General features: G+C 41.3%; 15 protein-coding genes across 22 annotated transcripts in view; 8 read left to right on the top strand and 7 right to left on the bottom strand.

Moving 5' to 3' along the window:
* LOC308105516 (liprin-alpha-3-like) overlaps positions 1-3,937 on the top strand; it is a gene marked incomplete at both ends in the record, with an annotated part of 25,338 nt that extends 21,401 nt beyond the window's left edge. Inside the window, 6 exons of the mRNA XM_080456301.1 lie at positions 423-598; positions 1,358-1,455; positions 1,745-1,920; positions 2,364-2,432; positions 3,345-3,507; positions 3,885-3,937. Coding sequence (XP_080312427.1) covers positions 423-598; positions 1,358-1,455; positions 1,745-1,920; positions 2,364-2,432; positions 3,345-3,507; positions 3,885-3,937 — 735 coding nt within the window. The remainder of the gene's footprint in view (positions 1-422; positions 599-1,357; positions 1,456-1,744; positions 1,921-2,363; positions 2,433-3,344; positions 3,508-3,884) is intronic.
* Positions 3,938-10,410: 6,473 nt separating this feature from the next.
* On the top strand, positions 10,411-12,709 carry fgf21 (fibroblast growth factor 21; the record flags this gene model as incomplete). Its single annotated transcript, XM_080455697.1, has 4 exons — positions 10,411-10,552; positions 10,668-10,745; positions 11,545-11,648; positions 12,410-12,709. The coding sequence occupies 4 exons, from the start codon at positions 10,411-10,413 to the stop codon at positions 12,707-12,709; spliced, it is 624 nt and encodes a 207-aa protein (XP_080311823.1).
* A 15,640-nt stretch (positions 12,710-28,349) lies between these two features.
* LOC308105528 (potassium voltage-gated channel subfamily A member 7-like) lies at positions 28,350-34,019 on the bottom strand. The gene is made up of 2 exons (XM_080456325.1): positions 33,359-34,019; positions 28,350-29,719 (listed from the first exon to the last, which is right to left on the bottom strand). The coding sequence occupies exons 1-2, from the start codon at positions 33,998-34,000 to the stop codon at positions 28,805-28,807; spliced, it is 1,557 nt and encodes a 518-aa protein (XP_080312451.1). The 5' UTR covers positions 34,001-34,019; the 3' UTR covers positions 28,350-28,804.
* A 10,118-nt stretch (positions 34,020-44,137) lies between these two features.
* On the bottom strand, positions 44,138-92,130 carry LOC308105525 (voltage-gated potassium channel KCNC1-like; the record flags this gene model as incomplete). 5 transcript variants are annotated; one of them, XM_080456322.1, is made up of 5 exons in its annotated part: positions 44,138-45,245; positions 61,572-61,697; positions 63,026-63,238; positions 64,737-65,718; positions 91,495-92,121. In XM_080456322.1, the coding sequence occupies 4 exons, from the start codon at positions 92,113-92,115 to the stop codon at positions 61,582-61,584; spliced, it is 1,932 nt and encodes a 643-aa protein (XP_080312448.1). The 5 variants fall into 5 exon arrangements, with proteins under 5 accessions (XP_080312448.1, XP_080312447.1, XP_080312444.1 ...); XM_080456321.1 differs by lacking the exons at positions 44,138-45,245; positions 61,572-61,697 and adding exons at positions 50,480-50,634; positions 60,525-60,545; XM_080456318.1 differs by lacking the exons at positions 44,138-45,245; positions 61,572-61,697 and adding exons at positions 50,480-50,634; positions 60,525-60,545 and having other exon boundaries at positions 64,716-65,718; positions 91,495-92,115.
* A 14,943-nt stretch (positions 92,131-107,073) lies between these two features.
* LOC308105546 (calcium channel flower homolog) lies at positions 107,074-109,742 on the top strand (the record flags this gene model as incomplete). The annotated part of the gene is made up of 5 exons (XM_080456351.1): positions 107,074-107,188; positions 108,219-108,291; positions 108,501-108,626; positions 108,886-108,993; positions 109,249-109,742. The coding sequence occupies 5 exons, from the start codon at positions 107,074-107,076 to the stop codon at positions 109,331-109,333; spliced, it is 507 nt and encodes a 168-aa protein (XP_080312477.1). The 3' UTR covers positions 109,334-109,742.
* A 575-nt stretch (positions 109,743-110,317) lies between these two features.
* Positions 110,318-116,233, bottom strand: rexo4 (REX4 homolog, 3'-5' exonuclease). Its single transcript, XM_080456334.1, has 9 exons — positions 115,742-116,233; positions 114,918-115,243; positions 114,227-114,379; positions 113,578-113,771; positions 113,315-113,403; positions 113,153-113,227; positions 112,979-113,053; positions 112,135-112,364; positions 110,318-111,463 (listed from the first exon to the last, which is right to left on the bottom strand). The coding sequence occupies exons 1-8, from the start codon at positions 115,952-115,954 to the stop codon at positions 112,224-112,226; spliced, it is 1,266 nt and encodes a 421-aa protein (XP_080312460.1). The 5' UTR covers positions 115,955-116,233; the 3' UTR covers positions 110,318-111,463; positions 112,135-112,223.
* A 600-nt stretch (positions 116,234-116,833) lies between these two features.
* Positions 116,834-121,798, top strand: pigp (phosphatidylinositol glycan anchor biosynthesis, class P). The gene is made up of 5 exons (XM_080456352.1): positions 116,834-117,011; positions 119,505-119,589; positions 119,744-119,816; positions 120,044-120,162; positions 121,448-121,798. The coding sequence occupies exons 2-5, from the start codon at positions 119,505-119,507 to the stop codon at positions 121,561-121,563; spliced, it is 393 nt and encodes a 130-aa protein (XP_080312478.1). The 5' UTR covers positions 116,834-117,011; the 3' UTR covers positions 121,564-121,798.
* Positions 121,799-122,932: 1,134 nt separating this feature from the next.
* Positions 122,933-125,999, top strand: LOC308105538 (putative nuclease HARBI1). Its single transcript, XM_080456338.1, has 4 exons — positions 122,933-123,339; positions 123,697-123,857; positions 124,272-124,455; positions 125,449-125,999. The coding sequence occupies exons 1-4, from the start codon at positions 122,967-122,969 to the stop codon at positions 125,727-125,729; spliced, it is 999 nt and encodes a 332-aa protein (XP_080312464.1). The 5' UTR covers positions 122,933-122,966; the 3' UTR covers positions 125,730-125,999.
* A 138-nt stretch (positions 126,000-126,137) lies between these two features.
* LOC308105515 (receptor-type tyrosine-protein phosphatase H-like) lies at positions 126,138-141,747 on the bottom strand. Its single transcript, XM_080456300.1, has 20 exons — positions 141,064-141,747; positions 139,683-139,788; positions 138,916-139,194; positions 138,341-138,619; positions 137,658-137,927; positions 136,673-136,933; positions 135,845-136,099; positions 135,217-135,471; positions 134,801-135,040; positions 134,397-134,675; positions 134,119-134,206; positions 133,956-134,003; positions 133,757-133,838; positions 133,514-133,604; positions 133,226-133,302; positions 132,546-132,680; positions 128,459-128,581; positions 128,102-128,262; positions 127,391-127,526; positions 126,138-126,585 (listed from the first exon to the last, which is right to left on the bottom strand). The coding sequence occupies exons 1-20, from the start codon at positions 141,133-141,135 to the stop codon at positions 126,430-126,432; spliced, it is 3,393 nt and encodes a 1,130-aa protein (XP_080312426.1). The 5' UTR covers positions 141,136-141,747; the 3' UTR covers positions 126,138-126,429.
* Positions 141,748-144,890: 3,143 nt separating this feature from the next.
* On the top strand, positions 144,891-148,630 carry LOC308105544 (ferritin, lower subunit). Of its 3 annotated transcripts, none has more exons than XM_080456348.1 (5): positions 144,891-145,050; positions 146,103-146,209; positions 146,715-146,861; positions 147,352-147,477; positions 148,091-148,630. In XM_080456348.1, exons 2-5 carry the CDS (start codon positions 146,108-146,110, stop codon positions 148,238-148,240), a joined length of 525 nt encoding a protein of 174 aa, XP_080312474.1. In that variant the 5' UTR covers positions 144,891-145,050; positions 146,103-146,107; the 3' UTR covers positions 148,241-148,630. The 3 variants fall into 3 exon arrangements, with proteins under 3 accessions (XP_080312474.1, XP_080312475.1, XP_080312473.1); XM_080456349.1 differs by lacking the exon at positions 144,891-145,050 and adding an exon at positions 145,703-145,721; XM_080456347.1 differs by lacking the exon at positions 144,891-145,050 and adding an exon at positions 145,737-145,815.
* A 1,807-nt stretch (positions 148,631-150,437) lies between these two features.
* On the top strand, positions 150,438-155,740 carry LOC308105536 (synaptotagmin-1-like). Its single transcript, XM_080456336.1, has 9 exons — positions 150,438-150,575; positions 151,369-151,557; positions 153,118-153,293; positions 153,435-153,536; positions 153,818-153,985; positions 154,417-154,584; positions 154,764-154,878; positions 155,019-155,152; positions 155,308-155,740. Exons 2-9 carry the CDS (start codon positions 151,374-151,376, stop codon positions 155,515-155,517), a joined length of 1,257 nt encoding a protein of 418 aa, XP_080312462.1. The 5' UTR covers positions 150,438-150,575; positions 151,369-151,373; the 3' UTR covers positions 155,518-155,740.
* Positions 155,741-156,484: 744 nt separating this feature from the next.
* Positions 156,485-162,453, top strand: LOC308105063 (dynein axonemal assembly factor 3-like; the record flags this gene model as incomplete). The annotated part of the gene is given in 12 exon segments (XM_080455696.1): positions 156,485-156,566; positions 157,529-157,635; positions 157,726-157,819; positions 158,927-159,081; positions 159,531-159,731; positions 160,080-160,202; positions 160,410-160,492; positions 160,494-160,530; positions 160,656-160,815; positions 160,918-161,032; positions 161,377-161,451; positions 162,303-162,453. Coding segments are annotated over 12 exon segments (1,383 nt in total).
* Positions 162,454-163,557: 1,104 nt separating this feature from the next.
* Positions 163,558-168,768, bottom strand: LOC308105549 (troponin T, slow skeletal muscle-like). Its single transcript, XM_080456354.1, has 7 exons — positions 168,652-168,768; positions 168,206-168,283; positions 167,083-167,196; positions 166,545-166,654; positions 164,054-164,144; positions 163,820-163,860; positions 163,558-163,655 (listed from the first exon to the last, which is right to left on the bottom strand). Exons 1-7 carry the CDS (start codon positions 168,748-168,750, stop codon positions 163,580-163,582), a joined length of 609 nt encoding a protein of 202 aa, XP_080312480.1. The 5' UTR covers positions 168,751-168,768; the 3' UTR covers positions 163,558-163,579.
* A 4,776-nt stretch (positions 168,769-173,544) lies between these two features.
* Positions 173,545-199,012, bottom strand: LOC308105518 (carnitine O-palmitoyltransferase 1, liver isoform-like). Its single transcript, XM_080456304.1, has 19 exons — positions 198,902-199,012; positions 192,218-192,363; positions 189,019-189,158; positions 186,981-187,152; positions 186,289-186,390; positions 185,443-185,580; positions 185,088-185,165; positions 184,636-184,743; positions 183,909-183,996; positions 181,813-182,008; positions 180,780-180,968; positions 179,654-179,759; positions 178,666-178,782; positions 178,235-178,399; positions 177,806-177,934; positions 177,439-177,594; positions 177,211-177,324; positions 176,823-176,915; positions 173,545-176,096 (listed from the first exon to the last, which is right to left on the bottom strand). Exons 2-19 carry the CDS (start codon positions 192,356-192,358, stop codon positions 175,971-175,973), a joined length of 2,358 nt encoding a protein of 785 aa, XP_080312430.1. The 5' UTR covers positions 192,359-192,363; positions 198,902-199,012; the 3' UTR covers positions 173,545-175,970.
* A 5,102-nt stretch (positions 199,013-204,114) lies between these two features.
* Positions 204,115-216,260, bottom strand: part of brsk1a (BR serine/threonine kinase 1a) — a gene marked incomplete at its 5' end in the record, with an annotated part of 15,924 nt that continues 3,778 nt past the window's right edge. The window contains 14 exons of one of the 2 annotated variants that reach the window (XM_080456316.1): positions 204,115-204,728; positions 204,938-205,027; positions 205,251-205,461; positions 206,239-206,362; positions 206,663-206,711; positions 207,284-207,560; positions 208,701-208,761; positions 209,777-209,927; positions 210,175-210,272; positions 210,759-210,923; positions 211,605-211,636; positions 212,984-213,130; positions 213,658-213,726; positions 215,807-215,840. In XM_080456316.1, the coding sequence (XP_080312442.1) occupies positions 204,493-204,728; positions 204,938-205,027; positions 205,251-205,461; positions 206,239-206,362; positions 206,663-206,711; positions 207,284-207,560; positions 208,701-208,761; positions 209,777-209,927; positions 210,175-210,272; positions 210,759-210,923; positions 211,605-211,636; positions 212,984-213,130; positions 213,658-213,726; positions 215,807-215,840 (1,744 nt within the window). In that variant the 3' untranslated portion in view covers positions 204,115-204,492. The remainder of the gene's footprint in view (positions 204,729-204,937; positions 205,028-205,250; positions 205,462-206,238; positions 206,363-206,662; positions 206,712-207,283; positions 207,561-208,700; positions 208,762-209,776; positions 209,928-210,174; positions 210,273-210,758; positions 210,924-211,604; positions 211,637-212,983; positions 213,131-213,657; positions 213,727-215,806; positions 215,841-216,260) is intronic. The other variant, XM_080456317.1, reaches the window with a different exon arrangement.

The following is a 216,260-nucleotide window of genomic DNA, read 5'->3' as shown; positions in this document are numbered from 1 at the left end:
AATCGTTTCACAGCTCAACTAATAACTCACAGGATGAACCATACTAACATTTGGCTACAAAGAACACATTTACTCACAATACCTTTTGACTCATACATCCTTTGAGTCAAAGGAGTTTACAACTTGTCATCTTTCCTTATTCTGTCCATTTTATACACTGTTGCACATTCAGCTCCTGTTGCTTAATATGGATATGGACAACTTTGTTCTTTAATAATGTACTTACACAAATTACAAAATTACAAATTACACAAGGGTTAATCAGTGTCAGAGAAGAATAATGTTCTATCAGTCATGCTTCAGATACCAATTATTTTAGGATGTTGTACTTTGTAAAGTCTATCATCTCCTCATTTATCATTAAACGATGTCTATATCCCTTCCCTCTGTTTTGTTGCCTCCTGCTACACTCCACCCTCCAGATTCTAGCTTATGGGGACATGAACCATGAGTGGGTGGGCAACGAATGGCTGCCCAGCCTGGGTCTGCCCCAGTACCGCTCCTACTTCATGGAATCCCTGGTTGACGCCCGCATGCTGGACCACCTCACCAAGAAGGAACTGAGGGGTCAACTCAAGATGGTGGACAGCTTCCATAGGTCTGACATTAGTTTTCCACTGCGTGTTGGCATTTTTATTGTTTCTAGGCAGAGAGCAATTAAAAAAGACATTGTAATAGTGAATAACTGTTCTGTTTCTTTGTTGTCCCAGACTAAATATTCTCAGTTTGAGCATTTGAACTGGGATAGCATATTTTCCGCACATAGGCGGGCACATTCATGTAAGTGCGCATGTACACTGTATACTGTGTATACGCAGTATAGTATCCTTCCACCCCCGAAAGCCACGTGCACCATGCAATTCGAAAACATTTTTTCGTCCACGTGTGTTAATGCATTGTTGGTTGTTGCAGTTATTCACGCTGTGAGATTGGTCGTGCCCTCCTTTTTTATTCTCTGTGCTAGTTTTCGTAACTTCATTAGTCAGTGACTCAGTCAGTCAGCAACATTTGCATTTATTGGGCTGGCCCCACTGTTGGCCGCTGCTCTTTCAAAATGATTCAGCGCAAACCTTTACACCCTCATGGGTCTTCAATTACATACTCTGTGTTTATAGTGGTTCCACTCAACACACTCCAAACTTATCACACGCTAAGACTGGGATATTTTGTTGCACTTGTTTAATATAATATGCTGAATAACTTCATCACTCGCCTCAGCCAAGTTGCCACTTCCTGTATCTGTCATGTCAAATTACAAGCTATGTAGCTTTTCATACAAGGTCCAGTCATATACTGTCCTTGGTTTCCTAGTCCTCAAATAACATAGAAATTGTCTGACGTCTTTCTTTTCTGATAGGGTCAGTATGCACTATGGTATCATGTGCTTGAAGCGCTTGAACTACGACAGAAAGGAGCTGGAGAGGAAGAGGGAGGAGAGTCAACATCAGAGCCAAGGTAAATCTACTCTACCAGCAGTGTTGCCAGTGTGGGGAGGGAGTTGGCTGAGAACACAGCAGGTTCCGCTGGCCCTTGGTAGACAGCCATTGCGTGAACCTCTGTGTTTTGGTTTCCTTTACACCTGGGTGAACACCAATGTCTCCTCAGCCGAGAATTCTACCAAACCATCCGCACTTAGCCGTGTTTGGCGCCTGGGTTTAGGGTGATATGGTGAAGTCCTGCGTCAGCTATCTCATTCACTTTCCAACTGTGGTCGATAACAGCGCTCCTGTCCCCCTCTCCGCAGATGTGATGGTATGGTCCAACGAGCGAGTGATGTGTTGGGTGCAGACGATTGGTCTGAAGGAGTTTGCAGACAACCTAACAGAGAGCGGGGTGCACGGCGCCCTCCTGGCACTAGACGACACCTTTGACTACACAGACCTGGCCCTCCTGCTCCAGATACCCAATCAGAACATACAGGTAACCCATCCACATACCCAATCACAACACTCAGGTACCCAATACATACCCAATCAGAACACACAGGTAACCCATCCACATACCCAATCACAACACTCAGGTTACCCAATACATACCCAATCAGAACACACAGGTAACCCATCCACATACCCAATCACAACACTCAGGTTACCCAATACATACCCAATCAGAAGACACAGGTAGTCCATCTACATACCCAATCATAACACACCGGTATCCCTCAGTCTTCCACAGGCACAACACGCACGACCTACTCAACACGTCATGCCGACATATTATGTAAGGGGCTTATCTCACGAATGCTGTCAGAAATCCACATTACCACACCTGCTGTTTCCCCGAATGTCGAGATTATCGCAATCTTCAACACCCTTAATTATCTTAATTATGATCTTAAAACACTCCTTGTGTATCTGTCTCAGGCGAGACAGCTCCTGGAGAAGGAGTACAATACCCTCATCGTCATGGGAACAGAGAGGAGGCCGGATGAGGTAAGACAACGCAGACTGTCAGTCGGAATAAATCAATCAAGATGATCACTCCTACTAAGGGCGGGAGCAGTTTTAGCCCGACAGTGCCAAGACTAAGACTTTCTCTGGATTTTATTTTAGCTTTTCAAATTCTCCTTTTGTGGCAAAAATGTGTAGTGAGAAAACACTATATTCTAGGCATATGCAGCAATGCAAGCCTATATTTTAACACAACATGCTAATTTGCTTAACCACATGGCCAATGCTGTAAAAAATAATGCAGCTGTTAAATTTGCTCAACTACTGCAGTATGAAAGAGCACTTTGTGCTCCTTGTTTGTTATTTGACATATACAGTGTGTTTATACAGTATAGGCTACAGCAGTGGTTCTCAACCTTTTCAGGCCACGACCCCCAAAAAAATCATCGAACTGGGGATCCCCCAAAATAATCATATCACCCCCCCACCCTGACAAGCACTTACAGTAGAATTGTAGGAATTGAGGCATTTACATTTAGTTTGACTTGGTTCCACAGATAAATATTGTGAAAATAGTCGATCTACAAGATCACAACGCCTCATGTTGCGAGGCGTTGTGAGCTTGTAGATCAGCTATTTTCAAAATGTTGGTCTCTTATATTATTTGACAATTTGGCCAATGTTTGACCAGTTTTTATAGTATAGTTTGTTTATTACTTTTGATGCAGTAATGGTCTTTCTTTTTTAAAAGCCCTTAAATTGTCACTTCACGTCATCTGGGCATCCCCCCAAAATCACGTGGGGACCCCCCTGGGGGTCCTGACCCACAGATTGAGAACCACTGCAGTATAGGCTACAGCATGAAATATATGTATGAACACTGGACTAAATTACAATAGGTGGCCTCCCATGCTTGCGTTTGTTATTTTATACATGACTGTGTGTTAACAGATGGACGGCACCAAAACGTTCACACGCTCCCCCTCATGGAGGAAGATGTTCAGAGAGAAGGACCTCCGGGGCGTGACCTCTGATTCCTCAGAGACGTTACCCGCCAACTTCCGTGCCTCTGCTATCTCCACCCCGTCTGTCACCCTGAGGAAAGTCCAAAGTGAAGGTATGGAGTTGGGCTGAACACTTGCAGTAGTAGACACGCACACATGCACGCGCACACACACTCACAGCTTTAATACGCAAATGTATTTCTAGTTAAGCAACCTTAATCATACAATGTAAAATAAAAAACATGTTTAAAAAAATGCCATGCTACACTACTGTAATATGCTTTGAATAATCCAAACAATTAGGACTGACACAGATTTGATCAGTTATTTGCCAAACAAATCTTTATGCCTGTGGACATCTAGCCTTTGAATGTTCTGATACCTTCCTATACTCCCTCATCTTTACTTTTAGTTTTGGCAGTTGTGTAACATATTTATTTCGGTTCTTGATATAATGTTTTATTTAATATCGCTCTGTCCTTTCTTTCAGTCAACTCTGGTCCTAGGGGTGAGTCGGGGTCTGTGAGAACATATTCCTGCTAAAAGATAAGCACACAGGTGAGAAAAGCACCTATATTTACACATTCTAAATGCTAAATGCCTAATTTTGTCAGGTGAAAAGAAGCACCTGGTAAATTCATGACGGCACTGCAATCAGAAACCAACTACAAAAACCAATACATTAATAATAATAACTGTAAATAATAATAATGATAACTGTTCCAATGGATCTAATGGAGTTAGATCATTGCTTAACCATTTGGCATCACCTTGGCATCGCTATTTTCAGCTTGTCATTATAATAAATATTTGTAAAACAAATGGGGAAATGGCAATTACTAAATCTGGGGAAAACATTATTCCTCAATTCATCCACGTCATTGCTGTTGCAATTTTATCGCATGCACTTAGCTTCTCATCATGTCATCATATGAATAAGAGCACTTGTTTATTTTCTGCGTTTTGTCGTCATTTTATAGACAACCCCCCCCTCCCCATCCGAAAAAGAAAAAAGAAGCTACTTTTTTTGAAAGAAAAAAAGCGGATCTACGTCAAGATGGACACTAGAAGATGACCAACACACGATCCAGGCCAGACCTCTCAAAGAATCAAAGAGAAATGAGTGAATGATATCTGACAAGATGATAATATAGAATAGAATGAGTGAATGTCTGTCTGTCTGTTCCCCCCACCCCCCCACACCCCCACCCCTCTATCTCCATGGTCCACAGTTGTGGCATGAAGCTGTATGACGCTGTAGAAAGTGACTCCATCAACCCCATTGTGAGTTCATCTTCCGTTCCGAGTGTGAGATGGCAATATTGACACAAGGTGTCCTGATTTTTTTATTTTATTTTTCCATTGAAAAATACATTCCCCAATCTAGAGAATGATGCCCCCCCCCCCCGCCTCACCCTCCCCCAGTTGTTACTATACTCTACCAAGTAACATCTCAGTATAGTGCGGATAGCAGTGGTGGAAAGTAACTAAGTACATGTACTCAAGTACTGTACTTAAGTAAAACTTTGAAGTATTTGTACTTTACTTGAATATTTCCAATTTCCAATACTTTTACTTTTACTCCACTACAATTATTAGAAAACTTAAGTTACTAATTACTTTGCAGATATAAATTGTTACATTATAAAACATACATTAACCACTTAAGTCCTATTTTATACCTAGGCTATTTGAAAATAGCCGATCTACAACTCACTACTTTTACTTTTGGTACTTTAAGTACATTTTGATACCAATACCTTTGTACTTTTACTCAAGTAAATTTTTAACACCAGACTTTTACTTGTAACGGAGTACTTCTACATTGCAGTATCGATACTTTTACTTAAGTAAAACGTTTGAGTACTTTTTCCACCACTGGCGGATAGTAGGACAGAGCTATAGAGGGAGGTCTCAAAGGGAGCTATTAGATGAGAGTGTACACGGGTAGTGTGTACATGGGGGGAAGTGAATTATATGTTCTTAAGCCATAACAGACAATATGAGATGCACAAATGTGAATAGGAAAGACGATGGGACAATTAGTGAAGTGCATTATGACAAAATCCTGTTCAAACAACAAAACAAAAAAAAGTTAGGCGTTTGTGTTAATATGCATGCTAAAACAAAACCATTTTAGAGTGAAAGTCATGATGTTAATCATCTAACGATGTGGAAGCTTGGGTAAGGAATTTGTAAAATGTGTGTGTTTTATTTTTATCATTTTTTATGATAACTACTATTGTATGTATGTACAGTATGTATGTATGTGTGTGTGTATGTATTTGAACTGTATGTTCATTTCATACTTAGTTAAGACTGAGTGTAATTTCATTTTAGGTTGGACAAAGTAAATATGTTTTAAATTATGAACATTTAAGATATGCTACTTGTATGTGTACATTTTGACAAAACAAATGGTGTTATGATTTAAATTAATATTATTAATGGAGAGTAGTGATGATAATTGAATATAATATGATAACAATAATGATGATTGTAAAAGCTGTAATTAAAAAAAAAGATACCTGTACAATGCTCTCCCAGGATTTATTTCACAATTTCCCTTGATAACTAAATTTTTTACAACAGTCAATCCGTAATCTGAAGACCCACCTCTTCAGACTCCACCTTAGCCCGTAGCACTTGCCGTAGCACCTGCGCTAGTCTCGCGTAGCCAGAATCTCCAAATGCTCTATAGAGTCTGGAACTACACCTCCCGAAATCCGTGTAACGGAAGCTGGCATTTCCGGTCACGAAAATGTATTTTAAAATATCTTTACATTTTATTTTTTAATTTACATTTCTGCTAAGCAGCAAGCTATATTTGCTTAGATGATTTTGATTCATATTAGGATAAATTTGCACGACTGTAAAGACAAAACGGAAGTGGGGAGGAGGCTTCACTTCCGCTTTATATTTGAATCATGATCAGAGCTTCCGAGTCCCAGACAGTATGACCGGAAACATTTGAAAATTGTGGGAGGCAACAGTCTGGCCACGCGAGACTACACCTGCCCTAGCCTTGACGACCTTGCAGGTTTTATGCAATGGCTAAAATGTAATTTAGATGGTACTAATAATCAGGACATTGACATAGTTTCTGGACCCAACCCAACCAAATTATCAATCAACAAAAACAAACTTGTGAAACCCATTTGATCAAAACAACAAAATCCCATAGTTAACTTCAATGCTCTCTGACTCTAAATAGACGGTACAGCAGAAGAATATTTGGGGGCCCACTTGCAATATCCTCACAGCCCACCACAGGTTGAGAACCACTGCCCTATAGCAATGGTTCTCAACCTTTTCAGGCTGCGACCCCCCCAAAATAATCATGTTTGAACTGGGGACCCCCCACCCTGACAAGCACATGAAGTTGTAGGAGTTGAGGCATTACATTTTGTTAGACTCGGTTCCACAGATACATATTGTGAAAATAACAGATCTACAAGCTCACAACGCCTGGCGTTGCGAGGCGTTGTGAGCTTGTAGATCGGTTATTTTCACAATGTTTGCCTCTGTCTTATTTTGATTTGACAATTTTGGTCAATGTTTGACCAGTTTTTTATAGTATAGTTTGTTGATTACTTTTGATGCAGCAATGGTCTTTTTTTTCATTTAATCTTTTCTTCAGGTATTAAAAAGGTCTGAAAAGTCCTTAAATTGTCACTTTAGTGTCATCTGGGAACCCCCAAAAAATCATGTGGGGACCCCCCTGCGGTCCCGACCCACAGGTTGAGAACCACTGCCCTATCGCACCGTCTACAGTGTGATCCCATATTTTTCGTCATCCCCAGTTGTCAAGTGACCACCTACGTACTTGCAGGCACACTCAAGTCTTGTTCGTGAGACTACACAGCTGTGGTCAAATAAACAACTCTGGTGCTTACTGTATCCATAAATCAAGGTAAGTTTCTCTTTCTCTGTCATTCTATAAACATAACTGACTAACAATTTACAACGTTTTCATCAGCAAGGATGATGTGACCGAGATGAAAAGCTTTTCACCGGATGTTGTTGCAGTTTTGAAATTAGGCTTAAAATGTGGACATTTTGGAGAGGAAATGCATCCTCAGTCTATTACTGTTGTATTGTGCATTGTGTGTAATTATGTACCCTAAACACTTTAAAACACTTAAGTATTTGTCAAGGCAGGCAGTTTAGAAGAGTTTAGAATACATATAGGCTACTGAAATCAAATAATGAAGTTCAAATAAACAAATTTCCTTTTTATTTTTTAAACAATAGCTAAAAGAAAATGGACTAATACTATATACACATTTCGTGGTTTATTCCTATTGCTTGGATGGAGACACTTTGATTCATAACACTCCCAATTACTCTGTAAATGCTCTGCATTTATGCAGTATAGCAGTGGTTCCCAACCAGTGGTCCGGGGACCACTAGTGGTCCTTGAGGGGGTTCCAGCTGGTCCCCAGTTAAAAGATGTAGAGTTCGGGGCACGGTGGCGCAGTCGGTAGCACTGTCGCCTCACAGCTAGAAGGTCCCGCCGGGGACGCTGTGGGCGCTGGGGCCGTGTCTTCTCCGCCGCGTCATCAGCGCCCATACCCTAGGTGGGGTTGGCGAAAGTGCCTACTCTGTGTGGAGTTTGCATGTTCTCCCCGTGTCTCCTAGGGTAGTTAATACCCTCACAAAAACATGTAGTAATCCTGGTCACTATAGACCATATTCACACGGCGGCCATATTGGAATTTAACATTGAAAGTGCCGCCACCCCAGTGGCACGGTGGCGCAGTCGGTAGCGCTGTCGCCTCACAGCTAGAAGGTCCTGGGTTCGATTCCCGCCGGGGGACGCTGTGGGCGCTGGGGGCGTGTCTTCTCCTCCGCGTCATCAGCGCCCATACCCTAGGTGGGGTTGGTGAAAGGGCCTACTCTGTGTGGAGTTTGCATGTTCTCCCCGTGTCTCCTAGGGTAGTTAATACCCTCACAAAAACATGTAGTAATCCTGGTCGCTATACCGCCTCCCCCATGACAGCCGGGGCGCCTGATGGAGGGGAAGGGAACTGGTTGGAATAACGTGTTCCTTCCACGCGCTACGTCCAACCAGGGAAACTCCCTCCTGTCAGGTGACAAGAAGGTCAGTTGGCTCTCATGCCTGAAGGAAGCATGAGCTCGGCCCTGGCCTCCCTACTGTGGGGGACTGGTGTAGTGCTGGTGTAGGGCGGGTGTAGCGCCCAGGATCACTTAGGAAATTGGCACCGGGTGAAAAAAATGGGTTACAAAAATCGCGGGATAAAAAATTTTAGAAAAAAAAAAAAGAAAGTGCCGCCACCCGGGGTGGCTACTTTCATTGACTTCATAGAAACATGGCCGCCGTGTGAATATGGTCTATACCTCCTCCCCCATGACAGCCGGGGCGCCTGATGGAGGGGATGGGAACTGGTTGGAATAACGTGTTCCTTCCACGCGCTACGTCCTACCAGGGAAACTCCCCCCTGTCAGGTGACAAGAAGGTCAGTTGGCTCTCATGCATTGAAGGAGGCATGAGTTTGGCCCTGGGCTCCCTTGGCTGGTGGGGGGAGTGTAGCGCCCAGGATCACTTAGAAAATTGGCACCGGGTGAAAAAGGGTTACAAAATCTTGGGATAAAGAATTTAGGGGAAAAAATTTGAGTTTTGGTAACCAAATGGACCCTTATAGATCTTTAACTCTTGAGAGTGTAAAATGAAATTATTGTTAAACATCTGCATTACTTAATAATTAAAAGAAGTCTACACAATTAGAGAATGTCGAGGAATTATAATTTTTTATCAATGCTTGCCTGTTATTATCTCTCCTATGGTACCAACATCAATACAGCATGGAATTGTGGACAAAATCTTATCCAATGATTAGAAAATATTTTAAGTTTTGGGTCTGAGAGGCTAAATCTCATCAAACGGTGGTCCGCGGCTCAAATGCCGAATAAATAATGGACCTTGATATGAAAACGGTTGAAAACCACTGCATTATAGCATCCTTTGTATCCATTACATTCACACACACCAACCTGTTCTTCTGCAGTTAGCAGGTTTCAGTATCTTGCTCGAGGACACTTCACGTCAGGAAGAGGGGGGAAGAGGGGGAACAGAAGTTGGAACTTTCCAATTCCCAGACGCCCACGTTACCCCCTGAGCCACCGCCACCTCTTCTGTCATGTGAAGTATGTGCATGTTTTGAATGCAAGGCAATACAGTAGATCAGGGGTCTTCAACAGGGCGTCCGGGACCCCTAGGGGGTCCTCAGAGTTACTCCAGGGGGTCCGCCAAATCTTTGTGATAGGATTTGTTTTCTTTTACATTAACCACTTGAACCCTAGCATCTCTATTCTGAGGAACACTAGCCCGAAAATAGCAGATCTGCAGTTTGGTGTAGGGGGGTAAAGGAGCAAATCAAGTATCAAGTATTGAGGGTTTAATGTTTGAAATGAAAAAAAAAACATTTATGATAGTCAATGAAGCTATCTATGAAATCTATGAAAAGGTTTAATCTGCAACACAATTGTATGCAATGCAGTGGGGGTCCCTGCTTCATCTCTCTCTCAGCTATAGGGGGTCCTTGGGCTGAAAGAAACATTGAAGACCCCTGCAGTACATACTGTAGTGTATGTTATTCAAAGTTATGACGTTTGTGAAATAGTAACATTGGGAAATGACAAACCTTTGTCCATTTGTTTTATATTTGTTTTTATAATTATATTGAATCTTAGTGAGGACAGCCAGGCACCCTCAAAGAATTTCCGTAACTGGACCAGGAAAAAGCCCATACATGGCGTACGTCCAGTGAAATCACAAACTTTTTCTAGGAAAAACATCTGACTCATCTCTCTGCTACTCCCATTTGAGTGGGACTCCTCCGGCTCTTTCCGGCCTTTACACACTCCTTTAAAAGGGGGCCAAACCCTGGCCTGAGATCACAATCACAAAAGCTCGCTCACAGCTGTGTATATTGACCATTCATCTATTAATTTATACGTTATTTATTTAATATCTATTTATTTATTTATCTAAAATGTGCTCATTTTCACACGTATCCTCCTTCTCTGCTTTTCTCTTTGTCTTGCACCTTCCATCGTCTCTCTCTTTTTACATCCCTGACTCCAGCCCTCTTCTGTCGCTCGGCGATCAAGTAAGAGAGAGGCATCTTTATACAGGTACTCGCAACACTACAATGTGTATACAATGTAAATGATAATATTGATAAAATACTGTCAATCGTATTTACTTCTTTAAGATGCTTAACGTTGTCTCTTTTTTTTGTTGTTGCAGAGAATCACAGAAGAGGCTTATATCTGGAGTTATCCCCAGATGGGAGAGTCTCAGGGAGCCGTGCTCAGACCCAACACAGTGAGTGTGCTATAAAGAAAACAAAGTATAAATACAGTACAAGAAAGACAGAAACTGTACATTGCAGAGCTGTAGACTTGAGACTCGAGATCTGAACTCGAAGTTACAAAATGTGGCCTCAAATAACTTTTTAATACTTTAGTGTGTGTGTGTGTGTGTGTGTGTGTGTGTGTGTGTGTGTGTGTGTGTGTGTGTGTGTGTGTGTGTGTGTGTGTGTGTGTGTGTGTGTGTGTGTGTGTGTGTGTGTGTGTGTGTGTGTGTGTGTGTGTGTGTGTGTGTGCGCGCGCGTGCGAGCTGTGAGTGTATGTGTCACGTTTAACTTGAGCCATGACTCTGACTTGTCTCAAATAACTTGAAATTTGACTTGGACCTTTGATTTGGACTTGCACCAAAACACTTAAAAACCAGCTCTGCAAACATGTGAGTCCATATGAGAGCAATGTGCAGGAGTCAGAGGGGTAGCCTGCACAGCAGTGTTTCCCAAACACTGGGTCGGGACCCATATTTGGGTCGCGGACCCATTTTTTATGGGTCGCGATTAAATATCCCCTTTTTCAAAAGAATTTCAGACATTTAAAAATAAATTACAAAATTCCATAAATGTGAGAAACTTTTAGGAAATAGTGAAAATAGCATATCTACAAGCTCACAGGCTATTTTCACAATTAAATAGGTCGTTAAATGTATTTGTGTGAGTTTGGGTCCCAGCGGAGACACTACACTTATTTTTGGGGGTTTCACTGGAACCTATGGCCTACCCTACAGTACATTGACCTGAGATCTGTTTCTGTGTGTCCAGGTGTTTTGGAGCTCAGATCGGTGTCAGCCGGCCAGACAGTCATCAAGGGAGTGTCCACATCTCTCTACCTCTGTATAGACAGTGGAGGCCGTCTGAGGGGACAGGTAAGCAAAGAGAACCACACTATCCTAAAGCCTCTGTGCTTTCTGTTGTCTGCTGATTGTGCTTTCTGTTGTCTGCTGATTGTTCGTTTGATTGTGATTGTTTGGTACCCATGTTTGATGTACAGTGTGCTGTCAGTTAGTAAAATAACAAATAATAATAATAATGTAAAAATAAATTATGTATGCTTAAAACATGTTGCTGCATCGTTCCCAGTGAATCTGCCGTTCCTGTCCAACAGTAGGCTGTTTATTATAGCTACATCTTTAAATCAGCATCATAAAACTCTTAATATTACATTTAAAATGTTTAATATTTGACACAATTGGCCTCTAACAGAAAGACTTTTGATAGGAGTCAATGTTGGGACAAGATGTAGACAATGGAAGGTGGAGGATTAGTTATTGGTGTAGAAGGAAAGCCAGGAACAATTTCTTTATCCCATTAATTCCCAACATGTGGGCCTTCATGAGATTGCAAGTGGCCCCCAAATAAATTTCAAAACACTATGTATTCATAATATAACTTAATATAACATAAAAAAATGTTTTGTGATTCTGCCTAATACTGTAGTGTTAGTTCCATTGATCCAAGCTGGAACACAATCGATTGATGGATCATTCAAATGCACGGCCCACTGATCTGACCACTTAAGTGGTCAGATCAGTGGGCCACGCAAACACTTTCGAGATTTTCAAGTGGGCCCTGGTCCAAAAAATATCTGTGAACCGCTGCTTTATCCGGTGCTTTACTGTTTCCTCAGAGCCACTACACAGAGGCCGACTGCACATTCAGAGAACTGCTGCTAGCTGACGGATACACCCGCTTTGTGTCTTCTTCGCATCATGGACTTCCTGTGTCCCTCGCATCAAATCAGTCCCCGGAGCGACACCACCTCCCCTTCACACGTTTCTTACCGCTGAGGAACAGCCTGACCACGGACAGTACTGTGCCTGAACACCAACCACAAAGTCATCAGGAACATTTAAACATGGACACGGGTGATCCTCTAGGAATGAGTTTGAACTCTATGGGCAGTCCTCTGTTCTCAGTGGATGAATAACAATGTGTGATGCCGGAACACTTTAAGTGAACTTTCTTTCCCATGTAAGTAAGTACTGCTCAGGTTCCACATTCCACAACATGCCAATGCATGACATCAGCCTACTGTCTTGTTTGAAAATATGGACCTATTGTAGGATTTGAGTTGTCCAGTTGTGTTATATAAGTCACCTACTATGACATATATTTCAACATTAGGTCATGTTAAATCATCAGTGTAGCACAAAGATGTCCATCATACCATGTTGGATATTTGTTTTGTCTGAATGATAATTCACTGGGACATTTTGATGAGTACAGCTGAAGGTACAGTCAGATTGTTGGTGTTTTATGTTTCATTTAGGTGTTACTATGTGCCAGCATGGACAGGTGTACAGTTAACTTCATGCTGACACACAATAACACCTAAATCAATCAATCACACTAACAGTCAACTGTATTACCTGTGTGACTTCAGTGACTTGGGACTTTGATCTATTTATTTATCTATTTATATTTAATAACTTATTAATTACTTACTTACTAATTTAATGTGTGTTTATGTTGAACGTAAATTATATCAATTATTGTTTATTTTTGTATTGCATTTTTCATAAACTTTTTTTTTAAATGTTGAAACAGTCTAGTCTCTATAAGAGGACATAATGCCATTTGAGGGCATATTGCTCTGTCTAACTATGGACAAAACCAGAAGGAATCCCTTGTGTGTTGAAGAAGGCCTACTGTACACCTCTGTCACTGTTTTGATTTATTATGTATGGAGGGGGTGAAGATGCAAGTTTATATTCTGAAAACTGGAGTGCCCTCTAGTGGACAAAGTAGTGAGCATATCAGAATCCCCCATGTTTCCCAGTCTTCTATGGCAGTGGTTCTCAAACTTTTCAGGCCGTGACCCGACCGCCCAAAATAATTATATTTGAACTGGGGACCCCCCACCCTGACAAGAACCTGGAATTGTAGAAATTGAGGCATTATATTTAGTTTGACTCGATTCCACAGATAAAAATTGTGAAAATAGCCAATCTACATGATCACAACGCCTCCCAATGCAAGGCGTTGTGAGCATATAGATTGGCTATTTTCAAAAGTTTTGCAATATTTGACAATTTGGCCAATGTCATAGGTATTAAAAGTCCTTAAATCTAGAAATGTTCAGATACCCAGTATACACTTATACTGTATGTTGGTTTGTTTACTGTTGAGAAAACAAATCAGCAAATCATCTGGGGACTCCCCAAAATAATTTGGGGACCCCCCTAGCTGGGACCCACAATTTGAGACACCATAGATGACAGGGAAGCGAAGACAGGGAAGATCAATAGCATCATACCCTAGAAGACAGGGAAGTACCATAGGAAGAACCATAGAAGACAGGGAAGCATACCATCTAGATAGACAGTAATAATGTGAAACAGTAACGCACATAACTAAAACCAACAAGCAGAACTGGCTGGTAGTTTCCCCCCACAAACTAACTAATCTACAAGTTATGAACCTGTGTTTAGATACCAGTGCACCGGCAATGCCGTTTTTTTTCTTTTTAAGAAGTCACATTTTGGCGCCGATAAATCGATCGACCATTGATAGTGATACTGATACCAGGATACTGACCAGGATATTCACCAGGATACTGACACCAGGACCATGATACTGACTCCAGGATACTGACACCACTGATACCATGGGATACTGACATCAGGGTTTTGACACCAGGATCATGACCATGCAGGATACTGACACATCATCACAAATAATCAAATATTTGAGAATAAAACAAATATTTTAAATAAAACATGTATTTAAAATACAGATGATACAAGATCTGAAAGTATCTTCGTACAATTACATTACACAATTTTATATATATACTGTATTTAAAATACTGTCTATCTCTGCATAGGAAGCATAATAAAAAACAGGTATGCACCATAGGAATCACGATAGAAGACAGGGAAGCACCATAGGAAGCACCATAGATGACAGCCACCCGCAACTACCAATATTTAAAACCGATTGTACAGAAAAAACCCAAAGCCCAAAGTCGCTTAAAATAAAAGGACATGGCAACACTGGTGTAGCCTATATATTTGTGGTGGTCAGGATGTGTATGTAGATAGATTTTTGCCTATCCTCAACATGTTTCTCTTTGCTGTTTGATTTATTTTCTACCTTTCTCTCGTTTTTTTTCTCTTCTGAAAACAACAAAAACAATGGAGCTTGCACATACACGAATTTCACCCACTACCCCCTGTCACACCTTCTATTCAGTAGGCTATCAACTACGATGTCAAGGCACTCTAACCACGGAACTCTGGTTCTGGTCTTGCTGGTTTGTCAGTATAGTTGGTCAGCTGGTCACCCAGTCAGGCTAAGCTGAATTATGCTGGTCAAGCTGGTCGGCCAGCTGGCTGGCTGGAATGACCAGCAAAGCCAAGCTGGCTGGGCTTTTCTGGGCAGTCCAAAAGAACACTTCAAAGCTCTAGAAGACAACTTCTATACCTTAAACATGTGTGATGGTGTAGCAGACTAATGTTCACACTCTCAGCACTGGGTTTCCATGTTCAAGTCCCAGACCTACTGTAGTTGAAATGCAGGGTCGAGCAGGAAAGTTAGATAATGAAGCTTTAAATGCTGGAGTATTTCAACTGACATGATGTGAGTGGCTGAGAGATGGTGTAGTGGTCTAAAGATCAGACTCTCCTCATTGAGATTCCATGTTCAAATCCCAGTCCTTCTTTGGTTCATTTATTTTTCAACTTTACTAACTGAAGGCTGACATATAAACACTTCAAGAGTAGTAAAATACATCTGCCATTGCTGCCGAGAGTCGGTGAGAGGTGGTGTAATGGGATAGTGATCAGACTCTCAGTACAGAGGTTCCATGTTCAAATCCCAGTTGTCCCATTCTTCAATATTGTAGTACTTTGAAATTTTCAAGGATAAAATACTAGAAGACACCTGCTGAGGGCCCAAAGGTGCGTTGGCGCAGTGGTGTGGTGTGCGTGATCGGTTGCCTCTGCTACAGACAGTTCACAGGTTCAAGTCCCATGCCATCAATGTACAATGAGGACCATCGGGGGGACTGTGTCCCTCCCCTGTTTCCTGATAGGTAATGTTGGGGGGTTATGTCTGAAAGAACTCTGTCCAGTGGCATCTGAGCAATCTGGCTCCCATGGGTTTACTAACTTTTTTCACCTTGTAAATGTCCATTGCCATTGACAATGCATTTAAAGTTAAATATTTCAAAAACTAAAAATTATTTCAAAGTAAAAATCTCAAGCATGCATGTCCACGGTAAGGTGGAATTGTTTAATTGTGAATCGAGTTTAAAGGCGGTTACACACCGGCGAATATGCGGTGTGTAAGGACCTTATAGGTTAAAGTATGAAGGAACAGCGAGGTGCCAAAGTTTTCAGATGTACATTTTAAAAGTTAAATATCTCAAAAACTAGCTGAGTGTTTGGAGCTGGGTTTTCACTCAGTATTTGTACCATAACCAGCTGACCTGAATAACTTATAATAATACTATTATTTTTTCCCTTTAAATGTCCATTGCCATTGACAATGCATTGGTCGCTTAAAGTTAAATATTTCAAAAACTACAAATTATTTCAAAGTAAAAATCTCAAGCATACATGTCCACAGTAAGGTGGAATTTTTCAATTGTGAATCAAGTTTTTAGGCTAAAGTAAGAAGGAACAGCGAGGTTCACCTTTAAATGTCCATTGCCATTGACAATGCATTGGGCGCTTAAAGTTAAATATCTCAAAAACTATTTTTACTTTGAAATAATTTGTAGTTTTTGAAATATTTAACTTTAAGCACCCGATGCATTGTCAATGGCAATGGCCATTTAAAGGTGAAAAAAGTTAGTAGTCCCGTGAGCTATTCAGACATAAGAAACATTGTACATTGACATTCCATGTGATGGTCATTCCCCCCAAATAATTAAAGGCACTTGGAAGTGGTTTGAAATGACTTGAAATTCTAATCAGATTTCTGAACACTTGTACGCTGAAGCTTGATTCATACTTTGTCATACAACGGTGTCACTTGTCGAAAATATCAGCTCTACACGCATCAGTATTAACGTGTATATAGTATACTTTTCTTTGGTTAAATATTTATAATCTAAAAAAAAATTGACGATTATGTAATAATTGTGACAGGCCTAGTACTCACCACAACCCACCACAGTAGGCTGTATATGTTACTCAGGTCAGCTGGTTATGGTACAAATACTGATTGAAAACCCAGCTCCAAACACATTAACTTTCTTGTTTTTAACAGGGTTACATGCTGATATACAGTATCCTCACCCTGGCTCTAATTTGGGGACAACATAAACCAGATTCTTCTTCTTCTTCTTCTACTTTGGTGTTTTATGGCAGTTAGCATCCGTAATTGTTGCATTACCACCACCTACTGGAATATATCTGTTTGTACTTTTTTCCCTTTAAATGTCCATTGCCATCGACAATGCATTGGGCGCTTAAAGTTAAATATTTCAAAAACTACAAATTATTGAAACCCCATTCAAACTTTAAAATGTTCATCTTACTGTGGACATGTTTGCCTGAACAGGAATATTTGAAATGTTTTACAGTTTTAGAAATATACTCCTTTAAAAGTTCAGAAATTTATAATGGAGGTGGATGACAGGTTTTGGCACCTCAAAAAAACACTTTCACCTAGAAACTCCATTCACACTTTTTATAATTCATCTTACTGTGGACACAAATGCTTGAACTTTTTACTTATATATATTTAACTTTAAGCGCCCAATGCATTGTCAATGGCAATGGACATTTAAAGGTGAACCTCGCTGTTCCTTCATACTTTAGCCTATAAACGTGATTCACAATTGAAAAATTCCACCTTACTGTGGACATGTATGCTTGAGATTTTTACTTTGAAATAATTTGTAGTTTTTTAAATATTTAACTTTAAGCGCCCAATGCATTGTCAATGGCAATGGACATTTAAAGGTGAACCTCGCTGTTCCTTCATACTTTAGCCTATAAACTTGATTCACAATTGAAAAATTCCACCTTACTGTGGACATGTATGCTTGAGATTTTTACTTTGAAATAATTTGTAGTTTTTGAAATATTTAACTTTAAGCGCCCAATGCATTGTCAATGGCCATTTAAAAGTGAAAAAAAGTTAGTAATCCCGTGGGAGCGAGATTGCTCAGATGCCGACTAATCTGTGCTGGGATTCAATCCCATGACCTTGTGGTCTTGAAATTCTAATCAGATTTCTGAACACTTGTACGCCGAAGCTTGATTCATACTTTGTCATATAACGGTGTCGCTTGTCGAAAATATCAGATCTACACGCATCAGTATTGACGTATATAGTATACTTTTCTTTGGTTAAATATTTATAATCTAATTTTTTTTTTTACGATTATGTAATAATTGTGACAGGCCTAGTACTCACCACAACCCACCACAGTAGGCTGTATAAGTTATTCAGGTCAGCTGTTATGGTACAAATACTGAGTGAAAACCCAGCTCCAAACACATTAACTTTCTTGTTTTTAACAGGGTTACATGCTGACAATGCATTGGGCGCTTAAAGTTAAATATTTCAAAAACTACAAATTATTGAAACCCCATTCAAACTTTAAAATGTTCATCTTACTGTGGACATGTTTGCCTGAACAGGAATATTTGAAATGTTTTACAGTTTTAGAAATATACTCCTTTAAAAGTTCAGAAATGTATAATGGAGGTGGATGACAGGTTTTGGCACCTCAAAAAAACACTTTCACCTAGAAACTCCATTCACACTTTTTATAATTCATCTTACTGTGGACACAAATGCTTGAACTTTTTACTTTAAAATGTTTTGTAGTTTTTGATATATTTAACTTTAAGCGCCCAATGTCAATGGCAATGGACATTTAAAGGTGAACCTCGCTGTTCCTTCATACTTTAGCCTATAAACTTGATTCACAATTGAAAAATTCCACCTTACTGTGGACATGTATGCTTGAGATTTTTACTTTGAAATAATTTGTAGTTTTTGAAATATTTAACTTTAAGCGCCCAATGCATTGTCAATGGCCATTTAAAAGTGAAAAAAGTTAGTAATCCCGTGGGAGCGAGATTGCTCAGATGCCGACTAATCTGTGCTGAGATTCAATCCCATGACCTTGTGGTCTGAAGTCAAGAGCTCTGCCAAGTGAGCTATACCCAAGCACACTAAGCTCTGTACATTGACATTACATGAACGTGATGGGTCATTCCCCCAAAAGTATACTTTTCTTTGGTTAAATATTTATAATCTAAAAAAAAATAGACGATTATGTAATAATGGTGACAGGCCTAGTACTCACCACAACCCACCACAGTAGGCTGTATAAGTTATTCAGGTCAGCTGGTTATGGTACAAATACTGAGTGAAAACCCAGCTCCAAACACATTCACTTTCTTGTTTTTAACAGGGTTACATGCTGATATACAATATCCTCACCCTGGCTCTAATTTGGGGACAACATAGAGTACAGAAGTCCTGACGTCACTCGTTCATCCCCTGGTTCGTAAAGTAATTTCTCTATGGAGAATAACATTGGGTCCTCTTAGAATCGTCTCATAGAAGAATTGTGGTCCAAAAATAAACAAACTGTCTTGGCGATATTGTCAGGGAGGAGGTTCTGTATCTTTTATGATAGTCAGTCACTTATATTTGATACAGTCTGTTTCTGGCGAAAATTTAACTAATTCGGTGGAAGTAACATTATCGTTTTCTCACCGTCAGTTGATGCTTCATATCCATAAGAGTCAAACCGCCGGGATGATTTGTTTATTTTTGGAACACAGTTCTTATTTGACGCGATATTAAAGACGTCTATGGGAATTCAGAACGGGGGTGGAAAACCGCGAACCAGGTAGGATGTGTAAATTACGTCAGACTTCGGTGCTCTATAAACCAGATTCTTCTTCTTCTTCTTCTACTTTGGTGTTTTATGGCAGCTACTGTAGCATCCGTAATTGTTGCATTACCACCACCTACTGGAATATATCTGCAACCCTGTCACAGTGCAAACTAAAAGTGCTCCCATTCCCAAATCCCAACCTGTCCATTCTATGTTGCAGACCCATTTGTCTGCTGTGAATCCCTCTCTCAGTAAATTGTCCAAATCTTCTCCGCTGCGCTGACATCCAACACGTCCAGGGATCTCCTTGCTGCATCTAGAATCATCTTAATTCTTTCTGAATTGCCTTGTATCTCCACCACACAATTAATGACCATGGTAATAAATGCCAAGAATCTTTTCCTGTCCATGCAGATACCCTTCTCAGCTCCTTCCCTCTTTCTATCTTTATTGTCTCCGCCAGGCCAAAAGGCATGGCGAGAGAGTATGTTTTACCCCCTGTCTGTCTGTCCGTCCGTCCGTCCGTCCGTGTGTCCGTCCGTCCGTGTGTCCGTCCGTCCGTGTGTCCATCTGTCTGTGAACAGCTAATCTCCGGCACCGTTGGCCCGGTCGCTTCGAAACTGTGCACACACACTCCCTGGATGCCAATTCAGAACCTCTGCCCCCATTTTTTTACATGGCCCTGTTCTAGCGCCACCAGGAGGCCAATTGGTGCAAAACCCATTTTTGGATATTACTCCTACAGATTTTATCCAAACATCACGCAAATCAGTACACAGTATCTCTATAGTCATGTGATCAACACGGATCTGTCTGATTTTCCATATTCCATCCTGATTGGCTAAGGTTGGCTTCCAAAGTTTGCAGGATTGGTCCGTTTTGAACTAAATGCCTCAAGTCATGAATGCAGCATGCAATTTCCGTGAAATTTCACACGTACATTCCCACAAGGCCGAGGAAGAAATGCCACTTGAAAATGTTCAAATCAGCCTCATGGTGGCCAATTTGCGTTTTTAACTATAACTGCACCGATCTGCGTGAAACTTTGCACGCATACTCCCTAGAGGCCAAGGAAAAACATCTGCCCTGCATTTTTCACATTAGCCTTTTATAGCGCCACCAGGAGGTCGACTTCTGTAAAACACATTTTTTGAGATTAAGCCTTCAGATTTGATCAAAATTTCATGCAAATCGGTACACATGATCTAATAGTCATGTGATCAAGATGGATCTGTTCGATTTTTCATATTCCATCCTGATTGGCTAACATTGACAGCTAAAGTTTGCAGGAGTGGCCCGTTTTCAACAAAATGCCGCAAATCATGAACGCAGCGTCCGATTGCGGTGGAACTTTGCACGCACATTCGCACTACGTTGAAGAACAAACGCCACCCTTTTAACATTGCCCTATTATAGCGCCACCAGGAAGCCGATTTCTTTTTTATATTACTCATACAAATTTTGTCCAAACATCATGCAAATCAGTACACATTATCTCTATAGTCAAGTGATCAAGATGGTTCCGTCCGATTTTTTATATTCCATCCTGATTGGCGAATTCCAAACATTGCTGACCCACAATAACCTACCTGACCTGGCGGAGACCTGTGCTCCGAGGAGCACTTTTTCTAGTTTTCTTTTTCTTTTCATATCGACTTGTATCATCATTCTCAATATCACTGACAACTGAATAGCTGAATTTACACTGTTTTCACCTGTTTCTCCCACTCTCAGACTTCCTGCTCTTTTAGTCCCACTCCTTCTCAGAATCTGGTAGAATCTACTGTTGATTGACACCTGGCTCCCCAATGTCCATGAGCTTGGTATAAGTGTAACATGTACAATGCATCAGTATGGATACTATCGGGCCCTGCTGTTTAGCCAAGTGGTTAGTGCTGATGCCAGTGATGTGAGAGCCCAGTGTTCAGATCTCCATCTGCACGCTTGTCTTTTTGTCTCCGCCAGGCCTAAAGGCATGGCGAGAGAGTATGTTTTGCACCCTGTCCGTCGGTCCGTCGTGTGTGTGTGTGTCCGTCCGAGTGTGTGTCCGTCTGTGAACAGGTAATCTCCGGCACCGTTGGCTTGATCGCAGCGAAACTGTGCATACACACTCCCTGGATGCCAATTCAGAACCTTTGCCCCAGATTTTTCACATGGGCCTGTTATAGCGCCACCAGGAGGCCGCTTTTTGCAAAACAAATTTTTTGACAGTACTCCTACAGATTTTGCCCAAACGTCACGCGAATCGGTACACAGTATCTCTATAGTCATTACACAAAAAATTCTTTCAGATTCTGCATATTCCATCCTGATTGGCTAAAAATGGCTTCCAAAGTTTGCAGGAATGCTCCGTTTTGAACAAAATGCCTCAAATCATGAACACAGCTTGCAATTTCCGTGAGATTTTGCACGCACATTCCCACTATGCCGAGGAAGAAATGCCACTTGAACATTTTCAAATCAGCCCCATGGTGGCGCTATAACATGCCGATTACTGTTTTTACCTATAACTGCACCGATCTGTGTAAAACTTTGTATGTGCACTCCCTAGAGGTCAGGGAAAAACCTTTGCCCTGCATTTTTCACATCTGCCTTTTATAGCGCCACAAGGAGGCCGACTTATATAAAACACATTTTTTGATATTACTCCTTGACATTTATCCAAATTTCACGCAAATCGGTAGACATGATCTCTATAGTCATGTGATCAAGACGGATCTGTTAGATTTTTCATATTCCATCCTGATTGGCTAAGATTGACATCTAAAGTTTGCAGGAGTGGCCCGTTTTGAACAAAATGTTGCAAATCATGAACGCAGCGTCGTAAACGCCACATTATGAGCTTGTACATTGCATGTTTTTGAAGAATGTTTGCCTATTTTTGCAGAATGTTCTTCTATTATTACATGCCAAAAATAGGGATGCTAGGGTTCATGTGGTTAGTTAAAGGTAGGGTTAGTGATATTTTTTGGTTAAAACATAAAAATAAATAAAAAAGGTTAAAGCATTATATTCTGATAGTAGTCATTATAGAGTGTTTGTTCAGTAACAGGAGTCTCCCTGTCTCTCCAGCTCTTTGATAAGCAGAAAGTACTTTTATTTTATATTTTCAGGTATAGCTGACAAAATGTCAGCCAATCAGGAGAGAGTACCTCTTTTTCAGCTTCATTTTTATAGTGTTCCAGTTCCAATTTTGTCTGATCATTTCTTTGTGTCATCACTTCCAATTTCACTTGTTTAATCTGGATCCTGTCTGAGTTCTCTATTCTGATTGGATCAAATTGGTATCCTGACCTGAAAATGCATTGACTGTTTAATAAAGAGCTGGAGAGACATGGAGACTCCTGTTACTGAACAAACACTCTATAGCAATGAGTACTAACAGAATATAGAGCTATTTAACACTTATTTTAACCCCCAAAAATCACCTACCCTAACTTTAAAGGATCTACACCATGAATTTAAAAAATAATAATAATATTTAATATCATATTGCTTATGTCCCTCAAACGTTTTTCAAAAGGTTTGAGCTTAAATCAAGCCTCAGATATACTCATTCCAACTAACTTCTCTCTGGCTTATAAACTTTCACCTGCAATACCACATTGTCCTGTTTGGCACGGGGCACTATTGAGCCAGTTTGTATGCATGTTATCTCCTGGTTGTGTGTGGAAAAAGTTTTTTAAAAAAACGGGAGGGATTTTACCCTGACGTGACGTCACGTCAGGGTGCAAATCAGTTTGGCCTGTTTTGAGACCAATTTACAGAAAACCCCAGATTTGCTGTGAAAGCCTGAGTGTTCAAACTGGGGTATTTTTGGGGATAGAAGAGAGGTAGGGGAGACCAAAAACACACAAAAAATAAGAAAAAGTTCAAATTCATGGTGCAGTCCCTTTAAGAGGAAAATAATTCAATTCATGGCAGTCATACAAAAGGTTGTAAATAACTAAATACGTAATACTGAATGTAATGGGGTTATTCCATGCCTTCTAATAGGTACAGTAGGTTCCACATAGCTCTTAAGCAGCCAAGGGACACAATTCTATTTTTAATTCTATCTTGCCAGCTGATATGATTGTTGCTACATGTGTTGTGTTGTGTTGTGTTGCGCTATGACAACACTATTGTTGCACTCAGTCAGTAGTACTAGTCTGGGACTCTGATTCGTTTGTATTTTGATGCAGTATAGTCTGTGATACGTATTTTTGGCCTCTTTGGATGAATTAGTATGCTACTTTATAGTGTCATTTTATGCTTGATAACCATATGAGTAAAATAAAATGCTTTGAGTAAACACATCTTTAATTATGACCCAGGGTGACATCATGAATTCAGTAATCAATGCTATAGCATTAGGTTATTATGTTACAAAAGTCATACTATATACTATGTTCTTGAAAAATGAAAAATAAAGTCTGTTAAACAGAGGCTGCTATGTTGTAAAAAGTAAAATAAAATACATTATACAATGTACTATGACATCTGCAAAAAATAATATGTTCTAGGAAGAAAATAATATTATATCATCATATCAAAAATGAAAAGATAAACAGCACTAATAACGGCATTTCTTCCCTGTAGATCTTTGTTGATGATGCCAGTCTTGCCCAAATATGGAGGGAAGGTGGGACGATGGATCTGAGATTATGAATTCACAAAATGTGAAAACTATTCACCCAAAAAAACACAAAATGTGAAAAATGTAGTCAAGGTGGTCGAGGACTTCAAAAAGGTGGCCGGACTGCTTAGACGAAACAGGATCTCAAGGTCTCCGAGGGCACTTGCCTGGAATGCCTTGCATGGGATGAGGAGAGTGTGGATATCTGACATGGAAGATGACTAAGGTATGGGGACGAGACATTGACGCTCACAGTACAGCAGGAAAAGGCCCTGGATGGCGTCCACACACAAGAATGCTACATATGACACTTAATTATATCACATGAGTGGACCACATCAGACACGTGGACCTCTGAGGGCTGGGGCACTGATGGCTAACTGGTTTAGGCGTGTATCACTATAGGCTTTGATGCCCGACAGTGTGTCCTGGGTTTGATTCCCGGACAGTGGATTTGCTGCATGTCACCCCCCAACACCAGTGGGTTTTTTACCAATATATTTTATGTCATAGAACAAAACGTGAAAATGTTAGAACAAAACGTGAAAATGTGTTAACCACAGACCTTTTTTTCAGACATTTTATCAAAAGAAACAGACTTTGAGAGTGCGAACTGCAAACTTGTTTCCAGGTTTTGGGACTACAAACTTTGCCACTTTATTACATTCCCATAAAACAGGCAGCGGTGTAAAGTAATTAAGTTCATTTACTCAGGTACTGTACTTAAGTACAATTGTGAGGTATTTTTTACTTAAATGGAGTATTTCCAATTTCAATGCTTTTACTTCAACTCTACTGTACATCGTAAAATATTGTACTTTTCTGCGTTACTATTATTTGAAAACTTGAGTTACTAGTTACTTTGCAGATTTAGATTATTATTACTAAACATACATCAACCACTTCAGCCCTATATACATTTTGGTCATTTGAAAATAACCGAGCTACAATCTCACAATGCGTCGCGAATGCGACACATTGTGAGCTTGTAGATCGGCTATTTTCAAAAGATTTGAAAAGTTGTGAAATGGGACATTCTGCTTAATGAGTACTTTCAACTTTTGGTACTCTAAGTACATTTTGATACCAATACTGTTGTACTTGAATTGAATTGAATTCCGGACTTTTACTTGTAACAGAGTATTTTTACATTGCAATATTGATACTTTTACTTAGGTAAAACATTTTAGTACTTTTTCCGCCACTGAAAACAGGTGGACACTTCTCTCTCTTAAGTTTCAGCCATTCATTATGATTCAATTACATGCCAACTTGATGTATGATTCATGGCTACGTGGGTCAGTTTACCAGTATTTATACTGTATGAGCGAACTAAGATGAACCCTGTGAACCATCTCATGAGGCATATTTCAAGTTTTTGCCAACATTATATGAATTTTGTGGCTTTGATTCAGTGGGTGTGGTGACTGCCTGTCCGTCTCTCAGTCCACCTGTCTGTCCATTTGTCCTTGTCAGCAAGTGGTATGTCCAAGTACTGATCAATGGCTGTTTTGGTCAGCTCATGTTTTATCTCAAGTCATAAAGGACGATCAAGGACAATATGAAAAAGGAATTATCGGATATTCATAGCTTGATGTTGAAATGAGCAGTGTAAATCATAGCTACTACATGGTAGTGTCCTCAAAACTAACCTTTTACCTTGCAGTAGCAGGTCAGTGGCCGTGTTTATTAATAAAGGATCAGGTAATGTGTACGAGGGCTATCCTAACTAAGACTATAAATATAGCCCCTTGAGATTTCTGGAGAGAAACATGAGACTGCCTTACACCTCACCCCATATATCTCTATCTTCATCTCCCTGTTGCGTAGTGGACATTGACAGCGCCCATCCCTGGGCCTGACACTGCCTTGGATGGGACCAGGTTACGGTAGAGGTTGCAGACTCCTCATGAGAAGGCAGTGAGACCGAGCATAGAGGAATGTGTTAACATGGGGCACAAGGTTCTTTAAAAAAAATATATATATATTTTTGGGCATTGATGCCTTTATTTGACAGGACAGTTAGGCTGACAGGAAATGGGGAGAGAGATCGGGGGGGGGGGGGTAACATGCAGCAAAGGTCGTCGAGATTGGGAGTCGAACCCGCGACACGCTGTCATGCTGGATTACGAGCCTAGGTGCCCAGACGGTTACGCCAACTGTCCGGGCCGGGCACAGGGTTCTTTACGTATAATGCATGACCTTTCAGTCTTCAGGTCTGAGCTCACCTTTTGCCTGTGTTTTTGGTCAATTGTGTGACCTTTGCTTAAACTTTGCTCACACAATTTTGACACCTTTTGCAACCTCTGCGCTTCCACAATCCTAATCCAATAGTATCAAATTTAACAGTCGCCTAAAATAATCATCCCGTCTGTCGTCCTTCTTTGTCACTCTCTCTGGTCTGCTTCTAGATATTTTGACTGTTAGGTGTCTCTAAATCAACGTAGTTTGATGTGTGTTTAAAATACAGTTGCCCTGAGGCAGTCTATATTACCATTTATTGATTGTAGTCAAACATCCTATTAAAAACGTGAACATTCTCAACGATTTTGGTGTGCTTTCCACTGTTCATTCCAAGAATGTGATATTCAATGGATTATTTGTGGATTATTTGTGGAATCCATAAATATCACAAATCTCTGTCTGTCTGTCTGTCTGTCTGTCTGTCTGTGTCTGTCTGTGTCTGTCTGTGTCTGTCTGTCCTTCACATAGCTCCAGAACTGTTCATCCGACCAACTGCACACTTGGCGGGTATATTGCTGAATGGAGAGGACCCAACTAAGTACAGTGTCGAGGGTGACGTCGATCGGATGAGCGGTCCTCCAGGACAGCCCCGGACTGCTCTGAATCAAAGGGCCACCTAAAATTATCACACAATTTTTCAGGCTCTCTCAGGTCTTTTTAAAAGGAGAAAAGAAACAAAGTGGCCAATGTGACGTTGGTGTTTCGCTACTGATGGTGATTCTGGCTAGTACTGGGTCTCTGATTCTTTAATAAGGATCTGTGGTGATAAGTAAAAATGCTCAAAAAGTCAGCTCTTTGTGTGTGTCTCTGTGTGTGTCTCTGTGTGTGTGTGTGTGTGTGTGTGTGTGTGTGTGTGTGTGTGTGTTGCGACTGTGTGTGTGTGTGTGTGTGTGTGTGTGTGTGTGTGTGTGTGTGTGTGTGTGTGTGTGTGTGTGTGTGTGTGTGTGTGTGTGTGTGTGTGTGTGTGTGTGTGTGTGTGTGTGTGTGTGTGTTGTGTTGCGACTGACAGCAAGTGCGTGTGTGTGCGTGACAGACTTGGCTTCCCCAGTCAGTAAGAAAAGCCTTTTCTTTTGGAAATCTAAATTACAATAATCTAATCTAATTTGACAGAATAAAGTTTAATTGCATAGTACAATATGAGTCACATCAAAATTGTAATTATGATCCTGAATAGTCACGCATAAAAAATATAGGATAGACAAATATAAAAAAATAAATTAAATGAAACAATATTAAATGTTAAACAATGATTCAGGTAGGTAACCAGAAAACCCATATCTCATTACTTTAAGTTTTACCAATATAAAAGTAGAAAATCACAGTTAGCTAGGTGGAAAACTCGGCATTCTAACATTAGCCCATTTTCTCAAAGGATTCTCCAAGGATCTTAGATCTTAGAATTACAAAAGAGCTGGATTATAAAGAACAAGATATCAAAAATTATATCATGCTCAAATCACAAACCACCACCTAGCCTACCCTGTGTCAGATGGAAAAAGTCGCTGTGCGCGTTCACACACACAAACCCCAAAACACACACAGGCAGGATATTCATTTTGTGGCTTATTTATTTCCTAGGAACGAGGGGTAAGCACGCACATCCTGAAGCATTTAATCTGGTGCTGGACAACAATACGTACATGAGAAAAAGAGGGGAAGTCCGCACACCGTTTGAGCTCTCAGTTGCCTGACAAATAAAACTAAGACTCTTCCACTGGGAGCTCAAACGGTGTGCGGACTTCCCCTCTTTTTCTTATTTATTTCCTACACATAAACAAAAACTGGCTGCATATTACCTGTTGTAGATATGGCCCTGCCCTTTCTCTTTCTCAATGACTTTGAGTTCATTCTTTTTACCTTCACGTTGCCTTTCTTTCCGGAGAATGTAATCAGCCTCAAGTTCTTTCTCCGCCTCCCCCGTCGCTGCTACTATAAGACTTTACTGTTATAAGGCATAAACATTCAGACATCTTGTTTCAAGTTCAACTCAAGTTAATAGGATTAACAATTTACAGCCCATGAGTTCATTCATATCATGGCCTCAGAAAGTAATACTCAGTCTGTAATTTCAAATTCTACTAAAGCTGCCCCTTTAGGGACACCACCTGGCTAATTCAAATACTGTCCCTTGTAAATAAATTGAAAAAGTGACCAATACATAAACAACAACAGACAACCGATGGCTCTTGTCTGCTTAGTTTGCAGACATACAGTCTTACAATCTTACTACCGATTCTCCACGGTCTTTCTCTATAATCTTGTATCAGTTTCTGTTTCTCCTTAACCCCGACCTCTCTTCCATCATGTCCCGTCTCTGTGCCACCATCACATGACACAGATCAAAATGGCTACACCTGGGTCACCAGAGGTTCCTGTAGGTACACGTTCCCTCCTGCCGGCTCTTTCTCTTTGCTCTGGCCTGCACATAATCCACCCAGCAGAGTCCCATTCAGAGGGCTGCACGTGCCTTCCACGGCATAGTAATACATCTCTCCGTCCCTGTCTCCATCTTCATCACCCTCCTCGGTCTCCTCTCCTTCCGTGTCGTCATTCTCCTCCCACAGCGTGCTCTCCACGTGGGTGAACTCGGTGCAGGGGTCCCAGCACACCGTCTCGCGGTGGTAGAAGTAGCTGAAGTTGGACACGATGACGGGCACGGGCAGCGAGATGGTGAGGACTCCGGCGATGGCGCACATGGAGCCCACCAGCTTGCCCCACACGCTCACCGGGGTCATGTCGCCGTAGCCCACCGTGGTCATGGTGACCACCGCCCACCAGAAGGCGTGCGGGATGCTGACGAAGACCGTCTTGTCGTGGTCGGCCTCGGCAAAGTAGATGGAGCTGGAGAAGATGATGACGCCGATGAAGAGGAAGAAGATGAGCAGGGCCAGCTCGCGCATGCTCGCCTTCAGCGTCTGGCCCAGGATCTGGAGGCCCTTGGAGTGACGGGACAGCTTAAAGATCCTGAACACCCTCACCAGCCGGATGATCCTGATGATAGCCAGCGACGTGCCCGGGGATTCGTCGTCGCCCTTCGACAGGTCCGTGCCGAGCGTGATGAAGTACGGCAGAATGGCGCAGAAGTCAATGACGTTCATGACGTCCTTGAAGAAGCTCGTCTTGCTGGGGCAGCTGGCGAAGCGCAAGACGATCTCGGAGGAGAACCAGCAGATGCACACGGTCTCCACCAGGAAGAATGGGTCCTGGAACATGCTGGGACGCGGGGCCATGTTTCCAGACGCATTCCTGCCATAGGAGGACGCCTGGAAGGGAGGAAAAACGACAAACATGTATATGTTTATACTGTATGTTGTATTATGTAAACTATAACCAAAAAGGTATGACAGCATCAAGGGAGAGTTGCTGCTGTTATTGCAAGTCACCATATAATAACAAAATATAATATACTTATTTGTTAACCCATTCAATCCAGGAACGCATCTGTGTCATTTTAGATTTTAGCTATAACCATTACTTTTTACTTTGGCCATTCAAATTAGCAGATATACAAGCTCATAGCGTGGCACCGAGTGCCGGGCTATGAGCTTGTAGATCTGCTATCTTTGAAACAATCATGATTTTTTTTGCAAATCTTTCTTAAAGCGAACATTTGTAACTCAAATATTTTCTTCTGGGGGTCCCTGGAACTAAATATTTTGAGATGGGGGGCCCGGGCCAAATACATATCATTTTAGGGGGTGCTTGACATGAAAAAGTTTGAGCACCACTGATATAGCAACAGCCTCAGATATACTCATTCCAACTAACTTCTCTCTGGCTTATAAAGCACTTTCACCTGCAATACCACATTGTCCTGTTGGCACAGGCGCTATTGAGACAGTTTGTATGCTTATCTCCTGGTTCTGTGTGGAAAAAGTTTTTAAAAAAATATAAGAAAAAAAAATACTGAAAAACGGGAGTGATTGCACCCTGACGTGACGCCACGTCAGGGTGCAAATCAGTTTGGCCTGTTTTGAGACCAATTTACAGAAAACCCCAGATTTGCTGTGAAAGCCTGAGTGTTCAAACTGGGGTATTTTTGGGGGTAGAAGTGAGGTAGGGGAGACCAAAAACACACAAAAAAGAAGAAAAAGTTAAAATTCATGGTGTAGTCCCTTTAATACCTCATGAGGCACATTTCTGCTCTTTGTCAACATCATATAAATTAATTATCCGTCCTTCAGTCCACCTGTCTTTCTATTTATACCTGTCGGAAATAGTGATTTGTTTATGACGGTCATAAAGCACGATTCAACGACAAGATGCAAGAGGATGGATAGGATATCAATGGCTTGACGTTGATATGTGCAGCGTAAATCATAGCTAATACATGGTAGTGTCCTCAAAACTAACCTTCAGCAGGTCAGTGACCATGTTTATTAATAAAGATGTTATTATGCGTTTCGACGGCTCTCCTAAGACTGTATATTTAGCCCCTTGAGAACGCTGTAGAGAAACATGAGACTGCCTCCTTACACCACTCCCCATACATTTCTCCATCTCCCGCTGTGCGGTTGCATCGTGGACATTGATAGCACATGGACTCTGCATGGGACTGATGCAGCTGGGAGAGGCGCACGATGTAGTAGTTTCCTGGCAGACCCCTCAAAGTTGCCTGCACAGGCAGCAACACCTACAGTAGTGTGTCTGATCATTTGTGTGAACTTGGCTCAAACCTTTAAGACCGGAACACATCTGTGTTGGCTATTCAAAAATAGCAGATATACAAGCTCATATGAGCTTGTAGATCTGCAATTTTTTTTAACAACCATGGAAGATTTGTGCAAATCTTTGAATATATATTTTAAAGCGAATTTTTTTTACTCCGATCTGTGCTTCTGGGGGTACCTGGAACAACATATTTTGAGATGGGGGTCCGTGGCCAAATACATATCATTTTGGGGTCCTTGACATCAAAAAGTTGGACCACCACTGATATAGCAACATACTTTTAGGATTTAGATTTTTTTTTTAGATACTGTGTGTATTTGGCCGCGGACCCCCATCTCAAAATGTTTTGTTCCAGGGACCCCCCCAGAAGCAAAGATTTGAGTTACAAATGTTCGCTTTAAAAATATATATATTCAAAGATTTGCACACATTTTCAAGATTTTAAAATGACACAGATGCGTTCCCGGATTGAGTGGGTTAACACATTCAACTAACTACTGAAACCTTTCTCCCCTTTATATTTATATTGTATTCACCCACTTTTTGCACCTTTTGCAACCTCTGCCCTTCCACTCTCCTCCAATTCAACAGTATCAAATTTAACAGTCGACTAAAATAATCATGCCATCTGCCTTCCTTTCTCTCTCCAAGGACAAGGTGACTATCTGGTAAGCAATGAACGGGAGGGGAGGTGTATGCAATGTATCATGATAAACAATTCCCGAAGCAGGAATGTGCACACCTTTAAGTCTTTTTGTTCTCCAGATTTGTAATACATCAAGCTAATATGCTGACCATTCTGGCTCCACGTGGAGTTCATTGCTGTATTTATTTTGTACTGCTGTGTACCTTCACCCATAAGCAAACATGGACAGAACTGCAGACAGTGTTTCCCAAACATACTGTAGGTTTCCCATGTTTGGGTCATGGTCACACTGCACCCATGGCAATTTGCATACCCTCAAATTAGATCCACCGATGATGCAATTGCGATGGCTCTTCACTAAGCTCTTTCTCACCTGGAGGTGAGGAGCAGCTGTGTGCGAATGTTATTTGTAGACCAGAGCATGGCATTCAACACAAAAGTTCCTGCCAAGCTCGACACCTAAACTTAGACATCTGGGCCTGCACCCGACCATGTACAGCTGGATACTGGACTTCCTGTTTGGCTCTCGCCAGGTGGTGAGAATGGGCACATTAGAATCACTGAATCTCAACACAGGATTCCCACAGGGCTGCGTGCTGAGGCCTCTCCTCTACTCCCTGTACACACACACGCCTGGCTTGCGTGGCCACACAGAGCTCCAACCCCATCTTCAAGTATACTGATGACACGACATTCATGGGCTTGATCATCAACCATGACAAGATGGCCTACAGGGACATGGTTAGATCACCGACACAATGGTGTCATGACAACAAACTCGCATTTTACGTCAAGAAGACCAAAGACTTGATCGTAGACGATAGGGGGCCAATAACGGAGCATGCCCCCATCTACATCAACAGCGTCGCAGTGGGGAAGGTCATTGACTTCAAGTCACTCAGCATACACATCAACGAGGACAAATGGGCCACATACACCATGCACATGGTGAAAAATGCCTACAGTATACTGCCTCAGACTACTCTGCCCTACAAAGCCAAAGTTCTTCGTGTATCCCAAAGGTCAAATTAGCCTTCGTGATTTTGGGGGATAATTACCTCAAGAACAGATGTACAATTAGTGTAATATCACTTATATGCCGATATCTCATTTGGCTGACCAGTTGAATCACTTTTAAACCACTTTTTCAGTGATTTTTTTAACGCCTTGAATGAACTGATTGGAAATAGATGGTCAAAGATCAAGGTCACTGTGACCTCAAAAACACATTCTTAAATTCCTTCAAAGCCTTCGCTACGGACTGGATAGACACAGATGTAAACTGCAACTGGTTGGCATATACAACTGCGGGTGATGTATTTCTAGTTTAAATGTTTTTTTCCCCAAATGACTGAGCTGTTTGAATAGAATACACTGAACCTCTGCTTATTGAAATTTCAAAATTCTTAAAACATTAAAACCTGTCAGCACTACATGTTTGATTGAAATGGAGGCAGTCTTTGCGATAAGGGAAAGTGAGGTCTAGCCTACTTCCTACCTCAAGGACCAACCTCCCATTATTCAATGCATAATCTTAGTTAATCTTAATATCTTTCTACTATGTTTGTTATGCATGATACCTTACTTCTCGCATTTCCTTCTCTAGCCTGAAGGCGGGCAGCGTCTCCAGGCAGAAGATGAGGATGGACAATATGGTGACCATGACACTGATGATGGCGACGATGCGTGCTGCCGGCGAAGACTCGGGATGCTCAAAGAGCATCCATATACTCCTCTGAACGCTGTTGGTCGGCAGTGGCAGCTCCTCCTGTTTAGGGAAGCCCTCGTCCTCTTTGAAGCGGCCTATGATGTCCGCACTGAGCTCGTAGAACGCCAGCTCGTCCGTGAAGATGTCCAGCGGCACGCTGGCGGGCCTCCGCAGCCTCCCGCCCGACTGGTAGAAGTACAGGATGGCGTCGAAGCAGGCCCGGTTGCGGTCCAGGAACAGCTCGTTGCGCAGGGGGTCAAAGTAGCGTATCCGCCGCTGGGGGTCCCCGAGCATGGAGTCGGGGAACTGGGCCAAGGTCCGCAGCTGGGTCTCATAGTGCATGCCTGACACGTTGATGGCGAGCCGCTCGCTCAGGGCACATCCCCTGCACAGTGTCCCAGAGCGCCTACGGCCCTCTCTCTTCTCTTTGGTGTTGAACTGGTCCTTCAGGTGTTTGTCTTTCTCTCCATCATCGTCGTTAGTTATTTCTCTGCCTCCGCCCTTGTCGCTGCTCTCCATCCCTGCTGGTGTGTCAGGTCTCTCTTTCTCTCTCCCTCGCTCGCTCCTCGTTTATTTGGACTTTGGTTTTAAAGAGGTCCGTCGGCCTGAAAGCAGAGTGATACTTCTATGAGTGGATTCATTTCAAGAGTATCAGTTTGTTAATGGCCTTCATGTGGTGGAAACGTTATAGATGACGTTAATAGAAGCAGGGGGTGGAATGGGAGATACCACGGCAGTCTGCCAGTTAAGTAGGCCTATACTGTATATGTTACAGTGAATTTGGAAAACCAGGAAGTTTGGAAAATCATCATTCCACAAAAATAAAAACAATGTTTCATACAGGCTACACAAAAGCTAGTTCAGAGTGTCTCTCTGTGTGTATATGCGCGCGCGCGAGAGAGAGAGAGAGAGAGAGAGAGAGAGAGAGAGAGAGAGAGAGAGAGAGAGAGATACCTAAAAGGAGTGACCCCAAATCCTATCATTACACATATCCCTCAAATGCCAAAAGATCCACATAGATTGTGGATGTGTGTTCTCTTTCTCTCTCCCCGACATGGAATGGTCTAGGCAGATGGCTGCCCAGTGCCCACCCAGAGCCTGATTCTGCTCAAGGCTCCATGCCCCTGTCACCCCCCCTCCATGCCCCTGTCCCCAAGGGGGGAAACGTCTGTACTGTGCTCTAAAGTGTCTTGAGAAAGCTTGTGATATGACACTATTATAAAAGTTGAATTGAAAAGTGTGAGAATACATTATATATAGTTCTGATAAACATTGTAGAATATATAAGCATTCGAAACTGGTGCCAAGCTATTCCATCCACCACAGCTTGCCAACTCAGACGGCGTGCTTGTCAAAGCGAGACAGCACGGCTGCCCTGCACTGGCACTCACTATAGTGGCTCTGTGTTGGCATGCCTGCCTTGTTTACAAATGATCTACAAAGTCACTATTCTTTATTCAGTTGAGAGTGACAAAAAAACAAGCACTCCCCCTCCTTCGCCTCAGAGCATACTGAGGGACCACTCTCTGGTGAATGTCAGTGGGCTTGTTTGCTTCCTCTTTTCTTTGGGCCAAAAGATTCCCTGGTCTACTAGGAAGTTTTCAAAACTCACTTGTGAGTTTGAAAACCCCCTGGTTTTCTAAATTCACTGCGACTGCGACTTTAATCGACTTTAATCCCCCCCCCCAATCTCTCATTACAAACAAAAGCACCAAAAGTCATAGCAACACACCCAACTGTATCCAAACACATAATATGCACTGTTAGCACGCAATTAGCAAGATGAAAACAAGCACTTACCAAGTAATATACAGCTGCTCACAGACACTATCGAAAGGATGAAAAGTCACATACTGTAGTTTGTCTCCGGTGGAACATCGGGTCTTCTGTCTTTTCCTCTGTCATCATGCTCGTCTGTCCCAAACACACACCTTTGTCTGGCTGTCCTCAGGTCCTCCTGATGGATACTCTGCAGGTGTCCCCCTGCCAGGGCTGTGCAGGTGGAGCCCAAAATGTGCTCACACTGTGTGTGGGACATCCACACACAGACACAGTCTTGTCTGGTCCTTTGGGTCTCATGTCCTAAACCTCACATTGTGAATGTTGTGAACGTTGTGCATGCTGTCCTCTTGAAATCCAATCCCTGCCGGTCCCTCTCCAAACCCCTCCCAGCCCTGTCCCTCTCTGGTATTTGTTTTTTTCAACTGCCAACTTAAGTCAACTTAATTTAACCTTCACCCTCCTAACATAATGTCACCCTTGCTACCCACTTACCCAGCACTTTGTCAAGGTAACTGTAGTTCCCTTCTAATAAGCATGGGATACTCCCACCCATCAAACAGGGCTTTATAATTTATATTATATTACAAATGATTTTCTTAATCTCACTCTATATACTGTATCACTCAATTATATGAGTATGTAGGGTGAACATATGAGTGATACAGTAGGGTAAACATACAGTATGAGTGATACAGTATGCGAGTATACTGTTACTTTTATTACAAATTTGAAGTAAGACTACTTGAATGTAGCTCTCTTGAAGTAACAATTACTAAGTTACATATTTATGTACGGTGAAAGGGCCAATGGTGCACCCTGACCATAACCATTTAAATAGCGACCAACCATACTGTACCATACATTTGATTTAATATTCAAATTCATTGTTTTTTAAATATATATTTGTGTTTGAAAATAACAATCAATTCTTCTCCAAATACATGTGTGTCAACCAATGCACAGTGCTGTCAGGTCAGGACCATGTTCTAACACCAGAGGGCAGCAAAGTATTGGTTCAGTGCTCACTGGACTGCAGCGTTGCCCATTTCATTCAGTCCTTCTTCACTGGTTCTCAACATCGGGTCTGGGAACCACCAGCGGTCCAAACGGGCCCTTTGCGGATCTGTAAGGCAGAGTCAGAGGTCATCTCTGGGACCCTAATCTACACTGCAAAAACTGCAGTGTTCATTTAACTCTGAGAGTGTACAAATGGAACCAGGTGGACCCATAAGGGTCCATCTGGTTCCATTTGTACACTCTCACAGTTACAAACTCGTAAGGGTCCATTTGGAACCCCTGGTGGTCCCCGGACCCTACGTTGAGAAACAGTGCAGTACTTGACATAATTTAGCCTGGTCATTATCAGTCACTAACCACCTTTTTTTGGTGTCATTGATTTGTATTTCTCTTTGTTGTTTTGGCCCAAGTTGTTGGGTGTCCAACCAGTGACACCCAACATCAAGGAGCAGGTCAGAAACCCTGGGGTCATATTTGATTCTGAGCTAAACATGGAGGCCCATATCAGAAACGTCACAAAACTATCATTCTATCACCTGAGAAACATCGCCAGAGTTCAACCATTTCTTTCTCAGGCTGATACAGAACAATTAATGCACTGTTTTTTTACTAGCAGGCTTGACTATTGCAATGCTCTCCTGTCTGGTCTCCCCAAAAAAGCAGTCAGTCGGTTGCAGCTCGTTCAGAACGCAGCTGCACGTGTGCTGACAAAGACCAGACGGAGAGCACACATTACACCTATTTTAAAATCCCTCCACTGGCTGCCTGTTAGTTTTAGAATTGATTTTAAGATCCTTTTATTGGTTTTTAAATCATTGCATGGAGGTGCTCCGGCCTACCTGTCTGCAATGATTTCCTGGTATGTTCCCAGCAGAACCCTTAGGTCCTCTGGCACCGGTCTCCTAGATGTTCCGGAGGCTAGTTCAAAAAGGCATGGGGAAGCAGCTTTTTGCTACTATGGTCCTAGCCTCTGGAACAGCCTGCCGGAGGCTCTGCGGGTCACCGAATCGGTCGACATTTTTAAAAGACATCTTAAGACACACCTTTTTAGTATTGCTTTTACCTAGGTGTCTGCATTAATCCAGCTTTCTATACATATATATATACACACACATACATATATATATATATATATATATATATATATTTTTTTAGCTTTGCTTTATTATTACTATTGTTTATTTTCTTGTTTTTCCTAGTCTTATTCTAAATGTTTTCTTTTACTCTTTTGCTGTTATCCTCCGGGTTTTTTTAATCTTTATTTTTAAACCTATTCTGTGAAGCACATTGAACTGCACTTGATGTATGAAACGTGCACTATAAATAAACTTTGATTGATTGATTGATTGATTGATTGAAGTTTGCCTTGGCTTCAGCAGATGTTTCTAATACTCTACGGTCGAAAAGAAAATACAATAATGATTTGTCTGTGTCCTCAGGAAGGTTATACAATACTACCCACGCAGCCTTATGCACCGAGTGTAGCATATAGGCAGTATCTGGTATCAAAGACATGAGACCTTTACACGATAGGTCAGCCATAGCTAGGCTACTTGATCTTGTACTGAGCTGCGGTGAGAGCTGTTACCTCATCACCCTTGAGATGTCACGTGACAGGAACACAGTTGAGCTCCAAAATACACACTGCCTTGATAGTACAGATCTATATTTGATGGGCCTCAAATGGCCTCCCAAATGTAGGTCTGTTAACATCAAGGCATCTTGCTTGGCTAAGGCGGGTGAGGACTTTATGCATTTAAACTTTAATGCGTTTCTCACGTGAAAGTGGCCCTCAAAGTGGGGTCCTTGAGGGGGTTTCAGGGGGATCCCACCAAAATGAGGAACAGTTTAATTTCACAGTTTTTTTCATCCGTTTGGAAGTTAGCCCAATAAGAGCAGTATAGAAGATGGCGCCCCATGCATTTACAGTAGTTAGACAATGGACAGATGGCGTCATCTTGTGAGGTTATTACAACAACACGTTCACGTCACGTTCTGTTTGTTGATAAAGGCCAGTCCTCACCAATGCAACTCCTGGTGTGGACAGGCCTTTTAAGGATGACTATTCAGATCATAGGTTTCACTCTCTCCACTGTTATCTCCCCACCTACAGTATAGACAGTTGTATAATGATGTACTAAATCTAACATAGGTCTCTGGCACAAAATCTTTTCAAATGGGAGTCTGTATCAATTTGGGAGTCCTTGACATGAAAACGTTTGAGAACCACTGCAGTATACAACAGATGAATGAGTGGCTTCATCTGTCTCCCTGACCTGGTTGGTAAATGTCATCTTTCAACTCCTTGATGAAAAGACTAACAAAACAAAACATGCTTGTTTGTAAAACTGCATAGATTGTTTTTTTCTTTTTACATGAAATCAAACAAATTCACCTACAGTACATTGTATTTGTAGATTGATATATTGAGGCCTTTCCTAGGGCCTCAATGTGGCAGTAGCTACCATTAGCGCTTCGTTTCTAGTGTTGATCAGTAGGGAACAACATCAGCAGACAATATTTACAGTAGAAGAAGACACATTTATATCAGTCAGAAAACTGACACAAACTGCACTTCATTGATATAGCTTTTTTCTCATTTATTTTAAGTTCACTTCAATGATTTTAAGCAATTTTCATGTCTTTGAAAAAGCATCTCATGACTGTTAATCAGTTAATTCATTCAAGCTGCTATGGAGATTGATTCACATTAGATCGCATTGACATTCATACATTTTAAGTCTCATTAGTCGAAATATGTTCAATTATGACACTTTATTGATATGTTTATATTCTTTTCTTGAAAATATAAAAAGATAGATCATGAACATTCCATTGAAATATACTTTATACAGTTCTTGATGAGTTAGTTGTTCTTTGTGTTCCAATGTTTAAAAAATAAAATCCGGCATTATCCGGCAGATACTTCAGTGACCACCATCTTCTCCCTTCATTTATTCTCCTCCTATGACCACAGTACAATGAAATAGTACCTAAGTCTGTTTTATGAAGCATGATGGCATGTAAGATGGACCTAAAACATCCTTTTTTCTTTCATCTTTGGAATGCATGATACATGTGTAAATCATGATATTGGGAAAAGCGTACAGTATGTGTATAATGTGCTAACATATGATGTTAAGTAAGTATCTTTAAAAAAAATATCTATCCACTATGTTAATGGTATCTGTTTTTTAAACAATTTCCATCATTTTGTTAGTATTCACAAAGTTAGTATTCATTTTTATCTCGTATTAAAATTTGGTCAGTTATCACGGTTACTAAGTCAGTTAGCAAGTCATAAAGCCACTAGAGATGTGCTTTCAATCGTCTGAGCTGATGACAGAACATCAGAAACTCAGAGAGTGTACGTACAGTAAAGTCTGAATTATGCTGGGTTGCATGTGGGGGTTGCGCACCAAAGATAGCCGAACTACAAGCTCACAACACGCCTCGGCTTGCAGATCTGCTATTTGAGATGCGCGACATAGCACACAACCTAACATAAATCAAAGGTAAGAATCAGTCATCAGTGGCATTAACGGTGCAGATTGCATATGCTCAGTTCAAACAAAGAAAACCAAAAAGAACTTTGTCAAACGGAAATCATGAATGTTTTAGCTTTAAAATGTCAGGCACACAAAGTAAAGGAGTAGGGCTTGTGGAGGTATACCATGACACATAAAGACCACATAACACTTTGTCAATAACTACAGCATCAGGCCATAGTACTGTGAAAACTATACACACCAATATTGAGTGTAACAGTGGTAATTTCTGACCACATGAAGTTATATTTTTTGTTTCATTTGGTTATGTGAGAGTTATGTAGCCGATGGTGACTCCTTTGCCATTAACACATCATTAATACTCCATCGTACAACCGGGTTGAATAACGTGGTCGTATATGTCAAAGCATAAATGAGGCTGAATGGTTCAGAAGCAGTCTTAAAAAGGATAAAACAGACTTAGCACTCCGATATTGTATCTCATTCCATTCAATGTGACTAAATCAAATGGCAGTATTACGCAATAGGAAAGGAAAAACATCTTTTTCAGCCTGGCGTAAGGATGAGAAACCACAATGTACAGAATGAAGCAATGGCAAACTCAACAATCAGTGATGCGGAAACAAAATCAAACAGCAATACTTTTGCTAAAATCTCAAACTGCTAGGTGAAGCACAGAGTTTTGCAAGTGTGCACACCATTCCGGGTTATAACGCCCCGTTATAGTACTTGGTTGTGCTTGGGTGTCATGCAGCGAAAATAGCAGATCTACAAGCTCACATGCTTTGAAATTGTAGATCTGCTATTTTCGGTGCACAGCACGTTGCGCAACCAAGTAAAAATCAGGTATTAGCCTCTGAAATATTCATAGACCCCTCACTTTGTGACCCCCAAAACCAAAGTGGCTTAATGCCTTCTAAAATAGGAACAGACATTTCTGAAGGTAAAGGGGAACAAAAAAAAGAATCCTGCCGCTGACCATTTTTGCAAGTAGACAAAAAGTTCTAGACCCTGTAAAACCAATGCAGACCCAACAAAACCCTTGAATTGTCTCTTGTCTATATCACCCTCCTGAGTCTTGTCTACTGGTGATCCTCAAGTTCAAATGCAACCTGGTACTGTACATGGACTGAGGCCCACTTAACAGCTGCCTTAGTGCTAACATATACGTTGCCGTGCGACTGTGTCACTTGACGAAAATATCAGGTTTCCAACTGAAAAAACGTTAAGGTTGTGCGAGTCTGTGCGACAAAGTATAGATTAGGCTTCAGGTTAGCCCTGGACCAGCCAGGGCGTTCAAACACTCTCACGGATGACCAACCACAGACGAGATACTCGGAGAGCCTCCATGTACGACCCGACCTGCTCAACAGTGGGACGTCTTGATACATATATTTCTACGCTACCCTTTAATTTCCACTCGGGTGGCCACTGGCATCTGTCAACCAATTCCTTCCCTCTCTTTCTATTTATAAAGTACTTCAATGACATCAGTTTGGAAGCTCTGCGTCGTTATATATGGGGGATGCCCCGCATGACTTCGTCGAGTGCTGCGGCGAGCTGCCAACGAGCCAATGGGACGACGGCAACACCATGAGATTAATGGCGGATGCAAGACCTGACCACCTAAAAACAACACATACGAGCTACCTCTACACACCCATGCTGACACTGTTAGAGTGTGCGTAGTGTTCAGTTGTCTCTCGAAGGAAGACGTTGCTGCTCTACAACACGGCACAGTGTTAATAGTTATCGGGACTGGAGTCATGAGTAACAACATCAGGGAGTTTAAGGGGTACGTAATGTCAGGATTGCCCCCCTCCCCACTCCTCAAGAGAGTGACAATCAAATCATAATGCATGCGTTTTTTTAATACATATCACTGTGAGGTGTTCACATTATCTTTATCTATATAGTAGACTTTCTATTATGGAAGAAAAATAAATGAGCAAACCACCTACATCCACACACACCGTCAACACACCTGAGTCCTTTATAAGACACACAAACTTTGGGAATGGCAGTTGGTTCCATCATGCAAACCTGAAATCTCTCTTGACTATTGACCATTACAGTATCTCTCTTGAACAATCAATGGATTCTGATTGGATATACCGGTACTTCAACTTTGACTCCCACCACATCCCTCCTGAGGAGCAGTGGAAGAGGACTGACTATCCCAGCAAAAAAAAAACTGCCACGGGACATCCAAAGACTTTACGAATCTCTAGACAATTAGGCATAGGAGATGGCCGCGCGGAGCTCCGTTTGCCCTGCTACAATCATATGAAGGTTCATGTATATTATTGCCAAAGGAAAAAAGCAAGCTTTTTATAATTATCGACCAGCACTGGTGGAGAGTAACTCAGTAAATGAGTACTGTATTTAAGTATTTTTTTTACCATCTGTACTTTACTTGAGTGTTTGTATTTTTGGATACTTTCCACTACATTTCAAAGACAAATATTTTACTTTTAACTAATTTCTAGGAAGGGAAATAGTACATTATGAATTAATCATTTCTAGTGACAATAGCAGATCTACAAGCTCACAACACGAGCTTGTAGATCTAAAAAAGACATGTCTAAAATATCAGAAACAAAATGTACTTTGTATTTTGTCCTTTGAATACTTAAGTATTTTTAAAAGCATGTGCTTTTGAATACTGAAGCATATTTAAAAGAAAGTACTGGACTACTTTAACTCAAGTACAAAGTTTGACAGAGAAACTTTAACGTGTAGTTGAGTCATATTTGTCCAGGAGTATCTATACTTTGACTCAAGTACTGGGGTTGCGTACTTTGTCCACCACTGATAACTGTCGACCAGTAAAGCTGCTGTATAGAGAGCTGATGTTGTACAAGTGCTGCTGCTACGACAGTTGTGCAAAAATGAATCAAGGGAGGAGAACATGTAGTTTGCAGGTGATAACAGAGGGGAACATCTCCAGTCCTATAGGTAGGTCTTCTGATTTAATACATGGTAGTGGTGAAAATACGCCGCTCAATGCATAAGTATCACAACGCAATAAACAAAAACCAATGGCAATGGCAGGGGTCCAAAATGTCGGAATGAGGACAGGATTGTGGGGCAGTAGTAGCAGAGAGATTTCATCAAACTAGACATAGCTCAGGGTGTACTTTGCAAACATACAGTTTCAATATTCACATTTTTTTTTTTTACAACTTTTCAAAACAAAATATAGCTCTTCTCTTTCATTATAATCTTTTTTTTTAAACATTAATTGCATATAACATTTTTTAAATTCATTTTATATATATTTTTTGTATCTCTAGCACCCTTGTCTTCAACTAAGGGCTTGCAGAAAAGACAGTCATGCAGAGTAGTCATGCTGGTAAACAAAGTTACAAAAAATGCATTCTTTTTTTTTTCTTCTTCTTCTTCATTTGTTTATCTCAGCGTCCATCTTTAGTTGACCCGCGTGACTTTCTTTGCACGCATGAGTCTGTCATTGCTTGTTGGGCTTTCTAAATTACAAACATGGTTTCCAGTGCTCGTGGGGATGATGACTCTCACACCCCTCGCAAAAACCTCTTTTCCCCTGTGACTTTGACTCCCTTCCGGGATCCCAAATTCACAATTCACACTCTGCATCGGAATTTTCTTTTTTTTTCTCCTTCCCTCACAATCCGGCCTCTTTCTTCCAATGAACTTCCTCTGAAGCCATTCATAGTTGATTTGTTTATCAAAATATAGATTTGTTCTCTTTGTACACTTCCTACTCCCACACACTTTTCCTGTAGGTCCATTTCTTCTGGGTTGCCTGTGTAGCTCAAGGTCTCCTCTGTGGGCCATCCTCATCTTGACGTAGGCTAGACTTGCCCTTGAAGCAGTCGTTGGCAGCACGAGGGGACAAGAGAGGAATGGGGCAGTATATATATAGGAGGGTTTCTCGTGCCTGATTGGCAGTGTAGGCCTTTTGTGTCTTGGGGATCGCTTGCCCGATTGGTCCCTTTTTCTAAATCACAACAGAGGGTAGCCAGCTAATTGGACACTTCAAGAATGTCCTTGTGGTAGAGGCATCCTGTGCACTGTAATTTAAGCAGGCCCATGTCCCTCTTTATAAGCAAAAGAGGGATAGTGGTCTCTGGGCTTTGAGCTTTGTCTCGTTCTGGCATGATTGATGTGAGCAGAATGTCAGTCACACACGGCAGCTTTTCTTTCTTTTTTTATGTGCTTAAGGAAAGGGTTTAACTAGAGGCAGTTTAAGGGCTTACTATTCACTTCTGTAAGAGGAATTACATTTTCTACTTAGTACCAAACAGAAGCAATGGCAGTATCAAGAAGTGTGTTCAAACTTCACCTTAAAAATTGAATATTTGTCCTACTCTATATTACATCACACAAAGCTCATTCAGCAAGTGCATGCCACTGGACATTTTTGGTGTCTCACATCGATTTTATGGGAAAGTACACATTGGTACATGAGAGACATGATGAATAAGGCTTTGCCCACCATTTAGCTTTTGTGAATGCTCCTGTGAATCTGAACATGACTGACTTGGTCTGAGCTGATGCTACTGTACATGTGCTTTTTGTTGACGGTCACAAGTGCTTTTGATGGTCTTGATTAAGTGTGGCAGTAAGGATGGCAGTATTCTTAATCTCATGGAAGTAAATGGAAGACTTAGGTTTAATGATAACTGTTACAAACTTGGAAGGATGGCTATTATAATGATCTGCATGTGCGTGTGCATGTGCATGTTAAGTCACTGACTTATATTGTTTTTTCACAGAATCTGACACAATTTTTGGAATGTTAAGGGTTTTGATGAGAAAGGCTGATCCATTGTCTCTCATGTAGCCTACAGTATATGTTAAGGAATCCAAGAGGAAAGATGACATCTAAAAAAAATCCTTTCAATGCATAAATTCCTTTCTTCAAACTGACTGGAAAGTCAAGTTATTTCCCAGCCAACAAATGCTACAGTATGTTAGCAGAGATGCTACATTGTTCATTCAGTCCTTTGTGGAGCCATGTGGTTGTTCGGAATCTTTGCTCAGCTGATCAGCACAACAGACGGTGGTTGATCATCGTACAAGGTGGCAAACATAACGATGTCATAGTGATGTCATCTGGAATGTGTTATTTGGGAGTCAATTTCTCTCCAAAGTGTGTCAGTGCAATGCTCAGTCAGTTTGTCGAGAAAAACAAAAGACAAATTGGTCAGACAGTTGTCAAAAGGTGTGGCCAGAGTTTTGAGAGGCTGCTTTGGTAACAACGTGAAGAGCAGACCACGTTTTCTTTTTTCTTTTGTTTTGTTGGGGTTTTTTTCCTTCGTGATTACCTTCTGGTCTCTCTCTTGTCACGCCATAGATCTCCTTTAAACTGTCGATCCGTGTCACATGTCACTTATGTGGCTCCACGCCGCTAATTTGTGATTACCGGTAACTGACTCTTCTTTAGAGAAAAGGCGAATGCTAGAAACTTAACACTGTGAAGAAAAGAACAGAAATCTATTAATATTCAATTCATAGGGACAGGGAACAATTATGCTATGTCAACCTAAATATATTGACACTCACTAATTAGCGGTTAGCATTCATGTTTAGATTGATTTATAGCAGTGTTCAACTAATATAAACCAATCGTTCACGTCAATTGACAGTTATGTCTTAATAGAATCTAGCCAGTTACATGAATGTCCATCAAATTATTTCAATATGGGTTTTTTTCTTCTTCAATGTTACTAATACAAAATGGACAATAGTGAAATAATTGGGGATTAGCATTACCTGTGCACTGCTGCTTAACTGTGCATGTGAGAATGAAATGCACAATTTTGAATTGCATTGACATTTCTAGTACAACTACAGTAAGAGGCTACCCGCAACATAATAATACATGGTAGGCACATCAAGTATCTCACGTAAAATCAATCACAGCAGTGTTAAGCCTGATTCATACATTGTCTCGCGCTGAGAATTCCCTACGAGCTCACAATGCGTTGTGGATGTGGCGAGTTGTGAGCTTATAGGTCGGCTGTTCTTGGCCGTTCTCATAGCGCGACAAAGCATATATTAGGTTTTTATCTGTGACAACAAGCTGAAAGAAACAAGACACCAACCAGCCAACCAACACCATGTTCTCCACTCTCCAACCATTCTAAATTAATACATAGTGTAAGTAATGTTTAGTTGAACTATGGAAAAGCTTGTACTAAACAGGTACTTAAAATAGGTACTTTAAAAAAAAAAGATAGAAAACCAAGAATAGTTAGTCATTACAGTGTGTGTGCATGTGTGCGTGCTTGTAAATAGTTTGAGACATGTACAGTATGGGACAACAGCTTAATGATAGACATACAATACACTGTACACACAAGTCTAATGAACGTTTCACACACCCCAAAGAAGAATTACTGTCCTGCACATAGCATATACTGTAGTAGAACACTGCCATACAATGACACCGCCTTAAGAGAGCGTACAGTAGCATTACGCAGTATTACACTGCATGTGCAGTAAGTGCAAGCAGAGCGTCCATTCAGGTAAATACTTGTCACCAACAGCAGGCCAAAGTTTCAATTGCCTACAGTTACGGCAAAGAATTCTTGCAGCATGTGCTCGGTACGCAATGGCTATGGGTTAGGTTAAACACTTTGAATGCAGTCCAATGAGTGTGAATATGGACAACCCTGGAAAGAAAAAGAGAAAAACAGTATGCTTCTCATTTCTATTATTTCATCTCTTCTCAACTGTTCTTCCATTCATGTCCCTCTTCATTTGTCATTGTCCATTGTAAAAGACATGTAAGGAGAAAGGCTTCTGTAATGCAGAGAAACATGCTCAACAAAATGCAAGAAAAAAAAGTTATTATATCTCTGTGAAACTTATGTTTCACAGAGATTATAAAAGACTGTGACTTCAGTACACATTTGCACTCAATGTACATTTGGTTAAGTTTATTTATCACTGCACTTTGTATAATTCTAATGTGATGACTGCTTAATGTTCAAACCAGAGTGAATCAAACCAAAACAAAACACAGAATAGCAGCATGTATTTATGTATTCATATATGCTGTAGGCCTATTTTACTCCATAGAGTAAATTGTTACCCAAATAAACAAGTCAGAACCATAGCATAACCTGAAAGAAAACAATGATTTATTATTTATAAATGTACAAGATCAATAAAGTTAGCATCAGTCAATTTGATAAAAAAAAATATGAAAAGCTACATTATTTGAAAACAATAGATCCCAAAATACTTTTTGGAACAGGTACAATGCCTATTTACATGGAAATGTTCTATTTGTCAGCTCATGTTGCAGTTGTTTATGAAATATTCAACCACATCCAGCCATCTGCCTTTTAAGGAGACAAAACCTATAACAATGGATCATTTCATGGTAGAACCGACATGAACCCAAGCCCCCATTGACAAAAGTATACATCAAAAATGTATTTTATATGAGTTTAATATATTCACGTGTGTAGATACAGATATGTACATGTTCAGTTTTAACTATTGACTTATCAAGCATCACTTTGAATGTGGAGCTAGGTAAATCTAGCTACTTGCATGAGTTCCTTACCACTGATTTGTACTTGTTTGCGCGCCGGTGTCGACATGCACCGCAGACCTGAAAGCTTGCAGTGTGGCAGATTATGAGCTTGTAGATTGACTATTTTCAGTGTAGGACCCTGGCGCGCAAACAAGTATAAATCACCCTTCAATTGACATTGCAGCCTACAGGGGCCTCATAGAGGCACTTTCAACATCGGATTATTTTTGTTTCTTTAAACAATGTTTATTTCAAAGTGTCCTAGGTGAATTTAATTGGGCACAACAATGTGAAATGTCTACAGAAACAAAATTATCTTCACCGCATTTGATACATTAAATTGCTACCATGAAGACATCAGTATTTTCATCATGTTTCATGTTGTGAATGCGATGCAACTGATCATTATCAATCATATAATTTGACATTTTCCTTGACTTCAACAACAACAAGAAAAGAACATAGTATAGTCCAAGTATACTGGCATACCAGTAGCATTCAAACAGTATCATCCACATTGCACTTAAGATCAAACAGCATCCATGTGCATTCAAAAAGTCGAAGGAGGTTTTGAACACTGAGAGAACTGATGCTAGCAAGAATGTTAACTTTATGCTGAGACAACAATTTCCATCAGCTTTATGAATCAAGTCCAATATTGTGTACAATCCTGATATGTTGTGCAATATCTTCAAAAAGCAATATATTTAATAATAATCAATCAATATTTCACTATGAGCAAGCACTATGTCATCTAGTGTTAGCATAGGATAGGATCTACTCTTACTGAGATAACCATAACTTGAACTTTTATAAACATGTAAATTCATTGTTGTACATGTTATTTGTCACATTAACATTCAAGTCAGGTCCTGGCTTATATCCTAAATCTTGATACTGCATATCTAAATTCAGGTCGTCTGGAAGCACAAAGGTTTTGTGATAAAATGGCAAACACTTTTCTGATTGTATAAACACTGCTAGATTAAGGATACTGGAATGGATTGTTTCTCTTTTACAAAGTATGAAAGTACCAAGTATATATACTTTTGAAGAATAGTTTGTTAGTTCTAAAGCACATACAACTTTTTTTCCCCATGGTTGGGGACATAAGTCAAGCTACATTTTTGTTAGAGAACTTAGTAACAGAGAAATAGAACAGACCTTTGTTGACAATTTTTTGTTTAAATCGACATCGGTACAGAAACATTCATTCCTTACAATGAAATACACATTACCAATACACATGAAAATATAAAACTATTACAAAACTAAAATATTACTGTTATAAAATTAAAAAATGGCAGCTACAACATCAAAAAAATATTTAAGACCAGTAAGACAAGACCGACTTGAATCAGAACAAGACAAATGGCTCATGTCATTGTAATACTGTCAAGACATTTAGACTGTGAACATCTAAATGAAAGATAATAGGTAGATTGCCTATTAAATCTGTGCACATTCAAGATAAAAAATAGATTTGCATATTTACATATGTATGTGCACAGCATGTTTCCAGCATGTAATATTGCATGTATATTGCATATGAGTATGTGTATAATTATATATACATTTAACTTTTTTTGCGTTCATGACATAATCATCTATTTTTATGACGATTGCAATCTGAGAGAAGACCGGGGGAGGGGGGTGGGGGTAATGAAATTAATTAAATTACTTTAAAAGCGAGTCTTTTAAAAGCTTTGAATAAATGGTGGCTTGTTTATTCATCTCTCGCTTTTTTAGCCTGTATCAAAATGATAGAGCAGGGAAAAAAAACAATGAAAACGTTTTTTTTCTTTTCTTAAATCATACAAAAAGTGACAAAAGAAGCAGAACAGATATTTAGAAAAACTAAACATCTACTGTTAGAAAAGGTTTTTGATGAATGGTCAGCCCACGCTGGCTTAAAATGACCTGCAGTTTGTTTGATAAAGGTAATGCTTATGTTTGGTACTATGGATCATGTCTTATGTAGAATCCACACATGCAAGCTCATTGTTTTAAAGGTTAGCAAAGAAACAACTGTTAGTAAAGTGCTTGTATTGGTGATAACTAATACAATATATAATTTGAATTGCTCTCATACAACTTTATAAGTAATTGTTTTTGTACTTGTAGAAATCTCTAAATTTTTAAGTGGATATATATATATATATATATATATATATATATATATATATATATATATATATATATATATATATATATATATATATATATATATATAGTATATATATATATGTATGTATATGCAACATTTTCATTCTCTCAATTCTCTTAGTCCTGCTAGTTTTTATTTGCACAACTGTCCTTATTAGAAATTTATAATTAACTCTTTCTTGTGAGGTAACTACCATTTGAACGGGCCCGTTTGGGATCATATAGCAATATGTTTCTTTTTCTTTTCTTTTTTTGCGCTGACATTGCTACTATCGATCAACAAAATCATTTTGCATGGCATTACAATGAAAAAAATTGAAGAGTTGAAGGTACAGTAGTTCTTAATGTCAAGCTCAATTCTAGGGACACAGGGCCTGGTTATGTTTCCTATGAGCTGAAGAGGAATACCAAAATGGAGTCTATACTGTACATACATTAATATTCACAGGTGACAATGCAAACAAAAAAAAAACTATTTACTATCACCAGAGTCTGCAATGTATTTTGTTCTTTGGCAAAATTAATTGTGTCATTATCATATCTCTGGACAGCATTGTGAATTAAGTGTGGTTTGGTCCAGAAAGCACAAAAACAGATGTCAATCTACACACTTAATGCTAAGTTTTAAAACCTAACTGTGCACGTGTTTTCATAATGATCTTATTACTTAGCTTTAACGATGTCCTATTTCTTTTTCCTACCCATTTCAAATATGTATTCTATTTATATATATTTCTCTTAGGAATTCAACGTAAAAGTATATTTCGTTTTTATGTGACCCCATCATCAGCTAACCTGGTGCATGCATCATAAACCACTGTATTCACAACAAGACAAGAGGTCATTCTCTCTACATTCAAGATCATGTTGAGTTATTGCTATTGCTTTCGCGCATCGCGTTTTTGTGTACAACTCTAATGGAGGTATGAGTGCTTTCTGTCCATAGCTAATCCACTGGATCTTTCAACATCCTATTAGTGAACCTCTCTTCAGCTACAAAATGGAGGGGATGGGGGATCGGCATCTGCGCAGTTGTCCTGGAGTCTCATAGGTTTCAAAGGGCGCGCTAGTGATGGGAGTGAGGCGCAGGGCTGACCCAGCCATTCCCGATATGTTATTCAAACTGCGAGATTTCTCATAGCCAGTCGCTTCAGGGAGTGAGAGTTAAACATTGGATTGAGGCCGTGGGATTAAGGTTTATTTTTGTTTCATTTTTTTGTGTACAGTTGGAATTATTATTGTAGATCATGTCCAAAATGAAGTAAAAGAAGTATAGTTGATAAGTTTGTACGTTTAATGACAATATAGCCGGGGGGGTGGACATATTGAGGTTGATTAGTGTTAAATGGTGGTTACATAGTATTGTAACATGAACATGAGCGTGTTATCAGATGGTGTACAAATTAAAAGGAGTATGTCAGAGAATAGAACAATTTGAGAGTAAAAAAATGTAAAATGTTGTAAAATCATAACATGTTCAAGACATTTAAAGGACAGACAAGGACAGACATAGAGACAAGACAGGACAAAACAAGAAAATGCGAGTTATGATTCATGTCATTCATTTCTTTTCTTCTTCTCAAAACAGAAAAGCAAACGGTTTTCAAGATATTTAGGATTTTAACACACAGATGGCCAGTTGAATAAAGCACCCAACATTTTACAATATGAACTGAAACAAATGCTACAGTATGTGCAGGTGTTTTAGACAACCATGTGGCCAGAAGCATACAGTATTAGACAACACAGTAGCAAATACACCATGTTTAGATCCGACTCACAAGTGTTGACCAAATGAAGTTTGACGGTTGATGAGCCTAATTAAATACCATTTACAAAACTGGACCATTAGCCATTTTCTTTTCTCCTTTCATTTTAAAATTGTCTTCAATTTGATTTAGTATTTTTAAAAATTTGACAGAATAAACAAATATGATGATAAAAAAAAGTTGTTGTTTTGTTAAGCTATTGCTGTTGTTGACAACTTCATATGGCCAACACAAAAACAACCTCCCTGCCACATTCAACATCACTTCCTGTTGCCGGTAATCATTATCCTGTAATGGAGATCAGTTCACTGTTTTATATACAGTGGGAAACGACACACAGTCAAACAGGGTGCTTCACTGACAACATCCTGCACTGAAAGTGATTCTGAAGCTAAATAAATGATGCATAAGAGGACATACAGCAATACACTTACCGCTTATACCTATGTGTCATTTCCCTCTGTATATTTAAGTGTGTAAACACGGGACAAAGCATGCACATGTTGAACTCCCCCTGTAACAGTGGCCAGAGGTTGTAGTGCCGTGTTGAAGTGCTGTTGAGTCAAGTGTAGTAGGACACACCATTGGTAGGTAGTATTTGCTGCCCTAACAATGGCGAACCAAGCAAGAATGGGTGGAGCAGCACGGTATGTGTTAACCACTTCAAACCTCGAGTCTTAGTGAAACGGACCCGAGTTGCAACTGTACTTGGACCACTTTTTTCCCGTCATTTACACCAAATCACTACAAGCTCACAAGCTTGTGAGCTTGTGGATCTGCAATTTTGGGCGAAAGTTCCCCACAGATTAGGGATGCCGTGGTTCAAGTGGTTAACAATGTGTAAGCAGATCTAATTGAATTTAATCAATCGCAACAATTGCTTGTGGCACACCGAATCACCGATTCATAGAGTGTATTTATGGCCAATCTCCAACCATCTTAAGGAACACAGACGACACAGACAGACGACAACAAAACAACACCAATTAGTACAATACGATGACCTTTGCGCCTTCTTGCTGAAATGGAAAACTAGAAACTTCCCTATGGCAACGTCGTGGTGCACAGTGGCAGTGCAACTTCACCACTGTACATTAAACGTCACCATAAATAAAGGTCCTCTCTTTTTATTCCGACTGGCTCAGGCACATTAGTCCTGTAGGCAACTCTGTAAAATATTGATGAATACAATTTTCTCTGGTCTTGCGTAGAAGCAGCATGCCACACGAACATTTCTACAACACTGTCTGCTTGGACAAGCTGAGCTGCTATTCCAGTGCTAAAGTTCAGCTACAGTAGTTTCCCATTCAGAGAAAACCCGAATATTCTTATACACGTTTATCTATTTTATTATTTCGCTGTCTCTGTCGAATGCTATATTCTGATTGGTCAGTCAAGGCACCGTGCGGTTATTTCCTGATAGCAGACCAGCCGTTCTCAATAACAGACCGGTGGCACTGCCTCTGTTTGCGCTGCTATCGGAGCAAAGCTTGTAAGCTAATATAATCATTTTAAATCAATATCCCATGTCAAATTATTGATTTTGTTCATAAGTAGCCATGTAATAAGTGGCATAATGTACAGTGAGGAAGTAGTTATTGGAAAATGAATCCCTTCAGGGCGAAGCAGGACCTCTGCTTTGCATCCGTCCTTTTTCAATAATGACCACCTCACTGTACATTATCCCGTATACAGTAAATCGTCACTGTTGGCTGGAAACCTTGTAAGTCCAAAACCATTCCTTTATCATTATTATTTGTTTAAGCCATCAAGACCTGAGGCCGATTCTACAAAAATGTCTTCTAAATCAGTAGTTCTCACACTTTCAACATTTTTCAAAAAATGTTCAAAAATAGCAGATGTACAAGCTTGTGAGCTTGTAGATCTGCTATTTTTGAACAACCAATGCTAAAATCCAAAATGACAGATGCTTTCCCAGGTTTTAATGGGTTAGATTTAAATCTCACAAGTTGTGATCGCCTGGACATTCATCTACGAAAATCAAGTTTAAATATGGAGATACAAGGTTTCTGCCCGGCAGCAACAATATACAGTAAATTCCCCCACAAGACTGAGAGATGCTCAGGTCGCACTTAACCCCAACCCCATATTATTCATTATTCAATAGTCGATCATGTAGATCGTCTATTTTTGGCGAAGGTATTTAGTTTAGAGTGAAGACAGGAAGGGGCCTATCCGGTCGACTAAGTAGCCAATAGGGTTTAAGTGGTTCACTTATCTGTGTTTTAAGACATTTACCATTAGTGATAAACATTGTAGCAACATACCGTTGGATCGCCATGATTCACATATACTTTTTGATCATTTTTTACAATATTTTCCTATGTGTATTGTGTACTTAATACAGTCAAAATACGTTTTCATTTATATTTACAACGGTGTGAATCAAAGGGGCTGTTTAATATACTAGAGTATAGCTGACGAAGGCCACAGAGGCCAAAACATTGTATTTTTTTACCACTGCATAAATAGATATATTTTTCTGGGAAAATTAAGACAGTGTGCGGACCTTCTCTCTCTCTCTAGCCGTTTAATATACTGACATTTAAATTTTAGAAAGCAAGTTAAATGAATGAATATTCTACTTTACTGTTAAAACAAGACCTAAGTGACAACTACTGCAGTAAATTCAGTTTGGTTTGAACTGGTAGGGCCTTATAGACATTCACATTAGAACACTGGCAGTGTGTTGATAATGTAAATTACTTTTAAACAGTTTGGAGGTCTTAATCACTGTAAATGAACAATCTTCTTAAGCACCAACACTTCAGCACTTAGACTTGGAAGGATGGCCCACATGGTTCCAATAATTCAATACAGTGTTGTTTTCCAAACTGTTCTGCTAATGTTCAAACAGCTCATTTGAGAGTAATTGAAAAGTTACAAGTTACTCTCAGCTGATGGAATCAATACAGTCTTGGACAGGATTAATTCTCATCAATGTTGTTTGCCAGCTTTTGGTTCCCTTTCAGCACTAAGAGTATTAAGGATTTGTTGTGCACTACCTTTGACTAATGATGACGAATGCCCTCTGGGTTTGAAGTATGTATCAAACATTGCAGTGCTCAAAAAGCAGGGCTGGGGAACCCTTCTATCAAGCTTACGCCAATAGCTTTTTATACTACCCAGCAATTCCTTTGGATCTTCTCTCGGTGCTAAGCAGATATCAGCATGCAGCATGCAAAAAAATGAGAGAGGAAGGGAGAAAGAGGAAGAGAAAAGGAACACACGGCTCACTTCCAATGAAATCTCAAATATATATAGCTCAAATCTATAAACCATATTCACATGACGGCCATTTTGCTCTTCAGGGGGTGGGAAATTAAGCCCTCCGAGTATGACATAAGAATAAAATGGCCACCGTGTGAATATTATCAATGATGTTTCTAAAGACTAAAATCCAAAATAAAATTCTTAAGAGAGCATAAATCTGGCTTTTGATTTGATCACTTTGTTGAAATTCCTCCTCTGTATTTGACCCATACTAGGGAGCACTGACCAGCCACAGTGCAGCGCTCGGGGAGGCCCTGTTACTTAACATACTGTACTGTAAGTCCTTTTATATCCAAAACGAAGGCCTTCTTGCTTATAGTGTGTAAGTATGGATTCCCATTGACACTGTTGAACATACAAATAATTTGCAACATGTCAAGTGGAACACGAGAAAAATATCACATGTAAGTTAAGCTGATGAAGCTGATGAAAATCAATGTAATGAGAGGAAGATAATTGTCATCTGACATTTAAATGACATGTTTGGTCAGCTACAGCGTAGCCAAACATCATTGATTAAGAAATCATTTGTTTGTGCAGCTCTATGTGGCAACCTGGATTCAAACCTGGGGCTCCCACGTGGGACACCAACCATCTACCGCTCAACCAGAGCTGAATCCCGCTTGCCCAAGGGAGATGTTAGGCTTCTGGTTTTCAGACAGCGCTACTCTGCTCTAGGCACAGTGAATTCTCAAGTGTTGATTTAAAGCAGAATGTATAAAAATGGCACCCAGGTGATTTTTTTTTTAAATTAACACTCAAGACATTGCTGCGTAAATAGTCACAGTTTTTACAATCCGCGACTTACTTTAAAGAATAAAGTTATTTTAACCAATTGTTAACAACTACTGTACAGTACTGGCTGACAATGTCAACAAAGTTATTGAATGCAGACGGCACACCGGATTGGACACTGGAGGTGTCTTTATTGTAGTTCGGACATTGTCGTGATTAGGCTACGTCTCTCTGTTGGGACAGATGTAAAACTTACAGACTGTAGCTTTAAGCGACAGAGCCTGCTGCAGAGATAACATAGATACTGTACCAACAAGACTTATTAGATGATGCAGCCTACGAGAGGGTCTCCTCACTACTTCACAGCAAAATCACCAGAAGGCTTGGCGTTGAGCAAGTGCGCTCTGGGATTCCCCATCAGGGAAAATAAGTAAGTCTCCCTGTCAACCGTGGTTGATGTTGACATAATATTACCTACCTAAATTCGCACTTAATTTACACTCTGGAGGGTGTAAGTACCTACCTACTGTCAGACTTTTGTTACATTTGCACTGCGCTGGCGGCCTGGGAATGGGATGGAGAATGAGTGTTAATCACAGAGGGGACAAATGGTCTGAGGGGAAAACTCTCACACACACACACACACACACACACACACAGGGACTGAGAAAAAAAAGGAGAAGTGCAAATATTCGGGCCAGATTTCTCACCAAGAAAATACACAGACAATGTACAGGTCTGATGATGGAAACAAAGGACAGAATTTGAAATGTGCATGTGTGTGTGTGTGTGTGTGTGTGTGTGTGTGTGTGTGTGTGTGTGTGTGTGTGTGTGTGTGTGTGTGTGTGTGTGTGTGTGTGTGTGCAAGACAAATTAGCAACTGAGCCATTTACGTTATGTTGACATTCCTGTCCATAAATGCTTAACATATCATATAAAAATTCTGTAAATTTACTTTTTTATAAATTCTAGTTTTACTGTAGGCAGTGTTGTGTGAAAGACTTAAGTGCAGGAATTGCTGACTCCATTCCAATGCTATTCTTGAAACCAGAAGGTTATGGTGTCATACTGTATCATATTCTTATATGAGATCGGCAGCTTGTTAAAGATGCCGTGTGCTCCAATTACATTAGATCTATTGATCGCTTCTGGACCACAACAGAAGCCACAACGTTCTACTACATGCCCGGGATGTCTTTAGAGGGAAACACCACAATTGTTCTTGTTAATTATATCTAAGTTATTAAGTTGTTAAATATTTCATACATTTACATAAACTATACATTGTTTCTAATCCGATTATGGTACAAATCTGGCCACGGTTGACATATTTGCAGAGTGTTGTGATGAAGAGACACTGTGAAAAGTACAGTGGTATTAAATGTAGACAGGTTAGTACATGCACGCACACACATACACCCTACAGGAAACAACATGGGCTACAAAGACAGTACAATGAAACACAGGATGAGGTTGACAATTGTTGCTATGATATGAAACATACTTACAAAACAAAGGCCCTAAAAGATCTCAAAAGTGGGTTAATGGAACTTAATTTATTTCAGTTATCCAGCCTTTTAAATATAATCTGCTGCTTCTTTTTGCAAAATCACTCTAGAAGACTGACTGTTGTGTCTAGGAAGTGAAATCTCTCCAACTAAATGTCTCTGCACCATACACCGGATAAAAAAAACGGAAGAAAGACTACCTTTCATTGATAATGAAGATGGACGTATACTGTATACTGCATGATACTACCGTGATATGATTCATATTAACTCATTGACTGTCTGCCAGTGACGTCTTTTGACGCATGTTCAGTTTTTACACTAGATGGCGCTCTTCGCTAGCCTATGAGTCACCATTTGACTCCCGGTGAAGCAGGAAATCACGTGATCGCAAAATAAACAGCCACATTCACTCCCATTCTAATGGATTTGGAAGAATGCCCTTTTCTCTGCTTTCTGTTGCTTTTTGGCGAAAACAACCTACATTCAACTGCCAATAACTTATCGCGATTCGACGATTTTTCCCTCGGATACGTCTTTTAAAGCAATCGGTGGATGGATCGTTGTGAATTTTTCTAAGGTTAGTGAAAACGCTCGGAATCGCTGGCAAGGTCGGCTATAGACAATGTTTTACTCTGGCGGTTAATGAGTTAGGTCTGGGGGTGGTAAAAATAAAATGGCCTCAGTGAAATTTTTATTCTTGTGGGCATGCATAATGATATGCATAATAATTAGAGCATCAACGCCTACACTACATAATATGTGTTGGACTGAGTTAGGTTCTGAATCCTTTAGTGAACATCCTGAACCAGTGAGATTTCTGGCATTTTCACCACAGCAAGTGCATTTTTAAAGGACCATACTGATGGTCTGGCATCTTTAGCCCATTGACTAGGACTCACCGTAAATTCAACGTTACTGCTGACCATTAAAAATAAAAAGAATAATAAACAGATTTTTCTCATTTTAAAATTCTGTCTTTCAGCTGATAAACCAACCGTCAAATTCTCTGCTTCTGCTGCTGATTCTGTTTGTATTAAGAACAGACGTTTGAATTAAGAACAGACGTTTGAATTTAGTTCATGAATCAATCATCAATCAAGTCTTTCTGCACTTTAACGTGCATTAATAAACCAACAAAATAAATGCTGATAGAATTTTGTTGAATAACTAATCTCAAGTATAAGTTTTACCATACCGAAATGAACACAGAGTGTCCTCCACAGAAATCAAACAAACCAAGCTATGCTTTGGGAAATGGACATCAGTAAGACTGGGAATAATAGTGAATGAGCTAAACATGCCAGAACAACTGGTATCTGTTCCAATCTTTTTGCTGGTAATTTCCTTCCCTCCTTTATCAGTCCATTTCTTCAAAGAAGGACAAGGGATGATGAACTGAAAGTAGAGAAAACTAATTGTACAGAAAAACTCAAAAGGACAGAGACAACCAAATACACCTACACAAAACACAAAAAGACATTACAAAAATATATATATGATGCACAAAATAACTAAATTGCACAAAAATGAAAAGAATGAAAAAAGGACCACATTTGCCCGACCAGACACATGACAACACAAACATAAACAACACTGATGCAGAAAAAACACTTCACAAACAATATAGAGACACAATGTCAGAATACAAAGGACGGACATTAATACGTACAGAAAAAAAGAATGGGGAAAAGTACGCACTTGTAAACATCAAAACAGACACAAAGAACAAAACAGAGACAGACAGACAGAGAGGGGAGAGAGAGAGAGCGAGAGGGTACAGAAATAGAGGGAGTTCCCTATAAGAGAAAGAGCTTATTGAACAAGGTCTAAAGAGTGATAGAGAGCCGACAATCAGAGGCCTACTGTAATTGACTGCTTGACCTTACTGAACCATGCATATTTCATTTGGTGCGTAAGGGGTCAAAATGGACAAAAATCGAAGAGAGGAGACAGATCAAAAGTTGGCAAAGACTTCTAAAGCACTTATCTACAAAACTAAAATAAAAAAGAAGCATACAAGAACCATTGTTCAGACAATAAGAGAATACCTTTTTAAAAGACAAGAACGTGCTGTGCAGCTGGAACACTGGCTAACAGAAAGCCTATTGTTGCTCATATATCATACTCTCTATCTCTTTTAAGAACTACATGCCATTAGTGACACTGACTGGCCATCGTTGTCCATTATGTATTAATAGAGCTACATGTCATTCACATGACATTGACTGGCCATTGTGGTTTATTATGTATTAATAGAGCTACATGTCATTCATATGACATTGAATGGTCATTGTGGTCTACAGAATATACAGTAGGGAATGCATTGATAGGCATAGACAATAACCTCACTGTAAAGTATTGAAGAATCAGTTTCCAGGAAAGGATGAAGAAAGATCCTATAGAATCTATAGGATCTTTCTTCATCCTTTTCTGGAAACTGATTCTTCAATACTTTACAGTGAGGTTATTGTCTATGCCTATAGTATAGATCCTTGTTTACTGTCCTCTGTCCAACACCCAAGACTGTGGAACGACTAATAGGATTAAGGAGTGCTACAGCACCCCAAAAACACGCACACTGCCTTTAAAAAACGTGATTAGAACTTGGAAAATGACCTTAGTACCACCAAATGTAGCTTTTTGAAAGCTGGACTCGTATTTTATGTTAAAGAGGGATTTTTTCCTGGCACTTATGTTGTATTTCTTTTTATAAGAAAGAACCATTGAAACAGAAAACTGAAGGAATATCAAGGATCTCTGTGTGTAGGGCTTGGACTGCTCAATGCTTGCTTACCTTAAGGCAGCATCGAGGCAGTTTTCAATCAATATGTATAGGTGCTTCAGTCACCAAGTGCAGTTTTGTGAACAAAATGTTATTTGGACTTTCATCGAGGTCTGCACAGTACAAATACAGTACATAAAGTCTTGACCTTTGAACCACACTGGGCACTGAGAACACAGTTACATGATCAGGGGAATAGCACTTCTGTTCAGACCCATAACACGCCCACAATGCCACATACTGGAAGCCAGCCTTGTAATGCATTTTATCATCAAATTGGGACCGTCTGGCTCAATGAAAGCCAGCAACGGCTGCAAAACGTGCTCTTTGTTTCGGCGCGGTATGTGTCATAGTGTACTATCCAGTGACCTTTAACAGCTCCCAGCTGACCCCAGTGACCTTACACCCCATTGTTCTACACTGCATTCAGTGTCACAACCGTGACAATCAAGGCAGGCCAATTGATCTATAGAAAACACTTGATATGTACATATTAGGTATGCATATTCTTGTGCACGTTCGGCACTGTATTCCGGATAGGGCTTTAGCTACAACTTTCTTTTTGCTGAAAATATACTTTTTTTATTTTCAGCTGAAAATAATAGTCAATGATGACTTAAGTTGGTCTGCGCATGACAACACGTACATATCATATCAAGCACTGCAATATAAAACTATAAAACTATTTTTTATTGATTGATTTGTTTTCCTAATTCTTTCAAGAGCCCTAAAAAAGAATGCATTGAATGTCGCCAGGGTTTAGGTCAGTGAGGCCAAGAGAGTGACACAAAAAAAGTAACAACACCACAATAAAAATAAAATACACCAAAAGGAAATAAAAAAATAAGCCACACGACAAAATACGAACACAACACTTAGACGGCATTGAGAAGGGACAGGGACACGGTGTATAAGGAACATGTAAGAATGAATATAAGCCCACATACAAACGCGTGATATGACACAACCTGAAGGGAGAAAACAACAACACACAGGCACATCAGACAACAACAGGACCCACTGTTCTCTTCTTCTTCTTCACCGCTTTGTTTTTGTTGTCGTTTTGTTAAATTATTAGTTATTAACACAGGACGCTCACTGCAAACCGCATGAGCTCTTATACACACACGCTCACTAGCTCACACACACTGCTGCATCGGTTGACCGTTATGCATTAAGCGGTCTGAATCGGCCCACAAGGGCGTACTCAAGAAAATGCTGCTTGAAGTGCCCGCACAGTAAAATCGTCAGTCTTAATGTAACTCTGAGCGTGCAAATGTAACCAAATGGACCTGTAAGGGTCCATTTGGTTACATTAACACTCAGTATTTTACTATGTATTCATTTACACATGAACGCCCTAACCATTACGGACACAGTTCCCACTGTAGTCCCCGATTAGTTTCCCCATAACTCTATTTTCCATCTTGTACATTTTGTATGAGTAAGTGTTAAGCAAGCATAATGGATGTTCAGTTAATTGCAAGATTATCGTTGAGTTCATAAAACTGTTATGAAGCACGGCTACAGTATATATAGCCCATAGAAGTTGGATGGTTTGGCTGGATAAAATATCTTGGGACTGTAAATATATACAAAACGAAGTGCTATACCCAACCTTAGCACAGCTGTTGTTATCGGCCACCTAATGTAAAGTAACACTTAAAATTCACACCACACTTTCAGTCACATAGAAGACACTTCAGAGATGATACTTAAAACTCCACTGAACATAGAGACACGACACAGTGGACACAGAGGCGTATGTTTGTGATTTGGAACCATGCACGCACGGTGTGTGCGCGAATGTGGGTGTCAGTGTTTAAAGTGTGGGTGTCAAAATGTCACCCGCGAAAACCCTATTTTTCAAGTGAGCAGCTGCAAAACATGCTACGGTATGTTGTGTTAGTAGGGTGTCATATTTTCCTGTAGGTTTTGATCAAGGTTCGACTAGGCTAAGGGCTCTGTCTTTTATTAAAAGGTTTTGGTGTTACCTCTGTTGGCCTATGGTTTGATCCAGGAGGAGGTGGAGTTTGCATTGAGGTCCTGCTGTAACAGAGACCCTTCCATCTTATACCAATCCTCAGTCAGAGGGGAGTCTGGGCTGGCTGCCGACGCCTCTAGTTAGTTGTTAACAAGGGGGGGTTTTGGAAGTTTGGAAGGTGTGAGGGAGTGTTTTAGTGCAGGTAGTTGGTGGTGGTGGTTGGATTGCAACAGTACAAAACAAACAAACAAAACGGTTAAAACAAATGAATTGAGGTGCCAGGTTTAAAAAAAATAAGCACAAGAGCAGACCCAGGGGAGAAAAGAAAGGGAAAGGACGGACGGGACGAGGTGCACCACAAAGGAAAAGAGGAGGGGAATGAAGATATTGATTCAAAGACGGGGCAGAGAAGAAAAGGAGCAGGGAGGTGGGGTTTTAGGGGAGGAGAGGAGAGGAGAGGGGAGGGGAGGGGGGGAGCATCACAAGGGGGAGGCGGGGCGGGAGGGGGAGGTTGCAAGACAAAACAAAACAAAAGTTAAGGTAGGAGGAAGGGGAGAGAGAGAGAGAGAGAAAGAGAGAGGGAGAGAGAGAGGGAGAGAGAGAGAGAGAGAGGAGGAACAGGGAGAGAAAAAAAAGTGATGAGAAGTCAAATTAATGCATGGTTAACTGTCTTGAGTCCAGAAGACAGAGAGAGAGAGAGATCATTTATGAGCATGAATGAATGTGAGCAGATGAGACACATAAAAAACCCCAAACAAATCCAGACTGCATGGAGAGATGGACGAATAAACACTCTGAGACAGAGCTGAGAGATATGTAGACAGACGGGTAGAGGGACAGAAAACCTGTGACAATTGTCCCCTATCAACATGGCAGCCATTTTGCTCTTACGTCATAGCCGAGTATGACATAAGAGCAACATGTCCGCCATGTGAATACGGAACAACAGAAATAAAAGAGATGATACCGAGCTGTGATGGAAACGGAGATAGCATGGATGTGAAGAGGTGGAAACAAACAGAGCAGAGCAGAAGAGCTAAAATGTACCGTCTGCGTGTGTGCGTGTGTGGGTGTGTGTGTGTGTGTGCGTGCGTGCGTGCGTGTGTGTGTGTGTGAGTATACGCATGAATGTTTCATCGTTACCTCTGAATGGGGCCTCCTGTCACGTAAGCATAGCTGCGGCTCCCACAGTTCTTATGCTAGATCTATAGGCTCTCATGTCTAACTGATTAGTTGACAAATGTTCCTCTCTCACCACGGATGAGGAAATAATGGGAGTGTATCTCATAATATACAGTGCACTTATCTACCCCGGGTTGCAGAAGCCTGTTTAGCGCATACATTATCTGAACAGAGGGGGCCAGTATGGGACCCATTATGTCTCTGACGTCTTTGCCGTGTGGCTCGTGTCGTATACGTAAGCAGTGCGTGTTTAATACATCTATCCCCTGGTGGGAAACGTACCTTTCCGCACATTCCCATCTGTGGCGCGGAATTCCCTGGGGTTGAGCAGGAAGCAGGCGCGGTCCTGCTGGTAGCGTTCCCGGGTAAGACCGGCGGCGCCACCTCCTCGCCCGGCGGGGCTCCTCTCGTCTGGGCTCAGCAGCACCTGGTCGATGGCGGGGCAGTCCTCGTTAGCCAGGGCCGCCGAGGCCGCGTCGCCGTTCTGCTTGGAGTCTGGAGGCGGAGGGTGGCGGGAAAGCGTAAGAGGGGCACATAGCAGAATCACAGCCAGGGTGAAGGGACATGGAGAAACACCAGTGGTGGAATGTAACTAAGTACATTTACTTAAGTACTGTACTTAAGTACAATTTTGAGGTATTTGTACTTTACTGGAGTATTTCCAATTTAGTAGTTATATAAAGTACATTGTTGATGTACTGTATATTCACTTCATTCTTATATTCATTGTTGAAACCATACATATATTCACTCAAATATTCAGTGCTGATACACTGGACAGCATATTCAAATGTATATTCATTCATATGCTTACTGTACATTTATGTTTATTAGACTGTTCATATGTTCACTCATTTACTCATTCAGAGATCCTGTGCAGATATCTAAGACCAAAAGCTCAGCTTATCTATCCTGGGTTGGTTCTTGACTCTTACTTGTACCTCTCCTGTGTTTCATTCTCCCTTTTTTTTTATCTTATAGAAACCCAAGCTATAGATTTCCTGGTAAAAAAATGGGTTCCTGTTGTGCTATATTTCGAAGAATTGGAACGTAGAACAAGAAGACATGGAACATAATTTATATCAAGCTACTGTAATGCCAATTTTGGTGGGACACTGCAATTACTGAATTAGCCTCAATTGAGATTTTATTCAGCCTGGAAAATGTGTTATGACATTTGATTCTCCAACATTTTGGCTCTGTGATATTTAATGTTTGTAAACTGTTTCAGAGATCATGAACGAGAGTTGGTGAAGGACGTCAAGGCTGCAGGGTGACTAGACTTAGACCCAGCTGTCATATCTAATCTGACATGAGCTCCTGCTCCAGAAATCTACAGACAAAACCTACTGCAGGAAACTTTTATGGAGGAAGTGTGGAGTAACGCCAGACAGGGAGGGATGTTCAAAGTGCTTATGTAATAAAACCCCATTATTACTGGCCCTCTGATGACTTAAGATAGTAAAAAAAAAAACATTAAATGTACATTATTGCTGTTAGTGAAGCCTGGTGTTCGGGCATGGAAAATGCAAGCAGAGAGCCAAATCATCCTCCTAATTTGAGTCACAAAGAATATGTGAAGTCAACCAGAGATGAGATGCATTAGTCTGTTTTAACAGATAATTGAGTTCATTTTCACTGGCGTAGTGTTTGTTCGTCACTGACAGATGGGTGCCTCAAGGCGACCGTGGGCCAACAGTTGATCATAAATTACACATGACTTCTGATGGGCCAGCAAGAGTGGCTACAGAAGAAACAGTGCATCACTTCTCGACTGCGCTACAGTACCTCCACTGCCTGTCTCTTGAGACCCTGACTCAACCCTGGCTCTGCATTTCCAGCCATATCCTATCCAGTCACCACTTACCTCGCAGAAAAAGCCTGGCACACTTCAGAAAGGCCTAACATTGGGTTGATAACAAACTTAGACAATGTCACGGATGCCCACTGAGAGATGGGGCCCTCTATTCACTAAAATAAAAAAATAGCTCACCTCTGTTGATCTCTATGATCTCCTCTTGGGCGAGAGGGCAGTCACCCCCTAAACCTTCGGACCCGATCACACAGCCTAGGACATTTCCCAGAAGCCTTTGCGGCGATGCAGTAGCCATTGCCAGGGCATCCGGTTTACAGTAGTTGGGGGAGCCAGGTTGAGGCGCTCTCGGGATGTGTTTGTTCTTCTTCTTGGGAAGCTTCTGCTTGGCCATGGCCAGGGAGTAGTACATGCCGAAGTTGTTGACAATGACTGGCACGGGCATAGCGATAGTCAGCACACCGGCCAAGGCACACAGAGCGCCCACCAGCATACCTGACCACGTCTCCGGGTACATGTCTCCGTAGCCCAGCGTAGTCATGGTGACCACGGCCCACCAGAAACCAATGGGGATATTCTTGAAGTTAGTGTGGGCACTGGCAGTGGGGTCATCAGGGTCGGCACCGATGCGCTCAGCATAGTAGATCATCGTGGCGAAGATGAGGACACCGAGGGCTAAGAAGATGATGAGCAGGAGGAACTCATTGGTGCTGGCTCGGAGGGTGTGGCCCAGGACACGGAGACCGACGAAGTGGCGGGTCAGTTTGAAGATTCGGAGGATACGGACAAATCGGACCACGCGGAGGAACCCCAGGACGTCCTTGGCAGCTTTGGAGGACAGACCGCTGAGACCCACCTCCAGGTAGAAGGGCATGATGGCGACAAAGTCGATGATGTTCAGGTAGCTCCTGAAGAACTCGGACTTGCTCGGGCAGAAGACGACGCGGAGTATGACCTCGATGGTGAACCAGATGACGCACATGCCCTCCACGTACATCAGCCAGGTGTCGGTCACCACTTCGTACACGATCTCCTCGCGGGTCACGTTGCCAATCGTGACATTCTCCGTCTTGTTGTAGATTGTGTTGAAGGCCTCGTGCGTCTCCATGCAGAATGTGGAGATGGAGATGAGGATGAAGAGTAGGGAGCCAAATGCCACATACTGTTGGGAAGAAAACAGAAGAAGAGACAGGGTGTAGGAGGGTTGGGAGGGTTGGGAGACAGAAAGAAAGGTAGCAGGAAAAGGATGATGAATCAGTAAAACAAGGGAGGCTCTTCAATGAGTGGGAGCCCTCACACCTTACACTAACCAGAAAGAAACAACTGGTGGATGTTCAACAATGCGTTTCAGCCACTGGAGGGGATTTCTCTGTGGGATAGAGATAAATCCTGACTTGCATGACGCCGGATTACATGCTTAAGTGCCTTAACTGTTGACCTTCAGACTAACCTAGTGGCCTGTAAGGCTGTAAAGCTTGTAATGGTCATCTATACCCAGTGGTTCTCAAAGTGGTCTCCGGGGGTCCTTGGAGGGGGTGGGGGGGGGGGGGGGGGTTCCAGGGCAAAATGAGGAACAGTTTAAGGTCACTATTATTTCACAGGCTAGAAGTTAGCCCAATGACAGAACGTATAAGAATGACTATTCAGATCATAGCTTTCACTTTCTTCACCTTTCTCCACAACTCCCCACCGTGCAGAATATCAACTAACTCTAATTTAACAACAACAATCTTCTGTTATGGTTTTCACCTGACCAATGGTGGTCTGCTGCCTAATATAGCTTATATCAATGTGTGGGTCCTTTACATACAGTACTGTACAGCCCAGGGATTAAACGGGTGGGTTCTTCTACTTCTTTTCGTGTCTGCTGTGTTATACGACAGTTTCCCATTTCTTTACACAGTGGGTAACACAATAAGACAACATGCATCATCAACCTGCAGAGGCCAAACGCAAAAGGGAGACGTCGGCCTGAGCAGGGCGAGACCTACTGACCATATTGATACTGCAGTGCCAGAGAGAATGAAAGGCATGGAAAGGAAAGGGAGTGTAAGGATAAGCCAGATGAATTATAGATACATAGAGTGTGTAAGCCATAGTGCAGCAGAGCCTCCAACAATCTGATGCAGTATATTATTGCAGTATACTGTATATCTGTGTTAGCCATGTTCAAATGTGACTCATTTCTGTTGTTCTTCTAACTATAGAATCATTTGCATGGTCCAAGTGCATGATGTTTAAGTCTGCAACTATTTGACAGCCATAGATTCCATCACTGTCTGAATTACCCACACCGACCAGCATATTTTGAATCGCTATTAATAGTCTGTACTAGCCTGGCTCCAGCCCCTGAATCGCTAGCCTCGCCTAGCCTTCAGGGTCTGGTGACGCTGTAGAGAGGCGGGGTTTTCTCGGTTGAAAATCGAACCGGCCCAATCGGGATCGGGATAATCCAGTATGAACCAATTGCCGAAGAGTCCCACATTCAGGCTACGTGTCAGGCTAAGTCTGTACTAATTCCACAAAAACATCATAGGTTGCCCTGCATGTACTGAAGGAATTGATCCTTGTGGATGCCGTTAGCCTTCATCTCAAAAGTCGAGTATGGTTACTGTAGGTATACATTTTCCTAGTGTTATCACTTTTAGTCATTAACAATCCCTTCCTCCCCTACAGAGTATTGTATTGTGGTCGGCTGCCCTTGCAGCATAATATCCATACTAGGATCTGTCAGTGTCAAGCTGCCAAAACGTCCTCCTCGCGGCAAAATCCAAGATGGATGGAAAACAAAACAAACAAAGTTGTACCAATGTACCAACAGCGATCTGCAATCTGCCTAGACAGCTCTGTCACTGAGATGAAGAGTGACAGCCCCTCTCCTTGTTCCTCTTTAATGTCAATCATGACTGCCAATCACGTAGATCTACGCGAACCTCCGTAAAGCTGCCACGTGCCAATCGCGTAGATCTACGTGAAGTGAAAAAAAAAAAAAAAAAAATTCAATCCAATTTCACCCAAAGGCCAAGGAGATATGATTAGTTGAAGATCTAGACTCCTATCCACTTCCTTGTTAACTTAAAACTTAAAAATGCTGTATTTCGCCTCCTGAGTGACTTTTTTTTTCCAATGAAAAACTCTGGCACTGGCTAAAAAATTATGAAATAATTCTGGCAGTCAATGTGTTAAAGGGATAGTTCACCCCCAAAAAGACTTTTTTTTCTATCGATTAGTGATTAGTCAACCCATGGAGACTTGAATTGAATGGATATTTTTTGGTTTTTGTCGCATTCCTAAGCCAATAATTTGATGACCGGCAGCGGTTGCGGTAGGAGACACAAAGAGTCTCCTTTGTGTCTCCTACGAGAACCGCTGCCTACCGCTGGTCATCAAATTATTGGCCACTTTTTTGTGGGTCACTCACAATCGGCTATGTTTGCACTTGTTGTCTCAATATATGTGGGTACACAGTAATCTTCTTCTTTCTGTGAATTCCCATCAGGGGCCGCCAGAGCGGATTATATGTTTCCATCCGTTTACTTCATCTTCCTATGGTCACTCCAGCTACCTGCATACTGTGTGTGTGTGCTCTCTCACTGCATCCATAAACCTCCCTGTTGGCCTCCTTCTTCTCTTGCCTGGCAGCTCCATCGTCAGCATCCTTCTTCCAGGACCCAAAATACCCCTCATCCCTCCCTCTCTCTCAACCTTTCTTGCTTTATCCCCAACCTGGGCTGACCCTCTAATATTTTGAATATACGGTACCCGTAGGTGTTTTACGTGTAACAGTATTTCTACATTGAGATTACTACTGTAAAAAATCGGAGTACTTCTTCCACCATTGGCATGATGATAAAACCAGTTCACTTGGCTACATGCACACAGTTGCTAGTCGACTCTGCCCTGCAGTGTATATTTATAGATGCAGTATACTTTGTGCATTACCAAATAAATAATAAAGCACAGACATGGCCAAGAGGAGGAAAAGGGAGAGGTAATTCATACTTGAGTGGAGGCCATATACAGTATGTACGATGTCTGAGTGCCCTCAGTGTATTGTGCGTGTCTATATGCGTATTTCCAGTGTTATGCACAAACATAATATCAAGAGCTACATAACAGAGATGCAAAAATAAAACAAAGGAGTGCTGGTGTGATTTTATTTTAAGGGCCTCTGCCCTCTCAGGTTATTTTAATGAATAAATGTTATTCTAGTGGTTGGAGGTGGTCTCCTATACTCTTCCATTGAGATAACTAGACTGGTGCCCGTTTTGTGCACTGGCCTACTCGGGAAAAGGGAATGCACGCCCCACCTTGTTATGCAATACCCATTATACCCGTAGTCAGAGTAACAGTTGTCTATGTCCCTTTTGTGCCCATATACGGTTCTCGAGATACGTGGGTTACAGACGTACAGAGATACGTACAGACTCTGTACGTATCTCTGTACTACAGAGATACGTACAGAGATTCCTTGCATTTATTGTAAGATTGTGACACTGGTGTTGGATAGGACACCTACTGGATGACAATCTTACAATAAATGCAGGGAATCTCTGTATGTACGTACCGGTACACAGTACGTACGTATGTAATCCACGTATCTCGAGAACCGCTTGACCGACCGACTTCGAATTCGCCACACGTGTCGCAGACGACCTGAGGGAGTGCTGTGCCCGGCGTCGAGTCGGTCAGATAGGCGGTTGTCCAGAACCGCAAGAAAAGGCTCTGGCCGTGGCCCAAATGATCCAATTGATTGCCATGGCAACCCCGGCCTAAGCTTGATTTGGCAAATTCCCCACACCTGCCTATTTGCGTCGTTCCCAAGGGGCACTGTTCTGCTTATTTGAAGCAGAGCGTGCATCGTATGGGTCACTAGATGCACCATCATCTTTACTGTAGTTTGGACATTATCTTTCTCCGTCGGGAGAGGGAGACAACGAACATAAAACGTATGGATTGTAGCTTTAAGACATGGAGCCACTTCTTTTTTTAATTCATCAATCAGGGGTGGGCAGTCATCTCAATGGTCAATCCCAAGGGGCTTTTTGGTCGATCGTGGAGCAATTTGAAAACCCAGACAAAAACATACATTCATATCATCCGCCATCCAATCACACTCGCGTTTTCTGGTTCGAATGAACCCCAAGGAATCATATCAGAGGAGAGGTGCAGCGTGAATAAACACAAGAATCTCCCCGGCAGCATGTCAATAGACCAGGTGTGTTATAACTGGTGACGACTTCAGGAAGAAACGACATGAGTCGAAAGACATACATTGTCCTTGAAGGAAGATCATTTATCATGTCAAATGGAAAATATATTTGTCTCATCAGCAACAACTGGGAAGCGATGGTGAAGAAAAGGAACTTGGAATGCCTCGTCTGGACAAACCATAAATCATTTGACTAGACTTTCCCAGTCGACAGTGAAATGAGAAAAAGAAAGACGGCTCAAGGATCAAGTGCTCTCCTCATCAGTATTCTAACCAATTGAAGCTAGCATTCGGCAAAAATAGAAAGAGATTTTTTGAGTGTAGATTAATTAACAAAATAACATAGTTTTCTTCCACGGATTTGAACTAAGCATTTAGGGCTTAAGTGTTTGATGTGCATCACACTTTTTTTTTAATTAATCTTGCCTTTATTGTTCACTGTAAACTATTGACTTATTCTTATTCTATATTCTATGTTTTTTATTATTATGAATTATTGACATCCTATAATAAAACATAAAAGCAGTGGTGGACTACTGCCTGGCAAAGGTACAATACAGCTCACCAGCGATATAAAACGGCTAAGCAAATATTGTGCCCAAAATGGTTGCATACCCCTGGATTAGGCGAAAAAGTAACCTTCCAGGGAAGGCCATATTAAGACAGTTGATATGGGGTTTTACCATACAACAACATATGGTGTTAAACTGGCGTGGCATTTTTTATGCCTTCGTTAGGCTGTGATATTCCGTTTTAGTTTTTTCTATGGGTAAAGTTGCACACACACACAACATGATCCTCCAGTTCAAGAACAGTACTCTGCAATAATCATATTTTTGAAGTGAAATACCCTTTGGTTCTCAAAACATTTGGTGCTTGGCAGTAAGTAGCCTATCTAAATCTACTTCGGGATCAATAAAGTAGCTATGCACCGTATCTACCTAGAGTATTTACACAGTTAATAACTCATTGTTAGTTTCACTCCAAGAGTGCAAATTATTATTACACTCAAATGAACACATGTGCATCATGTCTGTTGCAGGTTTTGTTTTCCTCTTCCAGCTGGTCTCAACTCCCCCGATACTCTCATTATCTTGCTCTCTTTCACACACAAACACACACACGCACAGTCGCACACACAGAGCCTTGTAGGCGGAAAAAGGTAGGCGACCAAGTATAGCCCCTGGATGAACCTGGTCAAAAAAGCATAGACGGTTTCGTGGTAAACTTTTAATTTGTGTTTTTATTGAGTTTTCTTTTCTTAGTTTTATTATTGCTATTACATACAGCACCTGCTGTTCCCTTTTCATGTAAAACTAGAATAACAATGACATATCCTTATCCATATCCTTCTCCTCCTCTCATCTCTCCTTCTCTCTTTCCATACCTATTTTCTCCTCATCGCTAGTCGGGTGTCTGACCTACTTTCCCCCGATTATGGCAGTGCTCTCCTCCTCTGTATCGTGAGAACATGCGCTCATGTACGCGCACAGGCACGCACGTGCACTGTCTGCACACACACACACGCGCGCGTGCGCACAAGGCTGTCGTTCAACCACCCACCCACCCCCACAAGAGCCCCCCTTGGTCCCACGGAAGCAGGATAGCACCGGAGGGACCTGCTCTAGAAGACGCTCCCTCATTGGCTGAGCACCGGAGAGCCAGCAGGAGTTTTGCCCGGTGGTGTTATGTTGTTGTTCCTCATGTTTAATGGTGCGGTTGGTTTCTTTGTGTTGTTTAGCCCATTCAATCCAAGAACCCATCTGTGTCATTTTAGATTTGAGCTATAACCATTGTTTTATACTTTGGCTATTCAAAAATAGCAGATATACAAGCTCGTACCCTGTAGATTCGCTATTTTTGAAAAATCTTGAAAATTCTTGCACATCTTTAAAGGAGAAGTTCACCCAAAAAATTACTTATTTCCTATCAATTGCACACCCCATGAAGCCTTGAATTCATGGATTTATTTTTGTTTTTGTGGCATTCCTAAGCCAATAATTTTCTGACCGGGTGTGTATCCGGTAGGAGACACAAATGATCTACTTTGCGTCTCCTACCGGATACATTAGCCGGTAGGAGACGGGAATCAAATTATTGGCTTAGGAATGCCACAAAAACAAAAATAAATCCATGGATTCAAGGCTTCATGGGGTGTGCAATTGATAGAAAATAAGTAATTTTTTGGGTGAACTACTCCTTTAACTAAATTCTTTGCTTCTGGGGGGTCCCTGACTCCCTGGAACTAAATATTTTCAGATGGGTGTCCGCGGTCAAATACATATCATTTTGGGTGGTCCTTGACATGAAAAAGTTTGAGCGCCACTGATATAGCAACATACGTTTTTCAGAAAACTGTTAGGATTTAGAAGACATTTGTAGAATCCCCAGAAGCAGATATTTGAGTTACAAATGCACCGAATCTCTGTACGTCTGTAATCCACGCATCTCGAGACCCGCTCGACCGACCGACTTCAAATTCGACACATGCGTCGCAGACGAACCGAGGGAGTGCAGTGCCCGGTGTTGAGTCGGTCGGATAGGCGGTTGTCCAGAACCGCCAGAAAAGGCTGTGTGGCCCAAATGAGCCAATTGATTGCCATGGCAACCCCAGCCTTAGCTTGCTTTGGCAAATTCCCCGCACCTGCCGAATTCCCCACACCTACCATTTGATTAGTTAGTCCAAAAAAAAATCACACCCAGTGTGAAGTGGGCGGTGTGGTCACAGTGGTCATCACAGTGATGGAAGTTCACTTAAAGAAAAGTAATATTGTGGACCAACCATTATACACCCCTAACTTTAAAAAAAAACATAAATGTGTTTTTTTTAAGTGCATAGTCCTATTTATAGGGCTATGCACATGTGTCATGTTTCACTAGCCAATCACAGTCCTGAATAGACTGTGATTGGCCAATCACAGCGCAGGGTTGGGGGGGTGCAAAATCCAAACCTCACATATAGGGGCGGTTTCACCGCCCAAAAAATAGCAGATCTACAAGCTCATAGTGCAGCACTCGGTGCCGCGCTGTGAGCTTGTATATCTGCTATTTTTCAATAGCCAAAGAAATCTAAAATGAGACAGATGCGTTCCCGGTCTAAAAGGGTTAAAGAGCTGGAGAGACGGGAGACGGGACCCCTGTTATTGAATAAACACTCTAGCAATGATTACTATAAGAATATGGAGCATTAACCTTTTCACAAAATACTTTCAGTTGCGACCAAAAACAAATATCACTTACACAACCTTAAGAGTAACACGTATTGGAGTTTGCAGTGGACAAGAGAAAACACTCAAGAGGTATGAATGGACTGGGGACAGAGCGCAATAAAGACCATAACAAAAGAATACGGATCCCACAAGACAATCCAAACACGTTTCATTTTTTAGAGAATGACAGAGTGGAGCGCGTCGTCGTCCCGAGCGAGGTTAGGCCAGGCCAGCTCATCAGTCTGATCATACAGAAGTGACCTGACCACGTCGAGTCAGGAGAGCTTCCAAAAAAGACGACGAGGAGGATAGAGTTGAGACATCGCCGGTGGAATTATAGCGGGAAGAAGGAAATTAAAGGGGAAAGAGAGAGAAGACACAGAGAGAGACACAGAGAGAGAGAGAGAGAGAGAGAGAGAGAGAGAGAGGAAAGTTCTCAACAGGGTTAGGGGTAATGTTAACCCATTATAAGAACGGAAACACATCTGTGTCATATTTAGATTTGAGCTAAAAAAATGCATTATTTAACACTTTGGCTATTCAAAAATAGCAGATGTACAAGCTCATAGCGCGACACAGAGTGCCGCGCTACAAGCTTGTAGATCTGCTATTTTTGGAAAAAAATGGAAATGTGTGCACTTCTGTGAATATATGTATTCTTTTAAAACGTTTTTAACTCAAATCTTTGCTTCTGGGGGGGTCCCTGGAACAAAATATTTTCAGATGGGAGGTCCGTGGCCAAATACATCTAATGTTTAGGGTCCTTGACAATTATGAAAAAGTTTGAGAACCACTGATATAGCAACATACGTTTTTTTTTTTTACTGTTGGGATTTAACAGACATTTGTAGAATCGGCTTAAGGTCTTAATGGGTTAACACTAACAGCAAATGTTAATGGTAACTCTAACCCCAACGGGGAAGGCGAAAGCAAGTTCTTAGCACGTCTCACGGGTCTGAGATGAAAATTAATGTCACATTTGACCTATAGCGGTGTAATTACTTTAGTCACATTTAGTCACTTCAGTGGCTCAGGACTGGGAATCGGAAGGTTCCCAGCGTCGTGTCATGGTGTCCTTAAGCACGACACTGATCTCCTTACTGCTCCTGACAAGTAGGTTGGTGCCTTGCATGGCTGCCTCTGCCGTCAAGTGTGTGAAATGTGTATGAACGGGTGAATGTGAGGCATACATTGCAAGGCACTGCGACTTAGTGTACGGGAGACTAGAGACGCACCGTGTAAAGTGCAGTTTGATGGCTTCAGCATTTTCCAAATGTCAAAGCAAATGTGACTGAGCCTTTGCTGTCATCGCTGATACACTCTGGAAATGCCCTGCCAGCAGATATTAGTGTCTACTTTTGAATCTCCGCTTAAAACGCAATTGTGTTGTATAACTAGATAGATCATCTTCATGTTTCTCTTGACTGTAGAGTATATATACCTATATTTATGTTTGTATACTAATACCTTTGTTTAATTTAGAGACAGTTGTCGTGAAAAGTGCTACAGTATATCAAGATTATTATTATTATTATCATTATCATCTGACAGCATAATTAAGTTGTGTTTAGCCAAAACGCATGTCACGCGTGTTGGAAATCTAAGGCGTCAGATAGCTATTAACCATAATCCCGTCTGTAAGTGAATGCAGCAGTAATTCAAGTGATGTGGCAGAATGCAATAAATGCAACTGTAAGATCTGGACACCGCGTCGATAACGGATCAATCCATCACAACAGCCAATGCATTCTGAATCCATACCGTGGCGCTGAGCGGAGATCTATTGTCAGAGGTCCTAGACAGTCGCCACTGCAACGGCATTAATGAAACGCACTTGAAGCTATTCATCAAGTCTGCGCGTACCGTGTACGGCAGTGTAAGTGTGATAAGTGTGTGTTGTTACATGCACTGCACACATATAACTGTGTACGGTGAGATTACATGTGTACACGTGCACCTACTGTGTGTGTGTATGGAATGAACATGTGTTAGCGTATACTAAGTACCTGCCTGGTGCACGTGCGTGCGGACATGACTCGCAAGCAGAGTGAGATAAACAGCCTATTGTTGTTACCTACAGTACATTGAGGCAACATTGAAGAATGGACAGGGAGTCCAGACAGAAAGAAAGAGAGCGAAAGTGAGAGAGAGAGAGGGGCGGGGGGTGGACGAGGACGATAAAGTGGAGTAGCATTCTGTCACTTTGCACTTATTTATCTCCTAACTAAGGCACTTTCTCTCTGTTGTCTTCCCTTCCTTCATAATGACAACAGTATACAGTGCAATGCACTGATAGCGTTGCAACACAATGCAATACACAATACCCCCCGAGGATAGTAAAACCAGAAAAAATCGACCCTGTGAGGACATTCTTCAGAGGAAGTGATTTTTGAGTTAGGGTTCTTACTATGAAAATGTTCAGGTTAGGGTTAAGGGCTAGGCGTTTTGGGGGTTGGTATGGGCTATAGGGTGAGGGGTTGAGTTAATTTTAGGGTTAGGTTGGGTCAGTAAAAAACAAATGCTTGCGTGCATTTTTCTAAGCACTGTTTGTTTGTATTCTATGTATGTGCTTTTGTTCTGAAAATCCATATATATGAACACACCATTTTAGTATGTATTCAAGCCCGTATGCGAGAGGCAGCACATGACATGCACTACATGTATGCAGCCCCAATGACCTTCAAGCACCAACAGAGTCTCAATAGACCTCTGGGCTCTGAAATCCAATTTGGAAATATCATCAACATGAATATAAAAGAGAGGGGGACAGGGGAGTATAAGGTTTGTGTGTGTGTGTGTGGGGGGGGGGGGGCAATGAGACAATGTTGGAGGGAGTTGATGAAAAGTAGCGATGATTCTGCTTGGATGGATGGATGGATGTACGAATTAAAGGGAGCAATGGAGGGCAGAGCAAGGAGATGAAGGGATGAACGGGAGAGGGAACATTGTTAATTTAAGTCTTACCAATCACAGGAAACTTGAGAGAAAGGGGGGGGGGGGTGATAAAGCGAGAGAAAAGAGTATCATACAGGGGGTTTGGGCATAAAAGATAGGGTGGGAACAAGTGGGTTTGTAGAGAGAGAGAAACAGATGAAGAAAAGGAAGGGTCAGTGATCAATAGGAATGTAAATTATATATAACCACCGAGCGATTGGTCGGGAACCATGTTAGCACTACGGGCGCTTGCTTTTGCATGCGCGGCCGCACGCTGCGCTCTTCTTTAACGGGACCCAAGTGGCGCTGTGTTTACTGCGGCACAATCCAGAGGAGCTTTATCATTACAGTATTACCAGCAGCCCTCCCTGGTTCTCTCTCTCTCTGTCGCCATGACAACCACTGCGTTAGCCTCTGCTTTCAGGCACCAAGGACAGGGCTCTGCCAAATACTGCTCTCCTACGAACTGCCATACATACCCCACCCACCCACCCACCCACCCACCCTAAATTGTGATCATCATCATCATCGGCCCGGGTTGCTTGTTGTCTGATGAAAAGACAACTGGTGCTGAACCTGTTGTTTCCAGGCAGAAGGATGCTGATGACCTTCATCCTGACGTGTGACAGATAAAACAATTGAGTGTGTTGTTGACCACTTGAACCCCAGCATCCCAGTTCTCGGGGGGAACATTCGCCGCAAATAGCAGATCTACAAGCTCACAATGTGTCGGAATTGTGAGCTTGCAGATCTGCTATTTGTGGCGAAGGCAGTTGGCGTAAACGGCGAAAAAAACAGTCAGAGTATACAGTTAACCCTGGGTTCCCTATTTTGGGCATGTCGTCATAGGCCAAATTGTTCAAATTCTTTCAATCATTTTCAAAAGTTTCCAAAGATTTTCAGAAATGTTCACGCATTTTCACAAATTGTCAAGCATAGCGAAAATAGCAGAACTACAACAAACAAAAAAACGTAAAGTGTACAATAGGGCTTAACACTCGCTCTGGTTTCATACACTGTGCACATTGGTGATATCGATCAGGGTCTCAGTATGACAATACTGCAACTGATTAGATACAGTGCGTGGAAGCCTTCCCAGAGGGCAAAGCAAATGGGCGACCACTATCGCCGAGTCAGCAGTGATAAGGAGGCACACTGAAGGGTGATCTGAAAATCTGCACGTGGACGAGGGTCGCAGAATGGAAGTTAGTTTAGCGATGTGAAGTGCAGAGCAATGACCGCCCGCCGCCCATGAAGGGCAAACGTGACATATATACATAATACAAGTCATTTGTCAAAAGTGAGACACAAGTGATCCCTATAGGGAAGCGTGCGGAATGGACAGAGACAGATTGGAATCTGATTGTGTTTTTCAAATCTGAACAGCAAGGAGCCACATGGAAACTGCTTTTTGATAATAAGATTTGAACCAAGTTTCTAGGTGGTTTGAAATGTGATTCCAATCCGTTTTCTAAAGATGTGTCTCCGTCTGGCCACGATTTATACGTAGTTGTACGACGATGTCGCCCGACGTAAATAGCCCATCTATTGTAGATCTGCCAGATGTAGATCTGCTATTTTCAGCGATGTCTGAAGATCCAATCTGATCCAATCTGTTCACTTGCAAATAACAGTGTGGACAGTCAGTCCTAAAGATCAAATTTGAGAAACAAATCGGATTTGCCTGCAGTCTGAACAAAACTGATGCACAGAGTTTTCACAAGACAGAGGAGGAAAGAGAGAGAGAGATAGAGAGAGAGAGAGAGAGAGAGAGAGAGAGAGAGAGATGGGGGTGTATGTCATTTCTTCAGTGACGTCTATTCTCTCAATGCTGAATTATGAATTATCACTGGAGCTTTTAGCAGCTTATGACCTCCCAACCTCAAAGCTGCACGAGTAAGCCTAAGTTATGCTGGCATAGCCTGCACAATGTATCAACGAATATCACAGAACACAGTATCGTGTATCTTGCACTAGGCTTATACTCTTGTCCATTAAAACCTTGATTGCAGCGGCTGCCTCAGCATCTTTCTGGCCATATCACAGCAGTGATCACCCAAAGGAGAGGCGGGCTTGATGGGTTTGCGTGTGGTGGCCCTACCATTAAGGAATAATGTGGTACATTGATCCGGTGGGGTCGTAGACATGCTTCAAAACGGCAGACCCCTGACCCCTGTAAATCACAAGACATACAATAGCCCGGAACACAATGAGGGAGGACAGGACAGATAGATAGAGAACCATCACAGGTTTATCTTCCATCTCAGGCCCCTCCTTCCTCTTGGCAGCACTGGTGGGGCGGGGGGGGGGTATCTGATGTCTACCTGAAGGAAGAGGCCGATACAAAAAAGTGCCAGGCGAAGCACCACAAGTATCCAGTATGTCTGTAAGAGAGAGGTGTTCAGAGGAGCGCCAGTCATGTCAGCACCCCAGGGCAATAAAGGCGACATGGTGGGAGGTGGGAGGGGGGGGGTGGATTCGGTGGCCCCGAGCCAAGAAGAGGAGACGGTGTGAGACAGAGAGCCTCAGCTAGGGGTCACCCTACACGTGAAGTGAAGGACAAAGGTGGGAGAGGGGGGGGGGCAGCCTCGGGAGGGGGGGGGGGGGGGTGGTGTGTGTGGTGCATGATGTGGCACAACAACAAGTGCAACTGTGAATTTAGAAAGTGTGTATTTGCATCCACGAGTAACATGTGCAACCAGTATGTACTGTATATGAACTCAAATCAAACACTTGATGGTGGGAGGAGCTACGGACTGACATTAACCTGACAATCAGCTAATCTGTCAGCCATCATACTGTATTTTTCTGAATGCTAGAGACGCTGAATCTTCTAGCTCAGCACACTTGGGGGAAAAAAGAAAATAATGGGGGAAAAAAGGATTATGGGAAAATTCAATCACAACACAGACTTCTGTTTCAGTGATTCCCCGAATGACTCAACTCCCCGACACACTACTGTTGAATCGGTGAGCTCTCCTACACACACACACGCGCGCACGAGTGTGTGTGCACAGACACACACGCAGGCAGGCGGGCGGGCAGGTGCACACACATGTGCACGCTCACAAACACACACACAGGCAGCTCTCTGGCTGACGCGTCACAGTGTCGTATCTGCTCTGCAGCCCTATGTTCCCTCCATTTCATTTCATTCCCACTGCAGTCCTGTCAAACATTTCTCGAAGACAAAGCAAACACAGAGCGGAGGTGAACGACTCTGCTGCGTTCTCCTTGTCCTCTCGTCTGCTTTGTATTCGATTCAGATCACTGCAGCGTATGTGTGTTTGTCCTTGCGACACACACACACACACACACACACACACACACACACACGCACGCACACGCACACACACTCTCTCGGTTGCTACCCCCAACCTGCTATCCCTCCCTCCCTCCCTCGCCCGTCGCTCCATCCGTCCCACCTCCTCTCCTGTCCCCCTCCTGTCCGGCACATATCGTCTGAAAGGCTGAAAGCTAGTTTGGCAATGATGCTCCCATTCTATTAGCCGTGATGACAGAATGCCTAACTGAGCACCTTCATCTCCTCCTCCTTCTACTCCTCCTCCTTTTGTCTCTCTTTTCCTCTCCCTCCCTCCCTCTCCCCGTCTCTATCCATGTCCCACTGTCCTTAATCTAACTGGGAGGTTTATTACCAGAAAAAAACAAAGAAACTGCTTCGTAAGAGGAAAAGGAGAGTCACGGGGTAAAGCTCATGCTATCCAGACGTCCGCCTTAGCAGTGTTAAAATGAATGACAGCCCTTCCTCTGCTGTGAGGCTGCCCTAATCTGACAAACACATCTGCACTGGGTTCTAAGAGGCTTGGGGTTCCAAACCCCCCCCCCCCCCAAAAGAGACAGTTGAACAAGTGTTCCATTCGCAGCATTGCATTGCCCCTTACATTGGTCATTCATTCGGTGTGCCCTCTCTGCCTCCACTCCGTTGCCACTTGGAAAGGAGAAACAAACACGACGAAGCAGATGGTCACACAGGACCACATACGATCCAATGTCATTTTCCAAGGGAATGAGCAGGGATCCTGCTTGACTGTTTAAGTGCCACAGGGCGAGGGCAGAAGCAAAGCAATGGCACGTGTCCAACCATGCAAGTATTTTGAAGCAAAACAAATATATTGTGAAAAACCCCAATCCTATCATACAGATGACATGATGATTGGTTACAGATACAAATAGATATACATTTTATTTACTAAAGCTTCTTTAGATTTAGTTACGAGCGTGTCCGATCCATGCGGATAGCTGATTCCGAAGGGACAGATTATCTGTCGGTTAATTCTTTGCCATTCACATTACAGGAGGCACACTGCATGTGGCCGCGTTGTACGCGTGTTGTCATGATGTTGAGGTTGGGATCGTGACACACGTATATGAGGGAACTCAGTGGGTGCTTAGGGTTACTGTATGTGTGGAGGTGTGTCATGTGTAGTGATTTATGGGTATTCAGTTAAGTGCCCAGCAGAATGCTTTATGGGCGGTTACACATACAGAGTAAAGGCCAATGTGTCCGTGTGAATGCAGTGTGAGAGGATTTATATTCACTCACACGTGTCTTAAAGAGTGTAAGGCATACCGTGTCTAAGTGCGATATTTCTATACCATGTTGAGTCTTTGTTTATTCACAGTGTGTGCTGAAAGTGCTCGTGATTTATTTAGGACTCTGCAGTTTTTGGTGCAAAGCAAAGACTTGTATAACCCTTAAGGTAGGAGATTGTGTCGAGGCGTGCATGCAACAGAAAGGGATTGTGCAGGGAAACATGCACGCGCTATAGTACCTACGCTATGCACTTGAATGTGTGTGAGCGTACATCTGTGGCTGTGTGCGTGAATACGGCACGCACTTCTCGTCACCAACCCCTGCTCCGTTTCCATCTTGTGTGTTTTGACTGGAACTGGATGATGCCCCAGTTAGAGGATTCAGACACCCGCCACCGTAACTGACCCTGGCACCACACAAAGGCAAGCCTTCCAGCTACGCCAGTGTTCCAAAAACATTTTAAATTTTAAAGTGCAAGAGCGGAAGGAAGGTACACGGGTGACCACAGGTTCTAACTAATTGACCGGACGCACAGCGGCACCGGGGCGCTGACTCAGCACATTAATGATGAGGGTCAAATGGAGAGACAGGGAGAAGAGGAAGATAGAGGAAAGGGAGTGAAGGAGAGGGAGAGAGAGAGAGAGAGAGAGAGAGAGAGAGAGAGAGAGAAGGCATTGGGATGGGATACAGGAAGCCTGTATAGCAGCAGAGGCATTGTGATCAATGCACAACTTGCTAATTGCTCCCGTTTGTAATGCAACGCTTCCTATAAGCAGGTGAAGAAGGGCGGATAGTGATTCTGACAACCGTGACTCTTTAAAGGCATCACTGTAGGTCACACATGGGCAACATACAGCCCGGGGGCCGGACCTGGCCCTTTGACCATCTCAATCCGGCCTGCCGAGTCCTCAAAGAATGAATAATGTAGCAGCGAAACTGCCTTGAGTCCATATTTATAACATAATGCAATGTGTTTTATCAGTGACCTTTGGAGTGGTGCATATCAGTTAAGATAAGATACTGATATGGCATTGTGGATTGTTTTATGTAAGTAATCTTTTCATTGTAAACTCGTACAGAGTACAGAGTACAGTACAGTGCAGCTGTAGAAAATAAATACAAATGTTGTTGTGAAAGCAAGAACCTTATTGTAAAGATAATAATTCAGCACTATGTGTTTCAAGTTTCAATTGTACAATGTGTGTGGTCCCTCACACACTTTATCGAAGTCAGTATGGCCCTCTGGCTGTGTGTTCTGCACTGTATGCATGTATATTCAGTAAAATACTATATCACCAACAGACGGCGGTCACATTACAGAAAACATTTCCAGGGATATGAACACAACACGAGGAAGGCCAGGGGCAACTGAAACAGAACACGATGGATTTCCCAAACACGGTTCGGGGGCAAAGGAAAGGCAGGTTGGCTAATCAATTTTGAAATGCCCTTCCCACGAGCCCTCTCCTGACAAAAGAAGCTGGACCGTCGTAAACTTGTTGAGCACTTAAGAGTGTTTCCTCCTCATCTCTGTAAAAGGGCCGGTGGGTGGTGGCGCGGGGGTGGGGATGGGGTTCTAACTGGACAGGCCCTGACAAAAGCACCGCAGAGGTGGCAGATGGCTAATTTCAGACCTGTGTTCTCCAAGTGTTGTTTACGTGCTGTACACAATAAAATCCTCAGTGTTAATTTCAGGGCGTAAAAGATGCCATTTTTACAGCCTCAGAGTTGAATGAACACTGAGGATTTGACTGTGTATGGTCATACAAGCACACATTCTCATCCTCTCCCTAGTGATGAGGGGATTCATTTACCACCAAACAGATGAGATTAAGGCCCCTTCTCCTTCCCTCTTTTTGGCTATTTTCAGAGTCGACCCACTGGGAAGAGGAACGCTGTGAAATAGGCCTTTGTTAGAGACTTGGATTGAGGATTGAATGAAAACAATTCAGAACAGGAGTACCAAAATCTTCTGTTCTACTGTACACTAGACCCTTACGCCATTTAAACCCTATATTCAATTCAAACTTTATTCCAGACACACAGGGGGTCCATATTTCATACAGATAAAACAAACAAATATTTAAGAAAGTAAAAAATAGATAAAAACACATCATATAGACAAGGACATACTATTACATACAAATCACACATAAAGACTATTTCTCCAGTGATTCCATAGCCTGGATGAGTACCGGAGACAGCTTTTCCCAGGATTGACTATATCCTCAATAATACTATTCCTGGACTCATCCAGGCGAGACATAAACCCATACATGGAGTGCCTTAAGAGAGCCTCACAGGTGTGTATACCACATGTCACAAATAAGTGACTGGCACTATGCCATCTGGCGTCAAATCGCAAAAATAGCCGATCTACCAGCTGAGCTTGTACCTATTTTTGCCAAATGTTCACCTATTTTCATGGACTGTGTGCTGACATGCCAAGAATGTGGTTAAGCATCACTTTCTATCAGTAGACAAATCAGAAATGACTGGATATGGATGCCATCATGGCTGACTGCACCTTCACAGGGTGATCTCATGAAGCAGGGGTGGGCAGCATTTATTTCCAGAAGGCCATACTGACTTCGATAAAGTGAGTGAGGGACCACACATTGTACAATTGAATTGAAACTTGAAACACATAGTCCTGAATGATGTTAAAACTGCATGAATTTGGTACACATGCCAGACTATCTTTACAATAAGGTCCTTGCTTTCACAACATTTTTTTCTTTTTTACAGCTGCACTGTACTGTACTCTGTACGAGGTTTTAATGAAAAGATTTCTTACATAAAACAATCCACGTCAATGCCGTATCAACTTTTAAATGAGCCTATCAATTTAGACGGTATCTTATCTTAACCCATTTAGACCTGAGGCCAATTCTAAAAACGCCTTCTAAATCCTGACCTAAGTTTTCTGAAAAACTTCAAATATTTATTCAAAAATTACAAAAACGAATATGTTGCTACATACTGTACATAGCAACAACAACCCCAATAGGGGTACCTGGATTGAAAGGTATAGTTACGTATAGGGGTCCCGGTCTAAATGGGTTAACTGATATGCACCACTCAAAGGTCACTGATAAAACACATTGCAGTATGTTATAAATATGGACTCAAGGCATTTTCGCTGTTACATTATCAACATAAAACATTTGAGTACATATGGATGGATGCAGGTATGTACTCAAATGGTAAATATGAATTACTATTAATTGGAGTAGAGTTAAATTAATTTGTCCCAAAGCCATTAACATATGGCAGCCTTTTGGAATGTAGATTTTTTGGGGGGGTAATTTTGTTTTTCTTTGAGGACTTGGCGGGCCGGATTGAGATGGTCAAAGGGCCGGGTCCGGCCCCCGGGCCGTATGTTGCCCATGTGTGTCATAAAGGATGATAAGAGCCTTTTTGTTTTGACTTTAGGCTGCGAGAGGCATCCCTTTAACCACGTAAACCCTCTCGACTTAGTAAACTGGACCTTGGAGTTGGCGTCGGAACGTGTTGGGAGCTTGTAGATCTGCTATTTTTGACTAATATTCTGGGGGGACACCCAGAATATGGATGCCGCGGTTCGAGTGGTTAATGTGAGAAAAATCCCATCTGTAGCTCTTTGATGATGTGCTGTCAGTCACTGAGACCACAGCATGCAGTGAACCTCGGGGGCATGCACCAATCACAGAGCTGAAAGGAGGGGGAGAGGGGCATGATTGGTTGGGACCTCGTTCCACACACGATCGACAGTCACCTTCGACACAAATCTCAAGGAACTCACACCAGACGTGTGGGGTCAGGTGGCGTTACTCAACTAAAACAAATGGGTGGTGCGGAGAAAAGATCTTGCAAGGCTATCCCCCATTAGAAGTGACCTATGTACTAATGGAAAAATGAGAGCCCGATAGTTAGGTTGCGTTTAAGCGGACAATCCGTTTTGATCTTACATGAAATGTGAGAGCCGTCTAAAACAGGTATCCTCTGCATATTCTCTCAATGATCTCTTTTTCCATGAACTAGCTGTTGCCCGTTCCCAAAATACCCTTCTATCTCCCATGCACAGACCTCTGCTTCTGAGCCAAAAGGCTCCCCTGACTGTACCCAATGGAAATGGCAATGTCATACAAATCCATCCATAAATACCCTATATAGCAGTGGTTCTCATGTCAAGGACCCCCAAATGCATATGTATTTGGCCGCGGACCCCCATTTGAAAATACACAGTGCCAAGGACCCCCATGAGAGAAGATGTATCAACCTTTGTCAAGATTTTTCATTATTATGTCACACTATTCGGAAAATAACCGATCTACAAGCTTGCAGACCGGCTATTTTCGAATAGCTGAAATATGACATACGATTTAGGTGTTAAAACCAGTTGTTCTCAAAGTGGGGTCCAGGGACTCCCAGGGGTCCTTAAGGGGGTTCCAGGGGGTCCCCAGCAAATTAAGTTAATATAGTATCAAAATCAGTTTAACCACATCAAACCTTTATGCACCGGCATGTGAAAATAGCAGATCTACAAAATCACAATGCGTCACACCAAGGCACGTTGTGAGCTTGTAGATCTGCTATTTTCTAAAAATCATGAAAAATTTGCAATATTTTTGAAACAAGACAAATCTTGTATGGGGATCCCTGGCACAAAATATTTTCAGATAGGGGTCTGCGGCCAAACGCATTAATTTGGGGGTCCTTCACATACAAAGTTTGAGAACCACCGGTTTACACTGTTCCTCATTTTGCTGGGGACCCCCTAGAACCCTCTCAAGGACCCCCGGGGGTCCCCAGACCCCACTTTGAGAACCAGTGATATAGGAAACCCTATACATGTGTCTGTTTCCTATTTTCTGTCCAGCGCTGAGCTTTTCTACCCAGAGACAACCTGTCCTGGGGCCGGCAGGTACAACAGCCGGTCATATTTGTGCTTTCCAGAACTGAACACAGTGGAGAAGAACAAACAAACAATGACCCACAACGTATGACCTTCAGAGGGGGGGGGGGGGGGGTCCGGACAGCCAGGCCTGTGGTACAGAGCTTGTCCCCAAAAAGAGCAAAGACCAAAGCAGAATCACATAATAGTCCCGATTTGGGAGGACCGGGGCGGGGGTGGACATGTTGTACACGCTGTGAGCTACAAATGGTGCTTTGTCAGGAGATATGCTGACAGGGGCAGTTATATCCTCTTTGGATGCTAGAGTGGCCAAAAACGACTACACCTGTGACCCTGTGGGACTTACATTAAGCAACAGCGAATAAAAGAAAACACAGCTTGTAGCTCCAAAACAAACAGAGCTACAAGTTGTGTGCGGATGTTTTCTTTTCTTTGCCGTTATTTACTTTGTCCTGCATCAGCGACAACATTAAGCAACACCATGGAGATGAATACAAGGATAATTCATATTGATTCAGACCTTAGCAAAGAAGCACGCTAATTACAGGGTATGACAATCAAATTTTCTACTACGATATTGTCGGTGACAAGAATGTTAAATGCATTACTTTAAAGGAGGAGTTCGCCCACAAAATGACTTATTTTCTATCAATTGCACACCCTATGAAGCCTTGAATCCATGGATTATTTTTTGTTTTTGTCGCATTCCTAAGCTAATAATTTGATTCCCGTCTCCTACCGGATAATGTATCCGGTAGGAGACACAAAGTAGATTATTTGTGTCTCCTACCGGAAATACACACGGTCATCAAATTATTGTCTTAGGAATGCCACAAAAACAAAAATAAATCCATGAAATCAAGGCTTCATGGGGTGTGTAATTGATAGAAAATAAGTAATTTTTTGGGTGAACTCCTCCTTTAAGTCAGATTCCTTAAAAAGGAGATCGTACAAAATTTCTATATCCAGACAATGGTACAAATGAACAATTATTGTAATTTTCATCGTCTGTGGTTGTGATTCAAGGCACTAGATCAGACTACGCAATGTTCCAATTCTCAATTTGGTGGCCCAATTTTGGCCATGTCATTATATAGTTAAAAGAGTTCAAACAAATGTAAAAAGGTTCAGAAGATTTCAAAATATATTTTTCAAAAACGTTCACTATTTTTGAAATATTTTGAAATAGGGCTTGTGGTTAACCTGGTGTTTCAACATTACTTCAATAATAAGAAAATCCTTAGCCTTCTGAATGACCATGTCTCATAATGATCATATTCACATAATTTTATTGACGTTTTCACGTCAATAAAACCCTAACCTAGGTTAGAACAGCAATGTATAGCCAGTGTGACGACTGACAAGTGATAAGATCAAATTAGATTACCTCTGGTACAACAACTGTTCATGGTCATCAGTAAATCCTTTGTTATTTAATTAGGCTCATTCCCGTTTGGAAGTTACATGAATTGAAAACCTCTATTCAAAACTATACGGATGTCCAAGGTAGCGTTACTGTGGGGCTCTGTGGTCAGATGTGATCAGAATATGTCACACGTGTGACGACCCATGTGACAGGTTTATATACTCCAGGCGATCGTCCGGGTCTCCATTGCCGCTTAGGGAAATTGCTGTGCAAAATTCAGTCATCCTCGGGGCAATCAATTAAGGAATTAGAAGTGCAAAAAAACAACAAAAAACATGCATTGTAGCACAGCCTTTTAAAACAGAGATGCATAAATCATGCCTGAGTCTGGGTTAACGGCAATGTTATCATACAATCGAGCTTAAGTCTATCACCCCCTTTAAGGGGTGAAGAAGAGGGCTGGAGAGAAAGGAATGGCTCAACATTTTTAAATCAAATAAAATATTTCAAAAAAAGGTTTAATATTTAAAAAAAAACATGTACGTGAAAAATGTACTTGTGTGGCCTACTGGCAGCTTGCAAAAGCAATGTGTCGCTGATCGGTCCAGCAGTTTGCGAGATTAGCTCCGGACAATTAGACATGACAAACACACACACAGACCCTGTCACAGACGGCTAGCCTCTTGCAGAACCGTGTCGTAAAAAAAGACAAAAAGAAAAGATAATCAATAAAATATCAATCAATAGGCAGGCAGGAGGGACACGGAAGTAAGATTGGATGGCTGGAGCCTTCATAGCTGATCGAAGATGCCAAGACAAGGGTCCCAACCCCCATCATCCAATGTCTCTCTCTCTCTCTCTCTCTCTCTTTCTCTCTCTCCCCACTGCTGCCTGTTTTTTGACTCATTCCCCTTTATCTCACTACAGCACCCCCCAACACACACACACACACACACACTCAGACACAATCCCCCCTCTCTCTCTCTCTCTCTGTCTCTCTCTCTGTGTCTCTCTCTCTCTCTCTCCCTCTCTCACTCATTCCTTTCCTCTGTTGCTTTCACTCTCCTTTTCCCTCTATTTCTCTCCTCTTTCACTATCTCCCTTGCTCTGCCACTGCTCTCTCTCTCTCTCGCACACACTAACACACACACCCCGTTCCTTTCTCTCTCTCTAGCACTCCCCCTCCTCTCACTCCCCATGTCTACTGCAGCAGAAAAGCCTGCACAGACACCAGCATAGTGTGTGTGTGTGTGTGTGTGTGTGTGTGTGTGTGTGTGTGTGTGTGTGTGTGTGTCTGTCTGTGTGTCTGTGTGTCTGTGTGTGTGTGTGTGTGTGTGTGTGCGCGATTGCGTGTGCATATATACACTACACTATATCCACAAGCGAGCCCCACGCTATCACGCACAAGGTGGGGGTGGGGGGGGATAAGAAAAACAGAAGCCCTTCATGTGGAGCGATAATATGAATAACATCACTGATCGGTGCATCGATTGCTGATGCATTACATCACAGACGACATACAAAACAAAACCACCTTAAATCATTGGAGGAAGCTCTATCTCTCTCCTTTTATTTACCCTACCATCCCTCTCTTCTACTCCATCCCTGCCTCTCTTATCTGTCTCGTCGTATTTGTATAGCAATGCCTCATCTCTCCCTTCCCAGCTTTTTCTCATCCATCTGTCTCACTCTCTCTTCCCATGCAGCCCCCCTCCTCTCTCTCTCTCTCTCTCTCTCTCTCTCTCTTCCCCCATATAAAGTACATCACGCAGGCATACCACGGGAGGTTCTGCCTTGATGGACTGGGACACTTTTAGAAAAAGGCAGACGGAGAGAGGGGGCGGGGGTAAAAAAAAAAAATAACACACAAAAAAAAAAAAAAAGAGAGCGATCTGGGTCACAGCGCCGACTGTACTGTATGGCGGTTGGCATTTTATACACCTACAGGGAGAAGCGGGGCTGCCTTCACCCCCACAAATAGAGCTGGGTGCCGAGCGCGTCGCCATGGCGATGAGTCCCACACCTACAGTATTATACCTGCTCCGCGCTCTACTGTACATACACCCCCCCCCACCCCAGTCACAACACATGAGACAGTGGTCACCGCCACAAGTGTGGTTGTACCGTACACATTATATCATTCGTCGTCGCCTTGGGTGGCGCGATGAATGCAGCAGGTAGACTGACCTGTTTGCTGAACTAGTGCATGGGAACGGCACCTGTTCCCATCACCGAAGCCAAATTCGCTGTCCAACGCCCCCAACCCACGCTTTGCCCACACACACAGGGGTTTCTCTCCACACATGCCATGTTTGAGGCACCAGAGCAGCAGACACTCTAATCTTTAGCCCGTTTGGGGCTATCGAATCAGCCTCGTCTTCCATTTTGAGAAAGCTGCGATGTGGTTCAAACCAAAGCGGGAGATACTAGCTCCAACACTGTCAAGTTAAAAAAAAATCGCCTAGAGCAATGGTTCTCAACCAGTGGTCCGGGGACCACCAGTGGTCCTTGTGGGGGTCCCCAGCGAAATTAGTTAACACAGCGTCACAATCATTTTTACCACTTAGCTTTGGGTACTCAAAAATAGCAGATATACAAGCTCATAGCGCGGCACCGAGTGCCGCGCCATGAGCTTGTAGATCTGCTATTTCAGAAAAATCTTGGAAATGTGTACAAATATTTGAATATATATTTTTTTAAAGCGAACAATTTTAACACAAATCCTTGCTTCTGGGGGTCCCTGGAACAAAACGTTTTCAGATGGCGGTCCGCGGCCAAATGTATATCAATTTAGGGGTCCCTTGGCATGAAAAAAAAGGTTGAAAACCACTGCCCTAGAGCTCTTTCTGCACACAGCGTGGCGACCCATTGTGATATAGGTGGAATCAGGGGGTTGATTAATCGACCTCATCGGGGAGTTACGTCCGACGGGGCGAGGAGGAGGACGACACTCGGACGGGCACATCCTGCCACCTGATCCTAACTTCCTACGTCAAGGGAGATCATGAGAACGGATCAAGTTGCCCGATCCAGACTATCTGTCTGTCCATCACTATGCTTGACACTTTTCTTTTCCTCTGGGGACACCACAGTCCTGGTATGTGGGCTCATGCATGCCTATCACCATGAGTGAATATGTGTCTGAGTGCTAAAAGAGAGCAACAGAGCGTGTGTGTGTGCGTGTGTGTGTGTGTGTGTGCGTGTGTGTGTGTGCAGAACATGTTGCCATCTATGATGTAACTGAATGCATGCTGTGTGTACACAGTGCATGTTGCTGAGCATGCAACAATTGGCAACACGTCGAACATACAATATCTGTCTGTTTTGATTTACATGATGGCATGTAAATCTGGCCACTGCAGGTTGTCTGGCTTTGGATAAAGTAGTGTGTATTCTTTCACAGTACACATCCCTTATGCAGGGGGAAAATAACTGTTAACACCACCAGAATATATGTAGAAAGAAACATACAATGGTAATTACCATTAAGTCTTCACCAAAAAGCCGACATTAAAATGGTCCATCTAACATGCATAAAACAGAGATCAGATATAGACTATATCTACTTATTACTCATCATCAAGAGGGAAAACATCAAACGTTTTCTATGACAAAAAGTGATTCAACTATTTGCATGAGAAATATTTCAATAAAGCCTTGTTGGTGAAAAGACATTTGGGGTTGTGACTGGGACAGGAGACTGACAATAAAAACAAGCCCATCACAGAGCGGTATCACTATCAAGGGCAAATGGGGAAGGAGACATGTACTTCAACACAGGGGCCTCTGGGTCTCATGAGCCCCCTCTGTGAAGCGTTTCAATAAATAAAGACTAACATGAAATACGGCATGCTTATGCGCATCATAAACAGACAAATACGACCTAATGAAGGCATTTGGATGCAGGAGATGCAGCCGATGCTGCTTTTGGATGCATATATGTATTAAATCTGTTCTGGCAACATAAAAGTATAGCCTAGGAATTATGGTAGCCATAAAAAAAATAGCATTCACCGTGCAACTATAAGCTCATCTAAAATGAAATATGTACATGTATAGAGTATGAAATGAAAGTGATGCATTTGACAAAAAAACTCATTTGGAATCAACTGGTACCCATCTGCCATTAGGTTTACTGGCCATACCATTTTCCTTTTTTCCCCTTATGCTATCAGCATCAATTATTCAATATCCTTGAGTCTATATATCCTGCCATTTAATATAGAATAAAGTGATGGATGACATAGGTAGCTTTTGTAAGTGATCTGCGTTGATTATGAAGGGAAATTGGGCCTATATACTCCACATCTATGGGGGGGGACAAAGTTTTTAAAACTCACCACTTGAATGGTGACCACATTATGTGAAGTGAGGGGATATGAAATGGTATATAAAAAAAACAAGCTCCCTTTAGAACAGTGGTTCTCAACCCTTTTCATGTCAAGGACCCACAAATTGATAAATATTTGGCCTTGGACCCCCGTCTGAAAATATGTTGTGCCAGGGACCCCCAGAAGCAAAAATGCGTGTTAAAAATGTTCAAGATTCTTGAAAAATAGCAGATCTACAAGCTCATAGCGTGGCACTTCGTGCCCCACTATGAGCTTGTAGATCTGCTATTTTCGAACAGCCAAAGTATTAAAATGATTGTGATGCTTAATGAACTACTTTTGTTGGGGACCCCCAAAGGACCTCCCCGGACCCCCACTTTGAGAACCACTGCTTTAAGAAAGAAAAGACCATGGATAATACAAAAACAACTCACCCTGGCATATTTGGAGGAATAGGGGTCCTCAAAAAGCGCCCATATCTTGGGCCGCCAGGTCTTCCACCAGCCCGCCCTCCTCGCGTCCTCCGCCATGCACAGCCGCTTCAGGTCGCCGTCGGCGCCGCACAGCGCCGGGTCGTCGTCCGGCGCGTCCGGCTCGGGGTTCTCGAAGCTGTCCAGCGCCTCCTCGGCGTCGCGGTGCTGCCGGTAGTTCATCCAGCAGCACGCCTCCACGTCCGTCTCGTCGATGCCCCAGAAGGCGAGCTCCTCCTCGAAGAGCGGTCCGCACACGTCGCTGGGACAGTGGAGCTTGCCCGTGCGGTAGTAGTTGAGGATGAACGAGAAGACGGACGGGTGCCGGTCGAAGAAGAACTCGTCCAGCTTGGGGTCGTAGTCGAAGTTGCTGAAGGCGTCCGAGTCGGTGAGCCAGGAGAGCCGGGTGCCCGGCAGGGTCTTGAGGGTGCTCCGGTACGTCTCATGCCGCACCCCGCCGCAGTTTATCACGATCTTCTCGCTTTCCGACGGACAAGTCATGTCTGCGCTGTAACATGCTTTGCTGGACGACTTGTTCCCACCCTTGCGCCCTTTAAAAGAAGATACACACACCGAACTGAGCATAGAGGACCGGGGGGGGGGGGGAGGCGGGGGGGGAGAGGATGAGACAAGCCGAAGGGAGGAGGAGGAGGAGGTGGAGGAGGGAGGAGGAGTCTGCGGGAGGAGAGAGAGAGAAGAAGGGCAGAATTTTAGCAGAAGCCCGAAGATGGATGTGGATATAAAACATCAACATTTCGTTATAGGCTAATCATTTGCAGAAAGAGTGGCACAAAATGACCATGTCTGCATTGACAGATTATATGAGAAAGATTGGTTTTGAAGTTCTTATCAGAAAAACCCCACCTGTTTAAACAGCCATTGGAACAGGTGGCTTATAAAGTCAATTCATATATAACTCAACAGGGAACGCCACAAGATTGTCATATGATCTCAATTCCTAAAGCTATAGTCAAATCACAGCGTCCATGAACAGGATAACAATAAGTTATTGTTACATTGATACAACCTCCAAAGCACAATGTTCGGTCCCTTAAACCTGAATCATCATTTAACCATTAATGTTTCCTGCGTGTCATTCAACCATGCAGGTCCCATTGTTATTCTTGTGAGCATTGATCCAGATTCAATTTAGTTCATTCAAATCCTCTCCCTAATTAGGCCACTGTGAGCCATGGAAGAGGGGGTGAGTATGTGTACTATATATGTGTGTGCATGTGTTGCACGTGAGTGAGTGTCAGGAGGAATTGGGAGGGGTGGGGAGGGCGAGAGAGACAGAGAGAGGCAGGAATAAAAATGAGGGGAATGAAAGTGAGAGAAAGGGGAGAACGAGAGTGGGTATTAAATTGGTGATATGTCTCCCTCCATCTCCCCTGCCTCCTGTCCAAAGAGTGCTTTTCTGACGTAAGGTGCAAGGAACAGCATTTGGTGTGTGTGTGTGTGTGTGTGTGTTAATTGCCTCCCAAGAGTGCGGTGTCCCTGCTGCTAATGCTGGATCTCCTCAATCAGTCTAGGAGCATGCTAAACACTATACTGCAGCGCTCTCCGCTGCCTCCCGTGCCTTAACATTCACACCATGCCACTGCCACACTGCACTGTAATGTCTAATTTATGCTCCATCGTACGATGGTGTCGTGCATCAGAAATAGCCAGTACAAGCTTGCAAGGCTGTTTTCCTGCAAGCGACACACCGGCATATGACGAAGTGTAAACCGGGCTTAACACATCTTGTGTGTGTTGACAGAGAGAAAGAGGGGAAGGTAGAAGGGAGGTGAAAGTCAGGGGTGTAGGCAAGGGGGAGAGAGGGGGGTGACTGAGACAGAGAGAGAGAGAAGGGGAGAAGGGGAGGGGGGGTAAGCCATAAATCTGACTTTTTAATGGAGGGATGACAGAGGACGGACCAAATTGCAAACTGGAAAGCAAGCCAGGCAGAGGCAAATTCCTGGGGATGGGGAGTAACAGAGAGAGAGAGAGAGAGAGAGAGAGAAAGAGAAAGCTGTGATGGTGATAAATAGGCGGTCGGACCCTCAGAAAACGAAAGGGTAAAAAAAAAGGGTGAATGCACTTAGTCCCTTGCCACGGGCGGTTACGATGAACAGCTAGTGACTATTCCCCAGTAATGGAGATGAGGAGGAGGGAGGCCCCCCCTTGGGAGAAGGGAAAGCAGTGAGGTAGATGAGGGGGGTTGGCATTGGGAAGGAGAGCGCACAGTAAAAGTGAATGCATTCTGCTGCAGCAAAAACACAGAGTTATTTCGTTGCTGTCGTGGTGGAAACCTTGAACGTCCAAAACCGTTCCCTTTTTATTATTATTTTCAAAACATTTCAAAATTGTGAAAATAGCCGACAAACAAGCTCACTGTGAGCTTGTAGATCTACTATTTTCACTCATTTTGCGCGACAATCTTGCAGGGCATTATTTGACGAAAAAACATGAAAAGTTGAAATATAAGATACAAGGTTTCTACCCCCAACAACAGCCCCACCAACAGCCCCACCCCCGAACCCCTGCTCCGCACCCGGTGTGCCGTGTTTCCACGGCTCGTCCACGATGCTTTAGAGAAGCCACGCTTACAGGTGACGACCCTCTGCACATCCACTGTACCTGTGTTGTTAACCTTTTTTCCCTCGGTTCACAAAATACGCCACTCTCTCGTGCTCTACACCCCCCCCCCCTCCCCCTGCTCTCCTGAGCTCTCGCTTTCTCCAGCCCTCCCCCATCTCTCCCTCTCTCTCTCTCTGGCGCTCTTCATCTACCCTCCTCCCCTCTCTCACTCTCTCTCTCTCTCTCTGTTTTACACTCTCTCCCATCCTTTCTCGCTCTCTCTCTCATATTCCGCATAAAGGAATCACATTTCATTGAGGAGAGAATCGAGGCTTCACTTTTCCTCCACCTCCTCTTGCTCGCACAACTCTCTCCTCTCCGTCCTCTCCAGGTCCCCTCTCTCATGCTTTCTCCTCCGCACTCCAACTACTTCTGTCCTCTTCCTCTCGTAGAGCTCTACCCTCTGCTGTCCCATTATTTCAGCCTCACATCCCATTCTTGTCCCTTCCCAAAGTAATCCTCTCTTACTTTGGTTCAACTTCTGTTCTCTCACTCTCTTGCACTCTCTCTTATCATCATTTATCATAATGCAATTCTTTTTTTTACCTGTGTCTTTCTTGTGGCAGTTTCTTTGTTTTGTCCATTTAAGTGCACTTTTTATGTTTCTGAAAACTTTGCTTTGTCATGTGAAACTTGGTCTATTTTCAAATCTTATTTTGAAGTTCCTTTTCTTGTTCTTCAAATTGATTATGTAACTTTTTTTTTGGTGTTGGTGTTTTTTTTTTGTTGAACATTTATTTTTCTCGAGGACCCCAGAGACACACAGCACTCAGGTAAGATTCACTTAGAATTGCATGGGTATGAAATCACAGTTTGGAAACAGATCTGAGACCAGTAGTGCTAGACATCTAGGTCACAAATCCAGTGTCCTCAGTGTCCTAAGAGTGTGCATCAGCTGAAATCTCTGTAGATAATATGCAAAAACAAGTTAGTCATTTGTTTAATGCGTTCATTCTACTTTTACGTCGACACTTCAGTCTTTGCTGCAGTACCCCCAAATCTTCTTGTTTGACCAAAAATGAAATCCTTCATTTAACTCCGAAGAGTTAAATGAAATCCTTCATTTAACTCTGAAGAGTGTACAAATGGAAACAAATAGGGTCCATTTGGTTGAGTTAAATGAACACCAGGATTTTACTGTGTATTTAATCTAGTAATTGATATCAAGACACTTAATAAGTGGCCATTTTTAGGCATAACTCATAACCCCAAAAAGATGTATGAAAGTTCAGTCAGGGACAGTGTAAAGGGATCTGTACCGGCTGTTCCCTTCGTCCTGCGGGGCATTCCATGCGAGAAAGTGCTTGTGTTGTGGGATGGATTGGGTTTCAGGACCCTGGACAGCTCCACTGTGAAGCACAGGACGGGACAGGGTTGTCCGAGTGCCTGCACAACTGCTACTCCTAACTTCTTAGGAGTAGCTTTTATGATACCAATGTATAGTATTTACCACTTAGATGACCATTTGACTGGAAGTCCCAGCAACCACTTCATATAAGTAGCTTGTAGGTCATTACTGAGCTACTTAATATTTCATATGTGGACAGCCGCAAGTCTCTAATTGTATGTAGATGCTTTTTGTTCACATTGCAGTCAGAATGTGGTGGGTGGGCACATATTGATTGTATAAATGTACTTAAGTGTTTATTTATGTAGCTAAAGGATTTTGAGGTTAGCTGGGGTAGAATGCCAGCACAGATCTTTACACACAGAAATCTGTTTCACATCCCTCTGAGATTTCAAATGAATTATCCACTTGTGACAAATTAAAAGTTATTGTCAACACAATGGCAAATTAAAGAGCTCATTGAGTTCAAGGCTTGTGAGATTCGCAATGCTGCCTGCAGTCCGAGGTTTTTTCGGCTCAGAAGGCACGCACATCTCTTTAAGAGCTGGCCTCAGCACTTTGATCACGGGCAGCAATGCGACTGCTCAAAAAAAATGAGGAGGGGGCAAAGGCAGAGGAAGGTGAGAGTGGGGTTTAAAATGGAGGAAGGATCTCAACATCCAATGAGGATGGAGAAAGCAAGAGAAGGGGCAAAGAGAGAGGGAGGTTGTTGGATGCATCAGCAAGCGGAAAAACAAGAGAAAAGCAAAAGAGAGGAGTGAGAGGTAGAAGAGCAGAACAATTCCTCTCTCGTTCCCCTTCTCCCTCTCGCTCTCTCTTTCTCTCTCTTGCAGCATTTCCTGACTTGGCCACCGTGTCCTGCGCCACCCTGCTACTACTGCTGTTATACACACGCATGTACACGTACGCGCATAAACACACACACCGAAAGAGAGACAGAGAAAGCTAGTGACAGAGAGCGCGCACGCACACACACACACACACACACACACACACACACACACACACACACACACACACACACACACACACACACACACACACACACACACACACACACACACACACACACACACACACACACACACACACACACCTGGCGCATGCTGCATACATAAAAGAGGCTAAGGAAGGGCAAATGCAGCTTAATCATAATGAACCTGGGGGGACGTGCATTTCTGCAATAGATAGAGGAGATATTGGGAGAGAGAAAGAGGTAGAGAGCGCACGGTGCCGATGACGGCTGCACTGATGCTAATATATATTAGCAGAAACACTGCAGCAAGAGGGGGAGGGGGTGTGGGATTATGGGACGCATTGACTGTGAGGTACCAGCAGTAACGGGGGAGGGGAGGAGAGGGAAGAGAGAGAGAGCGGCAGAGAGAGAGTAACAAGGAGAGAGAGAGGCGCAGAGAGAGAGAGAGAGAGACGGGGAGAGGCAGAGAGACAGACAAGGAGAGAGAGAGATGCAGAGAGAGACAAAGAGAGAAGGAGGGACGGAGGAAGAGAGAGACTGACAGAGAGGGAGACAGAGAGAGAGTGCAGAGCCAGAGAGGAATTTGGAGGAGTGCTGCTGACTATGCGGAACAGACCCACCAGTTGGCAGAAAAAGCAAAAAACCTTTACCAATAACAGAGAGAGAGAGACAGAAAGGTTGAGAGTGAAAGAGGAGGGGAAAGAGAGAGAGAGAGAAGTTGGAAGAGGAGGGTTGTTGTTAGGGGAAAGGGGGGGGATAAGGCAGGGGAGGAAGAGGTGACTTGAAATGTGCGTGTGCGTGTGTGTGTGTGCATGTGTGCATCTGCGTGTGTGTTTAGGAGAGAATTATATGAACAATGATGGGAAAAATGAAAGCAGGCAATAACGAAATCAGGTTTGGGGGTTTCAATGGCTATGACGGGGATAGAAAATGCGGAGGGGACACACACAAAGGGGTGATGTGAAAAGAGGTGAGGATTGGTGAGCGAGAAAGAGCTGGTGAGGGAGGGAGGGAGTTAGAGAGAGATCTTGCAGTGGTTCAGGATAGCACTGTTTGATGCACCTGAATGTAAATGGAGGGGTGAAGGCAGAAGATGGAGGCTGGGAAGTAGACAGTCAATAAGGGGGGGACAAAACAAGAGAGAGAGTAAAAATAGACACGAGTGAATGCACCACTATATGGGAAGAATTGTGTGCTTTCTAATGATGCGTATTTACTGTAAGCATGTGTGTCCACATACATGCAAGTAACTACATGTGTGTGTGTTTGTGCCGCGAGTCCCCCCCCCCCCCCCCCCCCGCCCCACCACCACTCGCTTCCTCATCATCAAAGGATGTAACCACAAGGCTTCACGCTGTTCCCTGCACATCACTAGTCTCCCTCCCTTCCTGCACCCCAGCACAGCTTCAGTTCTACCTTATCTCCCTCTGCTCTTGCATTCACTCCCCAGTGTTGAGGAGACCCCATCAGGAGAAACTGTGGCACTGCAGCGACGGCAAATCACAGAAATCACCTCCCCCTTTTTTTGAGCGGTGTGGTGTCACTGCATGGTGTTCTCTCTCTCTCTCTCTCTCTCTGGCTCTCTGATTCCACCATGGGAAAAGCAGTGTGCATATGTGTGTGTGCACGTCTATGTGGGGTAAAGGTGTGGAGATGGGCGGGTTGGTGCAGTGTGTGCAATGAGAATACCGGAAAGAGCTTGAATGGAAGGAGAAAATCACAACAGCTATGCCTAGACTGTGTGTGAGTGCAAGCAGTTGTATATGGATACAGGGGGAGACCACTCAGTTACACCACACAGACAAGAGGTGGGGGGTGGTGGGACAGAACCTCTCTTGGCATAATAAAGCTCACCACCGGCCAATTCCCTGAATGCGAATTGAATAGCCAATCAATTAAGCAAGCAGAAGGGAAATAGCAATCTACCGGAGGCAGGAAAAGCTTATCTATGCCGTGACACCAGTGGGGTGGCTGTGCCTCCTACTATGTGACCAATCCACATGTACTGCAACATCATCAGCCCCCCCAAGGGGTCTTGTCATTGTGCATATTGTTCAATCACTGCCTATAAGCTACTGCTGCTTCAGAGTCAACTCTCGTGAGAGGCTCGTGCTCTCAGACGTCTCCTCTTAGCTGCCACTAGGGATGATTAATACGCAAGGCCAAAGTCTCATTTATGCTCCGTTGCACGGCGGTGTCACACACTGAAAATAGCAGACGGACAAGCTCACAACGTGTCATATCCACGCCGAAGCTCGGTGAGCTTGTAGGTCGGCTACAGTGCGTGACCGTTGTACGACAAAGTATGAATCGAGCTTGAGCCTGCTAGAATTTCTTTTTTTTAGATAACTGGAAAAGTATGAATCAGGCTTAAGCCTGCTAGAAATGTCTTTATTTTTTTAACTGGAAAATCTGATATCACCATGTCTAGTGTGTAAGACTTTACTAGCCAAATGTGAAAGGTAAGACATGGTGCATGTAGAGGAGTTGTGAGAATGTAATAGTATGTTGCAGGGCAGGATATAGAGAAGAGGAGATACTATAGCACCCCTTTGTGGGTGAAATAATAAAGAAACCATCACAAGCAGTCCAGCAGAGGTAGAAAGATCCTCACACACAGGATGTGTGGCAGGCAGAAAGAGCCATGGGATAAGGTATCTTGACAGGAAGTGATTCTATTTTGGGGCACAAGCAAATCTGAGCTAATATAGATAAATGGCTATCCGATCCCCCAAATAAATAAATAAATGTTAGGTTCTCTGAGAATTTGCATCAGGGCCAAAGATCTTTAACCCCCCATGTCCCATCATTCTCTCTCAAGTCATTTAAATCCGTCCAGTACTAATTAACGATTCTGTCCTTCCTGGATGATTAAGACCATTAGGAGGAAGGAGTGGATGTACCAAAGGGGATGAGGGAGAAAGTATTACTGCACAGATCAAGGACCTGTGAACTGGACACCAATTAAACCAAGGGGAGGGGCTCTTAGGGGAGTGACAGATTAGACGAGGAACTCCACGAGCACTCCGGGAGAATACAAAGGACTTTAAATTAAAACGCGTTAAAGGAAATGAAAGCAAAGGCAGAGGGGAAGATAAATTAGTTGAAGAGGAGAGTAGTGAGGAAAGGAAAGGGTGACAGAGGGAGAAAGGAAAAGGACAAGATGTAAATTAGGTTATCCAACATGACATACGTATACATACAGTATGTGAGATTTGTTTGAGGTAAGCCTGAAGGTCAAACGCCTGAGACTTGGAGGGTATAAATTTAAAGGACAGGATTAGCTTGATCAGATAATGAATTAGTTCCCAGAATAAGAAAGGTGTCTGCACATTATAGGTGAGAAAGGGGAAATCTCTGAATAACAGGACTGTTGTAGGACACAGGATGGCAGGGACAGAAGCCATCACTACGTCAGGGAGAGGGAAGGGTCAGAGGCAAGAGCACGACACAGATAATTCAATCACATTCTTAAAATAGATTTATACCCCCCCCCCATATCACACAGGACTCCATACCTTCTGCCCCCATCTCTGCTCCACCAATCAACAGCCACTGACAACTGCTTCTGTCTGGGGGGGGGGGGCGGGGGTAGGGCTTTTTCTCTCTCAAATAGAAAGGGGTATTTTCTGGGTTACCCTGAAGTCTAAAAATAGCATCAACTGCAGATTTATAATGCAGGGCTGAGAAAAGCATAGAAAGCAAACGGTGTAAGGGGCGCCGTGAAATCCCATTGAGGAAGGAGTGTGCTGGAGTCAGGTGTAAAAAAGGAAGCATGCACACACGCACAAATCAGTGGAGTAAGGAAGGGAGGGGGGCATCATGGAGGGAAATGAGGGTTGAGTGCTGCCTCGTCAAGTTGATTTAAAGAAAATGCTGGGGTATTGATGATGTAACAGGGGTAGTTAGTTATAGAGGAGCACGTCTAGACTTAACTGCCTCCGTTGATGTCCTGTATATGAGATGTCGATGACACCATGTCCTTCCTGATGTGCTTCCACTGAGATACTACACCCCCCCCCCCACCTCTATCGCGCGCAGCGCGCGCGCACACACACACACACACACACACACACACACACACACACACACACACACACACACACACACACACACACACACACACACACACACACACACACACACACACACACACACACACACACACACACACACACACACACACACCCCTCACACCTAGTTCTGTATATGTCTGTTAGCTGCCCCCCCCCCCCTCTCCCTCCTCCAATGGCTACTACAACACACACACACAAGAACACAAACAAACACAGACAGGTCAACACACAAATGCCTAGTACATAGACAACAATTCACACATGGATACCAATCAAACACACACATGTACACAAACTAACACACAAAATGATGCTGATGAAAGCTATAGAGACATGAAACTGCTGTGATGTATTCTGGATGATGGGGAAACACCCACCCTTTGTGCAATAGGATTCATAGTATGAAATATCGGTCGCCATAGGCTAATCAGTGTGCAATTAAATGGGAATATCGGAGTGTGTGGAGTTATTGTTGTCATTGTAGGAAATAACAGCTAGGCTACACTGTCTGATCTTTGACACAAATTAATCGAACAATTCTGGTCCAGTATTAATAGCCTGGCTGCTCAAGATATTGATTAAAACACATTTCACCCCCCTACAGGAAAATGTTGCACTTATTAGCGCTGATATAAAGATACTTGTTGAATGTAGGGTAGGCCTAAATACACGGTGTCATTTTTCTTTCTTCTTTTAAGCGGGGCCAAAAAAAAAAGAGCTTTGTTATTGGAGGTTGTATAAACGCAGAATAATGATGCCACCAAAATACAGACATATACACCAGACACGGTTTAATACTCACTTGCTTTTGGTTCGGGTTCGTTTCGTGTGCGTGCAAAAAAAAACACGCACATTAACCCCAAAGATCAATCAAAATGTAGTTTTCTTTCTTTAGATTGTTCTTTTCTTATGATTTCAGAGAGAGTATGATCCAGTTTCTCGCAGGCATTCAGGAGATCTGTTTCCCCCCCGATTATAATAATACATCAAAATAGGATTGAACGCGCAGCCTGTTGAAAATCAGGTTGATTTTTTTTTACACCGTTATTGCCGCTTATTAGTTATAGCTTATGATCATGCTGATGATTGGCAAGGAATGAGTCTCTTGTATGAAATGAAGCAGATGTTCCTCTGAATAGATATATTTTTTCCTCGATACCATGCAGTCAGTGCCTCTCTCTTTCTCTCTCCCACCTCACGTTATTGCCAGAAAAATAAATGGATCAAATGCCAGCCTTTTCTTTTAATGTCTCTACGCTTCCAGGCAGCAGGGTAGCTATCATTCAATTCTTCCTCTATATCTCCCCCTCCCAAATGTTTCAATGGAGATACAGCTCTCTGATGGATGGAGACACCGTGCAGTTGCACCCTATTTCTTCACGCACACGTTTCCCCCTCTCTCTCTCTCTCTCTCTCTCTATGTCTCTCCCTGTTGCCTTGGAGGAGCGTCACCTTCTGCACTATTATTCCCCCCCACAGACTATACATGTGGGCGGATGATAGAGAAAAGATAAGAGGGTGGGAGGAGACCCCCACTGAATATTATATAGGCTACAGGCTAATTTCTGATATATGGTGTTGAACTTGATAACTATATAAATAATCAATACCCCACCCTGGCATAGTGATTGTGTGTTAAATGTGTTTTAATCTGGTTATTTCATTTATTTAAATGTAGGCTGTCTCTTGCATGCAGGGCAATGTGCTGTTTCACACAAATACTCTGCCTGCATGAATGAACGCAAACACCATTTTGACTATAGAGGTTACCATCCTTAATTGACTGCAGGCTGCTGTCATCGACAGACTGCTGGTATACCAAGCAGATTTAGACAGGCAGTGTACACACACAAAATAAGATACATAATTATTGTGTGTGTGTGTGTGTGTGTGTGTGTGTGTGTGTGTGTGTGTGTGTGTGTGTGTGTGTCTTTGTAATAGCACATAATTTTGTCAAAAATCTATAAAGACTGTTGAAAGAGACAGGCAGTGTAGACAAATGTAGAGTGTGTGAATCTTTAGACAAAAGAATATGACCCTCAATCAATGAAGATTGTGATGATTAGCCTAGTATTCCCATTATGATGATGATGATGATGATGATGATATTGTATAGTAGTAGCCTAGTGGTAGTAGAATTAGTAGCCAAGGAGAATCATAATTATTGTCTCCTTATCCTTACTCCTTACCCTCCTTCAAAACCGCCATAAAAGAGCACCAATTTGTAACTGGTCCTAAAAAAGTCCTTTAAGATTAACACCAGTAATGACCCCCCCACCCCCACCCCCCAGGTTTACTGTACATATACGTTCATCACTAGTGTTGATTATGTCTTGTTTATTATTGTATTATTGTATGTCTTTAGATGTCTTGATTGTAAAATTGTACCTCACTATTTGCAAGCTGTTAATAAAGTATTCAATCAATCAATCAATCAATGGATGTGGGTTTATTTCTGTGTAGGTAAGAGGCCCAGTTTGTTTTCCAGGGAGCAGCCAAATATTCTATATCTTCATTTCAATTATTTGCCCTTTTCTGCAAAAACACACACACAAGCAGGAAATCCCCACACCAGTGATTCTCATGTTCCATTCATTTAGGAACAGCAAGAGCCCAGTGATTTTGACTAAAATACGAAAGTATACCGTTTCTTTCACCACTTCAAAAATAGTGAAAAAAGTGATCTACAAGCTCGTGTAGATAAGAGCTTGTAACCTGCTATTTTTGATAGGCCTACTTAAAAGAAAAAAGTGAATGTGCTTTGACATGCCCAAAATAGGCATGCTGGTTGAAAGTGGTTAAGAGGTGCCTGTTAAAGGGTGCCAAAGAAACTGTAAAATCATGTGATGTCCCAGATTTTATAATGCAGCTTAGCCAGACACGGCTGCATCTCTTTCTATAACTTGTTGCTCAGTGTACATTATTTGGAGCAAGGTATAGAGATCCAAAAGATATTGCAAGTAGCATCTGAGAATCATGGGAAGAATATCAGTGCTTATGTCACAAATGGTATTTGAAATACCATTGTTGCTCCTGGCATTCTAATCATGTACCATGTGGACACTTCAGACAGCACAGCTGTATCAGAAAACTAAGGGGGGGGGGGGGATCCTCCTAGATTTCTCTGTTTGCATAGTTTAGTTCATGTAAATAATGCGTAATTGGTTGACTGGTGGTAGACGTTAACCAAAACAAGAATTGGATATTTTTCCACCTTTCAAAATTCTCTATAGCCTAAACCTATTAAACTGTTGATTTATCATCCTGCTTGACCAAACATAAACTGATGAGATAAGAACCTCTTCTGTTCACTGCTTCATCAAGGATAGCAGTCTACATTCTGTTTTTGACAACCTGCATGGCAGAAATAATGAATGTGGCGTACAGTATACATTATTCATTTAACTCTTCACACTAAAAAGTGAACAGTCATCAGAGACATCCAATTTTAGCCTCTTGGTGGCAGCGTTGAAAAGCACAGGCAGAGGTGCTCAGGCTTCAGACCTGTGGAGACATCGTGTGGCCAAGAAAAGAGTTGCAGCCATTTATGGGGTGGGGCAGACTGACAATGACTTGTTATTGTGAAGGTATTACCCTGCCTTGAAGATGTACATTAACAAAGCATGGTGTGAAGGTGTCAAGCAATACAAATTGCTTCATATTAGCAGAAAATGTAGTTTAAAAAGATGTAACATGATTAAAGGGTAAATAATTATCATCTTTCCAATATATGAGTAATAGCATTTGGATTAAGCCAATATACAGCTAAGAATAATGTCTGTTGGACGCAAGGAAAATCAATGGGATCAATATAATTCAATAGAATGTGACCCAGTAGTTCATTATTAAGAGCAAGCACTATTGAATTATGTCATAATATGACAAATTATGTTACAGCATGGTATATACGTTGTATGTAATACATCATGTTATATGTACAGTTATTACTTGTTGTATGCTTTGAGGAGTTCCTGTAGGTACTGTAGGCCTATAAGGCTATGAAAGAAGCTTCAGAAAAGTAATCACACAGAATGCACACGTGTCACAGCGAGGAGAAAGGATTGCTGGCCATGAGGTTGCAACGGCTGATTGCAAAAGAAGAAATGGTGGTTTGATATACTTGCCCGGACGTCCATCTTCGTCATGCTACTGAGCAAGGCTGCAGGCACCTATATCCATGGACTGTTCAAAAACACAGAACTGAGGTATATTGTACTCCAAGCATCTGTTCTGGGACAAAATAAATAAATATTATATATATATATATATATATATATATATATATATATATATATATATATATATATATATATTAGACCTGGTACTAAACGCACGCAAAATAGTGCCCATAATGTTTGGGGACCGAAGTTATAAATAACAAAATAAACTTTTGGTAAAATGGGAACATTAATGAACTTCCGTTGACCATGATGGTTCAAATAATGCAGTAAAGTCATCAGCTTTAAACAAACAATATTGTGGTGTCAAACTCAAACCTCATTTATGCTCTGTCGAAAATAGCAGACCTATAAGCTCATGCTAGTAGGTCAGCTATCTTTGGTGCGCAATGCCGTTGTACGACAAAGTATGAAATCAAGCTTTAACAGAAATGATTTGCAAAATTCTCAAATTAGGCCACTGTCCTGCTTGCACACCTGTCAGAAATCGCCTACCTATGCTTCATCCCATTAGTTTACACGTGGTTAAATTGGAAGATTTGCATCTACTGTACACGGCAGTAAATGCCCCAAAATAGAGATGCCAGGGTTAAATAAGTGGTTAAATTAACACTTTTTACTGTGTACAGTAGATGCAAATCTTCCAATTGACAGACGAGTAGAATTTTCCCACCATCACCCTCTTGACCTTCAGACCTACTAAATAAATTGGGTCATATAAAGTTTTGATTTGCCCTGCCAGGAACTGTATTCGAGTTTTGCACTTCCTTTAGAGAATAAGATATGACACTGTATTATGTGCACTAAACTAGATGAGGAGATTACAGATATTAAAAACTGCCTCTTTTATAAGTAATCAGTAGGATGGTGTCACTAAGCAACAGTCAGAGTTTGATATACATAAGGTATTTTTATAGGCCAAGCAGAAAGATTATATTGGTAAAAAGAAAACTGGTCTTTGAAACATCAACTTAAGAAACATTGTACCTGCCATTACTTTTTTTCACCTGCATATTATGCCAATGTTTCAAAATAACATGTACACACCTGCATATATGCTAACGTTAAATATCACGTATATATCTGCTTTCACATATGCTATCTGTATATATGTATATATCTTTATCTGTTATTTTTAACCTCTTTTTTTATCTATTTCCCCTTGCTCTCAATCTACCTATATCCTCTCTCTTCTAATGGAATAAAACTGTGATGTGACAAGAAAAAAGGATTCTGATTCTAAAATTATGTAATCATCATAAGTAATAAAATATCTATTGCATTGCTTTTCATCTCCAGTATTTGCGATTTAGTTCAGACAATCTACACTTTGCTTTTCAAACAAATAAAGTCTGTCCAACACCTCTCTGATACCAGTTGATATCATAGTAAAACTGTTTCAGCTGAACAAAAATCTGTCAATAAACTAAGACTATTTGCTTAGCAACTGAATCTTGGAACGTCATCTCTCACGTAATAGTATAGTGAATTGAAAAGACAAACATGAAACCTTCATCAGAAAGAGAATGGGAATACTGCTAGGTTCCTCAGTTATGTATTTGTGGCTTTCCAAAGAGTGCTTTTAATGATACTGTGTACTCCAATGTAACCAACACTGAAGCTCTGTCCTGTCCAGTCAATCAACGTTCAATCCAGCTACAGTATGTTTGGCCTCTTACATGAAATGCTACCTCCATTTATCTGTGGTCTCACCCTATACATCTTTCTCAGAAGCGGGTGCTCCCTCACTGGGAACCTATCAGTACTGCACTATAATGGTCAAGGCCAGATCTGGGTCTGTCAAAAACAAAACAACCATAAAACAACTCATACTTGGGTATTAGCTTACTTACATTAGGGCTGGGTGATATAGACTAAATCAAATATTACAATATTTATGACAAAGTACATCGATATTGATATTCTGACAATGACTATTGGTTTCACGAAATATTTATACAATGAGATTTTTGATAAGTAATCATCAGTAATTCTCATATAATAACTAAGTGAACAGCTAGAAGAGCTGTGTAAATTCAGGAAATTACATACTGTAAAGCAGCCTCTAATATCCAAAAAAGACAACATTTATGCCATATCATAATATTAATCCCAGACAATATCTCGTCTCATATCACAATATTGATATCATGTTGAAATATTGCCCAGACTTAGCTTACTATCAAATGTACCATACTGATGTTTTTGCACATAGTGATATAACTGCTAAATAACCTATGATGGGGTTCACTGGTTTATTGCAAACAAGTATTTGTGGTTAGGTGGGCACTGGGCTGTGTCACATCTAAATGATGCATGAAGGCAACCAGGTAGCCAGACACAATGAGCACCGAGGAGGCTACTGCAGCGCCGACCAAAACTTCCCCGGAGGAAGGAGAAGACATATCATGGTGGTACCGATGTCTCTGCAAAATCGCTGGGGTCATTGGAGGAATATGTAAGTCGCTGATAAAGTTATTTGTTGTATGGCGTAATGTCAGATCTGCTTACCACACCTTTCTGGCCACGCCTGCGTGATTATGGGAAGCGTAATGGTCAGCTCTGTGGACCTAAACCCGAGTGGAAATGCCACTTAAATGTTACATTTAGCATGCTATTTGGCTGTTGTTTTAAGTTAATGTAGCAGATATGACTGACACTACCTTCCTTGCAGGTTGCATTCAAAGTTGGCCATGATTCTGTGGCACGCTGTTCTTTCCATAAGCCACCTAGTGGGCCTTTGCACTGCAATGAAAGGAGAAGTGAAAGCAGTGGAAAGTGATGTATCTAAAACAAATATATATTGAAGTGTGCTTATATACAACACCATAAGTTCTGACATACAGCATGTCATTTAACTCCACTGCTGGGCCAAACCAGCAGTGGAGTTTTCCATATCACTTTCCATCTAGACAGTAGATCTGTGTAAGCTAAGCTCACACAGTTTAGTGTCTAGTTTAGTCTTAATTTTATGTAAACACGTCTGTTCCAGGGAACAGATTTACTGACTCGGACTTTACTGATATTCAGGGGTGATATTTTTGCAGTTCACTCCTCCCTTCCCCCACCCGTCCTTCTCTCTCTGTCACATTAGGTAGCCTACTATGTCACCAGAGTAAGTGGGTCTGTATCACATTCAGCCATTGGAACGTTGCATATTCAATGGGCTCTGTATTATTCAAGATGCTCGTGTGTTGGGACAGCAGTCCAAATAGGCAACTGGCACAATACCGTACTCTCTTCTGTTTGGGGTTCCAGCTGATGACCCATTTGACCACGCTGGGCTGTCCCAATTCATTTCAGGGCGAAAATTCCCAAAAAGCGAAAACAATGTGGAATCGTCTTGTCTGTCACGACATCCTTTTCATTCAATCATAAATTACACTTCACATGTGCAACCTTCCCCACAGGCAAGTCATTGTGTAATTTCCCTACACTGTAGTAATTATTCTTCTCATTATTAACACTGTTTCTTTCCTGTCTCATAGCCTGTGGCACCCTAGGGATATGGAACTGTGTTACTGTGCATCCATTAAGCATTATTGCTGGAATCTGGATGATGTAAGTCTCCTTAACATAGACCCACTAGTACATAAACCTGGATTCATACATGTTTATTCTGACGCTAGTAAGCAACAACTGTATATGGACCAATACTTGTTTTGATTATCACTTTCAAAGCCTGTGTTCATTTGTTATTAATGTACGGTATGCAAATTGTATGCACAAGGTAATTCACTGCTGTTTTTCCTCACCTCCTGTATCTCAAGGTTGAATGCCTTTGTGCTGTTCCTTTGTGAAGTACCATTTTGCTGTCAGTTTGTAGAGTTTTCTAACGTAGTAGCAACACAGGCCAATAAACTCAAGTCCTGGCAGAAAGGAGTCTTCTACTGCGGGTAAGAAAAATAATGAGGCCTATTGTATTTGCCTTTAGTAGATCACAGTGGCATTATAAAACAGAATTATGGAGTGTGAAGTCAAAGTTATACTTTAAAGAAAAGCAAATCAGCTGATCAAGTGGACTTCTCAAAACTGAGTTGCAACACCTCATTTTAGGTGTAGTTAATTGATCTGCAATGTACTTAAAATGTCTCACATAAACTGACGTAATGTTTCCATCAGCTGTTGATGTTTCCATTTGTTTCTAATTTACAGAATGGCTCTGATTCCCGTATTCATAAGTTTCTCCATTACCACCTTGTTTGGAAATGCTGTTGCATTTGCTACAGGTGTTCTGTATGGCCTCGGCTCTCTGGGCAAAAGGTAAGACCTGTTTAATGCTCAAGGAAAAAGCCATTGGCAAAATGGCTTGAGGAATCAATAGAGAAATGATTACAGTGGCGTTTTGACAGAATTTTGGGAATAATGTGCATCTCTAGCCCACCTAACAAACCGTGTTATTCGTCCATTTCATGGTTTGTGTAAACCCCTCTGGTCATATAGTATGTTCCATCTTTGCACTACCTTCTTGTCTTCATATTTTTCTTTTTCTTTTGTCCCTCCGTCCCTCCCTCACAGGGGAGATCAACAGGCCTACGCCACACTCCAGAAACAGGAAGAAGAACAGAAGATGGCAGCAGGGACAACAGAGGGGGCTCCTTAGTTAATTGTCTGGTATTCCTATCCTACGTCTTAATCATACAGAATTTGATGTTTTTAGAGTTTGACTTACTTATTGAAACCATTGCTTTCTTGTAGACCTAGCAAAGCATTATCTAGATATTAGATGTAAAGAGCCACCGTATCATATCATATGGTGATGTGTAATGTGTTAACTGGAAACAAAATAATGATCAAAATCAATAATCAATCAAAATAAAGTCAATCAAATAAATAAAATAATTGTGTGTCTATAAACGCTCTATATAAAAATTCACCAAAGTTTTGTTTAGGATTATAAAATTGACTGCTGGTGCTGGGTAGACAAGACACATTAGGCAATTTCGAGATGTTTGGTTTCATATAACTTTTGATGAGCATTTATCCATGTATGCATACGTTAATAAAATAATTGAAAAACAAACTGATGGGACATGTGAATGTTTGAATTTAATAATTTATCATGGATGGCAGTCAAGTTCCTCTTTCTTATGTCTGCTGATATAAATTGCTGTGATGAGATTTTCAGAACATGTGGCAGTTTCATCCCACCTATGAGCTAATCTGAACAGAAATAAATAATATATGAAACACGATCTACCCTCAAGAAATGCGCCTATTTCATGTCGCTAAAGTTCACAATATAAATAATTGTATATCGCTTGTTAGCTTTCAGGAGGTTTTACCATTGGGGAATATATCCAATAGTCACATAAACTAAAACTATAATGACCATTTGTTAAAGCTTAACAGAAACATCACAGGTCATCTGAAGCAGTGGAATTGAATCTTCGTTCAATCTATCCTTTGCTGTAATAAATAATGCATATAATCAGAGTAGTGATGTGAATCCTGTGTGGATTTGGTTTGCTTTTTGTCTTTGATAAGTAATCTGGCCGATCAAGAACCCATGTTTCTAGCATTGCTTTCATGATGACTCCTTATGCAAAATTGTTTCCATTTCCATACCTTGAAAAATAATAAAACATTCTACCTTTTTCAACAATGTCCTGTATTTGTTTTCTCTTCAATTTTTATTCATGGTAGTTTCCAGAAGTCAGCACCTTCTCCAAACCAAGATAATTGAATTAACAGATACAATACCATGGTGTGGGAGACAATTCTTCAATAATACAACATATAAAATATACCTGAAACAGCGCAAAAATAAATTGTCATGGGCCAATGAATCTTAGGATTGCTGGTCCATGTGTACAATAATAATATTTGGCCTATAGCATACAAATTTAAAACAGATCTTAGCCTGTGTATCCTGCACATTTTTAGTAAATAACTTTCCTAGAAGACCATTAGCAAAAATAATTTACAGTTAGTTATTTTCTTTTAATTCTATTAAGCCCGAGAATGACCCAGGCAGGCATTTCCAAACTACAGACCAAAAAAAAACACATTTTAAACCCATCGGTACCTGGCCTGAAGGGCTTAAGCTAGCAAAACCAGATATCGTTTACAGATAGATTTTGAACACTTTGCATAACAGTATATCAGATTATTTGTTGTCTTAGTGAGTGTAACGCACTTTATGGCCTTTTAAAACAAAGTTTATTATTATTACATCCTCACCAAGGACAACTGTATATTCTGAGAGTGTGCATATGATGGCTTTGCCTTACTGCAAACAAACTCATCACCTTGGTCCTTGTCCAGTAGTGACATCTCTCACCTTGCAGACTGGTTCCCTTTTAAAAAGGACCATACCAGTGTTACTACATATGGCACTGTCAATTGTCAACATCGGCCACATAGTTTACATCAATCCTGACCATTTTCCCCTAAATTGCTATATTTTTTAGATATCGTGTTTATATATATGCGTTTGTCCATATTCAATAAATGTTACAAGAATGTATCTGAACATTTTTGTCAGTGTTAGCTAAATCTCACTATTGTTTCAAGCTAAAATGTCAGTTTGAAACGCAGCGAATGTATAAGCTATTTTTACAGCCATGTTGACATCAATGCACACATTTGAATGACTAATTGCCATTTTTAGATCAAATATACGGTTTAGTGATTTTCAAAAGGGTGGATTACCAATACCTAGCAACTTTAAAGACGACTCACAGACTGTTTTTCAACACCGTTTCAACATCAAGGGCAGTGAATGACATTTAGTCAGGGGATATTAGCAGAACATTTTCCAATCTTGGAATAAATTCCTTACCAAAAAATATCTTCACCAATGTGTTTGTAAAAGTGTCTAGTAACACATCTCACAAAGACTGAAATGCAGTTTCCCTAGGGGAATTTTTGACAGCTGCTGAAAGTTGGGGTACCCACCATAACCTTATGCGGGGGGGAAAAATCTAAATTTAATTCTGTTTTAAGTAGCATGTGAGGGGTCAAACTAGGGTGTTTTTATGATTCTGAATCCATTGCAAGCCTTTGTTTTGCACCAAAACCACTCCTTGGGCTAAAAACGGCCCAATCTCAATGGGCTTTTTACACAAAAAGTATACCTGGAAAAGGATGGCTATGGCCGTTTTTAGCCCAAGGAGTGGTTTTGGTGCAAAACAAATGCTTGCAATGGATTCAGAATCATAAAAACAACCTAGTTTGACCCCTTACATGCTACTTAAAACAGAATTTAATTTAGATTTTTTTCACCGCATAAGGTTATGGTGGGTACCCCAACTTTCAGCAGCTGTCGCAAATTCTCCTAGGGAAACTGCATTTCAGTCTTTGTGAGATGTGTTACTAGACACCTTTACAAACACATTGGTGAAGATTTTTTTTTGCTAAGGAATTTATTACAAGATTTGTTTAATATCCCCTGACTAATTGTAAAATGTAGGCTGAGATCTACTTGTATACACTGCTGGGTAGAAGTCCAAATTAGACTGGTATGGTCCTTCCAGGACCAGGTGAGATGGTTAAACTTGTTCACCAGGGACTGGGGCTTCCTTTTGTCGTTCTTTGTACGATTCTCTTTTCCTATATTTATCCCTTATGTCTGCTTCCCACGTTTTCTTCACCATTGTGTACAGCCTCATGGTGGCCTGGGCATCTTGGACCTAGAAAACAATGGAATAGAGTATGTAAGAAGTAAGTTCACATACAAGAAATTTGACTTGGTGGATTGCTCCCAGAACCAATAGAAGAAAAATAACAGGAAAAATAAGTATAAATATGGTCTAAAATGTAAGAAAAATAATAATAATAATCAAATTCATTGACATCACAGTACTGGTGTGTGTCTGTCTAAGAAATACACACATATGGACATATCAGATGTCACTATAGACATGCCTGACATCAAACGTGACGCGTTGTCCGTGCAACAAACCTGGCAATGCTGGGCAAGCTGATAAATATCAATTTAAAAATAGGAATAAAGGAGTATATGGTACTAGTTATGAATATGCTGTAAGTAAGTGTATTACGTTCTAATTCATGCAGTGATGTTCATTGTAACTGGAGCACAGAAAGGCAATGGTTAGTGTTACAATAACAAGCCTCAAAGATCATTTCACATTTTTCTGTTCTAATGAGAAATTAATGCTAAAACAAATAATGAATAATAATGTAATATGCTGATTTCATCATAGGCTGTATGGATGGCCAATATCACAATGAATTTGGTAAAGTATAGGAATCTCATAGAGGTCTGTTCTTGAGGTTAACTTACGGATGAATGTTCCCCCTTTTGGACTTCCACATTGAGTATTTTTCTGCTGAGGAGTTTCAGCGAAGGTCGACTACTCTAAAAGAGAGAAAAACAAAACATCCTATTACTCAGAACAAATCATCTCAGGAGCAGAACACAAAATCCTCTGCAGCAAGTAATGTAATATTTCAGTACCTTCACTTGCTTCTTAAAAGGTTTATATTTCTGGGTGTCTCTGGTTTTCTTTTTGGGGTGATCCAAGAGTAAAATCTGAAAGAGAATTTCAGAGTTGGTTCATGACTGCTGAAAATAACCAATGAAACTGGTCCAGTCACAGCCATTAGACAGCAGGCTAACCTTTATGTCATTGTGTACGGCATGGCCCACCAGAACTCTACCCTTCAGGATATCAGCAACCTCCTTCTGGACAGTAAGCACATCCTCCCCTGCAGCACAGAATGACATGGAAGACACATGTATGATAACTCAGAATATAGCGTTAAGAAAGATATGAAGCACTATTGACCTAAAAAATTAAACATGACGACATGGTGACAAAAAGGTCTTAGCATGTGTGTTTGTGAATTTCAGAAGCGCAAATATGAACGTCGTCAAATTACCATTTACGATGTCATCTGGTCGGATGCCACTGAACTCTGTCCTGTAGTCTGTGACTTCCTCTGTGGGCTTGACGTATTTGTCGTAGATGCACTTCCCGAACTGGTTGACGAGGGACACGCGTGCCACTATGCTGTGCTCTCCATCAGGGCCCACTCCCACCATCTCACAGTCCATGGCCACTGCTCTGGTGATGCTGAGGGTTGCCATAGTAGATAGGAGAAATTGAAAAGTGCCTTCATCACTACTGTTTCGTTATCCCATACCGTGCATGTGTGAGGAGCTTAGATAGTCAAAATCTGAATCAACACAATAAATAACCTCTAGCTCTGGTCCATAGCGTTAGAAGTTCTTAACGCTATGGGACTTTCAAATCCTTTCCCCTTTTTTCTATTGACCAGCTTTTTCCTTCAGGTGAAATATTGTCTTTAGTCCAAAAGGTGTATTTTAGACGTGAGGTGGGGGGCTCAGAGTCTTCCCACTAAGTAGAGTAGGCTTTCAACTTTCAACTTTCAATAAAAATCTTTGTTTTGGTGAGTAGCGAAAGGGTATTTTTTATTTTCACTACAGACGAGAGGCCTTGAAAGTCCCATAGCGTTAAGGAGAACTCCTTCTAACACTATGGACCAGAGCTAATGTGCTGTAACTCACCCCTCGAACGCTCTCTCTTTGACGAGGGCACTTTCAGTGTCCTCGGAGGGCTTCCTCTGAATGCCTTTCTTCTTCCTCATAATGTCTCCCGCCTCTGCTCCCAACGCCTCCTCAACGTCATCAGGGTCAACATCGTCAAACCAAAGGTCCACTCTACAACGGCACAGCGGGAAAAAAGTGTCAGCGACAGAAGCTGCCGGAAATGTTTCGTAGCTTCACTTTGCTCAACAGTTAAAGCCTCACTTATGTTTTGTCGCAATATAATGTTGCTCGTCAAAAAGAAATGCTTTCCAAGCCAGCATGAAGTGGAATGATTTGTAGCAATTAACCCTTACACTTTTAACTCAACCCTATGCTCAGCTTGTAGATATACTATTTTCACTGAATGTTAATTTATTTTTGCTGAATGTTTGCATATTTTGACATGCCCATTCAGGGGATGTTAGGGTTCATGTGGTTAATGTAGCCCTCGAATATCTGTGGTATTACATACATTTCATGTATTCCTAATACACAGCCATAGATCTAGAGCCCTAGGCTGCCGAGATCAGTCTGCTAACCATAGGACCGATCTATGGCTGTGTATTTGGAATGCATGAAATGTATGTAATATCACAGACATTCTAGGGCTAGTGGTTAATGCAGCTTTATAGCAAAAGAGACAAATGTATATTTAAAGCTGTGTACTTACTCTGTGGGCTTCTTCTCTTCCAGTGCAACTTTCTTTTTCTTGGTCGTGTGATCCGAAAATGTTTTCCCACCCTCCTGTTTCCTTTTGATGGCTTTAGATTGTGGTGGATTTGAGGCAGCTGAACCATTGACATTCACTTGGGAAGCCTCTGGGACAAGTTTGTTAGGAACAGATGTATTTTTCCCAGTTTTTATTGGCTTTGATTGTGTGTGAGTGGTGTGGTTCTTAGAGGCATCTTTTGTGGGTTTTGTCAGTGGCCCCGCTGTTTTTAAAGCAGGACTCTGCTTCACAGGCTCCTTCTTCTCTGGTGGATTGTCCTTAAGGTGCTGTAGAAAATAGTAAATAACGTGATTCAGAACTGCAGTAAATGATTAATCTAATACTGTTATGAATGTGGTGGTGAAATAACCAAAGATTAAAACACACTAAGACCTTACACAAAGTTAACCCATTCAATACGGGAAAGCATTCAAGCAGTCATTTTAGATTTCTTTGGCTATTCAAAAACAGCAGATATACAAGCTCATAGCGCGGCATATAGCTTGTAGATGTGTTATTTTTAAAAGATCTTGAACATTTGTGCAAATCTTTTTTTAACTCAAATCTTTGCTTCTGGAGGGGTCCCTGGAACATCATATTTTGATGGGGGTCCGCAGCCAAATACATATCATTTTGGGGGTCCTTGACGTGAAAAACTTTGAGAACCACTGATATTATAGCAACTTAAGTTTTTCAGAAAACTGTTAAGATTCAGAAGACATTTTGTAGAATCTGCCACAGGTCTTAATGGGTTAATAATAGACACTAGCTGTCCAAACTCTTACCTCTAATAGTTGTTTCCAGTTGGCAGAGAACTCCTGAGCATCTTTGGGAGGCATGTTGGGCTTCCCTGGGTCCTTGGGGGGCTTTTTCTGTTTATCTTGCTTCTTCCAGTATCGCTTTCTCTCCTTAACTTTGCATTTATTTCCCGTTGTTGTCGATTGCCCTGCTTTAGCTGTGGCAGCAGAGGCCGCTTTGTGTGGCTTTACATTTGACATGGTTGTGTCTCTTGTTGGTTCTAAAGGTTTGTTTCTTGATCTATTAAGGTAGAGCAACGTTGCACAGCACACCACTTGCTAACTACTAGCTTACCTACACGTTTCAAGCCACAAAAATGCTGTAGTCAATTCTGTCACACTTTATTCTCTCCCGACTCTAGAATATACTTAATACCGATAATAATAGCTGAGTTATTTGTTCCAACATGTTGTTGTAGTTACTGTAGTAGTCTACTTACTTACTTACTTGCTCCTGAAACAAGCATGCCATGCTGTACTGTGTACTTCCGTGGTGTGCAACATCAACACGTGTCCGGCGGAAATTATCCAGCGTTGCCAGATTTCGCGAGAGAAACAAGCAACCAGGTCTATGAAAACACGCCCAAAAGAAGCAAACCCTTCTTCTTCTTCTTTTTTTTAAATAATCTTTTTATTGTTTTTCAGAGTCATCGGTGTCAATCAGCATTTTACACAGATGTGGTCGCGGCTTTCCATGTTAGATATAATAATAATAGTAATAACTCATAATCATATTCATAATCAGAAATGTCAGGGGGGGGGGGAAAAGAAAAAAAAGCGAGCCCTTCTACATTGGCTATTTTAAAATACTACTTATGTGTTACAACTATATATATATATATATATATATATATATATATATATATATATATATATATATGTATATATGTGTGTGTGTGTGTGTGTGTGTGTGTGTGTGTGTGTGTGTGTGTGTGTGTGTGTGTGTGTGTGTGTGTGTGTGTGTACTTTCTATTGTGTGGAATATCATATGTGGTATTAAAGAATCAATAAATGACACAGTAGGCTTCAAGCCTATCATTTGCCACTGAAGGAATATCTTTCACTTTCAGCACGAAGAAGGAAGTGATTATTTTTTCCTACACTCTTGCACAGAACAGGTTTGACAGAGTCTAGACTTTAAACGCACTTTGTCCATAGACTTTTCTCTAACCAGCGAGCGTAGATATAATAGATAGTGTTAAAGTCTTCGTCTTAACGTCCTTTGGTGAAGTAGGATAATTGAAGACAGGTTGTCAAGGTAAGTGATCATATTCAGATTTGGCACAAACAAGGAGTTGAATTCGTTCTCCTGCTATGCCACAAAAATGTGGAATACCCTACAAAAGTAAAAGTCGTGAAGGAGTGTAAACCCTACTCTCCTTCAAAACCGCCCTAAACAGGTGGCTGCAATTCGAAACTGGCCCCTGTAAAAGTCAAAGCCCCCATCCCCCAAACTGTTTACTGTACATATTTTTATTTTTTTTATTTTTCAACTGTTTTGATTATGTTTTGCAGAGTAGTGTATATCTGTCTGTCATTAAATGTCTCTATGAATTGAGTACAAAGGACCCCAATGGAAACAAGCCATAGGCTTTCTTGGGTTTAAAATCCTCTTAGCTGACCTTGTATTGAACTGTACTTTCATGTGCTTTTTTTCTGCAATCTTTATTTTTAACAACAAAAATCTTGTATGGCATAACATATTTTCATATGGGGATCCTCTGACAAATACATATTAAAGTCGCTTATAATAAGCGGACATGGCAACACTGGCGGAATCTCTCGCAGTAACAACATGTTATAACAAATAGTATTATTTATTCTCACATAGACAGCAAGTCAAATACAACAATTATCCATGTTTAAAATAATTGAATTGCTTCGTTTATATACATCCTATACATACATAGTAGACATAATCGGCAACTATATGTATTAGCATAATAATGGAACTGCCATTGTGACTAACGTACGTTGCATTACGAGCATAATATTGCATTGGACCAGTGGGCAGCGTTGCCAGGTTTTGTGAGAGAAATAAGCAACCAGGGCTAGGAAAACCTAAAAGAAGCCTAAAAGAAGCACTTTAAACCTTTTAAAAAACACTTTAAACTATTTGAAAATAGCCGATCTACAAGCTCACAGTGCGTCGTGATGTGACGAGTTGTGAGCTTGTAGATCTGCTATTCTCAAAAACTCTTGCAATAAAATGTGGAATATTTGGAATATGTTTTTAAACATTCTAACAACACAAATGCTCCCTCTGGCGCAAAACATTTTCATGAAACATATTTGAGAACCACTGGTTTAAATAATAATTAAAACATTTGGAAGCAAGCCTAAATAGCAAGTACACTTTAGAAACAATATAAGCCCCCCGCAAAAAAAACACAGAAAAATAAGCCCAAAGTCGCTTATCATAAGGCGACATGGCAACATGCATATGGGAGGTTCCTTTGTTGAGCGTTTCTCAGTCATGTAAACAGTTTAGTAAAGCTAGCTATCTGCTAAAAAGCGTTGTGTTGTGGGTGAGTAGCTGTTTTGATTGGCAAGGGCCAAAGAGATCTGTTTATTTGGTTTGTTGGTTTGTTTGTCCCTGGCGTCTGGCATTTTGTTTTGAAATGCACATTGTGGCCATGGGAAGCTATTTGTTTCAAAAAGCTTTTAGAAACAAATTATCAAATTGGAAATTCTCCAGTAAAGTAAAAAAAAAAAAAAAAAAAATGTACTTAGGTAGGCTACAGTACTTGAGTACATGTACTTACATACTTTACACCACTGATACACTCAATGTGACATAGCTCTGTTTACACATAGCCCTAGAATGTCTGTGAGCTTACATACATTTCATGTATTCCAAATACACAGTCATAGATCACCCTCCCCGACGCGCTGTGTAGTCACGATCTGCGCGGCCGTAAAAGTGCTCTAAACTCTGTCTGTACTCACCCAATAATTAATTCCTAAGACTTGGAGTCAGATATTGTCCTCTAGTTTCATATCCATTTGAAAGTTCTGCCAGAAAACGTGTGTTTAGTCAAATATCTCCACTTTTCCACGAGCTGCACACGGACGTCTTTCTGTACGGGCGAGGGGCCCGGAATGAGTGCAGGACTGAATATATCTAAACTTCCTTTGGGGAAGCACAAATGTTTGGGACACACAATTGGCAGGTGATGTGACTCATTACCCCGCACCAATCACAAGCACCTGTCAATTGTGTGCCCCATTCGTTTGTGCTTCCCTGTGTCAATTTGTTATGACGTTTGTGATGACAAGAGGATGTTTGGCTAAATTCGGTCCTTCACTCAAGTCGTGCCCCCTAGCCCGTACAGAAAGTCGTCCGTGTGCAGCTCCTGGAAAAGTGGAGATATTTGACTAAACACACGTTTTCTGGCAGAACTTTCAAATGGATATGAAACTAGAGGACAATATCTGACTCCAAGTCTTAGGAATTAATTATTGGGTGAGTACAGACGGAGTTTAGAGCACTTTTACGGCCGCGCAGATCGTGACTACACAGCGCGTCGGCGAGGGTGATCTATGACTGTGCATTTGGAATACATGAAATGTATGTAAGATCACAGACATTCTAGGGCTATGTTTACACAATGCTGTACCCCCTCCAACTTTCCCCTTGTTCAAATGTTTTTATTAGATTTTGACCTTTGAATTTAATTGAATTGGGTGGTATGGCCGACTTTGTAGTATTACAAATATGTCACATATTCACTCTTTATTGTTGTTTCAGATGATGGTGGAGAATTCTCCCTCACCCCTACCCGAGAGGGCCATCTATGGCTTTGTTCTGTATCTTGGTTCCCAGTTTGGTTTCTGTAAGTCAGTCATCATGTGTTACATTGCTATAAAAGGGAAATATATTGTAGCTCTCAGTGTTCTTGTGGACTGTCATTATTTACAATAGATCGGCCACATCTATGTTCAGTTCCTGTCAATACATATAATAAACTTGTCACTCTTTCTCTGCAGTTGTGTTTTGTCTATGGGCATACATTCCAGACGAGTGGCTTCATTCAGTAGGGCTTACATACTGGCCTCAAAAGTAAGTATGGAAAATATGTTAATTAGCTTTAAAACTTTTTTTTTATTATTATATGGAAAGGTGCTGCAATGTGGTCATTAGGATTTATTTCTATGTTTATGATTTAGCTTTATTTTGTATTATTTAATATGAACCACATGGACATCTTAATCCATCTGTTCTATTTTCAGTAACTTAAGGTCTCTGCTCTTTTGATTGTGATACATCTTGATTTGCATGTTGTGTAGATACTGGGCCCTTGCTGTTCCAATCTACTTGCTGGTTGCATTAACCGTTGCTGTGGTGCTGTTGTTTGGGATCAACATGTGCAATACTGCTCCACTCGACTCAGTGGACAACCTCACAGGTTAGGATCTACTATCTATACTACTATCAGAATGAGGATTATTGTCACATCACAGGTTTGCAGGTGTAAAGAAGTGGGTGATTGTTTTTTGTACAGGCTCCATCATTTGTATTTTTCAGGAACTGGGAGGAAGAATAGAGATAGAAGGAAGAGCAAACAAGACAAGATAGAAACATTCAAATGTTCTTAGTAGAGTGAAGAGATACAGTATATATGTTACAGGGTGAATGGAGAACCAGGTAGATTGAAGAAGGCGCGTTCGTTTTTACCACCCACCCAGCAATTCTGTAGAAGCAACACTAGAGGGAGCCACAAGCCAGGCTTGTGCACAAACATATGGCTGCGACCACACACACACAGTCACACACACACACACACACACACACACACACACACACACAAGCGCACACACACGCGCTCATGCTTTTTTTGGTTTATTGAAAGCAGGACTGTTAAGATACTTTTATTGTGTTCTGGCTTTTGTTTTACTTTCTCCCTGACACACACACACACACACACACACACACACACACACACACACACACACACACACACACACACACACACACACACACACACACACACACACACACACACACACAGTGATCCATGAAAAGAACTATTCTGTCCCTATCGGTTTACAACTCAAACGGCGCTGAGTCGACAAGTGGAGCATCGGCCGGTCAGCGCGGGCACTCGCGCCTGGAGGCGCGAGGGCGCGCTTCCTCGGCCTCAAGCTCCACTTGTCGGCGCGCCTCCGTCGTGGACAAGCGTGTGCGTGTGCACGCGTGTTCAGCGTTCCCCTAGCGTAGCTTCCTGGTTGCTATGTGGGGGGGAACAACAAAAGACAGGTCCCCGTCGGCACATCAAAGCCCCGCCTCTCCGCGTTCTCCTTCTCCTCCTCGGAGGAGGAGGACGGTTTATTTCGCGAGGAGGAGCTCCTCCTCGCGAAATAAACCGTCCTCCTTCTCAGAAGGAGGACGGTTTATTTCGCGAGGAGGAGCTCCTCCTCGCCTCACGTAATAAACCCCCGCCTCGCAGTGCCGCGTCCTCCTTCTCCTCCTCCTCCTCGCGAGCCTCGCTAATAAACCCTATCTCGAAAAGCCCCGCCTCGCCCCGAAGCCCCGTGCCTAAAAACGAGCGCTCTGTCTTCAATCTACCTGGTTCTCCATTCACCCTGTGACATATACATAATGGCATATGTGGGCAGGATTTTCTTGCACTTTTCTCATCTTTCCCATCCTAAACTCTTGCATTTATTTTGTATCTCTCTTGATCATCACAGATACCTATGCCAAAGCACAGAGGATGGATGACTGCCAGAAAGGGGGGATAGCCAGGCTAAAGGATGTTGACATCAGTGAAGTCAACAAAATGTTTTACTTGTCTCCAAAGTCATAACCACAATGTATTGGTCAGCCAAATATTGAGCTATCACAGATAGGTGTCGGGCGATAGGAATGCTGTTTTTCTTTTTACATAACATAATGCAGAAAAAGGTTTGTTGTGGTTTAGAAATGGTTCTATTTGTGTGTCTATTTTTTATTGTTATTTATAATCATTAAAGTCTCCATGAAGTTTACTGTTTCAGTGCACTGATGTCCTTTTGAGCAATAAAGTTTATTGTTCTTGTAAATTATTTTGCCTCCATTACATGGTATCTTGATGGTGCTTGATAACCACATTTGATGGATCACTGCAAAAAAAGAAACGTTTAATTTGTTTAATTGCTCATGGGATACATTGTTTCCAGCTGAAAGAGTTGAATGACAACATTTGTCTTATTAAAGAAATATTTATATTTCAGTAACAATTCAGACTTAACTGAACAAATTGTGTGTGTGTGTGTGTGTGTGTGTGTGTGTGTGTGTGTGTGTGTGTGTATATATATATATATATACATATACACATACACACACGACATCAATACACATTGGACTTGATTATATTTCACATGATATTTATTAGTCCCTTTTTTTAACATGTATCAGATACAAATGTATCAGACCAAAAATTGTCTAATTAATAAATTATAGGATTGACTTTTAACTCGGATTTTCTTCCATTCTAAAACATTGAAAAAGAAACATACTATCTAGTTATGTTGCACATTTAATCCTTGCATGTACCTATTGTAAAACTATTTCAAAGTTGTTAATTTAACAGAGGCATAAAATAAGTATCTGCCCGTCTTACGACGGTGTCACTTGCCCTGCCAACAAATAACGGATCTACAAGCTAACCACGCGTTGCGACGGATCAGTTCTTTGGTGGCAATCACTTCCGTCGAACACAAGTACTTCCCAGTGTTGCCATGTCCGCTTATTATAAGCGACTCTGGGCTTCTTTTTCTGTAAAGTAGTTTTCTTTGGGACTTGTTTCTAAACTGAAGTTGCTTATTTGGGCTCGTCGTTTAAACCAGTGGGTCTCAAACATTTTATGTCAAGGACCCCCAAATTAACATGCATTTGTCTGCGGACCCCCATCTGAAAATATGGGAAATATGCCAGGGACCAATACATGTGTTAAAATGTTTCAAAAATATTCCACACCTTTTCACATTTTCTTCAAGATTATGTTGAAGCTAGCACTACTAGCTCAGACAATTTATTTTCAAATAGCCGATGCATGTTACAATACAATGTGCTCATGTGGCCTAAGTTGCTTCTTTTGGGCTTGTTTTCCAATACCTGTTTGCTTGTTTATCTCCCAGAACCTGGCAACGCTCTGGCACTACTTCCTTGAGTTCCTTCGTCTTCCCTCCGGAGCCTGGACGATCAGCTGCAGCACAACAAAACAAAACAATGGCTTTTATAAACCCCACCGTTTGGCTGATGGTTCAGAATGAACTAATGGAGAGCAGCAGTGATGATGGTGGTGGCGGTGACTCCTCGTCGTCGCCGGAGGTCAGCTTCGATGACTTCGACGACGAGGCTCTGTTCCAGACGTTCCACCTCAACAGAGCCTGCATCACGTTCATCTCGGACAACATCGGTCGCCGCATGCAGCGGGCGATCCAAGCGACCAAGCCCGCCGGCGTGTCCGTGGACGGCATGATCATGATCACGCTCAACTACTACGCCCACGGCGTTTTGTCGCTCGCCATTCAAGAAAAGACCGGCATGAAACAGGTCGATTGCGCCGATGTCATCCGCATCGTGTCTAAAGTCATCTCTGGTAGGGTAGGGCTGTCACGAAGTTGACGATTAATTGTCACACAAATAATAGCGATTATTGCGATTGAATTGTGTTTTTTTTGGCATTGAACATTGGAACGTATGAATACAAACTTTAATTTCTGTTTGACCTTTTAGGCTTCATAATCAAATATGTCACAGGGCAGAGATGACAAATAACTTACATATACAAAGAAATTACTGATACATTTAATGTTATACTTTCAAAAAAATGTTAAATATAATTAACATTGACATTTTTCAACATGGACACGATTATGACGATCATGCAAAGATAATTGCGATTATCGCAAATACTTGCTATCATGTAGTAATTGTGACGGGCCTAATTTTTCAGGCATGGCCGATCACTTCATCTCGTTCCCGTTCAGCAGCGACGACCGAGCCGACGTCGCGTCCGAGATGGAGAGGTTCTGCGGGATACCCAGGGTGCTGGGCGTCCTGGAGTGCGCGCAGTTCAAGGTCAAGACCCGCGTATCGGACACGGCGGCGTTGCAGGTATGCCACCAAAATGTGGAATGCATTCAATGCCCTAGTACCAACAGTCATTAAAAAGTGTGAATCCTTACTCTCCTTCAAAACCGTTCTAAAAGAGCACTTACAGGTGGCTGCAATTCGAAAGTTGGCCCCTGTAAAAGGTCCGAGCCTATCACCTGAAATCCCCCCGAACTGTTTACTGTACATATTTTTCTTTTTGATCATTACTCGTTTACATGATGTTTTTTGCATAGTAGGCCTATTGTATATTTGTCTGTCACTAAATGTTTTGATGAATTGAATACACAGGACCCCAATGGAAAGAAGCCATTGTGCTTTTTTGGGTTTAATCCTTTTAGCATCCTTTTGTATTGAACTGCACTTTCTGTGCTTTTTTTGCAAACTGCTAATAAAGTATTCAATCAATCCATGCAGGTTTTTCTGAACAACTGGGGTCACTCGACGGTGGCGATCCAGATGATATGCGACTGCGACGGGAACCTGTTGAGTGTGGAGGAGAACTGCCGTGCGGGGAGCACCCCGCCACAGGACATCTGGGACTCATCTCTCAGGAAGATGGAACTGGAGGGAGACGTGCATGGAGATTACCGGGTTATTGGTAAATGAACACGCATTTTCTTCAATATTATTATTTTAAATAGCAGATCTACAGGCTCACAACGCGTCGCATCGGCTATTTTCGATGCATATAGTTTTAAAGTGCTCACGTGCTCAAATGCTTTCCCCATATTCATCACCAAACCCATCCAACTGCATTGTAGTGCACAGTGTTGCCATATTTTGTGAGAGAAATAAGCAACAGGGTCTTTGAAAACAAGCCCAAATGAAGCAACGACTAGGCACTTTAAACCTGTATACTGTATACATAGGCTATTTGAAAACACGTCGCATCGACGTGTTGTGAGCTTGTAGATCGGCTATTTTCAAAAAGTCTTGGAGGAAAACAAAGTGGAATATTTGGAAGATTCTTTGAAACATTCTAACAATATAAATCTGGTACGGGGCTCCCCTGGGGACAAAATTGATTTAAAATGTGGGAACAAGCCCAAATAAGCAACTTCACTTTAGAAACAAGCCCAACAAACTGCATTGTAGTACACTGCAGGGACGAGGAGTGACAACTGTTTGTTCAGCTAATGCATTGACCCACGTACCCAACCCAAAGTTTAACAGTTTTGATGTCTTATTCTACAAAATTGTCTAATTTAAACACAAAAGAATGAGTAGGTGTGTCGCCAAACGTTGGAATGTTTCTGCTATCACTTTGTCACTCCTCACTGTCTAATAGCCTGGTCAAAGCCACCCAAACATTTTACTTTGCTCATTGGACAGAACTGAGCTAGCATGATTTAGGATGGAGGATGTCTGGTCGCATAACGCAGAAATTCAAAAGAAAAAAATAGTTAAATTTGTCATACAATGTATTGCACACCAAATAACAACTAGATGCATTCGTTTGTATTGTTTTATTATGTCAAGTCACAAGTGCAAACAATATTTCACATTATCCATGGCACTGAAACGGTTTTGATTCAATAACCCTGCCTTCCTCCACTGAGTATTAACTCCTCTTCCTCTTTATCTTTTAAAGCTGGGAAGGACTATACCTTGAGCAAACAAGTCCTGCCTCCTGTTATACAACCCTCAAATGAAAAGGACAAGTCCTTCAACGTTGCTCACGCCAAGCTTCACAGTGTCATGCAGAAGACTCTGTATTCCATGAAGAGGCGTTTCGGGTGCCTTTTGAAACTGGGCTTTGCCAAAGAAAGTGCTTTGGACAAAAAGGTTTTAATCATCAAGGCATGTTGTGTCTTGCACAACATTGCTAAAAAGTTCTCTGTTCCCGCCCCGCCTTCGGACCGACGAAACTGAGGTTGTGTCTCAAAAAGATCACTATTGTATCAGTACATTGAATTGGATTTCGGGCAATGACTTTACTGAATGAACATTGAGAGTGGACTCTGATGATTCAGTGATGTGCAACATGATTCCAAGGCAGCACATGATGACAATGTGCACGAGAATGCTACGCACACCAAAGTCCTTGTAGTGGTGCCGGCCCACGGCAGAATAATCAAAATAGTAGTTTTCAATAGACAAGAAGGTGGCCGCACAAACTGGTAGCCAAAGTGCCAATACTTTATAATAATCTTGCAAAATGCTGGACAGATCAGCGCCAAACTTTGTATGAACACTGCCAGTAGGCCACAGAAGTATGGTTAACTGAAATGTATCAATAGACAGAATGTTTCATCTAAAAAGTTTGACCAATTTTTTAAATGTTTTCATTGTTTTTTCATACAATTATTTATTTGCACACTTTACATTTCATTGTAAATAAAGGAAAAGGCAATAGTCTAAATGGAGCCTAAAGTGCCGTGATTTCCCTGAGTATATACACATACATTCTGTATATCTAAACTCTTTCATACAATATTATAGAATATTTAGAATATACAAATTATATTAGAATACTTACAAAAGCAATAGTTACAATAGTTTATACAGATGTGAATTACATTATAGTTAAATTGGTACCATATCTGAATGCAGAGTTGATATTACTTAACGATCAAACATTTCTGTTGGTCGATTGAAATGAATGAAACTCTCTGAGTGCTGTTGCATTTTCATATATCATCTCTGCGTTCTCATATAGGTTGTCTTCAGGTCTTGAGTTAGACTCCAGGAAATTCAAGATGCATTGGTGCAGGAATGCATACTGAGACTGAAAGTAAGAATAGACCCGAGTTACTGGAATTCTTGTATAAGCTTCACCTGGGCATCAAGTGTATTTATAGATGCTCGAGGTACATGTTGATGAATCAACACATACAGCACAGCAGTAGCTGGGCTGAAGTGGCTTTGCCTGAAGCACACATCGCCATTTGGAACTGAGACATTCATGTTAACCTAGGGCTGGGCAATTAACCGAAAATATATAAAAAAAAGATTTTCAGAACCAATAACTTAATCTTGGTCGTAGATTAATAGATGAATGGAGAAGCAGGATTAGAAAAAAAATTAAAAAATAGTTTTTTTTATAATCGACTAAATCTATTAGGCTGATTACCATTGAACCTACTGTAGTATACGTCACTACAATGGGGCCTACAAAAAAGTGAAAATAGCTGATCTACAAGCTCAACGTGCTGTGAGCTTGTAGATCTGCTATTTTCAATTAAAATCACTGCATCGTAAAATCGTTCATTAATCGTAATCAAGGGAACAGTTTGAAGTAATTGTGATACTGATATTAAGTCATATCGCACAGCCTTTTGTTAACCACTTGAACCCCTATTCTTTTTCTTTTTTTTTCCAGGGACAATGCACATAAATCATCATTTCAGTTTTCACATCAATATAAATGAGCCAGTGTTGGCAAAGAGCTCATTTTCATCTGTAGTCCCTGATCAGGTTGTTAAAATTGGTGATCTATAACTGTCAAGACACAACATAGACCAGTACAGTATGAGTATCAATGCAATTTCCGGGGGGAATAGGGTAAAGGGTCTTAGTGGTTAAAGCCTTACCTCTGTCTGCACCATGAGTGGCCGACTCAGTCTCATCTTGTGAACAAAGGAAGCTACGCCCACCTTTCCCTCCTGCTCTAGCTGCTGGAGTAGCACATCCAGGGCAATAATGGTACCGGTCCTCCCCACTCCAGCACTGACAGAGAGACAGAAATATTTGTATTTGTTAATCCAGAGCTTGGATCAGTTTACCAGGGTGGACTTCTTCCACTCCGTAAAGAGATTTACTAGATATTTTGCGAATGTTGGGTTGGGACTGATTTCCAAAATGTATCTAACATATTTAGTGTTACTGAGAATGCCAAATTATACATCTGTACCGTTTTTCACATTTGCATTTCCAGCATTTAAAATGATCTCACTAAAAGTTAGATTTAGGGCATTTTGTATGCAAGTATTAGTTGTCTTTATTGTCTTATTATATGTCTAGAAGTATTAGAAATGTGTATACGGGCTAACATTGCATTGCAATCTTATAGGCTCCTTGTCCTGAGTTGCTGGTCTTCTGGGGAAATAATAATAGTAAACTTTATTTATATAGCACCTTTCATGACATGAATGCATCTCAAAGTGCTTTACAGATAATAATAAAAAATAAATCAGAAGTGCTTTACAGAAAAGCAGTAATACCTTAACAATAACGGAAAAAGAAAAAGAGATGGCTATGCATGCCCTCGACAGGAATATCAGTCTTGTAGTCATGTAGTGTACCTGCAGTGAACCACAGTTGGTGCCCTGGCCCCCTCATTCTCTATGTGCTGCCTGACCAGCCCCCTGAACTGGATTAGAGCTTCTGTTCCCTCTGGGACTCCATGGTCCGGCCAGGCTGTGAAGTGGAATTGGTTCACAGTGCGTTCCTCTGAGGTTTCCGTCTGAGGAAGAATCCCACACGCAGTATCAGAGACCAGCGGAATAAAGTGTCAAAACAAATCCATACATTTTGACTCTGACAGTAGATGTTTTGCAATTTTCATTCATTCTGTTTGGACATGGAGATGTGTAATAATAGCATAATTATTTGCGTCATAATGTCACAATCTGCTCAATAGTGTTTGAGATGTCTCTTACATGTTTCACTCCAAATTCTCTGAGTGTCCAGTTGGTTTCCCTGTGCTCAGAATTGATGGTGATCAAGAAGTCTCCGTATCGGCAAGGAGTGGAATCCAGTGGCCAGTACTGGTCACACTTGACCTGGGAGAAGGAATGGAAATGTTGAAAACAGAATAAAGTAGAAACTTTATTGTCCACTGTGGCTTCACTGTATAGTAGAGGACCTGGCTAAGATATGTATGCACTTCATTTAGGAGAGAATATCTCAATTGTTCTTGGCTAATATGACCCCAGGGAACAACTTAGGAACTTTGACTAATTCTCTATCCGGGACGAAATACCTGAAAATGACCATGCCCTTTTTAAAATGACCATAACCGATGCACTACTTCCAACATGGCTCTATCTGCTAAACCGTTGGAGCTACAGATTTACTGAGGTGCTCAAAATGTCCAGAATACTTATGTTTAGGGAAACATAGAAAAGTGCAATATTTCTAATTTGAAATGTTATGACAGAACAGCTAAAAAACGGTTTTGTCTATAACTTTTGAACCAGATGAGCTATAAATGCAAACTTGGTGTTTTTTTTACAATTAGAAACATGTTGGAATGCTTATCTTTATGACTGGGTGTGGCTGGACCTCTATTTTACATATTTCAAATAAATATTAGTTTTGAAAACTAGTTTTACTTACCTTAATCTTTGTCATTTTGGCATTAGAAACACATTGGAATGCTCATATTTATGATTGAATCCATCTAGATCACTCTGACTTGCTTATAACAAATATGGCCATTATACCAAACCTAAATGTTATATAACAAAGTTTCATCCAGATTGAGTGTATACAGTAGTTGTAGGAATGAGATCAAATTAAGATCAAACTGGAGAAAACAATGTAATATTATTGAAACAATATAATATGACTATAGAACCAAAAGTATACAGCAACAGCCAGTACACTATGCACATCAATGCTCAGCATACATTGAACACTATCATAATAGTCAAAGGTGTATGGAATTTGAACAATATGTTTAAATTAGAATCAGAAAAGTTAATTGCTAAACAACAAATGGTTGCTAGGAATTTGTCTTGGTGTTGCTACAACAACAGAACAGCTCTGCAATAACTGATACATACAGTACTGCACCCCCCCCCCCCCCCCCCCCACACACACACACACACTAGGGCATTCACGAATAGTGATTTTTAGCATTCGAATTATTCGACCTATGAGTATTCGAATATTCGATTAATCGATTTGATTATAAAAAAATAAATAATACTTTATTGATGACTTGATTGACTCAAGGAATGCGAGTTGACGTCAAACCAGAGATCACAGCTGCGTGTCTGCTGTAGAAAAGCCACTTTTTTTATAGAATAATCGAATAGTGGTTTGATAGTCGAATAGTCGGTTTGATATTCGAATATTCGGTGAATGCCCTAACACACACACACACACACACACACACACACAGGCACTCCGATTTATGTGCGTGGTCAACTCTAGCCGCAATAGCCCCGCCCCCCCGCCGCGAGCCGTTTCTCTGTCTGGGCTATTGTTCTAGGTGTCAACGGCACGTCAACACCTATCTGCGCCCCGCTATAGTAATGGTAATAGTAATGGTACTGTAAGTTTGAGCCTGACATCTGAGATTCATGAGTGGGCTGACCAATTGAGCGTGGGGGCGCTGGACCCAAAGCCCCCCCCCCTATCGGCGCCCCTGCACGCACACACACACACACACACACACACACACACACACACACACACACACACACACACACACACACACACACACACACACACACACACACACAATGATGACTGTTTTTTTAATGTCCTAATCATACATCTATGTATTGAAATGTAACAGACTCCAGCTTTGCAGCATTTGCTGTGTCCACCAAATGACTCTTGCAGCCACAGTGGAGGAGGATAGCGCACGCTTTACTGGCATCTGCAAGATGGGTCCAGTAAGGTTCCCAGGTTCTGACACTTGGGTGGGAGGAAGGTTCTCAAGGGACCTGGTACCATTTGACCAACATCAGCCTTCCCTGACTATGGGAAAAGGAGTGCAGGTATTTCACAGAAACCCTGGTCATCCCTCACCTTGGAGCCTGAAAAGATCAACTCCATTTTCCATGTCCAAAGATTGGAGTGTATGGTCATCATCATATACGCAAGAGCTGTGGCCACAGCAGAGTAGATGAATCCTAACAGTGGCTTTTCTCAGTCCCTCAAGAACATTCCTCCCACCCAAGCTGCACTGATTCAGCAGGTAAAAACTGCTTCAGACCAGCTTCTATTGGATCAGACAACCTCCATCCAACAAAATATCCCAGATTTCAATAGGTTGTGCTGGTACTGGGACTCCATTACTAAGACTTGTGAACCTTACTGGATCTTGCAGGTGCCAGTAAAGCTGTTGCTGTTGTAACACCAAGACCATAATGTGATATAAACATATTGTAAACAATTCTATACATCTTTGACTAGTATGATATCATACTAGTCCAGGGGTGGGCAAGATTTATTTCCAGGGGTTCATACTGACTTCGATAAAGTGAGTGAAGGGCCACACATTGTACAATTGAATTGAAACGTGAAACACATGGTGCTGAATTATGTTAAAACTGCATGAATTTGGTAGACAGTAGCCTACCTTACTACAATAAGGTACAATAAGGTCTTCACAACAATAATGTTCAGTTTTTTTTTTACAGCTGTACTGTATCACTCCGTACTCTGGCCTTACAATAAAAAGATTACTTGCATAAAACACTCCACGTCAATGCCGTATCAACTTTTAAATGAGCCTATACATTTAGACAGTATCTTATCTTGTCTGATATGCACCACTCCATAGGTCACTGATCAAACACATTGCATTATGTTATAAATATGGACTCAAGGTTGACTGTTTCACTGTTACATTATAAACATATAACATTTGAGTACATACGGATGGAGGTGCAAGTAGGTATAGTACTCAAATAGTAAGGAGTTGAGTTAAATATTTTTTTCTCATTTTTTTTTTCTTTGAGGACTTGGCGGGCCGGATTAAGATGGTCAAAGGGCCGGGTCCGGCCCCCGGGCCGTATGTTGCCCATGTGTGTACTGGTCAATGGTGTATAGAATAGTAATACTATATAGTATTACATTTTATGCTGAGCATTGTTGCACATACTGTACTAGCTGTAGCTGTATCATTAGGAATGAGTTCAACTCTTAAATTATTCTATTGTTTCAATAAAATTACATTGTAAGATACATTGGTTGTTTCATAACATACAGTAGTGGCCATATTTGTGATAATCAAACTATGCCACTATGATGGCCCTGAAGGTCGCTGGCTCCGGCACCCTTGCTAAATTATTTGAGCATGCCCTGGGTTTCATCTGGGACAAATGTGATTTTAGGGTTATGGTTAGCACAAAAAAATACCTATGCCCCTGGACTGTAATCCAGACTGTAAGCCCTGGCTGTTCTGTAATAAAATATCAAATTAGAAATCTTACACTTTACTATGTTTCCCTAAACATAAGTATTCTGAACATTTTGAGCACCTCAGTAAATCTGTAGCTCCAACGGTTTACCATGTTGGAAATAGTGCACCGGTTATGGTCATTCTTAAAAGGGCGTGGTCATTTTCGGGTATTTCGTCCCGGATAGAGAATTAGTCAAAGTTCCTAAGTTGTTCCCTGGGGTCATATTAGCCAATAACAGTTGAGATATTCTCTCCTAAATTAAGTGCATACATATCTTAGCCAGGTCCTAGACAAGTAGCCTTATAAACCATCCCGGTCGCATGAATTCACATTTTCATGTGTCTTCTGCAGACCGGTCTGGTCCCAAGCGCTGGGTGGGTGTTTTGCAGGGGAAAAAAGTGGAAGAGCGCCGACTGGCTCTTCCACTTTTTGGTTTCGAGATAATGATATGTATTGATGGCGGTATACAGTATTACCCATTACCCATTAGCAATAACAACGTAATGCAAGGCCAGTTGCACTGATTATTTAAAAAATGTAAAACAGTCCATATCAGAGCACAAATTTAAAAAAAAACTTTCTTGATATAAATGTGACAACTCACCCGTCCCCCCTCTGTGCAGTTGGTTACCATGACCACGCCCTTTACCCTTTGCTCCCAGATCATCCTCCAGAAGTCATTGACTGTGGTGGGTAGAGGACCCTGGGCAGCAATGTACTGTCTGTGATTGCCATGACCCTAAGAACAAAAAACACAATAAGCAATATGCGCATATTATTGCTGTTGGGCAGAAATCTTGTATGTCCAAAGCCATCACTTTTCAGAAAAAAGGGGGGAAAAACTGTTCCAATGGATGTAGTTATTAGTCACAAGCTAATACTTTTTATTATGAAACAGTGAAAACTGCAGATTTATAAGCTCCCAACGCAGCGCGATGCAATGCATTGCAAGCTTGTAGATTGTTTTCCCTTCTTTTGTGTCATACAATGAAGTATAAAATAGGGCATTCATTTATGAAAATAATGAATACAAGGTTTCTGCCTGACAGCGATGGTAATGTGTAGAATGGTGGTCATTATGCTCTTTCGTCATACTCTGGATGGAAAACCCCATCTTACTGGCAAATTGGCCGATGTGAATAATAGTCAATAGGCACATTAATTAACTCATGGAACATTTGCTCTCTTCCTGAGAAACTGGGAGTAAGAGTTTGCCCCAAGCCCAGTGACACTTCACTTTTAGAGAACTTACGGTTAGGCTAACAGATATCAAGTTGCACCTACTGGTATATAACAAGCATTAATGTAGTCAGAGGTCTCATCATGTTGTATTGTTGATAGCGTCACCCGAGACCAGTCATCTAGAATGAGAAACCAATAGTTTGGTTTAACAGCAGTCCAGCATTGTATTGTGGGACAAATGAAGAACCAGGCTGTGTGCAGTCAAATAGCATAATCCACTACTTGGTTACATATAGTAGCTAGTCACTTTTAAAACCAGACAAAAACATTACAAGTCTTCATATAGCTGCCGATAGAAGGAAGTAGCAAGCCTTCGTGTGACCGACTTACATGGCAGCACATTGGTGAAGCGATTCTTTGGCTTGTTCTCTGGGAACTCTGCTGTTTTGTGTGTCTGCTCCGTTCCCACTGGCTGGAAGCCCTGCATGAAAATAAGAATTAGAATATATGTGAATCTACAATCAACATACAAAAGACAGATCAACTGTACCATATATCCCAACAGCAATATGTACACATGGAAGAAATACAGTTCAGCAAACATCGCCTGTATTATATTACAGTGTCCAGTACCTCGTACTCCTCGATGAATGCTCTGTCTTCATCCCTACTCATTTCATAGAAGTAATCTGGAAACTTCTCCACAGGAATATCGCTGGAAAACAATGGATGGATAACAAATAGATTTTTTGGGGTGAATTTGTATCCCTGACTTTTCTCTGCTTTTGTGTTTTCCACCACACTGCAAGTGTTGTTCCTCATGCATACATACTTGTATTTGGCACTAGAGGGTTTGAAACTGTCCATGTAGGATTCCTTCCTGCCAGGGGGAAGGAAACAATGTAAATGAACCATTTATTTAGGGGTCACCTATTCTCTCAGAGTATATTTAAGGTGCTTTTTTTTATTATTATCAATGAAGAACTGTTATTAACCTGAAAGGTTTCCGGAGCCAAATGAAGACAGCCAAACAAATCAGGAGACAGAATAGCAGCACGGCCAGCACAGATCCTGCTATGACCCCTACAAGAAATGAAACTTGGTTTAAAGGTGCTCTGTGTTGAGATTGACATAAAACAATAAGTTGATCTACTTCATTCATCTTAATTTCAGAAATGATAAATGATAAAGTGAGGGTGTGATTTTGGATTTAAGTTTAGACTCTAAACTGATGACAGAAAGTACATGTAATTCAATAAGTCCATCAACGCACCTCCTGGATAAGTGGAGCAAGTAGTCTCAGCGACTTTACTCCTCAAGAACCCTGACTCTGTGGACTTCACTTCGAACACTGCAGACACTTTGTAGGTCTTGGCAGGTTGTAACCCACCAATTGTTGCTGTCAACTCGCCGTTCTCTCCCACAGTGTCATTTTCTTTTCCTGTCACATTCACCGCCACTTGGGTCCACACCCCAGCTGGCACATCCCAGCTCAGATGAATAGCGTAAGCAGCAGCCCCTTGGACACAGTGTACTTGTATATCTGGGGGAACTGGACAAAACAAGTCGACTGTCCTTAATAGGCTCAGTAGTAACTTCTAAAACAGTGATTCCCTATATAAACTATATAAACTGTTTAGACAAAATCATGATTAATTTGATAATTTAGACACTCACTTATGGTTAGGTTGTGTTCACACTGTAGAAGTGGTTCTGAAAGCCCCTCCTTTGTGTACCACAGATACACCTTATAGGTAGAGCCAGGGTACAGGTCAGTAAAGGACACAGTGTCACCTCCTCGACTGTAATGCGTAATTCTTGATCCATTAGTGGCGTTTCCAAATGAGAATACACCCTCGACCTTCGCATCGATTGCTGAGTTGGTAAAACTCCAAGGTGATGCGGTACAGTCTATGACTATGAAGAGTGGATTAAAACAAAACAAAAATTGTACATGTAATAAGACTTGAACTGATGACCATCTACTGTGAACATGAGACATTCAGAGTAATCCTTTCACGCTAGTCGCAACATAATCAATATCATATATATAATATCATATATTATGTTAAAAGAAATTAAGGGCACTATACCTGTGACTGTGACATCTTCGAAGCCACTGCTATTGACCTTGTGGAACGCAGTGTAGAGAGTGTAAGGATATTCTGTTCCAGGCTTGAGAGGCTCGACTGTGTATGTCACATTTGAGGACTGATCGTCCATGGGTATTCCGACACTGCTCCCGTTAATGTCTAGTATGTAAGTGGTTTTTTCATGGGTCTTATTCCACTGCAGGGTCACACCGGTCAAAAAGCGTTTTGTGGAGACAACACGCACATTTGAGGGAGCTGGTAGGAGAAGAAAGAAAGTCGGCACTCATTACCTGAACTCAAGTAATCACAAGCTTTCAATTAACTTTCATATGTATATAGCCTCAGAACCCCATTTGAAAAGACCATGTGCCAGGGACCCCCCAGAAGAGAAGCTATGTCAACATTGTTCGAAAATAGCAGAACTACAAGCCCCTAGAACCCCCCTCCCATTTTTCGGATTGGGATGCGTTTTAAGCTCGTAGATCTGCTATTTTTTTAAAGAATATTGAAATGGGGATCCCTGGCACAAAATGTCTTCAAATAGGGGTCCATGGCCAAATACATATCACTTTGGGTTTAGAACCACTGGCATAAAATACACAATATGAAAACATTCCAAACGTCTTACCTGTGACTGCTGAGAGGTTTTTCCCAGTGCTGCTGACATTGTTCAGCACAGTGAAGAGAGTGAATTCATATTGATTCGTAGCATCTAGAGATGACACATTGTATGTAACCAGTTCGCTTTCATCTTCTGCAGTGATGTTTGTCTCACTTCCATTGAAGTAAAGTACATAGTCGCTGATGTTCACTTTGCTCCACTGTAGGGTGATACTGGTCTCATTTTGCCCAACTGCTTTGAAATCATCTACCATGCTTGGAGCTAGAGGTAAAAAGGGAAAATAGGAAAAAGGTAGAATATGTATTATATTGTTGTGCATGGCCATTAGTCTGAGGTCTGTATTAACACATTCATTATATTAAATTTTTTTTATAAAATATTAAAACATTTGAATTAGATAGTAGCCTTCATCATGGAATACAATGTGATATAATATTTCTACCAAAATAAACATTCACGTTATTATCTGAAGTAGCCTACATTTCACATGTCTAATTCCCTAATAAAGCAATGGATGGACAGGTTCAGCATACTTTAAGTGAAATTTGAAGTGGTGTACAGTATTTCATCGCATGAAAAACTGTCCATTAAAGTGAGTCAGAGGCACACACTAAAAGTTTCATTCAAAGCCAATTCATATAACAAAATAATAAAATGTCTACCGGTATGTAAATTATATATAATTACTGTCAGAATATAGAGCTTTAACTTTAACTACTTTCAGTTTTAACCATATACTATCACTTACAGCACCTTAAAACAAAACATGAAGTCCTCCTAATACTCACTGTGATACTAGCAATCATAGAATAACTACATAATAACATGTCTTACCAGTGGCTGCAATGATGTTTGCTCCACTGCTGGTGACGTTTTCAAACACAGTCAAGAGAGTGAAGTCATACTGAGTCCCATTCATGAGTGATGAGACAAGGTGTTTCACACTTTCACTTCCGCCCGGTGCGGTAACAATTGTCTCGCTTCCATTGAACTTAAGTACTACATATTTACTGATGTTGTTCACTTTGCTCCACTGCAGCGTTATGCTGGTCTCGTTTTGCTTAACTGCTTCGAAATCCTCTGCATTGCTAGGAGCTGGGATGGAAAGAGTTAGTCAGTCTAATAAGATAAGATCAGATAAGATGCTTATCTTATTTGTATTATAAGCAGCATAATACAAATACTTATTTGTATTATAAGCAGACAAATACGACGCATAATACAAATACTTATTTATATTATAGGCAGCATAATACAAATACAGCATGATAATACAATAAACTGTTAGGTTCATGTCACAAGTCATAAAAAGTCTGTTGTCAGGGATAAGATCACCCATAAGTACACCCTAAAATCTAAGAAAGTAAGGAGGGAAAACCAACCAGTGGATATTGCACTAATTGATTAGATTACAAATTCATAGTTCAAAACTTTAACCACATTAGTGTCCATATTTTGTTTCATTATAAAGTCTTAGGGTTAAAATAGAATAGTTATAATAGAAATATTAAAATAGATCTACAAGCTCACAACACATAGTTTGTCACACGACAAAGTATATAGGGCTTAACCACTTACACTAGAGTCCCCCAGGCATCTACATTAGTATTAGACCCCCTCGTTTCCTCCCTTTATACTAAATATCTTTGCCGAAAATAGCAAATCTAGATCAGGTATTTTATGTTTGTGCCAGAATAGGGACAGACACTAGGGTTCATGTGGTTATGTGCTTTTTCTTTAGATCTCAACTCTTGTCGATGAAACACACGTGTCATTATTTGTAGCCTATATCAGAAGTCAAGTATCCAGAGTCACTTACCAGTTACTGCTGTAAAGGGGTGTCCAGTGCTGGTGGTATAACTGAACAGGGTGAGGAGGATGAAGTTATAAACTGTCCCACTAGTGAGGGGTGAGACCACCTGCTCAAATGATGTTTGTCCCCCTATCCCAGTGATGTTCTCCGTGTTATTCACATCGCCGTCATTGTATTGTATCTGGTATGTTAGAATGTCCTTCACCCTGCTCCATTTCAGAGTTATACTGGTCTCATTTTGCCGTAACACCGTCACATTATGTACATTTTCAGGCTCTGGTGTAGAGAGAGTGTCACCATTAGAAAACATGCTGCTGTTATTGTATAAATTATGCTTAATTTTAGATTATAGTACAAAGAGTATCAAGTGTACAGTCAGCCCAATAGTTACAGTTAAATTGACACTAATAGTTACAAATGTAGTTAATATGAAATAAATCTGTTTTCTACCAAAGTGGGGTCCAGGGACCCTCAGGGTTCCTTGAGGGGGTTCCAAAAGGACCCTTACAGGTCTGTAACTCTGAGAGTGTACAAATGGAACCAAATGGACCTGTGTACACGCTCAGAGTTGTGGGGGTCTTTGAAATTAAAAAGTTTAAGAAACACTGTTCTACTACAATGTAGTAGAACAGTGTTTCTTAAACTTTTAAACTACATGCATAGTAAAATATGATTCCATGGTCCCTTACCTGTAGCAGCTGTAAAGTTATATCCAGTGCTGTTGAGATTACCAGACACAGTGAAGAGGGTGAAGCTATATGTAGTCCCACTAGTGAGAGGTGAGACCACATGGTGAATTGGTGTCATTTCTGCTGTTCCATCGACCTCTTCATCCTTGATGGTGTTGGTGTTACCACTTTCAAAATATTGTATCCTGTATGTTGTAATGTTATTCACCGTACTCCATTCCAGAGATATACTGGTCTCATTTTGCTCCAACACCGTCACATCAAGTACATCATCAGGAACTGAAAAAGAGAAAAGTGTTTTTTTAAGTCGTCACAGCAGGACATGCAGTTGCTAATACAGACAATGTGGCAGACAGTGTTTATTTCAATCCAGAGTTTTTGTTTTTGCAGAATTCATTGCAAACATCTTAACTTTTAAGTGTCATTGATATAAAATGTGCTAAGTGTCAGAGTCTGAGATTATCATATTAAGAAAGATGGGAATTTATAAAAAAAAAACAGTTGGTTAAATAAAGCTATTTCTGTCATATGCACAGTGAATGTAAGCCTAATAATTCTGTCCCATGGTCACTTACCTGTAGCAGCTGTAAAGTTATATCCAGTGCTGTTGACATTACCAGACACAGTGAAGAGGATGAAGTTATATGTAGTCCCACTAGTGAGAGGGTAGACCACATGTTGAATTGGTGTCATTCCTCCTGTTCCAGTGACCTCTTCATCCTTGATGGTGTTGGTGTTACCACTTTCAAAATATTGTATCCTGTATGTTGTAATGTTACCCACCGGACTCCATTCTAGAGCTATACTGTTCTCAGTTTGCCCTGACACCGTCACATCATGTACATTATCAGGACCTGATAAAGATATATGGGATTTTTTTTTAAGTCATCATTATACAGTAGGCTAGGGCATTTTAATGATGATTCGAAGCAAAACAAAAAACAAAAAAAGAAAGACATGCACTTGTAATTACAGGCAGGAATTAGAAATATGATATTTTTCAATCCTGTGTTTTTGTTTTGTTTATTAATGACAAATGTGTTAGTCTCAGAATCTGAAATTCTCATATTAAGATGGGACTCAATCAAAAGCAGTTAGTTCAATAAATACAGTTATCTCATACGGCGATCCCACAATAAGAAATAATTCTGATTGACTGGAGTAGCCTCACCATTTCTAAACTTAAATCAAAATGTAAATTGGGGATAAGTGCCAGGCTATAAAATAGAACATGTTCCTTAATGATTTAATAGTCTGTATTAGAATTTACAAATCAAGGAAACAGACAATACAGTATATCACTCACTACCCACACTGACACAGATACATCATGGCTGCTTACCAGGTTCTGCTTTTGTTGCGGTTATCTCTGATTGTGGCAGAGATGTTGTGTGTGATAGTGCTGTTGTCGTTGTGCTCTCCGTACTTTCATTGGCTTCAGTTTCACACTAAAGATCGAATCATACAGTTTGTTAGGACACATGGAAAATATAAGCTCTCGATAACGTAAAGGCTACATAGATATTTAGCTCGAAATGTTTTGACACATTTTTACACTCAAAGTTAAATGAACACCGAGGATATTGATGTGAAAATGTGGTCTGATAAGAAAATGGCCCAGTGGTTTTCACACTCACACAGGCAATCTTTTCTTACAGATGCCGCAGTGTCATTTCTCCTTTTTTCTGTTGTCAGTTAATAATAGCTATACTAAACCATGCCACGTGACTTACCCTAACTGATACCAACCATGCTTTATCATTATTAATAATATTATTTAAAAAAACATTTTTGTAGACTGGTGCACACTGAATGAGTTACAGTACAGTATGTATTGATGAGCCATTAACCACAATTCTGAATAAAAAATATCTCTTATCTGAAATTCTTTTTTTGGCATTAAATGTTTTGTCTGCTTTGATCTTTATCTTTATCCCAATAACAAATGATACTTTGAATCCACATAAGGTGGCTCGGTAATAAAACACAAATAGACACATTTATTAACATTGAGGATGCCAGGAAACATCATCATTAGGCTATAACATTATGGTAAATTATGACATCACGTAAAGGATAGTGCAGTCCAGGTTTTGTGCCAGTGCCTAATGGTACGATTTACTTTACTTTATTTTGTACTGTTGCACTGTAATTACATTTGAGTGAGAAAATAAAATATATTGATAAAAGGCACTCATCTACACAACAAGGGTTTTTTGACCCAAAAATATTTTAAGTTCAAATAACTTTTATGGGCTATATGACGTCTGCTATTATTACATATACATTACACATTCTTTTAACAGATAAAGTCATGGAACAGTACACAGCAACAGCAAATACACACTATCTACATTAGGCTATGCACAGAATGCATTATTTGAGACACATTTTCCTTTATCGTAAGAGTGGGTTGTTTCCTATGTTAATGCTGTAGTTTCCATGAGGAAGTTAGTGACAGCACATTACTGGATACCACGTTAAAAAAGGCATTTTCATGTTTCAATGTCTTAACATGTACCTCACCTTTAAAACCTTACAATTACCACCTGATTGTAACAATCAGACAACAATTATATTCTACTGTTTGCACTATTCAAAATATGTGTACACATTATCTTAATTGTCATTTGACAGCTATGGTTTTTTTAACTGATAACTGAAAGCAAAACTATGCAATCCAACAACAAAACAACAATCAACGTAAGAGAAACAAAACTTACCAAAACATGAGTTAGACAGAGGCCCAGCAGCAAGGTAGCCAATTTCATTTTGTAAGATAAAGACTTAGTCATCTTACATACTGTAGTTACTAAGCTATACTACAAGCTTGCTGACCTCCCTTTATTCGCTTCAACAAGAAACAATTCCAGGTTTCTATGGACTATTAACAGTGTTATGATGAAAACAACCAACACTAACTGTAGTAGTCCACTATTTACTTCATTCCACCTGTGCTGATATTGTATCCTCCACTTGTCCTCGTTGTCACCTCTGATTCTCATTCATGGCTGTCAGAGATCTAATTTATTGTTACTTCTCTTTTCCGACCCAGTACAAACCACAGAGACCTTTGCCCCGCCTGGTACTTCCTTAGTAACGTTCATGGCCTGCCACTTGTGAAATGTATCCCAGCCCAGTAAAATTATCATAATAGTTGTGTCAACAAATGTATTTCTCTGTCAAAGTGCAAGCTTGTAATTAGCTTTGTGACATAAAGAAAGATAAGCATTTTCTAACACCAACTGTTTATCAAAGTATCTAGCTTATCTTTTCAGATTGGTTTCTGAGCCCTATTCAAAGAAGCGTTTTTGTTTACAGTACTGACTCTACAGGAAGTAAGTACAGTTCTCAACACATGTCAGCAGAGCCTAACATCATTGAACTCGTTTATTACACACACTATTTTATATGATGTCAGGGAAGGCAATAACATTTTTAAAGATAACTTGGTCCAATGAGGAAACGATGAAATGAAGGAAGTAAAGCTAAATAAATGTGGACGAAACTGAAATACTGGAATTGAGGTCCAAAATATGATACTCATATGTTAGGCACTCATTCACTTAAATTTGTATTTACCTTAGAGTTTTTAAGATAATTTCTTTAGATTTGATTCCATTAGCACACCGTCTGTCATCTAATTCAGTTTATATGATAATAAAATGGCTGAAACTAAGACATAATAATCTCTAGTGGTAGGCCTTTGTACCTTGGTATCTTCATAAAAATGAAACGATTCCAAGAAAGCATCAAAATGAAATTCAGATTATTTCATGCTATTACATCCTGTAGAGAGAATGTTTAACCAAGCCAGTTGTCTTAGAACAGTGTTCTAAGAACACATAGGCTACTTGATATATACATATTTAATCAAGACACGCCCTGAATTGGGGCCGACCCCACTGTAGTTATGAGGGGCTATGAGTAAGGCAAATCTTCTTATAACCCCACCTCAAGACAGGGGAGGGTCCCAATTCTGTGCTAAATAAAGACTGGGCACTTCAACAACAGTTACTGGGAGATGAGGAATATCTCATTCACTTACCCCACAGCCCACATAGATGTTCCAGAGTGACTGGTCTGGGAAGAAAACAAAAAATAAAAATAAAGTTATTTCTATGTTGGTTTCTCTAACCATTCGACTGCAGTGCCACTACAGTATATGTAGTAGTAGTAGTAGTAGCACCACAGCAAAGTAAAGGTTATATAGGAACAATAGTAAGTTTTAAAAAAAAGTAAGTCAGTAAGTAAATAAGAAAGTAAAGCTTTATTTATGCTAAGCCAAGTGCTTCACAATAGGATAACAAATATTAAAATGATAAAAACACAAAACAATAGCAGTGTTGTTACAAGAAGAAATATTAGCCTCCTATGACGGCTAGAGGCCGGAGTAACTGTTGTTTGGGGTTAAACAACAGTCTTCCCTGCAGTCATCAAAGTGCAGTCATCAAAGTGCACTGTTATCAGTATCCACAAAAAGCAAGCAGATTTTCAGGACATGAGCTGTGTTTTCTGTCACTGTAACACAGTGCCAGAATATTTAATATTATTCTATATATATTATAGCAGTGGTTCTCAACCTTTTCAGACTGTGACCCCCCAAAATAATCATATTTGTATTGGGGACCCCCCCCACCCTGATAAGCACTTGGAATGTAGGAGTTGAGGGATTCAATTTTGTAGACTATCCACAGATAAATATTGTGAAAATAGCAGATCTACAAGCTCACAACGCCTCGCAACGTGGCTATTTTCACAATTTTAACCTCTTTCTTATATTATTTGACAACTTGGTATTGCCTGATGAGCGACCATTTTCATTTGTTTATTTTCTAACGGTATAGTACTTTATACTAAAGTTTTCCAGTGGCAGACTTTAGGAGCCATACCAAACATGTTGTTCACATACAAATCACAGCAATGTATATCTTACTTGCAACAAACATATCAGGCCATTGTTTAGTACCCTGGGCCATGCAGTACCCAAGTACATTTACTCAACTACTGTACAAGAAATAAATTGAGGTACGTACAAAATGTACTTTACATGAGTATTTCCTTTTTTATATATACTTTAAATTTCTTAGAGGGACAGCTCAGTTATTGAATACTACAAATTATTGTAGTATGCCTTAAAGGCAAGTCCACACCAATGTTTCGCGACACAACTCCTTGCAACATGCAGCTCCTTTTATCTACTTGCAACCACCTTTTATTTGTAACAGAGTATTTCTACATTGTGGTAGGCTATGGCTACTTTTACTTAAGTAAAATAACTTCTTCCACCACTGACTCTGGGTTAATATAAGCGTGGGATGTCATGAACATGGCTTTTACTAACAATCTTGCTTGCAGCTTTTAACCAGCACCCTCCATCTCCATCAGGAGTCTCAACATAAATTGTCTGAAACAGGGGTCCGGGGCCCCTAGGGAGTCCTCAGAGTTACCACAGGGGGGCCGCCAAATCTTTGTGTGATAGGATAGATATTTTTACATTAACTACTTGAACCAACAATAGTATCACTATTCTGAGGAGAACTTTAGCCAAAAATAGCAGATCTAAAAGATCTTGTAGATCTGCTATTTTCGGCAAAGAGGTGAAGGGTCAAGTATTGACAGTTTAAGTGGTTAACCCTTCCATTGTGACATCTGTGGTGACATCTGTGGTGATAAGGGTCAAATATGACCCGGCAGAGATGTGTGGCTCAATTCCCCCCAAATTGTCAATATTCAATGTTTACATGTTTGAGAGTGAGAGAAACTTGTCCTCAATTTGCATTTGCTATTAGGAGTAAAATAAAGTTTGGGTTTATGAAAAATAAATGACTTTTTACCTTCTATGGTATATGGGTCAGTTTTGACCCTTAACACCACAGATGTCACTATTTTTTATAATATTAACAATTTTTAATTAAAAAAACAAAAACAAGTGTCTTATTTTTGGAAGTGTGTTCTAATATTAGTCTATTATAGCTAGATAACATCATTATCCATTGTCTTCATTATAGGAAATGTAATGAGTGAATGTTAACATTTTTATAATTGAAAACGAGCTATATTGATAGATGAAACCCTAACCCTAACCCTAAATAATATTTTAAAAAGTGTTTAAATGAATACGTTTCTATACAATATGTAGTGGTGTTGGTCCCTGCTTCATCTCTCTCTCTCAGCTAAGGGGTCCTTGGGCTGAAAAACGTTGAAGACCCCTGCTCTGAAAGATGTTATACATATTCAATACCGCAGATGGCGTTAGATCTCTCTTTATCATAAGATCACGCTGGTTTATGTAACAAGGTCTCGGCACTGATGTCACTGCCATGCGGAAGTGCTTTAGACTTGAGTCATGGGACGAGACATATTAACATTAAAGTCTAAACGTAATATAGAGTTATAAATCATATATATATAACTTTATGGGGCAGGGCCAGGCCAGCATGGACCCGCAAATGCACCATCGGGCCCCCATATACTACACATATCCGATTGTTTGTGACGTCACGTACCTATCCTATGCATCTTCATTCCATTCGCTCGTTCCAGCTAGCGTAGTAGCAGCAAGCTAGTCGGACGATTGATGCTCCTCGCCGCTCCTTATTGATTATAAAAACAAACAAAGATCGTGGTTAGACGAAAAATAAGACATTTAAGTATCCATCCTGTAACAACACTGTCACGGTGGATTGCTTTCTTGGGGCCAAAAGCGAGTAAGTGACACTAAAGCTAAACTCGACTAATATATAGCCAGCAGCGTTGCCATGTCGGCTTATTATAAGCGACTTTTAGCTTATTTTTCCGTAAAGTTGCTTGTAAAAATGAGTAGTTTCGGGTTGCGTTTTGTTTTTGTTGGGATTGTTTCTAAACTGTACTTGCTTATTTAGCCATTGCTTCCTATTTTTTATTTATTATTTAAACCAGTGGTTCTCAAATATTTGCATAATTGTTTTGTGCCCAGGGGAGCATTTGTGTTAGATTTATTTTTTTTAATCGAATTATTCCACATTTTATTGCAAGAGTTTTTGAAAATAGCAGCTCTAACTTGTATAGCTCGGCTATTTTCAAATAGCAGATAAAGTGCTCATGTGGCCTATAGTTGCTTCTTTTGGGCTTGTTTTCCTAGACCCGGGGTTGCTTAATTCTCTCCCAAAACATGGCAAAACTGGCAGCCAGAGGCAAGTACCATGCTTTGTTTTTATTTTAACACAACAATCATCACTGTTAATCATGTGATCATCGTAAATGGTAGGAAATTGGGTCTTTGTACTGACACGACCCACCTTGAACCATAGAGTTATGATGCCTCGAACCCATTTAACTCGTGACGCTGCTGTTCTGTTCTTGAAGCTGTTATAACAGTGTGTGTCTTCCTGCATAAAAGGTGTCGTAGTGTTATACACACTCCTGATTGCACACACAGAGAATTCGTCAACAAGACACACACACACACATACAGACAGTGTCAGTGTTTAACGGTATTACTTTTTCACTGTTGCTTATTATCAACACGAGGCGTAACCACTTCAACCCTGGCCGTCACAAAACGTGTCAACCTTTTTCCTAAAATGTTCACATGTTTTCATTTTTCTCAATTCTTCGAAAAATAGCAGATATACAAGCCCACTCGTTGTGAGCTTGTAGATCTGCTGTTATAACCTGGGCTTGGTGCAATGTTTCACTGGGATCGAACTTTTTTTTGTTTGGTATCGCTGCTGCTCTCTTTGCTTTGTGTTCAACATCTGAACTGTTTTCTCTTCTTCAGAAATCATGCAGTCCACGGTGAAGCAAAACTTCCACTCCGAGAGTGAAGAGGACATCAACAAACTCATCAACCTCAAGTTGACTACGTCCTACACCTACCTTTCTCTGGTAGGATCTCTCAATTCCTTGCCTGAATTAAGTGTATTCTTAAGTGAGAAATTGAATGATTTATCATGCATTTGAGTGTGTGTTCCAATCCCTGAAGTTCTAGATAAAAGGTTAAATTGATATTGTGACAAAGTCCTGATTTCTTTGTGACATGTGTGTAGTATGTACTTGTAAGTAATCTAAATGATGTGCCATTATCATGTGCTTTTTATATGTGCTTTGTAATTAGATTGTGTACCTCTTCTTTTTAAACGTTTAACATCAACCTGCCAAGGGACACAGCAAATGAAAATTGGCATTTTCCCTAAATTTGCCACATTTACATAACAGAATAGTGATAATAATGAGCTGATAACCCTGGTAAATAAAAAATAAATGGTGTGTGTGTGTGTGTGTGTGTGTGTGTGTGTGTGTGGGGTGGGGGTACTTTCTGCTGGACAGACACAAGATGTTAATTCTTACAGAAATGCCTTTGTTTGCATTTTCTCTCAACTCTCTCCTGTAGGGGATGTATTTCGACAGGGATGATGTTGCCCTCGCAAATTTCTCCAGTTTTTTCCTGGAGCGGTCGGTGAAGGAGAGGGAACAAGCAGAGAAGCTACTGGAGTATCAGAACAAGAGAGGTGGCCGGATCCTACTGAACACAGTCCTGGTTAGTCGCCCATCACGTCTCCCTTTTTCACAGCATCCTGGTTAGTCCCCCATGTCTCCCTGTTTCGGTCCATCCTGGTTTGGGTTCCTACCCAAGTATGGAAAGTATGGAATTTAATTTAAATTTCCAGGTCTGGATAAGTATGGAATATTTGTTTCCAGACTATAATAATATCCAAATTATGATATAATATTCAGAATTGACCATACATGCAGATATTGTGAGATCTACAAGTTCACAACGAGTCACAATGTGGTGCATTGTGAGCTTGTATGTTGGTTATTTTCGAAGAGTTTTGGGGTAGAGGGGGTAAAAAAAAGAGGGGACCAAGGATAGACCCCCTAGGGGACCCCGGTTAACCAAGTTTATGGGGTTTTAAGTTTTTAAGGCCATTTCCTCTGACCTTTTTTCTTCACAAGGTAATTTAATCACCTTTTCATCTCATGTATTTCTGGTGTCGATTGAAGTTTTTGAACTTTTTTTATTGTAGAAACCAAGCCGACAGGATTGGCGAGGTGGTCTAGATGCAATGTCCTTTTCTCTGGACTACCAGAAGTCTCTGAACACCTTTATCATTGAAGTGCACCGCAGAGCTGGTAACAATGGCGACGCTCATGTAAGTCCAAGCTATTGTATTTTACACATATTTCAGAAAATAACATAATGTGATATAATGTACCTCTTGCAATGCTTATTGCCGATTATGAGAAAATGGTTACATTTGATGTACAGTGTGGTATTATTCAAACTATATTTGGCAATCAGTTAAGATATTATGGACCTGCTTATCGCTGCATTCAGATGCTCTACAGCAGTGGTTCTCAAAGTGGGGTCTGAGGACCCCCAGGGGTCCTTGAGGGGGTTCCAGGGTCTCCCCAGAAAAAAATATTTATAGAGCATCAAAATCATTTTAACTTTATCCCTGTATACATCTACAAGCTCACAACACGTTGCAATGCGAGGCATTAATATGAGCTTGTAGATCTGCCATTTTCAAATGTTAAAAATAATTGAAATATTTTTGATCGGAGTGGGAGGTCCTTGTCACAATTTGTTTTCAGATGGGGGTCCGTGACTTGATATATTTCTTTAGTTGTATATATTAATTTGGGGGTCCTTGACATGAAAAGGTTTGAGAACCACTGCTCTGCAGTACATGCTTACTTACTGCAGTTTGTAGTGTGTTGGAGCACATTAACTGTATGCTGCACATCTTCTTTTCTCTGCAGTTGTGCGACTTCCTCGAGGACAAATTCCTCACCGACAGCCATGACACCATCAAGAAACTGGGAGACTACATCGGCAGTCTGACACGTCTCACCTCCTCTGAGACCCACGGTTCTATGGGAGAATACCTGTTTGACAAACACACTCTGTAAGACCCATAGAAGTGTTGAGGAAGACGAGAATCATCCACTTTCTTTTCAAGGCATCACGTCCGTCCCCTGATTGAGCACGGTACCATAAGCTAAATGTTAAATACCTCAACTGTTGCTCAAATTACCTCACTAGTCCGGTGCTAAACCTTGTCATGTTGTTAAGCTGTTAAAAAGAAGTGACTCTTTCCAGATCCACTTGTATTGTACATTCCAGCATGATTTCAAATCATCTCATAGTTTGTTTAAAGGTCCATTTATCTTTATCTACAGTACTTCGGTTACTACAGTACTACTGAAGTTTGGGTCAATTGAAATGCTTTGAAGAGTTTGACATTTTCACAGATCAAACGGAAGAAAGTACTAATTAATTAAAGTAAGATTATATGAAGACTTGTTTTGACTTTTGTGTGCATCTACAGTTGTGCTATAAACACCATGAGCCAGTCAGAAACGGTCATCTCAACTGTCTAATACACACACCCTATAATCTCACGTATGCACAATGCACATACAGGACATCATATAGATAACGCTGGGACTTTGGGACCAGAAAATGCTTAGTCATAGTCGGGTGGGTGCTTAATATTTAACATGAGTCGTCTGGATAGCCTATAGTTAAAGTCTGTGCCGCTTTTCAGTCAATTGCAGGTTACAAGGGCAAGCTTCACCTGCATAGTGGTTGTCAATGTGCATCACAGTTAGACCAATGTTCTAATTTTCAGTTTCAGTTTTTCTAGTGATGCACTACTACAAAGATGACTTTTCATACTGTATGAACAACATCATATGGAATCCATGAATAATAATATAAATACTTAGCTCATATCTTTAATGTTATCTGATAAAGACCTTGTCACATGTTTATGGAACATGACTATGGCCTCCCGGTGTTACTTGCTCACCTTATTATTACAGAGGAGAATCCCTTAGGACTACTAACCACATACTTGGTTACTAGGCGAAGAATGTGAGATTAAGGGTGTTCGAAAGACTCAAAATGTGATGATGGATCACCTTGAAAGTATTTAAAAATCCACTTGAATATTTTATGTTGTAAAGGAGGTTTTTCATTTCCATCACTTCTTAACAATTAGAATAGGCTGTGGCATGATGGATAGAGCCATCAACATGTCATCATAAATTTCTCTGTTTATCTATTTGTAACTGAGTGTTCAAATGGACCCTTACGGTAATCTTTTACTGTGTAGCGGTGCAGAGTCGTGGCAGTGTGCTTGAAGCTGTAAGGATCTATGTTAATAGTACAGTGACATGCTATCAGTGGTGTAAAGTAACTAAGTACATTACTCAAGTACTGTACTAAAGTAAAATGTTGAGGTATTCTTACTTTACTGGAGTATTTCCAATTTTCAGTACTTTTACTTCTACTCCACTACATCTCAAAGGCAAATATTGTACTTTTTACTCCACTACAATTATCTGAAAATAAGATAATTTTTTTAACTTTAGTTACTAGTTACTTTGAAGATTTTGAATGTTATTGCAAAACATACATTAACCACTTCAGCCCTTTATACAAGATCTACGAGCTCACAATGCATTGCGATGTGACGCATTGTGAGCTTGTAGATCTGCTATTTAAAATATATATATATACTTTAAGTATATTTTAATGCTAATACTTTTGTACTCTTCAGTACTCAAGTACATTTTGAACACCAGACTTTTACTTGTAACAGAGGATTTCTACATGGTGGTATTGATACTTTTACTTAAGTAAAAAAAAAGTCAGTACTTCTTCCACCACTGCATGCTATAAGCCACAGAATAGAATGTTCACTCAGTGAAAGCAGTGAGTAAATAGATGACCACCAGCCACGACAGCTACGCCAAGAGGATTAGCAAGAGATGGACGGACAGACGCACTTCAATCTCACTGCAACCACAACAGCAGTGCCTCATCAGTTAAATGACTGAGCAGTCACTCCTGTATCTCAACAAGGAGATCCTTAAACTGGTCAGTTAGGTTGAGGTCCTTTTTTTTTTAAGTGAGGAAAAGCTGTAGAAATAAAGGCAGAAGCTGTTGCCCTCCCATGTGCCTTGTAGCCGTAATATAAAGCAACAGATGTGATTTCAACATGCACGAGTCCATATTGGGGGGTGGTGGGTAGGGCTGGGGATTAAATCCCAACGCTGCTTTAGTGATTTGCCAGTGCTTTAACTTGGTCAGGGAGGGAGTCACGGTCGGTGGCAGGTTGATGAACAAGGAGACAATGGGTGTGTAAGGACTCCAGACGGGGGAAACAAAAAAAATACTTTGACATTAAAGTCATTCCAACATATTTCTCAATAATATAGAGGAATTTAAGGTTACCAGGTAAGGTAAATTTTGTATTTTGAAAGAAATATGTTTTCCCTTAAACAGCAGACAGTTGCATCATAATGTGAGCTAAAACATATTGACATTGTTTTGTGTTTTTTGTTTCATTAAAATGGTCCAGAAATGAGAACACCATATTAAATAGAATCCTATTTGATTTGTGATTTAAATCCGTGCCAGTGGAAAAAAATCTGATATATTCATCTAATTCTTTGAAAAAGGTTCCATTGCAAAAATGTTGGGACTATTGTAATGTAGTACTGTAGTTCTGCTACGGCTGGAATACCTCCACAGTGGGAGCTATATCCCTCTCGTTCTTTGATACAGAACTCTTTAGAGATGATGAGGTATATGATGCTGGTTTCAGTGGGCTAAATGGATGGAGGAGGCCATATTCATTCTTTATTTAAGGGGTCAATGAATGTGGATTAAAGTCATAACAACAACATTCACTCCAATTACATGCTGATAAGGTGAAAATGGAGAAATAAGGGAGGCAAATGGGTATGGGAGAAATAGAAGAGGTTAGAAATGGTGGGTTATGGGTGGGGTGCGAAAAAACAGAGGGATTAAGGTCAGCCATGTTGAGCATCTGGCTTAGAGATGTCCTGTGCTGTATGAAGCCCTGGTACTAGACATGACGCATAAGCATATACGGATTATGCATCAGTTACCTTTCCTCTCACACTACCGAAGAATAGATCCAATATAACTAATGTACAGAATCTGAGTAACTGCACTCAGCCTGTTAATTAACACCAAATAACTCAGAGATTCTGCTGTTTTACAGCTGACATGAGGGTGGCTAGTGTCGGGGTGCGTGCCCGGCGGGCCGTAGAAGAACACTCCGAATCAGAGCCGAAGGAGGCAACGCCAGAACCTGTTCACCATGAGCACACCCAAACAGAGCACCACCCACACCACCATGAGTACGACCACATGAAGAACAAGTTCATGAATGAGTTGGAACATATGCCACGTGAGTCTTTGTTTCTTCTTTTTGTCCTTCAGATTTTTTTCAATTCAATCGTTATGTCAATTCCCCCCATGTGCATATAGTCCATGTCACTTCCAGTGCCAAGCCCTGCTGTTGGTCTTGAGGAGGGTTGGGGGTCTCAAAGTGGGGTCTGGGGAACCTCAGGGGTCATTGAGGGGGTTCCAGGGAGGCCTCAGCTAAATAAACAGTTTAGACACTTGAGCCCAATTTGGAAAATGTCAAAACACAACAAACAAATCTTATGCGGCTTCCTGGAACAAAATCTTTTCAAATGGGGTCCGTGGCATAATACGTATGAATTTGGGGGTCCTTGACAAGAAAATGTTTGAGAACACTGGTGTCGGCAACCACCTCTCCCCTGATACACATGGAGTCTATAGATGCTTCTCTTCACCTGACAGTGAGGAGTTTCACAGACTGGACCTAAATTGTGGGGAGGAACAGGCAACTAGTGCAGCAATAGAGATCACCCTCAATAGGCTCTGTGCATAACTGCAGTCCTGGGTTCCTGAAAGTGGCATACCCGTTTCCTGTTCCAGTTTATTTTCCCATAGCTTTGTTTGATAGGCTCGGCAGCAGATTTGAGCCAGAAACACATAAAGGTGTCCTGTGCGAATAGGAAGATTTTTGCTTGAAGTCATGCATACAGTAGTAATAGGATGGCTTTATGGGACATTCCTAGTTTTTGCTTCAAAATGACCAGAATACTTTCTGTTTTTATGGCTGAGTAAAATCTAAGGAAACAGAATGAGTAAATTCCTCCCCTCCATCAACAACTAGCATCAACTTAATCCCCACTACTTGAGCAGTTACTTAGTTGTAGACAGCAGAAGTCTGTGTTTATATTGGACAGCTCCCGGGTGTGATTATGTAATTATATGAATGTGAATGCAGAATGTCGCTGGAGATGTTCATATATGCAGACCTTCCGTGGATATATAAAAAGTGAAAAGAAGAATTCAAGGAAACAAAGTTCAACCAGGTGTAAAAGCACAAATAAACCTTTTATAAGTCCACATCAATCACAGATGATTCACCGGCATTTGAGCCGATCTGAGTTTGTGTCCTTCGATAATATCACAGCTTACTTATAAGACCTTTGAGCTTTGGAAATGCTATTTATTTGAGTATAGCATACTGTAGAAATAATAATAAAAACATTTAGTAATCTCAAGCCTTTGTGGGAGATTTGCATCCCCTTGACAATCTGAATGTTTTAATTTGAAATTTGAAATATTTTATGTAGAGAAGCAACAATAGCATAATTTAGCTCTGTCTACATGGTGGTTTAGGAGGTTGGGATAAAAAGGTATTATTGGTTAAGTTTTTTTTAAGTACAGTAGCTGTGCTGGGCATGTTGTTTCATGATATAGTTTCATTCATTTTCCCACTGTACAAGTATATAATCATAGTTCTGATCTTATGTTCCCTCTGTTCATATCATATGTACTCAATTGTGAATAATGCAAAGATTGACGACTGTAACAAACATGCTCCCATCTTTAGCTCAGTCAAGGTGACGTGACTGTTTCTCTTCCACAGTCCCCATGTGGGCGGTGGGTGCCATTGTCGTCTTGGTGCTGGCCTTGGTGGGGTGCTGCATTTTCTGTGTTTTCAAGAAATGCTGTGGGAAAAAGAAGAAGCCAAAGAAAGTGAGAGAGACGAAGGGTGGTCGCCGGAGAAAGGCGAAGGAAGGGGATGGAGAGGGTGGAGAAAAGGTATGAGGAAAAAATTATGTTTCACAACAAGCCAGGTAGGCTACTTCAGATATAATCATAGCATCTTTCTTTCTGCAATGATAATTATTACAATGTACTGTATTTGGTACCATGTTGCTCAGATGTTGCTCTATCATGTAGGGAGAGGGAGAGGAGAAGAAAGAAGGGGAGGAAGATCAGAAAGAACAGGAGAAACTGGGTAAACTGGAGTTCTCATTGGACTACAATTTCACAGACACCCAGGTAGGCCTGAAGCCATTACTCTGGATGTCCCTTCCCCCTATAGGACTCCATGACTTATACATTATAATAATATAAATACATATTGGCAATATAATCTATTGATCTTTTATTTATTTACAAATTAGAAAAATTACATTTTAAATGTATACCTGAACTGAACTTAATTCGGCACCGCTGACCTCTGGCTGTTCATACAATGCATTGTGGGTAAGATAACCTCTGTCTTTCACTGGTCACCCTCAAAATCCTCTCTTTGTTCTCTTGTTTTGTCTCACTCAAAGCTCATCGTAGGAATCCTCCAAGCTCAGGACCTTGCTGCCATGGATATGGGGGGTACGTCCGATCCTTACGTCAAAGTCTTCCTGTTACCAGATAAGAAGAAGAAGTTTGAAACCAAGGTGCAGCGCAAGAACTTGTGCCCAGTTTTTAATGAAACCTTCATCTTCAAGGTACGACACTGTCTGTCAGTGTGTGACATTGTTTATATGATATCGTCTGGCTTTGGTTGGTTGTCTCCCTTTGTCGTTGTGTCTCTGTCACTACTTGTGTCACTGTCGATATTCCAGGTTGTTTGGCAGAGGTTTGGCCCATGTCTCTACTTCCCTTCGTCTTTTGTCTCTCATTCCTTGAATGGCGTCTGTCAAGGTACCTCTCTTCCTCCCACCCTCATCCCACCCAAGGAACAAAATGCAGAGTAATCCAAATTATGCATTTTTATCTCTCTGTTTGTGTCACTAAATGTCCTTTGTTATTTGTTAAACTTTGTGAAAACTGTTAAATATTGCCAAAATTGTTTTCTTTGACATCGTGTATGGATTTTAATAATGGAATTCTGTATACTGTATCTCTCTCCCTTTTTGTTTACTACTTACCTTTCCAGATTCCATATGCAGAGTTGGGAGGGAAGACCTTGGTATTGCAAGTCTTTGACTTTGACCGTTTCTCCAAACATGACATGATTGGGGAGATTAAGATCCCCATGAACAGTGTGGACTTGGGCCAGCCAATACAGCAATGGAGAGACGTGGAGAGTGGTGAGAAGGAAGAGGTATGACACTTTTAACACGCACACACACGCACGCACGCGCGCACACACACACACACACACACACACACACACACACACACACACACACACACACACACACACACACACACACATGCGCACACCACACAGTCTAAAAATGCAGCTGTGATATTACTGTCCAAATGTGTTCCTTTCAGCAAGAAAAACTGGGTGACATTTGCATCTCGCTGCGCTATGTACCCACTGCTGGCAAACTGACTGTCAACATCATGGAGGCAAAGAACCTTAAGAAGATGGATGTTGGTGGTTTATCAGGTAATCAATATCTTACCATGAATGCTTTGTGTCGTCCTTCATTCCTCATTCCTCATGAGGTGATGATGCTCATCACCTCATGGGTCATTTCAGCAAAACGCAGTGACCAAGCAGTGAAACATCTCCTCCTCTTCCATCAGATCCATTTGTGAAGATTGTTCTGCAGCAAAATGGGAAGAGAATCAAGAAAAAGAAGACCACAGTCAAGAAGAACACGCTCAATCCTTACTTTAATGAGAGTTTCAGCTTCGAGGTCCCCTTCGAGCAGATACAGGTCAGCTATTTCATCACCCTGATCATCAATTTGAGATTGTCAAACAATCAAAAAACTGTGTTGATGTGTATGCAGTGGTCTTCTTATCAAATGAAAAATGTTTTTCCATCAGTTATTTCCTGCAAATTATAAATCAGGTTTCATTTCTTCTTCAGAAAGTGCAGGTGGTCATAACAGTGTTCGACTATGACAAGCTGGGGAGCAACGACCCCATCGGCAAGTCCTTCATGGGCTATGGAGCCACGGGAGTGGGCCTTCGCCACTGGTCAGACATGCTGGCCAATCCCAGACGTCCTGTAGCCCAGTGGCACACTCTGCTTACAGTGGAGGAGGTGGACGAAGCTCTCAAGGCTAAACCGCGCTAGGACGCTGTCATTTGACATTTAAATGTCCACAAAATACATTGTTTTAATGTATCCATCCTAATGTTTGTTCATCCTAATGTTTACTCAGTTCACATGTTACGTTGCCATGGCTTTTGCTCTGTTCTTTGGTGTGTGTGTGTGTGTGTGTGTGTGTGTGTGTGTGTGTGTGTGTGTGTGTGTGTGTGTGTGTGTGTGTGTGTGTGTGTGTGTGTGTGTGTGTGTGTGTGTGTGTGTGTGCGTGCGTGCGTGCGTGTGTGTGTGTGTACCCCTGAGAAAACTGCTGTAATGTGTTTTGTATTGTGAAGACTGATGCCACTGGTCCATGATTTTTGTGAATGTACTGCACCTTCAGTAGGCCTAATCGTCCTTATCCTTCAGTGTGAACATACATTAAATTGTTAATATGTTTTTGACATTTGGGTGTTTAAAAGACTGTTTAAACGTATAACTGAAATATTTATCTCTGCATATGCTCTTAACTAGTTCCTAAATATAATTATAAAGGATTAATGAAAGAAGGACTTGATAGTTCCTCATGGTCAACTATTTAATTTGGCCTGCATGTGTTGTGATGCTGTAATCAATTGTGGTAAACACAGAATGACTGTTTTAAGATTTCACAAATGGTCCGAAATAAATAACTTCATAATAAACCAAAACTTCAATACACTGCTTTTTACTTGATATAATACATCTGTATGGGACAGACATGAGACACCCCCACAGACAGGGGGCGCAGGTTGTCCTTATTGGCAGCAAACTATTGCCATAGCAACACATTCCAAACATTCAGCGTCTTCTCCAAGGCTATGGATTTGTGAGCAACTAACGAAAACACCCACTCAACACAAACGAAGCTTTTCTTTTAATGTTTCCTAGATTCATCCAAAACAATAGCTTGCTCTAATTAATTGGGAGTATAATTTGTTTTACGCGATCAGTAGCTACAGTACCTACTGTCTGCAGGATGAGTGCAGGACAAACTCTAGATGGCCCCGGCTGTGTGACCTGGTGGGGCTTTAGCCCTGCAAGAGACCTGCTGAATACAGGTGAGCTCAGTGGTGTAAAGTAACTAAGTACATTTACTTAAGTACTGTACTTAAGTACAATTTTGAGGTAGTTTTACTTTACTGGATTATTTCCAATTTTCAGTAGCCTGCTCTTACTTACTTTTATACTCCACTACATCTCAGAGGCAAATATTGTACTTTTTGCTCCACTACAATTATTTGAGAACGTTATAGTCACTAGTTACTTTGAAGATTTTGATTATTATTACAAAACATAATTATGGGCTGTCGATTTGATCAGGTATCAGGGATTAAATCGACAGGAAGTGCAGATGCCCACAACTCCCTAGGAAACTTGTGGATACATTTGGGCCATTTGAAAATATCCGATCTACAAGCTCACAATGCGTTGTGATGCAACACATTGTGAGCTTGTAGATCTGCTATTTTCAAAAGATTTTTACACATTTTATACATTTGAAAACTTCTGCACAGTGAGTACTTTCTACTTTTGGTACTTTAAGTACATTTTGATACGAATACAATTGTACTTTTACTCAAGTAAATTTGGAATTGTTGAGTCAGTGTCAAATATTTGAGTGAATAAAAAAGGACCACAATGGAAATAATTAAGCCTTTGGGTGCTTATATCCTTTTGAATTCATTTTCAATAAAGTGTTGAATCAATCAATCAATCAATCAAGCAATCAATCAATCGTAGCCTACAAATCCTTAAATATAGTAAAGTGCTATCACTATGTTTGATATAGCAGCCACCCCCCTCTCAATTTAATTGCAATTATTTTTATTGGCATGACAAACATTCATTGCCAAAGCAAGTGTGAAATAAAAACAATGACAGAATAACTGTATTTACAATTAATAAATAGGCCTACTAGAATAAAGAAATGTGTCTAAAGGTGTCTAAAGACCTTGCAATCAAATATAAAAGTAGCCTTCTCTCTCTCTCTTTCTCTCTCAATCTCTTTATCTCTCCCCAGGTCCTGAGAGACAGGAGGGGGAGGTCAACATGTTGCTGGTTGGCAGCGCAGATTCGCGTCACATTCTGAAGACCATTGCCGGTTTGAGGGACACTGATACCCTTCATGTGAGCCTAACTTCAACTCATCATGGATAGACAGGTGTACCCTAATGCACTGGTTCTCAAAACCACTGACCTTTCTCTGTTTCCCTTTAGATATGGGTCATAGAAAACAGTATGGAGGTGGTGGCCCGTCAATTGCTGCTGGTCTATCTGGCTCTTACGCCTCCAGAAAGCATGGGACTTCATGGTGAGTCAACATTGCAAATGAGTGTCAATTAAGGGTCTGGCAGTCTGTGTTTATGGTGACTACACGCCGTTATAATTCATCCTTTACACAACTAAATACAGTACTAACCTTGTACTTTATACAAGATAAGTACAGTTATAAGTCTAATGCCCAATTGTTTGGTTTCCTAATATCTATTGCTAGATTTGGTCAAAGGCCCTTACTATAATTTAGAAGTTGATTCTCTTAAAATGTTTTTATTTCACAGATCGATTTAATCATTTTTTCTCGGTTTTATGAATAACACTTTGAAATTTTGTTTCAATAAGTACCCTATAAAATTGTATTTGTCACAAAGTAGGTTTGTGAATACCTCGGCACCAAGTCAGTAAAAACTGTGAAAAGTCCAGATGGAACTTGCAAAAAAATCATAAAGGTTTTAATTTGATTCAGGCCAGGACAACACAAATGTGCAACTGAAGAAAACACAATACAAACACACAACATAAATTAATGGAGGGTCAACGTGTCAACCTCTCCCCATGGCAGCCTACACTACAACTGAGCTGTTTCCTCTATATGCTCTGCAGACTTCCATTTCTAATCAACCAACCACAGTATAATAGCAATCCACCCAATATGCTCCCCATGTTCTAATCAACAGGATTAACAGGCACCAATCACCCAACTACACAGCAAGGCTTCAACAGGCCGCTCCCCTATAACAGCATCTTCCTGTGCAGATAAACAAAAAGCTGTTAAAGAGATTGCCTCCTGACAGAATGTGCACCTTCTGTGCGACTGGGAATCTAAGCATTCAAAGAAAAAATAACGCACATCCTCCGTCTCTTGGTGCTGAGCCAAACTGTAAGAACAGAATCATGAAAACAAAGCGGGGGCTCGCAACTCACTTCTTGAATGTGCCAAGTTTTTATTTGCAACAAACAGCAGATACGACGTTTCGACCCTTTCGGTCTTTTTCAAATATATATGGGAATCTAAGCATAACATACTTTTCAATATGAATGTGTACTGTAAATAATTATGGGGAAATGTGTCTACAAGAGACCGCTCTTTGACAGTATTATCATACTAATATTATCCCACCACTGCATAATTTAATTACAGAAAAGACTGAGATTTTCCTGGAGGTGTTTGGGAACAGTGAGATCCGCAGCCAGACAGAGGAGACACTGAAGCACGTTGCATCCCAGCTCTCTCTGTCTGTCAGCGATATGCAGGAAACAGCCCCACATCCCTGTCTTGACACAACTCTGCTGAAGGTAAATAGAACATCCTGGAATAGATACTGGTAGTGATCCACCGTTTTTCATTTGTGTAAGCTTTCAAACTTTGTTTTCAAACGTACTTACACCACACATTAGAGCCTGATCCATGCCAGAATGTTTGGGTCAGATGGCAATCCCGATTTTGGAGAGTCCTGGCCCATCGATTACTGATGTATTGACAGATACTTAGTAAAGTGCAAAATCATTTTGAAAAACTTTGATTTGATAAAAACCTTCAAAAATATAAGCTCCTGCGTCACAATGCAGCACGTTGTAAGCTAAGTAAAATAATGGCAGACATATGGGCCAAACCGATATTGGTCTGGCTCTATTACACATTATTGAGTTAATTGCTTTATACCAAGTAGAATTGTACTGCTGTATAATTGCTGCACAAAGATATCAGTAAAAGCCAGGCCACCATCCCATGCACCTCTATACAGTATAAGGAACGTGATGAGCTGGTCAGGATATTCAAGCTGTGGCTCCAGCCTCCACCATCATCAGCATCTTCTGGCCGTGATGCCCCTGTCTCCATAACCAAGGCCTGGGATGGCCGGGTCAGGAAGCACCTGGGAAATCGCTACGACTCTAGGCAGGGTTGCTTTGACTGGGACCTCACCATGAAGCTGCATCAAAAAGGGGTATTACTGAATACAATTTCTATGTTGGTAGATTGGTGGTCGAATCTTTAGAATTTGAATGTTCCACAACACATAGACACAGTGGTGGGCAATCGCTAAAGGGTGATTCATACCTTTTTTTCCCTCCACATTCTTCTAATGCTTAATTTATGCTCAGTCGTCCAACGATGTCACTCGCCGAAAATAGCAGACCTACAAGCTCATCCACGACACGTAGGTCTGCTATTTTTGACACGCAGGCTTAACACGGTTTTGTCTCATTGTTTGAACTACAGTATGTCTTATGATGTGAGGTGATTGCCTTGATCTATGAAGTTAATGTGGCAACTCCTTGTTATCTATGTTCAGTGTAGTGTCATCAACAAACAGCAGTACATTCAGTGGAGGGAAAAGGGCGTGGCATTTGAGATGAGGGAGGGAATCTACCAAACAGCCAATCCAACCTTGCTCTCCACACGCATATTCAGTCTCGTAAGTAAATGTATTTATTTACATATGTACATGTGTGTATTATGACACGGTGCCTGATGCTGTGATGTCATGAGGGACTACATCCTTCAATGACTCTGTGTGTGTGTGTGTGTGTGTGTGTGTGTGTGTGTGTGTGTGTGTGTGTGTGTGTGTGTGTGTGTGTGTGTGTGTGTGTGTGTGTGTGTGTGTGTGTGTGTGTGTGTGTAGAGGGGTGACAGAGTGGCAGCTAGGGGCTACTGGGGAGACATTGTGTCAAGCCCTTACCTCTCCTTTGGCATCGAGACCGATGAAGACTCTGTTACAGACGCAGAACAGGCAACATGTCAAGGTAAAATGCGATAACTGCACAGCTGTCACTTATTTCAGTATTTCGTTGAAATAATCTGTTACATGTCAATACAATTGAAACGTGTCGAGTGTGAATTTCTTGTGTTTTTGCCTCCATATGCACAGACAGCCCAGGATATCTCCTATGCAAATGTGCAGGTGTTGTTCCGTTCCCTGTCCTGTAGAGGGAGTCGCTCCACAACTTCCCAGCCACACACAGGGAGTGAGATAGGCAAGGAGTCATTAATGCAGCCAGAGGCTCACCACAAAGCCATCAACATTCATGGTAAAACCTTACTACCAAAAGCACATTGCGTAAAATTCATAAAACAACCAATGGCTTTGTAAAATTCGTCTTTATTGAACCTGACCCCTTTGTTCGCATCAGATCTGATGCATCTGGATGGGGTCTCAGTGACATTCTTGCCTTTGGATTCGCTCTCCAAACTGCCAGGGAAGCAGAAATACTCCCAGTTCTTCAACACAATCTACGTTGCCGCCAGGTGTGCTATATTTTGCAAGGCTATACGTCTGAGTGCATAATTTGTACATACGGTAGAACAGTGGTTCTCAAAGTGACGTTCGTTTCAGGAGGTCCGCAGCCAATTTCTTAATAGTTTTGAAAAATGTTAACACAAATCTTCTCTAATTGAGTCCCTGGCACAAAATGTTTTAAGATGGGGGTCCGTGACCAAACACATATACATTTCGGGGTGCTTTGCATGAAAACGTTGAGAACCACTGCTGTAACTAAATGTAAATGTGTCAGGACAGTATTTCCATTCACTCTGCAGACTACATTGATTCCCATTCCCCTCGTGTTCATTGCCTGTGTTTTTCATTGTAGCTTGGTGCACCAGTTGGACCCTACGTTGAGACAGATTGCAGCACCGGGAGCCGTGCTTGTCGTGGAACTGGCCAAGTGAGGGTTTTTATAGTAACACCGCCTTGTTACCATGGTGACAATTCAGTCACCTGCCACACAGCCATCCAAACAGCCTACTGTTATACATGACAAATACGTATAGACACATTAGTAACGTTTTATGGCATATGCTGTCATTGGTCAACCATTCAATAATGTTGCCATGTTGAGTTAAATAGAGATCTTCTATCTTCCTAGTTTCTTTTAGGCACTACATTGTTCTCTCTGCACTCTACTCAATTTACCCTGTTGTTTGTTGACTAGGGTGTAAAGTAACTAAGTATATTTACTCAATTCTGTACTTAAGTACAATTTTGAGATTTTTTTTTACTTTACTGGAGTATTTCCAATTTTCAATACATTTACTTCTACTCCACTATATCTCAGAGGCAAATATTGTACTTTTACTCCACTACAATTATTTGAAAAAAGTTTAGTTACTAGTTACTTTGCAGATATAAATTATTATTAGCCCTATTTTGTACATAGGCTATTTGAAAATAGCCAATCTACAAGCGACGCGTTGTGAGCTGGTAGATCTGCTATTTTCAAACATTTTAGTACTTTCACTTTTGGTACTTTAAGTATATTTTGATGCCAATACTTTTGTACTTTTACTCAAGTAACATTTTCAACACAGGCCTTTTACTTGTAACAGAGTATTTTTATATTGTGATATTGCTACATTTACTTACAGTAAGTCAAACATCTGAGTACTTCTTCCACCACTGATGCTTACATTGCTTACTCTGATTTCCCACTTGTGAGTCGGTCTGGGTGAGAGCATCTGCTAAATGCCTAGGTTGTACAATGTAAACTAACACCTTTTTTTTCTGTGTACATCTCAGTTACCTACTGGACCTGACCAAACAGCAAGTGGCGGGCTTTGCAGAGAGAGTGGTGGACATCGCTAAAGATGCTGGATTCGCACCAACGAGACAGCAGACGGAGCGCGATGATGACGTCCACGCAACCTTCACACTGCAGACTGCAGAGTAACGCTGACTGAATCCTTGGCACAGGCACAGCTCTAAATATATACCGTGGGCTCACAAACCACCAGCATCTCCAGCAGGGCCTTACAACATACAGTCTAGAGTTGTTGTTCCGATACCGATAAAACCTGCCTATACTGCCTAAAATGCTGGTATTGGCGAGTACGCCAGCCTTTGCCATTCCGATACCACGTACTTCATCACATGATATTTCATTTACAGTCATATTTTGATTGCTTCAGTTGATGTTGCACGACTTTTTTATACTCTTATACTGTACTATTTACATTATAATTTTACTAACTCGTAGCTGCACATTAACAATTATGAATGGAATTTGTATTTATTCCCAGATCAGTGGTTCTCACACCTTTTAATTTCAAGGACCCCCATAGTAACTCTGAGAGTTTTGGTTCCATTTGGTTCCATTTGTACAGTTACAGACCTGTAAGGGTCCATTTGGAACCCCCTCAAGGAACCCAGATGGTCCCTGGACCCCACTTTGAGAACCACTGTCCTATCGAATCGGTACTCTGCATCTATACCGATACGCAAGTTATGGGAATCGGTATCGGTATAAGGAAAAAATGGTATTGCTACATCTCTAACATACATGAAAGTATACACAGTAAAGTGTTAGTTTAACTCTGAGAGTTACAAATGGATAAATGAACACTGAGGACAGAGAGAGGTCAAATAACAAAGAGCATTATTTGTAGAAATGCAACTGTCTGATATCTATTCAGAGCTCTTTACACATAACGTCTTTTCTTCTTATTGCACATGGACGTTTTCTTTCTTTCTTCATTCTCTTTTTTGATCGTTTGTATTTTCAAAACTGATATATTACTTTTGTACAATCCTCCATATTTATGAATTCCCTTTTTGAATTGACAATAACTGAATCACTTTTGTTCTGTACACATTTTAATATCAGTTATAATTTTCCGTGAATGTCACATCGCAAAATCTCATAGTAGTTCAATGGATGAATGCTGAAACGTTGTTGCAACATTTGCATGAAACCTGTGTGTGTGTGTGTGTGTGCGTGTGCGTGTGCGTGTGCGTGTGCGTGTGCGTGTGCGTGTGCGTGTGCGCGTGCGTGTCCGTGTGTGTGTCTGTAAGCGTGTTCACTTCCAGCGTCCTCCAACTTTGCCCTTTCCATGAACTTTTTTGCTGTATAGAGAAAAGACAGAAAGGTGGGAGCTGGAGCAGAATATATTAACAATCATAATTCAATGCTTATCAATGTCTCTCAATACACATGACATCATAATATACTGTAATGACAGCGGTGGTTAACTAAAAACAGATATATAAATGTAGGATGCTGCTACATTAAAAACAAAATAAACAGGACATCAACTCACAATTTTTGAGCGTGTTGAATTCTGTTCAGGAGGACATTGATCTGAAATCATATATAAAAAAATAAAAGTCATTGTATGCTTAAATTTTAGGTTACAAAAAACGTGCACAGTAAAACCCTCAGTGTTAATTTATCAACAGTAACTGTAACTTAGAGCTAGATTAACACTGAGGATTTGACTGTATAGAAACAGACATTTTACAAAAATCGATGGCGATTGTTCAGCAGCACTTACTTCATACTTCTGTCTCTTCATCTCCTCGGCCAGGTCAAACTTCTCAGACTCCAGATGGTAGATCCATTCCCACATCTCCATGGCTCGCTCCCTGTAGGACACACAGGCATCAGTAGAGAACTAGGGCTGCAACATTCCATTATCTTCTTAGCGATTATTCTATCGATTACTTTTTCGATTAATCGAATAATTGAGAAGTGCGATTTTTTTTATTTTATTTTATGTTATATATATACTGTAGATATACTGTATATATATCAACAAATCCATTAACCACTGAAGCATTATTTTATACTTCATTGCACAACGGTGTCATGCAAAAATTGTGAAAATACAATAGATAACATATAAACATAGATAGATAATATTAACAGATATTGTCTGGGAGGGATATCATGAAATTTGCAGTGTATTATCTTTACCTGGTTTTAATCATTTAAGCAAACCATTTATTTGATACTTTCAAAAATAGCGGAAATACACGGTCTACAAGCTCACAACTGTGAGTTTGCTATTTTAATCTATAGAACATCAGAGAATCACCTCTGTGAGCAACTAGTAGCTGGAATCACAGAAATAATTTAACGAGTGACAGCAATAATGATTAAATGGCCATACCAGCGTTTTACTACTGCCCATTGATTTCAAGAAATGTGTTCTTTACATTTACTTCTGAATGACTTTCCAAGGTATACAATAGTTTTTTTTTTTCATTCCCAAATGAATTTATAAAAACTTCCAGGAAACCTTTGGTTTCCATTCATTTCAATATAGTATGAAAAGCAACTTGCAGAGACCTGAAAACCTGTCTGTTTGAGACAGATATTCCAAAGTTAAAAAGAACAAAGCAGTCGCACAACACGTACTCTTGCAAAGTGAGTTTTAATAAACAAATAACATTTTGAAATTCAACCGGCCGTAAAAAAAATGATGCTCCATTTCTACACGACCGTCATTAAAATCCATCCTCACCGCATCCATCATCATCTGGTTCGCTGCATCTACTGACAAGGACAGGTGCACACTGCGGCGGTCCAGTGGATCATGCGGTCAGCTGAGAGGGTCATTGGTTCCGACCTGCCGTCTGTCCAGGACCCTCACCGCTCCAGGACAGAGATGTGAGCAGGAAAGATTATCTCCTTTTACAGTGGGCAGCACTAGCTCTTCCAAAAGCTACAGGAGGTGATGCTTCCCTGATGCCACGGGAAAGAAGATTTCCCTGTGGCGCCAGTGAGGCTCACAAACAAGCCCACTGCCCCACACTGACAAATCCCTGGGACTAGGACCCCCCACACACACACACACGCGCACGCACGCACACACACACACACACACACACACACACACACACACACACACACACACACACACACACACACACACACACACACACACACACACACACACACACACACACACACACACACACACACACACACACACACACACACACACACACACACACACACAGGCCCCCAGGACCATACAGGATGCATGTACAAAGAATGGTGCATGTACTCTGCTATGTGGAATCAATAGGGGACGATGACCATTTCCACCAAAGATTTTCTCTCCAAGGCAGTGGAGCTTATTAAGAAGACCGCTGCCCCTCATGAACACATCTCTGGAATTGTGGGGGGAAAAAGATAAAGAAAAGAAGGAAAATATTATTATTAGTGCCAGAATTGGGTGGATATATTGTCTATTCACTGAAATATGAACACATACTGTAATATAACCAACACCAAAAACGTTAAAGTTAAAGAAAATAAATTGCATCACAAAAAAAGAAGCAACAAAGTACCTTTTGGACTAAGGGTGGTGCTAGAGGAAAGGCCATGGGGTCAGAATCCATATGATTTATTCTCCAGGGAGCATGATTGTCCTCAGCAAATTCATGGCAATACGGGCAGTAGATTTTGAGATATCTTGTGCGCAAAATCCCCACCCTCATCGCCTCCAGAGCATGAATGTGCATAACAAATTCCATGGCATTCCAGCCAGCAGTTATGATATGATGTTTCCTTGAGCACTGTCTCTAGCAAGGCAACACATTTGGAAATTGGGTAATTATTCAAAAACAACTAAAACTGTGGTATGCTTTTGAAAATTGGCAGCACACACGACATGTAGTCAATGGGCTAAAAAATGCAAAAAAAACACTGTATTGTCCTTTAACCTTATAACGTTGCTATACACCTGGTCCCCTCCTTTTTTCTCTCTACACGAAATCTCTTTGGCAAAAATACCAGATATACAAGTTCACAACGCATCACAACTCCTATTTTTCGAAGGAATGTTTGCCTATTATGACATGCTCAGAATAGAGACTCTAGGGTTCATGTGATTAAGTCCAATTTAAACATGTAATGGAGATCAGTCTACCGATAGCCTGGGGTAGGGTGTAGGTTATTTACAGGTTCCGCCACATCTGTCAGATGGAAAAAGAGTTAACAGGGATCTGAGGTCTGTTGAGTCCTCTCAAACTGACCTCAGGTCATCCTCTCTCAGATTGTCAAGGTTCAGTGGCTTGCGTCTCTCTCCCAGAGTTTTCTTCTTAATCTCTCTCCCCGTCTGCTTCTTCCCTTTCCTCTGCTCTACCTGCAGGACACAATGAAACTGCATGAGACCAATGAGAAACCAGCAACATCACACACACCAAACTGAGCCAGAGCCTCGGACCAGCACATAGATACAGTTAATTCAGCCAACCATAAGGGTCAGTCAGTACCCAAAAGGGAGTTTTGAGAGAGGACACAGACAGGGTCACAATGTTTCAACTGGGACCCAACTTTCACTCTCTCTCTGTCTTGAAAACAGCATCCAATATGTTATAAATGACCCAATAGTCCACAATTAAACGTATCAGTTGGTCCACAACCCTTCCAGAATATCTTATGACCTGCCATTCTACTAGGCATGAAACACATGTTCAATATAATCAAAGTATGCGGCTGGTAGAAATGAAAATCTGCCCGCAATTTCAATATTTCGTTGACTGGCCACCTCTGTATGAGTGCAGCACTGACCTTAGCCAGGAAGCCTCCAAAGTGAGCCCCCATGTTTGACAGCACTTTCTTCTTCTTCGCATCATCATCTGCTCTTTTCTTCGCCTCTTCATCCTCTTTCCTCTGTCTCTCCTCCTAAAGAAAAATACACAGCATTCTTTAAATGAGTACCACAGCACAATGATAATAATCCTTTCCTTGAATTATTAATAATAATAGCTTTAGATACTGTAGCGCCTGTGAAATTATAATAGAAGGACATATCTGCCGTTTTAAAAGAGAATGTAGACGGGTTGAATGTACAGTAGGTGGCGCAACACAGGACTCCAGGTTCATTACCAACAGTTGAAGGTCTTAATGGTCTCTTACAATAAGTTAGTTGGAGGCGAGCATTTTTCTTCTATCTATGTCATGATTGATTGTCCCTGGTCTTGAACCAATGGTCAGGTGGTGAAAAATGCACAGCAATGACTCTTTCAGCTCGGGCGGCTGAAGAAGTTTGTAGGGCCCAAGATCCTACAAGCGTTCTACAGAGGCACTGCCAAGAGCCTCTGTAGAAAGGATGATGGATGCATCACCGCCTGGCATGGGACCTGCACTGCATCCACAAAGCGCTGCAGAGGGTCATGCCAGTCCAGAGCATCAGTGGATGTGAGTTTCCCTACATCCAGGATATATACACCAGAGAACGTGTCAGTCAGTAAGCCCATAGGATTATCAAAGACCCCAGACATTCCAACCATGGACTGTTTCAGCAGCGGGCTCCAGGACAGCTTTTCCAAAAGGCAACCAGGCTTATGAACAATATACACTACACTAACGACTAACGACCTGTCTGCCTGCTATACACACATACACTTAGAGGCAGCTGTGCAACATGCAATTACACATAAGCAGGCAAACAACCATACACACACGCAAATGTATTAAAGTAGGACCTACACAGCACCTTAAACAACACCACACATTATTTAAAGCCATACTCTGTAGGACTTTCAAATTATTATCTTGTTAATATTTGATATAATTTGTTACTTTTAAATTACACTTCATTCAATTAATTAATTACTTTATGACTGTGGATGATGTTAACATGTTGTAATGTGGTTATAATACCATGCAATTAATTAATGCACTTAATTACCGCAATTCTTGTCTGTCTGTCACGTTCTTTTTCAGCCCGCACTCGCTGCTGTTCGGCCCTTTCCGCTCGACGGTTTTCCTAAAATAGAAAGCCCATATGTTATTGTAACACCAGTACAACCTCACACCCCTGTGGTCTAGGCCAGTGTTCCAGCGACCCCCCGTCATCCTCCAGGGGGTTGCAGGGGGACCCCAGCCACATGAGTATATGACTAGCCTATTCTATTTTTCAATATCACCACTTTGATTACATTTCTATTCATGGCCTTTGCACAATTTCATTGAATCTAAAATATATTTTCATATCAGGGTCTTTATCAATGGGGGTCCATGGCCTAATGAGAGTAAAATTGGGCGACTATGAGAAACTCCTGGTCTAGGCAGAGGTAAGAAGAAAACGACAAGAATTATAGAATGGGGTTAAGAGAGGGAAAGAAATGGTCATACGATCCTATCTTTCAGTCCAATCAGTTCCTCTTCCTCTTTCTTCCTCTGGTCAAAGTGAACGTCTATCAGAGTCTGTAACTCTGATAGATCCTTCTCCATCCTCTTCCTGTGGATGTCCTGGGTGAGAATGTAGGAATTAAGGATAACTGTTGTCAACAGTTATGTTATGATATACACCAGTTGATTTAAAGAAAAACTCAGTAGGAAGGGTTGAAACGTACGTCAAAATCTACCCTATCCCCCTCAGGGATTTTAGGAGCACCATGCTGGGAAACCTGCGCGGGTCTGCAAAGGAACATAAAACATGTCTGTAATGTTGTAAATAGCTCAATGGTAGAGGACAGAGACAGACATTCTGTATCAAATGTGTCTTTATTTCCAGTGCTGCCAAGTAACGTGCTGCATGTCCAATTTAAACAATGTCCTCCTAGGTAAGGCAGTGTTGCATGCCAAAAATTGCCTATTTTTGACACGCATCATCATCTTACGAGTGTAAATTAGGAACTAGAAAGCCACATAAGGTAGAAGATATGATAACAACCTGTAATGACAGAGGCTCTTTCTCTCTGTGCATGGGGGATGGCTGATTTATCCTGTGTGCATCGATTATCTCGATGCACAACACGTGTGTTGTCACACCTAGCTCAGAGTCCAATTAGTGTGAGGCCAGGTGTGACTAAACCAACCACCACTCATCATCATCATATTTTTCATCATGTAAACATGAATACATACTTGTATTTAGTAGGGCGCTCATCTTCGTTGTGCCAAGTTGGGAGTAAGGTTAGAAAGCACAACATTAAGGTTAATATAAGGAACACATAACTAAGATAGACATACTGTAGCAATAAGTGGTACCAGATACACTAGAAAGGAATGGTCATCAAAGCCAAGGTTGCACAATTTTCACAATTTTAGTTTACTCTAAAATATTTACATTATGCAAATATGAGCGTAGGAAGCCTCCCTGCATGTTTGCAAGATTACAGTAAGCAAATCCTCTATGACCAATGAATGACTTCTGAAATCTACGAAGTTGAACATAATTCTCACCTTCATCTCCTTGCTCATCATCTTCCTCTGCAGAAAGAGTGCGTGACAAAGTAAACCAATGAAATGATAGATCAGCAACCAGAATACTCAAAACAATAATGCTTCTTACCCTCCTGATGTTCCCTGGAAAAGGAAAGACACAAAAGAACATGTCAGGCATATTATGGGCAAACAATGATATGATATACATATAATGAGTTTTATAAATTAGCTGACTGGTAAGATCAAATAACTTACTCATGCTCTTCTACCACAGACATGCTGAGGCTAGAGAGAGACCAGAAAAGACTTAATCATTATTTACACAAATGCACAACAATGTTAGAACAGTATACATTATATCCCACTGAGCTCTGATTTAATATTATACAGTCAATTTCAAAAATAGTATTCCAATACTAACAGAATCCCATGCAAACATGGCAACCCAGATTTATTTCAGAACAGTTGCCACTGTACTACCGTAAATAGTCTTACCAATGTCAATTGGGGCAGAACTACACAGTGTTGAACATGGGTCAATGTTTTCTTGTAAGGGTGAGGTTAAAAGAAAGGCCATTTTATATAGCTAATGAGCTAGGAATAGAATTGGCCATAGACTCTAGACTGGAGCAGTGTCCAGTTACCCAGAATAAGAGCTAGGTATCAGTTGAGGAATCCTCCCAGTTTAATTCAATTTGCAAGAGAGAACATGGGATGGGCTGGCCTGCAGGCCACTATTAACACCATCCAAGTCAATTATTACCGTCTGATCAACTCACTAGGATTTAAACATGAAGCAAGAAGGTCTTGATGTAGATCGCTCCTATCAATTCAATCTTGTACTCAATCATTCCTTAGCATAAGGTGACCTATTTATAAATGTCCATGTGATTCAGCACTGAAATATGGGGATGCTATGTTTGCTCTTGCTGAGACCTTGTGAAAACAGAAGCGTATGAACAACATACACAACGATTGAAGATAAGAATTAGGGGACCAAACAGGGCTGGCAAGGGAATTAGGGGACCAAACAGGGCTGGCTAAAGAGGCTCTGCACCAGACACCCCAACAATGAAGACAATGTTCCAAAACACTCTTCAACACTGACAACTGGATGCCTCGCCAGACAAACTGTGCTTTGAGTGCATTAACACAGTAGATCAAGAACTGAAGCCTCTTTTAGCCTTGACCTCAGCGCTTGAGCGCGACAATCTGAGCAAACAAAGGGTTGTTAAAACAAAAGGCAGATGAGGGATTTGGGCAGGAATCCATCACTTACAGTTGCATTGTTAAAGGGGTTTGACCAAACTGACTGCCAGACAGACAGACAGACAGACAGACAGACAGACAGACAGACAGACAGACAGACAAGGGAACCTAACAAGATTACACAATGATGTGTCAACTGACATGCAATCGTTTCATCACCTATATGTATATTTATACGATTTTAAGTATAAAACTAGAAAAAGTGCTCCTCGGAGCACAGGTCTCCGCCAGGTCAGGTAGGTTATTGTGGGGCAGCAATGTTCGGAATTAGCCAATCAGGATGGAATATGAAAAATCGTACGGAACCATCTTGATCACTTGACTATATGTGTACCGATTTGCATGATGTTTGAATTTGTAGGAGTAATATAAAAAAGAAAAGTGTTGCAAAATTGGCCTCCTGGTGGCGCTATAATAGGGCAATGTTAAAAGGGTGGCATTTGTTTTTCAATGTAGTGCGAATGTGCGTGCAAAGTGTCACCGCAATCGGACGCTGCATTCATGATTTGTGGCATTTTGTTCAAAACGGGCCACTCCTGCAAACTTTAGATGTCAATGTTAGCCAAGGATGGAATATGAACATTTTAAAAGATCCATCGTGATCGCATGACTATAGAGATCATGTGTACCGATGTGCGTGAAATTTGGATACATACTGAAGGCTTAATATCAAAAAAATTGTTTTACATAAGTCGGCCTCCTGGTGGCGCTATGAAAGGCAAATGTGAAAAATGCAGGGCAGTTGTTTTTCCTTGGCCTCTAGGGAGTGTGCCTGCAAAGTTTCATGCAGATCGGTGAAGTTATAGTTAAAAACACAAATCGTCCATTTATAGCGCCACCATGAGGCTGATTTGAACATTTTCAAGTGGCATTTCTTCCTCGGCCTAGTGGGAATGTGCGTGTGAAATCTCACGGAAATCGCAAGCTGCGTTCATGATTTGAGGCATTTTGTTGAAAATGGAGCAATCCTGCAAACTTTGGAAGCCAACCTTAGCCAATCAGGATGAAATATGGAAAATTGGACAGGTCCGTGTTGATCACATGACTATAGAGATACTGTGTACTGATTTGCGTGATGTTTGGATAAAATCTGTAGGAGTACTGTCAAGAAATGTGTTTTGCAAAAAGCGGCCTCCTGGTGGCGCTATAAAAGGCTAATTTGACAAATTTGGGGCAGAGGTTCTGCTCTGGCATTCAGGGAGTGTGTGTGCGCAGTTTCGCTGCGATCAAGCCAAGGGTGCCAGAGATTAGCTGTACACAAAATGACAGAATGACGGACACACGGACGGACGGACGGACGGACACACGGACGGACGGACGGACGGACAGGGGGCAAAACATACTCTCTCGCCATGCCTTTCGGCCTGGCGGAGACAATAAGACATTGGGATATTTCCCACCTGAACTTAGTTCAAAACACAGACCCAATTTACTTGTGTGTTTACAAACATCACACAAGTAATCAAGATGTGCGTATATAACTCAAACCATATCAGTTACACACATTTCATTTTACAGTGCAAAAGATATCCGTGGTAAATACATTCCCATGTAAACAACTCAAAGTTGTTGCCGGTCACTTCAGCAGATAAAATTAAAATACGTATAGCCTATGTATTGGAGCTGAAGGCACTCTGGACTTGCAGTACTATGGAATGGGGCCCTTCATAATATGGAAGACACCCTCACTCAGTGGTGGGTGATGTTTCAGATAAGAATAAGAATCTAAGATATTCAGTCTCCATGTAAAAACCCATTAAATGATTGTATAACAACAATCAACAGAAAACAACCGACACTGCAGTGAGGTCATGCAGGACACAGAAGAATATAACATACTGGTTTAGAATGAAATAACGTACATACCTGCGCAAGTGATGAAACAAGAAAGGAAGGGACTGGTCGACACTAATGGTGGAATCCAGAATAATGAGACATACTGTTGGCTATATAGGGGATACCTATATGTGTGTGGGGGATATGTGTGTGTGTGTGTGTGTATGTGTGCGGTGTGCCTGTGCGTGCGTGCGTGCGTGTGTGCGTGCGTGCGTGCGTGCGTGCGTGCGTATGTCATGGGTGAACTAAGACGGATTGGGTGGGAACTATACTGAGAGGATTATTGAGAGAGCAAAATAAAGTTGACAGGCAGAATGATAATGATCAAAAGGATCACCGCTGACACAAGAGACAAAAGGGACAGGTGGTGCTCTGTTGGGAGCACAGACAGGCACAAGGAGAGCCTTGAGCCTTTCGGTCTTTGGATGGTTTGATAACCAACATTTTGTCTGATAGTATTTGGCTTGACCATATTCCCAGTCCCATAGACTGGGACTCAACATAGAATGTCATTATTCCTAGTTTGATTAAGAATTATTTTCAATACACGTTGAGGAGGGTTGTCTACAGTCTTAGTATAAGAGGTAGGTTTAGCAATTCTGTCTCAGGCAAGATCAGTCAAGATTTTGTCAAGGTGAAATAAAAGCAATTGAAACATTTTTAACCATGTAGTGAAGAAGTTGATTCAGGTCCATAGGACAAAGCTTTTCTGTGTAAGCTATTTATTCGTAATTTTTGCAAAGTATGCGTGGAGTTGTGGCTCACACATCCCCAGAAGTCTCCACGTAGTTGGAGCGCACGTATCCCTGGGTATGAACTAGTCCTCTGTGATTTTAGAGATTTGGATGCACTTTCTTAGTAGTATCTATAATCCGCCACACAAATGAACAAAAAGAAGCAAATACAACTGAGACTCTTTGTTTTTTTAATAAAAAAGTGAATTCAGCTTTTCTTGTAATTTTGCTTAAAAAAGGCTGACAATATAGGAACATAGATTACGTAGAGAGACGAGCTTGGCTGCTCGGTGGTTGATCTGGAGTGAGGAAACTAAGAAAAGAGTCTGTGTATTCAGTAAGCAATGGGAAACGTCACAAGCATCTGTGTCACTGCCACTGGTGACATGCGCAGTGGCCTTTAAGAACAAAAGGCCCTGCGTATAGAAAGCCACTTGAAGCACTCCAGATTCAACTCACAACACAGCTTGACCACCTGCACATATACTGTATAGTTCAAATATATCAGCTTGCATTGTTATGGTGTCTGTTTCATAACATACATGAAAACCAACAGAAATATACAAAAGAGATGTCACAATGTCCAACAAAGAGTATAGATAGTCGTGAAGTAACGAAAAATATTCATGATAAAACTTTGAACATTGGCAAACTTAAAACCTGCTACAGAGTGTTGAAATACAGCTAAATACAGCACCAAACAGTTTATAGTAACTGTATTTGAAAATGATAACCATCTCAAATAACTGACTAAATATAACAAACACGAAGTGGCCAGTGAGTTGGCATTGCATTATAACAACAGTGAAATGATGTGGATATTGATTAATTTAAATAAGAACTTTGAAAAGTGAAAAGTAATTTCACTACTGTATATAACAGCCTGGCATTCTCAACAGAAAAGATATACCACAGTACAATCATGTGCTACTCTAGACAGCAGAGTAAAGTATCAACAATACAGAGTGGTACAAAGTAGCAGACTTCCAAATTCCCAAATTCTTTGCTGTCACAGCTGTAGCAATGTCAAAATTAAACAGGTGGAAACAGGAAATCAATGACCTAGGATATCGTATTCCGCTCTGTTCTGCTCCATTATAGTCTTTCATGAGGGACTGAGCTGCACCTCAAAGAGTTCCTGTGACTCAAAAAAGCTAGAAATGAAGCCTTAAGCCCGATACTCATACTTTGTCGCACGAAAATAGCAGACTTACAAGTTCACAATGTGTCGCAGACGCGACAGAGCATTAAGTAGGTTTTACTGTGCGACGGAGCATAAATTAGGTTTTACTGTTATGTTAAACTGTTATGTTATGTTATGTTACTGTTATGTGTGTTCATGGCATCACTGTATAGTCAGCTGTGTGCCTATCTTTGCGTCGTGACACAACGCAAAGTGTGGCATACTATTAAAGGCCATATCGTTGCTGTCGGGCAGAAACCTTGTATCTCCATATTTCACTTATTTCTTTCTCCGTAAATTAATGCCCTACTTCATCAAACAAGAGTGTCACACAAAAGCTGTGAAAATAGCACATCTACCAACGCACAACACGTCTGGCTATTTTCACTATTTTAAAATGTTTATAAAATAATAATAAAAAGGAACGGTTTTGGACATACAAGGTTTCCACCCGACAGCAACAATATACTCAATGACTGTTGTGAAAACATACCGGATTTAAAGTATAAAAAAGTGCACCACAATAAGAATTTAAAAATCAAGTTTGATACATTTCTACCTTGTTTTTGAATGGTGCAATTCACGATAACAAAACGTTCAGTTGGGGTAAATTTGTACCTAGAATGAAATGGATTGGATGCTGAATCAAGTAAAAATATTAATACTTTCAAGAGTAGATAAATAAATACCATTTTATATGAACCGAATTTCAATGCTGGCCACCTCCCCTTTTCACTGTACATCCCTTCTTGCTGAAGTTGTTTTGCTGTGGACCCTTGCTCTCCTCTCACCCCTACTAAAGGTTTTGTAGCAGTGTGTTGTGAGATATGTTTTAGTCAGTAAGACGGTATTCACAGGGATTAACGCAAAAAAAAAAAAAAATGTATTGTGGATTTAATTTTGAAAATGAAATCCCTGTATTCAAAGCACTGGAGGAGAATGACATTATGTCAGGTGAGATGCTTGGTTCAGGTAAATGTATACTTAAGCACACTACCATTTCGCTTGACAAAACTAGTGTATTTTCAACCCAAAAATGTGTCAAGCGACAAAGTATAAATGAACCAGAATCAAACATCTCATCTGACATAATGTCATTCTCCTCCAGTACTTTGAATACCATCTGGCTGAAAAATAATCTCACAACACACTGCTAATAAACATTTAGCACTTCTTAACAATTCACTTAAAAAATATCAGCAACACGCCGGTCCCTTTTGACATCTCTCATCCTCCTCCTTGTGCGTAAGTCTCTAACTCTACTACTGGTCTTTCTTGGCCCCGGGCCGGCATGCTTCCTGTTTGCCGGTTTCTTTTTGGTCTGGAGACATTAGTTGTGCAAGGTCCAACAAGGCTTTTTGGATCTGAGCACCAAACTTGTGGGCACCCTTTAGGGGACACAGAGAAGACAGAGATTGGAAGAGGAGAAAAAAAGATTGTATGTGATGAAATGACACACACGCACACACAAAGTAAAAATGTTGATTGATATTCATTTTAGAACAATTTAAATAACTAGTAAACCGTACTAGTAGTCATAGCCAAACTGGACATTGGGCCTCATCTCTATAGTGCTAAAATGAGCTAAATAAGCTCAAATGCAATTAGAGCATACGTTTAATGATGAGAATAAGTACCAAACCATGTACAGAGCCTCGCTAATTTTGTCATTGAGAGAACAGTTGATGGATCACCAAAAAGACGCATTAATATAGCAAATATAGCATTCACACAATAAAGCACCGTATTTCCAACATTTACAGGGCATAAAGTACTTTGTCAACTGTGACAGGACATAAAGGGTAACTTCACAGATTTTTAACCTGAAGCGTATTGTTTATATTGTGAGGATGTGAAAAAATCTAACACATTATAACATGTCCCCTTGCGTTGCCTTGAGAGCTTGCTCTAGCCACTTGCAAAACATTGACAGCCCAGTCATTTTACGTAGAATTATGTAGGTTAAAAATGGGCCCTTAAAGTCGCCGTTTAATACTTATATGAAAACATTAATTTGTAAAAACAAAAAAAAGTAATGGAAAATGCAATGTCCAGGCTCACTGGACATTGGGTGCCACACCTCGGTGACACCCAGTACTTTGGGTTGTACTTACAGTGTCTGGACATGAGTGCTTGCAAGAGATGTGGAAGTTAATCATCTTTTCTCCCACAATGATGTAAGACACCCCATAACCATCGTCTGCCACCTAGTAGAGACACAGACAGTACTTAACCTCCATGACTCAATCACTACTCCCAGAGACAGAACCTTTGCTACTGAGTAACACCCGCATATTAAGATGAAGTGGAAAAATATAAAAACAGTTACAATAATACATACATAACTATAATACAAAATATTTTATAAACGACTACAGATCAACTTTTCCATTGTTGTTTGTCCATTGTCGCCAAAAAGTGGTCAAAGTACAGTTGTAACTCAAGTTCAGTTCTCTAAGACTAGATGGGTTTAAGTGGTTAATTTGAGAGGGAGGCACTTACTGGGCCAAAGCCTCCCCCACAGGATATATACTCTGGGTGGTTGACCAAGTCAAACAGCTCCACCTGCTGGACTGGAGTCTGGCTGGTAGACAGCCGCCACGGCTCCGACAGTACCTGACGTAAAAACACACACAGGCAGTCAAAGCATTGATTTGTTGTAGCTTTGTCAGTACAGGGTATTTAAAAAATAAATACATTTACTGACATGAATACAAATAGATCAAACACCTCTTTTAAGAAGGGAGACTCGATGCCGAGGTATTTGGAAACCACATAGAGGCAGAAGAGGTGCCTGTCGATGCCAGCTCCAGTCATGGCCATGCGGTACAGGTTCTGGTGCTTCTCTGAGGCAGTGCAGAACAAACGCCTGCACAAGTCTGCCCCCTGGTGGAGAAAGGTGGAAGTGACCCCATGGCATAATGCTGCATTAGAAAACTGGACACCGTGGTTATCACAAACGCCATGGCTCTCACAGAGGCTTTCACACTTATACTATACAACAAAAAACGTACATTACTTGAAAATACTTGCTAAAATGTTGTGTAATGGTAAGTATTCAACAAACACTTGATTGTGAACTTATGGTGTCACTGACCTCTCCCCCGTCCAGCGCTCTAATAAAGGCACAGCTCTCGTTACTGCAGGAGCGAACGGTCTCGGTTCTGCCTTCCCTGAACAGCCGGGTCATCGAGGCCTCATAGGTCAGACAGAACATCCCTCTGTCCTGAGGGACGAGAGACACAGAACCCCAACAGGAAGGACTGAGACCCACGTTGTTGCAAAGGGTCATTCATTCTACATGCAGTAGAGTACTGCTGGGAATATTTAACCCATTTACACCTGAGGCCGATTCTAAAAACACCTTCTAAATCCTAATTAAGTTTTCTGTAAAACTTTTTGATTCAAATTATTATTATTTTTTAAATCATGTTGCTATATATCCTTGTTGTCGGATGGAAACCAAAACCGTTCCTTTTTTATTATTTTAAAAACTATTTAAAATAGTGAAAATAGCCAGTCTCACCCTGAAGTAAGCCAACTGAAGAGCCAGCTGAATGAAGGCATCTGGACTGATTCTACACTTCTTGATCCTGCCTTTGCCAAAGTCCCGAAAAGAGAAGACGTGAAAGTCCACATCATCCGCCAGAGCCTGGGCTACCGCCAGAGACTGGGAGACCTGCTCCTGACACTGGGACAGGTTGTATTGATTTGCAAATGTAAACAAACAAATTAATTTATGGATTATACAAAGTATAAAATAGGGCTTAAGTGGATAATCAGACTAATCAATTTAGTCAATTATTTAAAAAATCTATAAAATAACATGCAAAAAACGAACAACATGATCATTGGATTCATCTAAAAAGTAATTGATAGAATGATCTCTAAGAAAATCATTGATAGTTCCAGTAATAAATAAAAAGTGAACATTAAATGAAGGAATGGGCCGCTAACCTCTGGGGAAATATCCCAGTTCAGCTTCTGTGGTCGTAGTAAAGATGGATCCACCTCTCCTTTACAGTGGCCCTCCTCATTGTACCCAAGCTGGAAACTGTCTGTGGCCAGAACATACTGGGCAGGAAAAGAAAAGCTTCGTTTATACTCCATCGCATGATAGTGTCGCTTGCCGGAAAGCTAACAAATCCTTGAAAATGTGTCATTTACACAAGCGACACTGAAGACAACAATGCTAGAATGAAGAACCCAAGGATAAAAACACAACAATCTGTGTGTAGCCTATAGTGACATGGGGGTCCTGACGGAGTGCTTTTGCGGTTCTTAAGTACTTCCACACATCACTGACTAATCCTTGGTATCTTCATTCTAGCAGCAACACTAACTAATGTCCTCTTTCATATACGCCTGTCACAAGTATTACATAATCGTCTAATCGCAATTATTTGAGATAATCACAATTATTTCGCATAATCGTCATAATCGTTTCCATGTAAAAAAAAAGAAAAATCATAATATATATATTTTAAAAAATCACACCCAGTGTGAAGTGGGCGGTGTGGTCACAGTGGTCATCACAGTGATGGAAGTTCACGTAAAGAAAAGTAATATTGTGGACCAACCATTGTACACCCTTAACTTAAAAAAAAACATAAATGTGTTTTTTTTAAGTGCATAGTCCTATTTATAGGGCTATGCACATGTGTCATGTTTCACTAGCCAATCACAGTCCTGAATAGACTGTGATTGGCCAATCACGGTGCAGGGTTAGGGGGGTACACTGGTGGCCAATCACAGCGCAGGGTTGGGGGGGTGCAATTGATGTCGATGTCCAAACCTCACATATAGGGGCGGTTTCACCGCCCAAAAACAGAAATATTAGATCTACAATTAATCGTCAACTTAAATTTGTAATCGTGATAGCTCTTCTTCCATACACGGTTGCTAATAATACTAAAGTAGGCCATGCTCCTCTGGGGTCACTAACCTCCCATAGGTGAGCTACGACTGGTGCATCAGCCCACGAGTGTTCTGCATTCAGGCCGTTCTTCCCGTTCCTGTATATCACAACTGAGAAGGACTTGTCAAACCACCTGTGTGACACCGGGAAAAAAAACGAGTTAATTGGGTGAACCAACGTACGAGGAATTCCCACATCTCTATTTTATAACGTAAAGGCTACTATGCAAGAGATAATGTACAGCGACCCCTTCAGATTAAAGCAGGAACCTCTGCTTTGTGTGCGCTCGATCTACATCAGTGGTTCTCAAAGTGGGGTCCGGGGACCCCACGGCGGTCCTTCAAGGGGTTCCAGGGGATCCCCAAGGGGCATGATAGCCCAGGCTGATTTTGTAGTTTGTTTTCCAGTTCAGCTTAAAAACTACAGCAAATTAAAAAACGTGGCAGACTAGTAAACAACACAGCTGCACCAAACAAATTAATGAGTGTTAGATTTTCACAGGTGTGTCCAGAGCCAAGGGCATGCCAATGTGCAAGCATGATAGACAGTATTGACCTAAAATCTAAAACAACCATTATTAATTTGATTAGCTTCAGCTGTGTTGCTTACATCACGGTGTACTACAAGGTCAGTGTCATGCGTTTTACCCTGCTGTAGTTTTTAACCTGAAGTGGAAAACAAACTACAATTTAATTTACCTTTAATAGAGCATGAAAACCAGTTTAACCACTTTAACCATATTTTATGCTAGGCTATTCAAAAATAGCCGTTCTACACCCTAACAATGTATCTTATCTTTAAAAAAATGTTTATTACGTTTTTTCTTTAAAACACAAATCTTCTCTTATTGGGGTCCCTGGCACATATGTCTTTCAGATTAGGGTCAACAACCAAATACATCAATTTGTGTGTCCTGAAAATGTTTGAGAACCACTGATCTTCATTATGCCGTTATTACATGGCTACTTACAAAATAATTCAAATATTTCCCAAAACAGAGACAGATCACCGGTCTGTTATTCAGAACAACAGTCTGCTATCAGGATATAACAGGCTGTAGAACGCCACGATTGACCAATGAGAATGGACAATTCATCAAAGCTGTTTCATAGAAGGTAGTTAATAAGCTTATCACCAAACTCCGGCTCATTACCTGTCATAACATTTCCCATGGAGCAAGGACTTGGCATAGCGGTCTAGACTAGCCGCCGGGTCCTCTCCCATCATCCCTTGCTCATCATCGTCCAAGGTCACAAAGAAGGCAGCTTTCTCAATGCAGTCCAGCGAGCGCTTATTCACCCCACTGCTGAAGTACTCCTTCCTGGCTTTGGCCCATGGAATTCTGAGAAATGAATCAGAAGATAAACTATTACTGCTACTCTCATTATTACTATTAGATAAAGCATACAATGGATGTTTTTAAAGGCCTTTACAGGCCCATGTTTAACAATGGAAACAAAAGACATCCCTTTCCTTAGAACCTCAATCGGGTAAGAAAGAAACCTTGGCAGGTAAAGGAAGAAATCTCAGGACAGATCACAATAAAAAGGACCAGGGCATAGAGCAATGCAATCGGTAAAAAAAAAAGAAAAAAAGGACCCCCTACCAGGGCAGACAGTTTTACAGAAAACAAAGGACAAAAATCCAGTTAGACATGGTAAAATGCACAGTACTGTAGGTTGACATTTTAAAGTTAGGTGGCACTCTTATCCAGAATATCCTTCTGTTCCTGGATCATCAACATTACAGAGATGAGGGGAGCAAGAGGCAGAGTAGTAGCGCTCTTGACAATATTCCTGAAATGAGCAGATAATGCAGAACAATGCAGATAATACAAATGGGACTTTAGCCCATTTAAACCAGGAAAGCATTTATGTAACCATTTTAACCGTCACTTCGTGCCGCACTATGAGTTTGTAGATCTGCAATTTTTTTTTAATCTTGAAAATGTGTGCAAATCTTTGATATACATTTTTTAAAGCAAACATTTTTAACTCAAATCTTTGCTTCTGGGGATCTCTGGAACAAAATATTCTGAGATGGTGGTTTGCGGCCAAATACATATAATGTTTGGGGTCCTTGACCACTGATATAGCAACATACATTTTCAGAAAACTGTTAGGATTTAGAAGACATTTGTAGAATCGGCCTCAGATCTTAATGGGTTAATAAACAGTGGGACTGACCTGTCTCCGGCGGTCAGGGCTCCCAGCTTCTCCTCCCCGGTAGAAGGAGTCGAGTCGTCGTCTAGGATCCTCTGGATTTGGGATTCGATCTCCCTGGGGGACAGGAGCCGTCCTGCGTGGTACACCCACAGCCGGAAGTAACGTCCTCTGTGGTACACCACCACGTATTCACTGTCCTGCCAGTGCTGCACCGTGTCTTCACGTTGAAAGAGACGGACGGAGAGGGACGAGAAAGAAAGGTCAAGTATGATGTCAGTGGAGGCGAAGGGGTTTGAACCCCTGCAAGTGGGAGAGAGGGGATATGGGTAAGCACTACACTGTAAAATCCTCAGTGTTTATTTAACTCAGTGATTACAAATGCATTCAAATCAACCACTTTAACCCTGGCGTCCCCATGTTGGGCATGTCATTATATACGCATTTGATTTTATTTAAAAAAATCTAGGTAATTAATTAATTAATTAATTTGAATGTCGAAAAGTGGCAGATCTACTTATAAATTGTCTATATTAAAAGAAAAAATGAGGTTTTCTGTGGTTAAGTGGCTAACACTGAGGATTTGACTATGTACTTGAAATATGAAATATACAGCAAGGTCAGTTTCACAACTGAAATGAAATGAAAATGAAAAGACAGAACTAGAAAAGGACGCCCCTCGGAGGGCAAGTCTTCGCCAGGCCGCCAGTCCCGGCTACAAATCGTTGAAGCCAATTACAGGCACACAGTATGGAATAACAAAACCCTGTTTGACGCTCATTGTTACAAGAAACAATAATGAGTAAACCACTGTTTACCACTGAAAAAGCAGCATGTAAAGACATTTATCACTGATTGTAGTTATTGTTTTACTGTATTTCAGACATATTATAATAATACCTTTATATAATTTAATAAGCCACTAAGTATGGTTCAAACCTAGCCTGGTAAACCATCCCCGTCACGTGAGTCTTCTGCAGACTGCAGACAGGTCTGGCCCCAAGCACTGGATGGGTGTTTTGCAGAAACCAAAAAGTGGTACAAAAAGAGAACGATCTGCATTTTCTATAATGTTCCAGTGTCTAAAGCTAAATCATTGTTGTCACCATTAAGCATTTGGTTAGTACAGGAACTACAGATGTGTAGCAGTGGCATATTTGACATCTCCTAAACTCTCCATGTGTGGGACTGATCTGAAATCAGGATTATTGGGGCTAGTCAGGCGGCAGGAAATGTAAATACTACCTGTCAGCGTTCCGGGGATTCGACACGAGTCGAACATCCGCTCAAACTGATAGGAACAGCAAGGAACCGAAGACCTCAACAACCACTGAGCGACAGAGACAGAGGGACCAGTGAAAAGGAAGGAAACAAGAGAAGGAAAGAATGGAGGCGAGAGAGGAACCCATACAGATGTATGAGAAAGAATAAACAAAGGGAGTGGTGGGATTAAACATTAGATGAAAAGGGAGCCAAAAAATGTGGAGCATGTTTGGGGAGAGAGGTAGAGAGGGGTGAGAGAACAGAACGAGTTAGAAAGAGAAAAGAGGTTAGTGAGAAATAGAGCCTTTACAGAAACCTTTACATCCCCGAGATGAGACCAAAAGAAAGATGTAGACAGATGAAGTTATGGGTTGTGGGGCCAACATGTAATGATATGTAGTGACTCACAGACACATCGCTGCCTTCTGAGGCCATACGTACGCGCATAGAGACAAACACACACACACCACACACACATACTGTACACACACACACACCATTTGCTTCTTTTTTCTCTTTTTTACTGATTCCTGTATGCCTGTCTTGTGTTCACAATGTTACTAGATAAAAATGTGTGAACTCGTTCTCTCCCCGGGTTTTGCGGCTGGCTGTTGATGGTTAATGGTGGTGTTTTAAAGGTGCTGTGGTTACTAAACAAGTATAGTGCATCAGCAGTGCACAGTTACTTAGGACGCTGCACGGGAATAATGCATACCTTGGTCGTATGCTAATGCAACGTGTGAGTGTGTGTGTGTGTGTGTGTGTGTGTGTGTGTGTGTGTGTGTGTGTGTGTGTGTGTGTGTGTGTGTGTGTGTGTGTGTGTGTGTGTGTGTGTGTGTGTGTGTCTGTCTGATTACCGGTCTCCTCTCCAGGAGTGCGTGTGGTGTTGAACATCCTCTCACACTGAGCAGCACACAGAGGAATGACAGTGCCTGGAACACGACTCTGGGAGAGGAGGAGAGATGGGGGGGGGGGCAGAAGGAGGGGAATGCAGAACCAAGGGGGGGATAAAAGGAAAAAGGAGGAATAAGAAATGAGGGATAGTAAGGAAAGGAGTGGGGGGGGGGGGGTAGGAAACCAAGCAAAAGAAAGGTAGAAAGGGGACAAAGGGTGAGGGATGAATATGGTATAAAAAATAAAGGGGAATGGAGATGGATACTCCAGCTAGCAGAGGGTGCTCTCTCTCTCTCTCTCTCTCTCACACACACACTCACACGGTACCTCAGGGTGGGAATACCAGCCCTACACAAGAGACGTACATAAAACACATGTGGATGGACTGATGCTGAACGCAAATTCAACACACACACACACACACACACACACACACAAAATTGGAGCAGAGTAACCAAATGCAATCTCAAACAGACAGTATAAGACCTTCAGCCATAGGCTACCATAGCCCCCCCCCCCCCCCCCCCCCCCCCCCCCCCATCTTGAAAAAAAATAATTTCAGGCCCTGGCACACTGATCTTGTAAACTAAGAAACAACAAAGCAGCAAACATTAAAGATTTATATTTCCGAGTCTGTGGTGCTGTAGTTCTCATGGTGAACGGTTGAGGTGGGAAAGCAGCTGAACTCACAGGTTTGATCTCTTCTCTGTTGAGTCGGCGTCGGTAGAGAAAGAAGGCATGGATGGTGTTCCCTGCCCTGGCTGACTGGATGGGCGTGGGAGTCACATACAGGAAGTCCTAGAGAGCAAGAAGGAGGGAGTGAAAGTTACTGGTCAGATGCAAAAGTGCTGACTAGTTAAACAAGTACTATTCGGGGAGCAGCCCACATCCCACAATGATGCACAGAACTCTTGTATAGCCAGGACCTATTGTGCAAGTTATGGGGAATTCAGAAACAGATCCCATTTTAAATTCTGACATGTGGTTTTGTTTTTAAATTATTGTTCGATTGACCAAACCACGTCATGCACAGTATGGAAATATCAGACACTTAAATTGTTAAATTGCAAGATAATGTACATTACATACAGTTTTGCTATGTGGACAGGACGTAATATATGGAAGCAAGAGGATGGTCCTACCATGCCATAATAGTTACTGTTGACCATTAGGGGGCTCCGACCTCGAAGGTAAATGTATTCTTCCCACCAGTCGCTAACCTAGAGACCAACACACACGCACACACACACACACACACACACACACACACACACACACACACACACACACACACAATGTAGTAAGACAGCAACACAGGGGCAGAAGTACCCACTGCTACATCCAATAAGGATTAATTATTCAAACCACACCGTCCCACAAAGATCTACATAGTTAATGGGATTTTAAATGTGCTTTGGACTGCTGGAAATGCGATGTATATTTGCTGTGTGAATATTTTGTTTAAGTGATAGTAGGGCATAGCAGTCGGCCACTTACGTAGTTTGCGGACCAGAGGGCTTTGAGTTTGAGGTACCACTGCACCCGGGGACCGAGGCTGCTCTCAAACTCCGAGGCCAGGTTCGTCATACGCTCAAACTCAGCTGATTCCATTAACGGACGCACTGACTCCAAGTACTGAACACACAGACAACATGAAATGCAGTGCAGCATTAGTTTAGTTTAGTCCATAACGCTAATGTTCAACAATGGTCAACTCATTAATGTCCCAGACCTCAAAAGCCATATTGTGGTCTACTGGGCAATACCCATTTATTTCCTTTTTTATGCAATAATTGACCATATCCTCATGGCAGATATTTGGCTCTTATGTAAGAGTGGGGTTTCCCAACCTCCAAGTATGAGGTAAGAGCAAAATGGCTGCCACGTGAATAGTCAAAAGGAATACAAAGCTAAAAGAAAGGCCAGCATGAATAGAAATATATATCATATAAACACATTGTAGTATGTACAAAACTGATTAACTTGATACAAAAGTTACTTTTTGTTACATTTGTGAATTTGTATTCATATTAGGTAATTTGAATAATTGTGTCCAGTGCAAACATCACCTCCCTGCCTCCCCCCAATCATCATGTCTGACCCTCTTCACTGTGTCCAGTGCACCATCACCCCTCCCTTCCAAATCCTCACAATGTGATGATTTGGCACACTTGTACCCTCTTGTAACCTGGCCAGGTTTTCATTCCCACCTAGTATCTGGTCATTTGCACTCACATACATGCATGCACACTTTCCGTATACGCATTCCGTCTCACCTTCTTCACTGTGTCCAGTCCACCATCACCCCCCCCCCCCCCCCATCCCATCATAACCATGTCTCACCTTCTTCACTGTGTCCTTGATGACAGGCAGAGGGAGATTTGGCAGGGAGCCCTGATAGCTGTAGAGCAGCGGCTGTCTGCCCGAAAATATCCGCACCAGCGCCTGGCGTGGGTACAACGTAGAGACACACACACATTATGTAAATGATAAATATTGAAACACATCCTAAAGCAGTAATGGACTAGTAACATCGGTGTGTTAAAACAACATATTTTAGTGACACCCCTAAAAGGCCAGTTCAGATCAAATGAAAGACGCCAAAGACATATGAGTATAAACATTCTAAAACTACCCCTTTTGCCTACTATGTTCGCCTAGTATGACATGGCCCGGGATAGGGACTCTAGGGTTCAATTGGTTAAAAGAAAAGAGAGAGAGAGAGAGAGAGAAATAAATGGTGTGTGTGCGTGCATACACTGTGTGTGTGTCAGTGGTGGGAAAAGTACTCACATCTTTCACTTAAGTAAAAGCATCAATACAGCAATGTAGAAATGTAGATATCAAAATCTACTTGAGTAAAAGTGCAAAAGTATTGGTATCAAAATGTACTTAAAGTACCAAAAGTAGAAAGAAGTCATTGCGCAGAAAGTTTTCAAATATATAAAAATCTTTAGAAAATAGCAGATCTACAAGCTCACAATGCGTCGACACATTGTGCGTGCGTGCGTGCGTGTGTTCGTGACGACACTGACCACCCAGACTTTGGTGGTGTTGGACATCTTGTTGTGCTGCTCGAAGATCCACCGGTGATAGGAGAGGAGCTGCTTCAGGCAGAGACGCATGGTGAAGATGAGCGACAGCCACAGCATGGTGCTGAAGACCACCGCCGACACCACCGTCTGACACTGACTACTCATAGACTGACTGAGAGAGAGAGAGAGAGAGAGAGAGAGAGAGAGGGGGTGGGGGGGGTTAGGGAAATGGAACGGAGGGGGGAGTTGGAGAGGAGCATGGGGGTAACAGGGAAGAGCAGATGGTAAGGCGAAAGAGGCAGGGAGTGGAGGATGGAACAAAAGATAGATAATTGGAGTAATTGGAGGAAAGGGGCAATAGAAGGAAAGAAAGGGAGGAAACAGATGAGGAAGGGAGTGGGGGAGAGAGAGAGATAGAGACAGAATGTGACATGAAGCAAGTAAGACCTATCTGTCTCACCACAGTGGTACCAAAATACATCCTACTGCTTTTTTTCTTCAAATAAATCTCTTTTCTCCTTTTAGAGTCAATATGGGCAAAGTCCCTTCAGTCATACTGTAAGTGAGAGCAAATTCTGTCTTATGGATAGAATAGTGGGGAAGAACAGATACATAGAGACAGAGAGAGAGAGAGAAAAGGAGAGAGAGAGAGAGAGAGAGAGAGAGAGAGAGAGAGAGAGAGAGAGAGAGAGAGAGAGAGAGAGAGATAGAGAGAGGTGGAATAGAATGGAAAGGTAGAATGAAGAGGAAAAACACAACATAACTAGAAAAAGTGCTCAGGTCTCCGCCAGGTCAGGTAGGTTATTGTGGGGCAGCAATGTTCGGAATTAGCCAATCAGGATGGAATATGAAAAATTGGACGGAACCATCTTGATCACTTGACTATATGTGTACCGATTTGCATGATGTTTGAATTTGTAGGAGTAATATAAAAAAGAAAAGTGTTGCAAAATTGTCCTCCTGGTGGCGCTATAATAGGGCCATGTTAAAAGGGTGGCATTTGTTCTTCAATGTAGTGCGAATGTGCGTGCAAAGTGTCACCACAATCGGATGCTGCATTCATGATTTGTGGCATTTTGTTCAAAACGGGCCACTCCTGCAAACTTTAGATGTCAATGTTAGCCAATCAGGATGGAATATGAAAATTTTAAAAGATCCATCGTGATCACATGACTATAGAGATCAAGTGTACCGATGTGCGTGACATTTGGATACATTCTGAAGGCTTAATATCAAAAAATGTGTTTTACATAAGTCGGCCTCCTGGTGACGCTATGAAAGGCAAATGTGAAAAATGAAGGTCAGTTGTTTTTTCTTGGCCTCTAGGGAGTGTGCGTGCAAAGTTTCATGCAGATCGGTGCAGTTATAGTTAAAAACACAAATCGTCCATTTATAGCGCCACCATGAGGCTGATTTGAACATTTTCAAGTGGCATTTCTTCCTCGGCCTAGTGGGAATGTGCGTGTGAAATCTCACGGAAATCGCAAGCTGCGTTCATGATTTGAGGCATTTTGTTGAAAACGGAGCAATCCTGCAAACTTTGGAAGCCAACCTTAGCCAATCAGGATGAAATATGGAAAATTGGACAGATCCGTGTTGATCACATGACTATAGAGATACTGTGTACTGATTTGCGTGATGTTTGGATAAAATCTGTAGGAGTACTGTCAAGAAATGTGTTTTGCAAAAAGCGGCCTCCTGGTGGCGCTATAAAAGGCTAATTTGAAAAATTTGGGGCAGAGGTTCTGCTCTGGCATCCAGGGAGTGTGTGTGCACAGTTTCGCTGCGATCAAGCCAACGGTGCTGGAGATTAGCTGTACACAAAATGACAGAATGACGGACACACGGACGGACACACGGACGGACGGACGGACGGACGGACAGGGGGCAAAACATACTCTCTCGCCAGGCCGAAAGACAACAAGAGATAGATACAGAATGAAAGACAGACAAATTATGAGAAAAGAGGACAGAGAGCCACAAGTGCAGGAACAGGAAATGAGGCCTTTTGACCATATTTGGCTTTCATGACAGTTACCTGACGGGCAGGTGCTCCTGTATCTTGGCTATGAGGCCCATGGAGGGGTCAGAGCGTGTGTACATGGTAGCCAGGATGGCTATGACTACGAAAAGCCAGGAGGAAGGGCTGGCAGGATACACGCCTGTTATCACGCCATTCTGTCAAAAGGGAGAGAATATAGATTAATAATAATAATAATAATAATAATAATAATAAACTTTATTTGTATAGCACCTTTCATGACATGAAATGCAGCTCAAAGAGCAAGAATACAAATACAGAAACAGTACAACTAATTTAACAGATTAGATTATAGTGATTTGATTTGTGTCAATTACACAACATTCCTTTGCGGTTCCCCTGTCTTAACGGTTGCCCATGCAGGGCAAGCACATATTCTGGCAAATGGACTTTGCTTTCTGATTGCCTGAACGGGCAAGTGCTTTTTTTTCTTTCTTTACTTTTTGAGTATTTTTAGAAAAAGGGAAACAACCTCCTATTGTTTGCTATTCACACAATATGAGATATATCTGTCAATAAACACTCAAATGTCCTTGTACTGTGCTCAGACAGACAAGTTTTGTAGTGGAGGGTATACGAAGGTATAAATAGCCTATATCCACTTCAGTGGGAATCGTGTATATTTACTTCTAGTGTGCGCAGCGACAAAAAGGTTTGACTTGAGTGTTGAGTTGTCACAACTTTGATTCTGAATATTTGAAACTTTTTCAATGCTCATGTGCCGCACCATCGATACCAGCCGTGCATTCTCCTATGACTCTTCTTGTCCCTGCCTAGTGGAAAAGTCAAGAAAACAACCTGCATGTTTCTCTCTCTGCAGGGACACACAGGCCACACACACCACACACACACACACACACACACACACACACAAAGTTACCCACATGTAGCAGCCCGCCTCACTCACAGTGCTGCACTCAGCTCTCCTCACTCGACTTAACTGCTCCACTTATATAAGTGGCTGCCACAGTGTCATAGTTTGCGGGTGTTAGCTTGCTAAATGCAGAGCCTCTTTGTATGGTTTTGATTGTCCAATGATTGTGCTTTCTCTTTCCATCTCTCCCGAGCATGATTTGGCTGAACTCTTGTTCGGAACAGGCAGAAAACAGCAGGAGCACTGTTTGGAAGTACGTCACATTTGAGGCAAATTAACAAGGAAGAACTGCTAACATAATAACATTACCTGAACTTGATCTATTGAAGTTTTAATGTTGTAATTGTACAATCCAGATGAAATGTAGGTGAAGTAAATCCACCATTATTCATTAGTTGTTTAAAGCATTAACTGTACATGTACAGTAAACAGAATGGGTCACTGTGAGTGGATAGTATCTCAATATATAAGCTCCCAGGACATGGATAAGTTTCCCCCCTAGAGAAATGTCTGTGCAGTGGAATTCTCTCCACTGTGTGTGTGTGTGTGTGTGTGTGTGTGTGTGTGTGTGTGTGTGTGTGTGTGTGTGTGTGTGTGTGTGTGTGTGTGTGTGTGTGTGTGTGTGTGTGTGTGTGTGTGTGTGTGTGTGTGTGTGTGTGTGTGTGTGTGTGTGGTGCGGATGTTACGGTGGTGGAGGTCTATTCAAAGTGTGTCCCAACCCTACATATGTGGCTCACTGCTGATACGCAGCAGAATTCTCTCCACTCCACTGTGTGTGTGTGTGTGTGTGAGGGTGTGTGTGTGTGTGTGTGTGTGTGTGTGTGTGTGTGTGTGTGTGTGTGTGTGTGTGTGTGTGTGTGTGTGTGTGTGTGTGTGTGTGTGTGTGTGTGTGTGTTCCCTACATCTGTGGCTCACTGCTGATACGCTTTACACAGCTGAGACCTGTCACTGCAGAGAGGGGAGACAGAAATAAAGAACTCCTACCTCCCACCAGGATGGAACACAGACAGAATGTGAGAGTGGCTCATGAGCATTCAATAAGGCCCTTTAGTTTGTAGTTTTTAATCATGGCATATCACAAGCATCTGTGTGCACAAGCATCAGGTTCTGTGTCATTTCTCGGCATGTAACAGATGCAGGAGCTAATGTGCTGAGCAGAAAGAAGCGACAGCTAGTGCTGTCACGATGATGACATTTTGCTTGACAATTAATTGACAAGGAGGAAAGTAGGCATGAACGTGTGGGTGGTAGAGTTAATTAGAGCCCGGCCACTACAGTATATCAGTTTGGCCGATATGTCGGCCATTATTTGACTTTTTTGACAACATCGGTATCTGCAACTATGCAGTCAATGTGTCCAAAATTTTAACCGCTTTCAACCTAGTGTCCCTATTTTGGGCATGTCATTATGGGTGAAAAGATTTTCAAAAACAGCATATATCTAGAAGCTTACACTGTGCCGTGATGCGACACGTTTTAAGCTTGTAGATCGGCAATGTTTTTACATTTTTTTATAGTGCTTTATAAGTGGTTAAATATAATGAACTTTAGTTCATGTGTGTATTTTATACTTGTTTGCTTGTTCATTGTGTAACCAAGGTTAAAGGTAGGGTAAGTGATTTAATTTTTTGTTTGTTAAAAAGGTTAAAGTACTATATTCTGATAGTAATCATTGCTACAGAGCGTTTGTTCGGTCACAGTGGTCTCTCTAGCTCTTTAGTAAACAGAATATAGTACATTTTCAGGTAGGTGACACATTTTAAGCCAATCAGGAGAGAGCATAGAAAATGCATTTCTGTTTAATAAAGAGCTGGAGAGACATTGGAGACTCGTTATATGGACAGGACACTCTATAGTAACGAGCACTATCAGAACATAGACCCATTTTGCAATTATTTGAATAATTGCAAATCACTTACCCTACCTTTAAGTTTAATATATGTACATACATGATACCTTACCTTTTGTATATATCAAAATGATTTATGTTTTGTTTTGCTTGATTATAAGTTAAATGTTCTCGAATAAAAATGTTATATTATTGGTCAAAGCAACAGTAATCGGTGGTCAGTAGTCTCCAAAATCTGGATCAACATCAGACCCAAGAACCAGCCATTGGTCGAGCTCCAGAGTTAATCTGTCAAAACTGACAACATGTGTGATGGTGGTGGAGAGACACAGCCAGTGATGGAGGCAGTCGAGACGAAAAGTTTGGCTGGGGATTTTTGCACATCATCTTGGAAAGGTAAAATAAATACCGAAAGAACTAGAGCATGCTGAGTGCGCTCCGTTCTCTATCGATTTTGGTGGTAGTGATGGTACCTTGAGTCTGATGAGGCGCTTCTTCCAGGAGCGCAGGCCAGAGAGGTATATCTGGGCGAGGGCCTGGTGAGACAGCTGCAGGTCTATGCCATCCGGGGTGACAGTGAACTGGAAGGCCACCGCCTGGTGGGCTTCTGCCATGATCACTGGAACGAGAGAGAGAATGATTGGTAGGGGGTGTCTGTCGGGTGTGAGAGAACAGAAAAACAAGACTACGATTCTATAGGTCAGCCCCAAGGGGTCATTCTGTTCCCTAAATCCTACCAGATCGACCAAAGTGGTTTGAACCGAGTGACACCGCGATCCTTAGAGTTTCAAGACAATCCGGCCATTAGATTTGGAGAAATGTTGTGCAAATGGACATTTTGGCCTAGAGCAAAGGCCATGGGGTCACCCAAACCTGTCAAATTATCCTCGGGGAGCATGAAGGTTCACAGCAAATTCCATCCCGATATAGCCAGTAGTTTTCAACATACAGTATCTTGATTTATGTGTTGGACAGGCTGGTCAACTGACTAACAGTAATGCCATCCTATAGAGCCCTGCCGCTCGCAGGGCTAAAAAGAGAAAGAGAGCAAGAGTGTATACATTTTGGGGCCTATATCGAGTAGGCTAACAGTCAAGGGGGGGGGGGACATTTCTTGTAATGAAAAAGACATACCACTATTGCACTGTGCTGAGATCAGCTGAAAAGCTGTCCGCCAACAGCAGTCATCATTGTCAACACTCTTGGTGGTGAGTAATGTTATTGCCTTTTTACAGCTGAGTCTTCCCCCACAGACAACATGCATAGCATAGCATCACTGCCTGACTGAAACCTTGTATCTCCATATTTCATCTGCAAAATAGCAGATCTGCAAGCTCACAGCGTATTGCAATGTTGTGTTGTGAGCTTATAGATCTGCTATTTTTTAAGTTTGGGGATATCTATTTTTTTGTTATTTATGTTTTTGCCTATAATGACATTATAATGACATTGTAGAAATATTTAACCAAACTCAATTCTTAACATGAGCTTGTGACTAAATAATACTTATAATGAAAGTGGAACACAGGTTATTTTTTTCCATTTCCTGAAAAGTAACATTGTGTGTGTGTCGGGTGGAAGCTGTCGGCTTCCACCCGACAGCGACGATAGACAGACAGATGCAGAAATAATGACAGAGAAACACAGGCTTCAGCTGAAGAGCCAAATTGGTCGTCAAGCTCATTTCACCAACATGGTTCATGGCAGTGTACAAACAAAACCTGTTTAAATGTTAAAGGTGGATTAGCTGCAAGGCAAACAGAGACGATAAGCATCGTGAAATGTTTGGTGGCAATTATGCGAGAAAACGCCAGCAGGTCTGTGACAAACATTTAACAGTGCATCTCAACTGCTTTGTTTGACTGATTTTACATTCCCACTTCAAAAAACAATAAGCAGGGCCACCTTGTGAATTTGGTAGTACAGACAAGTGGTCATTTCTATCATGACAAACAGTATACACACACTCGAAAGCTCATAATTTTATCCTAACACCATATGGACAAGAACTTCTCCACAGCTGCGTTGATATCATCAATGGTGCTCTCATTGGTTGGAAGAGACAGAGTGCATAATTAAAAGAGAAAAAGAAAAAAATCCAATTTGATTCAGACCACAGTTACAGTTTGATGTTTTGAGTCGTGACTCGTGAACAAAATTCAATCAGCTACAACTAAGCAGTTAAATGCAGACTGGCTCCCAAAGATTGCAGTAAGTGCTGAATAATGACTGATGGATGGATCTAATTGACTGGGTGAGTTTGAGTCTGCGTGATCATCTGATGCTCGGATATTAAAAGGCGCTCAGGAGACACATAATAATATTATTACTATTAGTCATTAGCCTGTTAAACACATGAAATTGATGGAGGTTGATGGGTTGGCGTTGACTGGCTGTCTGGGTGATTTTGGTTGAGCCCATTACGGCTTCCCCACACAAAGGGAATTGATTTCTCACCACAAATAGGCTACAGATAATGCCCTGGGGTTCAGGCAGTCTGACTGGACAGAACGCAGCTCCACAGAGGCTGAGTGTAAAAATGTCAAATGCCCACTTGCATACCACACATGCACACATCATGCACATGAAAAAAAAACATGCACACGCACACACACACACACACACACACACACACACACACACAATCAATCCCTCCATCCTCACTCAGTCTCAGGGGGTGTTCTGCCCTTTGGGGGAGAACTGGCACTGGCAGATGAGTGCAGTCATGGCTGTGCCAACTGCCAAGGACTCACAGCAGTGAATTTCAGCCATGGTTACTCCAGCCACTTTCTTTGGGTGCCAGCACAGGAGGAAATAACAACTACAAAAAACCCTCACGCCTTCTGTTCAGTTCAGCACTGGCGTCAGATAACAAAATGCTGGCCCTGGGTAGATTTTTCTCACCGATATCTCAATATGCTCTGGTTGAAATACAGAATCAGAGAGCTTTAGCAGACAGGATAGCATGCTAATCCCCTGCCTTCTCTCTAGGCAAACTCAAATTCTGCAACTCGATCTGGAGCTTATGTTCTGCTTTTCTATGGATTTGTTATTGAAGAAAATGACAGACAATGACAAAGTCGAGCCATAGGACTTTTGCGATTAGGTTACAGGCTTAGTGCTATTTGGTACAGTAAGCATCAGCGAGTACAATATGAGCCTACTCTGGATAGAAAAAAATGCCTGTCTAAAGCTGCGACAGGATAATCAAGTGCCTGTCTATGATGCGACAGGCACGATTGACGAGGTGACTTATACTATGGAGACCCGGGTTTGACTCCACACTTTACTTGAGGACTAATGCACAGTTTGCCTGTACTCTCTCTTCTCTCTGATAAATATCCAGAATTATGCCTGCCTGCAAACAGCAAAACTACAAAAAAAACGTTTTCAATGCTATATCCATTCTGTGTTGCATGGAAAACTACCAGGGAGAGAGCGGAATGGAACAGCAGGGAGAGAGAGCGAAGATTGCAAGCAGGAAGCAGGGGGGGGGTATAAATTGGGTAAAAGGTAAGCAGCCATGAGGTGTTGGGATAAGGACAGGTACAGTACAGGTACAGGAACACACCATAGAGGCATGACTCAGACTTTTGACAGACTTAAGTTCTTCTTGCATACCAGAACTCACTTTAATTCAGTGAGTTCTCTGGACACTTCTAAATCTATATCTTCCTGCCCTTTCTCTTCTCAGTGCGGCCATATACAGTAAGTTAGACATTTGGTGCATGATGTGAAATCACATGATGAGCGAGGCGACACACACACACACACGCACGCACACACGCACGCACGCACGCACGCACGCACGCACGCACGCACGCAGACGCACGCACTCATACCAATTCCCATACAGTCTGACCGATAAGAAGGAAACCTATCTCTGTAATAAAACGAAACAATAAATCATCACTATGGCAACAAGCAAGTGACTTCTTCAGGCTGCTGACCTCATGATCATGTAGAAACATTTGCATACTGTGGCACACAAAACAGGGATTCTTCTAATGGGCAAATACCACAATTACAGGTAGTTTAAGTGATATTTTTGGATTAAAACTAAACAGTTTTTTTTTGCAAAAAGGTTAAAGGTCTATATTCTGATAGTAATCATTGCTAGCTATGATAAACAGGACATCCAATCAGGAGAGAGTAAGCATTTATCAGCTTAAATTTGATGGTGCTCTAGTTTAAAATGTGTCTGCTCATTTCTTTGTGTCATCACTTCTAATTTCACTTGTTTATCCTGTATGAGTTCTCTTTCCTGATTAGATCAAATTGGTATCCCGACCTGAAAAATAATTTTCTGTTTGCTAAAGAGCCGGAGAGACAGGGAGATCCCTGTTACAAATAACTCTATAGCAATGATCGCTATCAGAATATAAAGCTATGCTCATTGTAACAAAGGAAAATCATGTATCACTCACAGTACCGCACCTTTAAAATATGGAAATACACACTTTATTTTGCACAGTGAGTGTGGCTTTATGTCCTGTGTAAACAGAAACAAGAGGCAGAGCTTCTCCTGCCCCCTATATTATGACCACACAAAGATGGACAGCTTCATATTCTTATTATTATTATCATTATTATTATTATTTGATTTATAACAGCAGCTAATGGAATCAAATGTAACGTTTGTATGCACACAAAAAAAACATTGCCACAACATCATTCCCCCCATTCTCTGCTAATTAAGGAACTGTGAGCTATCAGCTGATGTCACATGAGTCTTGGTTCTCTCTCATCTCTGGCCTGGGTCTGTGTAACTGATAGAGTACATTAACAAATACTGATTTGTCATAGAGCCTTAAAACTAAGTGGCATAACAATTCAAGCCCAAGAACTTTGACTATACATAAGTAACTATTTTTTACTGTAAGCAAGGCAGCTATTGCCTTTTTTTTGTTAATGAGTAATTTTAAGTGACCTGGTGGTCTAGCGTTTATTGCAGCTCTGTCATTATATTATCTTAAGCTGAGAACAGAACAAGTCCTGCATCTGCCAGTCAGTCATTTTCCTCTGATGCTTGGCATTTCTTTAGTCTATATAGTCTGTTCTGCAAACATGTTCATCTCTGAATACATGTTAAATTCACACATTTCCCCAACAATGTGACAAGTTAACTGGGAGATTGGAGAACTCATCAGTGTTGCAAAGGACATGCTCTCCTTGATCCTATAACATTGAACCTAACACATTAGAGGAAACGGTGACACATTACATCCTGAGTCTGACCTGACCTATATACAGTAGATGATATAGCCTACACATATGGCCCTTCCCACAATGTACACACAACATAGAGTAAGAGCAATATGGATACAATCATACCAAAATAAATATAGCCTACACAGTGAGACAGATATGGCGTAACAAACGTCCTATTATAAAGCCTTTGATCAAGACTATCAGTATCAGTGATGTATTTTATTGAGTCTGAGTACTTTCATATCTATGATATGCAAATTTCAAAATCAATAAAATATATCTAGTCTGGATCCGGATGAACTTGATGAACTATTCATATGTAATAACCGAGTTACATAAGTTGTTAATATTTACCCCAAGGAAACACGTGCACAATACGTGCATACAATACAAAAAAGTATATGGCTTGATTATTATAATCATCAACGTCATAAATTATTGTTTTTATTGATTGATTGAATACAGAAATGTTCACAGCACAGTCAGACATTTGAGCTAAAAGGATGACACTAAAAAGTCCTGGGGACTTGAATTGTTTCCATTGTGGTCCTCCTATGTATTCAATTAATCAACAATACGTAGCATAAAAATAACACCAACATACAATATCATCAACAACTATAAAACACTGTTATGCACAGAGTTATTATGTTATTATAATGAATGTTGCCACGTTACAGTCGCCACCATGGTGCTGTTGTTGGAGAATTCCAACGGACTATGGATGCTCTTCTCTCCACACAGCGCACATTCTTATGAATGGTTTTGATGGAACGCAATAACGTATTAATACCACCATTGATTTGTGACCACTGACCACAAACATTCAACGGTGTGCAATTTCAATGATAAAACACGAAACGTCGTGACGCAAGCCCAATATTAAGCAATGCATTCCATTTGCCTGTATTACTGTTATTATATCATTAATAGTGTGTGTTTCCATCTGTCGCCCAGCCCCATGCAGTCAGTTAACACACAACACTAAACCCTACGACACGGTGACCGGGAAGACTCGCCCCAAAACACGCTCGCCCCCCATTTGTTTTATTTTTCCGAGGACCAGCGTTCTTGTATTTTGTATTTGTTTTTTTTACTGAGGATAAGATTAGAAATAAGTTTAGCGTTATAGGCTAGCCCCATTACGAACCGGAGGGAGAGGTTCGTAATGGGGCTAGGGTTTTAGGCATAGTTTTACTGAGGTTAGAGATCATCATGATTTGTGTGCATGGGGTTCTCATCTTAAACAAGCTGCGTGCTTAACTGAGTCTTCCAGTTTAGTAGACCTTGTATTGTGAATTTGTACTTCCATGTACCGTGATTCTCATGTCTTACTAAATAAAAGTACATCAATCAATCAGATAGGTTTAGGGTTAAGCATAGTTTTACTGAGGCTTAGGTTTAAGTTTAGGAATAAGGTTAGGTTTAGGCAGTGGTGGAAAAAGTACTCAATTTAAGGCTGAAGTGGTATGTTTTGTAATAATAATCAACATCTACTAATCAAGTATCTAGTAACTAAAGTTTTCAAATAATTGTAGCAGAGTAAAAGTACAATGTTTGCCTCTGAGATGTAGTGGAGTAGAAGTAAAAGTACTGAAGATTGGAAAGTAAAAATACTTCAAAATTGTACTTATGTACAGTACTTGAGTAAATATACTTAGTTACTTTACACCACTGGGTTTAGGGTAGGCATAGTTTACTGAGGTTACGTTTAGGAATACCAGGTTAATAATACCTCCGGATTTGCACCGGGGGCGACTGTTCTTTGGGGCGAGCGTTTTGATATTCTACGACACGCTAGCATCGGTGAAGCTAACCCGGCGGTCTCTCTATCAGCCCGTTCAGGGACAAAAACAACGCCGTCGTTTCATTTCTAATGCTAACCCGGGATGCACACAAACAACACGATGTCAAGTAAAATGCTGTTTAGTCAGCAGCATACATACCTGTTAGTTTACGGACACACCGTAGGATTGGAGTTAGTCAGTCAGACCGCAGCAACAGCAGCAGCAACAGCAGGCGACACTCAGCCGTGGCCTGTGACGTCTTCTCCTCTCTTCTCTTCCAGCCTCCTCCTCTACAATACTCCTCCACCTCCAGTCTGTGGGGTGTAAAGTATCTGAGTACATTTACTCAAATACTGTACTCAAAGTGCAATTTTGAGGTATTTTTTACTTTTACTGGAGTATTTCCAATTTTCAGCACTTTCTACTCCAGACCACTACATATCAGAGGCAAATATTGTACTTTTACCCCACTACAATTATTTGAAAACTTTAGTTACTAGTTACTTAGTACATTTTATTACAAAACATACATTAACCCCTTGGCCATTAGCCGGTCTACAAATGCCGATCCACAAATAAAACCATTTTGGTTTTTCATTTTGTAGTACACTCTCAGTTAGTTACCCAAAAGCTAGGGTCCATTAATGGTCCAATCTCCAATTGAAGATTGGACCCCCTGGTGGCGGGCCCCGAACCCGACGTTGAGAAACGGTGGTTTGTAATTCGCCCCGTCACGACGGTGTGGCGCTGGGCCATGGAGCTGGGCCATAGTCCATTTGGTTACATGTGTGCGCTATTTGGAGCTACACCAAAACGGAATGTGAGAGTACGTCACCACTTGGCCACGTCATCACTGTCCCCCCCACTATTTAACCCCTTCCTGCGTGCCTGGCAGCTGGGTTCCTAAGAACATTTCAGCTCCAGGTGCAAAAGATACATTTGTCTCATCAGGAACCAAACTTACAATAGTCTACATTATGAATGAATCAATCACTTCAGCCCTATTTAAAAAAGACCAGGAGACCTGGTTCTGCCAGACCCAGAATGAAGTTCTAGTATGAGCTTTACTTAATTACATACTTGTGACATAATAATTGATTGATTGATTGATTGATTGATTGATTGATTGATTGATTGATTGATTGATGTAGTTTATTTAGAAAGACATGAGAATAGTACATGACAGTACATAACAGTACATGGAAGTACAAATTCACAATACAAGGTCTACTAAACTGGAAACCCTCATTAAGCATAACGCTTGTTTAAGATGAGAACCCCATGCACACAAATCATGATGAAATATAATATATATATATATATATATATATATATATATATATATATATATAATATAATGATGTCATGAATAGTTTGTGACGAAAGGGGACGAAAGGGGGCCAGATTTTCTTTTGGCTGGGGCCGGAGGACAAAGTGACAGACTTTTTTTTGGCTGGGGCCGGAGGACAAAGTGACCATGCCCATGTATGGATGAAACAGGTACAAAGCCTCATGTAAGCCTGACCCCTTGGGTCTGGCAAAAATAGTGACAATAGCCCCTTTCTGTTGGAAAGGTGACCAATAAAAAAGGGTCTGTGGCCCAAAATGGTCCCCGACCCTATGTTTGGGAAACACTGTCTGCCTGTTGGTGTGGACTGTGGATACATTGTAATGTTATGTATACACACCAGGAACACAGAAATCATAGCAGTGGGATGTAATGCTATTGGCTTAAAACCGAGCACTTGTCTGTGAAGGACCGCCCACCAGCAGTGCGAAATAAAATAGTTCATGATGTCCCTACAGTAAAGTCAGAGTAGACCAAACAGCAGCCGCATTACATCCGTTTTATTTACTGTTAGCTATGAGGTATTAGGCCAGTGGCTCTCAAAGTGGGGCCCTGGGACTCCCAGGGGTCCTTGCAGAGGGGTTCTAAGTCGTTCCCAGTAAAATGCGGTATGCAGTCTAATTTCACGATTATTTTACCGGTTAGCCTAATGAGAAAATGTATAAAAATGACTTCAGACCATAACTCGCCACTTGTTATCTCCCCACCTGTGTAGAATACTATACTAAATAAAATCTAACAACAAAAATCTTGTTTTGAGGGATCCCTATGACTTAAAATGTTGTGCTTAATATGCAGTATATTTGGTGGACCTTACATGAAAATGTTTGAAAACCACATAGGCCATTTCTAATCTATACTATTTTCTAGACTTCTGCTTCTATACCAATCTTCTATATTTCACTTGACAGTGTTAGTTTATTTGGCCATATCATCAATGTCATGCCACAACAAAGCAACACAAAGGATATAGAGCACAGAAGTCCTGACGTCACTCGTTCATCCCCTGGTTCGTAAAGATATTTCTCTATGGAGAATAACATTGGGTCATCTTAGAATCGTCTCATATAAGAATTATGGTCCAAAAATAAACAAACTGTCTCGGCGATATTGTCAGGGATGTATGTATCGTTTATGATAGTCAGTCACTTATATTTGATACAGTCTGTTTCTGGCGAAAATTGTACTAATTCGGCGGAAGTAACATCGTTTTCTCACCGTCAGTTGATGCTTCATATCCATAAGAGTCAAACCGCTGGGGTCATTTGTTTATTTTTGGAACACAGTTCTTATTTGACGCGATATTAAAGACGTCTATGGGAATTCAGAACAGGGGTGGAAAACCGCGAACCAGGTAGGATGTGTAAATTACATCAGACTTCGGTGCTCTATACAAACCTGTCAGTTGTTCTAAGTAAGTAGCCTTATGGTCCATACTTTAGGTCAGGGGTATCTCCTGTTTCCTTAGCGTGAAGCAGCTTGATGTACAAGTACACCCACTGGACATGATGCTAGTATGTCAAAGGTATTTACACCCAATCCAACCCCTGATCTAAGGAAGGGAGGCATTGGGCACCATTTTTATAGTCTTTGGTATGACAGACATGGATTGAACCCTGACCTCCAATCTCAGGGCAGACACTCTAACCACAAGGCCACTGAGCTGGTTTTTATACAAATGGCATAAATAAAAGACTAAAAACACATGTAACGCAGGGTCCAAATGTACAGAAACATACAGGTTCAACTCTTAAATAGAACTAAATACACACAGGCACACTATTTTAGGGTTTATTATTATAACCATAACAATAAGGTGGATCTCTCTTTATTTTGACCATCAATTCAACCATAATTGTTCTTTTTATCACAGGCAATAGTTATAATAGTGCACTTTTTATATTTAAATTATGATACAGACATTTCTTTTTTTAACACCTTATTCTACTGACCCTTAGGAATGGAGAATAGTTTACAATCTTAGCTAGAGTTAGGTCAATGAATGTGGAGGTGAGGATGGTGAGGAAGAGGGTGATGAGGAGGAAAGAAGTGGTGAGCAATGATAAAGTGAGTGCAGATGGTGAAGCTATCGACTTGGTACACTTTCTCTTGTGCTGATGGCCACACAACAGGTGAAGGCAGACTGACAGGTCAAACAGACAAGGCATAAAAAGCAAGAGATGAGAAGGGAATTAGCTAGCATTCAATGTGAGTGAGAAAAGGTATGTGCACGTTGTTTTTTTTTTGGGGTGCGTTTATGTAGGGTTTTAGCTAAACAAAGCTGGGTCAGTCACGTCCCTATACAGCATGTTTTGAAGAGAGCTCCCTGTGTCCGTCCTTTGCTTTAAGTCAATCGGTATCCTGTTCAATCTCTGTGCCCGCGAAGCGTTCCTCTCTGGGTTACTACTACGATGCAAGAGGGCGGATCACATTCACACAGCTGTGTTGTCCAATCACACACAGCCGTTTCATCCACTGGACTCACATACAGTACGTCCCTGGTATCAGAACAAAGCGTGATAAATGGAGTGCAAAGTCATATAGACAGAAACAAAGATAATCGGAGATTAGTTTGTTAGTATAGTAGTATCAAAGTCATTCTTTTAAGATATTGTAAGGAAGGGCTGGAGAAGGAAAAAAAAGAACTTCCATTTGCTGCTGATAAATGTTAGTTGGTATATACAAATCAAAACAAAGGATACATACATTAAAAATAAATATAATTATTTATAAATAAATAAATACATAAATACATAAATAAATAAACATAAATAAACAAACAAACAAATTAGACAGTAGCACTGTGTATCCCTCTGGAAACATTCTGCAATTCTGTTGCATATTGTACCGTATGGAAGACTGGTGATGAATGCAGTTTAGTGTGGTATAATACTAGAGTAATATATGACCGTCAGAGAGGCTACGTCTGCTGGCAGAATGATGGTACTCAGTGGTGTGGGTGGGTGGGTACAATGATGGGCTACTTGGCTCGTTGGTGAACACAAGAGTGCGGGCGGATGAAGGAGCTGGGGTGCATGGGGTGAAGACTCATTTTGCCTGCTTTCCATTTTGAAAGTCCCGCTTGCCAAGGTATACACGTTGCAAGCATTGCGAGTCCAGCATTATGAGAATGTCCACTGATGATGAGCGTCTTTTTTTCTTTTCTTTTTTTTTTGTCTCGAGTCAATATACGAATTGAATACTATGGCAATATAAGACGAGCTCGTTGAGAAAGGTGGAGTCTGTCTGATCCATAGGCCTGGAATGCTCTTCTCTTTCAATCTGGACACAAACAGCAATGATCAGGATCATGGAACGATTCACGCATAGTGTTTTTCTTTTTTTTTCTCCCACATAATGTTCAGAATTCTTTTCAAATCAAAAATAATTTTCTTCAGAGCAAGGGGCTTCCAACACAAAAAGAATTGTTTGCATTGTATCGTCTTGTCTCTCATTTACTGTAAAAGGAAGCTGCAACAAAAATCTAAACATTATCTTGTATGGATGACCCACCAAAAGATATCTGGTTAGCTTCCTGTTTCCAATATAGTTATATGAGACACAGGTGCTCTCAGTTCCTAGCTTTGCTGCTATAGCTTTGCTGCTGACATCCTCAAAAGAAATATGTATTTAACTAAATAAAAAAATATTTTTTCACATTCACTTAGTTCAACTTGTAGACAATGCTGTAATTCCCTTAAGAGGGGATTCATTTCTCCCAAGCAAATCAGGTTATTTTGGTGTGTTTTACTTTCCAGCTTATTCATTGAAGTGGTAGCAGGTTGCCAACTCTTAGTGTTTGTCTATTGGGATATTGAGAGTGAATGGTTTCTATTTATACCAGTGTGGAATCAGTAACTGTATCATCTTCAATAGTTAGGTATGAGGTTAATTTGGGGACTAAATTTGAGAACCTTCACATAACTATTCCTTTTTTGGTTTCAGTAACTGTATTGCAATGAAATGGTAGGCTAGCCTATCTGATCACATTAGCGTCCTTTAGCAAGCTAATTGCTAACCGGCATGCACGTTAGCGCTTCAATATTCCTAGTTTGATCTGTGATGCTGTATTCTAAGATGGACATCAAACTGCTCATTCATGTATCCTTATTATGATATATATTTTTTCATTAAAGGGTGAGTCCGTATCATTTCTTTTCATTAAGAGGGCAGGAATCCTCATGATCTGGAGGATTTAGAGAAGGTCAATTTGAAAACAAAAGTATGAATGGGGGGGGGAAAAAGAAGCGATTCCTCAGTCCTTGCTATGGTCAAGCACCTTCCATTGTTTTTCTCGAGGAGGAATAGGACATAGCTCATGGTTTTCAGGGGTAAGTGGGAGATGAAATCATACTGTCTTGTTTCCAGTACATTTTGTGTGGCTCCTCCTTCTCCCTCTGCCCTAAGGCTGGGACTGGGTTCCATTGGAGGACAGTAGTCGGGTTCTCTCCTTTCCCGAGCCTCTGCGTTGCAGCACTCCTCCACTTCCTCCAATGCCTCCGGCATCCCCTCGCTCGCCCCACTCGCACCTGTCGCCCCCACCCTCGGAGCGCCGCGAATTCTGGCGGGTGGGGGTCCCATGGGGCCGGCCGTTCTTCTCATCTGGGAAGGGGTCAGGAGAGAAGGACAGGAAAGTCACTCTTTAGCCCGTGAATGAGGGCATGCCTCCTCGAAAATGTGAGTTTGTGTGTAGTGCAATTGTGTGTGTGTGTGTGTGTGTGTGTGTGTGTGTGTGTGTGTGTGTGTGTGTGTGTGTGTGTGTGTGTGTGTGTGTGTGTGTGTGTGTGTGTGTGTGTGTGAGTGTGTGTGTGTGTGCGCGTGTGTTGGGCAGGGGGGTTAAGGCTCACCAGAGATGGCCTGAACCATAGGTTGATCATGGGAGCTGAGAAGCTGGGCTTGAATTGTCTCCACCACTCTCTTGAACCTGCGACTCGGACCTGGGTATACACAAACACACATACACACACACACATGTGTGTGCGCACACACACACACACAAACAAACAAACAAGGAAAGGTTAAAAAAAATGATATTTACTTACAACCCTTAATAACGAGCCCAGGGACCGTTGGGCCCCTAAGTTTGAGAACCACTTCTGTATTGAGTAATAGTAATAGTCATTCAGTACCTCCCAGTGGCTAAATCTCCATCCTACTTGCCTGATATTAGAGTGAACGTCACACTGTAGATGCCCGTCTCCCTCCTGCCCTCTCTCTCTGCCCTCTCCCTCTCCCTCTCCCTCTCGCCCTCGGAGAAGGCGATGTCCACCTGAAACTTGACGGGTTTCTGGAAGACGGAGGGGCCTCCGGAGGACTTGTACTCGGCCCGGAAGCTGGTCTGGGACAGGACGCTGTGGCTGAGCGACGGGATCTGCTCGGTGGGGCGACAAAGAAGCAGAGAGACCGACAGACTTACGAGGCGGGAGAGGAGGTATGGGGGGGCCAACGTGAGTATAGAGAGACAAAGGGTGGAGGGTGAGGAGAAGAGAGAGAGTGTGAGCCGTCGGTGGGAGAACAAGGAAGCCAAGCGAGCCGTGTGAGTGTAAAAAAAAATAAAGTGCATGAAAACTAAAACAGACATAGCAGCAGAAATGAGATGCACATGAGAGACACTGTAATTTTTGTGCCAGTACATTTGTTATTAGGGATGCACGATAAATCGTTCCTCATATCGGTATCAGCTGATTTCAGCCTTGTAAATGCAATATCGGTAAAATCAGTACCAGCTAAATATCCCGATATCTTTTGCCGGTATTTTATTTTATAATATTGATGTTTGAATGTGAAGCTTTTATTAAACAAATAAAAGCAAACAAGTTTGAAAAATCTTAAGTAAAAATACTACATTTATGTTTTTTGTTTTGTGCATCAGCAGGCCTAATAAATCAGGTAATAAGAGTCTGCATCTTCACCCAGAATCAGAGTCCTGTATAACAGGTCTAAGGTTAAACCTACTGGAAACTTGTATTGCAATATCTGTATCGATATCGATCAATCGATTTGGCCATGCCGTTATCGGATATGTTCCAAAATTTTAATATCGTGCATCCCTATTTGGTATTGATCTGGTGAGAGGCATGCATTCTGCTTGCAACGTGGTGAGCTGTGATACTGTGGTAGAATGAGACACGGACAGGCAGATACTCACAGACAGGAAGGCATGGACGATGTCAGCTTTGACAGAGCTCAGAGGTTTATCTCTGATCACCACAAAGATCTGCTCCTCTTTCTCCAAGCTGATGAAGTTCCCGAACCACGACTTCTTTGCCAGCCTGGGTGACAGATGGCACACAAATAATTTATATACAGTATAGATTGAAAAAAACATATGACAAAAAAACACACACACACACACACACACACACACACACAGATGCATGTATGCCCCCACGTATACACACACACACACACACACACACACACACACACACACACACACACACACACACACACACACACACACACACACACACACACACACACACACACACAGTACACTCAGTACACAAGTCTCACCTGAAAGGTATTTTATCTCAAAGGTTTAATTATGTCCATGAAGATGCATTACTTACTCAGGGCTGGACTCTGGTGTTAGGCTGGACATGTCCTCTGACGTGGGGACTAAAAGACAGGACATATTGATATGTGTGTTTCATCTAAACGCTTTCATTTACCTAAAGCCTGAGTAGTTTGGTAACACTTTATATAAAGATTGGGTCTATAATGCATCATAATCGCATAATATTTATAATGCATTATAATGCACTTATAAGGCTTCATAACACTCACTTATAAATGTTTATAATTATTTCTATAACTTTTCTAACTTATAACAATGTTTATGAAGTATTATAAGTGCTGGTTATAATGCATTGTAAGCTCAGCGGAACAGTACATTATAACTACCATAGCTTAGTCAGTTACTGTATAAAGACACTTTATAGCATATAAAGACACTAAGTTATATGAAAATGTTTTTTTCTAAAATATTTAAAATAGTCAATCTAAAAGCTCTGCTATTGCTATGCCATGGTATATTCTTGGCACAACACCGTTTTGCGAAAAGTATAAATGAATTCTGAAGTGGTTCATCGATTTGTTCTTGTTTCTCGCGCTTCTCGATTATTTGAATAATGGAAAAAGACAATAATGGATAGTTGCAGCCCTAATGTCAACATGACAGGCCGTCTCACCCTGCAGCTTGCGGCGGTGGAAGCGAGGCGAGCCCAGCAGGTTGTTCTTGAAGGAGTTGAGGCGGGTCCTCCAGTGGGCGGAGCTACTGGCAGCCATGCCGCCTCCTCCCCCGGGGCTGGAGGGCGGGGTCAGGGACAGCGAGCCCACCCCTCCCCCTCCCTCCGCCCGCGAAGAGGACGAGGACGAGGAGGAGGAGGGCGGGGTGGAGGAAGGGTGGTGGGGGTGGTGCACGGGGGTGCCCAGGGGGGTGGGCAGCGGAGAGCCCTGGGGGGTAACCTGCGGCACAGAGTGGGCAGAGGTGGGGTAGAAGCTCTTAGTCACAGACTTGAGGACGGACGACGATGGAAAGAAGAAGAAACGAGGGATGGGTGAGAGGAGCGGCGAAGGGGAGGGCGAGCGGGAAGGCGGGTTGTGGAGAGGCAGGGACTTGATGGGCTGGAAGTGGGGTCGTTCGGTGGGGCCTTTGGTGGGCAGAGTCTGGGTCTTGGGGTTGTGGGGGGATTTGGGCTTGTCGTGAGCCCTCGCCGAGCGGGGGGTGGCGGCCGTGGCGCTTCCGGATTTGGACTCCTTTGTGTGGGGGTTGGCTTTGGCGGAGGTGACGTCTGACTGGCTGAACGTGAAGACGGGGCTCTGATAGGACTGGGGGGTTGGGCGGGGAGGGGGAGGGACGGGGGTATGGGAGAGATGGAACAGAAGAAAGAGAGGGGATGGAACGTGGAGAAAGATGAATGGAGATGAGCGTCATGGTTCATGGCAAAAGAGTGCATTCTTGTGGAGAATGAAATTTAAACAGACTTTCTATGATCTAACTGACTATTAAATCCTTCATTTTGGCCCTGTGATCAGTTGACTTCCACGCTTCACACAAGTATTCAGTGATAGCGGCCATTTGCATTAGAATGCAGAATTACAGTAGATGTTCCCTTTGTTACTATGAATTGATAGTTCAGTTTTGATGTTCCACTGAGTCAAAGTAGGGCAGCAGTGGACCTCAAGCTGTAGAATTAAATTGTTCAACCAAAAAATCTAACGAGTTAAGTTGTGATTCTCTCTAATACCAATGGTACTTTGCTCTACTGTACACATAATTGGTGCATGTCGTTGTAAGCAAGTGAATGGAGACGAGAAGAGAAAGGATGAAAAAGCCAAGGAAACTTCCAGATGGGACGAGATTTATCTCAGGAAAACTGGCGTCATGGCATGTAAAAAAGAGGCTTGACAGATGGATATCTCAGGAGGTTGCAGTCACACATCGGTTAAGCATTTTCAAATCAGCAACATTTTGAATTTTGGACAGTGCTACAAGAATAAGGGAAATCATTAAATCCTTCACATTCAGTGCTTCATACAGTAGATGTTTATGTCACATGCTGTTAACAGTTGACACTGTAAAGTGGCTGGCCAACAGGCCCTTACCCTGGGACTGCTGAGAGGACTGGAGGAGAGACCAGTGGATGCTCCACTAACAGAGCGAGACCTGGGAGGGTCACCAAGAGAACACATGGTCAAAAGAATCAAGCTTAGAAAGAATTCAGTAATTAACCAGATGACAGTATACTCCTCTACTTTTCTCTATGATGTTCAGTGGTGCAATATGTCACTAAGTGCATTTACTCAAGTACTTTTGAGGTACTTTTACATCAGCTACTTGAGTATTTCCATATTTGGATACATCTCAGAGGCAAATGTTGTACCTTTTACTCCACTATAATTATTTGACAGCTATAGATACTAGTTACTTTGCAGAATTAGAATATTATTACAAAACATACAGTTTTCGAAAATAGCCGATCGTTGTGAGCTTGCAGATCTGCTGTCTTCGAAAAAGTTTGACAATTGTTTTTAAATGTGAATACCATATATTTTGGTGCCAATACTTTTGTGCTTTTATTCAAGCAAATTTTGAATGCAGGACTTTTACTTGTAGCAAAGTATTTATACATTGTGGAATTGCTACTTTTCTTAAAGGTAGGGTAAGTGATATGTTTTTAATGTTAAAGCACCATTCTGATAGTAATCACTGCTATAGAGTGTTTGTTCAGTCACAGGGGTTCCCTGTCTCTCCAGCTCTTTAATAAACAGAAGGGGGAAAAAACAGGTGGGAGACAAAATTTCAGCCAATCAGCAGAGAGTACCCATTTATCAGCTTTTTATAATTTTATAATGTTCCAGTTCCAATTTTGTCTGCTCATTTCTTTGTGTCATCTCTTCCAATTTCACTTGTTTAATATGTATCCCGTCTGAGTTCTCTATCCTAATTGGATAAAATTGGTATCCCGACCTCAAAATGCATTTTCTGTTTAATAAAGAGTAGAGACAGGGAGACTCCTGTCACTGAACGAACAGCAATGATTACTATCAGAATATAGAGCTATTTAACACTTATTTTAACAAAAGAAAATCACTTCCCCTACGTTTAAGTAAGAAATCTGAGTACTTCTTCCACCACTGAAGATGTATAAGGTATGTGTACACATGTGTGACATACACACCTCTGGCTGTGTGCGGCCGTGTCCAGGGCCCTGCGGGGCGGGGTGGGAGACCCCTGTTCAGTGACGCTCAGTACCTCCAGACTCTTCCTCTCTGGACGACAGCGGCCGTGGCGCGTCAGCATGGGAGAATCCACACGCTTCCTAGGGGGATCTGCTAAGAGACGCCATTACCGCGTTGTCACAAGAGTTAGCCACCACCTTGCTTTCTTTGTTACTGAATTGATCCTAAACTGTCGCCACACATATTACACACACAGTCGGCATCTGACAATGTTTTCCCAGCAAATATTTTGCCTCTCTCCACCAAATCAAATCTTCTGTGTACCATTGAACGAAATGAAAGGTGTGGAAAGTGCAGAGGGAGGCTACAGGCTCCAGCCTGCCACCTAATGACTGACCTACGTCATTGCGCGGAGGCAGATCCTCATCCTCGTAGCTGGGGTAGCGCTCCTTCCTGTCCAGCAGTAGGTAGTAGATCATCTTCTCCTGGTTGTCCCTGAGAGGCGTAGAGATGGGAGAATTGTTTGTGTCATGAGTACATACACACAGAATGCAAATATTGCATGCCAATAAAGCGACGTAATATTTATTCGGAACAAGGTCGATTTTTCACCGCGAATAAAGGCATCAACCTGTCTGAATGAAGCATCAACAAGGCTATATGAATAGCTTCATGCAAAATATAAACCAATGCATTTTCGTATCATTTATTCGTCACACCCAAGGTGTAAAGACATTAGGCCTGATTTATACTTAATTGTGAGCCGGTGTCGCTCATCAAAAATACACAACACAACTGAGCTTGTAGGTCTGCTATATTTGATATTTTGACACAATGCGCAAGCAGATACAGTATAAGTCAGGCGTGAAGTCAATATAGCAAGCAATTCTGTACAAATAGGCGAGGGGACAAAATAAGCAAGGTGAAATCATTATCGAAAGAGGACTATATAGGACAAGAACAGTTGAACGAAATGCTTACTCTTCACATTGCAGGTCACGGGTTAGTTTCACTCTGTCTCTGAAGCAACCCAAGGAGTGCATGCTGTCCAAAACGTCTGTATCCAAATCTGACAGAGACAAGATCCTCCCCACGCACACTCGCCTGGGAGGGGGCTGCTCAGGGCAAGGCTCGTTACGGCCTCCCCTGGGACCCCCACACACACACACACACAAACACACACACACACACACACACACACACACACACACACACACACACACACACACACACACACACACACACACACACACACACACACACACACACACACACACACACACACACACACACACACACAGAATAATCAAATAAGATGTGATGAAAGCATATACATACACAGGTAATTAACCACTTTCACCTTAGTGTCACTATAGCTGAAACATCTTACATTTTTCTAAAGATTTCAACATTTTCCTAGATGTTAATAATTTTCCCCCTCCAAAAACAGCAGATCTACAAGCTCACAATGCGTCACAACATGATGCGTTGTGAGCTTGTAGATCTGCAATTTCCAAATAGCCGAAGTATATAGCAGGGCGGTTAAGCATTCACAAGTGAACACACATTCAGTCAGTCACACACACACACACACACACACACACACACACACACACACACACACACACACACACACACACACACACACACACACACACACACACACACACACACACACACACACACACACACACACACACACACACACAGACGCACACACACACACACACACACACACACAGACGCATACATGCCTATATAAACAAATTAAAATGTGCTCCCATTCCAAAGTCATTTCGAAGTGTATGTACGTGAATGTGCACTTACATATACCAGGCGTGCTTCTGGATGGCGTCGAGCTGTAAGGGCAGAGGGCAGATGGGGCCATTAGTCGCTACAGTCTGTTAACAACCAGATGGCCACAGAGCTGCGTGGAGTAAAGAATTCACACCACCTTTGTTTTCTACTTGCACTAGAAGCCACCCCACGGCCAGGGCCTTTGTTTTGTTTATTTATAGTATATCTTTGTAAATTCACAATGTGTTGTATTGGTTAGGAAATTATAAAAAGCAATCACACAAACAATTTGCCCCAAAAGGAACATCTTATTTTTTTGGGGATACATGGGACATCTGACAATGCCCCAATACAACATAACAATAACATTGTATATGTATATTTATGGGTCGATGACCAAAGATTAATTCTGTCATCAACAAAAAAATCTGATGAATATAAAAGAGTCTGTGTGCACCATGTTCCTTATAAATTAACTGTCCCTTAAGAGTTCTGCTCCAAAATGAGCAACCTATTCCAAATCTGACAACTCCACATAATGACTGCTGGCAAGAATGTAAGGCCAGGTATGGGTAATTATAAAAACAACTCTTCTTAAGACACCAGAGATGAGGATAGCATTATTCATGAAATAATAACCTGATAATAGCATTTCAAGTCGTGGTTGTTTACCGAAAACCTGATATCTGAGTTCTCCTTAGTTGCGTGCGGGTGTTGCGTGCCGAAAATAGCAGATGATCCACAAGCTTGCAACAAGTCGCAGCCGAGCTTGTAGATCGGCTATTTTCAGTGCGCGACACCAGTGCACAAGTATATCGTCGCTGTCGGTCAGAAACCAGCTCAATTTTTCAACCTTTTAATATTTTTTAATAAATCAGTGCTATTGAACACCCTTTACGTCTGGTGTGTGGGTTTTTACAAATATTGAACCAATGAAAAGTATTAAAAGCACTTCTGACTAAACCTCCTCACTCCATTGGCTCCTCAACCTGTCGGTCAAACTCCAACTTTGGAGATCCATCATTGATTAGAATGATGAAGTCAGATGGAAGAAAAACATTGATGGTCAAAAACCTCCTAACTTTACTTGAGCTGGATTTGGGTAAAGTGATGATAATATAAGAACACATTCAAGTATCTGACAATGTATAAAGTCACCATACCAACTTTGATGAGGCAGTATTGTGTTGTTCTAAAAAAAAAAATTTTTTTCATTTCCTGAAAAGTTTATATTTTGGACATGCAGTATCAGGCTTAAACTATTTCGGAAAGAATCCCTGACATGCATCATGCTAACACATTACTTCCCCCACTGGAAAGAAAACACCTGGCACAAACAATCTCCAGCAAGAATGAGAGCGTGTACAAAGGTGACTAAGACAGACATGGGGTGAGCATGGCTCCCATACCGTGAGCCTCTTGTCGGGGTTGACCTCGATCATGCCCTTCAGCAGGGCCTGGCAGTCTGGGGGGATGAAATGAGGCATATGGAACACCCCACTCTTCACCTTCTCCAAGAGCTGCCGCAGGTTGTCATGATCAAATGGCAGGGCACCCTGTGGAGGGGGGGTCAAGTAAGGAGTGGACATGATAAGACGAAATAGAGAATAAAATGTTATTTTGTCCAATATGTATGGACATGTAGAGTATGTTAATACAATATAACTTAAATAGTTGGGGTGGTTGTGAAATCAATTTCTCCCCTGAGCGAGCAGGCAGGCGCAATTAATTCAGTGGTAAAACGTCCAACATTTGCGCAGGAGACCAGGGTTCAAATCCGGGGTAGAACAGGAAAGATACATAGTGTAGCTTTAAGTAAAAGTAGCAATGTACAAATGCTCTGTTACATGTAAAAGGCCTAGCATTCAAAAATGTACTTCAGTGAAAGTACAAAAGTATTGGCATCAAACGAGGGCTGCCACAATTGAATTGAATTGAATTGAATTGAATTGAATTGAATTGAATTGAATTGAATTGAATTGAATTGAATTGAATTGAATTGAATTGAATTGAATTGAATTGAATTGAATTGAATTGAATTGAATTGAATTGAATTGAATTGAATTGAATTGAATGTACTAACCACGAGCAGAGCGAAGAGGATGACCCCACAGCTCCACACATCTGCTCTCCGTCCGTCATATTTCTCCCCCTGTCAGAAAGAAAGAATTGTCAGTCACCCACATTGTCAAATTAATGATCTGAAAGCCTAAAGGCAGCACCACATTCCTGGAGAGGAACATTTTTACTTTTCTCAACCACATCCCACGATGTAGTTACTCAAAGCAGACGTGTTGGCTCAAAGCAGACGTGTTGGCTCTCACAATTTTCAAATGCTTCTGTCAAACAGTCTGTACTTCAGAAGCTGAAAGTGAGTAGAAAATTAAGTGGAAGCCATGTCATTTCCCCACTTCCATTTCGCCTGTGCAGTCGTGTAACTCCTACTGGAAACCAAATTCGTCAAAGCCTAGCTAGCTAAATGCTTAGCAGAAATGGTTATCAAAAATATATTTTAAAGATATTTTATAATACATCATCGTGAGCAGCACATTATTTGGCAGGCTAAGAAAAGGCTTAATAGTAAAATCCCTGCCGAAGGGAAATCTTTCCACAACCCACTGTGTACACTAGTAGACAGAAATGGTATCATAGTACTAGCATTAGTGAAGACCGATACATGGTACAATACGATACAAGTTTGAAAAAAGGTGAGGTGTTCCTTCACGGTCTGTCCAACACAAAGGTTTCTTTTGTTATTTTTTATTTATTTAGAGCCAATAATCTTTTACCCCTTTTTCTTGTCGTTATGCCAATTCTGTTGTTAAATATGTGCCCCGTCAGACCAACTTCCGGGTCCAAGTGTGTGTTTTGCCAATATGCGTAGTGCTGTGTCCCTCGCTGTTTTAACAGATCTGAGACTATAACGACTAAAGTGTCATTCTACCACTCTCCTGGCAACGACAAAAAGGAAATCGTTATTTTATATATAACTATATATATATATATATATATATATATATATATATATATATATATATATATATATATATATATATATATATATCAAAACAAATAATAATGATAATAAATATATATATAATAAATATTTCTGAAAAAGGTTATTGGTTAAAGGTTATTGTAAAAATATTTACGGGTTCCGATATGTTTGTTTACAATGAAGAGTGGACGGCGCTTGGTGCCACTTGAACCCGGAAGTGATGCCGGACTACAAAAAGACGTCAGACTTAAAAACCTAATTCATTCCTCCCTACACACATTTCTGTGTTGTCACTGTTGTTGTATCCTACTCACTCACCTGCCAGTGAGGAGCCCCCACCAGGAGGACGTAGGGCCTTCGTCCTACTCCTCCTGCCCAACACTCCCTGCTGACAGGTGCCGCCCCAGCCCGTAGGAGTACATGCAATGACCAATATCACCCTGCCCGCCCAGCTTCCATCCCCCGAACACGGACCAATTGTGTTCGCAGAGACGCCCAACAAAGCCGGATGCACCACCGTGGATTCGAACCCACAACCTCCGTGGAGGTGGCCAGGGACCTTTACCACTGCGCCACCCAAGCGCCCCACCAAGGTTTCTTTTCACTCAAATCTCTGTTGAAAGCAATGTTTCAATCCCATATGCTGCAAATCTTGCCCCACATGGAGTAGGCCTATAGTAAGTCTTCTTCCACTTTGCTACCAAAAGCAGCAATACATATGAGTAACAGCTAACATCTAAATTAAACATTATCACACACTAACAAAAAAAGAAATTGCATTCTAAGAATGGGGCAGACTGGTGTCCCACGTTGTCCCACGTTTCATTCCTGTTGGAGACCTGTACTGCAAGTCCTTCCCCCTCTCTTTTCCTAAATAAAGCAAAATGACTGCCTTAAAAGATAACAAAAAATATTTTAACCACTTTCACCTTGGCATCCCTATTTTTGGCATGTCATTATAGGTGAACATTTTTAAAAATATTCAAAAAGATTATACAACATTTCCAAAGTTTAAAAAAACTGGGAAAAAAATGTCTACCGGTATCTATAAGCTCACAACACATCACATCATAACACGTTGTGGTCTTGCACATAATCTATTTCTGCTATTCAGCGTGCAATGAAGTATATAGGGCTTTAGTAGTAAAAAAGAAGGAGAAGAGAAAAAATGAATTGTGTTCATTATTTTTTACAATAGAATTACAAGTACACTGAACAGGAGCTGGTCACTTACCCGTATAACCTCAGGACACGCATAGTGTGGTGACCTGGAAAGAAATGTGAAATGTTTTAGATGTGACAGACTTTCTACGAGAATCACAAGCAAGGGTTAACAGAGAGGCACTACATACTGTACACACAAAGGCAACACCTGAAGAAGTTGCCGAGTACCCAAAAGCCTGACGTGTACAGTATTTATATACACACTGCAAGTCCCACAAGGCAAAACATGAGTCATGATGTATACTAAAGATGAATTCACACATGCACACACGCATACACGCACGCAGGCATACATACAATCACACATGCGCTCACATACACACACACGCGCACACACACACACACTCACTCACGCATACTGTACACAGTCACCTACTTCTCTGCCTCCCTCTCTGTCACATACCCTTTACTTCCCGTCTTTTTGCCTTTCACGCACTGGCACACGCACGGATACAGGCACACGC

The sequence above is a fragment of the Gymnoscopelus braueri genome (assembly GCF_963280865.1).
Source record: "Gymnoscopelus braueri genome assembly, chromosome: 17".
Taxonomy (NCBI): domain Eukaryota; kingdom Metazoa; phylum Chordata; class Actinopteri; order Myctophiformes; family Myctophidae; genus Gymnoscopelus; species Gymnoscopelus braueri.
Note: the sequence above shows the minus strand (reverse complement) of the source record. Positions and strands in the feature narration are given on the sequence as shown.

Bases quoted from the DNA above. Each gene is read 5' to 3' on its own strand.
- rexo4 (XM_080456334.1), bottom strand. From the start codon at position 115,954: ATGTCAAATGTAAAGCCACACAAAGCGGCCTCTGCTGCCACAGCTAAA. The intron at 115,244-115,741 runs GTAAGAGTTTGG...TATTTTCTACAG, and splicing joins ACTGGAAACAACTATTAGAG to CACCTTAAGGACAATCCACC. The intron at 114,380-114,917 runs GTAAGTACACAG...GTGCCGTTGTAG, and splicing joins GAAGAGAAGAAGCCCACAGA to AGTGGACCTTTGGTTTGACG.
- LOC308105538 (XM_080456338.1), top strand. From the start codon at position 122,967: ATGGCTTTTATAAACCCCACCGTTTGGCTGATGGTTCAGAATGAACTA. The intron at 123,340-123,696 runs GTAGGGTAGGGC...CTAATTTTTCAG, and splicing joins CGTGTCTAAAGTCATCTCTG to GCATGGCCGATCACTTCATC. The intron at 124,456-125,448 runs GTAAATGAACAC...TATCTTTTAAAG, and splicing joins TGGAGATTACCGGGTTATTG to CTGGGAAGGACTATACCTTG.
- LOC308105536 (XM_080456336.1), top strand. From the start codon at position 151,374: ATGAGGGTGGCTAGTGTCGGGGTGCGTGCCCGGCGGGCCGTAGAAGAA. The intron at 151,558-153,117 runs GTGAGTCTTTGT...TCTCTTCCACAG, and splicing joins TGAGTTGGAACATATGCCAC to TCCCCATGTGGGCGGTGGGT. The intron at 154,879-155,018 runs GTAATCAATATC...CTCTTCCATCAG, and splicing joins GGATGTTGGTGGTTTATCAG to ATCCATTTGTGAAGATTGTT.
- LOC308105549 (XM_080456354.1), bottom strand. From the start codon at position 168,750: ATGGAGAAGGATCTATCAGAGTTACAGACTCTGATAGACGTTCACTTT. The intron at 168,284-168,651 runs GTATGACCATTT...TTTCTATTTTAG, and splicing joins TTGGACTGAAAGATAGGATC to GAAAACCGTCGAGCGGAAAG. The intron at 163,861-164,053 runs GTAAGTGCTGCT...ATATGATTTCAG, and splicing joins TGAAGAGACAGAAGTATGAA to ATCAATGTCCTCCTGAACAG.
- LOC308105528 (XM_080456325.1), bottom strand. From the start codon at position 34,000: ATGGAGAGCAGCGACAAGGGCGGAGGCAGAGAAATAACTAACGACGAT. The intron at 29,720-33,358 runs GTAAGGTATCAT...CCTCCCTTCCAG, and splicing joins TAGAGAAGGAAATGCGAGAA to GCGTCCTCCTATGGCAGGAA.
- LOC308105515 (XM_080456300.1), bottom strand. From the start codon at position 141,135: ATGACTAAGTCTTTATCTTACAAAATGAAATTGGCTACCTTGCTGCTG. The intron at 135,472-135,844 runs GTAAGACGTTTG...TTCTCCTACCAG, and splicing joins AAACCTCTCAGCAGTCACAG to CTCCCTCAAATGTGCGTGTT. The intron at 133,605-133,756 runs GTACTGGACACT...ATTTTCATGCAG, and splicing joins CATTCATCGAGGAGTACGAG to GGCTTCCAGCCAGTGGGAAC.
- pigp (XM_080456352.1), top strand. From the start codon at position 119,505: ATGATGGTGGAGAATTCTCCCTCACCCCTACCCGAGAGGGCCATCTAT. The intron at 119,817-120,043 runs GTAAGTATGGAA...CATGTTGTGTAG, and splicing joins CTTACATACTGGCCTCAAAA to ATACTGGGCCCTTGCTGTTC. The intron at 120,163-121,447 runs GTTAGGATCTAC...TGATCATCACAG, and splicing joins CTCAGTGGACAACCTCACAG to ATACCTATGCCAAAGCACAG.
- LOC308105518 (XM_080456304.1), bottom strand. From the start codon at position 192,358: ATGGCAGAAGCCCACCAGGCGGTGGCCTTCCAGTTCACTGTCACCCCG. The intron at 185,581-186,288 runs GTGAGACATGGT...CTGTGTGTTCAG, and splicing joins TCAAGGACACAGTGAAGAAG to TACTTGGAGTCAGTGCGTCC. The intron at 177,325-177,438 runs GTGTTTGATCTA...TTTTTACGTCAG, and splicing joins AGTCTCCCTTCTTAAAAGAG to GTACTGTCGGAGCCGTGGCG.
- LOC308105544 (XM_080456348.1), top strand. From the start codon at position 146,108: ATGCAGTCCACGGTGAAGCAAAACTTCCACTCCGAGAGTGAAGAGGAC. The intron at 146,862-147,351 runs GTTAGTCGCCCA...TTTTTATTGTAG, and splicing joins TCCTACTGAACACAGTCCTG to AAACCAAGCCGACAGGATTG. The intron at 147,478-148,090 runs GTAAGTCCAAGC...TTTTCTCTGCAG, and splicing joins GTAACAATGGCGACGCTCAT to TTGTGCGACTTCCTCGAGGA.